The following is a 222,906-nucleotide window of genomic DNA, read 5'->3' on the forward strand; positions in this document are numbered from 1 at the left end:
TTCAAAATTGAATATAAAAAAATCTCAATTCTGTTGGAGCAGCACTATTAACTGATTCATTTTGAATTTTTTTTTTCCCATGACAGTATCCCTTTAATATATTGATAATAGGTTGAGTGCAGAGAACCTCTTGTCTATGTATGTATGAATTTTGTAGTAACAGTCTCATTGTTTAAAATTTAGGGGTGAGCAGCACTTTACATTTTTTTACTATAGCAGCTGCAGGTTCCCTTTGCATGCTGCATCAAAATATCCATCAAAATTGTGCCTAAATGATCTCAAACATCATTTTGACACAGATTTCCGTAAGTAATGTTACCTGGATTTCAATGCAATTGCATCTCATTTTGCAGCAAAGATTAAGCGCAATTAAGTGCAGTTTGATGCATCAGATGCCATTGCACCATCCTCCTGGCATTAAACGTATAGGAAAATTGCATTCTGGGTAAAACAACATGGTGATGTGTGTCCGAAATTGCTCTTTTCACTTTGGTAAGTAAGTAAGTAAGTGGTCAGGTATGTCAGATTCACTTATGATGTAGGTATAAATATTTTTTATGATAGACAACAGGGGCTTTGCAGCAAATTATGTTCTGTTGAAGCTGTCTGACCCTGGCCTCAGTATAGTAATTAAATCTTCTGTGCCATGCTAGTAGTCTAACCAATTACTTTGTATAGATCTCGGTAAACATTCATATATCATCTGTCCTTCGCAAATGGTTTTTGCACAACAGGTTAGAGAACCTTGTTTCTATATTTTGCGTTGATGCATGCAACTTGAGCCTTTTTGTGGCTTATTTTTAAGTAAGCTGGCTGATGAATTGAATAATTCTGTTTTAGTCTTTAAGCCTTTGCGGAGTATAGTTTAAATAATACACACATTTGAAGACATTTTCTAAACAAAAAGGAGACATTTGAACATTTGTAAAAGGTCTGAAAGTAATAATGTTTCAGTAACTAATACTAAACAATATTAAATAAAAATAAATATGGAATAGCAATTTTTAATAGATCTTTACTACTATAATGTCAATACACCGAGATAAAATAACAATATGGCTTTAATAACTGTTCACGATTTTATTAACAAATATATAGATAATGTTATTTTAACATTGTTTTCACACTGACAAACCCCCAAACTTTTGTGAAAGACTGAAATGTAAAAAAAAAAAGAGAGAGACAATGACATAAAGATGTTCTGACACTGTTCACCCATAGACCTTCCTGAAAAAAAGTAAGAGCATTTGCAGTTGAAGGTAAAAGACAAAAATAATATATTTTGAGATGACATTTGGACAGTCAATGAGGCATGGAAATACAGGTAAGCTTTTCCAGATGGATGAATATTCAAAGGCAATGTTATGGGAAAAGAAAATGAGACAAAGAAGAGACAGGTTTAAGGTGATAAGATTGATTGTGAAACAAATAAATGGATTCATTGCTATTTTACTGAAAAAGATAACGGAGGTAAACATAACTACAGTCCTTTTGTTAGGTGCAATTTGGAAAGGAAAAACATACAACAATCCTCCTTTCATCAATGCCTTATTAAAAGATGAAAATGAGATGAATTATTCAAACTTTCACTATAAGATGCACTATATATACTATCATGATTGTTCTGCATCAATAACATTAGCAACTTGCCTGGCATTACTCAAACTGTGCACACCAAACTAGCAGATCTGTCTACCACAAGAATAATATGTATATGTTTCAAGCTAAAGCTATGTTATTTTCATCACTTCAAAAAGTTCTCATTTTAATATCCACTAATAGTTATGTTTGCATATTAAATAAAAAAATACACCTTGCCGCTATCCAGTCATTGAAAAAAATGCTTCCAAGGACATAAGAGGCCAAATTCACTAAAGGGCGAATTTTTTGCCAATCCAAACTCTACGCCACTTCGCCAGTCACAAATTAGTTACCACTATGCTAATTCGCTAAAAATGCGAAGTTTTCGCTAGCGTAACTTCAGCAGTGCGAGCATTTCATAGTGAAATTTCTGCCTTTGTTAGTGCTCTTACGCTTAGATCAATTTGAATAGGGCGGGTAGCTAAAAGTCGTATGGGCGTCTTTATTAATAATGTTGGTGCAAATGCTTGAAGTGGCCACTTTTTAATACAAATATTTAAGTACCCAGAATAAAGACAGAAGAGATCCTATAATGCCCTACACATGAGCCCAACCTAAAACAAATGTAGCATGCCCCTCAAATGTCTATAAAAAATGTTAACACAAAATTCTATAATAGTTTGGACTTTTGAAAGCAATCCCGCTTTAAAAAAAAAAAAGTTGCCAGCGTTTTTTACAGAATTCGTAGAGGACGGAGCACCAGTGGAAGCCAAGTAAGTACGTTAAAACAGTTGAAGTTTATTTAGCATGTTAAAATCTGAGTACAGCGTGCCCAAAATACAATAGGGGCCTTGCGCTCAACGCTTTTGGTAGCTTCACGCCACTTCCTCAGGAGCTCCTGAGGAAGTGGCGTGAATCTACCAAAAGCGTTGAGCGCATGTACTCAGATTTTAACATGCTAAATAAACTTCAACTATTTTAACGTACCAACTTGGCTTCCACTGGTGCTCCATCCTCTACGAATTCTGCTTAAACTACAGGCCCTGAGGGGTCGCGTTCCGCGTGCAGCACGTTGGAATGTAGCCTGGTCGGTAAGTGCTCCCACAATAAATTTTGTTCAGCGTTTTTTACAACTTTAATGCATTTCTGGCATACAGGATATGATGTCAAGATTGAGGAAGATGTAGGTTCATTTTATCAGTTTCTGAGGTGGCGAAGTAAACGCTGGTGAAAGAGGTAACGTTCAGTAAAATTCACACTTAAGTGAATTTACGGAGTAAGGACCGTTTGCCTTGTTTTAAATGGTCTTGTTCGCTAGCAAATGATCCTTTACGCCCGTTAGTAAATTGGCGATTTACCTGTGGATGTGATTTCTGGTGAATTTTCACTAGTGTCGGCCACTTCGCCATTTAGTGAATCTGCCCCAAGGACTTGCCTATAACATTCCTAAATCATTTGGAATCTTGAAGCACGCCCTTGATGATGCTAATGTAGTTGTCATTTTTATATTCTTTGTCTTGGGTCATCATTCTGCAGCCCCCAGAACTGTGAATCATGTTTATAACACGCAGACATGACAGGCTGACAATGTGTAGAAATACAACTTTACAGGCATATGATGCAGGTTTTTCTGTTAGATAGCACAGACATCACAACATCAATAGTCAGGATGCTGCAAAAAAAAAATCCTTGTGTATACCAATTTTTTTGGAATACATTTCTGCAGACATTAAAAACACCCAAAGACAACGAAACAATTAAACATGTATTTTACAAATTTTAACAGAAGGAAATGCTACACTGGCTCTACAAGTGTGTGGCTTGTGGTTTCTGGAAAATGTTGCAGTTTGTAAATCTGATATCTATTGGATCTGATTTTTATCAGCAGGTGCGACTGCATGCAGGTTTGCCCCCCCCCCCCAGAAGGACCTGCGGAAGTCACCGCATGCCCCCCTATACTCATCAGCCATGTGCACCGAGGCCTGAAAGCAAGTGGCACATCTTCCGGTGGGAGAGGGCAGCCAGTGGGGAACCCGGGTTCAGTTCTTGCACCAGGACCTGTGGTCCCCTAGTTACACCACTGTGTTCATGCTTGCTTATCTCTTATTCTATTTTGGAGTCAATGGGTTTAATTTGCTATTTTAGGCAAAGTACGCAATGTAGATGCACCCAGCACCAATGCACAAAGGCACCTTTACTTTATAGTTACACTAATATTCACAAATGAAATGCTCCTCTAAAATTGGGGGGTGATTAGTAAATGTAAGTATATGCTACAACCATATGGTTTCCTAATAACCCTCAAATCCTGCAGTAAAATAAGTACACAACTATGTTGTGCAATTTAAATAATTATTAAAAAAAGCTATTTGCTTTGGTGCTTTTTATATTATTTTGCTGTCCGCTGCTGCTAGTTCTGCATGTGGGAATAATGGATATGTCTTTGTGATTACATTCTGAACTTAATTTTTTTTTGTTCTGTTGATACACCTCTACTAATCTTCAATATCTGTCTGCTTTCCCCACCTACACATCAACATTTACAAGTCCCAGTAATGACAAGAAAACAAAATGATTGATCGAGCTTGACATATGTCTACTGTAGACATTGGCTGAAAAAAAAAATTAATAGCTTTCTCTACCTCTGAAAGGACATTAAAGCTCAAATTAAACCCCCACTCAGGAAAAGTCTGCCAGCAACTATGATAGGAGTAAAAGTTTTCACAGAATTATTTAGCAGATCTTAATGGCCCAATTATCTAACCCAGCTATGAAAAATAAATAATAAGTTTGCTGAAATATACTGCTAGGAGGTCTGACTCGTTCTGTTCTAATTTCTACAAGTCATATTGTCCCTTAAAGAAGCTAAATCACTACATGATGACATATTAATATGAATTTGATAGTTTGATATACATATATATATAGTGGATAAAGTATCCCCTCTTGTATAATATAAGGATATTACAAGTTACAGAGGGTTCCATATAAAAGCACGAGGTCAAAGGCAACAGTGGGTACTTTATTTATTATAATACACAAGTTTCAGTGATCCATGTACAGAAATGACATCACTAAGCTCCAATTATAACCAGTGACATCACTAAGCACTGTTTATAAGGATATCATTTACAGGCTATTTGTGGTTCTTGTTGATTATATGTTGATTGTGGTTCTTATATATCAATAATGCATCTCATGAACCACAGAAGTATCCATAGAAGAATAGAGAAGCAAATGGAAATTTCATTGCACAAGTAATCCTGGGTGGAATTCTCAAATATTATTTGCAGTATGGATGATTAACCACTGAGTGAGTTGGGTAACACCATCGACTGTTATACAGTAATCCATTATCCAGAAAGCCTTCAAATAACAGCTGAGGTTAACTAAACTACAAATGATGAAGCTAAAACAATCCTATTGGGATTTTATAATGTTTAAATGTTTTTGTTTGCCTTAAGACACAGTGTTCTATGTTCTATATTACATGAGACCACTAGTAAAGGTATGGGATCTATTTTTCAGAATGCTCAGGACTTGGGGTTTTCCAGATAAGAGGTATTTCTGTCATTTGGATCTTCATATCTTAAGTCTTCTAAAAAATCATTTACACATTAAATAAACACAATAGGACTGTTTTGCCTTCAATAAGAATTAATTATATCTTATTTGGGATCAAGTACAATGTACTATTATATTATTACAGAGAAAAAGGAAATAATTAAAAATTAAAATTAAAAAATCTGAATTATTTAGAAAATATGAAGTCTATGGGAGACTGCCTTCCCATAATAATTGGGTTTCGGGATAACAGATCCCATACAGATCTGTAATCCAGAATGCTTGGGACCCGGGTTTTCCGGATAATGGATGTTTCCGTAATTTGGATCTTCATACCTTAATTCTACCAGAAAACTATTTAAAAATTACATAAACCCAATAGGCTGGTTTTGCTTACAATAAAGATTAATTATATTGTAGTTGAGCTCAAGTACAAGCTACTGTTATATTATTACAGAGAAAAAGGAAATCATTTTTAAAAATTTGGATTATTTGTATAAATTGAATCTATGGGAGACAGCCTTTCCGTTATTCAGAGCTTTCTGAATAATGGGTTTCCGGGTAATGTATCCCATACCTGTTCTTGCACAAGGCAAGTCCTGAGCATTCCAGAGAATAGATCACATAACTGTATTTAGAGTAATAGTATCTATGGCATATTAACATATACATTTTTTTAGAATAAATGCAGTGAGCAGTCCATGGGAGATACAGATGTGAATGAGTCCATGGCAATGCCAAATTATATTTATAATAATTGAGTAATAAAACTCAACTATAGCCAAGCCTGAGATTGTCAGTGCCTTCACAAACCGATTCTAGTGGTGGTTCATATACTGTTCATGCTTTATTAAATATTTCTCTATCTGTAACCAAATTTATCACAACCTTATTTTTTTTCCCAGTTGAACAGTCATTTAATATTCATAGTCAGTGACACTCACAATTTAACACTCACAAACACAATATAGAGGGGCCCAGTATATCACCAAAAAAGCAAAAAAAAAACAAAAAACATTTGCCCAGTGTAGATAAACAGACAATAAATGGGCTGAGTTTAGCATTGAAAGCAGATATAATATAAAATGTTAGTGATCATAATAAGTCTAAATGGAATAGACCCCAGTTATAATTTACAAATACAGGTCTTGCATTGGATACTACATCAAATATTCATAGTAACATATAGGCTGCTATTTATCAAAATCCAAATTTTTCAGAATTTTTAAATGAAAAAAGTCTGACCAAACTAGAATCAACAATTTGACCTTAATTATTATTAAAAATGCACAAGTTAATTGGTTCGGTGAAAGACCCGAAAAAAATGTGCGCACATCGTATTGTAAGATTCCCCGAATAGAAAGTTTTTTTTTATGGATTTTTCCTGAAAAGCCCGGATGTTTGCCAAAAAGACTGTAATAGGACTTTGGGCTAATTCAAGCGCAGACCACAGAAACTTGCAAATAAGATAGGGACCTCTCCCACAACCTCGGCAGGTCGGAGATGCCGGATTTTCAGATTCTGACTTTTTGCAGTCTAAGGGTTTAAAAAATCTGAAATTTTTTTGTTTTTTTCCTTACTAATAATTTGACATTTAGGGGCCGATTCACAAAAGGTCGAATATCGAGGGTTAATTAACCCTCGATATTCGACTGGGAATTAAAATCCTTCGACTTCGAATATCGAAGTCGAAGGATTTTAGCGCAAATGGGAGATGCCATACATCTTCTAACAAGGTAAACTGACATATAGTTTTGGACCATGGGCACATTATCTTGAAAAATGTTTCTTGGTTTTACCAAATGATGTCTTTGTTTCCTTAGGCAAGGCCAAAACTGACAGTTAGGCCTCTTTTGTGAAGTTAGGGATAAGAACAAAATAAAAATAAACCAGCACTTCTTAATTTCAAAATAAATCCAAACAATAAAAAAAAGGGAAGATGGATAAAGGAGGCATAGTAGCCCTTTAAAGTAAAACTGGTCAAACAACTTAAAGACGTACCTATTGCAAGTGATCTCTCCCGCTGCCTACATGTGAGGGAAACAAGAGCGCAAGTCTCAGGGTCTGAGGGGGATAAGATATGTCGCACTAATTTCACTCTGCATGATTTCTAAGCAGGGGGCATAGCATGAGATTGTTGAAGCTCCTACCATTCTCTGAATCACTAAGTGTTCTTCTCTGTGTGCACAATGTTATTTAAATGCTCGTACTGCCAGTTTTCAAATTAGACCACCGATGAGGGACCATTCATAGTGGTTCCTTGTGTGTAAGCATATAACCATGCACTGGAATTGTTTTGTTTGTATTTCTATTGCTCTTTCTCTATGCAAACACCTAATAATGCCTTTATACTTAAAATAAATGAAGACTGCTTTGTGTTTCTCTGGCAAGGTTGTTTTCTGTAACTGGTGGTTCAGCTTTGCCTCCTCTTTCTCATATTTGTAAGTGGATTCTGAGTTGCTAAATAACCGTCTGGAAACCGGTAGCTGCAGCGAGGCCGAGTGCTTATTGTCAAATCATGAATATGGCTAGAGATGCTGTATTTTATATATTGAATTGCTGTTTCAGCACAAGGATCCAACAGACCTAACTTAGAAATAATCCAGGCCTTACAGTTGTCCACTTCCCATTTTATTAGGCATTCTTCTAAGTGTCAGTGACACTGCACATGCTCATTATACTTATTATGTTTAGAAGGTAAGTTCAGGGGTCAACAGAACTCATCAAGCAGAAAATGAGGTTATATCTGTTATAGAAGCTGATGCTACAGGGCTTTTGTGGATTCAGAAGTGTTGTATAATTTGAACTGAAATAATCACTCATTTTCTCACTTTCTTAGGTCAGATCAACACAAAAGAAGCGTTTCATCTCAATCTGTGTTCGGCGCCTACATGCTCCTGTGTGAATACAGCCCCATTGAAAAAAATGAATGCATCTACTCCTGCGCTCCCCTGCGGCCAGGCACGTTTCAGGGGCTGCTGCTGCCTGAGGCAGCAGCCCCAATGCCACCACAATGCCGCTATTGCGCTTGCTGCACTAGAAGAGCCGAATTTCTGTTTTAAAAAACGGAAATTCGTCTCTTAAAGTTACCAAAGCCGGCTTTTTGCCGCCCTTGGTAACTGGCTGCTCTGTGCCGCCTGAGGCAAGGTTCTCACCTTGTCTCATGGCCGGAGCAGCCCTGTCTGCGGCTGAACGCATAAAAACGGAGCGCAGTTTCAAACGCTCGTCTGTAAGAGCCCTTAAGCTCACATTGGACCTTCCTACAGAACTTACTATGGCAAACTAGAAGGACATGGAAACCATCCAGGTTCAATTTGTTAAATAATCACAGTTCTATAGCGATTTAGATTTATAGGGAATGTAGGAATCCACTCAAATGGCAGAAGTGGCTACTTCTGTTTCAAAGGAAGAGCCAGAGACATCCAACTCCAAACAAGTGTGTGCCTGTGTTTTATTCACAGTAGCATTTTACACAAGACAGAGCACCAAATACACACACACAACATATTCAAACAAACAAATTAAAACTCATTCCTGTGAAACAGAACAGACTGGTTCACTAGCAGTCTGAATACCTAAGAAACCTGTCACTATTTGTTCAACTCACCCCAGTAAGTTCAAATATTTCACTTTTTTGTTTTTTCCTCTCCTCCCGAATCACTTTTTCCCCTCCTTCCTGGACAGAGTGCTCACCTCCAGCCCCAGCCCTTCGTCACAGGTGAATTTGAGCACCTGTACTGTTTTTCAGCCTCTGCTATTCTCTGTTCTGTCTCATAAAGCTTCCTGGGAATGACATATCTTCCCTCTCTAGGGTGTTGGAAAACAACAGACAGAGATTGTTCCAGTGCATGTTACTTAATGCAGGGAGGGTCTATTGTTGCTTAACAATGTGATGTCATGTTTGACCTTCTTCCTCTTCCTGTGTATACTCTCTATGAAAAGTTCCTGTTGCAGACATGTTTATGCTGAGTTCTATAAAGCAACCAAGTTACAGAAGTTGGTGTGTGTGTCCTCACTTTACAGAGAAGCTGCACATGCAGTTCACATCAGCTCTCTGCTCACATAGGGTTTTTCCAGTTATTGTGCCAAAGGAAATAACATACAGTATACAATACAAACATTTTTTTCTGCAAAAAAATATTTCCTTTCATGAGTTTGAATGATAATTTTTGCAAATCCATCGCGCCTCATTTGCTTACAGAAAAAATTCTAGATTTTATCATTTGCAACAGTGAGCAGTGTTTGATGTAAAACTCTCTACTGATGGGAGATACCCAGGGTTTCCACTTACTGCTTAGTAACCCTAGACTTTAGCAATATGTTACTTTATATGATACTATGAGATAATTCCCAGGCTAAGACTAAAGGCCCCCATACACGGGATGATAAAAGCTGCCGACAGACCAAGACAGCAGCTTATCGGCCCGTGTGTAGAGCCCTCCGACGGGCTTTCCCGATTTCCCGTTGGATCACGGCCACATCTTTTTCCGTTGATGCGGTCCCGCGGTCCGACCGCCTGTTTGGCCTCCATTCTGATCAGCTTGATATCGGCCACTTCAATGTGGGCATATTGGGGAGAGATCCGCTCGTTTGACAACATCACCAAACGAGCGGATCTCCCTGTGTATGGCGACCTTAAGGATGCTGCAATCACTATAGACAAAAACCTGACCACCAAAGAGAGAAAAAAAACGAGATATGCCTATGTGTATGCTTATACATAAAAAAATATAATATATACAGGAATGGAGCCAGATGATTATAGACAACAAATTTCTATTAATAATTGTATTTAATGCAATCCTGTAGTCCAATTTGTTTCAGGAGTGAGTCAGCGCTGCCTTCAGATCAATGCTTCATGCATGAATGAGTAAGAACTAATGGCACTGAATTTCTAAGCCGCATGAATGAAGACGACAAGGACATTGATAGATGAATAGATTCCTAATTAACCAAGTCCCTGGTACAAAGTCTACTAAACTTACCGGCTTTACCAATAATGTAACCGCATTTTTTAGATCTTAAAACTGTGCAATAACAGTGTTTCATAATTGAATGCAAACATATTTCTAATTTAATAATTAAAATCCCCATGCAGATGTGACAATCTGTTTATGGCGTTACGGTGCTGTTTGAAATCAATAAGCAGAACAATTATGTTTTCGTCCAACCTGCTGTTTCATGTAATCTGACCAAAACAAACCTGCAAGAACTAAAAGTATCAGCCCATAACAGTGGTACATATGTGTAGTAGGCATCAAGTGTACCTTTACAACCAGCCAGTAAATTGTAGTTTTCACTAGTTCTTTAATCATGACTTCCCCTTTTAATACATACCTATTACATACCTCCCAACACCTTGGAAATAGAAAAAGGGCTAAAAAGATTCGGCCGTGGAGCGTGGTGCAAATTTTTTGACCACGTCCATTTTGTGGCCACACCCCATAATCACCACGTTCATTTTATAAAATTTGGCAGGTTATGAAAGTTCGAACACATTTCTGTGTTTTTTTTCCAGTTATTACAGTTTTGCTAATGAAGGTGAATTGCCCTTTAAACTAGTCATAGTTTCCCCAAGAGACCTGCTTATCTTAAATTGTTACAATTGTTTCTTTGCTCATCTTAAATTGTTAGAAAAGTATCTATAATTGCAATTGCCACATATTCTATGCTCTCTGCCAAAAGACAATTAAGTTAGGAACATTGGGTATATTTATCAAGGAATGAAGTTCCACAGTCCGCTAGAGTGAAATTCTGCCACTCTCCATTCATTTCTATGGGATTTTGAAAGGCATATTTATCAAAGGGTGTTAAGCCAATTTCGCTAAAAAAAAGGAAAAGTAGCCAGCGTTTTTTAAACTTTAATGCATTTTTTGCCACACAGGATATGATGCAAGTGACAGAAGATTGAGGAAGATGTAGCTTCTTTGTAGCACTTCGCCTGGTCTGAGGTGGCGAAGTCAACTCTAGCGTAATAGGTAAGGTACAGTAAAATCCACACTTTAGTGAATTTGCTACATCGAAAAGTCGCCTTGCGATAGAGTGCGAATGAACGCTAGCGAATTGGCTCCTGCGTCTGTAAGTGAACTGCCGATGTCCCTGTGGGTGGCAACACACACGTTTTTTGAACTCTCAATACATATTTCATTCCTCCCATAGGTTGGAAAGAGAAAGGAATTAAGTTTAATTTTGTAGTCTATAGCCAACAAGTTCAGAATTCTGAATGGAGGTGCAGCAAATGAGTGTGTCTGGGGGTGGCAGCATTTTGGGTCAATGTTAGGTGTACAGGTGATTACATTGAAACGCCCAGCAGTTCCTTTTACAGTTTTCTAAAATAGATATAAAGAATGATTAAGCATTTCTGTTGCATCTTGGAAGAAAAAAAAGGGATTATTATTGACAATGTTTTATTGAGCATGTTTAGGGGTATTGTACAGTATATGGGGGTGAAGAAAATTTTATTCAAAATAGAAACAGTCGGAGTGTGTATAGAAATAATGTTGTTGTTAACACTGATGGTCAGTATCAAAGTGGAAGGTGGGGGTGTGTAATTCTAAAGACTCCAAGGGCTCTTACAGACGAGCGTTTGAAGCTGCGCTCCCCTGCGTTCCATTTTTATGCGTACAGCCGCAGGGGAGCGCAGGAGTAGACGCATTCAGTTTTTTCAATGGGGCTGTACTCACACAGGCGTGTGTAGGCGCCGAATGCAGGTTGAGACGTGCTGCATTTTTCCTGCGTTCAGCGCCTACATGCGCCTTTGTGAGTACAGCCCCATTGAAAAAAACTGAATGCATCTACTCCTGCGCTCCCCTGCGGCTGAACACATAACAACGGAACGCAGTGGAGCGCAGCTTCAAACGCTCGTCTGTAAGAGCCCTAAATAATCCGCTGCTGATTAATCCACCTGCCAGCAGCCAGTGAAAATATTTTAGAATCTTATTACAGGGATGGGACCTGTTATACAGACTTATCGGGACCTGGAGTTTTCAAAGTTAGGAGATCTTTCTGTGATTTGGATCTTCATAATTAATTCAACTAAAACATTTAAACATTTAAATATTACATAACCTCAACTGGATTGTTTTGGCAGCAATAAGGATCGATTATATCTTAGGTGGGATCCCATAAAAGGTACTGTTTTATTATTACAGAAAAAAGTAAGCATTTTTAAAAATTAGAATTATTTGCTTAGAATGGAGTCTATGGGAGATGACTTTCCCGTAATTCGGTGCTTTCTGGATAACAGATCCAATACCTGTATTCATTTATTACAGAACCACATATACAGTATATCTTATTCCAGGGTAAACTGCTAAGAGAAAATATACTTGAGACTCTTTTTATATATACGGTGCCTGGGCACTGAGAATGGATTGTAGAATCTCGAGTCTTGATCTTGCATAAATTGCTTATTTTAATTGAATATTGAGACCCAGGGTTAAAACCATCACCAGCCCAAATGACATCTGGCTTCCCAGTTACTACAGATTATTGGCTGCAGTGTTTATCAGTGCATTATTCATCAAAACTGATGATGCAAAGTACAACATGCTGTCTGCATCTCCGTGTCTGAGTGGGAAATAAGTTGGCAGGCTTGCCTGATATTTTGTGAGCAGCATGTAATCAATAGTGTGGGTGCTTGTTTATTTGTGTTCTTGACTGTTCCCTTTGGTGTGTGTTTTTAACATTCTCTTTCGTTCTTCATTTTGTCTTTGAGCCTCATTCCAATATACATACATCAGGAACAAAGCAAAGGATAACATTTAGGGAATGGTGTATGTTTAGCGACAAATAACTTGATTCTCCAAAACATAATCTCCAAATTTGTTTTATCTTATATATATGTATATATATATGCATATGTAACTATGGATAGTGTTTTGTATTCATTATAATCCCAGTTACATTGACGTGTTCCTGCGCTGTTCTGGAACGGTCTCATCCCGTTGACTCTATTTAATCCATCTTACTGTGATTTTTTTTTAGGCTGTTCATCAGTAATAATAAAAAAAAAAATACAGTATAAATAAAGTATAAAAAGGAACCAAGAGGGTAAGGAGGCCATGGCAAGCTCCCTATTCATTTTAGTGTGAAGAATTGTGGAATATATATTATAAATATATATAAATATTTCCTACGCCATTGAATAACATGCTGTAGAAGCTTCAAAAAAAATATCTTTGGGTACCGTCTATTACAAGGGTACCATCAGCAGTTTATAACCTTTTGGTTTGTGCCTGAAATCTCTCAGCCTGTACAATATTTATTAAAGAAGAAGAAACATCTCAGTGAAAAAGGTAACATTTTAGAAGATATTGCTAATTTCGTGGTTGCATAAGTGAACTATATTTACATGTATTCATGTGAGTCTTCTCCCTTTCTCTCAACAGGTAACTTATTTCATGTTTTATGACGCAGGATAAATGTATCAAAAGTTTATGAGAAATCAAGTATTCTGAGAACAACTAGGGGCAGATTTATCAAGGGTCGAAGTGAATTTGAGGGAATTTTCCAAGTTTAAAAATTCGAAATTCGAAGTAATTTTTTGAATACTTCGACCATCGAATAGGATACTACGACTTCGAATTTACTTCGACTTCGATTCGAAGTAAAAATCGTTCTACTTTTCGACCATTCGATAATCGAAGTACTGTCTCTTTAAAAAAACTTCGACTTCAATACTTCGCCAACTTAAACCTGCCGAAGTGCTATGTTAGCCTAAGTTTTTTGGTTTCGAAGGAAAATCGTACGATTCGAAGTACAATCATTCCGAATACGATCGTACGATGAATAGGATTCTATTCGATGGTCGAATTTCGAAGTATTTTCCACTTCAAAATTCGACCCTTGATAAATCTGCCCCCTAATGTTCTTTATAACTGTTCATCAGCACCAAGAAAAGGCAGTGATTTTACTGGAAACAAGAGACAGGTGAAACTCTTTCTTGTTCAAATTACAGTGGGTAAACAGGAGCGCTTCGCCAATGAGGAGAGTTGAGGCTTTCGCTTTAGGCGGCAGCGCCCCACTAGGTACCAGGGGCGGCAAAAATGCCGCTCCTGGTACTTTAAGAGCCTAATTTCCGTTTTTCAAACCGGAGATTCGGCTCTTCTAGCGCAGAGACTGCAGTTAGGCTCAATGTGTTAGCATACTGGCCCTCTCTGCCGCCCTCGTGGACCCCCCTGGACACCCTCAGGTGCAAAAAGGTAAGTGCATGGGGGAGGGGCGGCAGCAACTGCTGCTGCCTCAGGTGGCAGAGGGGCCAGGATCGCCCCTGTGGGTAAAAGGTAGAGGGACCATTATCATTGGGGGGGGGTCTGCTATTGTTGGTTCTAAAACTGTGGGGTTGTCTCTCCTAGATATACCCTGGTGGTCCCTGACAGTTAGGGACAGGATTGAGTGAATGTTATATAGTCAGGGATTGATTAAGGGACACTGATTTGTATTTCCTTTCCTACATACTGTACACTTGAAAGACATATTTGTCACTTAGCGAAATATTTACAGAGAAGCTCTTTTCAGGGTAAGATTTTGGAATTGGCTCGACATTGTGTTTCACAGACTTGACATGCAACTTTTACAATGGGGAAGACATTTATATGCAAACGTCAACGTTCTGCATTTACTGTCATGTGCTATGGACCATGAAAGGGTTTCTGTCACAGAAAAACACGTTTTTTTCCCCAAATAGGGCTGTTTCAGCAGAATCCTGCATGAAAATCCATTTTTTAAAAGAGCAAACAGATTTTTTTTATATTTAATTTTGAAATCTGACATGGGGCTAGACATGTTGTTAGTTTCCCAAGTGCCCTCAGTCATGTGACCTTTGCTTTGATAAACTTCAGTTACTCTTTAGTGCTGCACTGTTGGAGTGTAACCCCCTCCCTTCCCCCCCCAGCAGCCCATCAGCAGCCCATCAGCAGAACAATGGGAAGGTAACAAAAAACATCTCTGGTGCCTACACTGCTAAAAATGCCCACCTAATGGTAGATATCAGAACAGCACTCAATAGTGAAACACCCAAGCCCCACCACGATTCCTCCAGTTACACAGAGTAGGAGAAACAGTAGCTTATCTGAGAACAGTTGCAATGTGAAAGTCTGGCTCTTTCTGAAATTTTTGAATCAGGCACAATGCACTGAGACGACTGGCTACACACCAATATTACAACTATAAAAACATGTGTTGGTTCAAGAATAAAAATTTGAAATGGTAGAATGATTTATTTGTTATGTAAACAGTGTAATTTATACATTTAAATTACATCAAAACAATGCCAGAATCATTTTAAACATTAAGTTGGCAGTTATAGTGCTGTGTGCTCTAGACACATCAAACATGAAATTGTCCCTGCATTAATTATACTGCATGTTTTGATGGCATTAAACATGAAGTTGACAGTGTATTTAAACTGCTATGTGTCTGGGGAAATTATTTATTAACGGACATACAGATACCACTGCAAGTTAAATTTACAAATAGCTTGAACATCATTAAACATTGATAATTAATATAAGGACAATGAAGAAGAATTCATTTGGTGTTCATTATACAACAGGTTATATTTGTTTTAGAGTCTATTAAAAGGTTTATGAAAGTAAAACAGTTCTATTTAAATGAAATAAGTGAGGCAACTAGTGTGAGAATCAAAGTATGATGTCTGTTCAGTTTGGTCCAGCACCATGTGTTTGGGTCTGTCTGTCAAACGAAAGGGAAAAGTAACAATAAAACAAAAGGGTTTTCTGTACATTCTTACCAGGCAACAGGGAATTCACCTCTCTATTTTGCAAAAAATATAACTTGAGTAATAAGATATTCTACAACAAATTTTCTGGTATTACACAAAATGACAATTTATGTAGTATGTGATAAGGCTCATCCGGAAGAAATATTGATATCAATAAAACTCACTGGACTGCAGATCGGTGTAAAAGTGACAGCTGGATGGCAATGCCACGTGATACAGTTTGCAATGAATCTTTCTTTTGATAAAGTTTACATGTGAGAAGGAGAGAGAAATACTACTGAAGTCAAACACTAAATTATGAGATAAGTGTGGGTTGTGCCAAACTCCCCCCAGCAGTATTACATGGAGTCTTGTTATGATTTAGACATGTGAAAGTCGGCTTTATATCTGGGGACTCTGCTGTGTCAAATGCTAAGAGGAGGAGGAATATGAATATATATATAGAGAGTGAGGATTGGTTAATTGTGATGTAATTTCCTGTGATTTGGCTATTTAACATATGTTTGTACAAAGAGTTGTTATACCCACAACATGTCTTGTCAATAAATGCACATTGCAGTTATTCTGCCTTTGGCCATATCCTTTCCTATTATACAATACTGAAGTTATATATATATATATATATATATATATATATATATATATATATATATATATATATATATATATATATATATTTATATATATATATATATATATATATATATATATATATAGTGCAGTATATTTCAATAAATATTAGTAGGATGACTCATTGTTCAGGAAATATTGTATTCAGCTCCTTATAAATTAAAATTTAATCAAAATGTCAGTTATTCATATACAAGATTGACTTAGGGGTAACGGCAAACATTTATCAGATCAAATGAGAATTATCACTAATTGAGAATAAGTAAATGTCATATATTAATCCTGGGCAATCCACTTTCTCTATTTACAGTCTTTCAACCATCCAGGGGTCTCATAAACTTTGTATATCAAGGTAACATTAAATATATTTATACATTAAATAAAGATAACATATAGGCGCAGATTTTATCAAGGGTCGAATTTCGAAGTAGAAAAATCTTCGAAATTCAACCATTGGAATACTTCGACTTCGAATGTCGAAGTCAAAGTTTTTTTACATCGAATTTGGCCATTTGCGGTCGAAGTAAAATCGTTCGATCGAATGATGAAGTATTTCATCCAGCGATCGAACGATTTTTTTTCGACTTCAAAAAACGTAAAAAAATGCTCTAGAAGGTCCTCATAGGCTAACATAGCACTTCGGCAGGTTTAATTTGGCGAAGTATTGAAATCGAAGTTTTTTTAAAGAGACAGTGCTTTGATTATCGAATGGTCGAATATTCAAACTATTTTACTTCAAATCGAATTCGAAGTGTCCTATTCGATGGTCAAAGCATCCAAAAAATTACTTAGAATTTCAAATTTTTTAACTTCGAAAATTCCCTCAAATTCACTTCGACCCTTGATAAATCTGCCCCTAAATATATAAAAAACTAGATATATAAAAAACTAAAACTGCATTTGCAAAGTCAGTGGAAAAAACCAACACCAGGAGAAAAAGGTTGATATTGTAGGTGTAAACTCTTTGTAAGGAAAAATCATATCTAATAAGAAGCCCCTCCATATCCAAAGTAATGAAGGATGAATCAGGGTCCTCATTATACCTGTTAGCTAACTCTTCCCTGTGCTGGACCTGGGTACCTAGTAGGGAGCTCCCTAGTTTGCACCATCTTGCTCCCTGTGACTCTCACTACTGCTTGAGAGTTGTTTCTATGCAATAGAGCCAAAATGGGATGTAGAAACTGAATGTCAACTTTTTTGCTCATGGGCAATGCCCAGGTCAGCATCAAGTATGGCGGCACAGTGCTCTACTGTGGGACAGGTCCATTTTAACATTGTAGGGAGGGCTGTGCCACCGTCTTGCTTACACTTCCTGCAATCCTCACTGCTCATTCTGTCATGATTTTTACTGTATAGTTTGTATCACTAAATTACACTGTTTACATTGCACATAATTCATTCTACCATTTAAAATTGTATTCTTGAACCAGTAAATGTGATCCTTACATCGTCTACTTCTACACTTGTTCATTATCTATACTTATCACCAGGAAGCACTTACCTGGGGATGTTCCCCTGTAGGGAAAAAAAGTTTCCATTTTTGACTAATAAACTAAACTGTGCAAGTGCTTCCTGGTGCAGGTCCTGTTTTTGGTGTTTACATGGAGAAGGGTGATGTCCTCTCTCAGCACTATAGCATCAGTTAGCTGGTGCTGTAGGCCCAACAGGTTGATTTGAAATGCATCACCCAGTATATAAAAGCCATCAAAGCAAATGATTTGGAGCAAAATAATGGATATTATGCCAGGGGCAGGTAAAACCATCTAGTTACAGTAGCCAACTGTTGGTAAGACTCATTCCACCCCATCCATAAGACATGTCTATCTAGTAGCAAAAATATGTAAAATAGCACTGGAGAATTCTGAGTATGCACCTACTACACCCACAGCACATTGAGTATATACAGTGCAGCAGATTCACTCAAAGTGCAGAGAAACCTCCCAGAATGAGCACTAAAGAATGCATTTTGCACCACCTTAGTACTCTTGTACAGGTATGGGACCTATTATACAGAAAGCTCGGGACCTTTCCATATAAGGCATATTTCCATAATTTCAAACTTCATACCTTTAATTCTTTTAGAAAATCATATTAACCGTAAAGAAACTCAACAGGCTGGTTTTGCTTCCAATAAGGATTAATTATATCTTAGTTTGTATCAAGTACAGGGTACAGTTTTGTTATTAGAGAGAAAAAGGAAATCATTTTTTAAATATGTGGATTATTTGGATAAAATTAAGTCAACCTTTTAGTAATTCAAAGCTTTCTGGATAATGGGTTTCTGGATAATGGATCCTATACCTATACTTGTACCCAGGGTTGTTGTAGAGCGTTATGAGTAATTATGATGCATCCCTTAATAATGGCTATATTTATCCATGTAGAGACTTTGTTATGTTATATAATTCAGTAACATTTATATCTATATTGTAATATTTTGGGAAATATGTCTTAGGCATAACACCTTCCAGATATAAGGCAGAATCAAGCTTTTCCTCACAAAGAAGAAATAACCAATATTTTAATGTTGTTTTGTCACGAAAGAAACAGACATATCATAGACATGTAAATTAATATTGCAAACCTTTACTTAACCCGTATGTATTTTCATAGTCTGCTCTAATAAATAAAATATAACTAAAATATCTGTCAAAAGCAGACTTGTGTTTGACTATATTAATGCTTTGTCTGGATGAACATGGCTCCTGTGCAGCCCGAATCCTTTCCAAGCAGAATATAAGAAATATTTAAGAGGCTGGTCTATGAGGAACAGCTCTCCCAGGCATCATTTTGGTGCTGGTGCAGCAGGGAGTGTGTGCTGTGAGGAAAGTATTATTTTTCTAAATGGAAGGTGTCAGATGGTCACGGCAATGTGACTGCGTGTTCAAGATCACTGCGTCCCATCTGCAATTTGTGACGTGTGAAAGATTCTGCCCAAATGTGCTCACCAACTGGAAATCCTCAGCACTTTTTTCTTATCAGGAGAGACCAAGATAACCAATGGTTTACAGATCACGGATCCTATCAAATTAATATCATTCTAGGATAAAATCTGCTTTACATACTACTATCTACTCAAGCTAAAATGACTATGGCGTGCAAGTTCATTTATCAGTTTAGGGAGACATCCTCTCTATCAGCATTTAAGAATGCAAAAATGTGCTTTTCTGTTAGATACAGAGAGGGAAACACAGACACATAGATATACACATACAAACACACACACACACACAAAGACACACACTCACAGGTACATACAGAGATAGATATAAACACACACATAAAAAAATCACAGATATACAAACAAATACAAACACACACATAAAAAAGCACAGATATACAAACAGATACAAATACACACACAACTATACACAGACACACATACATAGATATAACTGCATACACACATAAAACTAAATTGGTTAATAGTACCATAACTCCAGATGGATATAACAGTAGCCACATAGGGTGCCCCCCCCAATGGCAGTATGATTTACTGCAACGTGGGATTGGTTTGAGGCTATACTTGGGTGTTGTCTGGGTAGATTAAGGGTGTGTCTAGATTTTTTTTTTAATATTCAAAGGTTGTGCGTATGCTTTGGCTACTAACAGTTCCCCACAGTAAAGCTTCTTGGAGATCCAGGGCTGATAGACTAGGATACTGTGTAAATGAAGTAGCACCCAGCACTTGCTACAGTATTTCCACCCTCACATGAGTGAGGCTTACCTGTTATTCACAAAGTTACCTGTACTAAGGTGCTAATGCATTGGATCAGGCTGTTTTGTTGCACAAGGTACAAATTAGAGGGAGCCGTGTAATTAACACCTGCCTTAAAGGAGAAGGAAAGGCTAAAAGTAAGTAAGCTTTATCAGAAAGGTCTATATAAATACTCCAGTAAACCCTCAGAGTAATGCTGCTCTGAGTCCTCTGTCAAAAGAAACACATTTCTTTCCTTCTATTGTGTACACATGGACTTCTGTATCAGACTTCCTATTTTCAGCATAAACCTCCAGGGCAGGGCTTGAGCATGCTCAGTTTGCTCCTCTCCCCCTCCTCTCCCCCTCCCTCCTCCCATCCCTGCTGTAATCTGAGCCCAGAGCTGTAAGTTAGCAGAGACTCAGGCAGGAAGTGATGTCACATCAAGCATATATGGCAGCTGCTATCCTAAACAAACAGAGACAGTGTCTAGAGCTGGTTACTCAGGTATGGTAAAGCATTCTGCAGAATAAATATAGCATTCTAGCTTGCACTATTGTGGCTAATATGCTGGCAATGAACTGTTTTGGAGCTTTCCTTCTCCTTTAAGGAGATGTTAGCTAGTTCCCTTACCATGTTGCACCAATGACATACACAGTTATTGATGCAGTGTATTCAGAACATAAAAGGGGTAAAAGTGGAAACTGGGTCCATGCTTGAAGCAATTCTCCTAGCAAAACTGGAACAGTTAAAACGGAGCCTATAATTAAGGGAGCTTCTCCCAAAATACGTCAGGCAATGTAGATCCTCGACCTGTTGCAATAAAGATTCTCTTATTTTATCCGGAGTGCCACCTGATCTATGTATTGAGTGGAAACATTTCACAGTTTGGACGCCAGTGGCTGGGCACCTGGGACATTTGTGGAGCTGAATGGAGGAACATATCGCGAGGGGTGAGTCTGGAGCAGTTATATTCATTGACTGTATAAGTATAAAGTTAAAAAAAAAATCAAATTTATTTATATACATTAAAACACCAAACAACACAATAAGTCCTGATATATTTTGGGAAGACCCACCCTTAAAACCCTAGTATGTGCTCCCCAAGTCTTTGCAGTTTCCTCTAGGTCAGGGGTCCACAAATCATTTTTCTGTGAACCAGTCAATTGTAAAGAGAGTTGGGGAGCAATACAAGCATGAAAAAGGGTTCTGGGGGTGCCAAATAATGGCTATGATTGGCTATTTGGTAGTCATATGAGGACTGTCAGCCTATAGGAGTCTCTGTTTGGCAGTACACCTGGTGTTATTCAGCCAAAACTTGCCTCCAAGCCAGGAATTCAAAAATAAACAACTGCTTTGAGACCGCTGATAGCAACATCCAAGGGTTTGGTGAGAAACATGTTGCTGTGAGCCACTGGTTGGGGTTCACTGATCTTGGCACTCAAGTTGGCTCCAGAATTGAACCAAATGTGTGTTGCGTCAATGTGATACATATTAGATTGTAAGCTCCCTGGGGCAGAGACTGATGTGAGTGATAAACAATCTCTGTAAAGTGCTGCATATCCAAGTGAGCGTGATATAAATACGGGGTAATAATTACATAAAGCAATAATTCTGCATGACAGACTGACTGCTGATCAGCAGCTAATGCACATTCCCCCGAGGATTAACAAAAGGTATAATATAATATACTAGTGGTATAAAAAAAAAAAAAACTTCAACAGAAATATCCGAATTGACACAATAGCCTCCTTTGTTCATGATAAGCAATTTAATATGCCCTATACGGTGCCAGTTACATTCTTCATAATGTAGAAGCACAAGTAACAGATATCAAGCTAACAACACAATACTGACTCTTTAATGCTAATCTATTCCTTGCAATCTACTAGATACATGTCGAACTATTGGTGTGTATCAGCTGCGCAAAATCAGATTCTGAAAATATGTGAAAGGATGCACTAGAGTGTACATAATAATGTATTTTAATCTGCCAGGCCTTAAAATTAATCATGAATTCCCACAGAGATTTTAATAATTTTGAGATGATGTTTTCTGTTATTCTTGGACAGACTTGCCGCATGTAAAAGAGGTGGTGGGAGGATTTCCCAATTACCAGTTTAGGTGAGATACATTTATATAAAATCACATTTAATTTGTGGCTCCCCTTTCTCGTCTAACAAAGAGGACGGTATCTATGAGATGGCTTTACCCCCTTCATAAAATCTACACACTGTACATTGAACCTTCCTATAAGAGGGAATGATGCTCCGGAAGCTAAACTATGTTGCACAGAACAATCAACCAACCAATTTCAACAAATGTTGTTATAAAGTTGTTATAAAAGCTCTTCAAACCTGGATGAGATGCTGCACACGCCATTTAAAATTCGGCATGCCCAACCTTTGTGCCGGAAACTACGGCTTCTCCTGCTTTTGTTGGAATAATACATTTGTTTCTACATAAAAAGAAATGTGTGTATCTATTACAATCAATCTATCTATCTATCTATCTATCTATCTATCTATCTATCTATCTATCTATCTATCTATCATCTATCATCTATCTATCTATCTATCTATCTATCTATCTATCTATCTATCTATCATCTATCTATCTATCTATCTATCTATCTATCTATCTATCTATCTATCTATCTATCATCTATCTATCTATCTATCTATCTATCTATCTATCATCTATCTATCTATCTATCTATCTATCTATCATCTATCTATCTATCTATCTATCTATCTATCATTCTATCTATCATCTATCTATCTATCTATCTATCTATCTATCTATCTATCTATCTATCATTCTATCTATCTATCATTCTATCTATCATCTATCTATCTATCTATCTATCTATCTATCTATCTATCTATCTATCTATCTATTAATCTATCTATCTATTAATCTATCTATCTATCTGTCTATCGAAAGCTAGGTTTTTAGCATTACCTATCTTTTCATATGAAATACTATTATGCTTTAGCTTTAAGTAAAAAGAAATTAACTAAATTCATATTTTTCAGACTGGTGATATCTATAGTCTATTCTATTGTATTGCAATATAACATTAGAAACAAATCTTGGCAAATGTATTGCTCCGGAGTTATCCATAACATTAAAAGCAATAAGCAAAGCAATTAACAGAATTGCCAATATGCTGTATCATGTTTAATATATTAGAATAATGAAGGTAAATCATATCAAGCAATGAGTTCTCTGTGTGTTGCCTTGTTTGTGTTGTGGTGTGATACCTGTCACTTTGCCTACTCTCATTTATGACATCATGGGACAGGAACAATTTGATAACAGCGGGAGAGAAATTTTCTAAAAGACTGTGATTATAATATATAATATTCCCTCGTGAATGAACCAGTGTAAGGAATGCTCGGGTTGGCAGATCATTTTGCTTCATAGGGATTTTCTCCCAGTTTAAACTTTTGCTGGATTTTTTTTATAATCAGAGGAAACAGAAAAAAAGTGCAGTTCAAATACAGCTCAGTTTAACAGATATTTAAACTAGGGTAAGGTCACACTGGGAGATTCGGGGAGATTTAGTCGCCCGGCGACTAATCACCTCTTCTTTGGGGCGACTAATCTCCCTGAACTGCTTTCCCCTGACGCTTTGTTTTCCGAAGTCGGCCGAAGTTACCTCACAAGGAAACTTCGGAAAAACGAAGCGCCGCAAGTGCCATGCCGCAGGCGATTTGTCATTCTAGCAGGTGGAAGACAGGGGGAAGCAGTTCAGGGAGATTAGTCGCCTCAATAAAGAGGCAGGCGACTAAATCTCCCTGAATCTCCCAGTGTGACCTTACCCTTAAACTGGTCTCTTGGGTGTGTAAATTTGTTTGTCTAGTGGACTAGCAAATATACCATTGAATAAATGTTTTTTTCCACTTTCATCTTCGATGGATTAGGATATTCTGTATATTTAATATTTAAGTATATGGCTCCTAATTATCTTTTGGCACTGGATGTACAGGTATGGGACATGTTATCCAGAATGCTCGGGACCTGGGGTTTTCTGGATAATGGATCATTCTGTTATTTGTTATCTTCATACCTTACGTCCACTAGTAAATCATGTAAACATAAAATAAACCCAATAGGCTGGTTTTGCTTCCAATAAGGATTAATTAGATCTTAGTTGGACCAAGTACAATGTACTGTTTTATTATTACAGGGAAAAAAGAAATTATTTTTAAAAATGTGGATTATTAGGAGAAAATAGAGGCTATGGGAGCCTTTCTGTAATTCAGAGCTTTCTGGATAATGGGTTTCTGGATAATGGATCCCATACCTGTATATGTATTTTAACATATGTTTCATTTTTCTATATGATGGTTTATTAATCTAGAGACAGTCAATATGAAGCAATTGATTCTACAAAATCTAGTTGATACGGTCCACATTTGATGGGTCTCTTTAGGCCCCTTGTGTGGTCTAATTGGCTGGATTGTGCCCAAAACATGTGTGGCCAAATCATGCTGTTAGAAGAAAGTGGGTATATTTTGGTTTTGGGGTCGCTGCCCTCTTACTTTATAGAATTGGAATTAGGGACGTGATTATAGTGGTGGTGTTATAGTCGCAGCTGGGGATGAGTGCTCCTTGTGGTTTAGCCAATAAAAGTCTGGAAATTGGGTAGGTGACAAATTATAGGGGGTGAGTATTGGGGGGGGTGAGTATTGGGGGGTTAGATGGAAGTGTAAGACCCAAAGAGCTTCCCTTATTATTTGTTTCTATCCCCAAAACTGTTCCTTTGGTTTTTGCTTTACATATTAAATGAGAGTCTGGGAGTTGGGCTAGTGTTGTATATATACATTGGTAACGTATATAGATCTTTCCCCAGCACTGTTTAGGGAATATTTAGGGAATCCTTAGTAACTTTATGTACAAAAAAGCAAAACCTCTGAGATGATTTTCAGACACAGTTGGCAAGAGACCATTTAGTAAACTTTTATTTTTGTAACTAGCACTACGCAGAAGTGTTATAGTCAGTGCTGCTACTAATCTCATCAGAATGCAAAAGCAGCGACTGTGTTATAAAACCAATGATCTGTTATATTCTGCAAGAATTTACAAAAGGCTAATGTCATTTACTGCACCAGAAGAGCTATACCATGCTAAAAAAACAGAGATTTGAAAAAAAAATGATTACTGACAAACAAAAAAGGAGGAAATCTTCAGAAAATGCATTTCTTCTCAAGACAGGGAACATACGGAGAGACAAAAAACACGCCTATGGCCACTTATCACTATTAGAAAGGAAAATAAATGCAACTTTATTCTGTCTGCTTTAGAATAGAACGTGAATGACATTGTATTGATGTTGCTGTGTTTGTCTGATTATGCCAGTTACAGTTACCTATCTATTTATGCCTAATAACTAAGCTATGATGACAGTACTACCTTCTAATAGGGTTGAAACTTGATTTTATATCCCTTGATGTCTGACTCGATACAGGTATGAATTCTGTTATCCAGAAACCGGTTATTCAAAAAGCTCTGGATTATAATTAGTCATCTCCCATAGATCCAATTTAATAAAAAAAAATCACAGTAGGCTAGAAATGTTGTACATTATGTTTTGTGCGTCTGTACCAGCCCAAGGCAACCACAGCCCTTTAGCAGTAAAGATCTGTCTCCAAAGATGCCCCAGTAGCTCCCCATCTACTTTTCTGTTGATTCCCTGCACATGATCTGTGCTGCTGTCACTTACTGAGCTTAGGGATCAACTCACAATATACAGTACACTTGGGGGCCGATTCACTAACTTCGAGTGAAGGATTCGAAGTAAAAAAACTTTGAATTTCGAAGTGTTTTTTGGGCTACTTCGACCATCGAATGGGCTACTACAACCTTCAACTACGACTACGACTTTGAATCGAACTATTCGAACTAAAAATCGTTCGACCATTCGATGGTCAAAGTCTCTTTAAGAAAAAACTTCGACCCCCTAGTTCACCATCTAAAAGCTACCAAACTCAATGTTAGCCTATGGGGAAGGTCCCCATAGGCTTGGCTAACTTTTTTTGATCGAAGGATATTCCTTCGATCGTCGGATTAAAATCCTTCAAATCGTTCGATACGAAGGATTTTATCGTTCGATCGAAGGAATAATCCTTCGATCGTTCGATCGCACTATTTGCGCTAAAATCCCAGTCGAGTATCGAGGGTTAATTAACCCTCGATATTCGACCCTTTGTGAATCGGCCCCATAGAATAGAAATGTCACAATATAAGGCTGATTAGTAATTAATATATACAATTACTAAATGGCAACTCAGTGCAACTAGCATCAGAATTTACTGCCTTGCAGCATCATCTTATATTACAGACAACCTTCATTTTCTGCTTGATAATTTGTGGCGACCCCTAAGCTTAGCTTCTCAACAGCTGCTCAGAGCCCACTGAGCATGTGAGTGTCACAGACACTTTCCAAGATGGTGACCCCCTGTGACAAGTTTGAAGTCCTGGATCATTGCTGCTTTTGATTTGCTGAAACTTTAGGCTGGTGCAATAATTTCAGTATATAAAATATGCCATTTTTAACTATATTCATTTTTAAGATTTAGTTCTCCTTTAAAAAAATTTTTTTTCTTTTTCTTTGTAGTAATAAAACAGAACAGTGTACCTGATCTAACTAAGATAATATTAATCCTTTCTGGAGACAAAACAACCCAATTTGGGTTTATTTAATGTTTACATTATGTTTTAATATCAGGAAAGGTGATGCAAATTACAGAATACACCAAGTCCTGAGCATTCTGTATAACAGGTCCCATAACTGTATATGATATTAGACATTGCCCTAAATTTGAGAACCCAAAATGCATTTGACTTTTCTCTCTTCAATTGTGTCTTTTAACCCTGGTCCTTTGATAACCATAATGATATTAAATCATAATGAGGAAATAAGGGGTCAGTTATGAATGGGCCCATGAGCAAGCACAGTCGCATCCTTCATTTTGATGCATTGGGAACTATTGAAGCAGATGAATTTCAAAGTGTGGCCTCAATTATGCTGGAGTTTGGGTAAAAAAAGACACTTTGCTCACTGCACTTGCTGCCACCCTATAAACGTCTGACCAGATAACAATAACATAAATATTCACAAATAATAAATGATGCCCCAAAATGTCACTATGCTTTAAACTATAAATATAAACTATTGATACATGTTTTTTCTCAGAGAAAGGATTGATAAAGAACTAGCAACACCAACAAATGCCTAATTGAAATTAACATTCTAGGTTCTTCATCTTTCAGTCTATTCTAGCTATGGTTTCTTTGAAGGATAAGCCCAGTTTTAGCTACATTGTGCTTGCTATCAGCTCTGTGATCATTAATGGCCTGCTCAGAGAGATCAGCAGATCTACAGACACATCATCATGACCTTGGCCAGAAATCCCTACAAAACTAAAGGAAATTGCATATAAATTAATATAAAGCACTTCCATTATCTTGGCTGTTTGATAAAGTCATGTAGGTTCTTCCCCCTAGGGGCAAATACATAGAGTAGGATAATTCTCCAGTCTTAAAGAAAATTATAATAAAATAATGTATTGCAAAAACTTACCTCTGATCTCTCTCTCAGCAATTTTTCATGCAAACAGAAGCAATCAAGAAAGAATAATTATGGCAGCTAGTATTAAATAAATAAACCAATAAATAAATACATGGAACAAATTGGGCATTTGCTTGCAAAAGTCACACCATTCATTATCAATTGAAATGCTTCTGGAGTCCCAAATATAATTAAAGATTGTTTTCAAGGAGATCATTAGGAAAATATCTTATTATTTCTTATTGCTCTTGTAATTGAATCCCTTTGTTACTCATCACAAAAAATAATTGCGCTACTAATGTTTTTTTTGGAACTGCCAAACGTCCCATATCTTTATAAACACCCGGCCTACAATATTAAATTAATGGATGTGATGGGAAACACTATTGCGTGTGCCAGTGTGACAGGGACAGACGTGTCATGTTATGGAGACAGACATTAGGCAGGCCTGAATGAGCATGAAAAGTTAAAGCGCCATTCAAGTAAATGGGAACTGAAGAGCTAAAAAGGATTGGCTTCTGAGCATTTAAATGTATTGGGCTACTGGACACTTTTCAACAGCAAATGTGATATTTTTTTAAACGCTGTTCCTTCCTGCTTAAAGGCATCTCTGGAACATGCTTCACCTCAACTGACACAGTCACCTTCGCTTTACTCTTTTATTCCTGAACCAATAAATTTTTTTTTTTTTGTATTATTAGTGTGTAGGCAGCCATCTCAGGTCATTTTGCCTGGTCATGTGCTTTCAGAAAGAGCCAACACCTCACAATGGAACTTCTTTCAGATAGGCTACTGTTTCTCCTACTCAATGTAACTGAATGTGTTGCAGTGAGACTTGGATTTATACTATTGAGTGTTGTTCTTTATCTACCAGGAAGCTGTTATCTTGTGGTCAGGGAGCTGCTATCTTGTTACATTCCCATTGTTCTGCTGATGGGCTGCTAAGGGGGGAGTAGGTCACAGTGCTACGCAATATGTTGGCGCTATATAAATACATGTTAATAATAATAATAGGTGATATCACTCAAACTTGCAGCAGTAAAGAGTGACTGAAGTTTATCAGAGCACAAGTGACTTGACTGAGGGCACCAGGGAAACTGACAACATGTCTAGCCCCATGTCAGATTTCAAAATTTAAAAAAAAAAATCAGTTTGCTGAAAAATTGATTATGCCTTAACAAACCAAAAAAAAGAGTTTTATTGGGCAACAAAAGTCCCCCATCCTGGATTACAGCTGTTGAAGGAAGATGCCTCGGTTTCCATCAAAGAGTGGGCTCTCTATGGTTTCCATGATAATAGCTCATAGCAGCTCTGCATTGATACAGACATATGGCACCAGCATTTTCAAAAAATGCTTTATATTATTGAGATGCTGAATATTCTATTCCTAGTACAATATTCCAGGAGTTGATGGCCCTCCGTTACCTTATTTGCTACTTTTGTATGTAGAACTGTCTATGGTCCAGCACCCGCTATAGGGCCATATTCAGTGAGATGATTAAATTCAGGAGTTGACTATGGTTGAATACACATTTGTCATTTTTATCAATAGTTATCGGAGCTTTTATAAGCTGAACAAAAGGAACTTTCTTCTCTTGACACTATTACACAATCGTCATGTGCACAACATGATTCTAAGGCAACAAAGAACAATCGATCTTGGAGTAGCTCTACAAGTTACTACCATACAAATACCCAGTGCTCTGCTTGGCAGCCCATTACAAAATAGGAATTTGTTTGGTTTTAAATTCATTTGAATTAGAAACTGCAAAGAAAGCTGTATAAATTGTTTTTTTTTATTCCTTTCATAAAAGAAAATGACTGCTGTATGTAAATCTTGTATCTTACTTAAATAACAATCATGTCCAGTTTAGGGACAATTAGCCGGCACACAATAGTGTAGTAACAGAGCATATTGCATTTTACACAATAGGCAATCTTTAATGCACTAATGCAAACACATTTGATTACAGGGAAGGGCGAATAAATTCGACAGGTGCAAATTCGCGGAGAATTTCCTCGCTCACCGCTGGCGAATATTCCAATTTCTAATTTTGTATTTCGAATTGTCACGTTTTTTTGGTGGAATTCGACTAGGGAATAGTTAAAATTAGATTAGAGTTTTTTTAAAAAAATTCAAATTTGATTTTAAAATTGATCATATAATGACCCTTTAAGAATTCGAATTCGACTATTCCCCACCTTAAACCTGCTGAATTGCTGTTTTAACCTACGGGGGATGTCCTGGGATCAGAGTTGTTTGCAGCCTTCCTGAAAATCACATTTTTTTCAGAAAAAAAACAGAATCGAATTCGATTAGTGTTTGTGGGTCGATCCCATTCACTCGACTTTGAAAAATTCTATTTCTAAAAAAAAAAATTAGATTAATTTTATATTTAAATTTCGAGTTTATGGGAGTTTTTACAAAATCTCATGAACGATAAATTCGACCCGTGTTAAATCTGCCGCTTACTGTAAAGACAAACTGCAAATAACATTCATTTTAAACAAAACACTTCTTCACTTGTTCTTGAATACTTAAGTGGCGTCAAGATTTTACCATACATCCCAAATAATTAATCATCTTTTCAAAATGTGTACAGGTGTCGGATCTATTATCCAGAATAATTGGCACCTGGGGTTTCCAGATGGGGTTTCCAGATGGATCTCCATACCTTGTCTGCTAGAAAATCATTTAAACATTGAATAAACCCAATAGGATTGTTTTGCCTCCAATAAGGATTAATTATATCTTAGTTTGGATCCAGTGCAAGGTACGGTTTTATTATTACAGAGAAAAGGGCAATCTTATTTAAATTTTTTAATTATTTAATTAAAATGGAGTAGGAGATGGCCTTCCTGTAATTTAGAGCTTTCTGGATAACGGGTTTCCAGATAACAGATCCCATACCTGTATCTTAAAGGTTGGGTGCTTTAATTCGATGATATGGAACCCCTACCAATAAATATGACTTCAAATAAAAAAGAAATAAATCAGTAAACCCTGAGCTTCACTGTAGGATCAGTAATTGCTCTTGTAAGTGAAATTTACCATAGGTCATAGGAACCAGCATATTGTAGAGCCTGTGTAAGATGTTTAGATGGCGCAGGCTTTAACTATACGCTTGGATCAACATGGTGCACTATTTTCAGTGAATTTTTTTTTTTAACCATTAAAACTTGCTTTATATGTATATAAATAATAAGCAATTAGCAGCAGGCACTTATAGGATTGACAGTCTATCCCCATTAAGTAGACTCACCCTAATTTATAGTTTATGGCTGCATAGATTTTAACATTACCCACTGCAATTATAAGATATACCTCCAGGCATGGAGTTACCATTGACAATCCATAGGGATACTCAGTGGCTGTAATAAATACAAAAGAACATTTTCTAGTATAGTTGCCCTTTACTCTAGTGAACTGACGGCTTGATGGGTGCCTCGGGTAGAGGAATGACTGGGAACATCACTTAAACCAGTTTGTTTAATCCTACACAGAAATAAATGGCAGCCCCACACACATAATATGCTTTCATTGAGCATTGCATTCACTTTATACGTGGGGTGACAACCACTTTCAGGCTTTTGTCCCTCTATAATCAGTCAATGTCAAGGTATCAAAAACCATTCTGCGAAAACATCTTTTGCTTTTTGTAACAAAGAACATGTTATTACACAGAGCTTCCAATTTGGGGCTTTTGGCCGGAACTTATTATGGACTTTGTGTAACCAGTACAAGAGCTCGCAGTTACAATGCTGTACAACCAATTCTCTCTATATTGTCTCATTTAATCAGTCCAGGATTTCTTTTTCGTGCTGTCTTATTTTGAAGTCACATTGTGACAAGTTCATTTTTGAACACTTTGTAGGGTTTAGAAATCAATATGCTTTGTATTGCCACTGCTGAACGGTTTGGGGCTTTGCGGCTAGCTAGCATGACAATAGATGCACCGCCTGGAACAAGTTTCCCTTAATTAGAGTCAATCAATCCAAACTTTGCTAAGTTATTCATGTGAAACACTAGTATAATGAACTAAAGTCTGCAAGATGATTGGGAAATACAAATTATCGCATCCTAATAAATTGAATGTGACTATTTGAGAGTAAACCCATCATCTTAAACGAGTACCCAGAGAGTAAAAGATTAAAAAGTGAATGAACAATACATGTTAAAAATAACAAATACAACATGTAAAAATAAAATGCTGCTCTCGTCTTTATTCATTTGTATTTTAACAATAAAACAAGTAGAAAAACCCCACACTGTATGTCAGTGATCAGATACCATTCTATTCTACCTCCCAAATTAGCTGCTTTAGGGCTCTTACACACAGCGTTTTTGTTCTGCGCTTTCTTCTGTTCAGCCGCAGAGGAGCGCAGGAATAGACGCAGTCAATTATTGTGAAGGGGGCTGTACTCAAACAGATCCATGTAAGTGCCAAACACAGGTAAAATGCAACATGCTGCATCCCACCTGCATTTGGCGCTTACATGCATCTGTGTGAGTACAGCCCGCTTCACAATAATTGACTGCGTCTATTTCTGCGCTCCTCTGCGGCCGAACAGAAGAAAGCGCAGCGCAGGGGAGCGGAGAAAAAAACGGGTATGTGTAAGAGCCCTTAGGGCAGGACTCCACGGACGATTCCGGCACGATCTGATGTGCAAAAACGCAAACGTCACGTCGAATGCGACAGAAGTAAGGTAATTCTATTGACGGATCATGTCGCAGCGTTCATACGACACAACACGACTGTCGGATGTAGACGCTGCATCTGCATCCGACAGTCGTGTCGTGTCACATCAACAATAGCATTACTTACCTTATTTCCGTTGCATCTGACGGGACTCCTGTGTTTTTGCGCAGCGTGTTGGAACACGTCGCAATCGTCCGTGGAGTCCTGATCTTAGGGGTAAACGGGAGCAACAGCTGCAGTTTCCCAGTACAAAGGAATTCTGTTCTGAGAGCAATTTGATACAATCACACATGAAATCATTGTAATCAGAAAGATCACTTCATTGCTGAAGGTCAATATTCAATGACATCTGGCACACATGAGTCGTTTCCCATTGTCATGAACATACATTTGCAGATTCCATGTTACTGCTGCTCTGTAGCTGCTAAACAACACTGGGAGGCACATTTATCAAAGGTCGAATCTCGTTTTTAAAAACTCCCATAAACTCCCATGAACTCGAAATTTAACCGACAGAAATGTATTAAAAAAAAAAAAGAATTTCCTAAACTCGGGTGAATAGGATCAACTCGAAAACTTGAATAGAATTTGAATCGAATTCGATTTGAGTTTTAAAAACTCGCTTCAATTGAATCAAATGTCAGGAGGGCTGCAAACAACTCAAAATTGATTCCATTGACGTCTTCCATGGACTGAAACAGCAATTCAGCAGGTTTTAGGTGAAAAACAGTCGAATTTGAGTTCTTAAAGGGCCAGTGTATGATAAATCTTGAAAATCGAATTCGAATTTTTAAAAAAAAACTCGAAATCCCTAATTCAAATTTTCAATTGGACCCTTGATAAATCTGCCCCTTACCTTCACTGGTCATTCTAATCAGATCCAAGTTTATATATATTCCGGCACTCTCAAAAAAATAGTTTCAATTGCCTGGGTGCAGTATCATCAATTTAAATCTCTATTCAACAAGTAAGATCCGCACTCTCAGGTCTTAAAAATCTTGAATTTTTTTTTATTGTTAAAGGGGACCCGTCACCCAAAAAAATTATTCAAAAACCTATTTTATCACATTAGTCAAGCAAAATGAACTTTAATTACACTATATAAATTATTTGAATCTTGCTTCCTTCAGTCTGGGAATTCAAAATTATAGCAAGCAGGCAGCAGCTATTTTGTGGACACTATTATTAAGACAAGCCTTGTATCATCTCAGAATCTTGTTTGTGCACCAGAATGATGTCCATCCCCATGCCCTGGCTACACAATTAAATGGTAAAGAGAACGGGGGAATGTGTGGGGAGCAGTGACATCTAGGAAGTGCTGAATGGAAAGTGAAAGTAATTGTCTGCCCCGCCTCTATGCCACTGGCATAGAGGAGTGGCAGACAATATTTGATTGACAGCTCAGATTTTTAAATGAGTTTATAACAGCTATGAATGCTTTAATAAAAAATAGAAATTGGATTTCATGTTTAATTTGAAAAGGACTTTTATTATACAGATTTTTGTGTCTGGGTGACAGGTCCACTTTAAATAAGAGACTAACGTTTCGGCCTCCTCCAAGGCCTTTCCCAGAAGTTGCACTTGATGATGGAATTTCTTCTCTGAACAGTTAGTAGTTTGCATTACCCACAGGGGTGAAACTACAGAGGAAGCAGACCCTGCGGCTGCAGGGGGGGGGGGGGGCGGGGGTATAGGAGGCCCTATGAGGCACTTATTATTGAGCAATCTAAACTTATACTGGTAAAACAGGACAAGCTCTGAATATGCTGGGGGCCCTAAATTTAATTTGCTGTGGGGCCCAGTAAGAACTAGTTACACCACTGGTTACACAGATGGTTTATACTTATAGTATCAGCAATGTGTTTCCAATAAAGCATAATATCAACTAAAGCAGGGGTCCCCAACTGCCGGGCCGCCACCCAGAACCAGGCCGTGGACAGTCCTGAACCAGGCCGCCAAACAATTACCGCAAATTGGGACGCCAGGGCTCCCAAATTGGACACTGACCCTTCCCCATACCCCATCTGACCCCCTCCCCAACCTCTCCCAACCCCCTCCCAACAACCCCCTATTGCTTGGAAAAGAATTTGGCTCTTTTTTTTGGTCCCGGGCCAAAAAAGTTTGGGGACCCCTGAACTAAAGTATTTCCACTGAATCTGTTTCACTGGGCCAATAACATATCCATGATCCCTGAAACACAAATACATATGAATGATGCAATTGACCAAATCAATTAGTTAAAGTCCACAAAAAATATTTTTGAGCCCTTTGCCTCCATCCTAATAATGATAGATACAGTAAATATAACTATACACCTTTCCTGATAAAGCACCAGGGAAGAAAATGTAGTTTTCTATAGGAACATTTATCCTGTGTTTATGACTTGCCCCATATGCTCTACTGCACAAGGCAACAGCAAGGCAAATAACGGATTTGTTTTCATTTACAAGACGCATTAGTAAGATCCCACCATTCTTCTTTTCAGACATATATTGGCAGAATCCATATAAAAATATAATTCAATGCTTATCTTTCAGAGGAAGCAAAACTTGCCCCAAAACATCAAGAAATATTCTGACAGATGGAGCAAAATGTGCCATCATCACACCTGCAGGCTTCTCGGAATCTCTTTTCTTTCTTGCTTTACGCTGTCATATGGATGCTTCTGAAGCGACTGCAGTGATTTGGTAAACAGATGTGGAGCCAAACTGCCAATGTCATATCATTCTGCATTCATAGCTAGAAATCAAGAGACCGTAATACATAGATCCTTTCAGACGTTTCTGTAGAAGGCTAGTAAATGTCAGATTTGAATAAGCACAAGCTTAAAATGTGATGTGCAAAGCCCTAATTCATGTGGTGGTACAAGAGTTGGGGTTGTCTCTTTTTTTAACTCCTCTGGCAGCAAGTTTGCTGATGAATATTAAAAAATCCACCGTGCCCTTCACAAAACAGCCTTTTTAAAGGAAAAATAATAAACCAGTCAGTTATTCTGGATTTCTGCAGAAAGGCATGAAAAAAACAGTCCGTGTAACGTTAACCGCAATATAGTAACACGTGTGATTAATCCATTTAGCGGAACGTTGTATTTGTTATAAATACGGATAGTACATCAGTAAATTAATTTCAGCTGATAAAAATAGAGAATCGTCATTAGCAGAATTATGCATTCAATTATTCACCGGTATTACTATTAGAGTTTAATATATGACAAGCATAACATGCATGTCTCAGAATAATTAGCACAGCAGGGTGCCACATTTTTAACATATTAGCACATTTATTATGTCCCCCAGCTATTTTTAATATAGGCTTTCCTGAAAAATGCCATGAGCCTGTCTGTAACTGAAAAGGCACTGATCTTAATTTGTATTATTCTTCCTTTAAAGGCAGCTTGGTCTTAATTTGTATTAATCTCTTTCTTTAAATGCAGCTTGGCGTTATATATATATATATATATATATATATATATATTATATATATATATATATATATATAGATATATATATAGATAGATAGATAGATATAATGCCTTACCCTTTAATCCTTTAAACAAAACAGGGATTGTTTTTATCCATTTGTTTGTTCAACTCTGGAAATAGTGAATCTGAAAATACACCATCTAAAACGTGTTGAGGTCATGTAGAAGTCAATGTCAGAGGTCCCTGCAACCATTTGAAGATGTTAAAAGCCTTCATAAAAGCCTTTTTCAGAGGGTTTTGCTCAAAAACTTGAACAATTCAAGGTTTTTTTTCTCCGAAAACACGATCAGTTTGAGTTTTTGGGTTGTTAACCCAGAATTCGCTGACTGAGTTTTTTCCATTTGAGATTTTCATTAAATTAGAAAATATTCAATTTGTGAGTTCATTCAAGCTGTAAAAAACTCTAAAATTTAAACTTTGATAAATAACCCCCCAAGTTTTACCTGCACCTTACTTGCTGCTTTCAAGGTTTAAACTCCTAAACTTGGCTGCCCTTTTATTGGCCACCACTGGGATCACCTGACTATAGCTGGAAAGGGTGGGAGCTACAATATGGAGCTGGTCACTGCTCCTGTATTAAAAATAAAAAAATGTTTACCTTGAAAGCAGCAAGTAGCACTTAAAACTTAGTCCCTTTGTAAAATGTATAATGAAGCAATAGAATTCTTAATGAATCAGATGAAAATTGAGCGTAGGACTGGCCAGATATGGGATGACATTGACGTAGTTGGCCAGCTTAAATATATTGCAATATATGGACAAACAATCCCTGTTTTGTTCAACGGGTAAGGCATTTTTAGTAGCTTTATAATGAGAAAACGCCAGCGCAATGGCACTCGCAGCGCTTCAATTTCCGAAGTTGCCTGAAGTTGCCTCACGCCGATTTTTCATTGTAGCAGGCGGAAGGCAGTTCGGGGAGATTGTCGCCCAGAAGAAGAGGCGATTAGTCGACAGGCGACTAAATCTCCCTGAATCTGCCCGTGTGCCCCTGCCCTAATATATTGATAAAGGGTTGAGTGCAGATGACTTCTTGTTTATGTCAGTATGGATTTTGGGGTCACAGCCTCATTGCACCTCCACTTAATGGTTTAAAAATTAGCGGTGAGCACAACTTTCCCTTGTGTGTTATATATATATATATATATATATATATATATATATATATATATATATATATATATATAAAAATGGGGAACCAAATCTGGTTATGGTGAGAAGGGCTGAAAGGAGCCAAAAAGCCCTTAGCTAGCAATTATATGCAAAGTAGGGATGTCGCGGACTGTTCGCCTGCGAACTAGTTCGCGCGAACATCGGGTGTTCGCGTCCGCCGAATGTTCGCGAACGTCGCGCGACGTTCGCCAATTTGGGTTCGCCATAACTGGCGCTTATTTTTGACCTCTCATCCCAGACCAGCAGATACATGGCAGCCAATCAGGAAGCTCTCCCTCCTGGACCACCCCCACACCCCCTGGACCACTCCCCTTCCATATATAAACTGAAGCCCTGCAGCGTTTTTTCATTCTGCCTGTGTGTGCTTGGAAGAGCTAGTGTAGGGAGAGAGCTGTTAGTGATTTGAGGGACAGTTGATAGTAACTTTGCTGGCTAGTAATCTACTTGATACTGCTCTGTATTGTAGGGACAGAACTCTGCAGGGATTTGAGGGACATTTTAGGTTAGGCAGCTTTGCTGGCTAGTAATCTACCTTCTACTGCAGTGCTCTGTGTGTAGCTGCTGTGGGCACTGCTGCTGATCTCTCATCTGCTGACTGCTGCCTGTAACCCAATAGTCCTTGTAAGGACTGCTTTTATTTTCTTTTTGTTTTTTTACTTTGCTACTATAAGAGCCCAGTGCTATTAGTCTAGCTGTGTTGGGGTGGGGAGTGGGACTGGTGTGCTGCTCCTAGTAGTTCAGCACCAACCAGAGTAATTTTTTTTTTTTAATATATATATATTTTTTTATTTTACTTATCTCACTGTTCTTTAACGTGTCCAGTGCTGTTTGCTGTTCTTCATAGTAGTGCACCAATAGTAGTGCACTTGCAGGCATTATTTGCCCAGTGTGTTCTTCAAACAACGGCCACCTAGCTGTGTGAGCTTGTTCACATTCTGTCTAAATATCAATAATAATACCGTCTCCAGAAACACCACCTGAGTGACGTTTTTCAAGCAGCAATAATATATTCCGTATCCACTGCTGTAGTGTATACGTTGACCTTGCAGGCATCGTTTCAATTTGTTTGCCCAGTGTGTTCTTCATTTTCAAACAACGGCCACATAGCTGTGTGAGCTTGTTCACATTCTGTCTAAATATCAATAATAATACCGTCTCCAGAAACACCACCTGAGTGACGTTTTTCAAGCTGCAATAATATATTCCGTATCCACTGCTGTAGTGTATACGTTGACCTTGCAGGCATTGTTTCAATTTGTTTGCCCAGTGTGTTCTTCATTTTCAAACAACGGCCAGCTAGCTGTGTGAGCTTGTTCACATTCTGTCTAAATATCAATAATAATACCGTCTCCAGAAACACCACCTGAGTGACGTTTTTCAAGCAGCAATAATATATTCCGTATCCACTGCTGTAGTGTATACGTTGACCTTGCAGGCATTGTTTGCCCAGTGTGTTCTTCATTTTCAAACAACTGCCAGCTAGCTGTGCGAGCTTGTTCACATTCTGTCTAAATATCAATAATAATACCGTCTCCAGAAACACCACCTGAGTGACGTTTTTTAAGCAGCAATAATATATTCCGTATCCACTGCTGTAGTGTATACGTTGACCTTGCAGGCATTGTTTGCCCAGTGTGTTCTTCATTTTCAAACAACTGCCACCTAGCTGTGTGAGCTTGTTCACATTCTGTCTAAATATCAATAATAATACCGTCTCCAGAAACACCACCTGAGTTGTTGTTGTTTTAAAAAAAATGCCAGGCAAAGGCAGGCCGCCATGCAGAGGCACTAGGGGCCGTGCTGCTATGCTATCCTGTGGCCCTAGGAAATTGCCCAGTTTTACAAAGGCAATTACCCTGAACTCACAAAATGCTGAAGAGGTAGTTGACTGGCTTACACAGCACACCCCATCCTCTACCGTTTCTAACTTTGCCACAACATCCTCATCCTCCTCTGCTATGGGCACCCCACGTAACACTTCCTCCACCACCGGCGCCCCTTCTTCACTGGAGTCAGAGGAGTTATTTACACATGAGTTTTTTGAACTGAGTGATGCGCAACCATTATTGGCAGAAGAAGATGAAGGAGATGAGGACGTTACACCAGATATAATTCTGGCAGACAACACAACAGAGATGGACATAATGAGTGATGAGGAGGTCCCCGCTGCTGCTTCCTTCTGTGAGCTGTTAGAAGAAATTGATGCATCTGAGGAGAATGATGATGAGGAGATTGATGTTTTGTGGGTGCCCAGTAGAAGAGAGCAAGAGGAGGATAGTTCCGATGGAGAGACGGAGAGTCAGAGAGGCAGGAGGAGAATAAGACTTAGAAGAAGCAGGGAGGACAGCTCGCAGGGAACAGTAGGGCAACAACATGTATCGCCACCTGTGGTCAGCCGGCCAACGCACCCACCATTGCCGCCAACTTCTACTGTTACCGCCAGATTGCCAGCTTCAAATAGGTCAGCAGTGTGGGATTTTTTTAATGTGTGTGCCTCTGACAAAAGCGTTGTAATTTGCAATGAGTGCAGTCAGAAACTGAGTCTTGGGAAGCCCAACACCCACATAGGTACAACTTCTATGCGAAGGCACATGAACGGCAAGCACAAAGCACTATGGGAGCAACACCTCAAAGGCAGCAGACAAACTAAAAGCCACCCTCCTTCTGGTCCAGCATCTTACTGCTCTACCTCTGCTGTCCTTGACCCGTCTGAACCACCCTCCACTCCGCCTTCCACCTTGACCACCAGTTCCCAGTCATCTGCCCCCAGCCAAGTTTCTGTGAGGGCCATGTTTGAGCGTAAGAAGCTAATGTCTGCGAGTCACCCCCTTGCCCGGCGTCTGACAGCTGGCTTGTCTGCACTCTTAGCCTGCCAGCTTTTACCATACCAGCTGGTGGACTCTGAGGCCTTCCGCAAATTTGTAGCAATTGGGACACCGCAGTGGAAGGTACCCAGCCGCAATTTTTTTCAAAGAAGGGAATACCACACCTGTACCACCATGTGCAGAGCCAAGTCACCGCATCTCTGTCACTTAGTGTTGGGGCAAAGGTCCATATGACTACTGACGCATGGTCCTCCAAGCATGGTCAGGGCAGGTATGTCACCTACACTGCCCACTGGGTGAATTTGGTTATGGCTGGGAAGCAGGGAATGCGTGGCTCAACAACAACAGTGGAGTTGGTGTCACCGCCACGGATTGCACGCGGTTCTGCCACCACCTCTACTCCTCCTTCGCTCTCTACCTCGTCTTCTTCCTCTGCTTCCTCCTCCTCTGCTGCTGGGTCCTCCTCCTCCACACCTGAGCACCCCCAGCTCCCCCTAGGCTATTCGACGTGCCAGGTACGCCGTTGTCATGCTGTCTTGGGGATGACGTGCCTGGAAAGCAGAAACCATACCGGATCTGTACTCCTGTCATCTCTGCAGTCACAGGCCGATCGGTGGCTGACCCCACACCAACTGAAGATCGGAAAAGTGGTGTGTGACAACGGAAGCAATCTGTTGGCAGCACTGAGACTGGGCAATTTAACACATGTGCCCTGCATGGCATATGTTCTGAATTTAATAGTCCAACGTTTTATCTCGAAGTACCCAGGATTCCAGGACATTCTCAGGCAGTCCAGGAAGGTGTCGGCCCATTTCAGACGTTCCTACACAGCCATGGCACGCCTTGCTGACATTCAGCAGCGGTACAACATGCCAGTCAGGCGTTTAATTTGCGACAGCCAGACTCACTGGAATTCAACGCTCCTCATGTTGGAACGTCTGCTGCAACAACAAAGAGCCGTCAATGAATACCTGTTTGAACTGGGTGGTAGGACTGGATCTGCAGAGCTGGGGATTTTTTTCCCCCGTTACTGGGTGCTTATGCGCGATGCCTGCAGGCTCATGCGCCCTTTTGAAGAGGTTACAAACATGGTCAGTCGCACCGAAGGCACCATCAGCGACCTAATACCCTTTGCTTTCTTCCTGGAGCATGCCGTGCGACGAGTGACAGATGAGGCTGTAGACCAGCATGACGAGGAGCAGGAAGCGCACGATTTCTGGTCGGAATCACCAGAACGAGCCCAGGCACCTGCTGCAACGCAGGGAGAGGTGTCAGAAGTGGAGTCAGAGGAGGAAGGTGGCTTTGTGGAGGAGGAGGACCAACAGGAGCAGGCTTCCCAGGGGGCTTGTGGTGACCGTTTGGGGACCCCTGGTCTTGTACGTGGCTGGGGGGAGGAGACCGTGGATGATGTAGTCCTTGATAACGAGGAAGCGGAGATGGATACCTCTGCATCCAACCTTGTGAGAATGGGGTCTTTCATGCTGTCATGCCTGTTGAAGGACCCCCGTATCAAGATGCTTAAGGAGAAGGACCTGTACTGGGTCGCAACGCTACTAGACCCTCGGTACAAGCATTAAGTGGCAGAAATGTTACCAACGTACCACAAGTCCGAAAGGATGCTGCATTAACAAACCAGCCTGCAAAACATGTTGTACAATGCTTTTAAGGGTGATGTCACTTCAGGAACTCATCAACATTCCAGGGGCAGAGGTGCCAGTAATCCTGCCACGAGCGCACCTGCAAGGACAATGCACTTTGGCCACTCTGTAACGTCAGACATGCAAATGTTTTTCAGTCCAAGGCAGCGCCAGAACCCTTCTGGATCCACCCTCAAAGAACGCCTCGACCGGCAGGTAGCGGACTACCTGGCATTAACTGCAGATATCGACACTCTGAGGAGCGATGAACCCCTGGACTACTGGGTGCGCAGGCTTGATCTGTGGCCAGAGCTGTCACAATTTGCCATGAACCTCTTGTCTTGCCCCGCCTCAAGTGTCCTCTCAGAAAGGACCTTCAGTGCAGCAGGAGGGATTGTAACTGACAAGAGAACTCGCCTAGGTCACAAAAGTGTGGATTACCTGACCTTTATTAAAATGAACGAGGCATGGATCTCGGAGGGTTACTGCACGCCGGAAGACTTGTTCTGACTCCCCATGCAGCTGTCCTTCTCTGCACGCCTCATGACTCCACACACAGCTGTCCTTTAGCGTCCTCCTCCCTCCGCCACCGTTACAAACTAGGGTGCAAACCCTACTGGTTTGGTTTCATTTGAATCAAAACTTTTTGGACAGGTAAATCCTGAGTTTTTCTGGCCTCTGTGCTTCAGTGGCTGCGACAAAAAAAATGACTATTTTTAGCATTTATATGGCATATTTTTTCTGGCCTCTGTGCTTCAGTGGCTGCGACAAAAAAAATGACTATTTTCAGCATTTATATGGCATATTTTTTCTGGCCTCTGTGCTTCAGTGGCTGCGACAAAAAAAAAAGACTATTTTCAGCATTTATATGGCATATTTTTTCTGGCCTCTGTGCTTCAGTGGCTGCGACAAAAAAAATGACTATTTTTAGCATTTATATGGCATATTTTTTCTGGCCTCTGTGCTTCAGTGGCTGCGACAAAAAAATGACTATTTTTAGCATTTATATGGCATATTTTTTCTGGCCTCTGTGCTTCAGTGGCTGCGACAAAAAAAATGACTATTTTTAGCATTTATATGGCATATTTTTTCTGGCCTCTGTGCTTCAGTGGCTGCGACAAAAAAAAAGGACTATTTCAGCATTTATATGGCATATTTTTTCTGGCCTCTGTGCTTCAGTGGCTGCGACAAAAAAAAATGACTATTTCAGCATTTATATGGCATATTTTTTCTGGCCTCTGTGTTTCAGTGGCTGCGACAAAAAAAAAAGACTATTTTCAGCATTTATATGGCATATTTTTTCTTGCCTCTGTGCTTCAGTGGCTGCGACAAAAAAAAGACTATTTTTAGCATTTATATGGCATATTTTTCTGGCCTCTGTGCTTCAGTGGCTGCGACAAAAAAAAAAGGACTATTTTCAGCCATTTATATGGCATATTTTTTTCCTGGCCTCTGTGCTTCAGTGGCTGCGACAAAAAAAATGACTATTTTTCATTTATATGGCATTTTTCTGCCTCTGTGCTTCAGTGGCTATGACGCCATAAGTGGCTATTGCTAGCCATTATGGCATATTTTTTCTGCCTCTGTGCTTCAGTGGCCGGAAGCCATATTTTTTCTGGCCTCGCTTCACGACTGCGAGCCTTTATATGCATTTATATGGCATTTTTTCTGGCCTCTGCTCATGGCTGCGACGGTGGCTTCGAGGCACTTTTGGGCAGCATTTATATGCATATTTTTCTTGGCCTCTGTGTTCAGTGGCTTGCGACAAAAAAAAAAAGACTATTTTCCAGCATTTATTATGGCCAGTATTTTTTCTGGGCCTCTGTGCTTCAGTGGCTGCGACAAAAAAAATGACTATTTAGCATTTATATGGCATATTTTTCCTGGTCCTCTGTGCTTTCAGTGGCTGCCGACAAAAAAAAAAAGACTATTTTCAGCATTTATATGGCATATTTTTCTGGGCACTCTGTGCTTCAGTGGCTGCGACAAAAAAAATGATATTTTAGCATTTATATGCATATTTTTTTCTGGCCTCTGCTGCTTCAGGTGGCTGCGACAAAAAAAAAAGACTATTTTCAGCTTATATGGCATAATTTTTTCTGGCTCTGTGCTTCAGTCGGCTTGCGACAAAAAAAAATGACTATTTTTTAGCATTTATATGGCATATTTTTTTCTGCCTCTGTGCTTCAGTGGCTGCGACAAAAAAAATGACCTATTTTTAGCATTAATGGCATATTTTTTCCTTGGCCGTCTATAGCTTCAGTGGCTGCGACAAATTTATTTTTATATTTTTAGCATTCATATGGCATATTTTTTCTGGCCTCTGTGCTTCAGTGGCTGCGACAAAAAAAAAATCATATTTTCAGCATTTATATGGCATATTTTTTCTGGCCTCTGTGCTTCAGTGGCTGCGACAAAAAAAAATTATATTTTTAGCATTCATATGGCATATTTTTTCTGGCCTCTGTGCTTCAGTGGCTGCAACAAAAAAAATTACTATTTTTAGCATTTATATGGCATATTTTTTCTGGCCTCTGTGCTTCAGTGGCTGCGACAAAAAAAATGACTATTTTTAGCATTTATATGGCATATTTTTTCTGGCCTCTGTGCTTCAGTGGCTGCGACAAAAAAAATGACTATTTTTAGCATTTATATGGCATATTTTTTCTGGCCTCTGTGCTTCAGTGGCTGCGACAAAAAAAAAGGACTATTTTCAGCATTTATATGGCATATTTTTTCTGGCCTCTGTGCTTCAGTGGCTGCGACAAAAAAAAAATGACTATTTTCAGCATTTATATGGCATATTTTTTCTGGCCTCTGTGTTTCAGTGGCTGCGACAAAAAAAAAAGACTATTTTCAGCATTTATATGGCATATTTTTTCTGGCCTCTGTGCTTCAGTGGCTGCGACAAAAAAAATGACTATTTTTAGCATTTATATGGCATATTTTTTCTGGCCTCTGTGCTTCAGTGGCTGCGACAAAAAAAAAGACTATTTTCAGCATTTATATGGCATATTTTTTCTGGCCTCTGTGCTTCAGTGGCTGCGACAAAAAAAATGACTATTTTTAGCATTTATATGGCATATTTTTTCTGGCCTCTGTGCTTCAGTGGCTGCGACAAAAAAAATGACTATTTTTAGCATTTATATGGCATATTTTTTCTGGCCTCTATGCTTCAGTGGCTGCGACAAATTTTTTTATATTTTTAGCATTCATATGGCATATTTTTTCTGGCCTCTGTGCTTCAGTGGCTGCGACAAAAAAAAAATCATATTTTCAGCATTTATATGGCATATTTTTTCTGGCCTCTGTGCTTCAGTGGCTGCGACAAAAAAAAATTATATTTTTAGCATTCATATGGCATATTTTTTCTGGCCTCTGTGCTTCAGTGGCTGCGACAAATTTTTTTTATATTTTTAGCATTCATATGGCATATTTTTTCTGGCCTCTGTGCTTCAGTGGCTGCGACAAAAAAAACATAATTTTTCAGGAAAGTACACATGCCTAATTTTTCAGGGTTCTGCAACAGTGGCAAAATCGCATCTTTTATGGTCACCGCAGGTGATCAATAAAGTAGACCAAAACTGGGCCCACACTGCAGAATCAGTGTTTTTTGGTTCACTTCACTGTACATTGAATTACCTCTGCCTGACCGTGCACGTGCGCACAAGCACGGTGACTGCTAAACACACCACTACAGAAATATTGCCACCAACAGGACGAACATCCTGGAGGTGACAAGCAACTAGTAATTAAAAACTATTATTTGCTCACTTGACGGTATCATTGATAAAAATTGTTACAAAGTATCTTATTTGCACCTGTTAGCTGTTCTGAGCTCTCTGCCAAAAGCTAATTAAGTTAGAAACTGTTTTTTTTCTGGCTGTTCAGTGCAGAGAAAAGAGGGACTTTCCAGTACAAAAGAGGGACAGGGGGTTGAGTGGTCAAAAGAGGGACAGTTGGGAGGTATGCAAGTGCCACCTAGCTGTGTGAGCTTTTTCTCATTCTGTCTAAATAATAACAATAATAATTCCGTGTCCGTAAACATCACCTGAGTGATGTTTTTACAGCAGCAATAATATATTCCGTATCCACTACTGTATACGTTGCCTTTGCAGGCATTTTTTGCCCAGCCTTTACCAAGTGCCACCTAGCTGTGTGAGCTTTTTCACATTCCGTGTCCAGAAACATCACCTGAGTGACGTAGTGTGATTTCTGCCCTTTACAGCACAAAACGCAGCGCTGTGTCAACAATGTATTTTTCAGAAACATTTTTGCCCTTGATCCCCCTCTGGCATGCCACTGTCCAGGTCGTTGCACCCTTTAAACAACTTTAAAATCATTTTTCTGGCCAGAAATGTCTTTTCTAGCTTTTAAAATTCGCCTTCCCATTGAAGTCTATGGGGTTCGCGACGTTCGCGAACCGTTCGCATTTTTGTCCGGAAGTTCGCGAACATGTTCGCGAACATTTTTTCCGACGTTCGCTACATCCCTAATGCAAAGTCTCAGAAGTCATGTTCCAATATCTTGCACTGATGAGATCTAAGAAGATCAAAACAGACTGTCTGCAGTAAACCTTAGACCACAGGCCAACTGTACTTTCTTGTTCTCTCACTTTCCTTATTCTCTTTATCTTTATAGCTTCTTATTACAGAACATACTACTGTCTTTTTTAATTCTCATTTAGAAAGGTGGAATGGCCATTAGTCAGGCCCAGATTTGTGGCTGCCCAGCCACATCAATATTTCCGGACAACGAGAATGCAAAGGAAGCGAATCCAGCACTGGCCATAGTATAGGCATATACTGTAGGCAAATATTAGGTGAGCAAGAATATCTAGAGCTCTACAAATGTATGATCATACATTTCGACTAGAAGAAAAGAACTTTCATTTGAAGCAACGTAGGGGGTTCTTCACAGTCAGGACAGTGAGGTTGTGGAATGCACTGCCGGGTGATGTTGTGATGGCTGATTCAGTTAATGCCTTTAAGAATGGCTTGGATGATTTTTTGGACAGACATAATATCAAAGGCTATTGTGATACTAAACTCTATAGTTAGTATAGGTATGGGTATATAGAATTTAATTAAAAGTAGGGAGGGGTGTGTGTATGGATGCTGGGTTTTCATTTGGAGGGGTTGAACTTGATGGACTTTGTCTTTTTTCAACCTGATTTAACTATGTAACTATGTAACTATAGACTGTACTGGTAGATGAAATGTAATATCAATTTCACTGAATAGTAGCTGTCATCTAAAGAAACAGATTACTTATAAATTGTATTAATATAATTGTTTATCACTTCTGTGATTCAGGGAATATTTACTCTAATTTTCATACTAGGGACATTTTGTAAAACTCAAGGCTTCGCTGCTTTTTATAAGGAAAGAAGTCCTTTATCTTGACCCATAACCAAGCTCCAAATGCTATAATTCAGTTGCTAACAATCTTAACACACAATAAAGCAATGATTCTTGTCTAATACACAAACAGTTCTATTATAATGCAAAATAACAAGGGCAGTACTCACTTCTTATGCTTACAGTTGCTTTGCTCATGTTTGGGAAGTCTCCTTTTAGCCAGCTTCTATGTACTATGTCTCTTTTGTGCATAATATTTACCTCAAGCTTGCCTCAAGCTAATGTCTTAATAATTTCCACTCCTTTCTCAGGTCCTTACCACAAAGGACTTGACTAATGATCCATGGACAAAATGAAGCATTTAAATTTATTCATTAATCATTCATCTCCAGCTCATTGAAAACTTTAAACTTCTTCAGAATTAAGATAGAACACTGAAGAGTGATTGAGGGAGACAGCTCCCATGGAACGAAAGGGAAATAAAGGGCTAGTAAACAGAACAACACACAAACAGAGGTGCATTGCAGGGAATGTCGCACAATCACATGGGTACGGGAATTTTTATAGTTTACATAAACTTTAAGTACTCAATCGCATAGCCTTTATCCGGGCCAACACAATGGGGAAATCTGGGGAAGCGTACAGTCACTGTCAACACCGCCAGTAATTATTCTCTCATCCAATTAATGGTGACATAGATTAATTATCAGATGAGGCAAAGCCAATTGCAATCAGTCACCCAGAGCTGAAATTAGATCGTTCCTGACAGCAGCATGAAAGTCACCTGTTTCATTGTTATGGATTTGCTGTAAGTAAAATGATGGCAAGGCATGCCGGGATGGCAGAGAGTTTGCCGTCCATAGAAGTGTGAAATGGCAAACAGGTGAATGTCCAATTACACTGTTATCTGAACTGTGTGACTTTACGTGTCTTTTGTTTCAGCATCTGAGACAGGCTGGTTGTTTTCTTTAGCTTCTTCACTGGGCAAGCCACCTGCCAAAGAAGTAAGGAAAGCGGCGACGTGCTGAATTGTTTGTGACATTGCCTCCTGTTTAGAAGAGACAAAGGAATAAAATCAATATATACTCATTAATTGGGAAAACAGAGTGCTATTATTGAATGGAGCATATGATAAACTTACTAACAATGCTGTTATAAAAGGGTGTTTCTAGCTATCTATACTGTAACTGTCCAATGGATTAACTGCTGCACTTTATCTTGCTTCATTTATGATCATGAGGCAGACAAAACGGGCGTAGAAGTGCGTCTATTAAAATGCCTTCCACAAATGTGTTTGCTCTTATGGACTCTTCTCTGCACTGACGCTGTGCACCAAGTATCTAGTTGTGAAGCCTGAGATGCACAAGGCACTATATGCAGAGTTTCCTTTGTGTGATGCACCACTAGATATGTACATCATTTAGGAAGGGTTAAATGTGCACTCATGTACCGCCTCTCTCTCTCTCGCAGGTGCAACTTGCTCCCATTTGACCAGCACTAATGTTTGCACCATTAAATTGGAATTTTTGGGAACTGCATTGTGGGTAAACAAAATGGCACAATGCTTACATATTATTTGCACTTTGCACTATGCTGTTGGGAGCAGTTGTACAAGGATGCAGCTAACAACATAAAAACACAAGTTAGCAACATTAAATATTTCCAAGAGCAGTTGATGGATTTTGAAGGAGAAGAATAGGTTAAAAGTAAGTAAGCTTTAACAGAAAGGTATATTTAAATACACCAGCAAACCCTAAAAGTAATGCTGCTCTGAGTCCTCAAAAGAAACACCACATTTCTTTCCTTCTATTGTGGCTTTTGTATCAAACATCCTGTTTTGAGCTTAAATCTCCAGGACACGGGCTTGAGCATGCTCAATTTGCTCCTTCCTCTTACCTTCTCCTTCCTTCCCTCTCTGCTGTATTCTGAGCCCAGAGCTATGAGTGAGCAGCAAGAGACTCAGGCAGGAAGTGATGTCACACCAAGCTAATATGGCGACTGCTAAACAAACAGAGAGCTTCTACAGCTGTTTAGCATGTAAAGCATTCTACAGAATAATATAAAATTATCGCTTGATCTATTGTGGCTAATCTATTGGCAATAAACTGCCTCTGTAGCTTTCATTCTCCTTTAAGAGAAGGAATACAGTTATGTATACAGTTATTTTATTTTGGCGCTTCCAATAAACGAATTTAATGTTGAACTTACAGTATGTTTAGAGTACTTCTACTGCCAAGTAGATTGCATTTAAAGCATGTATCTGAGCAGTTCCATGTTTTTGAGTGGATATTCTGGGGTTTGGGTTCATGGCCCTGCTGCTCATGGTATATAACAGAGGTAATGGTGAGCAGGAGTTTTTGGAATTCACTGTCTCTCATGTCCAACTGTCTTTTTCTACCACAAGCCTTGCTTATTCTGAGGGGTATTGCTAGTCTTATTTCTTGGATGTAACTTATTACGAATTACAGATGGAGGACAAAATAATGTAAACAATCTTTACTTTTATTGCAATGTTAGCTTATTATATAGTATGCAACAAAAAATCGATGGCCCTGACGTAATGTACAGTGCTGACAAGGAAAGCAGCAACATGCCAGTGACATTTCATAAGTTTATCCAAACTTGTAAACTCATTCCCTGTAATTACTTGTTTCGTATAAAAAACTGTTTAATTACTCACAGGAGGTGCTCCACGTAGGCCCTGCTGCAAACAAAAAGCCTCCTCAAATTCCAAAAAGTGTAGAACATGGGCACACTCCACATAATGCTTCTGCAGACAATCTTTTGAAGAAAACTTCTTTTATTTATGAGATCCCAGCAGTCATTTCATAAGTTTAACTATATCCCACTTGTTCATTTTGAATGCACGTTCCTTTATGAGCTTCACTAGACCAAGTGCCAATGGATAACAGCAGGTATTTATTTTAACTTCAAATAATGTATTATATGTATTTATTTTAATTGAATGGAATTTTTTTTTTCAATTTCAGAAAAACCACAACAATTGACAAGTGACATCTCCAAAGCAGGATATACCCTGTAGTCATGAAATTTGTATTTTAGAATACCGATACAAACACATTTCCAGCTTACTACAGGATGGGTAAGATATGTAGAAGAATGATGGGTAAAGGTGCTTGATATGTAATACTGTAATGTTTAATCGTTTATTTTAGGCAGATTTTTTATCAGCAGTAAAAATACACAGCTGAACTTTAGTGCTAGACTGTGCCTATAGTCAGACAGATGTGTGGTTTTTGCTACTGTAGAACAAAAGAATACATTTTGCAATGTACATTGATTAGTTTTTCTGTACTAGTTATATAATGAAACTGCATATTTTGTCACCACTTGGTTAATCATGGTGCTTTGATCTTATTGCTAAAGGAGCCAGCGGCACTCCTGTCTACTGAACAGATTAGCAGCCAACTGGATGTGAGTCTGTCACTAGAGTTCAGCTGGCTCCACTTGTTTCCTGTTGAATTCAGCTCTGCTCAGTAGACAAAAGTGCAACTGGCCCTTTTAGGTGCAGATTTACTACCCGGGAAAATTCACCAGCATCCACTTCACACCCTCTACATATTCACATACTCTAGCGTTCACTTCTGCCTAGTGAAACTTCACAACTTTGCAAGTCCATTTGCATAGGGCGGGACATTTAAAGTTGTATGGGTGTCTTTATGTTAAATGTTGGTGCATATACCTACAAATTACACTTTTTAAAACACATGTCCAGGGAACCTTAATAAAGACAATAGAGTTATTCTAATGCCCTACACATGAGCCCACTGTAAAATTAATGTTCCGTATGTTACCAAATGTATGGGGAAACCCAGTTACCCAAAAAAAGTTCAAGTTAGGTCTTTTGCAGGCAATCAGGCTGAAAAAAGGAAAAGACGCCAGCGTTTTTTGTACTTTGATGCATTTTCGGCTCACAGAATATAATGTAAGTGACAGAGGAATGAGGAAGAATTAGCTACTTTAATGCAGTTCGCCTGGTCTCAGGTAGCGAAGGCAAGTCTGGCGAAAGAGGTAACGTTCAGTAAAATCTGCACTTCAGTGAATTCACGGATTAACGTCCATTAGCCAGACGGAATTGTCGCCTGGCGATAGAGTGCGAATGACCGATAGCACCAGTCTCTTTCGTTAGTAAATTGGCGATGTCCCTGTTGGGCAATAATGCTAGCGAATTGACACTAGCGTTAGCCACTTCGCCCTTTGGTAAGTCTGCCCCTTAGAGAGAGGACCAGAGTGTCTAACAAGTGAGAATTACCTTTTTTTAGCTGCAAGATAGTGGAAAAAAAGCATTTATATTTATCAGTCTCTTACATATTATACGGTATATTCCTTTTGTGTTTTATATATAAACACATTAGACTGGTTTTTGTGGCTTCATGTTAATCAATGTTTTGGGTGATTTTTGAGAAATACTAGCTTGGATTCACAAAAAGGTTTGCTGCTGGCGCAACCACAAAAGTTGCAAAGCTTAGTGACATTGCCCATAGCAGGATGTGCTGCTGTTTTTAATGAAGATTAGGAAGTGGGTGTACAGTGCGCTACAATGTTCTTTCTACATTTACATTTCTGGCAGCTCTTTTAGATGGAATGAAATGACAGCTTCAAGGGAAAGTACAGGTATGGGATCCAATATCCAGAAACCCGTTATCAAGAAAGTGCTACATTACAGAAAGGTTATCTTACATAGACTCCATTTTTATTAAATAAAACATATTTCCTTTTTCCGTGTAGTAATAAAACAGTATCTTGTACTTGATCCAAACTAAGATATAATTAATCCTTATTGGAGGCAAAACAGCCCTATTGGATTTATTTAATATTTAAATGATTTTTTAGCAGACATGTGGGGGCCTATTTATCAAAGGTTGGATTTTAGTAGTGGTGTCAGTGGTTTTGTAAACCACGAATAAATTCACAAACACTAAAACTACGAATGTTGTGAGATTTATTAAAAAAAACAAGAATAAAAAAGTACAAATGGAAAATGACACTGAAGGATGCAATAAAAACTACAAATACTCCTAGCGGAAAAATAATAGGAAAAACCTGTAAAAGTTTGAAATGATTTGGAGGGGTCCAATAGGATCAGAGTTGCTTCCATCGACTTCTATAGGACCTCAACAGCTTTTGAGAACCAATATCATCAAACAAGTGATCGTTTATTTGGTAGCACTACATGTTTTGTATCTATCTGATCCTTCCTCAGGTGCCAGTGTTCACAGTGTACATAACCCAATAGCCCAAAATTTAAACACAAGGAAACACCAACAAGACTGTCAGTTTCTAAATTTTGGGCTATTAGGTTATGTACACTGTGAACACTGGCACCTGAGGAAGGATCAGATAGATCCAAAACATGTAGTGCTACCAAATAAACGATCACTTGTTTGATGATATTGGTTCTCCAGAGTGGTTGATTTGGATTTATGAAGACAAGGAGAAGTTGCGGCTCCTATGCTCTGTTTGAGGAACCTGACACAGTGAGGACAAAAAGAGGGTCCTTTACCTACACCCAATTGATCTACCTCGACAGCTTTTACCTGACAAAGTTTTGTATTAGAGGTTTTTACACTTAATAAATCTCAAATTTTTAGAGCTTTTTTTAAAAAGAGAAAACCATGAAATTTGATTGTTAGTAAATGACCCCCAAAGTATGGTGATCCAAATTAAGGCAGTCGGCAGCTTATCAGCCTGTGTGTAGAGCCCAACGACTTTGGGCTTTCATGATCGATATCTGGCCGAAAGTCGAGCAGGTTAGAAAATCCTGTCAGATCGCGGCCACATCTTTTCATATACGCGGTTCCGCAATCCGACCACCCGTTTGGCCTCCGTTCTGATCTGATAGTTGGGCCCTAGGGCCCACGATCGGATCAGCCGGATATCACCCATTTCAATGTGGGCGTATCGGGGAGAGCCAAACGAGCGGATCTCTACCTCTATGGCCACCATTTTGGATTCAATCTGTATAACAAGTCCTTGTACTTGGATTATGGTTTAATTCACTCTCTAAGGTTGATGTAGGAGAAGAAAACCAGCAAAGAGCAAGACAATGTCATAATAATGTGTTTCGCCACTACAAAATTCAGACGCACAGTGTGTAATATTTCGACATTGGTCTTTACACAATATTTCATTGGGTTTTCCAAACTGTAACCATTTTCAGTTCAAATTGCAGCTTGCGTTGTCTCGAATGGTCCATGTTGGCAATTGTAATGCATTTTAGTCTGCTTCTAAACTGCCGTTGTTGTAGCGTATTTCCAGCGTAAGGATTTCTTAACAATTGTGTTTCATCCTCAACTTTTCAGTGTCACATATCTCTGTTAGTGACATAATCCCTGGGAGGCTGGTATCACATTCTGTGTTGCAACGGTGAGCAAAAATGTTTAAAGCAAGTGCTGTCATCTCGCCAGCGGTTTAGGGATCTCTCGGCTATGTGGTTTTTAAAAAACCTGCATTGCTGTGCAGGAAATCTTCAGAGCAGCCTCATTTTCATTGAATACATTGTTATGTTCCTATGAATTTGCAGTTGACTAGCCACATGTGTTTGCTTCCATAACTCAGAAATAAAAGCTGTAGTACCCACTTGACTCATATTTCAAAAACAGTATTATAATAATAGGCTGGCTAGCTAAATTGGACACAGATGGCTTCACATTTTCTATCATCGGAAAGAACAAGAGCTTTTCTAACACACAAACACAAATATATATTTATATAGGTTTATCATTTCTCATTACAAAAATATATGGTAAAAAAATTCCAGAAAGGCAGAGCTTGGGTTTGCGGCACCTCTGTTGTGGGTTCTTATTATGATTGTGTCTAACTTGTATAAAAATGTTATCAAATATTGCCAGGTATTTTTACCCATGTTAAATGTGTTGTATATTTGTTTACACATTTTCTTTATTTTTAAGTTAAACTGTAAATGTTTACATATTTATTTATAGATGCAACAGAGAAGCGCTGCTAAAATATTTAGAAAATGGCATTTCTGCAAGGCCAGTGGCAAACAGGGCATTCTGGCTGCCGGGGAAATAGGTTGTCACCTCCATTCATGTTATGAACGCATGACAGTTTTGCACACAGAGGTTCTCTTGTCCATGTGCATCAGCCAGAAAGATTCCATTTCATAATATCAGGAGCAAAGGCAGGTGTACAGGGACAGTTAGACCACCACTATTTTCTGCTAGACATCAACAGCAATGCCAAGGGTGACACTGGTGTAATTCTAATGTCACCAATAAAGAAGATATTCCACCAGCAGATCAAGAGCTACATACAATCAGATTTTGATTGGTCAGTCCATCTTCATAAATTGCATGGGTTAGCAGATAATCACATCTTTAGGAGTAAATTGCCATCTACCAACTGCTGTGCATGGCCCTTCCCAGTCAAACTGATGGAATTCCAGTCAAGTGTGGCCAGTCAAGTCAAGTCAAGCTGAGCAAATTACATACAAGACAGATACAGATACAAGCATCTGGATATAATTGTGTAACACCAGGTTTATTCTATACATGCCAGTAATTTCCCACAATGCACAATGCGTCCACAGCTTCTTTGTTCTGCCCCATTACAGAGATGCAAAGGTGTGAGCCGTGACTGGTGGTAGTGAACAGCACAAGTGGAGCCGGAAAGGTCACATGTGTATGACCTGCGGGTGTAGACGTGTACGACCCTTATAAATGGGATGAAATTCACAGCAGGAGCCCTGCACTGCCTGCCTGAAAGCTGGTGTTAAAGTGGCCATAGATGTTAAGATTTTTCGACCAATTTTCGTGCGATCCAGCAAATCCATCAAACTATCATACCGTTAGTGGGGCACTGAATGATCATGCATCTAACGATTTTTCATCCGACATGAAAACGGATTGGTCAGGTTAGAAAATTTTCATCGGTCGCAAATGTATCCATCCAATTGTTTCAAGGGCCAAGCAGGCAGCTACTCACAGGTTTCTAGCTTTAACTAGACGATATCGCTTGAAATGGTCATTTTTTCTGAAGGACAAATCATAGATTTAAACGATCATTTTAGGTACTACGATAACGAAAAGATCTTTTAAAAAATCTTCATATCTATAGCCACTTTTAGGTATGTGACACCCTTGTCTCCCAGCATGCTTCAGTATCACATGAGCCTGCCACATGTACAAAAGTACAGAGAATCCCTTTACAGGAGCTGTAAAGCATAGGAAACACTTAAAACACTAGTGGAGCCATTTATTTTGATTAAAAAAATGTGCCAATGCTATTGGACTGACCTTCCTTGTGGTTTCTATGTTTCTACTATAAGACTAGCTGGAGCATGTAGCACCTCATTCCCCTAATACAACAGGGATCATTTATGCAGCTGCTAATTACCCTGCAGTAATTGCATTAAATATTTCATTCATATCTGCATACTATATACAGGTATGGGACCTGTTATCCAGAATGCTCATGACCTGGGGTTTTCAGGACAACAGATCTTAAATTGGATCTTTTTACCTTACCTCTACTCAAAAATCATTTAAACATTAAATAAACCCAATAAGTTGTTTTTCTTCCAACAAGGATTAATTATATCTTAGTTATGATCAAGTGCAAGGTACTGTTTTATTATTATAGAGATTAAGGGAATCATTTTTGAAAATTAACGGAGTCTATGGGAGATGTCCTTCTTGTAATTATGTTCGAAATCTTGAGCAGTGTGCCTATTGATTCAGAGCAACCTTGGAGCTATTTACCCCTTTAAAGGTGGAGGTAGGGTTCCTATATCGACCTGCGTCAATCACCACAGCACAATTGCATTTAAGCTCACTCCAAATGCTGCAAATTACACCAACTGAATTTAGAAAACAGCCCAATTGCATTTAATTCACCTGTGAAGTCAAGTTTACTTATAATACAAAAACAAAAATTAACAATACACACATTTTATTGATTGCCAATAAATGATATTACAGGTATGGGATCTGTTATCGGAAAACCCATTATCCAGAAAGCTCTGAATTATGGAAAGGCCATTTCCCATAGACTCCATTTTATCCAAATAATCCAAATTTTTTAAAATGATATCCTTTTTCTCTGTAATAATAAAACAGTAGCTTGTACTTGATCCAAACTAAGATAGAATTAATCCTTAGTGTAGGAAAAACTAGCCATTTAGGTTTATTTAATTTTTAAATGATTTTCTAGTAGACTTAAGGTATAAAGATCCAAATTACGGAGATCCATTATCCGGTAACCCCCAGGTCCCAAGCATTCTGGATAACAGGTCCCATACCTAATAAACACTTATCAAAACTGATCATATCAATGAGCAACATTAATATGAAACATATTATACTGGAAAGGAAATCTTAATTTATTTGGTCGTCCTGGGCTCCCCTGCAGCCACAGGGTCTGCTTCCTCTGTAGTTATGCCCCTGCATTGAAGAGTCATTTTATTTTTCAAGTTTGTAATTACAGTGAATAGGAGAACTCACAGGTAGAAAATAAGTCAGATGTCTGTATCAGCTCTGCTAGGAAACCTGGGAATCTGCTGACATGCCAGAGTGAATCTGGTGCACATTTACCAGGACTTTGACATAAGCCCTAAATACGTGTGCACCAAGCAGTTGACTTGGCTGAGCAGCAAATCTGCTGAAATCTTATCGAGTTCGGACAGTGCGCATTGGAAAATTAAATTTTTGATACATTGGCACAAGGCAACACAATGGGATTTAGGATAGTGCCAACTTAGAGAGAGATTACATGTGGCCAGAAAATTCAACCACCAGTACTCTGTAACTATTTAAAAGGAACCATGGTTACATTTCAGATTCTGCAGTATTTGGAACTTTATAGCTCATGAATATTTGTAAGGCAATAATACAGCCTGAAGAAGAATTTATGGTTATAAAACAGAAGTGTATAGACTACGAGGGAATTTGGAACCATAAGGCAAAGTAAGAACAATGACAGCTGATTTTAAATAAACCTTCAGTAGGCATGTTGTTATTGAAAAAATTGCCTTTTTATGGTATTCTAAGACTATTGTTTAAGAGGGAGAACTAATACATTTTATTAAACTCAGCTTTATTTTCTTATTTAGCACTTATTACTGTTACATTATTACTGGTGCTCAGAGTTAAAATGACTAGTGGGCAGTTGTTTAGGCACAGGTCTGATGTACCTATTGAGGAAAAGAGTACCCTGAAATTATATTTGGTGCAAATGCACTTAAGTGCAAGGAATGTGTTGAGGCTAAAGTTTCTAATTAAGTAATTGGGGCAGATTCACTAAAGGGCGAAGTGGCTAACGCTAGCGATATTTCGCCAGAAATCCCATCCACGGGGACATCGCTAATTTACTAACAGGTGTAGACGACAATTCACTAGCGAACGAGATCGTCAATATCGTTTGTTCGCGCTCACCGGGTTGACTTTTCGCTCTTCTGTCTGCAAGTTTGGATATATGGCTCTGAACTATATTAGGCTGTATCTGTGCTATAAACCAGCGTTTGGCCAAAGGAACATAAAGGAGTCATTTGCATGCCTTATGGGAGAATTAAAACTCTTATTTTGGTATCTAAGCAGTATTGTGTGTATGGCATGAGACAAGTAAATACCTTCTAATTTCAGAAGGCTTCACTTTGCATGTAAATTGCTAGTGAGGGGCTTTTTGACTCCTTTTAGCCCTTCTCACCCTAACCAGATACAGTTTCCCATTTCGCTCTAGCCAACGTAACTCTGCAAATTCTTACATCGGAGTTGACTTCGCCACCTCAGACCAGGCGAACTGCTAAAGTGAAGCTACATCTTCCTCAATCTTATGTCAGTTACATCATATCCTGTCTGCCAGAAATGCATTAAAGTTGCAAAAACACTGGTGACTTGTCCTTTTTTTAAGCGGGATTGCCTGCAAAAGTCCTAACTATTAAACTTTTTTCCTCCGACATTTGAAGGGCATGAAACATTTGTTTTAGGGTGGGCTCATGTGTAGGGCATTAGAGGATCTCTTTTGTCTTTATTCAGTCAATTATAGACAAGTTGCTACAAATATACATGCACTTTTTTTAGCATCTGGTGCAAGCTGCTTTCCCACTGCCAAAGAAACCAATAGTCACGCTGCAGCTATCCGAAATGGAGAAAATCTGAATTTATTGGTGCCAAAGACAAGGCAATGTTTTGGGCTCCTGCCCTTTCTCAAGCCTTGTCTTTATTCAGGTTCCTTGGACATTTGTAATAAAAAGTGGCCTTCAAGCATTTGCACCAACATCTCTAATAAAGACGTCCATACGCCTTAAATGTACCCATCCCTCTTCAAATTGACCTAAGCGTAAGAGGACTAACAAAGTTTCACTAGCCAGAAGTGATCGCTAGCGTCATTTCACTTTGAAACGCTTGCACTGTCGAGCTATTTTATCTCAGAAAATTGTGGCTAAACACAATTTGTATATGTACTGTTGATTGCAAGTAGCCTTAGCTACAATTGGCAAAGCATACAACCTACAAGAACACCACCATCAAATTAGTCTGGATGTAATGAAAGTTCAATTCAACTACATTATATTGAAGGCCTTATGGTGCACAGACCAACATGCTGTAGGACTGCAATCAGATGTGTGCTCTTGAATCATAGCTGCGTGTCACTACATTGTGTAATGTAGACTCAGGCTTGGGTTAAATGCCCAAATATAGGTCTTACTTGTGAGTTTCTAGGTGTGCCTTAATTGCTATTTGGTTCCTGACCCTTCTGCTTTGATTTTGACTATGTTGATTGCTGCCTGCCCTGACTTTTGCATGGATATCCACTTGAGCCTCTTAACCCTTGAGATACCACATATTGGACTACTCCTGCCTGTCTGTATTGCTGTGGCAATGAAAACAAGTTAAAACAAAGGCAAATTGACCACTAAATTATAGTAAGGAGTAACAGTATTTTTTTTTTAAATCTGCTAATAAATTTTAGTTCCAAGTTCAACATTTGGACTTTGAATAACTTATAAACTCCTGTTGCATAACTCTCCAAATTTAAAATGTTGATAGATGAAGTATCTTTTTTAGCTAATAAATGAAGTATCTCTTTCGTTATCCTTTGTCAGCAACATTCATTTTAATGGAAAGTGAGTTTACAGGGTTACATGATTGAACTACTCAGCCAAGTCAGTGTTGGCAAATGAGGGGCTAAATTATTGATGTTACACACTAATGAATTCTGATGAGAAATAAAACACAGACATTACGTTTCAAGTGGTCCATAATTATTTTTGTACTTTAAAAGCAATTCTCTTTTTTTTCCAGAATCAGTTTCGTTCAGTAAAATAAAAACATAGCTATTGATTATAACTGAGGCCATTAGAATGAAGGAAAATGCTCTTTGGCTTTGCTGTGTAGCATTTTCACTTCATTTAAAATTGGGTAGCTAAATTTATTTAACCCGCTGTCATAAGACCTTGCACACTAAGATTTGGTGCAAACACAGGCCTTGTGGGGCTTTCAAAATCTGAATTTAAATGCATTTCTGTATGACAGTAAGTGATATGATTAGCCAGTGTGTCATTCTGACTGATTCACTTGTCACTTAGGTAAGGGGAACCTTAGACCCAGGGCATATATAGATATTTGGGGTGTTTTACCCAACAGCAGCTTCCCTGTGCCCAAAAAGCAGCAGCCCATTGTTGTCTATAGGAATGCAAGAAATCACATGGTATGATTCCAGTTCTGAATGTCCTCCATAAGAAAAGCTTTTTCAACTACTTCAAAAAAACCTCAGGTCCTTAAAGTCCTATAATGATACAGTAGAAATGGGATCGCTTCTGAAGAAGTGGCGAGATGACACGAAACGCGTAAAGCATATGATCTATATGATCTATATGATCACTAATTTGTATGCTGACATGCTGAAAAAACTTTTTAATATGAACCATTAAAGTTTATACATTTTTAAACACCCCTCCTGATGCTCCATGAATTGATCTCTAATGATACAGTAGAACCCTGATTTCACCTTTCCCAGGGGACAGTGTATAAACAGCTTTAATTCAAGGAAAAATTAAAATACGGGAAGAGAGTAAGACACTGCTTGCCTTTATGGGACCGCAAAATAAAACGTTATCATATCTGGGAAAATGTAAAATCTGGGTACCTAAAATCAGGGTTCTACTGTACCTGGTTCAGTCTTGGCACTTATAGGCCAATGCCCATGCAATGCATAAAACTATCCTACTATTTGAGCCTCTATCACCCTCTCAGATGTGTGTGGGAGGTATTATATAAGATTAAAAATACATACATAATTCTCAGTGCATTAACATGTCTGCATGTGAGGGGATGGAGAGAGAATGCAATGGGTAGTATGAAATGTATGTATGGATGATCACCGATTAAGTGTTATAGAACTGTTTAATGTTTTTGGCATCTAGAGGGCAGTAAAGTTTAAGTCGTTTTGTTAATATGGTGTAATTTTTACTTTGGCCACCAGGGGGGCAAAAGAGAAGCAAGGGGAGGACTTGAAGAAGGGCGTGGTCGAAGTGACAAGAACTGCTGGAGGAGGACAACCCAGCCCTGGAAAGCAGGTGATAGATTTGCCAGAGTTAGGAGAATTAAAGTTAAAGAGTGTACTAGGTGCACAAGATAGGTAGGGTTCAGGTAAAAGGGCAGTAAAAGGCCCCCAACCAGGAGTCTAGTGGAAACAGGAAACTAGGTGGATACTGCACCAGTTAGGAGTACACTGCTAGTTAGGATCAGTAGCAAGTGTAGACTTCTAGCCAGGACTACCAGGAAGAAAAGGTCCTATATGGGATAAAAAATGGGGGTTGTGTCAGCACTCAAAGGCTAGGTTAAAATATGTTTAAGTACAATGGAAGTGCTACTGATTTGGCCAATGAATCAATGCACATTCACCGGTATATATTGTATGCAAGTGCATAATAAGTTAGGGACCACCGTATGGGGTTTACCATGAAGTGGTATGGTGGCTTATCAACTTTATGAACTTTGTAACTAAAAACCCCTGTTTTTGTAAACACATGCACTTGCATATATACTGAATTACTTATGAGACAGGGGACCAGGGAATGTGCATTGATTAATTGACCAAATCAGTTGCACTTCCATTGTACTTAAACACATTTTAACTTAGCCTTTGAGTGCTCCCACAACCCCCCTTTTTTGTATTTTAAAATGTAGCAAGAAGCTGCAGTCTAAGCTTCATGTGGTTTGTAGCACCCCATACCCACCACTTTAACAAATGGTGGACCTATGGTTTTAAAAAAAAAAAAAAAAAAAGGGCTTTGTTTTGGGTAGTCTCTCTCTCTCTCTTAAAAGCCGAAAAAGCTATAGGTGGGGAAGGCCTCAGACTAAATCCAAGGTTCAGGAGACACTTATTACAAGTAGGGATGGGGGTGAATTGTTTGCGCCTTGTTTCACTGCGAAAATGACGGCCATAGACTTGTATGCCATCACGCAGCAGAAAAAATTGATGCGTGTCAAAAAAATGTTGATGCCTTTAGACTTTAATGGGCGTCGGCGACATTTTGCTGGCGAAGCGAAACGGGTCAAATTCGCCCAAGCCTAATTACAAGTAATGCTACTATGCAGAGAGGTACAAGCCCTTTTATACTATGACCAGAGGTAAACAAGTTAGGGACCACCGTACGGGTTTTACCTTGACGTGGTATGATGGCTTCTCAATTTTGTGATCATAACTTTTTAACTAAAAACCCCTGTTTTTGTAAACACATGCACTTGCATATATACTGAATTACTTATGAGACAGGGGACCAGGGGATGTGCACTGATTAATTGGCCAAATCAGTAGCACTTCCATTGTATTTTAACTTAGCCTTGGAGTGCTCCCACAGCCCCCCTTTTTCATGTATCCTATATGGCATAACAAGGAGATGCCAACGAGGAGCATTGGGTTGTTGAGGGCAGGTGGGAATAGAGAAATTCCAAAGAGGTCTGTGGAAGAGATTCGGAAATAACTGCGTAGGTGGTATTCAGATACAAAATGCTGGAAATCACTGGATGTGTGTCTTTGGGTGAAAGCTCTAGTGTGCCATTTGGAATATAAAAGTGTTTAAGGTTTGGAAGTGAATGGCTGCCTCTTCTTGATTGATGGTAAATAACAGTCGTCCTCCTACATGCAGGCCAAAAATCTAAAAAAAATCCCCGTTTTCATAAGATTCAGCATAAATGGAGGGCAATTTAAGGTGAAGTGATGTGTCGGATCTATTGCAGCACTCCCCAGAATAGACTGGGGACTGAAAAGCAGAATTTTTATGGTGACCTGAATGGCTCCTGCATACAGCAACATGATGTGTATCCCTGAGTCCCTAACCTCTCCTGGAACACATTTGTGCTTATGTTTTCTACTTATGTCAGAAGTGTGCTGGATAGTACCAGAAAACGTTCCTATGCTAAGCTTTGGCACTATACTAAAAACCAACAGAATAACCCACAGAATGCTCAAAACAGATTTGGTGGCACCATGCTGAAGGGCACAGAATGGCAAGCATCAGAAAAATCATTAATATTGCTGTTATTATTTATCTCATAACTTGGTTTATTTTGTCTGTAATCTTGTATTAGCCTTTTGAAGCCCTGGTGTCATTTATGGAAGCTCTATCTCAAACTGTATTTCCTGTCCATAGCTTCACACATACATCCCAGAATGGGGATTAGAACAAAGTGATAAAAGAAAATCTTTTGTCCGTGGGTAGGCGTATGGAAGCACCAGGGATACATTATGGAATATATTCTAAAATAGGATACAAACGGTCCTGAAACCCATCATGGCAATTTTAATAAAATAAGGATCTCTTAAAACCTTTTTAGAAACTCAGGTAAGTATATACGATCACTTGGAGGCACCCCAAGTAAATACCGACTTTCCTTCTCCTTTTACTTTTAGTATGTTACAGAATGGCTAATTCTAAGCAACTTTTCACTCGGTCTTCATTTTTTTTCTTCTTCTAGTTTTTTAATTATTTGCCTTGTTCTTTTGACTCTTTCCAGCTTTAAAATGGGGGTCACTGACCCCATCTGAAAAACAAATGCTCTGTGAGGGTACAAATTTATTGTTATTGTTACTTTTTATTACTTTTCTTTTTAAGCCCTCTCCTAGTCATATTCCAGTCTCTTATCAATGCATGGTAGCAACCAGATAACAGAAACGGCAAACTTGAGAGCTGCTGAATAAAAAGCTTAATAACTTCCCTACTTTAAGATTCTACAATGCAACTTTCAGCTTCTCCTAACAGCCTTTGACTGCTGTTTGGGTTCTGAAAGTTGCAAATGCTATTGGGAATTCCTAATGTGTATACTGAAAATATCTGTTAACCGTGACATAATATGGATGCTCTATAATTTTTCTACCACCAAGTGCTACTGATGTTAGAGACCTGAGCAAATGCACATGTCTCTCCTACCCTAAAAACTTGTTACTGAATATTAGCTAAGTTTAGCATGAGTTTAATAGTTCTCATACTCCAGTAGGATGGAAGCAGCAATAAACTACCCAGGACTTCCATAAGCACCATCTATATATAACACAAATAGTTCTAAACCCGGCCAACAGGTCATTACAATAATACATATTTCTGTCTACACGACTCAAGTGATTTCATAAAATAGAAGGGTAAAGACTGAGTTGTTTATTTCTGTTCTCAGAATCTGACCTCAAAATTTATCTTTGTAATTACTCGATGTCTGTTTTATATTTTATGTGTGGAGTCCACCTTGATTCCTGTCCTTCATGTCAATCAGTGGGTAGATTCAGACTGGGCGCAGGTTTATTGCTCGGAGCCAGAGGTTCAGGAGTCTCAGAACAGCACAACAAATAGCTAAGAAATGGGCAGGAAGTGAATTTCTCTAATGGCATATTTATCTTCTCCGTATGGCAATGATAGATGCAGCTTTTTGTTTCAGCATAAATATCAGGCCTAATCAAGCACAGAATACTATGTGTCTCACAGGTAGATCTTTGTACAGTTAGAGGGTTATTTACTAAAATCTGAACTTATCTCATTGTTTAAACAAAAAAAACCACTACCAAACTCCCATACCTGATTTTACCTTATTTATCATTAAAAAAAACAACTTGATTTAATCGGTTTGTGTAAAAACATTAAAATCGAGCAAAAACCAAGATCGTATAATTTTTTCGGAGTGTTTTCCTAAATGCTCATTTTTTTTTGTGCTTTTCCGGAAATGCCTGAATTTTTGCCTTTGCCTGAACATTTTGCAAACCCCTTTGCCCCTCACACTATATTAGGCTAGCAATTGTGAATTGTATAGTGTGCAGTGTACAGTATATAATAGGAATGTACCAAATTTCAGGATTGGCTTTGGTATTCAGGATTCAGATTCAGCCAAATCTTTCATGATGGATTCGGAGGTTCGCGAAATGCAAAATAGTGAACTTGGTGCATCCCTAGTACAGTATATAAGAAACTTCTTACTAAAGTTATTAAGCATGCTCCAAAAGTTTACACCACCTTGAAGCAGGTCTTAAAAGTGTGCAATGTACAATTAAGATTCGCAATGCAATAAAAGTCTTAAGTCTAAGAATTTTACATTGCGACAAGCACATTGTTATTCTTATTTGTACACAAATTTTAATGCCTTTCCCCCAAAATATTTTAATAAACAATTATAATGCTAATTTCATGCACTGGCCCTAACGCTGGTCCCTAATGCATACACTCATACACATACACTCCTGCATGGATCTCCATGGAAAAATGTAATTCATGTAGACAATATTCAATATTCTGTACATACTGCAACTTTAACTTTGATTTCAAGGAAATTGCATGTGTAGTGCATATATTTGCACAAATGTCTGGGGGACATTTAACTGAATAATAATATAGAGAATATGTCAGTGGTGATGCACCCCCCAAAAATAAAGGCCACTGCAGGGGTCCCCTGGTAGATCCCCAAGGAGATACAAACTAGTATTAAGGAAGCAGGAATCTGGAAAAAGTTTGCATTTACATAAGAAAAGACCCAAAGCATTTAATACTAACTGAATAATTAGTCTTGAGCTGGTCTCCTGCCTCTGAGACAAATGTCTGTATTGCACCCTCAAATATCTCTTGCCCCCTTACTGAGGCAAGATGCCCCATGTTCCTGGCTTCAACATTTGCACATTTCTAAAGGGCTAAAGAGATCAAACAGGCCATTTCCCCTATCCCAGGGCTTCTCTTTCTGAAAGGAAATATACAAATAACCAAGGTTGGACTGGGCTGGTGGGACACTGTCTATGAATTCCGCTAATGTACTACAGATTATTATTATTATTTGTGGAGTATAAAATAACTCGTACATCCCTAAGCCGACTCCCTCACACATGCTCTTGTGCAATACAATCAGTCCTCAATTTAAGTACATTTTCGTTTTTGGTGCAACAAATCCAGGATTTGGTTTATAATTAAGACCAATTGCAGTACTTTTATATTTGGCTAAATCCTTTGTGGTGAGCCACACCATATCAGAAGTCTTGGACTCAGGTCATCAACCTTGTTTAGATTCTTATTGGAGGTTGAAATTATTACAAAGGGTAATTTATGACTTCAAGTGCAGTATGCAAAGTGAAGTTTTGGATGCAAAGGGGTATATTTATCAAAGAGTAAAGTTAATAGTGAAGTTCCGCCACTAGAGTGAAATTCTGCCACTCTCTATTCATTTCTATGGGATTTTTATAGGCGTATTTATCAAAGGGTGAACTTTCACTTTCACCCATTGATAATTACGCCTTTTAAAATCCCATAGAAATGAATTGAGAGCTGCGGAATTTCACTCTAGTGGCGGAACTTCACTCTTTGATAAATTTACCCCAAAGCTTTTTACCCACAATGCAACCTTTTCCCAATAATTTCAGCATAATCGTTACCTTCTGGGGATTTGTGTCTGATGGAATTGCATGTTTAACAAAACTGCACATGATTAGGGAAATTTTTCAGGAGTCATGGATTTGCAATAAAAATCTGCATCAGTGAAACTGCAGCAAAATTTTGTAGAGAAATGTTTTGCCACGAAAAAATGTGGCACCTAATTCATTCATTCATTCATTCATTGAACCCAATGTATTTTGCGTGGAAAGTCACTGTAAAAAAAATCCATTGTTTCAATGTATTCTGCACAGAAAATGTGACAACAAAAAATGTACATTGACTCCAATGTACTGTATATTGCGAAGTAAAAATACCCACAAGAAAAAAAATGTGTTTTGCAAATTTTCACAGTTTTATGAATTCTTCCAAAGTTATGAGAATTTTACGTTGAAGCAAAACTGGACATGTCTATATGTCATGCATTAAAACATGTGTACAAGCATACATGTGTTGGGCCTGAGTCACTTCCAGTGTTCTGCTTTAAAATGCAACTTGTGTGTAATTGTTTGAGGGCAAGTCTCATGTGCTTATTGGCACAGCCCACAGTGGAAACACGGGAATTAGCAGTATTTTGGGGGTGGTTGTAGCTCCATGGTTCCCCTGAATCAACAGGAACAATTGCATTTGACTCAGCAACAGTGACAACAATGTCACTTGTTGCAACAATATGGAAGTGCAAGGAGTGCTTTTGGATACAAGTTCCATAAAAATACCTAAAATACCTATAATGAATAGCTTCTATATGTGGGATAGTTGTGTCCAATAGTACTGTATTAAATAAACTGTAAACGTCATTCCCCATTTGTCTAACAAGTACTTGACAAAATAAGGCCACAAGGATGGGTCAATTATGTACAGGGATTGAATCTGTTATCCAGAAAGCTCCTAATTATGGAAAGGTCATCTCCCATAGACTCCATTTTTTTTTTTAAATGTGTTATTTTTCTCTGTAATAACAAAACAGTAACTTGCACTTGATCCAAGCATAGACATAATGAATCCTTATTGGAGGCAAAACAATATTATTGGGTTTATTTAATGTTTTAATAATTTTTTTAGTAGACTTAAAGTAGGGAGACCCAAATTACAGAAAGATTCCTTGTCCGGAAAACCCCAGATCCCGAGCATTCTGGATAACAGGTCTCATAGGTGTATTTGATCCAATTAAGATATTTATCCCTACCAGCAATGATGCAAATCCCCCATGAATAAATGTGCTGGACTCATTTTACTGGATCTAGAATTGTGAGAAGGCATTTGCCAAAAAAAAAAAAAAAATTCTATATATTGTTGCACTGGTTACATTTGCTGCCCTAGATAAATGACCCAGGAGTATGACGTAAATTGTAAGTATATGAAACAACATGATTTTGTTTGCCTATTTATCCAGTAACACAACCCAGATAAAAATGGCATTAAAAAGTGTCTCAGGTTAACACGCATGACCCCTGTGTTAATACAATGGATTGATCCTTCCTGCAATTTCAGTTTATTAAAGAGGGTAAAAAATGATAACACCCAGTTGGGATATGCTTTTAATGCTTCATCACACCCGCCATCGTTTGTTTTTCAGTCCACATGAGAATGATGCTTCCCACTCGCTAGCAATCACCTACCTGCACAGCTAATATCTTCAGAGCGTTCTCCTGAGAGGCTGCCTGGAAAGAGGCCAGCCCAGCTTGGTTATAGAGGCCTCGTTGTTTGAAGAACTCCACCAAAGCCCTGTGCATCCGACTCTGCAGCACTGAGATCTAAAAAAAAAACAAGAGAAGGGGGGGGGCAGAAAACCCAGAAGTCAGAGCAGGGAAGGAAATTAATGGCAGTGTTCAAGAAGAATGATGGAGGGAAATATAGAAAGCAGTCAATAGCCCATTCTGCACTGTACAGAGCTGACAGGAATTTCACAGTCTCTTGGTTTCTCGGCCCACTCATGTGCACTCATCAGAAACCAGTCACATCTGGCTGCCAGGATGGGGGGTTAATTTTCTCTAAATGCCTCAGCAGTTTTGTTCTAGCTGAAGCAAACTCTGTGACTGCAAAGCTGATGAGTAAAATATTTCTACTTCACCCAGTTTAACTCAAAACCGATAGCCTCAGGACATATTGAACCTTTTTTTTTTTTTTTGCGCTTTTCCCTTTTTGTTTTGTACACGGAATCTTTTGCTGCCTTTGGAACAGCACATCAGGTCAAGGCTGGCTTTCACATACAAGGCTAGGACTTTGATGGACACATTTTTTCCGTCTATCCTTGTAAAGCTGATCATAGCTTGGCAATGTGGGCTCTGGAGCATGACAAAACTAAAGTGAATTAACTCAGCCATCAACTGCTGAGAGAGAACAATAACAGGATAGAACATTCCAGATAGGAGTCCCTATTAATCTGCCTCTGTGTGGCCCTGTGACATAAATACATCCACCTGCAATGAGAGGCCACCACAAATGGCAAGAGTAATGCTCTGTAAGAACACAGGCAGCAAATCCCATCATGCTAAACTGGGAACGATTGGAATAATGGGATAAATGAAAACAACAGGGTACTATTGCTCTCATTATCATTTAAAAATAACATGAACATGTTGGCAGTGTTACATTTAGACTTCTTTATAAGAAAATAATAAATGTGACATTATTACTTAAACATGGCTTTACAAAGTGTTCACTCATTTGTTCGCCTTTAAATTAACTTTTAGTATGATGTAGAGAGTGATATTCTGAGACAATTCACAATTGGTTTTATCTTTTTTTTATTATTTGTGATTTTTGAGATGTTTAGCTTTTTATTCAGCAGCTCTCTCCACTTTACAATTTCAGCAATCTGGTTGCTAGGGTCCAAATTACCCTAGCAACCATGCATTGATTTGAATAAGAGACAGGAATATGAATAGGAGAGGCCTGAATAGAAAGATGAGAAATAAAAAGTAGCAATAACAATACATTTGTAGCCTTACAGAGCATTTGTTTTTAGAAAGGGTCAGTGACCCCCATTTGAAAGCTTGAAAGAGTCAGAAGAAGAAGGCAAATAATTATAAAACTATAAAAAATAAATAATGACGACCAATTTAAATATTGCTTAGAATTAGCCATTCTATAACATACTAAAAATTAACTTAAAGGTGAACCATCACTTTAACACTGGACCGCCACTCTCACACACAGGTAATCCCCATTGTAACAATGCCAGAGGGTATCCATAACGAGGACTGAGGTGGAAGGATCTTATTGGGCCCCATCTGGTCTGCTCCCTGCTAGTTATGTCACAGTGGAGATTTCATCTTACACTCTAACTTCCCCAGCGCGCGCACGCATGCACACGCACACACACACTCTTAAAGCTGGCCATAGACGCAAAGATCAGATCGTACGCATCGAGAATTCGTATGATTTTCGGACATAGACGCTTAGATCAGATGGTACGCATTGAGGATTCGTATGATTTTCGGACCTATGGCAGAACATTCAGATTACCCCCGGTATAGCCATGCCCATTAGTGGCATATCGGGGAAAGATCGGCTTGTTTGTCGATGTTGCCAAACGAGTGGATCTTTTCATCTATGGCCACCTAAACACCTTGGCAGTTTAGGGTAAGGACAAGGGGTAAGTGGGGGAGGTACAACTGCACCCATCCTGCCCCCCCCCCATAGTGCCTGCTTTGAGATTATCAATGCAACTTCAGTGGTATAAGGATTTGCCCCACTGTAAGATGGGGCAGTGCAAATTTGCACCAGGGCTCGCAGGAAGCAAGTTGTGTTACTACAATTGGTGTTTTTTTGCACTTTGCACATTATGTTGTGCTCTAGAAGAGTGGCTGCATCTGTGTATTTCTAAGCACCTTAAAGGAGAAGGAAAGGCCTATTTACTTGGGGTGCCAAGTGAATGTATATACTTACCCGAAACCCCGAGCCGGTGCTCCTATCAGCAGAAAACTGCACCGGCCCGGGGTTCTTCCAACGAGTGCCACGGAGCGATCAGCTTACTGCTTCTTCTTTCTTCAAATTTCCCAGGGCAGACGTGCGATGAAAGATGAAGAAGAAATCGATAGTCCCGTGGTGCTCACTGGTATAACCCTGGACCAGTGCAGTTTTCTGCTGATAGGGCACTGGCCCGGGGCTTCAGGTAATTAACTACAATCACTAGGGGGTGCCTAACTTTTGGCACCCCCAAGTAAATACAGCCTTTCCATCTCCTTTAAATAGAGCCCTGCCTGTGTTTGTCAGCATTTTATCCAGGAGGGGTGGGGTAGAGGCACATAGGCATCATTGCCCCCTTCCTCTCTCATATCTTGTCTAGTCATAACCAAATCACAGATGTGCCATTTCAGGGTGGCATGTACAGCATCGTAACAAGCTATAAAAAAGGCAAATTATGGAACAGAAATAAACTGTAAACTCCCTGCAAGCTGTGCATGCGTTTAAATGATCAAAACTGAGCTCCACCCCAACATGACTTGTACTATTGTTTGTTTTGTTTTTTTACGAGGGGAATACAGAAAGAGGATCAGCTAGTTCTGTCCAGTAGCATACATTATACAATAATTATTATTGTTGTTAATTATTATTATTATTATTAATAAAAATAATAATAATAACACTGGATAATTAGGGAACTGATTATAGCATCTTTTGCATTTGACTACTTGGAAATTAAACTCCTGGGCCAAATCTTGTTCCGGTATTTTACAGTTCATTCTGTTGCCTAACATTAAAGGGTCACTTGTTACAAAGGAGATGTTTATCTGCCCTTTAATGGATCACTTAAAGGTTAAATTATAATCTAGCAAACTGCAACTGGACTTGGATATATACAAATGGCAGCTCATTCATACTAAAAAGAAATGCTTACTGTATAGTGATGGGTGAATCTGTGGTGTTTCGAAAAAGTGAGTCGCTGAAAAATTTCTGAATTTAACGCAAGATTTGTGAAACGGTGAAAAATTTGTGAAATGCGTTGAAGTCAATGGGCATCAAAATCATTTTGACGAGAGCAACAATTTTTATACACGTGACTATTTGGTCCAAATGCATTAAAGTCACTTGGCGTCTTAATAAGTTTGACGTGTGAAAATTTGTATGCGCGACTAATTTGACGCAGTGCAGACCACAAAATCTGAAATGGTGGATTTTCAGATTCAGGCTTTTTGCAGCATCGGGGTATAATAAATCTCGATTTTTTTTTTCCTCTTAAAATGAAAAACTAGTAAAAACTCGACCTTTAATAAATAACCCCCTTAGTGTTTAATTCAGCGGCTCTCCAGTTTGCAATTTGCAATGTGTAGCCTTACAGAGCAACTGTTTTTAGATGGGGTCAGTGATGCCCATTTAAACGCTGGAAAGATTTAGAAGAAAAAGGCAAATAATTTTAAAAAACTACTAAAAATAAATATTGAAGACCATTTAAAATTGCTTAGAATTGGCCATGTTATAACATACTAAAAGTTAACTAAACACCTCTTTAAATCTGGATTTGCTGGCTTCTCCACCCATTCTATTTGTTCAGGTATCTCCTGTGTCTCCTAAAAGGATGGACCTGGGTTTGTGTTTGCCACCAACATATTAAGATAGATTGGCCTGTGTTTACATACATTTCTAGAAGAATGTTCCATGCAGTGCATTTTTACTGTTTCATTTGGTTTTATATTTATTTTGCTTTGAAGCTTTTTGTTCAGCTAAATATATCACAATTATGAACAATGCAGAATAATCTGTCACTAATAAATAAATGATGATATGCATGAACCCCTGACTGAGGAGTCAGCATGACTGTGAAAGGTAGCAAACACTGTATAAACACTCCCTAGTTTTTTGCCTCATTTGATCCTTTTTTGTATAAAATAAATAAGCATGCATTAGTATAAGAGTAAGTGCTACAACCACATCCCCCTGCAAACATATTCAATTATAATTATGTTTATCTGTAGGAAATATCAGTAATGCTCTAGTTACAATTACAGAGTATGCTTGTTAACAACATAGTTGGACTTATCCTGACTCTATATACGGAATACAATGTCCACTCATCCAAACTGGCATTTCATTTTTTTTTATACTGGTCAATAGAAATAGACTGTTCTTATGCTAAAATTAAATCAGAAGTTTGCTTCAGAAACACTACTATAGTTCATATAAACAAGCTACTGTGTAGCAATGGTGGAAATTGAAAAAAGGCTATATTGCACAGGTTAAATAGTGGATAAAAGATAACACCATTATGTTCTACAGAGCTTATTTGCTGTTTGCTGTTTAACCTGAGCCTTTTCTCCTTTGAATGGCTGCCCCCATTGCTATACAGCAAGAACATCAGAGAAACCTCAGAGCAGCCTCTTTCTTTCTCCTGACAACTTCCTTGACTACTTGGTGGTCAGACTGGTGGGAAACTGACCAGCAAGTGGCACTGTTGTAACAAAATTCATTCATATTAACTAAATTAGCACATGTATCCCTTAATATCTTGGAATAAAAAGAAAATAAATAATGAATGTTAATTACAAACTTGTTTAGAATAGCACTCTCATCAATTTTACTTTCAGTTATTTTAAAGGTTTACTTATCTTTTAAAGAATATTACCACATTGGAATATATATATATATATTCTGCATAGATTACTGATATGACAGGGGACCAGGGAATGTGCATTGATCAATTTTTCTTTTTTCTATGTCTGTAGTTAATTTGGCCATATCAGTAGCACTTCCATTGTATTTTAGTACATTTTTATTAAGCCATGGAGTGCTCTCACAACTTTTCCTTTTTGCATTTTGTATTGTAGCAGATCTATTCTGTTCGGAAGTTCAGAAGCTATGCTGCAGGCCAGGCTTCCATGTGGTTGTAGCACCCCCACACCTTTCTCTTTAAATGGTGGAACAATGCCTTTGGAAATGGGTGTTGGTCTGGGCAGTTTCTCTCTCTTAAAAGCCGCAAGCGGGGGAGGATTAATCTCATGGAACCAATGCTGGGGTCTAAATTATCTCTCCCCTTTGAAAGCTAATGGAGGGGGAGGACTAAGCCCTATGATGAAAACCAATGCCCAGGTCGGGAGACCTTTTATTTCAGGTAATGCTCTTATGCCGGGAGGCTTTAGCATTTGAAATTATGACCAGAGTTAAATAGTTGGGGACCGCCATGTGGGTTTTGCCTTGACGTGGTATGGTAGCTTATCGATCTTATGATCATAATTTTGTAACTGAAAACCCCTGTCTTTGTAAATACATGCATCTGCATAGATTACTGATATGACAGGGGACCAGGGAATGTGCATTGATCAATTTTTCTTTTTTCTATGTCTGTAGTTAATTTGGCCATATCAGTAGCACTTCCACTGTATTTTATTTCAAGACTTTGAGAAAGACTAGAGTGCTAGCCGAAACGTTAGTTCTTCTTTTTCTAATAAAAACCTTTATATTTTTTGCAAGACCTGTGAATGCAAGCTTTTACTTTTTTCTACATTTACAATTTTGGGCTTGTTGCACCCAGGCAACCTTTACTATTATACGAGTTGTGCCGGCTACCAGATCGTTTTATATATATATATATATACACCATGCACTAATAAAAATATTTTGATATATACCTGATGCCGTGAGTGCATTCACTGGACTGCTATATATGTAAACATTGACATTTAACATTTATTAGGATGAGCCACCATTTTGTGATGGTCTCTGTGCTGCCTCAGAGATCACCTGACCAGAAATACTGCAACTCAAACTGTAACAGGAAGAATTGTATTGTATGGCACATACAACTAAAAAAGTATATTTATATTTTTACAGATAATTTTAGGTGTGTCATATTAAAGGGTTTGTTCACCCTCAAACAACTACTTGTTTTTCGATAGATCACCAGAAATAACGACTTTTTCCATTTACTTTCTATTTTCTATGTGTCACCGTTTTTATAATATTGAAGTGTAAAGTGTCTTTTTTCACCTTCTAAAGCAGCTCTGGGGAGAGGGGTCGTGACCCTTTAAACTGTTCTAAATTGATACATTAGTTGATACATTGCTTATCTTTGTCCCTGCTGAGCAGAATCTCTGGGTTTCATTACAGGCAGCTGTTAGACTTGATACAATAGTTGCTAATACTCCAGAGATGCTGCTGAGAAATGCATCAACTAAATGTTGCAAAATTGTAACAGTTTAATAATGAATATTCAAATTTTAACTTTGATTTTGGAAAAACAGTAAAAAATAAATAATGGAAAGTGATTGAAAAAAGTCTTTATTTCTGAAAACAACTGAACTGAAAAAAAAGTGTTTGGAAGGTGAACAATCCCTTTAAAGGAAGTTGTTAGATTGATACAATAGTTGCTGATATTCCACAGATACTGCTGAGAAATGTATCAACTAATTGTATCAATTAAATGTAGCAAATTGTAACAGTTCAGATGCTCCTGGATCACTGAGCCGCCAGACTGAAAGACTGGAGACACGAACATTAAACTTTAAACTTAAATTGTGGGAAGACGATAAGAAATAAAAGATGGAAAGCAATTGGAAAACTGTCTGTTTATAGAGAACAATCTGAAAACCAATGAACTGTAAAAAGTGTTTGGAAGGTGAACAACCCCTTTAAGGGGAGTGTATACTTACACAATTGTTGTGCCTTTTCATTGTAATAAATATAAATCACATTGCAGTGATCTGTTTTTACTTTACCAATACACAACATGTTTCGAGTCAGCAAGGACCCTTTCTCAAGTCACACTTGAGAAAGGGTCTTTACTGACTCAAACAAAACATGTAGTGTATTTTGGGATAAGAGTTTTGCAGCACAGTACTGCGGATGCTTTGTGGCCTCCTTCATACAACGTGTATAGATGAATCTTTTGGTTTTTACAGTGTGACCCAATTAAGAAGGTGAGCCCACTTAATAAAAGTTAAGGAAAGCGCTGGGAAAATTGCATAGGATTAAATTCTGATCCTAGTTGCGCTGGTTTCTGTGCTGCCATGTAGTAATTATCTGTATTAATTACTAATCAGCCTTATATAGTGATATTTATATTCTATGTGTACTGTATATTGTGAGTCAGTCCCTAAGTTCAGTAAGTGACAGCAGCACAGAGCATGTGCAGTGAATCAGCAGAAAAGAATATGGGGAGCTACTGGGGCATCTTCGGAGACACCGATCTTTACTGCTAAAGGGCTATGGTTGCCTTGGGCTGGTACAGAAGCCCAAAACATTATGTACAACATTTCTAGCCAACTTCAATAGTTAAGCTTTAGTTCTCCTTTAAAATTTGATGTGCCATTTTTGTTCACAGATTTCTAATGCAATTTCTTTCACAGACCTGACCGGACAGGGCTTTTTTCTTTTTAGTTTTTTTCATGGTTTCTGTCTGGTCTGTGCCTAAGTGCCGCAGCGGCGTTACACACTTCTATAGGCCTTGCTTGTGACCTGTCCATCAGTACCGGAACAGTTCAGGCTTTTAGTGCTAAGCTTTCATTTAACACATACATTAACCATGCAGTAATTAATTGAAGCAAAATATCACACGAGGCAAATACTACCACTTTGAAAATACCCCATTAATCCCTAATTTCCTCATTAATGGGTCGTTTGCATGCATTTCAATATATTTGAATAGATTACTTTCGACAACGCGTTCACGGCATTACAAAAGCAAAATCATGCATTTTAGTGAAAAGGTCAAAAGTTTTCTTAGAACCTTGTGGGGCTTTATAGAGCAAACAGCCTAATTAAACACATTTTTCAAACAGAATGGACTGTAGCTAAGATTTAAACAAACGTTGTTGAAAGAAGTGCTGCACAAATGGAAGAAGTAGGTGACATATATCTGATTGCGGGGGTTGCTCGTTTTGCTGATGTGGTATAGTTACCTTTGCAGTTATATAATGAAATCTTCCTTTGTTGCCTTAAATAGATGCAATGATGAAAACTCTAACTCTATGCAAATCAATGACCTTGCAATGCTGTGCAGAACCCAGTAGTGTGAGTGCAATGGGCCTTATACTTGCAGCATAGTTACCAGCTATTTAATTTCCAGTCCCATTTATTTGAATGTGTACCTGAATATGTATCACAAGCAATAATTGTTCTTGGATAGCTAGTCCCCTACATTTCCTATGATAAGAATGCAATTCTACTCTAATTGTTTGTATACCTTGTATGACACATTTAGTTATATTCACTCTATATCAGTGGTTCAAAACTGTAGGGCTGCCAACTTGAGGGGCTCAGAACTAATGTTATAAGGTCAATTACTGAGAATATTGGAGAAAATGGCCATTTGCTTTCAGGGGTGCGGCGCCAATGAGGCAAGTTGAAAAACTCCCCTCAAGCTGCAGCGCCGAGCTGGTTACCAGGGGCGGCAAAAAGTCGCTCCTGGTACATTGAAGAGAATAATTTCCATTTATTAAACCAGAAATTTGGCTTTTCTGGTGTGAGAGATGCACTCTCTGCACTAGTGATGTTGTCCCCAGGACCCCTGTGTAGCAAAGGTAAACAGGCAAGGGGGGCAGCTCCTGCCTCAAAACACCCGTTTGCTTTACTACATATACTCAGCTTCAAGTTCAATTAGTTGAGATCTGAGGTGTCTATATATTAGCTGTCATAGATATTCTTGAAACAACCACTGAGGCATCAAAATTTCCTAAAACTGTACTCATAACCTAAAGATCCTGGGCAAAGCTTGGACCTTCATGGGAGGTCCTGGGCATCGGTTGTATGTTCATTGGGGGTCCTGGTTGGTCCTGGGCCAAAGGTTGCACCTTCAAGGTGGGTCATGGCTAAAGGTAGTACAATGGGGGTCCTGGCCAAAGGTAGCACTTTCAAGGTGGGTCCTGGCTAAAGGTTGTACCTTCATGGGGGAGCTGGCCAAAGGTTGCAACTTCAATGTGGTTCATGGTTAAGGGCTGTACAATGGGGGTCCTGGCCAAAGGTAGCACCTTCATGGGGGTCCTGCTCAAAGGCTTCACTTTCAAAGGGGATCCTGGCCAAAGGTTGGGCCTTTGAGGGGGGTCTTGGTCAAAGGTTACGCCTTCAAGGGGGCTTGACAGGAAAAAGTCAAAACACTGCTCTGTATGTATTGAAAGGGGACTATGTACTATTACCGTAGCTTGGGATAAATATGCTGAATATAAATATATTACATGAGGTCCTAAAAAGACCTCATAAGGCACACATGTCACATCTGCCCAGAAAAGATGTGTCACTGGAATTTGTTTCAAATGTGGGCAGTTGTGCTACTGTGCTTCCAGTGTTCCAGTAAAAATAATCCCCTGTGACAAGCTTTAACATTTGCCCTTCCTGTCACATCACCAATGTACACTATGCAGAATTCCCCTGCCTTTGACTGAAGAACTGATGGTAAAGAACAACTCTGGGCAGTCTGCAAAAATATCACTAAAGTCAATGCTGTATGATAGCATGACATGACTGGATATATCATACAAAGGATGTATGTGAAAATATAATAAAGAAAAGCACTAGTTAGCATCACATATTAAAATCTATCATGATTATGGCTGGCATCATCTGTACCACATTGCTGCTTTTTTAGGTCTCTAGTTCTGCATTAGTTAACACAAGTAGTGCATAGCTATTCCTATTGCCACAGCCGATATGCAAATGAATGCACTGGAAAAAGCAGGGTGCTGTGACAGCACAATGTCAATGGTCTGGAACTCTCCTGACCAATCACAAAATAAGGTTTATCAAGCCTGGTAGACATTTATAGCTGTATATTTGTAAAATAAGTTGAGGGAGCATAATCAGTTCACTGCACATTTGTAAACAGTGATTTTAATCAATTTCCTTAATGCTCTATAAATAAGTGTAGAATTATATGAACTGGTGCTATTAGTTTGTTGTTATTTTTAAGCTGCAAGGATGTTTTCTGCCGGATGCAGAATTTTGCACAATTGCTATACAATGGAATACCTCAATGTCGGTTGGATTCATATAAACAATATGGTATTAGTGACACGCTTGGTTCATATATTTAGATAATCAATAATATCACAAGTAGCTGTTTTAGTAACACATCTCTAATTATTTCCAATTTAAATCCTCCTGTTGTTTTAGAAAGAAACAAATGAATGCCCATGACTTTATTAGCACGCTTATTCTACCACATTTGTAATAAAAAAACTTAGGGTTTGTCTACCAAAGCAGTGCAAAGTGCAAAATTCGGATGTAGTCATGGCACACACTATTTAGTGGGTGTCCTCTATGACACAGAATTCCAATATCATTGTGGACACCCACTAAATAGTGAGTGCCAGAACTTGCCCACAATTGACCAATGTATACAGTATTTGTGTGCAAATGGTATGACTTCAATATCAGCATTAGTATGTATTTCATGGGATGCAAGTGCCACAAGTATATGTAGTTGCACATTCTACAGTCCACACACTCCTGCAATGGTGGTGCAGAGCACCTTTAGATAGTAGGCAAATATCACGCACTGTAATATACAATATTAAAGGAGCAACACACTGTTTATAGGTGGGGATCTTACCCCATTTACTATGGGGTACCGGGGAATTGAGCCCTGTTGGTAATGTATGTCCTGACGAATAAAGAAGGAACTGTTTGATGTTAACTCGCTGCAGTGTGTCATTACTGGAGGACCCCTCTACCCATCCTACAGGTTGGTAATATATAGAGGTCATATGGTGTGGCACAGAAAGGTGGTTCCCCCCATTACACACCTATTAAACATCAAATGTATCTGGTCAAGGTTTTAAAAGGGGAAAATCCGAATTTTTCAAGAAAAAAAACAAACATTTTTTAGAGATTTATTATGCCCCAAAATTGCTAAAAATCCGAAAATACTCCATCTCAAACCTGTCAAGGTCATGTAGAAGTCAATGTCACTAAAGTTGTTTCTTGACATTGTAATCTGCACTGGATAAAACGAGGGTCAGGGGTTTCGCCCGAACATCCAATAAAGTCAAGTTTTCAAAGTGACAATTCGATAAAGTCAAGTTTTTGGAGTGTCAAACGTACGACTCGAATTGATGCTTCATTTTGGTTTTTTTCGCTCCCACTTATTCTAGAACAGTTATTGATAAATGAGTTCAATTTGTGGATGGGAGTTTGGTCAAGTTGGGTTTAATAAAAAACCGAGATTAATTTGCGTTTTAGTAAATAACCCTCATAAAGTAGAGTCAGTAGTAGAAATAAGTTCTGAAATCTGCAGTTCACCCAAACTGTTGTTTCCAGGATACTATGTTCACATTGACATTAGACAGGTTATTTATCAAAGGTCGGGTTTTATAGGTTTGTTAGGTTTTTTTATACCTCTAATGAACTTACAATGTTTTAAGATTTAAGAAAAAACTTGAAATCATTAATTTTTCGTCGAAAAAAAACTAGAATCACTCAAATTAATCGAGTTTTAAAGTGAAACCCACCAAAAAAACCCTGAACACCATGAAGGCTACAAACATCTTCAAATGGTTGAAGGGACCTCTGCAACTGACTTCTACATGACCTCAACAGGTTTTAGCTGGAGTATTTTTGGATTTGCGCTATGTATAATAAACCTCGAAAAATTTGAGTTTTTTAAAAAAAATTAAAGTTTTGACTGAAAAATACATTTGAAAGCTCAAATTTTTCATGTTAAATACAATTGGACCTTTAATAAGTCTGCCCCTTTGTGAACGTGTTCTGATAATAGTTCTCGCACAAGCATTACCTGTGTCTCCGCCTCTCTATATTGGGGAGCACAATCCTTTAAGGCAGTGGTCCCCAACCTTTTTACCTGTGAGCCACATTTAAATGTAAAAAGAGTAGAGGAGCAATACGAGCATGAAAAACTCCCTTGGGGTGCCAAGTAAGGGCTGTGATTGGCTATTTGGGAGCCCCTATGTGGACTGGCAGCCTACAAGAGGCTCTACTTGGCACTATACTTAGTTTTTCTGCAATTAAAACTCGCTTTTAAGCTTGGAATTCAAAAATATGCACCTGCTTTGAGGATCATGAAAGCAACATCCAAGGGGTTGTAGAGCAACATGTTGCTCACGAGCTACTGGTTGGGGATCACTGCTTTAAGGCATTTTATTTTAAGGAAATGGGCAGCATTCTTAAACCTTTATCCTTCAGTACACTAGCCTAATTTGTTTAGGTTTTAAAAAGGTCTTTAAAAGCCTGTTGCTAAGTTTCTTCACTAGAAAAATACAGTTTTTTGATCTAGCGCTAATGTCAACATACAAGGGTTGATATACGATGACAGGTAGCAGAATCCCTGGGCACAGCATGCTCCCTATATTATTCACTGAATACAGTATCTCTTCAAGAGATTTTGAAAATTGTAAGTATTGGAAACTCCCTGTATTCAATAATGATTGTAAACACAGGATTAATTGGGAAACGTATTTGAGATTTTGTGCAAGCAAAGACATGTATGTCTGCAGAACAGCATTTTTCTAATTGGCAGCAGATATAGGCAATCATGTGAAAAGTGGGCACTTTCTTTGCATGATGCTCTTATGAAAGGTGCGTACTTTGCAGGCCATTATCATAGGATTACCCTGTCATGTATCATGGTCTGTGAGCATATAAAATTGGTACTCCTAGTGCTTAGATATTTTAAAAGAATTCTCAGATTGTCAGAAGATAACTGCCGGCAGCTTATAATAAATAGAAAAGAGCTTTATTTTACAAATGTTAGAGATGGTAAAACTGTGTTTCAAATGTACTATCCAAATGTGCTGGACTTGCAGTTGTGTTCCCATGTCTGATTTATTGTGGGATATAAAATGTGTAGAATTTGCTACCAACATTGGTTATGGCTGCACAAACAGGTAACCCGTACACACCCCAATCTGCCACAATCTACTTTGGAAAAAGCCCTCTCGTCTTGACTTTCCTAAATTTTCACAGCCCTTGCAATGCTTATTTTGCATTTACACAAAGGTGGATCAAAGTGGCTACTATATATATATATATATGGGTATTATTGGAGTTACTTAGGGGGGCATGTGACTTACACAGTGGCTGTGCCATGCTGATCATGGTACTAACCACAATATGGAATAGGGTAATGATGCTCTGTATTTAGCTTCATGTAGCTTTAGGATGGAGCCAAAGACTCCCATCAACATCCCATAAATATTTCTATAATGATTATGCTGCTTCACTTGTACATATATAAGATATTTAACAAAGAAACTCTTAAAAATCAAAATGCAAAATCTTTTATTGGTTAATGCTGCTCTTGAAAAAGCCACTGAGTGTTCAGCACCCATCTTACACATTCAGCCATTTTAAGTTTTCAGTTTAATATTAAAAAATGTCAGAATTCTTGGCAACATGGAGTGCAGGAATAGTTTATTTGAAGAATACCTGGATGTCCCCATTGGTTTAAATGAATTTCAGCAGGTTTCAGTTGCATATATTTTTGTTGGGAAATACTAGTGACAATGGAGCAAAAAGCCAGTCTGTGGGAGAATTGAGTTTTTTCTTCAAGACTGAGCATTGTAACCTTTAATAAATCTGGCCCAAATGATTTGTTGCCACACTATATAGATCTAATGGAAATATGGCCGTTAGTTCCACTGGTCAGGGTGCATAACAGATACAAGAAACCTAAACTTAACTGTCACCTTAAGAGGGTTATTTATTATGCTCCGAATATTTGAAATTCGAATAATTTGTGGTTTTTGGACTAAAAAAACCTACAAATTTTTTGGAATTTATTAAAGCCTGATGGTCTTAAAAGTCCCAATCCTAAACCCTGGCATCTAAAAGTTCTCGAGGTCCTGTATAAGTCAATGGGGAAGGTTTCAGTGTCTGCACTGATGTCCTTACCGATATCCGATGACTTCATGGTTTCTGCGCAAAAAACTCTTTGAAAAAATCTTATTTTTTGCGCAAAACTCCAAACAATTCAGAGTTTTCGGGGAAAGCTCCAAAGTCTTTCTGACCCTATTTTTTCAGGCTTTTTTTCTTAATAAATAAGGTCCATTCAGGCAGTTGGAGATGATTGGATTTTTATGTTAGAAATTCTTGGAAAAATTCGGACCTAGATTAATAACCCCCTTAGTGAAGTGAAATGTCGCATGAGCTCCAGTGTGTTGAACCATATGCAAGGTCAAACTACAAACAGACCAGAGATACTTGTTATGAAAAAAGGCCTTCATTTTATTCCACAGAGAGAGACAATCTATGGTCCCTATTTATACAGCACCGAGAAGGGAAAAGTAACGTTTACTAATCCAAAGTATTCCATTGGTGAATGCTTTTTGGTGAAATAGCTGTCAATGTAGTAATGAAATGTCACGGTTAGGTTTGGGCGAATTTGACCCGTTTCGTTTAGACAAAAATTTGCCACCGGCGAAATTAAAGTCTATGGGCGTCAAAATTATTTTTCAGAAAAATTTTTGTTGTGCATCCTACAAGTCTATGGGCGTCATTTTCGTGGCGAAACAAGGCTAAAAAATTTGCCCATCCTTAGTCACTGTCATTGAAATCACATTATTTCATTGGAATTTCAAGAACCAGATTACTTCAATAATTATTTGGCTGAAGAGGATTTTTACATTCTTTATAAAAAAGGTTAATGGAGAAGTTAATGTTTAAAGTTTGATCAAAACAACCACATATTATATAGGGCACACCCAGCCCATTGGAATCCCCTGGGGTGACTACAATCCCCCAAACTCTACAAGCAAAAAAAAAAAGGTACCAGAATTTAAGGCAATTGCAGTAGTGAACTAGTCCCTTACCCTCATGTTTAATGCAAAAAAAAAAAAAAAATCAAATAACATTATGAGGACGTGTTTCTTCCTCAGGTCAAGTTTGATTAAAGTCATATTGGAGTGAAAAACCGCTATACACCTTATTTAAAAGATATTTAAAAGAAAAACAGAGACAACAGTGATTGTGATATAACTATGAATCTATGATCGAAACATTAATTTAAACTATATTATATGGCTGGGGGAATGCTGAACAATAACTTGATCTCTATACAATATTCATAACTAGTACAAGATATTCAATCACATGCAAGGTGACATAAACCAACAGATTCTTTTTAGGGAAGACTAAACAAGTGTTTTGTGTCTGTTTAAAGAGATACTGACACCTTTTTTCACAATTATCATAACATTATATCTGCATGCTATTTATAATTTTGCCTTAAAAGTATTTGCCCAGTGCTTTTACATTACCCGTCTGATCCCCCATGTTCTTCTATGAGGACGCTGCCATATTTATGCAGCAGTAGTCCATTAGCATTAGAAACTGACAGGTTAAGAAGGGACAGTCAGGTTGGCAAAATAGTCAAGTTAAGGAACATATTTTGAAGAGCAGTTTTCTAGTGTCTGTATCACTTTAAAGTGGACCTGCCACCAAGACACAAAAATCTGTATAATAAAAGTCCTTTTCAAATTAAACATGAAATCCAATTTCTATTTTTTATTAAACCATTCATAGCTGTTGCAAGCTCATTTAAAAATCTCAGCTGTCAATCAAATGTCTGCCCCTCCTCTATGCCTTAGGCATAGGTGGGGCAGACAATTACTTTCGCTTTCCATTCAGCACTTCCTAGATGTCACTGCTCTCCACACATTCCCCCGTTCTCTTTACCATTTAATTGTGTAGCCAGTGCATGGGGATGGACATCAGGTCCCCCATTCTGGTGCACAAACAAGATTCTGAGATGATGCAAGACTTGCCTTAATAACAGTTTTCTTGCTATAATTATGAATTCCCAGACTGATGGAAACAAGATTCAAAAAATGTATATAGTGTAATTAAAGTTCATTTTGCTTGACTAGTGTGATAAAATATTATTTTGAATATTTTTTTTTGGATGAGGGGTCCCCTTTAAGCACATTTTTTATCTTATTTACTCTTTTCTGATATAAGAAGACATTTGGCCTGATATGAGTTTTAAACACTGTTCAGTGTCTGTAATTCCCTAAAAACACAGCATATAAACTCATAAAAACAAATTTGGAGAAGCAATAACTATTTAATAATGTGTATGGCAGTTACAGCCATGATTTCTTTGCAAGGAAAGAGGAGTTAGTGGTAATCATTGAAAAAGTTGTTTATTGTTCCCTGCACACTAGAGAGGGGCAAAAATCACACATTCAGGCATGGCAATTGTTCTTTACATTACATTCAAGCTTCATCCTTTTTCATGCAATAACTAAAGGAAAGTCACAGTGGCTGCAGCCATTTGCATCTGAAGAAAAGATGTTTTGCTTTGGTGATATAGTTAATGAGTCTAAAAATATTCAGTATAATAATTCTGTCAAAGCCCCCACAGTCTCCTCAATGAGCAGAAGCCTGCAGGATTCCAATGGGGAGCCAAGTAATGAGCTCTCAGCATTCGCTCCCACACCGTCCGGGCGAAATATACTTGGGCCTTTATGGTTCCACATCATTAGCAACATGAAACTAAGACACATGCTTGACTTTAATAAGTGACTAAAGTTGCAGGCTTATTAGGCTGTTACAGCACATAAGCTCTATTCCAGTATGACAAAACAGCTCCTTGAAAACAAAAGATATGGAAATCTTCCTAAAAACAATGCACAGAGCAGAGTTACTGAATGTGGGAAATGGAGGGATATTATTTGGATTGCTGCAGGATGGACCACTGCTGGACAGGCTGTCTGTGATGGACTAGATGGGCTGCAGTGATCAGCAACTTCACAGATTTAAATGAACAAATAAATGAACAAGCAGATTTTACACTGGGAAAGGTTCAGATATGATTAACTGGGGCGTGACCAAATAGGTCCATGATATTACAATAGCTTTCCAGCACAATAATTAAGTAGGAAAAATGTGTGTGATTTGTTTTGCCTTGTTCCTCATGTAGCAATAATGCATAAGCACCGATTAATTTAGTCTCTTTCACAATTTTAATTTCAGCAACGTAGCCATGTACAGTTCTATTTCATGTGGGAAACAGCATGACACAGGAATCAAGTTAAACCTTAAAAGTTTTTGATGTGGTTTCAGAATTCTTACCTCAATCCCCTTGGTTTACCAAAAATTTTCTCGAAAAAATATGGCCACAAAATTGTGCTTCAATCCGACTCATGCAACTTTCTCGAATTGACACTGTGAAAACTCGACTTTATTAAATTGTTGCCGCAAAATTTATCAGATTATCGAATGAAAAGCAATGCAAACAGCCTTAAAATAGGTAAAAAAACATGTTCCAATTGTTAAAGGGATCATCTGCCATTGACTTCTACATGACCTCGTTGGTGTATTTACGGATTTGGATTTTTAGCAACAGCAACTTTGCTGTTAATCTACTCCAGCATCCAGGTAATATATTCTTTGGAAGGGTAAAGGGAAGTATGTGCAGGCCTGAAATTACAGGCCCATGACCCCAGCTTTACATGCACACGTGCATGTGCAAATTGCCCTTATCATGTACGGAGCAGTGGGCATTAGCAGGTGGGATATTTAAAAAAAACTCCTGTGCTTCCTCAGTGCTTTGGAATCAATTCAGATGGTTTGAAAGCGCAAGGCTGTGAATTTTAAGTACAGGATGATGTTCTCTCTAAAAAGTGTTCTTTTGTGCACATAGCCAGAAAAATTAGAGGGAACATTGGTATGGGATTTTACTTATTAACAGATTAATTTTAAAAACAGCATGTTTACCCCATGACAGTATCCCTTGAATTATATATTTAAACTGAGTCATCCAACTGTATAATGCCCCTTATCCACTCTAAATTCATGTTGACTTTACTGAACTGAAACGATCCACTGTTTATTCACATTTCCGGTGCAGTTATCCACTGTATATTTGCTATAACATTACTGTAACAAATATCCAATATTGGCACAAGAATATGTATATAATACACAAAAGCCATGAATATCTTGTAAATTATATCCTTATAAACGGTGAGTAGTGATGTCATCAGTTATAAACGGTGAGTAGTGATGTCATTTCTGTCACATGACTCACTAAAATTTGTGTATTATAATTAATAAAGTACCCCCAGTTGTAAAATATGAGGATATTAGAAGTTACCTCGGAGTTCCATGACCTGTATAAAAACACTCGGCCTTCGGCCTCGTGTTTTTATATGGTCATGAAACTCCTCGGTAACTTATAATATCCTTATATTTTACAAGAGGGGGTACTTTATTCACTATATATTGTCTTTATCCTGAATGTGTAACTGATAGCTGGTACATACATACTAGTGATGTGCGGGTCGACAAAAAGTTGACTTGCATCCAACCCCATCCGTCTACATCCGACCGAACCCAACCAGACCCGGCAAGTCTCCTTATAGGCCCTCACCTGACTCATCCATTTCTGATGTCACAAAAGGGGTGGGGCATGCTCAACCCATACCAGTAACCTGGAAATCTCCTGCGGAAGTCCTGAACCCGTCTGACCCCTTTGTGGAATTAAATCAGGAGGTCAGCACCTTGCTCATTTACATATGCAACATTTGCACTTGTATCACCATTTTTTTTACCAACATTGCAGTTGGTGCCTCTCAATGTGAATGCAAGTATCAATGCATGATCAATTTTGCTTTTATTTTAGTGCTTTGAAATTGCCCTAGCATTTCTAGATGAGTACTAATGTGTTTAATCATCTTGTCGCCTTTTCTGCGTCTTCCTCTCCTCCTTTATCTAACCCTCAACCAAAAGACCTGTCTGGAAATATTCACAGTATTGACCTACTGTGTCTGCTTTAGCTAATACTCTTACAGGCAGATTATCAAAATGTGAGTTTAGAGCTTAATACATAAAAACTCGGGTTCAGGTATGGCACGTATCACCATTTTTTTTTACCGACATTGCAGCTGGTGCCTGTCTTTGTGGATGGAAGTATCAATGCTTGATCAATTTTGCTTTTATTTTTGAGCTTGCCCTAGCATTTAAAGAGGTGTTTCATTAAAGCTTTCATTAAACAGAAGTTAAAGATTATTTTACATTTTTCAGGGGACCAGAAAAAATGGTGAAAAATTCTGGAAAATGGAAAATCAGGGAAATATATTAAGTATAATATAAAAGTGGAGCCACGACAAAATAATTGAGGGAAAATTTAAAATCAGGGGATATAAAACTGAGGTTTTACTGTATGTTAGATTACCTCCTCAGCATACAAAGTGCACTATTTTTCACAGTCATCAGAGGTATTATTGTGCAAATAATGAAGCCATAATTAACAATGCAGATAAACAAACAATAACAGATATGCATGGATTGAGAATACCCAGAGCAAGAGAAAAGCTTATTTCATTCTAACAGGGTGCAAATAACTAAAACTATTACTTCCTTCAAGGATGACTGGATATTTCCAAAGCAGATGATTACACTGATAAATTGTGTAAAAATGTTTTACCTACTGTGCTACACAGAACTGTCCATTTGATCTCACATTCCAAAAAACATACATTGGCATACCCTTGTGATTCTGAATGGAGAGCCAAAAGCATAACAAAACCATATTCCTTCAATTTATATGTTTTGGAATAAAACCCTAATGCAGATGGCTATATGCTGTGAGACCAGAAAGGCTGCTATAAAGTTGGCTAACTTGGCTAGATATAAAGTTGTGGGGTTAAGCACTGGTGATAAATACATGAGAATGTTCCAGTAACCTCCTCCTTTGACCTCCAGGAGTTGGCAGAGCCCAATAAGGATCTTGTTTTCACAAAAACCAAACCCACTGCAATGATCCAATTCTACTTTAAGGTCATCTTGTATCATTTTCAGTGTCTTCCTCTCATCCTGTCTGGAAATATTTATAGTATTGACCTACTGCTTTAGCTAACAGGTCCAGCCTATATGCCCTTTGGCTCTTATTCACTTGTAAATGTCTACAATGCCGTTCTGTCTTCTATGATTTACTTCTATGTCCCCACACAACCCCTAGAGAAGGGACCACCAACCTTTTAATCACTGAGACACACTCAAATGTAAAACCTATTGAGGAGCCACACAAGAAAGTAAACAAATCATTGGGGATGCCAAATTCTGTGATAGGCTAATTGATAGCTCCATATGGCCACTACCCCGCAGGAGGCTCTGTTGGAGAAAACCTGTGTCTTTATGCCTCTAAAACTTTAATTTAAGCTAGGGATTTAAAAATGGGCACTTACTATTAGGTAACTGGGAGTAACATCAATAGGAGCGGAAAGCCACTGGTTGGGGATCACTGCGCTATAGTATTGGTGTTTATAACCCCCTCCGACTGAGTGATTTTCTACATGTACATCTACAGTAAGCATGTGGAGGAAATTCCATAAAAAGCAGCTGACTACCACCATGCATGACATAGTTTCTCAACATCCAGTATCTGACTAGTTACTTGCCCTAGTTACTTGGTTTTTAAGTTATTTGTAATTGTAATTGCTATTATAAGCAACATCTGTCTTTCCTATGCACACACTGCTGGTTCTTACCATGTAAACAATGTAGCAGAAACCAGTTTACCTATAGCCAAGGGGCCCATTTACTAACAATCAAATGTCGAAGTTTTTCAGACAATTCCTGGGGGGAAAAAACACGAAAACCTCTAAAGGTCTGAGTTGATTAAAAATGGTCCAATAGGATCAGCAAAGCTCCCACTGACTTCTATAGGACCTCAACAACTTTTGAAGATAAGGAATCAGAGCTGACCGGCACTCGAACGGATCCACAAGACCAGAGATATTCAGTTAAAAAACAAATTTATTGGTAGAAAAGTTAAAAATATAGCTTCATCTCCATCCACCCACTTTTCTACCAATAAATGTATTCTTTAACTGAATATCTCTGGTCTTGTGGATCCGTTCGAGTGCCGGTCAGCCCTGCTTCTTTATCTTCTGCTGTACCGCTCCCTAAAGCTGGGGGTCTGGGGCTGGTGCACCCGAACCACTTTCATTGTTTGGTGAGTTACTCTACAACTAATTCTGGAGCACCTTGTCCTCCCTCAACAACTTTTACCTTGCAAACTTTTGTATTAGAGGTTTTTGTGCCTTTTACACTTAACATTTTAGTGCTGCCCATTAGGGATGGGTGAATTTGACCCGTTTTGTTTCGCCAAAAATTTGCCGCCGGCGAAATGTCGCTGACGCCCATTAAAGTCTATGGGCGTCCAAAAAATTTTGTTGCGCGGTGAATTTTTTGGACGCGCGGCTTTTATTTTGACGCACAACGCCATACAATTCTATGGGCGTCATTTTTTCGGCAAAACAAGGCGAAAAAATTCGCCCATCCCTACTGCCCATTGAATGTGCTGTCCTAGCCCCTTAAGTAATAAAAAATATCAGAAAAGATAACTGGAATGAGAACTGTTAAACTGCTGACAGTAGATAATATGAAAGTGGTGAATTATAATACAAATGTCATTAGATTTATCACATTTACCTTAAAATTATTACAATGCAAATCACACTCTAGTGAAAGAGGGTGTGACTTATTTAGACATTAGGCCTGGAGAAGCAAAATATACTAAAAAAAATCTTTAGATTTTAGATTAGATAGATCAGGTTTTTATTGTTTGATAAATACACCTCCCATGGCCAAACCTCTCTTTCACATGGTACATGGCTGAACAGAACTCAAATAATCTTCTCTGCTGCCTATTCCCCCATGTTCACCTTATCCACTGAACATATCTACTCTCATCTTTCCACACAGATTTAATTTGCCAAACCATTTATTATATCGGCTACCTTGTGCTGCCACTTTATAATTTCCTCTGCAGTTTTCTTCTTCTGAGTGACATAATCCTTCCAATGAAATGCCCTGGGCCATTAAATAGTAAATCCCTCAGGGCACAAGACTTTTGTTTGAAAAACTACTTCAGACGCTGAATTTGGAACCTATAATATAGCCTGTGTGATTCATTACATATTCAGCAGTGCCCTCAAGTTGGAGAGAAAAGTAAAAACTAATGCTGGATCAGTTTAAGGGGAGAGCCAGATACAATATTAAGGAACCTTCTGGAAACCTGCCCGAGGGAAGGCTGTTTTTTGCATGGGGTGGTGTGAAACCAACTGTAAACAGACTGATACAGAAGCGCTAATGTGTCCCCCATAATAAAAAATACTTGTGGTCTCATGTCTCTAGGTGTATTACAGTTCCTGGGATCCCATGTACTGACATTTATTCTGTAGTACTGGCCCTGGCCGTTTCCTGACCGCTAAACTTTATATTGCTTGCCTATCTGTGTGCTACCTTCTCTAATCACTGATATTTTTCATCATAAGTTGCCAGTACAATTTTTCTACTCTCTATACCAGTGCCACTGGATAACAGTCGGAATATGGTCCCATATGGCCCCAATATTTTATAAATTTTTCCACAAACCACAGATTGTCCTGGAACATGGGCTCCAGTTAGACTGCCCAGCCTGTTGTTGAACTTGACTAGAAGATACAAAGTGATAATCCAAGAGTCATCATCGATAGGAACTCATGTTTTCGGTTGAAAACTCAAACTCTCGGAAAACTGGAATTTTCTGGGAAAACACAACTCCACCTTTAATAAATCTGCCCTTAATGTAATATGGGCCAAATGTTAATTTAAGGACATACTCCTAGGAGCCTTACTCCTAATTCAATTCCAGATGTTCCCATAGGCTTCAAGATTATACGTAAACAGTAAAATATGTTTTTTTCATTGAATTGAATCTTGCCCTATATGTCTAATACAGGGGAGATCAGCAATGTGTAAGAATGATTTCAGACACATCAGGAGGAACTGCAACCATGGCGATGTACAATTATACTTCTGCATTTTAGGGTCTCGTGAAACATGCACATTTTATTTATACAACATGCATCAATGTAATACTTCCTTGTACAGGTATGGGATCCGTTATCTAAAAACCCGTTCTGAAAAGTCCTGAAATACGGAAAGGCTGTCTGTTTCTCATAGGCTTCATTTTATTCAAATAATCCAATTTTTTTAAAATAATACTTATCTATTGATCTTATCTATAGATACTTATCTATTGATCCGATGAGATCTGGTAGAAGCCCACAAATACTGGTTTGATTCTGATAAGTGTCTGATAAGTACTGCCCAGTACCAAACACAGTATAATTATAATGCATAAAAATATGGTGCATTCAACAGTGCTTGCTGAGAAAGAAGGAGCATTTTGCTCAAATTAGTATGCAACATAAGGCAGCTGTATATTCAAATGGGTTTTCTAGCAATTTGGTTGTTTTCCTTATAATAACAGGAAAGAACATTTTGATTTTGAAGGTGACAGAGGCAATATTACTAGAATTAAACAATCTGAATTAGCTTTTTCATGAAATGTAATATGTTTTATGCTTTTAGATTGGATGCTCCAATGCTTTCAGATGAGCCTTTCACTGTCACAGTCAATGGCCAGGAACAGAATAAGCTCTGGAGGTAGGATTATCCTGAAATTTAATTTTTTTTTATAGAAAAAGAAGCTAATAGCAAATCTTTTCAGATAGTTTCATCTATACTAGAACTAGAGAAACAAGAAATATTATTAGACGGAATGCAAAAAATTAGTAAACAAAGGGGTAATTTGAAGATTGCTATTCAGTTTCAGCAAGGAGAACTTCTAATTGAAAAGGTGGCATATCAGGTTCTCTCTCCCTTAATATCTATATAGCTATATATACTGTATATATAAATATATATATGATTTTATATGATTTTCTGCTGACATTATTATTAAGATAATAAAAAAATAAAACAACAAATTAAACCTTCAGTGATGTAAATGATATATCACATTCAACATGTGCATAGAGTACACGGCACACCGTAGCAGAACACACCTAAGAACCTGGTGGGTAAATGGAAGGGGGTGGAGAGGGCTGTAATTTAATATGTAAATTCTAAAGGCTAAGAGAAGTTTCATAGTACCCCCTATTTCAAATATTGCAGGTATGAAATCTGTTATCTGAAATGCTTTGGACCAGTATTTTTTGGAGAATGGGCTTTCCATAATATAAAAAACTGTACCTAGAATCTTCTTAAACACCTATTTAAACCTTTAAAATTACAATATTTTGCTACCAACAGCTAAATATGCTTAGTTATAAGCCAATGTATTGTCTCTTTATTACAGGGAAAAAGTAAGTCAGTCAAACTGAAGAATATTGTCTTTAAAGGAGAAGGAAAGTCATCCTGCACTTTGGAGTGCCAAACGTTAGGTACACTTAAGTGATTGTATTTACTTACCAGTAACCTAATCTGCTCCTATCAGCAGAAAACTACACCAGCCCAGGGTTATACCAGTGAGCACCACGGAGCGATCCTCTTCCGTCTTCCTCTTTCTTCGTGTGGCTGCTCATGTGCCCCGGGAAATTTGAAGCAAGAAGAAGACGGAAGATGATCACTCCGTGGTGCTCACTTGTATAACCGGGGCTGGTGCAGTCTTCTGCTGATAGGAGCACCGGCCTGGGGTTTCAGGTAAGTCAATGCAATCACTTGGGGGTGCCTAACATTTGGCACCCCCAAGTGCAGGATGACATTCCTTCTCCTTTTAAAAGGACACAATGGGAAAGAACATTTCTGTACTCCAAGATTTCCAAGTAATAGATCCCATATGTGGAAGGAAAGAAGCATATATTTTTTGGTCATTTCAAGTTTAATTATCTAAAATAAAGAGAAATGTGATTTGGTTGCTAAGAGGTGCCACATATTTTTTCACTGGGATTCGAACGATTTTACAAAAAAATACTTTGACTACTCAAAACTTAAGCCAAACACGCAGAAACGTTATAGGAGGTCCCCCATAGGCTAAACAGCAATTCGGCAGGTTTAAGATGGCGAAGGGTCGAATTCGAAATCAAAAGTACTTCAATTTTCGAATGGTCGAATTTGTGAAGTATTTTCAATTCGAATCGAATTTAGGCCTATTCGATGGTCGAAGTACCCAAAAATTACTTCGAAATTTGAAGTTTTTGAATTCAAAAATTCACTTCGACCCTTAGTAAATGGGCCCCTTGGTTTCATGGACTGAATTCAAACACCCTTCACAAACTCTGTTTTTCTCAAGTGCCTTATTTTTTTGGGGTGCGGGGGGGGGGGTTGGGAGCATATGTTTACTTTTTCCACTAGCATGGAAATTTCAAACCAGGGGGAAATGAATTATACATTATCCTACAAGAAACAGTTCCATCTTATTTCATATGCAAGTGACCCTTTACCATATAATGATATATAAATAAGTTAATAGAAGGACCAGCACTCCATTTCTGTGAACAATCAATGTGTTTATTTATGCTTATCCGACGTTTCGGCCCTCATTAGGGCCTTTTTCAAGAAGAAGAAAAAAGAAAAAAAAAATATATATATATATATATAAAAAAAAAAAAAAAATATATATATATATATATATATATATATATATATATATATCTTTCCTTTACAGTATGTATTTTTAGTAGACAAACATTCAAAATCATGTTTCATCGATCAGATTTACACACAAGTGAAAAAAAATGGGATGTAACTCAATCTGATCTATGGGAGATGGCCATCCCATAATTTGGAGCTTTCCGAATAATGATTTTTAACAATGATTTTTTTGGCAGATAACTAGGGCTGCACTCTGGTGTTGTATGGGTCTACAGAAAGTCATAAGATAGGACAGGAGTTCTTATGGTATATGGGAAGAGCATGTGGGAAGAGCAGGTAATACAGTGTTTAGGTGTACCTTGATATTAAAGTAAGAGCGACATAGACATAGGATAACCTGATTTATAATATATAATCTGCAACCTTTTTGATACAAGTGTTTTAAGAATAAAACATGCTGTGTTAAGTTTCAGTGCATGTTGCTATTTTAACTGATTGCTGCCTTTAGGTGCAACAACTGCCTTTCCCAGACAGAGACCACCTGGGCTAATACCTTATACACACACACATACACAGAGTACCACTCATTTCTACATACAGTATATATCAATGCACACAGACAGGTGTATACAGCGATATATTCCTGAGGTATTTTCTGTCTCCTTTATCTTAATATGTGCCTGACAGTATATCATTTTAACATATGTGGGGTCAATTTGTGCTGAATAGTTATTAGAAGCCATGATAACAGAAGTCATTACACTGCAGTTCCGTTTTGACAGTAAAAATTTCTGCAACATTATCACAAATCCTCTTGCATTAGTGCAATGATCCTTACTATAGTTTCATATTAGAAATAGAAAGATTGCTGTAGCATACTTGATAAAACTGCCATTTTCTCTTTCTTCACTTTTCTTGTTTTACTTTTAAACCATTTGTTATTATGAAACAGAGATTCCAGAATATGTTCATAACGTATTTCATTCTTGTAAAATAAGTCCTTTATATATAAAGTACAAGGGGCACAGGGGAGCAAAGTGATATGTCACTCAGTTTTGCAGTCTTTCTATTGCAGTTACTGCTTCTAAAATAAGTAATTGATAAAAGGAATTATACATTTTTCATAAAATGAGATACTTTATAACAATGGATTTGCTTCCTATGTTTTGCTAAGCTTCTGTTCGTTTTGTTAATTTGGAAACAAATTTTAAAGTCTAAGAGGCCTATTTAATAGGGATGCACCGAATCCACTATTTTGGATTCGGCCGAACCCCCGAATCCTTCATGAAGGATTCGGCCGAATACCGAACCAAATCCTAATTTGCATATGCAAATTAAGGGTGGGAAGGGAAAAACATTTTTTAATTCCTTGTTTTGTGACAAAAAGTCATGTGATTTCCCTCCCGCCACTAATTTGCATATGCAAATTAGGATTTGGATTCGGTTTGGCCGGACAGAAGGATTCGGCCGAATCCGAATCCTGCTGAAAAAGGCCAAATCCTGGCCGAATCCCGAACTGAATCCTGGATTCGGTGCATCCCTACTATTTAACAAAGGTTGGATTTTAGTTGTTTTTCGAGGTTTTTGAAACCACAACTAAAAACTCACAAACTCTAAAATTACGAATGTCTTTAAAGATTGTCTTTAAAATTAAAGAATGTCTATAAAATTACGAATGTCTTAAAAAAACAAATTAAAAAAGTATGAATGGAAAATTATGCTGAATGATGCTCTTAAAAATACAAATACCTTCAAAAACTCAAAAATTCCTTTAGAAAAAAATTACAAAAACACCTAAAAGTCCTAATTGATTTAAAATGGTCCAATAGGATCAGCACAGCTCCCATTGACTTCTATAGGATCTCTACAACTTTTATTTGGAAAAGTTTTGTGTTAGTAGTTTTCGTGGTTTTTACACTTAATAAATCTAGTTTTTAGAGCTTTTTAAAAAAAAAATAGGAAAACCACAAAGTTTTAGAGATTCATGGAAATTCAATTGTTAGTAAATGGTCCCCTTAGAAATGTGCCAAAGAAGATCTCTGAATCCCCATGCCCAATAAGATTGTGATGTTCAGGAGTCAAATGAAGCTGGAAATATACTTGCCTTCTGTTCAAGGTATCCATTCCTTAAATATATTGCAAAACGTGGACAAACAATTCCCGTTTTGTTTAAAGGGGAGGGCATTTTTAGTATCGCTATGAACAAAATGTCTTAATGTCCTTAATATGTTGGTAATTGAAAAGTACAGAGGACCTCTTGTCTTTTCATGAATTTTGTGCTCAAACCCTTATTGCACCCCCATCCAATGGTATAACATTTTTAATGGTGAACACAAGTTTTCCTTTTTTTTTGCATCAAATTCATCAGCTCATAGGCCAAAGGATACTATATCATTTTTTTTCCAAAAAAAAATCAGTGTGCCTGCACCACTGGAAGATGCAAGCTGCGAGTAGGTTAAAAGTAGGTGTTAGGTATAGAGTACTTTAGCACCATGCATCATCCAGCACTCCCCTCTTGAGTTTCCTGAATAATGGGAAAGCTAGGGATCATTACTAGACCATCCGTAAGCCACCCACCTCCTGGATTCAGCTCTTCTTACAGGCTGAGGTGAAGCCCTTTGTACTTCAGGCCCAGAACACAAAGAGTTGCCCCTCAAACGCACAACCAGTACTGTTTTTTGTACGCTATACTTTGCCTCAGTTTTGAATCCCTAGATAAGTAGAAATGAGTGTGGCTGCTCCTCTCTCTATAGGTGAAGCAGCAGGTAACATATTCAGTATAGACAACACAATTTGACAGGACTGCAGGTTGGTGTGCTGAAACTGACCCCATGTGATTATACATGCCTGGACAAAATCAGCTTAAGTGTATAGGAGACTGTAAGCTACAGGGGGCAAGAACCTCCTTCCTTCTGTGTCTCTAACTTGTTACTGTATATACTTTAGTAAATGTTTATCTTTATTTTTGCATTGTTTGTCCCCGTTACTATTACTGTATTGTAAACGTGCACAGTGCTATGCACAAAGTAGTCATATATAATAATAGATCTAAATACAATAATACATACATCAGAACAAAGCAAACAATTTTATAAACTTCAAGATCTATTGACAGAATGTCTCTAGTCTTTTTAATGGTGTCATTAATTGTTATGCTTCCAAATGTAGCTTCTTTCTTTACCCTTCCAGCTGATTGTCCCCATTCTATCATAATATCTCCCTCTCTGCTCCATTCCACACAATCGAGCTCCTATACCTTACATTGCTTTCTGAAAGATCTAACACCTCCAATTTCCACTTCACATAGGCATAGGAATTGAAATCTTTCTCCCACCTGCTCTCACTCTCTCTTCTACTATTACTTGCTGCAGGCGATATCTCTCCTAATCCGGTTCCCTGCCATATACTGTACCTATCTGCCATCAGCCAAGTTATGGACCTCTCTGTTCAAACCCACTTATGCTGCTAACCATTCTAACCTTATTCAAATTCCCACTGTTCCTTCTGCTTATCTGCTCTCCTTTTGCTGTTTCACAAATTTTGGCACAGCAAAACAGGTCAGATTCACCCATCACTATAAATAAGCCCAGCTATATCTAAAACTCCCAATTCAAACTCTTGAAATGCTTGAAAATATAAATAAAGCCTACAATTACCTGTAAGTAGTCTCGCAAGGAGGCTTCCATTTTTAGTCGTTTGTCATAGGCGACCATTAGTTTATCTTTCTCATTCAATGAATGCATTTGTAGTGTCTGATATTCTTTAGCCAGTTTTACGTTCTCTTGAATTGAAGCCTCAAGCAAAGCCTAAATGCAAAGTTAGAATAAAAAATACACAAAATGAGATATAATATAATGTTTAGTTTACTTATTAAATACATTTAGTACATTCGATTACAACCTCAAATCCAAAAGACTTGGGACAATGTTTGAAATGTAAGTGAAAAAATAATTTAAATTAGATTACAGCCCAAACTCCAAAAAACCTTGGGACACTGTGTAAAATATAAATGAAAAGAGAATGTAAATTAGACTGCAACCCTAAAAACTTGGGACATTGTGTAAAATGTGAATAAAAAATGATTTGAAAATTATTTAAACCCTATATTGTATAGCAAATAGTACAAAGACAACATATCAAATATTTAGACTGCAACATGTTTTTGCTTTTTGAAAAATATATGTTTATTTATAATTTCATAATGTTTCAAAAAGTTGGGACAGGGGCAACAAAAGACTGGAAAAGTTGTTTTATGCTTAGAAGATTTCTCAGCTGGGTCTCTCAGAAGTAAAGATGGGGAAGGGATTCCACTCTCTGAAACACTGCAACAATTTTATTGTCCAATAGTGTCTCTCAACATAAAATTGCAAAGAATTTGAGGTTTTTATCATCTACAGAACATAATATCATTATAATTCAATGAAATCACTGTACTCAAAGAAAAAGGCTGTACAATTTTCTTATTAAAAGCATAAAAAAGCATAAAAAGAGTCCCATAATTTCCTTTGAGTCTTGCTGCAAAGCTTTAGAGACACGTGACCAGAAATATGTATACAAGCATGGTACAAAATGAATAGGCGCAATCATGGTTGTTTTAATATAAAAGTAAACAGTTTGTACCAGACATCCAGCAGGAGGTATTAAGCTGTGCAACTGGAGGCCCATGGACCTTATATTGTCCTCCAAGGGATTTTTTTGCTCAGACACTACGTACACTTCTTTCTATTACATCATCATTTTACTACTATTTTACTCCAACTGGAGGTCCATGGACCTTATATTGTCCTCCAAGGGATTTTTTTGCTCAGACACTACATACACTTCTTTCTATGACATCATCATTTTACTACAATCCAGCCCTGAAACACACACCACAAATAATAATCATGCCACTAAATGTCAAAAGTTAAATTTTTAGTAAAGGTCAGCAGTTTGAAACTTCAGCAGCTATCTGGTTGCTTTTTGAACCAAACAGTTTGGCTTTTCCTGTGGCTTTTTGGTTCACGAATGTCACAATCAAAAATCCAGCCTTTGATGTCACAAACTTTTGATGTCATACCCCTGCCCCCACACATCACAAACATGCCCCAAGCATGCCTTGATCCTGCTCTATACTTCACCAATCAACCAACAACCTCATTGCTTTACCCCTGATTAAATCAGACCATCCTAATATATCACAGCCCCCTCTAGCTTAGCAGAAGGCACCTGAAGGAGGATGTAGAAAATGCAAAGCTAAATTCATCTGGTACACAAGTGCTACCTTATGGTATTTGTTAGCAACTTGTTTTTGAAGAGCTGGGCAGAAGGCAATAAAGACTGCTAAAGATGACTTCAAGAGAAGAAGGGGGAAACAGCAGTGGTAAAGTATGGAGATTTATTATGTGCAAACAACAGCAAGGACAATCATTAATTTTATTAGAAACAAAGTGAGGTACAACATGCACTTCACAAACAGATCAGTCAGTTTTATCAAAAGGTAACAATGAGAACAATAACAAATGAACATAATCTTGATGAAATGGGCAGATATTACTCAAATCATAGAATGCCCAGGAAAGCAGGGAAAGCAACAGTAATATTCACACACATGTACACATAAAAAATGATGTACATAGCAGTTGAGCATACCTGTGCTTCTCAATAGGAGCATGCAATACCACAGTCAGTTTTTTTTTAAAAAAAAAAAGCTTTTTATTGTTTAAAAAAATATGGGAAAAATTGAAGAAAACTAGAAAAACGTGAGTATGATTAAAATCTCTACCAAATTTTTTTTTCTCTTTTTTTTATCACCCAAACCTGAGGCCATCCCCTTAAAGTCATGGGTTTTGTTTGTTCATACATGACGCAAAACTTTTATTCATGTCAAAACATACAAATTAGGATTTGGATTCAGTAGATATTTAGCAAAATCTAAATATATCCGTATCCTAAAATGGATTCAGTGCGTACACAAGCATATAGCGTTGTAAGATTTGGATGCATCTTGGACGACATTTACTAATATTTTATGCACATACCATTATTTTTATTCTCCATAGACTGGCCTAGGAAACTGGGATGTTATTACCAAGGCCTATTTAGAGACTTTCCACAGCAAAATCTCCGCATGTTGTAGGCCTTACACAAGAAGACAAGTGCCTGACCCAGAGATTTTATTCAAATGCCAAGGCTCACTTTTACATATTCTTAGGATTACACAATTTGCTACTGCAATATTTGATAATGTCATCAATAGATGTAATGTCAAGGGGAAATATTAAAGAGCATGGGCCTTTGGCAGTTATTACTTTATAATTCTCAGATCATCCATTCTTAAAAGTTTCTTAGGTATACAATACCAAGCTTTGCCATTTCACATAAAGCATCAATGGAAAGCAGCACAAGTTCTTTAAAATAAGTTCTTATAATATATGACAACAAAAGTTAGGATTTTTATTTTAATATGGACTTTTCTGAAGTCAAATGAGACAATGCATAGCAATAAGGTGTAAAGCTTTGACTAATAAGTAATAAAGATGTACATGGTTTACATAAGTTTAGTGTTTCTAAACATGATTATACTTGAATTCTGAATTTAAGACATTTTTCTGCTTCTTAATTTCTGATTTACATCTTGTTTCTTCATATCATTCAAGTCTAGCTCAGTCTCACCATTAAAAAGGACAGTGATCTGAAATTCCATTGTTGTGTTGTTCAACAACTCTACAGTCTTCCTTTATACAACAACAGTTGCAGACATAACTATATAATATAAAGCCAAATAATACTTTTCAGATACAGTAATTAGTTATACAGAAGTGAGTCACTTGGCTAGCAGAAAACTGCACAGTACTATTGCATGGCATTTGCAATATAAAGTAATATATATAAAACAAGGGAATATTTACTGCATATTAGTGTATTCCTTACAGGGTCACAAAGCAATATTATATAGTGATTAAATCTAATCTGACACAGACAGACAAAAGTCTGAAGGAAGTAGATAGGCATACAAAAAGAATTACATATATATATATATATATATATATATATATATATATATATACACATATATATATTATGCTGAGATAGAGAGTCTAACTTTTTTTTAAAAAAAAAAAGAATATTAAACTTTTTTCCCAATACTAATCTAATTAACTAAACATTACACATAGTTTTACCCATCATATATAAACTTGTCAGCCTGAGGCTCACCATAGTATGTTACTCAGTAGGTTAAACACCCTGTAATTCACTCCCCCAAGCAAATTACAAGGAGTTGCGCACTGAGACCTGGAGTGTGCTCTAGTCTTTGTTTTTTGTAATGATTTCACCTTGATATCTTAAACATGAGATATATTTTGAAGAGAAGGGGCATTAGCCTTTTGATAAAAGAGTAGGAGTCAAGAAAGATGGAAATGAAGCCCTAAAGAATGAAGAGGAATAAATTAAACATAAATGTTAATTTTTCCTGTCCCTTTTAATCTTACTGACGTATTCAAACTATTGGACATGTACTGTAACTGAATATCTCAACTGTACCTGAAGAAATAATGGAGCGTGTCTCAGCAGTAAAACAGAACGGCACTAAACTGATGAGTTTAACCCAGCAGAAAGAGCGGCTGTAAACATGACAAATGCCTGCTATTGATTTCAGGTTTAATTACTCTGTGCAGCACTGACAAAGCCCATCAGATGTTGTTGTGAAGTGTAAATGGAACAAACCACACTTCACTGACCATAGGAAACTGATGGTGTCTGCAGTTTGCATTGTTTACTTTATCCTTCATAAACTTCAGCCTTGATCAAATTAACAAGTGATACTTACCTCCAACAAACTACTGTGCTCCTTGGTTTTATAGCAGGAGTTTGAGATTACCACCATCCTAAACAGAACGTAATTACAGGTAATCTCATCTACGCGATCACTGGTAACTATATTCTACAAACTTTCTTTCTGTTTACCTTGAGCTAACTTATCATTTAGGGGAACTTAAGTTCATGAAACTCCTTAAACCAAATGTATTTATAACTTTATTTAAGTGCTACATGGATATGCAGTGCTGTATAAGTGCCATATAGTAACAGAAATAGTAGACATTATTGAGTTAAAGAGTGTCCAGAGAAGGGCAACTAAGATGATAAAAGGTATAGAAAATCTTAGCCATGAGGAAAGACTTGTCAAGTTGGTGTTGTTCAAGCTGGAGAAGAGGCACTTAAGGGGGATGATAACTATGTATAAATATATAAGGGGATCTCTAATGCTTTATTTACCAGTAGGCCCTTCCAGCTGACATGAGGTCCCCCATTCCGAATAGAAGAAAGGAGGTTCAGTCTAAATATTTGGGTTGGGTTTTTTACTTTGAGAGCTGTGAAGATGTGGAATTCTCTCCCTGAATCAGTCTTACAGGCTGATACATTAGATAGCTTTAAGAAGGGGTTGTATGGTGTTTAGCAAGTGAGGGAATACAGGATTATGGAAGACAGCTCAAAGTACAAGTTCATTCCCATCTGCTTCTAACTCTGAGGATAGGTCTATGGTGGGGAGTTTGCAGAACAAGAGGGAGTTTATGTAAGGGGCTATGCGCAAGTCATTCTAAGTGTCCCAAAATAAGTGCTTGTAGAAGCATGTTTGGGTTCTCTGCATCCGGGATGAATCAGGAATGCAGGTGGGACAGTTCTGCAGCTAAATAATAAAGGTACAAATCTATGTACTATTGGGAAATCCCAGCCCAAAGAAACTTGTATTTTTATCAAGCCCCTATTTTTATCTTCCACCCCCTTTCAATAAGGCATTTAAGAAATGGCAATAATCTCTCCCTACCCTTACACTGGGAGGAGGCCACAGACTCTGCATACTATTTCCTCATATCCACAAACTGATAAACTTCAAATTTTACACCAATTTTATTATACTCCAATCCTAATGGGTAAGATTTACCTCAATAGATCTTCAGCGTGTCCCCCAGTGCCAGCAATTTCAAGCTGATATCCACTATCTACTATGGTCTTACCCCAAATTGTAAAGTACTGGAAAGATATCATGAAAATTCTTAATGATAATCTTGCTATCCCCAAATTATTTTTCCTGAATTTTGTTGTATTTGGAATTATGGAGCAAATTCTACAACAAAATAAATCCCGCCTATTGTGCAGATCACTACTGTTGTACGGAAAAAAACCCACAATACTACAAGTAGTATTATGGCTTCTTCCTAATCCGCCCACAGTCTCCCAATGGATCAATTTGGTTAACATAAACCTTTCCAGTAATAAAGCATATTTATGATAAGTTTGAAAGAATATGGGGAACGTGGATTGACATTTATCCTTTAGCCTGATGTATTTTCTGTAATAGAATACTGATGGTGCAATGTGTTGCATTATAGTGCTCTCCTTTACTTTTCCCTTTATTTTCCTTCCTTTTCTTTTTGTTTTCAACTGTAAATGTTGTATATCCCTGATGATTATATGATGCACATCTTTTATACTGCTTAAAGAAACTGTCTACAACATGTTTTGATGCGACAACATCTAATTAGACTCTATGTTAAGATGTTTGTTAATTGTTCCTTTTTATTGCTACGCTTTAGTTTTTGATCCATTTCTTTCCATTTACCAATCTCTGATTCAAACTGCAACCTAGTTGCTAGGTTAGGTATGACCCTTTCAAGTTACCAAATAGTTACTGAAACTGAAATGAGCAGAAAGTCAAATCATTTTTTTCCATAAAAAGTCAAATTGTAAATTATTTTAGAATACAAACAGTTCATTTTAATGTAAACTGCCCATTATTAATAGTTGCAGCTCATTGCCTAAGACCTTCCATCATACCTTTCCCATCATAAGTTTCACTGGACCCGATGAAATGCAATGTTAAAAAACTTGTCTTGTGGTTTATCAAATGAAAATGCTAAATAAGCTAATGGGGAAATATGGAATTGAATTAAAAGATATGTTTTCTTATCATGTTGAATCTGACCCATTGCAAGCTCTTGGGTGTGCTGTAAATTCTATATATTCTTGTTTTGTTCTTGTTGTCAGTTCCTTATTCTGATGCTCAGAGTTATGGTTTCTAATGTTGCTGTTGCTGTCCTGTTCCTAGTCAGCTTGCTACGACAAGTTCTACGTTTTTCTCACTGCACTGACTTCTCATTATAGATAGAGTAAGCTGAACTCTGCCCACATCTTTACCCTATCTAAAGTGGATGGCTTCAGGCAGAGAAGTACACCAAAGCTGTTCTTTTCATTTGCAGAGGAAGCTGGTTTAAAACATTTGTCTATACATAGTACTTTCTTTTTTTTCTTCTCTTGCTATAAGACAGAATGTGAGGCTGTTTGTTGGTCTCTATATAGGATACTCAACTTTTATACTGACAAGTCACAAACTATAGCACTTGGTATATTGCTTGTTCAAGATGACATTGAAGTCCTTCTTAAATCATCATAATTTATTTATACAGCACCAGAATGCTTTACATAAATGCAATAAGGGAATCTGCAATAAAAACTTTACAGGGCAGAACATTAGACACCCTTATGGTGAAGAAACATTTACGCTGCTTTAGGTCAAAATGCCTTTCCTTCAGTCTAATAGATGTCTTTTTCATGTATTTCTGTGTAAAAAAATCCCTGCTATCTTTTTCTAATTACCTTATTTTTGTAAAAGTAAGAGTAAGAATGTGGATTCACAAGAATATCTTCCTTAAAGGAGAACTAAAGCCTAAGAAGTAGGCGAGACATGCTGTACATTATGTTTTGGGCTCCTGTACCAGCCTTTCAGGGAGCCGGGATGCTCCCACCAGGGAGGTTGTCAGGATCAAGGAGGAAGCCCACAAGGGAATCAAGGTCGCGGTGTCCAAAAGGGGTTAACCAGAAGATTTATCAGAGTCCAGGCAAGAGTTCAAGGGCAGGCAGAATAATCAGCAAAGTCCAAAGTCCAGGCAAGAGGTCAGACAACAAACAGGAACAAGATTAGTCTCAAAATAGCAGACAGGAAACCCAGGAAACACACAGTAAAGAATCCTATACTTGGGCGCCATTCTGGCGTCTTGGTAGGGTTTTTATATTTGAATTTGGCGCCATAGTGACGTCATCGGCGTCCTTGCGCCGACGTCGGAGGATCTTTTCCACCTCATAGTCTTGTTGGCCATCCACAGAGACAGTAGGAGGGGGAGGCTGGACAACAGAAAAGCGGTTGGAGGTAGCGGGTTTCACCAAGGAGACATGAAACACGTTGGGAATTCGCATCTCAGGAGGAAGCTGAAGTCTGACAGCCACGGGATTGATCACCTCAGAGATGGAGAATGGACCTACGAACTTCGGACCCAAATTAGGAGATGGCACCTTCAACCGAATGTTCCTGGAAGACAACCAGACTTTATCACCGACCTTGTAGGGAGGAGAGGGTCTACGTCTACGATCTGCAAACGTCTTATGAACCAGAGAGCTCTTCTCCAAGTTCGACTTGGTTGCAGCCCAAATAGCAGACATGTGGGCTGCATGGTCATCAGCGGCCGGAACATCAGACAACACAAAGTCCTGTGGGAAGGCTTGAGGATGTTGACCATACACCGACATAAATGGAGACCTTCCAGTGGAAGTGTGGCAGGCATTGTTATGAGCAAATTCCGCCCACGGGAGGAGATCAGACCAATCATCTTGACAAAGGGAAACATGGTTCCTCAGGAACTGTTCCAAGGCTTGGTTCACTCGTTCAGCCGCTCCATTTGTCTGGGGATGATAAGCTGAGGAGAGCTGGAGATTAATACCCAGATCTTTGCACAGGGAACGCCAGAACTTTGCCGTGAATTGGGAACCTCTGTCAGAAACGATCTCGGCCGGGAAGCCATGCAGGCGAAAAATGAACTGAATAAACAACTGTGACAACTCTACTGCAAATGGAAGCTTCCGTAGAGGGATGAAGTGGGCCATCTTGCTAAAGCGGTCAATGACAACCCAGATCACGGTGTTCCCACTGGAGGGAGGAAGTTCAACTATGAAGTCCATTGCCAAGTGCGTCCAAGGACGAGAGGGGACAGGCAACGGCTGTAGTAACCCGCTAGGGCGAGAATGGCTGGACTTGGAAGTGGCACAAATGGTACAGGCAGTAACAAAGTCTTTGACATCTTTATGGATTGTCGGCCACCAGACTAGACGCGGTAAAAGTTCAAGAGTTTTAGCAGGACCAGGATGTCCAGCTTGTTTGGAGCTATGAGTCTGTTGCAGGATAGACAGACGAAGTTCAGGAGGCACATATGCCATTCCGATGGGGGTATCAGGAGGGGCAGAAGATTGACCAGCCAGAATTTGATCAGCAAATTGAGGGTACAAAGAAGCGATGATCTTGACAGGAGGAATAATTGGCTCTTGTCTTTCAGGAGAATGATCCACCGGAGTGAAACTTCGAGACAGAGCATCGGCTTTCCGATTCTTGGAGCCAGGGCGATAAGTCAAGACAAAGTTAAATCGAGAGAAGAAGAGAGCCCACCTTGCTTGTCTGGGATTCAGTCTCTTGAGGGATTGAATGAACTCAAGATTCTTATGATCTGTGTAGATCGTGACTGGGATCAAGGAACCTTCAAGGAGGTGACGCCACTCTTCTAAGGCAAGCTTGACAGCCAGGAGTTCTCGATTTCCTACATCATAATTATGTTCGGCAGGAGAGAACTTCTTAGAGAAATATGCACATGGGTGCAACTTTCCATCAGAGGGATGTCTTTGGGATAAGATAGCTCCAGCTACAACTTCAGAAGCATCCACCTCAATGAAGAAAGGTAACTCCGGATCAGGATGGCGGAGAACCGAAGCGGAAGTGAAGGCACCCTTCAGGGATTGAAAGGCTTCAATAGCAGATGGGGGCCACAAGCTGGGTTTACCCCCTTTTCGGATGAGGGCCAGGATAGGAGCAATGCAAGAAGAGAACCCCTTCATGAATTGCCGGTAGTAATTGGCAAAACCAATGAATCTCTGGATTGCCTTAGTGCTCAGCGGTAGGGGCCACTCTTGGATTGCAGACACTTTCACAGGATCCATCTCGAAACCCTCTGGGGAGATGATATAGCCCAGAAAAGGAATCTTGGACACTTCAAACACACACTTCTCCAGTTTGGCAAAGAGAGAGTTCTTCCTCAAACGAGAGAGTACTTCCTTCACCTGGGAGCGATGGCTTGCAAGGTCCTTGGAGAAAATCAGGATGTCATCTAGGTACACGACCACAAACTTTCCCAAGAGATCCCGGAAAATGTCGTTCACGAATTCTTGAAAGACAGTGGGGGCATTGCAGAGACCAAAGGGCATTACGAGGTACTCATAGTGCCCATCACGAGTGTTGAATGCTGTCTTCCATTCGTCACCTTCCCGGATGCGGATAAGGTTGTACGCCCCACGGAGATCCAACTTAGAGAAGATTTTAGCCCCCTTCAGTTGGTCAAAAAGTTCAGCGATCAGAGGCAAGGGATACCGGTTCTTAACAGTGATTTTATTATGACCCCGGTAGTCAATACAAAGATGTAGGCCTCCATCCTTCTCCACGAAGAAGAATCCAGCCCCTGCAGGAGAAGTGGAAGGGTGAATAAACCCCTGCTGGAGATTTTCTTGGATATATACCTTCATGGCAGCGGTCTCTGCTGGGGAGAGAGGATAAGTGCGACCTCTAGGAGGCATGGTTCCAGGCAGGAGATCAACTGGACAATCGTAGAGACGATGAGGAGGGAGAAATTCTGCAGACTTTTTACAGAAGACATCAGAGAATTCCTTGTAGAAGGAGGGAAGCGTCTTCAAATCTGACGTAGAAATATTCACCCTCTGGATGGGTTCAGCAGGAAGGCAGTGCTGTTGGCAGTATGGACTCCAACGGGAAACCTGCCCCGAGGACCAATCAATGATAGGGTTATGCAGGCGTAACCAAGGAAGCCCCAAGACGACTGGAACAGAAGGACAGGAAATAATCAGGAACGATAACTTTTCTTTGTGTAAAGTCCCAACCTGCACAGGCAATTCCCCAGTCGTCATAGAGATAAACTCGGATTCAAGGGGTCGGTCATCAATGGCGGTTACTCGAAGTGGAGGAGTCAATGGAAACAGGGGAACATTCATATGCTTGGCAAAGAGAGCGTCCATGAAATTTCCGGCAGCTCCAGAGTCAATAAAAGCTGAGCCAACAATGGTCTTAGTGGACAGACGGATCTGTAAAGGCAGAAGAAACCTGTGAGAGTTCTCTTGTGACTTGGGAGTAACACCCCCTACATGAGTCTTTCCAAGGTTACCTTGAAGAGGGGAACTCTGAGGCTTCACAGGACAGGAGTTGGCAAAGTGAGATTGACCCCCACAGTAGAGACAAAGTCCAGCCGTACGTCTCCGGAGTTTCTCCTGTTCAGAGAGACGAGCTCTTCCGACTTGCATAGGTTCCTCCGGAGGAATAACAGAAGGCTGCTGGGGGGTAGGAGGTAATAGAGGTCTTTGAAAGCGAGAAGCCAACATGGGTTGAAATTTCTTGACTCGTCCCTATCAGCTTGATGTTCTCTCTGACTAGTGTCCACCTTAAAGGACCAGTAACATCAAAAAATTTTTTAAAAAAATTCGTTAGAAAACAACGAAAAAAACACCAAGACAAATTAAAATTTCAAAATTGCAAAGCCTTTATTAAGAAATAACTTACTGAAACTCTACTTCCTGTCCTCTTCTGAAACGGCGATATGGCGACCATCCATAGTGCGGTGCTGGATTTGTCCTCCCTGGCTAGCTCCCATAGGCTTCTGACAGCAGGAAGACGGTGCTGGAAAGCAGACGGCTGGATGAAGAGCTGAAGTGCCCGGTGTGCTCCCGGAACATCCTTGTGCAGAGCAGCGCGCCTCTGGGGAGATCTTGCACGGACTCCTACTAATCCAGCCCTGCAGCAGCAGGCGATTCTTAGCGAGTGCCCCAGGCGGGTGGCAGGGCACACAGACATCGCAGACATCCCCTCTGGGCGCATCTATCAGCACAGGAGCGTTACATCGCACGAGCGTTACAAGCGGTGTGCGGCTGGTGCCGGCCGGTGTCTGTGTGAGGCGCAAGAGTAAGCGCACACTGACAGCCTCTATCGCTCCGACTTGGAACCGGTACAATCCCAGCAGCATCTCTCCAGAGCGGGACTAAGGAGGCTTCCGAGCAGCGGCGCGATGCAATCCGTGCATGAGAATGGCCGAGTGCTGCTGCTGCCTGTGAAAAAAGTGTGCGGCTGTCAGTGTGCGCTCACTCTTGCGCCTCACACAGACACCGGCCGGCACCAGCCGCACACCGCTTGTAACGCTCCTGCGATGTAACGCTCCTGTGCTGATAGATGCGGCCAGAGGGGATGTCTGCGATGTCTGTGTGCCCTGCCACCCGCCTGGGGCACTCGCTAAGAATCGCCTGCTGCTGCAGGGCTGGATTAGTAGGAGTCCGTGCAAGATCTCCCCAGAGGCGCGCTGCTCTGCACAAGGATGTTCCGGGAGCACACCGGGCACTTCAGCTCTTCATCCAGCTGTCTGCTTTCCAGCACCGTCTTCCTGCTGTCAGAAGCCTATGGGAGCTAGCCAGGGAGGACAAATCCAGCACCGCACTATGGATGGTCGCCATATCGCCGTTTCAGAAGAGGACAGGAAGTGGAGTTTCAGTAAGTTATTTCTTAATAAAGGCTTTGCAATTTTGAAATTTTAATTTGTCATGGTGTTTTTTTTCGTTGTTTTCTAACGATTTTTTTAAAAATATTTTTTGATGTTACTGGTCCTTTAACAGACAAGGCAATGAGGTCTTCAAACAGTGTGGGTAATTCACGGGAGACCAGGTCATCTTTGAGGCGGATAGAGAGACCATTGTAGAAGGCAGCATGATAGGCATCGTTGTTCCAACAAGTCTCTGCAGCGAGAGTACGAAATTCAATGGCATATTCTGCTACACTGCGATTTCCTTGGCGGATCTGGAACAGACGAGAAGCAGCGGTCGCCACCCGCCCGGGAGCATCGAACACAGTATGGAATTCTTGAAGAAAGGCTTTGGAATCGTCAATTAAAGGAGACTCCTTCTCCCAGTGCGGAGATGCCCATTCGAGCGCTTTCCCTGCCAGACGAGTGATCACAAAACCAACCTTTGCTCGCTCCTTTGCAGGGTGAACCAAATCTGGCACTGATTCACAAAACCACGACAGGCTTGAGGGTCGCCACTGTAGAGAGGCGGTGCAGGAATACGTGGACCAGAAGTGGAGGACTGTGTAGCCATGTCGGCAGCAACTAGCCTGGGAGTTGTCGGCGTTGGAGTTGTCGGCGTTGGAGTAGTCGGCGTCAGCATGGATAACTTTTCCAAAATCGCCTCCATCGTGCGTCCGACATAATTTTGCCGAGCTTCGTACGCCTCCATGCGGGTATGCAGACCTCGAAAGGCCCTGCCGAAATCTGGCTGAGCTTCCTCAGTGGGATCCATGGCCCAAGTATAATGTCAGGGAGCCAGGATGCTCCCACCAGGGAGGTTGTCAGGATCAAGGAGGAAGCCCACAAGGGAATCAAGGTCGCGGTGTCCAAAAGGGGTTAACCAGAAGATTTATCAGAGTCCAGGCAAGAGTTCAAGGGCAGGCAGAATAATCAGCAAAGTCCAAAGTCCAGGCAAGAGGTCAGGCAACAAACAGGAACAAGATTAGTCTCAAAATAGCAGACAGGAAACCCAGGAAACACACAGTAACGAATCCTATACTTGGGCGCCATTCTGGCGTCTTGGCAGGGTTTTTATATTTGAATTTGGCGCCATAGTGACGTCATCGGCGTCCTTGCGCCGACGTCGGCGCGCTGACGTCATCGCGCCAGCGCCGCTACCCACGTGGCGGCCATGGGCGCCGCCATTTTGGGAGCGACGCCGGCAGGGGAGGACACGCCGCCCGGAGCTCCTGGAACTGCTCCGGGCGGCGATCGTGACACAGCCCAAGGCAACCACAGCCATTTAGCAGTAAAGATCTGTGTCTCCAAAGATGCCCCAGTAGCTCCCCATCTTCTTTTCTGCTGATTCACTGCACATGCTCAGTGCTGCTTTCACTTACTGAGCTTAGGGACTGACTCAAAATATACAGTACACATAGAATAGAAATGTCACAATATAAGGCTTATTAATAATGAATACAGATAATTACTACATGGCAGCATATTTCATCATAATGGAGTCTATGGGAGATGGCCTTCCCATAATGCTGAGCTTCCTGGATAATGGGTTTCCAGATAATGGATCCCATACCTGTAAAAGTATGGTCACATTCACTGCAACCCAAGGTTTCTGTCCATTTCAGAGAATGCCTCAAATTCTCTTCATAGGGCTGTCTGGCTTTTTGTTTTGGTTTGTTTCTGGTTAGTGTAGCTTTGCTAAAAATCTTGGTGCTTTATAATGAAACTATAATTATAGTAACACCATTTTGCAAGCAATGTTGTATTTTTCAAACAATGTTATCAGATGTCTTACACACTGTATTAAAGCACTTGGTGGTTAATGTGTTAAGCAAAGAATTTAAATTCAATGTCTAATTCTGTTTTAAGCATAAGGAACAATAGTACTTCCATAACAAGATGTCTGGAAAGCTGTGCTGTACTGGCAATTGTCTTTCCATGAAGATGCAAACAGGTTCAGGATATACAATTTTCAGAAACTGACAGATTTAAAAATACATACTTATAAGACAATTACAGTCCACAAGTGGCCATGGCAAACATTATTTTTGCTGGGCAATAACACAATTGGAATAAAGAATTAAAAACACATGAAACTTTTGAGTTAATGAACAGGGTCCTTAAGTGCTCATTTAATTCAAACAGCTGTTAGTTAATGCCGTAAGCAGTGTCATAAACTGTGGAAATACTGTTAAGTGCAAGACACTAGTTAATGCTATAAAGTAACACATGCTCTAATATTAAGAGGGTTTAATGGGATTAATACAGAATAAAACATTAACTCTCTGTTATAATGGTTTAGAGCTTGAGGGTATTTTCTGCCTTACAAAAAAAAGACTTTGTAGACAAATCTACACAAAGTAAAGTCACACTGTACAGCAAATCACTGCATTTTTTATTTCTCAGAAAGAAGTGGAACCCTGATACGATCACATCTGTTCCAATCACACGTAGGATAAAATCACAGTTTAGTAAAGTCCTAAATAACAAAAATTGTGGAACCCCCTACAAGATGCCATCTGCTAATACTACATCTAAAATAAGATCCCCCAAAACTAAACAAAACAAACCTAAAAAGAAACTTTCTTGCACCATCTTTTACAATAATATTCTTTGTTGTTTCTGAAGCAAAGACGGGACTGTATCAGAACAATGCTCGTGATTTGCTTTGCATCTAAAACAAGTTAGATAATCAGTTAAAAATGAAGTTTTATACAAATTATTGATCATGATGTTTGTAATAAGAAATCATAGCACCATGTATGAGGGCTGAACTACACGGTGCACTGTTATCTGATGCCACACATGCAACTTGCCGGATGTGCAGAAGATAATGGCACAGAACGGGAAATCGCACGCACAAACTACATGTATCCAACTGTCGGATGAAGACGGATTTTGTGGCTTCTATATGTAGTTTGTGAGTGTGATTTCCTGTTCAGTATCATTATCTTCTGCACATCCGACACGTTGCATGCGTGGCATCGCATAGCGACATGTTAGACAACTGCGCACCGTGTAGTTCAACCCTCGGACTTGATTAATTAAATCTTATTTGTTACCACATGAGCACATATTGCTTTCTTTTTAAAGCATCAGGTGCAATTGTGATGGGTACAAATCCCCACATGGTCACAATTACGCTGAAATGATGGGGACGAACATTGCATTGTGGGTAAAAAATGGCAATTTGCATCTAAACTTGCACTCTGCACACTTCTCTTCCCCCCATTTACCTTTACTGATGAAGTTTTACATTGTGTTAAACCATTTTCGTGGTGAAATAAACTATTAAGACTGTTTTTGCGCACATACTAACATACTAGGGGTCATTATTATTATCACCATGTTTTTTACCCACAATGTAGCATTTTTCTCTGAATTCCAATGTATTAGCAAAGGGAGAGTTGCATCTGATGCAATTGCATTAAAAATGTTCAAACTCTTTGACGTGGATCAGACACAATTGAGCTGAATATTTTTGTAGACATCATTTCTGGCATTTGCTGTTAAAGTGATGTGTACTGCGCATCTGTGCTGCGTCTTATTTATGCAGTCTTCTGTGGGAACCCTAAAGCTACCAGCTGGTTTGAAGGTGGCGGTAGCTCCAGGATCCCCTGCGTCTACAGGGGCAGCAATGCTCTATTCAGAACAGGAGGCAGGAGAAAGACAGATGTGCCAATGCATTAATTAATAAGATTTTTTTGGGCAACTGACTGTGGAAAATATGTGCAGGCCCATTTGGTGCTGTAAGTAAATGACCCTTACTATCTTGACATATGTGACATTATGGGGCAGATTTATCAAGGGACGAAGTGAAAATACAAATTTCGAATTTCAAATCCAAGTTTCGAGTTTTTTATGGCCAAAACTGTTAAATTCAACTAGGGAATTGTTAAAATTCAATTCTAATTTGATTTTCGAGATTTATCATACACTGGCGCTTTTTGCTGTTTTAGTCAATGGAAGCTATCCTGGGATCAATTTGGAGTTGTTTGCAGCCTTCCTGACATTCAAGTTTTTTTCGGAGAAATCGATTAGAATTCGATTTGAGATTTTGGGTAATCTTATTCACCTGAGTTTTAAAAATTAGTTTTAATAAATTTCAATTGATCGAATTTCGAGTTCATGGGAGTTTATGGGAGTAATTAAGAATTCACATGAACTCGAAATTCGATCTTTGATAAATGTGCCTCCAAGTATATGCATTTTGGAGGTTAAACAATGTTTATACACTAAAAGGGGAGCTGTAGAGAGGAGTAGTAAATACATTATGTGGGAAATAATCAGTGTATTGATTAAAGGGGAGCACTAGTGGAGAGATACGATTCTGATCAATTACAGGAGGTGTACAAATACTACGCGGATTTATTTGGAAAAAGAAGCTTCTAGTGCTACATGTGTAGAAGTATAAATGTATTGTTGCTTTATTATAGATGCCTGCAGAGGGATAGATTCAAGCAGTTTCATTATGAGGGTGCAGAGAATCCAAGCAATGTTGATCAATTACAGCTGGTCCTGGCAGAATAAAGCAGCAATAACACATAGCAACGTATGCTGAAGAAGCTGTTCTGATCCATTACATAATATGCTAGTGGAGAAGCTATCCTGATTGTGTGCATTGCACTCGGCACCATGTGCTGGTTACACCTTCATTGGCACACCCTGGAAAGTGGAAAGGCACAGTGTGCAGTACAAAGGAGCACAATATTTAATGCTTTGAGAAAATATTAAGTCCAGGTCTTCGAATTCACCTTGGCTTCACGGGTGCTTCAAAGTAGCGGCAGTGGTAGGCACAAATAATTTCTATTTGAGCAATTGTTGCACAGTGCATCGCCATAAGGTTTAGTCATTACATATCTCATTTCCATGAGCATAGCTGGATATAAAATTAAGCCAGTACAAAGGCATTTTGGTGGCTACAGTAAATGACGTATCTCGATTTATACTGGCAGATATGAAGGAGGAACATCATCGCCCTCACAATTCACTCAGCATAGGCCATGTTGTACACTAAGAGGTTTATTTTAAACATCTGCATAGAGGCTACAAAACTGTGAGATAATCTGAAAGAAGTAGTGAGGAATATATTAGAACTATATCTAATAGTACATGGCAGCTAATTGAGGAGAATTGATACATCTCTAGAAAAGCCTTGAAAGCATACATGTCAGGAGGTAATACAAGTTATATAATAATGATTTGAGGTATGGTTACTATGAATATGGTGGCCTACAATTTTACTACATGTTACTAGGAAGCCAACACATTCTGTAATGTTAATAATGTTAAAATATGACTTTACCCACAATAAAAAATAAAAGGTCACCTGTTTCTGAAGATGTAGGTTCTACTGAGGATAACTGAATAAAAAGCAAAAATAACACAGAATACAAGAATTTTGCAGTTGATATAGAAGTATCTTGTATGTTTCTGGTGGTGTTTTAATTTTATAAATTTAAGTTTATTAATGTTTATAGCAGGCACTGAAGTTTGCACACACACACACACAACATCGACTAATGGCATTTAGTGGACTGAATCCTTTGCATATAGCTTAAATATCAGGGTCATTAAATTAAAACAGTAGGAATCATATTCTACATCAACAGCCTCAGTAGTAATGAGGTTTCAGATAGGGCTTCTTAAAATGTTTTCTTTGAAAAAAGCATGAAACCTTTGGCAATACCAGTTTGGAAACATGTGTTTAATATGAAATTCTTGTCATTAATGACTGGTTATGTCTCCCAGGATGCGGAAAGCAGTAATTCATATTTTTTTTGCATTGCAGCCATACAAGTCCAGCAGTCTAGGCTAACCGTCCTGCCAAGAGGCATGTGCCATGGCACACAGGGTAATTCAGAGCATTTTGTCCCCAAGGTGATATGCAGTTCTGTGAGCTGGGGACAAAATGTTGCCTCCAAGACCAGGTTTCTTCACTTGTCACACAACAGTTGATTAATTAATGCTGACTGATGTGTAAAGTAATAGTCACTTGGCATACACGCTTTACAAGCACTTGTTATTCTATACTATGTCCTGGAGCAATACAGATTATTGTGCCACCCCCAAGTAGTTACATGTATGTAAAAAATAGATACCCCCATATGTAAATAAAAGGCAGAAAGCTTGCCCAGGAGCGGTATCCAATAGCAACCAATAAGCTGCTTCCTTTTAAACAGGTAACCAGTAGTGATGAGTGAATTTTTTCCACCAGCGATGGAGTTGCAACAAAATTCTGCATTTCACCGTCTGCAAATTTTTTCCCGAAACTGCGCAAAAAGTCGCTGCGACAATTAAAGTCGCAGAGAGAGAAAACGGTCACAGAGAAAAAACTCCCATTCCCTTTAATGGATTTGGAGTGAGAAAAATTGTTGTGCACGTAAAAAAAAAATTTTTGTTTGGTTGTTTGGTGAATTTTTCACTTTTTCACAAACTTTTTTGCAGTTTTCAAAATTTTTTGAGAACCGAAATGGGACAGGCTCATCACTGGCTCATCACTAGTGACCAGTAAATGGTACCTGCTGATTGGTTGCTTTGAGTGATAAGATGTGCCGCAAACTTTGCTTCTGATACTACATTACATTTAAAAGTTTTAATTTAGCTAGGAGTCTGATTACCTGTAGCAACCAATCAGCAGATAGCAGTTACTGGTCACCTGTTTAAAAGCAAACATCTTATTGGTTGCTATGGTTTTCTAAAACTAAGCAAACATTTTTTTAATAACACATGAGGATAATAATTTCCCTGTGTGTCAATGCCCAAAGACTCTTACTACTATAAGGCTATGGCAAAGGGGATAAATTGAATCTGCAATTGGTTGATCTGTATGTATTTAGGATGAAATTGCAGTGCCCAAAAAGTGCCCACTCAAATCAGATTTGTATAGATGTCAGGGCCCCATTGCTGGAAGGCAGTAGTACTAACCACTGAACCAACATACAATATAAACACGGTTGTCCCGAGGTCATACTTAGGGGAAATACTTAAAAACATAAAAGTGTCTATAGAATGAAAAATATACAGATTATAAATTGATTACAAACTTAATTGAATTTAATTTTCATTAGTATTTTTTCACATAGCTTCTATGAATGTTACTAGAGCAGTTACACAGTGGAGCAATGGAGGTTGGTCCTTTAACCTGTCCTGGAGCAACACTCTTTATAATGTTATACTGTGATAGAAAAAAGAACATGTCAGAATTATTAAAAAAAAAAATATATGGGTTATTATGTGTAAACACCAAGGTGGAAAACTAATGAACCCTTTATTTCCTACAAATTAAAAGGATGTTCATACAGATCTCAGAAGAATATTAGGTGCCGTATTCTGTTTAACCTCCTGTGAATTAGTATTGTTATCTCACAATATCATTCAATTGTAATAATAAGGCCACACTAAAAATTTATTTTCACATATTCTAAAATTATTTACAGTTATATCTACAATGTCATATCTGACGCTCAGGAAAAAAAAAATCCCATCTCTAATTGCCTACTAGCTATTTAGGAAACATACAAGCTTGGATTTTTTCAAATTATCTTTTCTTTAAAACAAGCACATCTGAATTTCTAATTCTGGGTTCTCCCCATGCGATAAATAGATTCCTAAGACTGTGACTGCAATTAGGCTTAGTTAAGATCTCCCCAAAACGTGTTTTTTCAGATATTCAGATCTTGTAACAGCTATTACGTTGAACTTATCCTTCAAGCAACAGATTTCTAATGCTGTCAGATCTACATTTTCCTTCTTAAAACCATTGGACTCTGTTTGACCTTGGTTTGATGACACAATGCAATCTTAATTCTCACATTTGTATTTCCTAAGCTGAGCTAATGAATTGTTTTTCTTACAGGCTGCTTGGAAGTCCAAATTAAGCATGTGAATGCATGCAGTGTGCAGCTGGTTGCTCTGCAACTTTGTTAAAACATTACATGTAGCCATGCAAAATATGAGGCAAAATATGCTGTTTCTGTGCCTTCAGGGATATGATACAAATATTCTATATTTTTTTCATCTTTCATATTTTTATAAAAATTATTGGTGTTTTATCAGTGCTCAAGCAGCTTTGGAGATGGGTTCTGTGATGATTCAATAAAACTCCTGTATATTAGATAAGAATTTGCACTATACAGGTAAATTAAATGTTATTGGGGAAATCTGTTATCCAGAACACTCAGAATAAAAGAAAGGCTGTCTCCCATAGACTCCATTTTCTCCAGATAATTTAATTTTTGAAAAATTATTTTATTTTTTTCTGTAATAGTAAAACAGTACTTTGTACTTGATCCAAACTAAGATATAAAGGGATAGTGCCACATCTCAGGTTTTAGTATAATGGAATCAAAATACCATATATCAAAATATGATGCATCAAATATCATACATCAAAATATGCATATATGTCCTTTAGACCATTTCCCTCAATGCGACCTCTTACTATGTAAATTAGACATAGGTCATTTCTCCTTTAAGAGAGTGCCGGACTCAATCAGATCTTGCAAGGCCAGAAGTTAAATGCTTGACTGACAGGATGAATCCAGCACAGTTAAATGGTGTTGTTGGCTTATACTTCGTGGCCACACATGGAGTTTACAGCCTCCTTATAACAGTGCTGCTGCTTCCTTTCATGTTCAGGTATGTGACTAAGGATTAGAAGTCAGCACTCACTCATAGGGTATAATGGATGGTGTGCAAGTCTTTGGTGGCCACTTCCACCTGTTCTGTAGATACAACCAGCAAGCAGACAGCACCACACGTAAGTAATATCTTAAAAGGCCTTTATTGCAAAATGGCTTTTTTCCATGCGTAAGTAATATCTTAAAAGGCCTTTATTGCAAAAGGGCTTTTTCCAAAGAAGGCCTTTTAAGATATTACATACGTGTGGTGCTGTCTGCTTGCTGATTGTATCTACAGGTATGTGACTATACAATAACAATCCTCTGCTCCTCCACCGCACTGCAAAAGTGCTCTTCTGCACCGCTCTCTGTGCTGCTCATTTTTTTGATGGTGCTTTTAACCTATTCTGCTTTACTTGATTATGTGTGGCCCTTGCTTGCCTGCCTTCCCTACACAAGCAGAATGATCTGTGCCAGGACTGCTTGCAAGATTAACCTTTTAACCCCCAGAGCTGGAGTCTTTATTTCTAGTGAACTCTCTTAAAACAAATGACATTTAAAAGTGTTGGAAAGTGAACATCCCCTTTATAGGGATTCTGTCAAGATTTTGATGGTTTTTTTTTTTTATTTCTAAATTACAGTGTTTACATTGCAAATAATTCACTCTACCATTTAAAATATTATTCTTGAACCAACAAATGCATTTTTAGCTGTAATACTGAGGTTTGAGAAGGAGCCAGCACTTCAGGTTGGAACTGCTTTGAGACAACTTTTGTTTTGCCCCTTCTTATTGTACTTCAATACGACCCAAGTCGTGCTCTCTAGTCTCACCTAGTGGTAGACATGAGAATATCACCCAAGCAGGAAAAAGCGGGGTTTTAGCAATGCAAACAAATCCTTCAGCAGAGGTGTCAGGTAGCTGCTATCTGGTTACCTTCCCATTGTTCTGTTGATAGGCTGCTGACGGGCTGTTGGGGGGGAGGGAGGGGGGTGATATCACTCCAACTTGCAGTGTAGCAGTAAAGAGTTAATGAAGTTTATCAGAGCACAAGTCACATGACTGTGGACACCTAGGAAATGGACATCATGTCTAGCCCCATGCCAAATTTCAAAATTAAATATATAAAAATCTGTTTGCACTTTTAAAAAAAGGATTTCAGTGCAGAATTCTGCTGGGACAGCACTATTAACTGATGCATTTTGGGGGGAAAAACATTTTTTCCCGCAACAGTATCCCTTTAACCCTTTAAGTACTGCTCTCTTCACACTGAACAGGATGTCTAGAGGGGCTTGTGATGAATCACTGTGGACAATTCTTAAATGTCGAAAAAAACAGGCATTTTGCTTAACTACAGAAGCTGTTTACAGCTGTCTGCATAAGGATTCATTGTGCAAAATGCCTTATTATTTTCATAGCTTAACTTAATCATATATTCTGTGTGTGTATGGTGAGGGCTGTCAGCTTATCCTCCTCAAATTTTGGGAGGGTGAGAATTACTTTGGATTGGTAGGGTGATTTTATTTTGTTTGTTTTCTGTGATTGATTTTTTAACATTTAAATGCCCTGCATCTATATGGACTTTAAAGCTCAATTTGTCTTCTTTCATACATCAGCTCAACCTGGAGGTTTAAATGGATTTGCCGGCCTGAGATGGTATATCTGGGGAGTAAGTAATTCAGTCATAAATTGGAGAGCCTCCTTGTCTTTATTCCCTGAAAAATAGCATGAGTGGCAAATAATTCTTAGGACTGAATAGGAGAAAAAGTTAATTGTGTTCAGTCACACCAAATTAGCAAGCACATAGAAAATGCCAGCGTGTGATAAAATTATGTAAATAATGCGATGCATAGCAATATTATGTCTAAATTGGATTTAAAACTTTTAAATTCATCCAGGAAGTTATATAGAATGGCAAGTGCAAATAGTATGGGCCAAATTGTTGTTTTAATGAACCTGAATATCAAAGCATGTGTAGAATTTCAGTCCTTTATAAAGGTGAATGCTTTGCTTTTAATTCCTAACATGTTTTATGGAAAATATGTCACAGCAAAAATATTGCTTAAAACTGTCAAAACTAAAGGCAACCATTTTTTCTGATTGTTGAAGTGTGAATATGTTATACAAAAAAGGAAGGATAATAAATGCAGCTATAGAATTTCACAGAGGTAACAAATTTTACAAGGACCATAAAATTGACTACTGGCTGTGAAGGGCAAATAGATCACGGCAAATCAAGAATATTTGTTTCTTGAGGAAAAGTATAACTCAGTGACTTGATGTAGAAAAATCACCAGAATGTGCAGACTTAAGATTTAGTGGCAGTATTAATTTCCTCTGTTAAGGGAAACTATTTTAGAGGGAAGCAGGGAATTACTACCTAAATCGCTAATGATTTCTACTATCATATTGCCTCCAAGCACCCCTAGTCAGTGATCATATCATTAGGTAATCTCACTGGGGAATGCTCCATGTCTGGCAGGTCCTGGGATTGGAAAGGAGATCTGGGAGACACAGAAACCTACTAGAAGCATGTACAAATCAAACACAAGTTCAGAGAAGGAGGTGACCCTATTATTTACCTTTTAGAAGGATATTAAAACTGTGATTGTTCAGAAAGGCAAAAATTTAAGGAGTTCTTGGCCATGAGGTGAGGCCTGAAGCTCACAGCCAGTAGGATTGATTTTTCACATGCCAAGATACCTACAAATCCAGAAGAGCTCCCTGTGATCTCCATTCTGTGCCTCTGTGAGATTCACAGTGTGTAAACCTCCATAGTACCCACAGTGTAAAATACTTTTATTGTACCTTGGAGTGGCAATGCACTTTGGGATAGGCAGTATGACTTCTCCCTGTATGCTAACCACTGTGTATCCACATAAAAAATTGAGAAGTCTATAAATCTGCAGATGATACCACAGTAGCTCATCCAAGATGAAGATGAGACAACATAGTGACAGCTAGTTGCAGATATCACCCTATACAGGAACGATCTAGTTCTAATTGCAAACAAAACTACAAAATTGATTGTAAGACGCGCCGGGAGAGCCACCAGTGCTCTTACCTCCCGGTGTGTCTCTTCTGAGTTGCACAGGAGCTTCTGGCGCTGATGCCACGGACCATCAAACCGGCGTCAGTGCGTCTGCGTCGTGACGCTAGCAAAGTTATGCTGATCGTCGTGGCATCATCATTTGAATTTTGGTGCCAAGATTCCTTTAAAAATTTCCAATGCGCCATTTTGACAGTGCCCAAGTTGGTTCTAGTTTTTTTGCTGTTCCTGCCAAAGCGTTTCTTTGTGACTTGAATTCCTGGTTTCTGATCTCAGCCTGACCCTTGACTACGCCATCTGCCACCTGCCTTGAACTTTTCACCTGACTCTAACTATGTCCTCTCTAAATTCATGCCGTTACCTCGCTTACGACTTTTACGCACTTCCTTGTTGGCTTCCGGGGCCCCAAAAGGGCGTTGGTGAACACCGGAACCCACAGGGCGTCCGCAGATACTTTTACTTAACAAGGTTCCAGATAACGTGGTCTTTACACTGATAGTAGGCTTCAGATGCTGCCACAAAAAGGTCAACAGATCTAGAGCCACTTCAAGTCGTGTAGGCAGCAAGCAAAACATATAGCCAAACACATATACACACATATGGCACACCCAGGGATCATAGGGCAAGCAGAGTATGACACACACAAGGAGTATGACACACACAAGGAGAATAGGAAAAACAGAGTATGGCACACACAGGGAGCATAAGGCAGGAAGAGTATGGTACACCCAGGGAGGATAGGGAGGGCAGAGTATGACACACACACACGGAGCATAGGCAAGCAGAGTATGGCACACACAGGGAGCATAGGGCAGGCAGACTATGGCACACACAGGGAGCATAGGGCTGGCAGAGTATGGCACACAAAATGAACATAGGGCAGGCAGAGTATGGCACACACAGGGGGCATAGGGCAGGCAGAGTATGGCACAAACAGGTGGATCATAGGGCAGGCAGAGTATGAAACACACAGGAAGCATAGGGCAGGCAGGGTATGGCACACACTGGGAGCACAGTGCAGGCAAAGTATGGCACACACATGGGGCATAGGGCAGGAAGAGTATGGCACACACAGGGGGATCATATGGCAGGAAGAGCATGACACACACAGGGAGCATAGGACAGGCAGAGTATGGCACACACAGGGAGCATAGGGCAGGTGGAGTATGGTACACACTGGGAGCATAGGGCAGGCAGAGTATGGCACACACAGGAAGCATAGGGCAGGCAGAGTATGGCACACATAGGGAGCATAGGGCAGGCAGAGTATGGCACACACCGGGAGCATAGGGCAGTTAGATTATGGCACACACATGGAGCATAAGGCAGGCAGGGTATGGCACACACAGGAAGCATGAGGCAGGCAGAGTATGGCACACATAGAGAGAATAGGGCAGGCAGAGTATGGCACACACAGGAAGCATGGGGCAGGCAGAGTATGGCACACACAGGGAACATAGGGCAGGCTGAACAGAGCAGGAGAAAGGGTAACCTATCAGGACCACCCTTAAATGTACTACATACAGTGACACAGTACTGGTGCCCCTCCAGCAGTTTGGATGAGGTGTAAGAAGGTGAACTATGTGGCCACTTTCAGTCTGGGTCTCTGGTGTGAACAGTACAGGGCTTTAGGGGTATGAACAATAGAAGTGTTACAAGTGTGAACAATGCAGGGGATCACAGTCTGAATTTGAGGATTAACCAATGCAGGGGCCAGTTAATCTCTGTAGTGATACCTTTTAAAGTTTACACATGGTAAGAGTGGTGGCAGACGAGGCTACTGGGGGAGATTGTAAATGGAAGGCAAGATCCCAAGGTTCTGCAGTTCACTCCCTTTGCCGGTATATGACCTGTTCTCCCTCAGATCGACCAAAATGCAAACAACCTTTTCTTCAATTGAAGATATACCAGCGCTAAAAGCTCAGGGTAGACACAAGAAGGAAATGCAAACACAATATAGTGTAGTAGTTTTTAGATCGAATGAAATATATATAACCCCTTGTGCGGTAGTTAAACGATGTGGTTTTGGGGTCTTCCACCAAGGGGTTAAAAGGCCATTTTCCGTGCTTTTGATAAATAATGTGGCCACCTCCTGTGTGGGGCAGTGGGTACTTACAGACGTTTATAAATATCACCAGCATATAATAAAATCCCTTGTCCTATTCTTGGTGAGTATATGGGGCAGTGGGTACTTACAGACGTTTAAAATTAACATCAGCATGTAATAAAATCCTTTATCCCAGTCTTGGTAAGCTCCAGGTTTCTAAAAAGCATATGCTAAAATCGTGTAAAAACTTCTTTAATAGATTAAAAAGATAAAAACATAGATTGCACTCACATGTGTGTGCTTAATATAAGCATAAAAAGCAGTTTGCATTAGGGTTTCTCAAGTCCTGCGGTCCATTAAGGTGTTACGATTTGCCTGGCGTTTGTTGGTAAGACACGCTGATCCTGGTCCCCCTCTGATGACGTCACTGCTCAGCCGACGCGTTTCGTCTATTGCGACTTTCTCAAGGCTTGTGATTTCTTAGTGCGCATATGCGCCTTTTTAAGACGGAGCTTAACCATGGACGCGCATGCGCACCTCTTCTTCATTTGGAACGCACGCGTCTCCATGGCAACCCGCCAATCTACATTACACGATAATGGCATAAGCTATTGGGAAAAATTAAGATGGAGTTTCTTAGCGATCTGAAAGAGTAAATGCACCTGTCCTTTGGCATATCATTAGTTTGGCTTATATGTGGTGTAACAGTCTATGGTTGCCATGGAGATGGTGTCACACAGCGCCTTCAGTTGAGATTAACATGAGCAACCATGATTAAACTGAAATTCTTATGTATACATATTTCAAACAATATATTCATTATGTAAAACAGTATATTCATTATTACAACATTCCACATCTTGCCTAATTTCAATAATTACAATAATTACATCCCTGATTATATGTAAGAGGGCTATTGTTATTATATATATTTATTGTTTTTTATAGGAATGCTCTTAGGTTTATGTCAATATTTAGGCCTTTAGGTACGAACGTTTCCAACATGTGTATCCATTTGCTTTCGCATTGTAGGGTTTTTTTCTCTAGGTTCCCCCCTCTCCATTTATTTTTTACTTTTTCTAAGCCCCAAAATGTTAGGCCTGTCGGGCTCATTTTATGATGGACAAAGGACAGGTGCATTTACTCTTTCAGATCGCTAAGAAACTCCATCTTAATTTTTCCTAATAGCTTATGCCATTATCGTGTAATGTAGATTGGCGGGTTGCCATGGAGACGCGTGCGTTCCAAATGAAGAAGAGGTGCGCATGCGCGTCCATGGTTAAGCTCCGTCTTAAAAAGGCGCATATGCGCACTAAGAAATCACAAGCCTTGAGAAAGTCGCAATAGACGAAACGCGTCGGCTGAGCAGTGACGTCATCAGAGGGGGACCAGGATCAGCGTGTCTTACCAACAAACGCCAGGCAAATCGTAACACCTTAATGGACCGCAGGACTTGAGAAACCCTAATGCAAACTGCTTTTTATGCTTATATTAAGCACACACATGTGAGTGCAATCTATGTTTTTATCTTTTTAATCTATTAAAGAAGTTTTTACACGATTTTAGCATATGCTTTTTAGAAACCTGGAGCTTACCAAGACTGGGATAAAGGATTTTATTACATGCTGATGTTAATTTTAAACGTCTGTAAGTACCCACTGCCCCATATACTCACCAAGAATAGGACAAGGGATTTTATTATATGCTGGTGATATTTATAAACGTCTGTAAGTACCCACTGCCCCACACAGGAGGTGGCCACATTATTTATCAAAAGCACGGAAAATGGCCTTTTAACCCCTTGGTGGAAGACCCCAAAACCACATCGTTTAACTACCGCACAAGGGGTTATATATATTTCATTCGATCTAAAAACTACTACACTATATTGTGTTTGCATTTCCTTCTTGTGTCTACCCTGAGCTTTTAGCGCTGGTATATCTTCAATTGAAGAAAAGGTTACTGGGGGAGATTAGTCGCCCATCAACAAATCTGGGCTACTAATCTCCTCCAAATGCCTTCCCGCCAGCTAGAATGTAAATGGAATTGGAACCATTCGTTCTCCGACATCGCCCAAAGTTGCTTTAAAATGAAACATCGGGCAATTTCGGGAAGCCAAAGTGATTCAAGTGCCATCCAGCTGACAATTTGCACTCTAGCCGGCGGGATTAGTCATCCGAAGAAGAGGTGATTTGTCGCTGGGCGACTAATTTCCTCCAGTAGCCTTGTTTGCCAACACCCTAAGCAGACACAGCATGCAGACTTTTACGTGGGGGGCGTCAGTTGGACAGCCCTGACTTAGCTGATACCCCAGGCCAGTTCTCCTGTTAGCTGAAAACTGCCCAGGGCCCAACTAAAAGAATACAGAAGTAGCCAAAAAAGATAACAACAAGGTGCTTCTACAGAAATACCTCTGTCTGATGCAGTTTTTAAACAGGAGCACCAGCCCATGTTGATTATATAATCATTTGGGGTGATTAAAAAACCCCAGTGATTATACCTTTTGGTCTCCTTGAAAAATGAAATGTAGAATGTCAAGCACTTAATATTCACGATTAATAAATGTACTTTATAAGCATGTTGTTTTCAATCTACCTTGGGTCTTACAAATATATGCTTGTTGTACTGTTGATTTATGATTTTCTATTTTGCATTGAAAGAAGCCTTGATTAATAAAATGATGCAGCTTATTGACTACTAAAATACAAATTAAAACCAGTGGCTCTAAACAAAATAAAACATGTACTCAAATAGTAGTAGAAGCAGTTAATTTTATTTATATGCTATTATATTCTTTAGAAGACTTATTTTATACCCCAAGGTCTCCATAGCCCCACGATGGTGAAATTATAAAGCAGCTTCCACTGAAATGAAAGACTTAACTACAAAAAGAAGCCCAAACAGATCTCCAACTGTGAACTAATTAAAGACAATTTCCTTGCGTTGTTCTAAACAACATTTGCGATTTTATTTTTTTTTCTCCCCAGCATTTCATTTTACTGTCAGTGCAGTCAAGCATTAGCTCCAGTATTTACATCTCCTTATATTTCATACATGTCTGATAATGCTGTACACATATCTTAGTGTGACGTCCATATTTTAGATACTCAGTAAAACATTTATACAGGACATATACGAGCCTAAAATCTTGCAGAAGAAAATAACCAATTATCCCTTTGTTTCTGCTTGTTTAAGTATATATTTGTACTTTTTGTTTGTTTTTTTAAGGTTTCAAACTCCCTTATTATTATTAATCTTTAATGATATAACAATCCATTTTGCATTTTGCCCATGTTATATATCTCATATAGTTACATGGTAAACAGTTACATAGTTAAATCGGGTTGAAAAAAGAACATAGTACATCAAGTTTAACCCCTCCACATGAAACTCAGCATCCATACACTCACACACTAACCCCTCCATACCCTCACATAAATTATATATACTCATATCAATGCTTACAATAGATTTAGTATCGCAATAGCCTTGGATATTATGCTTGTCCAAGAAATCATCTTGAAAGCATTAAAAGAATCAGCCATCACAACATGATACAGCAGGGAATTCCACAACCTCACTGTCCTCATTGTGAAGAACCACCTAAATTGCGTCAAATGAGAGTTCTTTTCCTCTAGTCTGAAGGGATGACCTCTGGTGCGGTGATCCTCTTTATGGGTAAAAAGGTCCCCCACTATTTGTCTATCCTATAATTATGGGCAGCACTGTGAAGTGATGGTTAGCACTTTCTGCATGGAATTTGTATATTCTCCCCAAGTCTGTGTGTGTTTTCTTCCATGCTGAAGGCAGATTAATTGGGTCCAGATAAAACTGAACATAGTGAATGTGTATGTGATCTTAAGATTATGAACGTCACAACTGATGTGAAGGCAGGGGCTGAAGAGTTACTAAGAGTGACAAAAAGCTGCTCCTGGTAACCAAAATACTGAGATTTAAATCATAATTTTGCCTCTTCTGGTGCAATTGCATTTCCTGCACTAATGATGGGGCCCTCCTCACCCCATGCCGATGCTGAAAAGTTAAGCTATTAATATTAAAGGGATGCTAGTAAGTGTAACACAAGTGTTCTTTCTATATTCACGGTACCCACTGATCTAGGGGGTTGTAGCCAGATACTCATTATCACAAAAGAAAATATCACATGGAAAAACTTAAGCGCATAGAGTATATGTAATGGGCAGAATGATACATAATGTTCCAGAAATATTATTTAGACTAAGTGCTAGTTTAGTACTGTCTTGTAATAATCTCTATTAATTCTTATATGTAGATAAAGAATAAAGGCCAACCCCAAACAGGTGTGGTCTGCAGCTATATTAGTACAGCCACTAGTAGGTAGCCATTCCATGTTTCCATTAGGGTTGCCACCTGCCTGTCCTGTTTTCTAAATTAGGAAAACTGGGCAGGATTGCCTATGATTGACGCAGCAACAGGCAAATCGGCAGTTGCCACATCATTGCCCCGCCCCATTGTGTCATTGCCACGTCCCCTGCCTGGGTTGCACCGGACGAAAAGGTGGCAACCCTAGTTTCCATACATAGTAAACTACCACTCATTATCTTTCTCAAAAGAGAAATGTTGTAGATCCTCTGTTCTATAGACATTAATGGCAACTGGCACTTTGCAAAATGTTTGGCAGTCCGTGTGTCTTAACAACAATCACCCCATAACTTGATTGAGCAACTGCCAACGCCCTAATCAGGCATTTGCCATTGAAGACAATGGGGACAATATTGCCCTACCCCCAGCTAATAAAAAATACTAATTTCAAAGAAATCACCATGACTTTATGCAGTATATGTATATCTGAGATTGAAGGAACTGTGTTGCAGTTGGTAACCGAAGTCCTTTTATTTAAGTAATGCTTAAGTAATAGCTAAGACTTTGATATAAACTGGAGCACTGCAGTTATTGCTGGTGTTCAAATGGTGGCAAAATGCAGATTTACAGTTTGCTGTTACTTGTGTTAAGAAATCACTTTGCACCAGACCAGGACAATTTTACTTTGTATGGTGTATCATCAAAGTCAGCCAGGTTAGTACAAATAGTATTTCTTAATACAAAGACAGATCTGGACCTTTTCCAATATAACACAAATATTAATATGCTTTATCTATAATTCATCTCAATCTATAGAAAAGCAATGACCTGTATTATATAATCAGAACTGATCAATCACACTTTTGACCTAACATGCAATACCTACACCCAATGATACATTATTCCTCAAAGGCTTTTGAAAAGGGCAATTGGTTCTTTTCTTTTCCTGAGGTAAATGCATGCGTGTCCATTACTAAAGCACACTCTGCATAATAAAGCAGCATTAAATAGGAAGGGGGGGTGGATTAAGATTTAATCACAAAAAATGATTTTAGTGACTATAATTTTAACTTAATTTCAAAATGCTTTATGCAATGAAAAAATAAAATATGTCAGCAGACAGTTTATGATAATAATTATTGAAAAGAGTGCTGTGTGAGCCAAAGAAATTAAAGCATTCAATCAGTCAAGGGGGCAATAACAGAGGGAAAGAGAAATTAAGAACCATAGGCAAGCGAGAAAAGATGTGTTTTAGGATGAGATGTGAAAAGAGATGAAGACTCAATGAGGCAGAGAGATACAGGAAGTCTGTTCCAAATGGCAGGATCTGCAGAGGATAAAACTCTTGCACCAAATGTTGATATAGAGGGGGGAAACAAAAGGATGAGGGCTGGGTACAAATATTCTGCAAAGTCACACTGTGTCGAGTTCTGAAGAGTGATTTTAAAATGTGTTTAAAAAGGCAAAGGCAAAAAACTAAAATGGTTAATAACATGTTCAAGCAGAGCGTTAAGAATTTTCGCTTCATTGGAAAACTGCTAGAAACTTTTAAATGCATGAGCGATTGTGAGATTTCAAAAGATTGTATTGTAAAGCTAAAGAGATGCTTGGGGATGGGCAAGAATCAAGAAGCACTTTCTCTAAAAAATTGTGGTAGACAGATGGACAGTTGTGTGGATATTATGCAGGAAGATCAAATGTATGTAATTAGTCCTCAACAAACTTAACGGGTTTCTGTCATGATTTTTAGTTATTACTAAATTACACTGTGTACATTGCATGTAATTAATTCTACTATTTAACATTTTATTCTTGAACCAATAAATTTACTTTTTTAGTTGTAATATTGGTGTGTAGGCAGGTCATTGTGCCTGATCCTGTGCTTTCAGAAAGAGCCAGCACTTTACAGTAAAACTGCAGTCAGATAAGTCTCTCCTACTTCATGTAACTGAAGTCGTAACTTGAGCTAGCATATGATTAAGTGTCCTTGGGGGAAACAAAACTTTTTATCTTTTATACATAATGTAAAATAAAGATTTTTTGTACTATTCGAAATTTGGGCTCCTGGATTCTACTGATTGAATGACTTTGGTGTTTCGGAGTGGTGCCTGCCCGCTATTCCAAATCTTGTGATTTGAGTTAGCCAGACCTGAATTATTACTATTGAGTGCTGTTCTCATATCTACCACTAGGTGGGAGAATTTTTAGCAATGCAGGTGTCAGGGAGCTGTCACCTGGTTACCTCCATATTGTTCTGTTGATGGGCTGCTGGGGTGTGCAGTGCAATAGTAAGAGTGACTAGCCCCATGTCAGATTTCACAATTAAATATAAAAAAATCTGTTTTCTCTTTGAAAAACTGATTTGAATGCAGGATTCTGCTTGAGGAGCATTAATTGATGCATTTTGTAAAAAACTATTTACCATGACAGATCCCCTTTAAAAAGCCTATTAAAACATGTCTTTAGAACATAGTATTTAAAAATAATGAAGAATTTGGAATGCGTAAAGGAACTAATTATATAAAAGCAGATTCAATGTTGATAAATATAAAGTCATGCACCTGGGATGTAAAAATATCCAAGCCACTTGTACCCTTAATGGGACTGCACTAGGCAAATCCATAATGGAAAAGGACCTTGGAGTCCTTGTAGATGATAAACTTGGCTGTAGCAAGCAATGCCAGTCGGCAGCATCAAGGGCAAATAAGGCCTTGAGCTGTATTAAAAGGGGCATAGATTCACGGGAGGAGGGGTCATTCTTCCACTGTATAGAGCACTGGTAAGGTCCCATCTAGAATATGCCATAGAGTTTTGGTCTCCATCACTCAAACAGGACATTATTGTATTAGAGAGGGTACAGAGAAGGGCAACTAAGCTGGTAAAAGGTATGGAAAATCTTAGCTATGAAGAAAGACTGGCCAAATTGGGGTTGTTCATTCTGGAGAAGAGGCACTTAAGGGGTGATATAAATGTATAAATATATAAGTGGAAGAAAAAATCCTATTGAGTTTAATTAATGTTTACATGATTTTCAAGTAGACCAGTAGACTGGCGAAATCTGTTATCCAGAAAACCCTCAGGTCCCAAGCATTCTGGATAACAGGTCCCATACCTCCATTTTATCCAAATAATCAGTGTCGGACTGGGACACCAGGGGCCCACCAATTATTCTTAGACCAGGGGCCCACTCTCAGTACTATTATTCTTCCTCTCCTCACTCAACCTCTATTCTCCTAGTCTCTTTTCTTTACATACTATACTCTATTAGCCCATCTATTTAGCCTCTTTGTTCTCATAGAAATAGGTAATGGCAATGAAATAGGCCAAATGTTTAGCAGCATGAGGGCCCACTGACACCTGGGCCCACCGGGACTTTTCCTGGTATCCCAGTGGGCCAGTCCGACACTGCAAATAATCCAGAAGAGGCGCTTAAGAGGTGATATGATAACTATGTATAAATATACAATAGTGGAAGAAAAAAATCCTATTGAGTTGAATTTATGTTTATGTGATTTTCAAGTAGACTTAGGGTATGCATGGAGAAATCTGTTATCCAGAAAACCCTCAGGTCCCAAGCATTCTAGATAACAAGTCCAATATCTCCATTTTATCCAAATAATCCAGATTTTTAAAAATTATTTTCCTTTTTTCTGTAAAAATAAAACAGTACCTTGTACTTGATCCAAACTAAGATATAATTAATACCTAGTGGAAGAAAAAAATCCTATTGAGTTTAATTAATGTTTACATGATTTTCAAGTAGACTTAGGGCATGCATCTAGAAATCTGTTATCCAGAAAACCCTCAGGTCCCAAGCATTCTGGATTACAGGTCCCATACCTCCATTTTATAAAAATAATCCAGAAGAGGCGCTTAAGGGGTGAGATGATAACTATGTATAAATATACAATAGTGGAAGAAAAAAATCCTATTGAGTTGAATTTATGTTTACGCGATTTTCAAGTAGACTTAGGGTATGCATGGAGAAATCCAGAAAACCCTCCGGTCCCAAGCATTCTGGATAACAGGTCCCATACCTGTTCTTTCCAGTTTTCAGGTGTATATGGGAAATGGGTTTTGTTTATTTAAATATAGTAATATGAGTTGCACTAGACCTTAAATCTTTATGATTCCTTGCAACAGTTTGGAGAAGGCTAAATGCACAAAGAGAGAGGTCCATAGACAAGGTGCTTGCTGAGATGCAAGTGTATGAACTTGACTGGCCTGCACAGAGCCCATACCTCAACCCAGCTGAGCCCCTGTGGGATTAACTGAAATGCCAGCTGCGAGCCAGGCCTGACCCACAACAACAAGTGCCCAATCTCACTAATGCTCTTGTGACTGCAGAGGTCTTTTTAGCAGCAAAGGGAGGACAACATTCCTATTAATACCCTTGGTTTTGGAATAAGTTGAATGGACAGGTGCCCAAATACTTCCAGTAATACAGTGTACAGACTCATGGAAAATAACATCCTAGTGAATGTCCTTGAAAAATTGGAGGAAGCAAAATACAAGTGATTGCATGACCAGATTTCTTTTCATGCCTGCTTACAGACTTTTGTTCATTTCACAAATAAACAAGGCATGAATACATCAATCTACAAACCATAAACAATAAAGAACTTCATCCTGTAAGTTTGCTACGGCCAGCAGTTTGTGGCTGCATCTCCTATTTGTCATAAGATAAATGAAAAAGTGATTGCCATTTGTCACTGAATACACAAGAGAAGCTGTGAACCATTCAATGCAGACAACAGTAAATAGTGCTGTCCCTATTACATTGTTTTTTAACATAAGTATTGTCAAAGATAAAAATGTAATGACATTTTTCATTACAATCTGTGCTAATTTCTGTACTTGTGTGCATTAAACAGATAAAACTATAAATTTCAAATCACTGCTGGAAATCTTAAATTTAATAGACTATATTATACGTACAGCAAAGGCCATCCTTTACAAAGAAAGGTGGTTGCAAAGTTGGGTGTAGAATTTAATTTATGTGTATTGTTCACATTTTTGTGCTGTTCAGTGATTTTTAATACAAACTTTTTTATGTTTCTGGTAGCTACTGGTGCTTGACGGCTTTCAACTATATTAATAGAGTTTATAACTGCTCCCATACATTAATATATTCTGTGTTTTATCTAAACTCTGATTGAATTTAAGCTTTGCCTTTGTTTTCTGTTGCTATACTTTTACATATTCAGTAAATGCGTGAACTTGAATTTGTATTAAAGGTAATAAAACAACAAAATGTAAAATGCAAATAACTTCTGCACAATAATAGTTGCAGATCGTGCTGCCTGAAAATGTATTTGAGGTCAGACATGTAAAAGACTTTGCAAATGTAACAAAATGAAGTCATTTTTAATATTATAATCAGACAAGCTGCAATTACTTTCAATAATGATACATAACATTATATTTATTGGTTGTGCTCTTCAATTTCATTTATCAAAACAAAGGCTTAGCTAGTGAATTAAAATACATGACTAAAATGAATCTATTTATATTGCCCTGTGAAATTGTGATGTCACAATTAGACAATTGTAAAAAAAAAACTTTAGAACAATGGAATCACTTGTATGCTTAGCAATAATAAAAAGGATAAAATAATAAAGAAATAATAAAGAAATTTAGAGATCACCGATGTGAGGCTTTCCTGTTGCTGCCAAACTACAGTTCCCCAGGATTCCGACAGTTTTTGCAAATATTACAGATGTGTCCAAGCAAGCATTAAAAAAATCAGACCTTCCTTACAAAAATCTTTTCATAACCCTCTAAAGCCAGAGCCAATGTAATAAGCCAGTTAATTGTTTACCAAGAATTTCCAGTCTTTGGCCATTACCATCAGGGAAATAGCCCAACATTTGTCACACACTGAAGATGTCATTTATGAAGGCCAGTAGAAAAAAAGTAAGAGTATGCCTGAATGCCTGGCCCTTAGTGTCAGGCGTTCAGGCATAACTATGTCTTGCTGTGGTCTGCACCTCACACTGTTTAATAAATCTGGTGCAGGAAGCAGACCAGAGGGTAGACAGTAAAGACAGGGTCCCTTTACAGCCCTCTGCTGCTCCCTAACTTGTGTGTCTGGATGACAGGCAACTTAAAGGAATTGTTCAGTATTAAAATAAAAACTAGTTAAATAGATGTGGAAATAGGCTGTGCAAAATAAAAATGTTTCCAATATAGTTAGTTAGGTAAAAATGTAATGTATAAAGTCTGGAGTGACTGGATGTGTAACATAATAGCCAGATCACTACTTCCTGTTTTGCAGCTCTCTTGGTTTCCACTGATTGGTTACCAGGCAGTAACCAATCAGAGGCATGGGAGGCACATGGGACATTAAGCTGGCCATAGACGCAAAGATCTGATAGTACGAATCGAGGATTCGTACGATTTTCGGAGCGTGTGTGGAGAGTCCCAACATTTTTTGTCTGCTGGAGATCGGTCGTTTGGTCGATCAGACAGGATAAAAGATTTCTGTTGGCTGCCGATAATATCTCTGCATGTATTGCCGATCGTACGATTTTCAGAGGGAGACTGTCACTAGCTTTTGTTGGACATAACTTTCATTCGATTGCTGTAAGGGGCAGAACATCGGCTCATCTGTTCTTTTGTACTTTATTTGATCAGAATGGTTAGTGGCAGGTCGGGAGATGGGGAAGTCCGATCGTACGATGAATCGTACGATCGGATCTTTGCGTCTATGGCCAGCTTAACTGTTGCTTTTGAATCTGATGCATGCTGAGGATCAATTACAAACTCACTGAACAGGAACAGTTACAGTATGTGCAATGTGGCCCCCCCTTCAAGTCGCAGACTAACTCAGAGTTAGAGAGCTCAAAAGCAGGAAGTAGTGTTCTGGCTATTATGTTAGACATCCAGTCACTCCAGCCTTTATTCATTAAATTTTTGGCTAACAAACTATATTAGAAACATTTTCTATTTTGCACAGCCTATATACAGTATTTATCCAGTTTTTATTTTTACACTGAACTGTTCTTTTAAGGGGATGGGATGCCTACATGCCTTCTGCTGCCCTCATGAATACAGCAATGTCAAAAGCAAACAGCATTTTATTTAAAGTGCAGAGACCTATGGTTATTCTTTATTCAAGGGAGGCAGTATGCAAAGTGCATAAAAGGCACATTGTGCCCATTTTTCTGCACTTAGTACAGCGTTGGACTGGTGGACCCTGCTGCCTCAAGGCTACCTCCCTGGACACCCCCTGCCACAGCCACAAAGCTTCCTCTCATCTACCTTCCCCAACCACAAACCCCTCTGTGACCCCTTGTGACTTCTTACCCTTTCCAAAACAAGTAATAACTGTATGTTGAACATCCTCTTGGTGCCATGACATCATTATGCATATAAATATTGCAGTGAGGAGATAGGGCACAGTGATTCAAAACAGAGACTATTAAGAGATGGGCCTAAATTATACTATTTTGGGACAGGCCAAATGTAAGTAAATAAGCTCCAGTTTTTTTTAAAAGCAATGTGCTAGAACTACCCAGCTGAAAGTAAAACTTTTAACCACATTATACATTTCTGGACAAACTAAAAGTGACATTGTTGTGATGTTTATCACAAATCATCCTTTAGAGACTCGCTAATAAACAGATCTCACAGCCTTCAGAAAGGCACAATCTCACTAGTCTTACCACAGTAATTAAAACTCAAAGTAATAGGATTTTGTTAATGAAACAAAGGAGGCTCCATGATACAATAATCATGTTGTTTAATTTAGTTTGCAAATAATGCCTTTGAGAAGCTTCTGAACATTTTGTTACAATACTATAAAGGAATTTAAAAATGTTAGTTCTAAGTAAAAGCACTAAACTTTTTGATCCCAACTACTACTGTATAGACAGTATTTGTCGCATATGAAAGGGAAATATTGTTTCACTAGATTAGAAGGTGGCACACTATATTGTCCTTCAGCCTTTTATATATACAGAAGTCTATATCCAGAAATGTGCACAGAAAAACAGTAGTCTTAATATTCATTTATACTAGTTATTAGAGTAATGTGTGGCATGATGTATCCCCTATTGTGGATGGAAAGGCTGTTACAAGTCACCAAGGAGTATTATAGCCATGCTTGAGTTCCTTTTCAAAGGTTACAGAACTCTTTGGCTTAAGTAGTATCCTTTGCCTTCTTTTTAACTAACTAAAGCCAGACCTCATGTTTTAAACAGTGTTAACTCCAAATTAATTTAGCATACTTTTTTTTACATAAGGACTGCAAACAACATAGATAAGTGACTCTGGAACATTTACCAGTAAACATCTTAAGGCTGCCTTGTAAAATGTGACAAAGTAGAGCAAGGAATGTTATCAGAGGTTAGTCTCTGTACTAACTAATGAGACAAGCTGGCTTTAACTTCTCAGTCATCAAGTAAGGAAAGTCAGTCATTAGTTCCATCTCTTCTGATTAAACCTCCCATCTTGCTTTGTACAGGTGCACCCAATTTCGACAGTTATTTCTGTATACAGCGAGATAGAATTAATGCTTAGGAAAAAGTAAAAGTAGAAAATTACTTTATTATTTTACTTTATTACTTTATTATTTATTACTTTTTCATTGATGCAGCATTATGCGTCCAATATGAAACTCGTACAGTTGTGTCAGTGGTGTTTTTTAAAGTAATAAAGTCTCTTTTTACCTTTACTTTTTTCTTAACCATGGATTCCATTATATCTCTTTTATGATTCCAAAATTTGAATCCCTCCCCAAAGGACTGGGGCTTCTGCACCTGGACCCCAGATGTCATACAATCAGCTACATATCATACTGTTACTCTAGCACTTTAGTTTAGCTTGACTGATTTTTATATGAACCCAATACAGTATAGTTTATTATATTTTTCTCAAACAATGAACCAAAAGACAAGTTCTGGTTTAATGGAGTATTAATCTGCAGCTTGTTTTGACTAGTGAAAGCTGCTCACAATATTAATGTGATTGTGACCTTTCTTGTGTTTATTATTGTGTATGTTGCTGTGATTTAGTGATGTGTACTCGCAATCGACCCTACACGGCAAAACCTTAACCCGCAAAATGTTGCCATTGTAGGACCTGCGCCCAACCCATACCTGCATCTTTTCACTCTATACACCACTTCTGTGCCTACCTATAGTTCTAAGACAAGGAATCTTTAGTAATAGAGAAGTAGTGTACTAATGCAGTCTTGCCAATGGTTGGCCAAATTCTAATCTGAACCCACCCAACCAACAGTAAACCTGCAGGTTTCAGGTCAACCTGCACATCACTACTGTGATTGCTTTTATTCACAGCAGTCTATTATGCAGTATGGATGTAACTGTACATATAGTAACATAATAATAATTCAACATAACTTCCTGGAAACATGAACAATCTTTTAGAGCAGGGTTGTGCAACTAAGCTCTCTAAGGGTTTGGAGGGCTTGAGCCTCTCTGAAGGTATTAGCCATGTAAACCTATGGTCATGAAAATACATTTTCCTACACTTGTTTTACAAAGGAAATTGTAAAAAATGTCCTCCTGCCTCCAGCTTCCACTTACATGATGGATTACTACAAGACACAATTTCCTAATGAGTGCTGGGGGCAAGGTTGCCTCAGTGACACTCTTATGCAACCATGGAAACAAATACATTGGCCCAAAGGCCAGCTCTGGGGATTGTCCTAAACAATTGCAAGAAGCCGGCACTCCAATATTTGGGTAATATTTGGGTGCAGCCAACTACAAGCCAGAATGTCACCTGTTTATAGGCTTTGATAACATTTTTATATAAGTTCATTGTGAGTCTAAATAGTGCAGTGCTAAATAACTTTATTTTGCTGAGTTAGTTATGCCATATTATCCAATTGGGTATAATAAATCACAGTGGAGCCATTTTACTCAGTGGAGTTATATTCAGTATTATGCATAGTTCTTAATTTCCAAATGCCCCCTTTTGTAGGAATATGTGTAAGACGCTAACGTGGCAATGTAATATGTTTCACCTTGGCAAAGGTGCTTGTGAACGTTGAGTCCTTTTTGACTGATTGCAGTCCTCCATGACTTTTTCGCAAAGTTTGTGAACAAATGGCTTTTGAGAAAAGTCACCTCAGAATTCCATGACCTGTCATGGAACTCCTTGGTAACTTATAATATCCTTATATTTTACAAGAGGAGGTACAGTAGGCTGGCTGTATATGATGGTAGGTATATAGCACCCAGCCTGAGATATTGGCTCCTTTAACAGGGGAAGACAGGCTGGGACCCTGGAGCAGGGCTAAACCAGTACGCTGCCCAATTAGTCCGCAGGTGGGGCTGTTTAAGGGAGCCTGGCTGTGCAGTGTGGGGGTGAACTGGGAGTCAGAGTGAAGCTCAACCGCTGTGATTTTCTTTAAACAAACTGTGTATGCTACTGCAACTCCAAAGGCTGCCTTGTGACAGCAGTAAGGAGTTTTTCTGTATTGTGTAAAACTGCAACTCGGTGAGGTTTTCACTTGTTATTGACTGTTATAGCATGGAACTTGTGCCTGATTAAGTTTGTCCAGTTTGAACAATAAATCCCAGGCAGGAGCCTGTTCATTTTTGTTGCAAACCTGAGCCTCCTGTTTCATCTGTAAGAACTGTTTACCTGAGCCCTACCTGCTGTTATGAGCAATTCTGTTATATATATAATACACAAGAGCCATAGATATGCTATAAATTATATACGTATAAACAAGGCACAGTGATGTCATCAATATTGGAACTTGTGTATCATAATTAATATTGTACCACCTGTAAAATATAGTATATTAGAAGTCATTTTGAAATTCCATGACTCAGCTTCCATTCTTCTGCTTTATATGGTGATAAAACTCCTCTCTGGCTTAATCAATATAATATATAATATCCTTATATTTTACAATAGAGGGAATATTATTTACTATATAGCACTGGCATGTTGCACAGTGCTTTAACGACACTATTCATCATGCACATAATTTCCTGCCCCAGCGAAGCTTAAAATCTAATAGGGATGCACCGAATTCGGTTCGGGATTCGACCAGGATTCGGCCTTTTTCAGCAGGATTCGGCCGAATCCTTCTGCCCAGCCGAACCAAATCCAAATCATAATTTGCATATGCAAATTAGGGGCGGGGAGGGAAATCGCATAACTTTTTGTCAGAAAACAAGGAAGTAAAAAATGCTTTCCCCTTCCCACCCCTAATTTGCATATGGATTCAGTTCGGATTCGGTTCAGTATTCGGCTAAATCTTTCACGAAGGATTCGGGGGTTTGGCCGAATCCAAAATAGTGGATTCGGTGCATCCCAACAATCTAATGTTGCCATTAAATTCACAAACTAGCATTGAAAATATCCAGAGACAGTTAACTTATATGTATCTGAGTGTGGGTGGATGCCAGATTCTTTAGACAAAAAGTAATAACTAGTATTTAACTGTCTTTAGAGAAATACATGCAAATTTTTTAACCAGTGCCCTCATCCTGATGGTCTCATACCTGACCAGGCCCGGATTTGTGGAAAGGCCGTCTTGGCCCAGGCCTAGGGTGGCAGGATTTTAGGGGGGCAGCATGCTGCCCAACCACACCCACATTTGTTCAAAAATACTGGGTGCAATCATTTTTTTTAAATATCCTGTGGGAAAATCCCCATTGCTCCAGTCCAGATAATCAAAATTTGCACGAATAAAGAAGAGGGGACAGGGGTGACGAACGGTAGTGGGCCTAGGGGCGCCCACTATGTAAATCCGGCCATGTACCTGACATACATACATATCCCTCCACAAACTGATGCACACACACAGACTGATGTAGGATAAAAAAAAAGAGTTACTTAATCAGCACCATCAACTAATGCTCAACAATGCTCTGGCCAGGAAGTGCTGCGGGAGAAGGGTTCAATTAAGGAATATACAGCTGTGATTGGCTGGCTCTAATCCAGTACGCCGTCTGGTATGTAGCAAATAGGGAAGGCAGGTAAAATGATTAAACCTTAGCAGTAGCCATGTTCAAATCCAGAAAGAGCCTTACACTCTGTAAATCTAAAGGCACTAGGAAGCAAAATAGCAACGGTAGGATGATTACCATCAAGCACTTGGGAAACTAACAGTTATTCTTAGCTTTACGAATGCAAAGGTATATTTGTATTACAATAATTACTGATAATGCTTTCATATCTGTGGCTTTAAAAAAAGAGGGGCAGAAGAGAAATTCTTTTGGGACTAGTAGCTTAGTGGATGATTTTAATTGCCTAAAAAGTTATTGCACAATTGTCACCCCATTTTAAATTAGGATGGCACTTTTTTCAGCCATGTTCAGGAAGATTACCTTGAGAAAAAACAAGCAGTGGGCTGGCAGACAAGCATCGGCTCATCACTATGGAAGTCCTGTCAGGCATACCGAGATACGTTGCTCATCAGACAGCCAATTCCCTCACCTGACAGTGGGGCTTGTCATGCCATGGATATAAGCCACAAAGAGATAGTTGTATGTGTCAAGCTAAATACTAGTATCTTGAGTGCACTTGCGTGCCTTGTTCCCATGGGGTCAATTTATAACACCCTCATTAATTCCCCTGAATGCTGTAATGGCACAGACAAGGTTCCCAATGTAGAATTCAAATTCACATAAAAGAAGAACTACTCATACCTTTCAACAACCAACAAAATAAACAACAAAACTTGACATTCCCTACATGTGAAAGAATGTCATGTACTGCACACTGTTATAGAATTTTGAATAGACATATCTGCACTGTATCTTATTTTTATCAAACTAAAATGTTATTTTTAGGCGAAAGCATTTACTTTTGACCAATGCAAAATACGGTAGCTTACCCTCTGGAGAACTCCTATAGGCTAACCATAGTGATCTTTAGTAATGAGTGAATCTGTCCCGTTTTGCTTAAAAAATAGCGAAACTCTGAAAGAAATTTGCAAAAAGCATAGAAGTCAATGGGCGTCAAAATAATTTTGACGCGAGCGTCAATTTTTATGTGCGCGACAATTTGTACATGCACTGCTCTTTTGTGCATTAAAGTCAATGGGCATCTGAATTATTTTGACGTGTTACAATTTTGATGTGCAACAATTTGGAGAATTTTCACGAAAACATTCGCAGTCGTTTAAGTGCGGAAATTCACCGGGAACCCATGCCTGGTGAATAAATTTGCCTATCACCAGTGATCTTACTTATTGATCAAATGGTACTTACTAATTAATTACAAAGTCAGGTTCCAGAGCAACAATTTAGTTTTTTTGGGGGGAGGGGTAGGGATGGTGGTGACTGATGCCAGTCTTAAATTTATTTAAAAATCTGAAATACAAAGCCCGTAGTACAAACATTACTGCAACCCATATATATGTCCACTAGTTATTCACCTTGCTTGTTTTCCTCCTAATGTAAATTAAACAGGGTCATTTCTCATTCACTACGATTGTAAGACTTGTTTGCATGAGATTTGATGTGCATTATTTTATAGTGGAAAGGAGCATCCTCCTGAGCACTTAATAGCTTTCAGATGCCTGAGGGTGAAGTTCAGATACAGAGGGTTAGGGAGCATGTAATGCTCTTCTGTAAAGGCAACATGAATGTGTCACATTCTCAGAAGGGTTCTAGCTTCCATTTCATTTTGTATGCCAGTGTCCAATACATTATGCAGTTATAGCCATAAGTAGGTGAACTTTTGTTCCTTACACTGTGTAATAGTCATCATGTACGATATCATTTTAAATGCATGTGTTTTAAACAGTACTTGTTGATAAACATACAAATAACTTGTTTTGTTATTACAGTCCTATGCAATTTTTTTGTTCATTCATGAACAGGATAGATCCCTAAAAGCCAATGACCTAATGATCCTGAGTGAATGGCAGGGTTTTTTTCAGGCTTAACATGTATTGCCTGGCATGGGATTTCCTAGGGAAACAACAGGATTTCAGGTCAGAAAAATTTTTCGCAAATGGTTGTATTGCCCATGTTTTTTCCCGAACGCTAATATATTGCACTGCTCTGGCCGTCTTTCCGTTTTTTGTGAATTTGCATTGGGAATACATTTTCAAATGAGTTTGCGCGAGCGCACCCAATGTGCAAGGTTGTTGTTGCACGAAAATAGTGTTGACAGTAACTTAATTTCGCACTTTGCAAAACTGTTTTGCGAAAATTTTCTCCACCCCCAAAGTTGTGGCGTAATTCAGTCGCAGAGTGTGCGCGTAAATATTCGCAATTTGCAATTTTTTACATATTTAAAAAGCTCTTATAGACATTCGCATTGTGAAAAAAAATTCGCAATTCTGTTTGCACCACACTTTATCAGCTTTATAGATATTACCAGACGCAGGGCAAATATATTCACTTTGCGAACCAATCTGCCTTGTGCAAAGTTTATAAATAACCCCCAGTATCTCTTTAAGGTGCCTAACTAGTAAGTGGGGGTGGCCTGGAGGGTGGGACCCACCAGGCCTGGTTGTTTGTTCTAATATACAAACTGATTACATGGATATGCTATTACTTTGTGATTCTGTTTCAGTATTATTAATATAGTATAAAGTTTGAAACAAAGTGATGGATATCAAGTATATCATATGTGTATTTGGTTAATAAATACTCAGAGCCTGTTACATCTGGGAGTGGTAACTGAATCTTGACACTGCCCTGGTCACTGAGCAAAATAGAAGAAAGCTTGTCTTATAACAATAAACAAAGCCCTTAGATGACATGGACATAGATTCTTCCGGTTTGGCAACCCAAAACAACCAATCATCAATTAGGTTTTACTAGTGTAATCCAGTTAGATTAAAGTAAGTAAACACATATAGGTAATAGGCGAATCTGACCCATTTCGCTTCACCAAACATTTGCGAAACAGTGATAATTCAGCAAAATGCATTGAAGTCTGTGGGCGACAAAATGTTTTTTTGACGCGTAACAATTTTTTTCACCCGAGTAGGGGCAAAACATGGCAAAAATTTCACTCATCACTAGTAATATGAAATCTGTTTGTCCCTAAAATGGGGCATTCAACGCCACCTGGGAGTGAAGTTTGCCAGTATATGTAAAATTTCTCATTTCCAACATATGCAAAATAATAATATGTCAAGTATAAAGGTGTTTTATTGACATTGTCCTTGTCTGACCTTCTGTCTGGACTATTCTTTAAAAAGTTCATCATAGAAAGAAAGGAAATTCTGTGTATGCAGATTCCCCTGTAAGCCCCCCTCCTGACTTGGATGGATTTTGTTCTCAAGCTTGTCTTGGTTATTACTACCCTGACCTTGAGCAGAACCACCTGATTATATGAGCAGTTCTTTGTTATTCTGTGCAGAGATATCTCTATGCTCTCCCAATGGTAACTCCATGTTTGCCCGTAAGTTCTTGCATACGTTCCCAAGTTTATAAAAACTCCTTTGTTCGGGGTTCTGATGCTTTGTGTGTTTTGAATGAACGAAGCTTATGTCTGATAAACTTTTTTTTTTTTTTACTTCAAGTGATCTCTGGTATTTGATATTCCATAACAATAGTCAAGTTATCCAACAGGAACACCAATAGAAATAACCGCCCAGAGACACATAGCAGGCGAAACATAGTCATCCCATATGCAGCTGGAGTATCAGAGAAACTCGGGAGGATTTTCACAAACACCACGTCCCTGTATTTTTCAAACCTAGCAACACACTGAGACAAAACCTGGTACACTCAAAGCATCCAACACCAAAAATAACAAAGTAATGTGGTATATGCAGTCCAGTGTAGCGAGGAGTGCACAATCTATACATTGGGGAGCAAAACAACTGCTCACCAAGTGAATGGCTCGGCATAGGAGGGCGAACTCTACAGGGCAAGACTCGGCTGTCTTTCTACACTCCTTTGAAGATAGCAAGGTCCAAATCTTGGATAAAGAAGACCGCTGGTTTGAATGAGGCGTGAAATAGAAGATTCATGTCAAGGTGGAGAAACCATCCCTGAACAGAGGCGGCTGCCTTCGACACCACCTGTCTGCTACATACAATGCTGTTCTAAAATCTGTACCCTGGCGGTTCCAGAACACTTCACACATCCATTCATGCAACTCTCAAAAGTAACACCTGTTTCTAGGAGTTGCATGATACATTGGTAATCCTATCACAGTAACTACACAGAATCAACACCTCTGTAAATTTCAGATGTCACCGCTCTGAAGAGTTACAATGTGCCATTGTGATTGGATTAGTGGAAGAGTTTAAATGACAAGAACTTCCCACATCAGTTGGACTCCAGTCAGTTGAACTGAAGAAACTGCTCGGATGAGTAGTGAAATGTCTTCAATAATTACTCAGCAAGTCCAGTTGTTTTATAATTACTTATATAAGATATACCTTGACCTGGATGAATGAAAATCTTCATAGTCATATTTTCCCTGATGATGAAATGAATAGGTAATAGTAAAGCAAGGCAATGCAGCTATCCCACCACAGAGGGGTTGAAGTAAAACAGACCACCAGATATAATATATACACACATTATTTAACCTATATGACTGAGGTTGGTACTATAAATAATATCAAATGCAAACAAATGAAGATGTTCCGAGACAGAGGGGTTGAAGTAAAACAGATTGCCAAATTAATGGTGATTTATTGGTTCACCGTTATCCCCTGTGACCTAATACAATTCTTCAGCTTGCTCCTGCTAAAGCTTTGCAACTCAAACAGCAGTGAGCTAATCATATTTCAAGCAACAGAAGGATTATATATTTGCATACAACTATAAGGGATTCAGCCTATATTATCTTGCACCTTTGCCCAATTAAAATATAGAGTGAAGCATATAAAAATATGCATAAAGACTGACCAAAATGTTTTACCTTACGGCCCCTAAGATATATATATAGTTCACACTTTGATAAATTTGCGGATAAACGATCGTTTGCCTAAACGAATATTCGCCTGGCGAAGCGGCACAAAACCTCTCTTCACCTTATCGTATATTGGCGAGGTCCCTTAGAATTGTCATGTTGATGAATTCTTGCTAAAAAACCGCGCTTCGCTGTTTAGTAAATTTGCCCCATTGAATTTGATATATATATATATATAGTTTTGAATGAATAGCAGATACATACATTACTTAACCAATAAGACTGAGGTTGGGATTGTATTACAAGTATATAAAATAATCATGTAAAACAGCAATCCAAATATAGACATTTAAATATACCTCTGAACTGAACTTACTGCTTCTATTAATTGCAGTAGCTTCTAAGAAAAGCTATTTTTCCCATCAACAGAAATTCTGACTTTTAAGCTTTTGACAGGAGTCTTGTATAAGTGGAAGACTTTTAATTCTCAAATTGTTTCACTTCAATAACTCTTTTAAAGTTGTTGCGCCAAGATGCCTGGCGGATTAAGCTCCATTGCCTTTTCTTGTTTTGAACTAATGTATTCTTGATCACCGTTTAATGAAACTATATACCACATGGAGATTTCACATTAGATAAGCCATGTGAAACCCTCATCAGACAAGTAGCTCTGGCTGGTGGTAATCCTTCAGATGAAAATTTCAGACTAGCAGGTTTTCCAATTTAAATGAGCCCCTTTAACTATAAAAAATTGGCATGCTTTGATTGCTAAAAATTATTTTTACATTTTTATGTTGCTATAGTGCCCTTACAACGGTGGAAAACAGAAACAGTGCCGTAAATACAGAGAACATTAACTGGTCACTGAGGGGATCCAATTTACAACCCATAGAGACAACTCACATGGCTCACTGACACTAGCATTATTGGGTTTGCAGTAGGACATTCAGCTCTCTCTACTTCGCTCTACAGATTTTTTCCTAAAATAAAGAGAGATTTTACTATCTTACTAGATATTAATCACTTTAACGTGTTATTTTCCATTATTCTGGTGTGTGATTATTCTAACTTAATATTTGGACAGGGGAATATTTGATACAGCATTTTGCAGTATATCTAACATTTCTATAATTAACAATACACTTCTGTACAGACAAAGCAGCATGTTCTAAATAAATGTATTAATGGCAGAGGTCACTTTAGTCTGATGGTGCTTAATGTCATCATTGTTGGATCTGGCTACTCCATATGTCAGAAAAAAACTATCGCTCACAGCATGATGTACAACACTGGCCTGCACAATGGAAGCAAGATGTAAGTTATACTGGGACTCTATGAGAAGTTCATACACACGGCTTGTTGCTCCGTGCAGAGTATTTCAGTATTAAATGCTTTACATAATATATTAGGTGTGTTCCTGACACCTGAGGTTAAAAAAACCATAATTCATTTAGGACCAATGGGGCTAATAAACCATTTGTATCAACTATTAGCCCAGAACACTAAGCAGTGGAGTTTAGTAGCAGAGTAAAAGAAAATGAAAATTGTAGATTTATCTTCGAATTACAGTAGTGTTTACTGATATCCACTTTTAATCTGTTCCTTTCTTGTATTTGTATGAATCCAGTTAACTGTTGAGATGGATGAGGTATATTTATTTACTGGTTTGGGTTATTATTCAGATGTTCAATCTAGTCACCTGTTCATTTGAACATTGCTAAACAAATGCGGCATTTTCTTATTTATGAATGGAAAGACGCATTTGGGTAGCAATGCACTGTAAGTTATTTAACACATACACCTTTGTAAGAGTTGGTATTCATATTAAAGATATGGGACCTGTTTTCAAGAATTTTAGGGACCTGTCTGTTGCCGGATAAACCATTTGAAAGACTATGCCTTAAAGGGGACCTGTCACCTGAAAAAATCATTCCAAATCCTTGCTTAAAATGTTAGTAAATCAAAATAAACTTTAATTACATTATTTATAGTATTTGAATCTTATTTCCTTTTGTCTGGAAATTTATAATTCATTCTGAGCTTTCTGGATAACGGGTTTCCAGATAACATATCCTATACTTGTAATACACTGGTTATTTGTTAATTTAATAGTATATAGTATTATTTTCCTTTCTTTTACTGTAGTGGCACATATTTTCTTTTAGTGCCAAAGCTTGTAACTGAATAGCTGCCTTGCTAAAGGACTTCTGCTAAAATATGACCTGTTTGGCTTCAAGTAATAGGGTAAAAACATTATGTATTGTGGTATCAACAAAGAGGCCAAGTTCTACTGTAAACAGCGGGCTTTGTTCAATGTATTATTTCAGCATACCAACTGGACTTTGCCTTCTAATGTATCTGATCCCACAATATCTGGTACGCTATTATGCATTGGATTAGAGTAAGAGGCCAAAAGTAGATTTGGATTTTAAAGATCTGCAGAATAGGCTGTGATAAGGGTATACCTGTAAATGTGATGGTGTATGCATATATGTGTGATACAGAGAGAACAATATACAGTGTAAGCAGCATTATATAGACCTAAAGAAACACAGCTAATGTATTTCAAGCTAAATGTCCTTTGACTAGCTTGCTGTAGTGTATGGAAATCCTTTTAGCTTTTTTTTCCCCTCTGGTATACTTTCTTTACTAAGAAAAGACCCCCGAATAAACAATTAGAATACCGAATACTTAATAGTTTGCAAGTGTGATCTAGCAAGAAATAATCCAAATAAATCACGCACTGTATTTAAAAAGCAAATCTTTTTGATGAATGTCTCAGTTTAGTGGGAGGAGACCACCCTCACCCGCAGGACAGAATTAATATTAGAGTACAGCTGAGAGTGTAAGTGCTTTTTGTCAGAAGGTGGTGCAGTCATTAGTGTTTTCCAGGCTACTGAACTGCTTCTTGGAAATGGAGTGTTTTCAATTGAAACCTGAAGGCAGGGACAGAAGGAATGGGCCAGTGAGGATGGGAGGAGATTATCAAAAGGTTCACTTAGTGAATTATTATCTTTATGTGGTTGAAATACATCTTAGAATAGTCTCTAACAAAGATCAATGTTTAATATCCGAGCTACATGGTACTCTTTGTTTTTCATCATTAAAGCCGAATCACAACCTTCACACAGGCCGGTAAAAACAACAACAAAAAGAAACAAACTGTTCAAGAAAATGCAACTAATAGTTTTAAACTGTCCCGCTCTATATAGAAAAAGTGTTAACAAAATCAGTCCTTTAAAAACTTCTATTACAGGAATTTTAGCACCTATAAAAGCTTAGAAGTATTTAACAATAATTACAGCAGACATTGTCATAAGAATGCTATAACTGCAATTTACTCGAGATCTATAACTTTGAAATTTGCAGCGACAGATCGGTGAAGTCACAGGTGGAACAAGCAATGCTCTCAAGTGTCACCCATTTAGCATAACAGTCACGCGTTTAGACCTGGCCTTTTGCTGTCACGCTGGTCAAGAAGGAAGTCTCACACTGTCCAGGTCAATGCTAAGCAGCAGCCTAATTGTAGTATAAGGGATTTGACAAACTCACTGAGGCTCATTTATTAACGCAGCGCAGCGCTAAAAAGAGCGCAGAGGTCTGATATTTGCCCAGAGCATGCGAGTATTTATTAATGTTACGCACAACCCTGCAAGATACCTTAAAAAGTGTGATTGTGCGCTGTTGTAGACGCAGGCAGTTGAGACGGCGCGGAACTGCGTCTCAGTTGTCGCAATGCTTATAATAAATTGTGCGCTCTGGAAGTCCGCAAAGGTAAGGCTTAGTTGTGCGCATGTATAAACGCACATATTATTTTAGTTGCGCTACCTATCGCGCATATTGCGTTCAATGTGCCCCACCTGCGTTTATTTTTACGCAAATATTTCTTTGCTTCCAAAGGTTTTTCGCCATCCTGCAACTCTTAAAGGAACCTTGGTCTCTTTTAAAATGTTGCGGGCGAGACCTGGTTGCTTGTTCTCCTTTGAGTTATCTTTTAGTTTAACATTTGGTTAGTGGTTATCATTTTCCATTAGTTGTAGAGTTTGTTTTAATTAGCTTTTTATTTAGCAGTTCTCTTGTTTGCAGTTTTAGCAATGTGTTTGCTAGGGTCCAAATTAAACCTAGCAAACATGCATTGATTTCAGTAATAGATTCAGATATGAAAAGGTTAGGCTTTCAATAGAAACTGGAGTAATAGACACAGCATTTGTCATCTGAAAAACAAACATCCCCACCAACAGGCAGCAGACACTAATTGCCAGAACCCAATTTAGCAGTATTGCCCTGCACACATAAGTAAAATTGACATTCAATCAACATGAATCGCAAAAATGCGAACAAACTAGCGCAGCTATTTTGAAGAGCGTTACTATTACGCCACCAAGAGGCTGTCGTAAAAATTGTGGTGCTGTTGTGTGGGCGCAAATGTGCGAATATATAGACACAACTCTGTGACGGCCGCAGTACAAGCGCATTGTAGACACGCCCCCAGACACGCCCCTCTCAAACACGGCATAGTTTGCGACATAAATGCCCAATCTTTTGCGCAAAGCGCATAAAAAAAGCCATCGCAAAAGCTAAGTGATAAGCGCAATAACAAGCAAATATATTTGCGGTGTCGCTTGTGATGGCGCAGTCAAATTTTGCGTCCAATTATGCGCTGCGTTAATAAATGAGCCCCACTGTTTCCACTTCCTGCTCATCCCTTTACCTTGCAGAACAGCAGAAAAATACAAGTTTCAAGATGCGACTCATGAATAGTGAGTCTTAGATAAGAGGGGTTAGAATGTTTGATGCAAGTGTCCCAAAAGTGTTGTCAGTTATGATCAGTGAAGAATACATATTGATGTTTTAGTGGCACCTTCTAACATTATAATTACATAGTGTAACAATATAAGGAGATTATGAGATTTTTTCATTAGTGATGAGCGAATTTATTTGCTAGCCATGGATTTGCAGCGAAATTCCGAATTTCACCCTGTGCAAAATTTTTCACAAAACTGCAGCAAAAAGTTGCATCGGCAAATTCATCGTGAAAAAAACGCCCATTGACTTTAATGCATTTAAATAAAAAAAGTCGCCATAAGAAAAAAATGCCCATTGACTTTAAAGGAATTGTTCAGTGTAAAAATAAAAACTGGGTAAATACATATTGTGTGCAAAATAATAAATGTTTAAAATAGTTGTCAAAAATATAATGTAGAAAGGATGGAGTGACTGGGTGTGTAACATAATAGCCAGAACACTACTTCCTGCTTTGCAGCTCTCTTGGTTTCCACTGATTGGTTACCAGGCAATAACCAATGAGTAACATGAGGGGGGGCACATGGGGCATAACTGATGCTTTTGAATCTGAGCTGAATGCTGAGGATCAATTACAAACTCACTGAACAGTTATGTCCCATGTTAGTTACATAGTTAAATTGGGTTGAAAAAGACAAAGTCCATCAAGTTCAACACCTCCAAATGAAAACCCAGCATCCATACATACACCCATCCCTACTTTTAATTAAATTCTATATACACATACCTATACTAACTATAGAGCTATAGAGCATGTGGCCCCCCTTCAAGTCGCTGACTAACTCAGAGTTAGAGAGCTGAAAAGCAGGAAGTAGTGTTCTGTTCTGTTAGACCTCCAGTCCAGTAGACTTAAGGTATGAAGATCCAAATTACAAAAAGATCCATTATCTGGAAAACCCAAGGTCAAAGTATTCTGGATAAGAGGTTCTATAACTTTACTGCTGTGCATACAAAATAAAGCAGCATCTAGCCATGCCTGTATTTCTTATTAGGTTGTTTGTGTATTTCTTTTGATATGTAGTTCAAAGTTATAAATATGTATATATAGGACTAAGTTACCCTTGTAACCCTTGACTCAAGTCATTTTAAGTGAAACTACATTAAGTAAAAACAGTGTTATAACAGAAGACATGTCTTATGCTTCACACTGCATTCTCTAACCATAAAAGAGAGGAATCATGCAAATGACTAGTTTATGTCCATGAGGTCAACTCAAAACTGCTGATTTACCAGGACGGATGCTTCACTTTACCTCTCTGCTATTTCCTTTCTTTCCTTTGTGTATGGAACTTGTTTCTGTGCCTCCAACATAGCTAAATGTGCTTGCCATTCACTTCACACAGTAGTTCATAGAAATAACAATAATTGTGCTTTTATTGATCCACTACATGTTTTGAGCAGAGAGTGTTAAGACTAGACTGTGCACAGCAAGTTAACCAAGATTGCATTTGACCTTGTTGCTCTGTGTAAAGAGGTTAAATGTGTATTATCTCTTATAAAAATTTAATTTGTTTCTTAAAATGGATATGTAAAACTCTTAAAGAGATACTGACACCAGAAAACGAACCTTTTTTTTACATCTACCATAAAATTTACTTTGCATGCGTCTTGTAATTTTGCCATAAAGTATTTGCCCAAAGTTTTTACATTACCTATCTGACTCCCTGTGATCATCTATGAGGGGGCTGCCATATTTGTGCATCAGGAGTCCGTTAGCATTAGAAACTTTAACTGACAGGCTGAGATGGGACAGTCAGGTTGGCAAAACAGTCAGATTTGTGAACAATAACTTACAAAAACAAACCTCTCAGCAAAAAACAATCAGCATGACCTATAGTATAGGTAACTTTTAATGAACATTCATATTTTTAAAGGTACTTTTTTAGTGTCAGTATCACATTAAGGTTGGTTATCCCTTTATTCTGGGACTTGCTTCTCTCATACTGCAAATAAATGTAATTCATAAATAGGTTAAAATAATTGTGCCAAGCATGGAGTAAGCATAAAGTAGGATAAGTCTATTTCAAGCACCCCTTCTCAATAACAACATTTATGGAGTGAGAGGAGATACTAAAATCTGATTAAAGGCCATAAGATAATTGGAATATTCCTGTGGTATAAAAACACAGGGACTTATCCAGGGACACAGGGTATATCAGGCACTGTCCCTGGAAATTAGGGACAGTTTGCAATAAACTGTATGAGTTACAAAAAAGTCCAAACACGATATTCCCAAAAACCTTTCTGCAAATTGAGATGAGGAGATTATCGATGTTCCTTTCCAACTGGAAAATGGATTTCTAAAATGGATGGATAACTAGATACAAAAATTTGACTGATCTAGGCAACAATTAAAAGCAAGCCCCCATCCCTTCCACCCATTGCCCCCCCCCCTGTTTCTTCCCCGCATAATCCATTACTTGAAAAAGTGTCATTGGTATTAATGTTAACATATCCATGCAGAGTAGCATAGTGGAGCTCATGGGCGCCATCTTTGGATTTTTCCCATAAGGGACCACGGACACTGAGCTTTTTCACGCATGTGCAGTTGGGGGCCAATCTGGTATTAGCTCCTACTGTGCATGCATTAGAAAGCTCTGTAAATTGCTGAAGGAAAAGAAGATGGCACCCATAAGCTCTGCTACACTACTCTGCATGGATATGTCAGTGTTACATCCAGGGACACTTTTTCTTAAGTAATAAACTATGCGGGGAGGAAGCAGGGAGGGGTGCCAATGGTGGGAAGGGGATGGGGGGGTTTAGCTCCTCTTTAACTGCAAAGAAAATTAAAAGATTAGACTGGAGTTCAGCTTTAATGCTTGAATAATGTGTAGGTGACAGTTCTGGTAACTCTATGTTGGAGCAGACAATTCCCCACCGGTTAGAACATGGCTTTGAATCAAAAAGTAATTTAAAAAAAGTTGGCGGAGTGGGTTCAGCTATAGAAATGCTTGTTAATTTTCTGGTTGCAATGAATTCATTTTATTATATGTATCTATAGATAATTTACATAACCTCTCACAGTCATGGGACAGTCAGATGGTCACGCATATATTTATTTGACATTCTGTCATTACCATATTGATTTACATTACATTAACATTACACACGAAAGCTTGCAAACAAATATTGCTACTTCCCAATAGTTGCCTTCCTCCTGCTACAAATGGAGCACCGTTGCACCTGTTAATGCAGGGGAACATCAGAGCTACTACCACCTCCAAATTAGGAGGTGGCTCCTGGGTTTCCACAGAGCATTGTATCAATAGCACAGATGCACCAAAGGAATCAGGCACACACTTTACACCAACTAGTCTTAGAAAACTTTCATATGGCCTTAGAAAACTTCTCAGTTGTGCATTAACACAATTGTGTTAATTTTGATGCTTCAGCAGCAATTCCATTAGTTACAACTCCCCCTAGTGACCATGACAACGCTGGAATTCTACAAAAAAACTACTACATTGCAAGTAAAAATATGACCACTGCATTTAAAAAAATAATGCACACTGCATCTGTGGTAAGAAGATGATCCCAAATATATGACGCTACTTTTGAGGTCATCTCTTTTTGTACCTAGAACTTGGACAGAACTTCAAAAACCTCATCATCTAATGGATCACAGAGGTTTGAACTTACCATCCAACTGCAGGCCAAGTGCATGAGCGAAAAAAGGGACACAAGTTGTGAGACTATTGATGCCTGTAAGCAAAGGTAATTGTTCCCAAAGGTTCCCCTTAGCTAATGGACTTGCCTGCTTTGATGAATAGAATTCAAATGCGACTACTGACCATAGAGAAACCTGGGGGCAAATTAATTAAAGGGCGAATTTTCGCCAGCGACCAATTCACCACCCTTCGCGCCACTTTGCCAGGTGTAAATTCGTTACCACTAAGCTAATTCACTAAAATGCGAAGCTACTTCTCAGCAGCTGAAGGATGGTGAAGTTTTTGCTAGCATTAATTCGTCAGCGCAAGCATTTCTTAGCGATCTATCGCTAGCCCTCAATTCTGGCTAGCGAAACTTCATTAGTACTGTTACGCTTAGGTCAATTTGAATAAGGTGAGTACATATAGGTCGTATAGACCTTGGTTAAAATGCTTGAAGTGGCCACTTATGATTACATACGTCCAAGGAAGCAAAATAGGGATTAAAGAGATCCTCTAATGTCGTAGACATGCGCCCGCCCTAAAACAAATGTGGCTTGTCCCTCAAATTGGTTAAAAAAATGTTAATACAAAAATCTTTAATAGTTAGGACTTTTGAAGGCAATCCCGCTTTAAAAAATTAAAAGAGGCCAGCGTTTTTTTACAACTTTTATGAGTTTCCGGCATACAAGATGTGATGTCACTGACAGGATGTAGCTTAGTTTTATCAGTTCCCTGGTCTAAGGTGGCAAAGGAAACTCTGGTGAAAAAAGGTAACGTTCTGTAATGTTTTGGCGTAACGTTCAATCGCCTGAGCGAAATTGCGCCTGGCAATAGGGAGCTAAACTGCACTAGTGATGGTCTCTTTTTCTAGCAAATTATCATCTACGCTTGGCGATGTCCCTGCGGATGAGATTTCCGGCAAATTGATGCTAGCAACAGCCACTTCGCCCTTTAGTAAATCTGCCCCCTGGAATTAGTGATACCCATGGTAATTGCAGGGTTTCCACAGTATCAATAGAAACTGAGAATTTGCGGCTAGCAATTTGAATACTAATACCATATTTGATGCCACATGCATTGGTGTCATGGAAGTGACGCAATCCCCACTCTGTATCTATAACTTTATTTATAAAGTTCTACAAGGATACAAAGCTCTGTACAAAAGTGCACTCTGGGAGGATACACTTTATAACAAATATACAGAGATTCAGTTCCATGTGGTAAGAGATGTTGTAGGAAGGAGGGTCCTGTCCTGTAGAGCTTACAATCTAAGTGGGTGGATAACATACAGGCTCAAATTGAAAGGCAACTGTGAACAAGGTTTGGGCTGAAGATGCTATCCTGACATGATTCACAAACGATAGTGAGGGTATCAGCCCTACAGTTTGGGAATCACTGCTAATGCACGTGTCCCAACATAAAAAATCAAGCATATTAAATATTGTAATACTGTATAATTAAGCTACAAAACTGCAGCCACAAGTATATGCAAGATAGTACTGCTCGCCAGAGTTTAAAGAAAAAATTTCTAAGTAACAAATACTTTCCCACTGCACAGAACTCAAGCAATTTGCAATACTTATGCACTGCACACATCTGATTACAGCCATAAGAAAACTTACTGTGATAGATACCAATTAGGCGACACAAATTCTACAGATTATGTCAAAATATGATTGGGTTCAGATATAAGATAATTTTATGGGCAAGAACCAAATTTGTGCTAGTTCTTATATTACACAAAATGGAGAGGAATGGGTGATTTCCTTTCAAGAATTTTTGTGTAATTGTAGGTACTAAAAACAATTCCACAGATAATCCTATAGACAGCATAAAATGAATATGCATATAATAATAAGTGAATATGAATTTAGTAAAACACACACAGTCAGCAAAAAATGGAATGGGCTATTCAGTGAGAAGATATTCATGTTAAAGAAAGTCCCAAAAAGTGGGATGGAAACAAGCACGCGTAAGATTAAAATACTATTAAAGGGTATTGCAATGAGATCACATAAAGAGCTAAAAACTACAGTGATTTGATGGCCAGTTTAATATAGAAAAGTGTAAAACCCAGTCAACCTTTATTAATTGCTTCCAGAAAATAAATATAGCTAACACTTATTTTCTCTTGTATATCTAAGATATTGGCCTTCATTTAATAACAGAGGAGATGTGCAAACATCATTCTTTTCAAAATACAGAAGTCATTCTTGTTGTATTCCAAAATTCAGGTTACTTTTAATACACTAGAAAATGTTGCAGCTGCCACTAGACACAAGCTTTGTATTAAAAACTAGTTTTTGTAGCAGCAGCAAAAAGGACCCCTTTTTTATGGCCGCAATAGCATGCAGAATTGTACATCTTGACATGGAAACTTGATAAATGAAGTCCTTTAACTTACACTTGTTTAAAAAGGTGCAGCTGGCATTCTTCAGCTTTATGAGGCAGGGAATCCTGACATTCTTCATGAGTCCCTGTCCCATAAAGCTTAAAACAGAGGTTTGAAGACTTTTTTGTTCAGCCCTCCAACCAATCCCTCCCCCACACTTTGTGGGCCATAAGTGATTAGACTCAATTCATTAGCTGGTTGGACTGATGGCTGTAAGTATCCCAATTCTATAGTTCCATGGCAACAGAAAACAGTATAGAGGTATGAGACTGGTTATCTGGAAACCCGTTATCCAGAAAGCTCCAAATTATAGGAAGGTAATTTCCTATAGATGTAGAGTTGTTTTCAGATTGTTCTCCAGAAATAAAGACTTTTTTCAATCACTAACCATTTTTTACCATTATAAAATTTAAAGTGGACCTGTCACCCAGACACAAAAACTGCATAATAAAAGTCCTTTTCAAATTAAACATGAAATCCAATGTCTATTTTTTATTAAAGCATTCATAGCTGTTGTAAGCTCATCTCAGCTGTCAATCAACTATTGTCTGCCCCTCCTCTATGCCTTAGAGGCTGGGCAGACAATTACTTTCACTTTCCATTCAGCACTTCCAAGATGTCACTGCTCTCCTCACATTCCCCAGTTCTCTTCACTGTTTAATTATGTAACCAGTGCATGGGGATGGACATCAGGTCCCCCATTCTGATGCACAAACAAAATTCTGGGATGATGCAAGACTTGTCTTAATAACAGTGTCCACAAAATGGCTCCTGCCTGCTTGCTATAATTATGAATTGCCAGACTAAAGGAAACAAGGTTTTAATCATTTATGTAGTATAATTAAAGTTATTTTTACTTGACTAATGTGATAAAATAGGATTTTGAATAATTTTTTTGGGCGGAAGGTCCCCTTTCAAGCTTAATGTCTTAATGGTGTTTGAGTCTGGCAGCTCAGTAATTCAGGTGCAGACCCTAAACTGTTACAATTTTGCAACATTTTGTTGATACATTTCTCAGCAGAATCTCTGGAGTATTAGCAACTATTGTATCAAGTCTAACAGCTGCCTGTAATGAAACCCAGAGATTCTGCTCAGCAGGGACAAAGTTAAGAAATGTATCAACTAAATGTATCAATTTAGAACAGTTTACAGGGTCGGCCCCCCCTCCCAGAGCTGCTTTAGATGGTGAAAAATTAAACTTTAAATTTTAATACTAGAAAAACAGTCACACATAGAAAATAGAAAGTTACTGGAAAAAGTCGTTATTTCTGGTAAAATATCTGAAACCAACAAAATTGGAAAAAGTGTTGGAAGGTGAACAACAATTATTTAAAATTTTTAAAAATATTTTCTTTTTCTCTGTAATAACAAAACATAACCTTGTGCTTGATCCTAACTAAGGTAAAATTAATCTATATTAGAGGCAAAACAAAGGTCATGAGCATTCTGGATAACAGGTCCCCATAAACCTTTAGCTCTAAATCTCACGCTTACTGCCATTAGAATGCACTAATGGGGAAAATTTTTACAGTTTTGGGAACACTAGTTTAGATTTCAAGCATGCAAATATATGTATATAATAAAATATGTGCCATGTTTAAAACAAATAACATGAAATAATTCCTTAATGTAAATTAATTTACACATAAATAAATGATAATGCTGATGATATTTAAAATTCCAAGCTTTTTACAGCTGCTTACTGACATTCATATATGTTATTTGGGCAACAGCACAGGTGCAGGCCCAGAAAATAAATAAACGTAGCATTTGTGTAGCTCCACACATAACAAATTAGTCCAATACGTTTGGTATTTCCTCAACCTAATAGAAATACACATAGGAAATATTATTGTTGTCATGTTATGAGTATACTAAGCAAACTAAAAAGGAAAGGGATGTTTTATTATGTCCAGGAGACAGCCTGACCCAATTAGGTCATGTCTAAGTTTTACTTTATTAGATCCCTGTACACTTTACAGCCATGCCAATAATAATCACCAGTGGTTCCAACGGGGTTATCATAACGTAGCGTACATGCCTACAGGAAATCCTAGGCAGTGCTGACAGAGCACAGCATGATGGCTCAATGAACCAAAATGGTAGTAATTGCTTTCTTCGTCTTTACTCTTTCTCAAGCATACCAGGAAAAGCTTCATTGTCCGCAGCAATAAAGTCAAATACGTCTTACGCAAAATACATTTCCAAAACCGTTTTATGCACGTGTAGACATTTTGGATAACTATAGAAAATAAATAACTTGATTGAAATCAAAAGTAGTCTATGGGCTAAAGAAATATTTCAGAATAATTAACTCATTGGACATGGACATGCCACAGAGCTGCACTGATGGCTATATAGCTTAATGCAAACCTACATTCTAAAATACTGTACAGTTAAAGACATTCGTTTAGAATTTTTTGAGATTTATTACACCTCGAAGCTGCAAAAAGTCAGAATCCGAAAATCCGCCATCTCAAAGGGAGATGCCCTTTAACAATTTGAGGATATTGTTATCTGTGCTGGGTTTTGTCTGATAATCCGAAACAATTTGGGGTTTTCGGGCAATAACCCGAAAAAAAATCGAACTATTTGGGCGTCAAATAGGAGAAATTTGTAAGATTTGGGCTATCGCTCGAGTTTATAGAGTTTTTTTCCCCAACAGACTTTTTCAATTCTTTTATTGATAAATAAGATAGAAAAATATAAACAAGATAAAATCGTGGATGGGAGTTTGCTTTAATAAAAATATGCGAGTTTAAGTAAATAACCCCTTAATTCTGTAAAAATGGAAATATATACACACACACACTTATGTTGTTATTTATATTTAATTTCCAATAATTTTTCTTAACAAGTTAATGTGGCACCATTGTGTATGTGCCAACATTAAGTGCTATAAAAGCTAAGAGCTCACTAGGTGATAATGGCACTTTAATGATTACAAATTGGCCACCTCATTTTGAGATCCACTTTTGCAGGGATTAACGTGAACTATAGGATGAAAGCATAGAGCCGCCAGGGGTAAAATTGCTTTTTTCCCCTCAGAAACAAATGTCAGCCAAAGTACAATGTATAGCTATGTCAGTGTAGAGCATTAGACAAGTAAATACAAGAAAAAAATGCTCAATAAATGCAGTTCTTTATCATTTAAATAGCACAAAAGCCAGTAAAAAATAGCCAGCCTGAGAACAATACTATCTATTTATATCACATTTAAATCTATGCGCATATTAGGGTTGTCACCTTTTTTTTTTGCGAAAACGGGCAGGGGGCGGGCCGGTGATGTAGGGGGGGCAGGCCAGTGATGTCATGGGTGGACCGGTGATGACGGGGGCAGGGCAGGTGATGTATGGAGGTAGGGCGGGTGACTGCAATATGGCTATAACTACAAACTGTAGCAACCTACTGATCCAGAATGCTCAGGGCCTGGGGTTTTCCGGATAATGGATCTTACTTTTGATCTTCATACCTTGTCTACTGGAAAATCATGTAAACATTAAATAAATTCAATAGGCTGGTTTTGCTTCCAATAAGGATTAACTATATCTTAGTTGGGATCAAGTACAAGGCACTGTTTTATTATTACAGTGAAAAAGGAAATCATTTTTAAAAATTTGGATTATTTGGATAAAATGGAGTCTATGGGTGGTGGCCTTTCCGTAATTCGGAGCATTCTGAATAACCGGTTTCCAAATAATGGATGCCATACCTGCACTGAAATCCATTTCTCAAAAGAGCAGACAGATTTTTTTATATTTAATTTTTGAAATCTGACATGGGGCTAAACATATTGTCAGTTTCCCAGCTGCCCCCAGTTATGTGACTTGCACTCTGATAAACTTCAATCACTCTTTACTGCTGTACTGCAAGTTGGACTGATATCACCCCCCCCCCAAGCCTTAAAACAAAACAATGGGAAGGTAACCAGATAGCAGCTCCCCAACACAAGATAATAGCTGTCTGGTAGATCTAAGAACAGCACTCAATAGTAAAATCCAGGTCCTACTGCAACACATTCAGTTACATTGAATAGGAGAAACAACAGCCTGCCAGAAAGAAGTTCCATCCTAAAGTGCTGGCTCTTTCTGAAAGCACAGGACCAGGCAAAATGACCTGAGATGGCTGCCTACACAAAAATATTACAGCTAAAAATATATAAAACATATACTTGCTGGTTTAGGAATGAAATTTTATATTGTAGAGTGAATTATTTGCAGTGTAATTTAGAAATAAAAACTACATCATAAAAATCATGGTGGTAACACATTTTTCTTCTACTTAGCACATCATTTTTTTAAGGAAACTGTTATGTTTTAAATTGGCATTATAAGTACATGTAAGCCAATGAAAGTTACACAATAAGATGGTGTTTTGCTTAAAAAACAGATTAATACATTGATTTGTATTTCATATAACACAAAGAAAGAACAAAAGCATGTTTTTAAAGAGGAAAAATAATTGCATTAAAAGAGCAGTTCCACCTCATTTAAATGCATGGGCAGATAAAAAACAGAAGACATACAGTAATTATCACGCAAGTGTAACATGTTAAAGATAACAAGATTTCGAACTGGAAAATGAACACTCTTTCTCCTTGAAAGAATAAATTGCAAAGTGTGGTCAACAACGCTAAATACAAATGTTTCAAAATGATATCTATGCTGTGGAGCTGAAGCCTTGTTTTGGAGTATCAAAAAAGGATATTACCACTAAAATTCACACTAATTATATGTATTCATTTTGAGATTCACAGCTAGCCATACATGTTTAGATTTGGTTGGGCAGTTATTGTAAGTCAACTCTAGGATTAATTTCACTTCAGTCTTGATTTGTCCAAACTGAAAATGTAATTTACACCACGCTGGTAAGTCCACTAGCAAATGATGTAGTGAAAAGAGCTGCAGCTCCTATTCACCTCCAGTAGTTTAATAATACAACTGACATTTGCCAATGACAATTAGGGGCAGATTTACATAGGGTCGAATATCGAGGGTTAATTAACCCTCGATATTCGACTGCCGAATGTAAATCCTTTGACTTCGAATATCGAAGTCGAAGGATTTAGCGCTATTCCGACGATCAAAGGAATAATCATCAATCGAATAATCATCAATCGAGCGATTAAATCCTTTGAATCGAACGATTAAATCCTTCGAATCGAACGATTAAATCCTTCGAATCGTACGATTAAATCCTTCGAATCGAACGATTCGAAGGATTTTAATCCATCGATCGAAGGATTTTCCTTTGTTCAGAATATTGTTAGGAAGCCTATGGGGACCTTCCCCATAGGCTAACATTGGCCTTGGTAGGTTTTAGGTGGCTAAGTAGGGGGTCGGAGTATTTTTTAAAGAGACAGTACTTCTACTATCGAATGGTTGAATAGTCTAACGATTTTTAGTTCGAATCGTTCGATTCGAAGTCGTAGTCGAAGTAGCCTATTCGATGGTCGAAGTAGCCATATTCGACCATTCGAAATTCGAAGTATTTTTTCTTCTATTCCTTCACTCGAGCTAAGTAAATGGGCCCCCAAGTCATCTAATACTTGAAGGCTTTTCAGCTGGCCTGTGAATGTTAACCTACTATAGCGACACTCTAAGAATGGGCCAATTTGTTTTGAGATTAGACTGAGATTTCACCATTCAGAACATCAGCAGACTAAAGGTAGGCATGGGATCCATTATCCGGAAACCCGTTATGCATTACGGGAAGGCCATCTCAAAGACTCCTTTTTACTTAATTTCAAATTTTAAAAAATATTTCCTTGTACTTGACCCAAAACAAAAATATAATGAATCCTTATTGGATGTAAAGCAATGGGGTTAATTCATGTATAAATGAGCTTTTAGTAGACTTTCCAAATTATGGAAAGACCACTTATGCAAAACCCTTGACATCCCTCTTAGAATGGGACAATTTGTTTTGTGAGCAGATTGAAATTTCACCTTTCAGAAAATCTCAAGACTAAAGACAGGTATGGGATCCGTTATTCGCAAACCTGTTATCCAGATAGCTCTGAATTACGGAAATCTGTCACATTCGGCATCCCAAAACCCAGAATAAATGGCAAGTTCCTGGTCATGGCTCACGCTGATGCATGTAACAGCTGCCTTTCATGTTGGGAGGAGCCCTTCTATATTCGATTGCAGCCAGGTCTTAAAGTGAGAGGACCAAAGCAAGGGTTCTGGGCATGTCCCCGCTGCCCCACCAGGCATCATTACAAAGGCTATCTCCCATAGACACATTTTTAAACAAATAATTCAAATTTTTAAAAATTATTTCCTTTTTCGCTGTAATAACGAAGATATAATTAATCCTTATTGGAGGTAAAACAATCCTATTGGGTTTAATTCATGCTTAATTGATTTTTTAGTAGGCTTGAGGTATGGAGATCCAAATTATGTAAAGACCCCTTACCTGTATTTTCATTGGGGAGCTATGCAAAATAGAAACATAAACATAAGTAACTAAAAATAAAAAACGGACCAATTGCAAAGTTGTGAAGACTGCATTTTTCCCCCTTTGAATTCTGACTTACTTTAATTTGTTTTTCGTTCTCCTGTCTGGTGTGTATTTGTGTCTCATTATCTTTCTTTTCCATTTGTAAACGTTTTGTACACCTCTCAACTTCATCAGTAATATGTTCTGATAAATCATTAGCATTCTTTAATTTGAATTCCAGTATATTGTAATTTTCTCTATAAAAAAACAACATAAAAACAATCCTTTAAAATATAAACTACTGCTAAAAATTGTATGTTGAATAATGTACACCCTATTGTAGAATATAAGGATCCTACAAGTCACTGAGGAGTTTTCGTGAGGTTGAAGGCCTTGCTTTCATGCAGGTCATGAGACTCTGAGGTGACTTCTAATATCCGCATATTTTATAACAGGGGGTAGATTATTCTTTATAATACACAAGTGAGTCATGTGACAAAAAACACCACAAGGAATGCACCAAATCCAATATCTTGAAATTCGTTCGAATTCCAAATCTGTCATAAAGGATATGTATGAATCCCGTACCAAATCCAAACCTTTATTTGCATTTTCAAATTAGGGGCAGATCTATCAAGGGCTGAATTTCGAATTTGAAAAACTTTGAAATAAGAATTCAAAAAGACCAACCGTTTTTTTTTGGCATTGAAAGTACTGTTTCTATTTTTGCAGATGATACTAAATTGTGCAGAACTATAGGTTCCATGCAGGATGCTGCCACTTTGCAGAGTGATTTGTCTAAACTGGAAAACTGGGCAGCAAACTGGAAAATGAGGTTCAATGTTGATAAATGCAGGTTATGCACTTTGGCAAAAATAATATAAATGCAAGTTATACACTAAATGGCAGTGTGTTGGGAGTTTCTTTAAATGAGAAGGATCTTGGGGTCTTTGTAGATAACATGTTGTCTAATTCTGGGCAAAGTCATTCTGTGGCTAATAAAGCAAATAAAGTTCTGTCTTGCATAAAAAAGGGCATTAACTCAAGGGACGAAAACATAATTATGCCTCTTTATAGGTCCCTGGTAAGGCCTCATCTGGAGTATGCAGTGCAGTTTTGGACTCCAGTCCTTAAGAGGGATATAAATGAGCTGGAGAGAGTGCAGAGATGTGCAACTAAATTGGTTTGAGGGATGGAAGACTTAAATTATGAGGGTAGACTGTCAAGGTTGGGGTTGTTTTCTCTGGAAAAAAGGCGCTTGCGAGGGGACATGATTACACTTTACAAGTACATTAGAGGACATTATAGACAAATAGCAGGGGACCTTTTTACCCATAAAGTGGATCACCGTACCAGAGGCCACCCCTTTAGACTAGAAGAAAAGAACTTTCATTTGAAGCAACGTAGGGGGTTCTTCACAGTCAGGACAGTGAGATTGTGGAATGCACTGCCGGGTGATGATGTGATGGCTGATTCAGTTAATGCCTTTAAGAATGGCTTGGATGATTTTAGGCTATTGTGATACTAAGCTCTATAGTTAGTATAGGTATGGGTATATAGAATTTAATTAAAAGTAGGGAGGGGTGTGTGTATGTTTGCTGGGTTTTCATTTGGAGGGGTTGAACTTGATGGACTTTGTCTTTTTTCAACCCAATTTAACTATGTAACTATGTAACTATGAATAGGTCAGTTTACGATCGAATAGTTCAGTTTTTGATCGAATTCAAATCGTACGAATCAAAGCAAATTCACGAAGATCCAAAGTTGCTCACAAGTTACCGATCGTTTGAGAAGTTAAAGTACAATGGCCATATATGCAGCAGAAACACATTACACTACACAAGGCCAGGGAACCTTAATAAATGTGTTCTAATGCCCTACACATGTGCCTACAATATAGTTTAGGTGCCATATGTTATCAAATTTAGGGGGGGGAAGGAGGGTACCCTAAAAAAAATGTTGATCTTTTTCAGCCTATCACCCTATAAAAAGTAACTTTTTTTTGGACCATCCCTATCTACTGTATTGCACTTCGCCTGGTCTGAGGTGGCGAAGTAAAGCCTGGCGCAAGAGATAACGTTCACGAAAATCCGCAGCTTAGTGAAATAGCGTAGTTACATCCCTTCGCCAGAGCACAACTTCGCCTGGCGTAAGGGTGCAAAGTAGCGCTAGAGTAGGTCCACTTCGCTAGCAAATTTACGCCAGCAACCGTTAGTAAAACAGCGAAGTGGCAAAATGACGTCACGCTGGCGAATTTTCACTAGTGTTAGCCACTACGCCCTTTAGAAATTTGCCACCAAATAGGTTCTAGGAGGTCCTCCATATGCTAAAACTGCAATTCGGCACGTTTTAGATGGCAAATTGTCGAAGTCGAATTTATAAAGAGACAGTACATGATAAATTTCGAAATTCGAATTTGGACTATTCCCTAGTCGAAGTACACAACAATTAGCTCGAAATTCGAATCTTTTTAATTCGAATTTTCACTTCGACCTTTGATAAATCTGCCTCTTAAAGTTAGGAAGAGTTAAAATTTTTCAAAAATCTCATTTCTTTTGTTCATGTGCCAAAAAGTCATGTGATTTTAAGGATTTAGCTTGACTAGACACTTGGTTTTGGCCAAATCCAAGTCCTGCTGAAAAATGTCCAAATCCTGTATTCGATGCATTTAAATGTATTAACAGCCACAAAGAAGTAAAGCATTGCTTATGCAATGGGCAATCTCTGGGCACAAAAATATGCATTTTCTAAAATTTTTCAAGGAATGAGACACCAAATTTCTTACCGTAACTTTGTGACTGACTCTGTAGTCAACCTCTTTGCATTTTCAATTATAATTCCATACTTTATTAAATCTTCTGCTAGTAAAAGCAATTTATCTGTGTTTTCCATGGTATTTTTTATTTGCTCAGAAACCTGGGAAAGCTGGTCCTGGAAGAAAAGAATAGGTAATAAAAAATCAATTCCAATTCTTTCTTTTTGTTCATCGGTCATTCTCATTTATTCTCCTAAGCTTTCAAATTCTCTTGTAAACAGATTAATCCTATTTAAATGGACACTATAATGTTTTTTGTTACTGTTGTTAGTGTCAGACTGAGCCTCATAGGGCCCCGCACAGACTTTGACCTCCAGGGCAACATATCCCTTTTTTAAAATACTTAAATGAACAAAGCTTGAGCTAAATATATAATAGATGAATATGTTTTTTGTTTTTCTTGCTCAATTTACTTCCTGTTCAGCAAAGCACAGTCAAATCAATGTCCTAGGTAACTGAGAAGCCCTCTGTAAATATTCCTTATCTCACAGTCTGACTGGCTGCAGCTGGAGGAAGAAGGGGGTTGTTATACTAAGGGCTACTCAGTGGATTGGTGATTTGTTTTTACTATGCTCATAAGAAAGTGACTTTCATTGAAATAATGTTGAAAGCATATGCTGCCCGTTTAAGAATCATTAGCTATTAAATTGAAGAAAAAGGCATTGACAGGACATGGCTTTAATGCAGAAATAAGAGAGCTGATGGGAATTGCCCTACAGTGGGGCCCACTGGGACATTTCCTGGTCCATTCCTGGTCTTGTTTGTTTTAATCAAAAGTCTCCTGTTTTGGTTAAAAAATGTATTTTAATTGGGGGTTACATGAATCAAAGCTGTTGGATTTAGACTTTAAGTGCTCTATGGGGGTAAGTTGTTCCAAAGTTATAAGAGTCTTCTTGGTGTTTCTCTGCTCAACCTAGTGGCAGAATTCAAAAGCTATGTAACTATTCAGGCCCACCATCAAAAATCATAGTGCTCAATAGTTATCAGTTATTACGGCCCTCCCCTAATCTGAGACCCTTTAGTGCCCTTTAGTATCAGGGCCCCTGTTACAATGGTGTCCCAAACCCAGAGCAAACCCCAAGGTTCTGGCCTGGGCTTACCCTTCTGCCTATAACTGCCGCCTTTCACTTCGGGAGGGGCCCTCCGCTACTTGGATGCCACCAGGTCTTATAAAGAGAGGACCAAGGAAGAAGTCCTGCAGCCAGAACAGGAACACCAGGTCCCTGGTTCAACTCCAGGCAGGATGTTAAAAATGACTAATCAAACTCCATACCTGGACACATCATTAATTTACCACAGGCATGCATCATTATATCTAGGACACACCCATGATCCACCAAAAACCTTTCCACATTGATGTCCCGCAAATCATCCATATGTATAACCAAATCACAGAATAATCTGCTCAGTCAAATCAGCAGATGAGAAGTTAATCCAATGTTAATATCTACATTTAACTTAAACGGAACAACCTGAGAGAATCGGGAATCAATAGCAGATCAGAAAGAGTCATATTTACCAAATGTGAACTCTTAACTCTCACCCATTGATGAATATACCTCTACAAAATCCCATAAGAATGAATAGAGAGTGGGGGAATGTTACTGTAGTGAGCTTTCATTTCACACTGATAAATCTGCCCCTAAATATGGCTCTAGTGCGTATAATAATTAAACCCAAGACATGAAAAAGGAATCAGAAATGAGTACATGCAGCACCTGGCAGGCTCAGACTGGCAAATGTCAGAGGGGCTGCTGTAAGATATCACTATTTAGTGAGCTGCTGGAGGGGCTGTTTAGGCCTCTGTATACTTGAAATTCCAGGCCTGGCACCTAGGCATCTTTCTATTGTGTGACATACAACTTCTAGCCTTAGGAAGCAGCATCACATCCCTACCTTCTAATGAAGTATCTTCAATTTAAAAAATTTTAATTAATAGATTTAGTCTTGCATTTGTCTATAGGTCAACACAAAGTAAAACTCATGGTCATATTATTTAGTGCATGATATATATATATATATATATATATATATATATATATATATATATATATATATGTGTGTGTGTGTGTGTGTGTGTGTTTGTTCACAATGCTTCAGTTTAGAAGCTGATACAATCTGATGAAGAAAAAAGTGGTTACCATCATTTACAAACAGGTGCCATCTGCTGAGCAAAAGTGTAATAAGCAGGCAATTTCCATTCTATGTGAAATCTTTTCTTTTCTGTATTGATTTTTCTATCATTTCCTAAAGCCCTCAAGCAACCTGCTCTAGTTTAGCAAGTGAACAGAAAAGCAGTCTCTCTAGTGGCCCCAGTGTCAATTTTTCTTTTATTTTACCCACTTGAAATCTAGACCGAACAAATGACATGAAAACGACAATATACATCTAGGGCAGCTGTATAGAAATGGACTGTTCCCATGAGACTGAAATGTAATATTATGCCAGATTTTTCACCTGTGTATCGCTTAATTGTTGTTTCAAGGTGTCCCTTTTGTGTCCTAGTTGCTGACTTGTTACATTGTATTTCTCTTTGGAATCCTGCTTTTTCTGTAGTAAATGTTTCTTCTTCTGGAGAAGAAAGAGAAAAAAAGAGTTTAAATTATAACAACTGCCTAAGGATGCTATATAGCTTTGTAACACAAAATTATATGTAGGATAATATCCATAAAGTATAAATTAATACATACAGTACACACAGCATCTAAGTACAAGCTAAGAACACTTAATATTTACTATAGACATTAACTAGAAGTTCAAATAAGATGCAGAAGGAAAGAAGAAAAACTGAGAACTAGGGATGCACAATATCCTGTGGATCCTTTGGACTGTTCCTAATTTACAAATAATATTTAGCACAATCAATAAAACTATATCATCTATATACAAAAAAACTCAAGCCACATTGCCGAACAGTTTAACAGAAGGGTGTTTTAAAAGGCACAAGGGCTCATTCACAATGACAAGTGCAGTGTGCAATTTCAGATGCAAATTGGCATGTTTTTTAATGCATGATTTCCCGAAATCCAGCCTAATTGTGGCAAACCTGTATGACTTGCCAGGAGATCAAGGTCGATCTCTTACCTCCCAGCGCGTCTTTCCTTCCAGGTCCATGCGCAGGCGCGCACTTCCGGGTTCTGCATCTTGACGCTTGCGTCGTGACGCCAAGCATCATGACATCATTGGCTGGCGCCGAAATTCAAACTTTGGCGCCCAAATACTCCTTAAAAGGCCAGTCTCCATTTTGGAAATTGCCCAAGGTGGTTCCAGTTTATCTGTCCCTGCCGATTCTGATTTCAAATTCCTGGTTTTCACTTATGCCTGACCTGTGACTACAATTCCTGCCGCCTGCCTTGAACTTTTTGCCTGACTCTGACTACGTCTTCTCTAAATCCTTGCCGGTACTTACTTTACGGACTTCTTACACAGCAGAAAGCCTGGGGCCCCAAAAGGGCATCAGTGAACACCGGAACCCACAGGGCGTCCGAAGGTACCACCGCTGAACAAGGTTCCTGATAACGTGGTTGTTACAAAACCTTTGTGCACTTTTGCCCCTTACTTAGGGAATACTTCCTATTGTGTTTCTTACCACAAAAAACTCTCTTTACCTTGATTAAAATGTTTGTCCTCCCTGTGTGTACTTTTCTTTATAAGTAAAATTGTACAACTCTGTGTATCCTAGTAGCATTTAAAAAGTTATACATACAAAGCAGTGAGGCATGCCTAGCACAATTGCGCATTATCATGGTAGCAAAAGTTGTGGCTCACATCTTCAGAGTCAGGATACTTGGCACTAAAATAACCTTTGTGTGTGATTCATTTGTTGGAATCCTGAAATTACCACTACATTCGGCAGAAGGGTCAGTGCAAAGAGCTTGTTTGGAGTTGGACACAAGTACTGTAATTACTGTTACTATTCTTCTGACTGATCTGTGGGTGGATCAAACATGCTGAAACTACAACAATAAAGGCCTTTTTTTGCATATTAACATAAGTTTTTCTGATTCAGGTTAAGAAAAAAAAATGATTGTGAAATAAAAACTTTTTTCCTTGTTCAAGAAAAACTCTGCCTTTCAATATAGCTGACCGATTGATGCTGTTTCCTTAAAGGAGAATTCAACCCCGTTGGCGCTAAAATCCCTCCACCTCCCCTGTGTTTCCCCCCTCCCTACCTCCCACCCGAGCAAATGTCCCTAACTTGTTACTGACCCCTCCATGCAGTCCCTCTCCTGTTGAGTTCACGGCAGCCATGTTTGCCCATGTGCTCTTCTTCCTGTATTCGCCAGCATTTGGTGGTGCATGCGCAGTAGAGGGATTTACGGTAAGGATCTACTGCACATGTGCCCGAAAGTCACGAAGTTTCCGAAAAAAGAAATCGTAAACTTTGTGACTTTCGGCGCATGCACAGTAGATCCTTACCGAAAAATCCCTCTACTGCGCATGCGCCACCAAATGCCAGCGAATACAGGAAGAAGAGCGCACGGCGAACATGGGGGGGGAAACATAGGGGAGGGATTTTAGTGCCGAAGGGGTTGAATTCTCCTTTAATATCTCAGAGTCTCCTAGTAGCATTTAAAAAGTTATACATACAAAGCAGTGAGGCATGCCTAGCACAATTGCGCATTATCATGGTAGCAAAAGTTGTGGCTCACATCTTCAGAGTCAGGATACTTGGCACTAAAATAACCTTTGTGTGTGATTCATTTGTTGGAATCCTGAAATTACCACTACATTCGGCAGAAGGGTCAGTGCAAAGAGCTTGTTTGGAGTTGGACACAAGTACTGTAATTACTGTTACTATTCTTCTGACTGATCTGTGGGTGGATCAAACATGCTGAAACTACAACAATAAAGGCCTTTTTTTGCATATTAACATAAGTTTTTCTGATTCAGGTTAAGAAAAAAAAATGATTGTGAAATAAAAACTTTTTTCCTTGTTCAAGAAAAACTCTGCCTTTCAATATAGCTGACCGATTGATGCTGTTTCCTTAAAGGAGAATTCAACCCCGTTGGCGCTAAAATCCCTCCACCTCCCCTGTGTTTCCCCCCTCCCTACCTCCCACCCGAGCAAATGTCCCTAACTTGTTACTGACCCCTCCATGCAGTCCCTCTCCTGTTGAGTTCACGGCAGCCATGTTTGCCCATGTGCTCTTCTTCCTGTATTCGCCAGCATTTGGTGGTGCATGCGCAGTAGAGGGATTTACGGTAAGGATCTACTGCACATGTGCCCGAAAGTCACGAAGTTTCCGAAAAAAGAAATCGTAAACTTTGTGACTTTCGGCGCATGCACAGTAGATCCTTACCGAAAAATCCCTCTACTGCGCATGCGCCACCAAATGCCAGCGAATACAGGAAGAAGAGCGCACGGCGAACATGGGGGGGGAAACATAGGGGAGGGATTTTAGTGCCGAAGGGGTTGAATTCTCCTTTAATATCTCAGAGTCTTAAAGGAGAAGGAAAGCCCCAGGGCGCAAAACCCCTCCCCCCCTCCCCTGTGATGCCCCCCCTCCCTCCTCCCCCCTGGCCTACCTGTCCCCCTGGGCAAATGCCCCTAACTTGTTACTCACCCCTCTGCGCAGGTCCTGTCCACGGAGTTCACAGTCGCCATCTTCTCCCACGCGCGTTTTCTTCCTGCTCTGACCGGCGTCTTCTGGCGCATGCGCAGTAGGAACAGGTACCGGTACAGCTCTATTGCGCATGCGCCGAATGTCACGAAGTTTTCCGATTTCACTTCGTGACATTCGGCGCATGCGCAATAGAGCTGTACCGGTACCCGTTCCTACTGCGCATGCGCCAGAAGACGCCGGTCAGAGCAAGAAGAAGACGCGCGTGGGAGAAGATGGCGACTGCGAACTCCGTGGACAGGACCTGCGCAGAGGGGTGAGTAACAAGTTAGGGGCATTTGCCCAGGGGGACAGGTAGGCCAGGGGGAAGAGGGAGGGGGGCAACACAGGGGAGGGGGGAGGGGTTTTGCGCCCTGGGGCTTTCCTTCTCCTTTAATGCAGAGCATTACAGTTTTATTATTTACAGAATCTATTCTGGGATTCATACAGATGATAATTTTAAAAAATGTGTAGACTTTTATAATTAGCCATATTAAAAAATCTCCAGTTCAAGTCCATGTGGGCAGCACTCCGCTCTTTATGTGGGCAGCACTCCGGGACGTTTCGGTCCACTCAGGGACCTTTCTCAAGGCCTTGAGAAAGGTCCCTGAGTGGACCGAAACGTCACGTCGGCTCTACATGTGATTTTCTAATACACTTGAATTATTCACGAAACATCTTGGTGTTGCTGGTCATTTGTCTTCATATATACGTATATATATATATATATATATATATATATATATATATATATATATATATATATATATATATATATATATATATATATATAGTTTTCTCACTTATGCCTGTCAGTAAAAGTGAGAGCTTTCAGTTTTCAAGGGCTTGGGGGGATATATTGTCCATAACTTCAAATGGAAAACCTGTGTGACTACCTAATAACACAACAATTCTACATTATAAAATATTATAGTAGTTATTTAATTGTTGTGAGTTAGGTCTCCATCAACAAAGCAACTGATTTTAAAAATAAAAAAAAAATCATCATCTGAATAACCATTTAAACATGTGAGGAATAAACAGACTGTACAGCTTACGACAGAGACATATACCTTATTCCCCACCCCTTTGCTCTCCGAGACTAATAATGTGATCTTTGTCACTTTTTACTTCTATATTTCACTAAGGGAAGGGTTTACAACATTACTCAATGACACTGCTAGCATTAGCTTACACTAAAAATAAATGTTGTTTATTAAACTTTTATATTTGAGTTGGTTACATAGTTCATAACATACATCATCTTTTACTATTTGAAAGTGCTGAGTATATTTTACTTCTTAGTTCTGCAGGGTATGTACTGTCCATCTCTATCTTAAGTGCTTTGTTGTATAGTGCTAGCAGCTAAAAGACCATGTTAGTCTACAGTGGATGGCATTGGTTCCAGGAAAGATGGGTTCAGTCTTGCAACCTTTAGGGGCACATTTACTATTGGTCGAATATCGAGGGTTAATTAACCCTCGATATTCGACCGTCAAAGTAAAATCCTTCGACCTCGAATATCGAAGTCGAAGGATTTACCGCAATTCGTTCGATTAAACGATTAAATCCTACGAATCGAACAATTCGAAGGTTTTTAATTCATCGATATAACAATTTTCCTTCAATCAAAAAAAGCTAGGAAAGCCTACGGGGACTTTCCCCATAGGCTAACATTGGTGCTCGGTAGGTTTTAGGTGGCGAAGTAGGTGGTCGAAGTTTTTTTTAAAGAGACAGTACTTCAACTATCGAATGGTCGAATAGTCGAACAATTTTTAGTTCGAATCATTCGATTCAAAGTCGAAGGTCGAAATAGCCAATTCTAATCCTTTACTCGAGCTACTGTAAGTAAATGTGCCCCTTAATGTAGGGTAATGTAGTATGAAAAAAGCATTGATGATCCTGCTGAAGAACACCACACAAAAAAGGGCATATGTATAAAAGGTCCGACTGTTCTAACTGGTAAAACGTTCTTCTGCCACATTTATGACTTTTACTATAATTCTAAAAATTGTCCACTACTTTTCTCCAGAACTGAAATAACATTTACATTCAGGGTCATTTATCAAAGCTTTTCCACAGTTCCCTCACTGGATTTTGTTCCCATAAAGAGTTCCCCAGTTGCCACTTATTTTATTTTATGGGTTACAAATATTCCAAAATCAGTTGACAAGATTTTTTTATTGATTAGAATGCATAAATATTCAAGTTATCCAATATTGCTCATTGATTTACCTTCCTATTAATTATAAACAGGCTGTGTGAAATACAGTTATGGGATCCATTTTATCCAAATAGTCCACATTTTTAAAAATGACTTCCCTTTCTCTGTAATAATTAAATTGTACTTTGTACTTGATCCAAACTAAAATATAATTAATCCTTAAAGGAGATATATAGAATAAACAAAAAAAGCTTTAATTTTGTAGGCAATAATGAATACTATATGTTGTTTGTTTTACTTTGGGCTAAAAACGATCAAAAGTGCCCCTTTATTAAAGCTCCCCATAGATGTTCTCTGGTCCCTCTCCGTGTTTTTAAATGATGGGTGGCCGTGTCCTAATGGTCCCTGCCAGAAGCACAGTAAGAGAGGGACAGCCATTCACAGTCACACAAGCAAAGCCAGGCTTCAGTTCCCTATCAGGTCAGCCTAGCTACTGATCATTAAATCATTAAATATTTCATATTTAAATGATTTTCTAGTAGACTTAAGGTATGAACAGCCAATTACAGAATGATCCCTTGTGCAGAAATTCCCAGGTCAAAATATTCAAAATAACAGGTCCCGTGTGTTAACTCCTGTTTACTTAATCTACATCTGCTTAATGTTTTTGATCTTTGAATATTAAAACCTCAACAGAATAAAACTGTGAAAAAAACTCTATTGCATTGTACTCATCATTTTCAAAGGTCGGGATTTTAAAGGGGAAAACTCTAATTTTTTGAGGGAAAAAAAATCAAATTTTTCGATATTTATTATACGATGCTGCTTAAAGCCTGAATCTGAAAATACTACATCTTAAACCTATCAAGATCCTATAGAAGTCCCTTTTCCAATTTGAAGATATCCTGGTCTGCATTGGGTTACATACAATAATCAGAAAAATTCTGGGGTTTTCAGGCAATAACTTGAAAAAATCAACCGATTTGGGAGCCATATCACAATATCAGATACTTCTTTCAATTGCAATTACGTTTAAAAAATATCTTTAAAAGCAGGGACATTTTTTTAAAATTAATATTTGAAACTTGTTTAGAATAGTATTTTCTCTAATTATGCAAAAAACTGATTTGAAATGGACTCCTTTTGATTGTGCCAGTTAGGGATTAGCAAATATTATACTGCATTTTGGCATGAAAAATGCATAGTAAAAAAAGAAGTTGTGTGGTTTTCTGCCGTTTCTCAAATTTTTGGTGAAACGAAACAGGTCAGATTCGCCCATCACTTTGCAAATCATGAGTGGTGATTTAACTATTCTAAGCAGTCAGATCCAGTTGATTTATATGGAGTGTTACTTTCCTACCGATTTTTTATTTTTTTTAAAAAGCACCACTCATGCAAATCATGAGTGGTGATTCATAGGGGCAAATTCACTAAGCGCCGAAGCGCCGAACGCTAGCGTTACTTCGCTAGCGTTTGGCATTTTCGTTACTGCGCAAATACACTAACGAACGCTGGCGTAGATTCGCCAGTGTAACTTCGCACCCTTACGCCTGGCGAAGTTTCGCTACGGACGTAACTACGCAAATTCACTAACGCGGGCAGTGTACTGAATGCTACCTTTTACACTAGACTTCCTTCGCCACCTCAGACCAGGCGAAGCGCAATAGAGTAGATAGGGATTGCTTCAAAAAAAGTCAACATTTTTTCTAAGTCCCAAAAAACGCTGGCGTGTTTTCTACATTATGGGTGATAGGCTGAAAAAGATCGAAAAATTTTTTGGGCTCCCCTCCTTCCCCCCTACATTTCCTGACTCACCCTATACAGTGGGCACATGTGTAGGGCAAAATAAAATTTTTATTTGATGTTTTGAAGGTTTTATAGGCATTTGTAGTGCTGATACGTATTCCTCCATTGAAATTGAATTTGGCGCCATATGCAAATTGGCCTTCGCTAGCGTAACTTCGCTTCACTTAGCGAATCAACGCTAGCGCAACTTCGCAACCTTACACTACCCCTGAGCGCAACTTCGGATTTTAGTGAATTTGCGAAGCGCTGGCGAAACTACGCCTGGCTTAGTGTGGCGAAGTGCGGCAAAGTTACGCCTGGCGCAACTACGAATCTTAGTGAATTTGCCCCATAGAGTCCCTTTTAATCAAATAATTCTAATTTTTAAAAAGGATTTCTTTCCTTATGTAATAATAAAACAGTACCTTGTACTAGATGGTAACTACACTGCATAAATCTATTTAGTGGCAAAACAAGCCTATTGGGTTTATTTAATCTTTAAAGGAACAGTTCAGTGTAAAAATAAAAACTGGATAAATAAAAAAATATTCTAATATAGTTAGCCAAAAATGTAATCTCTAAAGGATGAATGGATGTCTAATATAAAAGCCAGAACCCAACTTCCTGCTTTACATCTCTCTAACTCTTCGTTAGTTCAGTTAGTTTGCTTCACATGCAGGTCAGATTCAAAAGCAAACTCTTATGATCCATATGCAGGGGTGATCCTGGCCCCTCCGCTGTTGCCCCCCGTTGCTCTTAAAGTACCAGGAGCAGCATTTTTGCTGCCTCTTGCACCTAGTGGGGCGCTGCTGCCTGAGGCAACAGCCTCAACTTGCCTCATTGGCGAAGCACCCCCCTCAAATCACTGATTGGTTACTGAATGATAACCAATTAGACAGCTGCAAAGCAGCAAGTAGTGGTCTGGCTATTATGTTAAAACCTCAGGTCACTCCAGCCTTATATACATTACATTTTTGCCTAACTAACTATATTGAAAAAAAAATATTTTGCACAGCCATTTACATCTATTTACCCAGTTTTTATTTTTACTCTGAACAATTCCTTTAATGCTTGTTAGCAGACTTAAGATATGGTGATCCATAGTACGTAAAGACCCCTTAACTGGGAAACGTCAGGTCCCAAGTATCCCGGATAATAGATCCAACGAATGTACTCTATATATTAATACCTGCTTTATTACCCTTTAAGACTTTATTCTGGAGCAAAAAAAAAAAAACAGTACCTCAGACTTTATATTGTGCAGATTTCTTAATTTATGGATTTTGGACTCCAAGTCAGTAGTAAGTTCTTCAACCTCTTTGGCAGTTTTTCCTAGTTCTTTTCTAATCGTCTCACTTTCTTTTTTTCTTTGTTGCATTTCTGCCATAATTGCTGTAATCTGTGCCTGATTATAAAAAGTTCAAAATGTTAATGCGTGCACGAATGCAAATAAATGAAACAAGCATTGTTTAAAGCAAATCGTTGTATAAAGTGGCTTCTGGTCCTGCTGCTGCCGAGGTGGCAGATCCAATTTAGCACCCACCTCTGCCCCCCATATACCATGGATGCTGGTTACAAATGTCAGTTACTGTATATGATTATCGGAGGAACATTTATCAAGGGTCGAAATATCAATTCATGTGAGTTTTTTAAAACTCCCATAAACTCCCATGAACTCAAAATTCGACCAATCGAAATTTATTAAAAAACAAACAAATTCAATTCGAATTTCAAGAACTCAAATGTCAGGAAGACTACAAACAACTCCATTGATCCCTGGACCTCTCCCATTGACTTAAACAGTAATTCGGCAGGTTTTAGGTGGCGAAAAGTCGAATTTGAATTCTTAAGGGGCCAGAGTATGATACATCTAATTCGAATTTTTCAAAAAACACAAATCGAATTTGAATAACTACCTAGTTGAATTTGACCGTTTTGACCATAAAAAAACTCAAAAATTCCTTGATAAATCTGCCCCTGGTATAATGTCTATTAAGTCTCCCTAGACATGTATGTCATATATTTTTCATGTTAATAGGAAAACAAATAACTAAAAAAAACCTTTTCTATCAGTATATTCATCCCAACCTTTTATAGACATTTTATAATAGCTCATTTATCTTTCAGTGTTAAAGGAGAAAGGTCACCATAAATACTATTTATGTACAATGCCGACGATTAAGAGAATTTGCAACCAGATACAAATACAAGTGACAAAGTTACTTACATCCATCTGCAATGAATCAAAAGTTAAAGGGGCAGTACATCTAAGCTAAAAAACTTGGACTTGTTTTGGAAATTTATTTTATGTAGTAATAAAATATAGTTTTCTAATTTTTTGCCATTATAAAGCACTGATGGGAATTTTTTTTATACAAAACTCAATCTTTCTTCTCTCCCTATAAACAAAGAGAGATAATAAGCTATAGTATATACAAACCCTGACCTGCAGCCTACGTACCAATATTACAACTTAAAAAAACATTTTTGTAGAGTGAATTATTTGCAGTGTAAACAATGTAATTTAGAAATAAAAAATACTTCATAAAAATCATGACAGAATCTCTTTAAGGTTTGACATAAGGAACACATCATTATGTAGAGGACTTATCTGAGCGCTGGTAATTTGTTTAACCAGGTTCTCCTCTGCTCAGCAAAACCAAAAAATGACAGGTTAGGAAAGGTTACAGGTGACAGGTTAGAAAACCCATAGATACAGTATGTTTTAACTAAAAGAATAGGTTAGCACAAGTTTTTGAGGCCCAGCCTATAAGAATCGGTGAGATCCTTGAGCATAGATAGTTTTAATGTATTTACCTATTGTGATTATATCTCTAATAATTTACCAATCGTGGAACTATTTTAGGTCAGTTAGGCATGAAAATGCACATTAATATTTCTGCTAAAAATGTATAAATATAACAAAAATACCTGAAGCAATAAAAAAAATCCCATGTTTCTGTAACGTTTATCTGGGCTATACAGACCACAGATAGTTAATGTCCAGCTAAATGGTAATGAGCATGGGTTACATTGGAATCACATATCAGTATCAGGGCCTTCGCTAAGTGGAAGCTATCTCTTTACGGTGTAGCGTAACTACAACACACAGGCTACTGTACATAAAAATAGATTGATTGGACGCCAGGAGGTTCTTTTGATGAAATAACAGATGGATTTATTGTACAAGAGCAACAAGTATTGACCTCAGGCTTACTAACGTATGAGGATGGTGTAACAAGTCACAGAGGAGGGTAGATAGAGGAGGATGATACAGCAATTACAGATGTCACTCCCATAAGTCAAATAGTCAATTGTACATCAATTCCCTCAGGCAATGGTCCGGATCCCATCCAGTGGAGTGGTTAGGGAGAAGAAGTCTAGCCTAACACCCAATACGCTGTGGTCCCTGCACTAAAAGCATACAAGGAAGCCTTGTGGGAAGCTACTCCCCGCTATTATCTTTGATGGAGCACACAACTGCTCTTTCTATATGAGCTGTCTATCTTACTCTCCTAGAGAGTCTATTAAAGAATATACCCTGTGCTTGTTAACCTCGTTCACGGGGTTTCCTGGTCTTCGACTTAATCTCTAAAGGTACTGGTCCCTTTAGGGCGGTGGCTTTACTGGGCCTTGGTGTACCCAGGCTCAATGAGCACAACCAGTAGGTAAGGACACCAGCAGCCAAAGAGGAAGAGGTCACTCCTTTCAAACACTATATAGAAGTGGTCATTACACCCTTTGGCCAATAACTGATAGTGAAATACTTAAACTAGATACATGGACTTTTGCCTAGTAACTAGGGAATACGGAAGGGTAGGGATTTAAAGCCAAAGGAACATAGTAAAACCTATGGGTCCCTACATTTCTTATTACTGTGCATTAACCATATTTTACCTGGATCTGTTGGCTTGTTCTGGTTTGATCCATAATTTGTTTTCTAAGGACATCAAGCAGGTTCTAGAAAATAAGAATAAGAATCGTCTTCAGAATAAAGAAAATTTGCTGAAACTTTTGAAATCACATAAACAGGAATGAGTATATTAAAAAAAATTATTATTATTATTTATTTGAAAGACCTCCAACTTCTAGGCAGTCAGCGGATCCTAGATCTTTTACCATTATCACAGACTGCTGAATTTGTCTAGCATTGTAATAATGTTATACAGGTATGGAATCTATTATACAGAAACTTGTTATGCATAAAGCTCTAAATACTGTCAATGCCATTTCCCAAAGTTTATATCAACCATTAATTGTGCCCACTTTGCTTTATGTCTGCAATAATAAAACTAGCTTTGATGGGAACTAATAAAACATAAAGTTTAAGTTGAACCTTTCTTTTAACATTTAGGGGGTTATTCATCAAAGGTCGAGTTGTGCTTTCTCAAAAATTAGAGTTTTCACGAAATAAAACTCGCATTTTTCAAGATTTATTATGCCCCGAAGCTTCTAAAATCAGAATATACTCCAGCTAAAACCTGTGGACGTCAATGGCAGAAGACCCTTTAACCATTTGAAGATTTTTTTGCCTTTGTGATTTTCAGGTGTTTTGCGGTGGTTTGTGCTTGAAAACGCGATAAAATTGAGGTATTCAAGTTTGTTTTCACTGATTGTATTAAAGCGAGTTTTTTTACATTCAGGTTTTTTCATAAATAAGCACACATTCGAGTTGTGAATTTATTTGAGGTATAAAAAAACCTCACAATCTCAAACTATGATAAAAAACACTATTAAGTATGTGTCAGTAGATTATAGGTATTGCAGAACTACAGTCAGAGCCCCTTAACCACAGGATCCAATGATAACTACAGAATAAGCATACCAACCAACATTTTGGAAACAGAAAGAGGGACAAAAACATTTGCGGCTGATTGGAGCGTGGCGTAACTACCAGGGGAGCAGGGGGTGCAATTGGGCCAGGGCCCACACCCCCTCAGGGCCCCCTCGGCAGCTTGCGCTCCACGAATTCCTGGCATACGGAGGGGGGCAGGGGGACCTGGCTGCATGCCCCATGATAGGGCCCGCCCCTAGTTACGTTGCTGCCAAACCCATTTGTGTGGCCCCCTAATTACCATGTTCATTTTACAAAATGTTGCAGGTTATGAAAGTTTGAACACATTTCTGTGGTTTTTATGTGTTATTACAGTTTTGCAAATGAAGGTGAATTGCCCTTTAAGCCTGTGAGGCTACGTTTTCCCAAGAGACTTCCTTATCTTAAACTGAGTAAAACTATTCTGGGTTCTCTGCCAAAAGCCAATTAGAAACTTTGAAATCTTTTTCTAGCTGTTCAGTGCATGAGATCAAAGAGAAAGTAACAACATTTCAATAACAAACCCCGGACTGCGGGCTGAGCTGTCAAAATCAGGATTATTCTGTGAAAAACTGGACAGTTGGGAGGTTTGGTATAAGTGTTAAAATTATATTTAGATTTTTCACATCAAAACATTTCAGATTTTTCTGTAATTACAAGTAGAAGTAATTAATCCCCAACACTTCATAACCCCTACTATTTTTGTTTCTTTTCTCAGAAGCTGTTCTTGACATTGGATAAAAACCAAAAACACACCCTGTAGTCCAACATACCATGGGCTTACTTCAGAAAACTAACATGTAAGAAAATAAACATATTTATATTTTGCTTAAAGACCAGAATAATTTCTGAAATGTCCAATCACTCAGCTATAGGTATCTGATTTTAGGCTGGGGAACAATAGCCTGGTTTTTTATGGGGTAGTCCTGCATGTCCAATGTCACTGGGCCCTTCATTTTGTGGCCATGACCCTCCAAACTAAATATCCTTAATAAAGAACTCCCACAGTACTTCATGTTCACAGGACTGACATTGAAAATATCTCAGAAAAAACTATAATGTAGGAGACAGAGCACAGAGAAACTTCCGCATGACCAATCTTTATAATATAATGCATTAAAGGCCTTTTCATTGCACAATCCCTTTACTACATGCTATACAAGTAAAAATTTGATTTGTTTTTAAAGATTTAGGTGACAAAAACAGGAGAGCACAGTGGAAGACATTTATGTGTTAAAGGAGAACTAAACCCTAAAAATGAATATGGCTAAAAATGCCATGTTTTTGTGTACAGCCTAAAGTTTCAGCTTCTCAATAGCAGCAATGATCCAGGACTTCAAACTTGTCACCATCTTGGAAAGTGTCTGTGACACTCACATGCTCAGTGGGCTCTGAGCAGCTGTTCAGAAGAAAAGCTTAGGGGTCGTCACAAATAATCAACCAGTCTGTAATATAAGCTGATGCTGCAGGGCTGATTATTAAATTCTGATGCTAATTGCACTGGTTAATGTGCGGCAATGTAGTAATTATCTGTATTAATTACTAATCAGCCTTATATTGGGACATTTCTTTTCTATGTGTACTGTATATTGCTAGTGAGTCCCTAAGCTCAGTAAGTGACAGCAGCATGGAGCATGTGCAGTGAATCAGCAGAAAAGAAGATGGGGAGCTTCTGGGGCATCTTTGGAGGCACAGATCTTTACTGCTAAATGGCTTTGGTTGTCTGGGACTGTAACAGAAGCCCAAAACATAATGTACAACATTTCTAGCCTACTTTAGTTTAACTTTCTTTGTCCTTTAAAAAAATGTCAGATATTGGAGTTTTTTTCTGCACCCTGTAAAGTCATCCCTTTACTCCTAATCTCAAGCAATAATTAGAAAGAAATTAAAATCTATTAAATGACTAAACAATTGAAATTAGCAGGATTATAACAATTTAAACCAATTTTAATATCATAACTGACTGCACTACAAAGTTATTTGCATATATAAATAGCAATAACAAAATCAAAAGCCTTATTGTAAATATAGCAAATAACCACTTCCAGGGGCCTGGAGCCTGCTCTACTACGTACAGAGGAACATTTAAAAAAACACACAGGACACAGGTTTTCTCTTAATTCCATCCATGTTATTACTGAAGAAGGTATTTTAACAAAACAAACATTTATAGGTTATCATTTTGGAATACAGGTATGGGACTTGCTATCCAAAATGTTTGGGACCTGGAGCTTTCTGGATAAGAGATATTTCTGTAATTTGGATCACCATACTTTAAGTCCACTAAAAATCATTCAAATATTAATTAAACTGAATAGGATTGTTTTGCCTCTAGTAAGGTTTCATTGGGAGGCACATTTATCAAGGTTCGAATTTTGAATTCATGTGAGTTTTTTTTAACTCACGTGAATTTGATTTTACTCGAAATTTGATTGGGGGGTTATTTATTAAAAAAATCGAATATCCAAAACTCGACCCAAAAACACTAAGGGGCACATTTACAAAGCTCGAGTGAAGGATTCGAATTAAAAAAACTTCGAATTTCGAAGTGTTTTTTGGGCTACTTCGACCATCGAATGGGCTACTTCGACCTTCGACTACTACTTCGACTTCGAATCGAACGATTCGAACTAAAAATCGTTCGACTATTCGACCATTCAATAATCGAAGTACTGTCTCTTTAAGAAAAACTTCGACCCCCTACTTCGGCAGCTAAAAGCTACCGAAGTCAATGTTAGCCTATGGGGAAGGTCCCCATAGTCTTGCCTGAGATTTTTTGATCGAAGGATATTCCTTCGATCGTTGTATTAAAATCCTTCGAATCGTTCGATTCGAAGGATTTAATCGTTCGATCGAACGAATAATCCTTCGATCGTTCGATCGCAGGATTTGCGCTAAATCGTTCGACTTCGATATTCGAAGTCGAACGATTTTAGTTCCTAGTCGAATATCGACGGTTAATTAACCCTCGATATTCGACCCTTCATACATCTGCCCCTAACTGTATTAAAATTCGACCGAGCTCAATTCAAGTTTTTTCTCCGTAAAAAACTCAAATGTCAGGAAGACAACAAACATCTTCAAATGGTCACTGAACCTCTCCCATTGACTTATACATCAATTCGGCAGGTTTTAGGTGCGAATAGCAAAATTCTAATTCTTAAAGGGCCAGAGTATGATAAATCTTGACAATTTAATTTGAATTTTTTGGAGTTTGGATAATTCCCTAGACGAATTTGACAGTTTTGACCATAAAAAAATTCTCAATTTGACCCTTAAAGGGCACGTAAAGGCAAAAAAATAAAATCCCATTTTTACTTTCTTTAATGAAAAATAAACTCTCCAATCTCCAATATACTTTAATTAGAAAAGTGTGTACCATTTTTATAAGAAACCTGACTGTATGCAGTAAAATTCTCAATTCATTTACTGCTGTGGATAGGAATTGACAGATGGTCCTTAACTGCTGAGCAGGGAAACAATCAAACTTATGAACAGCAGGGGGAGCCCCCGCCTTACTTCCCAGCCATGCAGAACTCAAGCAGCTTTGTTTATGACGATCTCTATGCAGCCCAGACAACACTGAGCATGTGCACAGTCTTAGTCTTGCAAAGACTACAAAGTTACAAGATGGTGACCCCCTGTAGCCGACTTTGAAACCATAAATTATTTGTTTAATTACGCTTGTAGTACAGTAAGTACGTGTTTATATTTTGTATACATTAATACAGCATTTCTAGTCTTATTCTATTTTTCTATTCTGACGCTAAATGTTAGTTGGGATCATGTACAAGGTACTGTTTTATTATTACCGAGAAAAAGGGAATCATTTTTTAAAAAAATGTGAATTATTTGATTAAAATGGAGTCTATGGGAGATGGCCTTCCTGTAATTTGGTTGTTTTTAATACGATTATCACAATTTTTCAGTGCATATCAAACAGGGGCTAATTACTGGCTGTGCCACACAGCAAAATGTTCCACAGTGCTTTTTCAGAGATTGTATATCATCATATATTGTACTAATTTTGTGTCAATCTCCATGAGATTACATATGTCCTTCAGGAGTAAACTGTACCAGTAAATTCGATGACACGATTTGTGCAATGTATTGTAAACTGTTTTTTAACTTGAATATTTTCCGTGCCTTATTTTATTGATAATGCTTTTCATTTCTACATTTCCCATTAAAAAATGGCATGTTGTAAGTGAGAAACCTAATCTGATTTAACATTCAAAATTGAGCTGGTGTGATAAATGCATGAAAGAGAGAAATTAATTGTGCTCAAGCAGCACTGCCACCTAATGGCTATTTATGGAAAGTGATGTTATGAAACGCTAAATTGAAGGGAAAACTAAATGCAATTCATACATTTTCAGAACTTCCCAAAACACACATCAGTTACTTTCATTTTATGCCTGCAGTATGAGAAGCGAGAAGTTTTTTGCCACAAATTTTTTTTAGCCTGATAGGCTATTATTATAGGCATTATTATATGAAATATAGAGAAAATGGCTAGGCAGTGGCCCAAAACACCACAGTGAGGTTAAAGCATAACATACGCACATTGTACATTTCAAGTTATGCATGAGTCCATTTTAACCCCTTCCTACCTTCTGGGTCAACTGCCATGACCCTGCTCCTCTGCCTAGCTCTATTCAGCACGCAGCCTAGGGATAAAAGTTACCAGTGCAAAAGTACATTATAATCACTTGAGATAAGAAAGCTGCCCTGCGTGAACTAAGAAGGTAAGTAGGTTTTGAACTGGGGGTTGTAACTTTAGATGCAAAGCGTTATGGCAGAACACCAGTGTCATATTACATGCAAATCAAGTGCAAAAACCAGTTCAGGCTATTTACATTTATTAATAATAATGTAAACATAGAAGTGTAAAATATGCAGTTTTATCTCTAATATTTCCAATGTAGTTAAACGATCAAATCCATTGTGTAAACATCAAATTTTGATTATGATAGTCCAGAGCGACTGTATAGAAAGCTCCACACAAACTACAAGTCAGTGGTCTAACCAGGAATAATTGTTTAAACTACCCCCCCCCCGAACAATGTTGGTCTCTATAAAAATATATTGCATAAAACAACTCATATGTAAAATCCTGCTTCATGTAAATAAACCATTTTCACACCTATATATAATCCTCAAAAGATATTTCCCATTTTAAAAAACTAAGGGCCACAACGGTGCACAAAAACGAACCAAACAAACCATACAAGTTACATGAGCCAATTAATGGACATAATTCTGTCCTTCGCTACCACATTTTTTCCTGTTAGTTAGAAATCCAGTATTTCTTTTTTTTTTTAACAATTTTTTTTTATTGGGAAACAGAGTACAAGCATAACTACTGTCACAAGAGCAATCTTTGAAGACCAGTATTTGCAAGTTAAATCACATACAACGGCTCTTAATGATTCTTAGTTTTGTATAACATATCCTGTAAATCTGTACTTCTAGTTTTCTTATTTTAATACTGTTAACATTGGACCTGCAGCATTTCTGATCAGGTGATCTCAGGCAGCACACAAACCGTCATGAAACGAGAGCTCAAAGTAAGAGATGTAAAAGGGCAATGCTTACTTAAATATATATATTCAACTTTGCTAAAATTGGTAAGATACCACTTAATATGACATAAACTGTTGCTTACAAAAGTAAAATGAGTGTTTAAAGGGGCAGTATATCCTTCATTCAATATGACTGCAGTAAATAAGGCTGAACATACATACTTTTTGCCTGTGTAGTTTAAACACAAAATAAGATGTTTTTTCTTGAGTTAAACTGGGCAAACAGTGACACTGAAGCTGTTCCATGTGTGGTCCTTGCAAAAGCAAAATACCAGTATACAACCCATCTCCATTCCCCCTTTGTTGTCACTGTTTTGGTTGCAGAAGTCCATAATGCAGGGGATTATCTGTGAACTATTAATCTAATTATCTGCATGGCAAGGATCAAACATGGAGTCGGTGTTTTGGCAACTGATTTGATTGATTTATTTGTGATTAAAAGTAAGTTTTTTTTAGCTAAAAAACTTAAAAATCAGCAATCAGCCAGAAGCATCCCAGCAATCAGAAACAAACAAGGACCTACAGAATACACAACAAACAAAATCCTGACCACCTTTCACCAATACTATCAATCGCTGTACAATCTAAACAACACAAACAAAGTTTCACAGGGGAACAGAACCCTTATTGACGCCCTGAAGCAGAAATTGATCACTTGGTTACCACCAGACACCCTCCCGACCCTAACAACCCTTTAACTTTATGTATGCCCTTAACAAGGAAATAACTGATCTGGCCATACAATGGACACTGAAAAAAGCCCCAGGCCCTGATGGCTTTACATACTGCTATTATAAAATCTTCAACAACCTATTAACTCCACACTTGGTAAAAATATTCAATTACTTTTTGAAGGGAGAACCGGTGCCTAGATGCATGAACACCTCCCATATAACAGTCATCCCAAAACCAGGAAGGATCCTCTCGAGTGTGCCAATTATAGGCCAATATCATTGATTAACTCCGATCTAAAAATCTTCAGCAAGATTCTGGCTTACAGGTTATCAGCTATTATTTCATTCCTTATAGACGATGACCAAGTTGGTCTCGTAAAGCTAGACAGGCGGGTGACAACACGAGGAGAGCAGTGGACCTGATAGACCTTATCAATGCTAAGAAGACACCTGCACTGATTTTGAGTCTGGACACAGAAAAGGCCTTTGACCGCCTGGACTGGAGCTACATCTTGGCATTTTTAGAGCTAATGGGATTCCGAGGCCAGTTTCTACAGGCGGTCAGGGTCCTATATACCTCTCCTACAGCTGCAGTTCATCTCAATGGTGCTCTGTCAGTTGTAGGTAAAACTGTCATACAGGCACCGTCAAGGATGCCCACTTTCCCCTCTACTCTGCATATTGTGCATTGAATCACTGGCCATTGCCATCCACAAAATGTAGATATAACCAGAGTCAAATATAGCCAAACTGAATTTAAAATCTCACTTTTTTCAGACAACGTGTTAAAAAAGAATACGATCTCCTCTATGAACATAACTACCCGAACATAATAATAAAATAAAAAAACGGAGATGGAAAAATGGAACCAAGGCATCCTGGCATGGTTTGGCAGAATAAATGCAGTAAAATGAACATCCTCCTACGACTACTGTATCTATTCGAAATACTTCCCACTCATCCAAACTCATCCAGTTCATCTGGGCAAACAGCAAACCACGCATAGCAACAGGAATACTGATGAGAAATATTATTTAGCAGCCCACCTATGGCACATCACACATTGGACTACATGTAATCCATATAGCAAATGGGCACTGCTCGAAGCTCGAACACACTTGAAAAATGTGATATGGGGACAGAATTGCTATCCTTCTGTCTCAGAAGGATGCCTCCTCCATTCGCTTAAGTTCACTATGTCACTCTGGAAAAGAGCCACCAAACAATAATCCCTTCTATCCAGACCAAGCCTACTACAATCCATCACTGGCAACCAATGATTCCCACCAGGAAAATCCATGTCCCTCCAACGCACATGGCAAGAAAAGATAGAAACTAAAACAATACCATATTACCAATAAGTTCAAATCTCAAACTACATCAGAAGGACAACTAATGGATGGACTTAACTGATACTCAAACCATTTGAAAAAATTGCCAAAGTGGGCCCCACACAAAGAAAACTGATAACCAACATTTACATATACTGTTTTCTCTACCCACAGACACCTTCCCGAAGCATCCATATATGCAATACTGGGAAGAGAATTTCTCAGCTACTGTATCCTATGAAGAATGGAAAGAAGTCTGGGAGAATGTCAAATAGTCGTCCACATGCGTGAGCTATAAGAAAAATGTGTAAAGATCCTACTAAACTGGTACAACACCCCAGATAAACTCCATGCAATATTTCCAAGCACGACAAACAGATGTTGGAGATGATGTAGACAGAGGCACACTGGCACATTTCATGTGGTACTGCCCAATAATCACCCCATACTGGGAGAGCATATAAACACTTCTGAGTAAAGTACTCTTCTGCGACATACTGTCGGACCACCCTAGTAACACTAAAGCAGACCAAAGATTAATGAATCATATATTTGTAGTAGCAAGGAGACTCATATGTTCAAAATGGAAGCAGAGAGGGATCCCTACAATGAATGAAGTGCAAGACAAAGTAGAAGAGGTGTGGTGAATGGAATACATGTCAGCAATACACAACAATAAAATGCCCAAATATGATAAAATATAGATGAATTGGGTGTACCATTTCCCTAACACCCCAACATCAGCTGGATGAAATGAAGATTCAACACTCTTGAACTATCCTCAATTTTTATCTCCAGAGAGGGAAAAAAAAGAGGACTAAACACTATATTTTCTGATTAAGATCCACACTTACCCAGGCCCAAAATATGTTTAACTGATAAAACATAACCGGTAATGCCACCTTGTAACCCCATTCCACAATGCAAAGTTTTGTACCACTGCACCTTGTGAAATTCTATTTTACTGTACTTGGATAACCTGTTCCACGCGTATGAATGTATATGTGATTGAAAGGTTCATTTATGTTGAGCAAAACTACAGCACTAAATGGTGCTAATTTGCACATGTTATGGCTCACAGACTTACTGCCTGCCCCAATGATTATTCTTAATTCTGGTGCACTCTGACAAGACTTATATGCAAAGCTACCTAGCATCTTGTGTCCCCTGGCACTCCTTTCTTATTTATTATGATTGAAGCCCAAGCTAGGGTCATGCCGGTGGATGTCATTGTGCCAGCCACTTTTACTTATCAGACTCCAAAATGGCAGACTGCATAATTTATCTTTCACCTTCAGACGCGTCTCTTCCTTGTATGCCCGATCTTCTGCATCTGCTAGTTTGGTCTGCATTGCTGCGTGGCTCAGAGACAACTGAGAGAGATCTCGAGTCACTTGTAATGTTTGTTCTTCATCTGCAAGGAGATTTTTTTGCATACGTAGAATATCTGCTTCGTGGTTGGCTCTTGCTTTGGAGCTGTTTAATACAAGTCAAACAGAAAATTACATTTTTGCTTTTTTGTGAAACTATGCTCCACTAGTCTTCTGTTGCAGGAATGATTTCATTCAATAAATGCAAATGTAATTTAGTTCATAGTGCTTCTAAAGAAATAATAAACACAAAACATTGGCTTAACTAGTCTCATGCACAAATATCAAACATATGAAAACAGTGATTCACTTATCAATGTGTATGAGAAATTTGTTTATGAAGGCTACCAATAGGTTGTCCAACAGTTCAGAAACACCATATTTGTTATGTTGCATATTATGTTTAACATATTACACATATTACACATATTACATGTAATGTTGCACACACGTTAATAAGCAAGCAGGATCCTTTAAGATGCATTTGGACTGTACCCATGCAATTTAAATTCACTTAGGGGCAGATTTATCAAATGTGATTTATGTGAGATTAGAGCTCACCACAGAAAAATTCACCCACTTTCTATTCATTCCTATGGAAATTCTAACTTTCACTCATTGATAAGTACGATTCTAAAGATCCCATAGGAATGAATAGAAAGTGGTTGATATTTTTTGATTGTAAATTGTAAAGAACATCTGCATATACAGTAGTGATATATACAGTAAACGCCTATACATAAAGACAATGTCCATGTTTGTGTAAGCACTACTTAATATAGAGGATTCTTCTTTATACAAGGTCACTTAAAGGGCATTGTCATACAGAACTGTTTCAGGGCCCTGAGAGATGGGGAGCTTTAATGCCCACTGGAAACATCCACTCCTTTATGTGGCAATCCCAGGTAATGGCATGAAAATGCTTTCGTCAGCACTCATCACAGTGCAGTATCCCACTGCCCTATAGGAACAAGTTATATGCCTCCAAAGCATATAACTTGAGCTTTACCTTCCACATCCCATCTTTGCAGTATGATTGCTTGACTTCCATGCCAACAACAACAAGAGCCTATGTAGAAATTAGCTGTTAACTTGGTCACTTTACTAACATTGGAGATAAATATCTCCGGAGATCTCTGGAGATGTTGCCCATAGCAACCAATCAGATCTTTGCATTTGTTTTCTAACTTGTAGGTGACTGTTTAAATCTAATTGCAGCAGCTTACCATGGCTTAGTGTGTTTGAAATTCCATCAGGTAAGGACAACTTTGGGCTGTTAATGCTTTAACATATGCTACCAGCATATAATGCATCTACTGTATGCATCTGTTTGTGATTATAGGTATAAAAACATTAAATGGGCAGAAAGAAAGCTTTTTGTGTTTTCGAAGTGATATCATTCAGAAAAAAAGATACAAATGAGAGTCCATGAAGCATATACAAAAAAAAGTATCCACCACATCTCCGATGCAAAGCACAGCTTCTAGTTGAGCGTACAAGTATAAATAACCCCTCTATGTGCATATTTGCCAGGGTGAGAAAATACAGTTGTTGATGCTGCATGTACTCAGTATGAAGGTACTGCATTTTATATATACCTGTTATGATTTCTTAGCTATTTCCTTATAGCCTAGCTCCCTTATTCAAAAAGGATCATAAACAAAGTATCTAAAACCATATCACAGATTGCTTTTTGGCTTTAACATAATAAACAACAATACAAAGAAAAACAAAGTCAACTTCTTTTAAATAACCTGTTTTTTATTTTCGCTGATAGGTCTTCATTTTCCAGCATAAGGGTCCTATTTTGATACTGTAGATCTCTCAGAGCATGCAGCTTGCTATGAAGGTGATTTTCCAGATGTGATAGTTGATAATTAATATCAGATTTCTAAAATTAAATGCATAATACAGTTATAGGTGAGCTTATCATTATATGACATGAACATCAGTCTTCAACCCAAGCATCTCTCTAAACTCAGTACTAAAATTACTACCTTTGGGAGAATTAAAAAAAATCAAGATATGAAAAGGACAGAGATCCAATGTCCTGTGCTATACAGCACTAGTGGTTATTGGGGATCCAGTGTCCTTGAGTGTACTAGTGGCTAATAGGGATCCAGTGCTCTTGAGTGTACTAGTGGCTAATAGGGATCCAGTGCCCTTGAGTGTACTAGTGGCTAATAGGGATCCAGTGCCCTTCAGTGTGCTAGTTGCTAATAGGGATCCAGTGCCCTTGAGTGTACTAGTGGCTAATAGGGATCCAGTGCCCTTCAGTGTACTAGTGGCTAATAAGGATCCAGTGCCCTTGAGTGTACTAGTGGCTAATAGGGATCCAGTGCCCTTCAGTGTGCTAGTGGCTAATAGGGATCCAGTGCACTTGAGTGTACTAGGGGCTAATAGGGATCCAGTGCCCTTCAGTGTGCTAGTGGCTAATAGGGATCCAGTGCCCTTGAGTGTGCTAGTGGCTAATAGGGATCCAGTGCCCTTCAGTGTACTAGTGGCTAATAAGGATCCAGTGCCCTTCAGTGTACTAGTGGCTAATAAGGATCCAGTGCCCTTCAGTGTACTAGTGGCTAATAAGGATCCAGTGCCCTTGAGTGTACTAGTGGCTAATAGGGATCCAGTGCCCTTCAGTGTACTAGTGGCTAATAGGGACCAAGTGCCATGTGTTATACAGCACTAGTGGCTAATGTCAAGTTATACAGTACAGTACAGTTATAGGTGAGCTTATCATTATATGACTTGAATATCAGTCTTCTACCCAAGCAGCTCCCTAAACTCAGTACAGGCATGAGATCCATTATCCGGAAAGCTCCATTATACACAAAGCTCCAAATTACGGAAAGGCCATCTCCCATAAACTCCATTTCATCCAAATAATCCAAATTTTTAAGAATGAATACCTTTTTCTTTATAATAATAAAATAGTACCTTGTACTTGATCCAAATTAAGATATAATGAATCCTTATTGGAAGGAAACCAACCTTTTGGGTTAATTTAATGTTTATATGATTTTTTTTTTAGACTTAAGGTATGAAAATCCAAATTACGGAAAGATCTGTTTTCTGGAAAATCCCAGGTCCCGAGCATTGTGGATAACAGGTCCCATACCTTTACTATAATTCCCTACCTTTGAAAGAACATGGAAATATGAAAAGAATAGAATGCCCTGTTGTATACATCACTAGTGGTTAATGCCATGGAAACTAATGCCCTTGAGTATACCAGTGGCTAATGGGGGTCCAATGCCCTGTGTTATACCACTCCAGTGGCTATTGCCTTGTGGTATACAGCACTAGTGGTAAATGGGGGTCCAATGCTCTTGAGCATACAAGTGACTAATGAGGATCCAGTAGTGTTATACAGCACTAGTGGCTATTTTCAATATGATGGCCTGTGTTACAGAATATAAGAATATATAGAACATTGTTGCCAGTAATGCTGTTTCCATCAGGATAAATACTTCCCTGCCCAAAAAAACTTACTGTGAGCTCAGCTTCTTGTGACAGCTTTGAACACTCCGTTCCAAGATCCTTGTTTTTCATTTCTTGTTCTTCTAACTCATATTTCAGATCCCTTACCTAAACAAAAGAGGGGAAAATATGATAGGTGTTACACATATGCTTTACGAATGCATACTCCAAGAGTGTACATCACATTTCCACTGTTGTCTTTGTTTTTTTCTTTTCATCTGGTATTTCAATTTTGGAAACAAGCTAAGTTTTTTTTAAAAAGTTAGAAGCAAGTATTTATCAAGATGTATAAAATATATTACACCTTTCCCCCCCACAAAAAAGATGTAAAAAGCAGTATAAAAAAGTATTTATAAAGCTGTATTATTCCATCAAGAATTTAAAGGGGTGGTTCACATTTAAGATACCGTTTAATATGCTATAGCATGGCCAATTCTAAGCAACTTTTCAATAAATCTTCAATATTTATTTTTTATGGTTTTCTTAATTATTTGCCGTTTTCGTCGTCTCCTTTCAGCTTTCAAATGGGGGTCAATTATCCTATCTAAAAACAAATGCTCTGTAAAACTACATATTAGTTATTGCTATTTTTTTATTACTCATCTTTCTATTTGGGTCCTGTCCTATTCATATCACAGTCTCTTTTTCAAATCAATGCATAGTTGCTAGGGTCATTTCGACCCTTGCAACATGGTTGCTGAAATTGCAAATAGGAGAGCTGCTGAATAAAAAGCTAAAAAAAACTCAAAAACCACAAATGCATGGCTGCAACAAATAAACCACTTCAAAAACAGGATTAATTAGTAATCAGCCTATTAATCCAAATCTCATTCATTTTACTGCTTTGAATGCATATTCTAAAAGATAGATCAGTATTTTCATCTTTACATGTATAAAATAAATATTCTGTAAGGTATTCTTGCACCAGTTATATACTCCGTATTATGTATATTTGTAGCAGAAGCAAGCAGAGATGCTAGAGTAACTACTAATGAAATGGATTATCTTTAAATCTGTCACTGCTAACCGTTTTTAGAAAGATAATTTTTTGGATGGGTGCTTAGCAGGACAAAACAGCTGGCAGGTAAATGTATAAAGGGTTACTGTAATGATAATAACACTGAGGCCACTGAATGCATGTGGAAATAAAAAGAATGACAACAACAATCTATCAACTGAGCAAACTTTTCCTAGATGAGTATGTACACATGGACTGTTTAATTCTGTATGAAGGGCAGATTAAAACGGTGACTGCGGTTGTACTCCAGTGGAGCCGTAATATCAGCACAGATACAAAGACAGAAATATCCACTCTAATAGAAAAGTAACAAAAACTGATAATACTTTGGTTTTAGAATATTTTAAATGAAAAGTCGAAGGTTAGCAAAACCAATTTGTAAAAAACCGAGTACCCCCCACCCCAGGTAGACCTCCCTCCTCCCTTCAGGCTAACTGCCCTCCCCCCCCCGAGGAAATGCCCAATACTTTATACTTTATACAGCGGACTTCCACGCATCCATCTTTCGTGTCCTCGGTAAGCTGACTGGGAGATCGGTATTTTGGCGCATGTGCTGTTGAAGCAGTTTGCCAGTTTGTGACAATTGCTGATCTCCCAGTCATCTTACCGAAGAACCGGAAGATGGATGCGTAGAACTCCGATTGCAGAATCTGTGCAGAGAGGTAAGTATATGGGGCACTTCCCGGGGGGGGGGGGTGGCGGTAGTTAGCCTGGGGCTAACAGGATTTCAACATTTCAGTCCCAGCTAAAGGATATCTTGAGAAAGGTCCTCTTGCTAGGACTGAAACATTGATAATGACCAACTTATTGCTCCAATTGCTCCAATTTTTTTTTATTTTTACATACAGGTATGAGACCTGTTATCCATAATCATCGGGACCTGTGGTTTACCGGGTCGTGTAAACATTAAATAAAACCAATAGGCTGGTTTTGATTCCGATAAGGATTAATTATATCTTAATTTGGCTCAAGTACAAGGTATTGTTTTATTATTATAGAGAAAAAAGGAATCATTTAAAAAAAAAATTGGATTACTTGGATAAAATGGAGTCTATGGGAGACAGCCTTTCTGTAATTCGGAGCTTTCTGGATAACAGTTTCTGGATAACTGATCACACATATATATATATATATATATATATATATATATATATCACGAGAGAGAGAGAGAGAGAGAGAGAGAGAGAGAGAGAGAGAGAGAGAGAGAGAGAGAGAGAGAGATTTGCAATTGGTTATTTAGTTTATTTGTCTCATAGTTTTTCTATTCCTACATACACTTAAAGGAGAAGGAAAGGCATTGTACACTTGAGGGTGCCAAATTTTAGGCACCCCCAAGTAATTGTACATACTTACCTGAAACCCTGGGCTGGTGCTTCTATTAGCAGAAAACTGCACCGGCCAGGGGTTATAACAGTGAGCACCATGGAGCAATCCTCTTCCATCCTCCTCTTTCCTTCAACTAAAAAGTTGGCTATTTCGTTCAACTGCGAATGCGTTTGCCCTGGGAAATTTGAAGAAAGAAGATGCCAGAAGAGGATCGCTCCATGGTGTTTACTGGAATAACCCCAGGCCGATGCAGTTTTTTGCTGATAGGAGCACCAGCCTGGGGTTTCAGGTAAGTAAATACAATCACTTGGTGGTGCCTAACATTTGTCACCCCCAAGTGTACAAAGCCTTTCCTTCTCCTTTAACACAAAGGTACTGTAAAACCTAAGAAGGAAATTACATTTCTTACACTGCTGTTTATTTGAAAAAAAAACAGTTTTGTGTATCAGAAGAAAAAAAAACAAATTTTCCAAGTATTCAAAAGGTCCACCGTGAAGTGGAAATGATTGCTTACTGGACTTAATGCCTGTTGTTCTGTACCTAATTTAAATTGGTTCTCAGTCACGGAAGATGCTGTTAGCTGCTTTTTATCCTTCACAGCCAAATTATATAAAGTGTAACTCAATCAGTTGTAACTTCAATCTCCCCTTATTAAGGCATTATACACGTCTTGGGCTGCTGAAGTTGCTTTCAACCTTAAGCCCCAGATGTATTGCAAGGTAGACATTAAACAGGAATTTCAGTTTGTTATATGCTAGTGTAAGCAGACTTGGACTTAGTAAAACAAATTAAAAAATACAAAAGAAAAAGTGCACCGTTACAGTATATCGACCATCTGTTAACCAGAATGTACTTTATCCACTAATGATTTTAGTGAGTTCATAAACATCACTTAGGGGCCGATTCACTAACTTCGAGTGAAGGATTCGAAGTAAAAAAAACTTCGAATTTTTGTGCTCCTCGACTATCGAATTGGCGTAAATTCGCCTGAGTAGAATGATTCGAATAGATCGAGCGCAAAAACGCTGCGACTATTCGCCATTCGATAGTCGAAGTACTGGATCGAGCACAAAAACGCTGCGACTATTCGCCCATTCGATAGTCGAAGTACTGTCTCTTTTAAAAATACTTCGACTGCCTACTTCGCCACCTAAAACCTACCGAATTGCTTTAAAAGCCTATGGGAAAGTCCCATAGGCTTGTTTTCCAAGTTTTTGATCGAATAAAAAGGCATTCGATCGAATGAAAATCCTTCGAGCGAATATTCGATCGATCGTCTATTCGCCTGGCGAATAGTCGCCAATTCGACTGTTCGCCAGGGCATAAATTCGCCCGAATTGCCTTTTCGATTCTATTCCCCAGTCGAATTTCGAGGGATTTAACCCCTCGAAATTCGACCCTTGATGAATTTGCCCCTTAGTATATGCATAGCAATAAAATATACATATATACCTGCTGCCTAAAACTAATTTCCCCTCCCAGCTTCTATTAGAACTGTGTTCCTGACTGCAATGTTACTGTAATTATGACAAATCGCTAAGGGGTTAAATTTTCAATGCAGCAGCTTTCTTTCAGGCAGAGACCAGCCTATTGTATGTAGAATGTATGGAGAATTCACATCCCTGTAGGCTCTCGTACCACTGCATTGTTCCTTAATTAGGCCAGGTTCCACTTCTCTCAAGGACAAATGAATCCTTCCAACTCTGCTTCAGGTAACCTCTCACCCATGAATCTTAACTGCTAGTTATGCATCCCATAGCCTTTCCTGTTCTCTCACTTGCCTCTTTAAATCCATCCCAAAAGCAAAATAAAATTAACAGAAACTCTTTACAAAACAGGTTTTATTCTACCACAAATATGATATGCAATTAATTAATTGCAATGAAAAAGCAAAGTAAAAGTAAAAATTGAACTTTGAAAGGAAATCAGGATTTTCGCTCATTGGCATGAACACATTGCATTAAGAAATTTAAACATAACTCAAATTGTTATTAGAAAATATAACCTCTCTTTTTTGTCTCAGCAAAAAAAATGCATTCCCCAGAATCCAATGCAAATGTCACTAGACCTCAGAGAGTAGCATTTAACTTATAGTTTTATTAGTTTATGACTCCATGAACTAAAGGATGTAGTCAGGCCCAACCTCTCATATCCAGTCAGGCCTCCATGCAAATCTATGCTGCATCTGTATTATTAGATATGGGCAGCTAATCGCCTCAAAATGTACCTACATATTTATATACCAAGGGTATCTAAGACACTACCTATAAGCTCTTATAAAAAAAACTGCAGAATAATTATTATATGGGAAAAAGACCATAGCCACATAGGGTGATTCTTAGTGCTTCTACATTTACTCCATTTACAGGGAATAAATTGAGAACAATAACGATTAAATATCATTTTAAATGGCAACCATTTCTGTTCTGTGTTTTTAGCTGAACACATAATGCCCCAATCAATGTTCTGAAGGGCAGCCCTCAAGGCACTAGAATTAGCTTTTCTGAAATTCATGTTTTTTGTTGCCCCAGTGTATATATGTTTTTTGCACCAGACATTAAATTATATAACATTATGGTCACTATTACCCAGGGGTTCAATGACTTGCACATTTGCTATAAGTTCTGGGTCATTTGAGTTCACTAGATCCAGAAAAGCATTTTTTCTGGTTGGCCAAATTGGGGATGTTCACGCTGGAGAAGAGGTGCTTTAGGGGTGATATGATGACTATGTATAAATATATAAGGGGATCATATAATAATCTCTCTAATGCTGTACCAGTAGGTCTTTCCTTCTGACACGAGGTCACCCATTCCGATTAGAAGAAAAGAGGTTCCGCCTAAATATTCGGAAGGGGTTTTTTACAGCTGTGAAGATGTGGAATTCTCTCCCTGAATCAGTTGTACAGGCTGATACATTAGATAGCTTTAAGAAGGGGTTGGATAGCTTTTTAGCAAGTAAGGGAATACAGAGTTATGGGAAATAGCTCATGGTCCAAGTTGATCCAGGGACTAGTCCGATTGCCATTTTGGAGTCAGGAAGGAATTTTTCCCCCTCTAAGGCAAATTGGAGAGGCTTCAGATGGGTTTTTTGCCTTCCTCTGGATCAACTGGCAGTTAGGAAGTTAATAAAAAAAAAAAAGGTTGAACTCGATGGACATGTGTCTTTTTTCAACCTTACTTACTATGTTACTATGTTACTATGTAACCTGTGCCATAAAATTGTCATGCAACAAGTTTATAAACTTGTTCCCATTAACTGATCTGGCAGTACTGTTGCTCCAGTCAATATCTGGGTAATTAAAATCTCTCATTATCATTAATTTACCCAAACTAGCAGCCTTTTCTATTTGCATCAGGAGATTAGCCTACTCCTAATTTACATTAGGGGGTCTATAGCATACCCCTACAATTAATTTGCTGAACTCTTTACAATTGGTGAACTCCACCCATAAGACTTCTGCCCCCTCATTTTCTAACATTACCTCTTCCTTTATATACTTTTTTAAATTCTGCCTAACAAACAGACATACCCCTCCTCCTTTTCAATTGCCTCTGTCCCTCCGAAACATAGAATTTTTATAGCAGATTAGGGTGACTGTAGATAATTGACTCCTGAAAGAGCTGGGTGGTGACAGGGGCATAGCTGTACAAAGATGAAATAAAACATATTTCAGTAAACTGGTTATTCTCATCAAGTATCTTGAAACATGTCTTTGTGGCCATAGTTAAGACACCCACAACTGCAGTGTGCCACTTGTTCTTTTATCTGGAATGAGGTACACTTACACCCACTTGTACTTGTGTCAAAATGCGCTCTTTGCACTTCTGTATAGTTGTGGTTGGTGCCACACAGTGCTTACTGCCTTCTGTTCCAATTCGGGTGCTGCGGCGCCTATTGACAAAGGAGAACCCTGGAGCTACTGTCACCTCCTGACTGTAGGCTGTAGCTCCAGGGTTCCCTTTACGCCCTGCGTCAATAGCCACAGAACATGTGTGCCTAATGTGTGCAGGCATCACTCACACAGAGAACACTGGAATTGATACCAGGTAGAAAATTGCTCCGAATTTGCAACAAAGCTCACATGCAGAAAGTCGTGGCTCAGTTGTGTCAAGCAAATTGGGCAGTTGCTCCAGCAATGACGCTAGAGTTCTGCGAAAAAAAAATATTGGGACCCCAAGGGGTCTTGGGCTAAGCGCTGCAGGTCCACATTTTAAGACCAAGCAAATACCCTTATTCAAACTATTCATGATGGAGTATTGGTTCATCATTAATGGACTGCCAATTAAGGTAACGTTATTAAAATAAAATAACACTTGGGAAAATGAGTCTATAGCTAGCACATTGTTACAGAATAGGATTCTACTCTCTCCTCTTTATTACTCGCTCAAAAGTAATAGGATATACAACATAATTTATACTGGAAGCACAAGAAAAATCCCAGCGGAAGCATATATGTAATATACCGTTTCATTAACATGATTTAATTTATCCAGGCTTTGTTAATAATTTTTTAATTCTAAAAGCATTGAATACTGTTTTAAAAAGCCTATAAAAAAACATGACTTTTGAATTATACACTGAACTGGCTTCTGATCATAGGTTCGGTATCCCTATAACAGCACCAATTCATAACTTTTAATTTTGGCCACAGCAATTCCCCATATTTTGAACTTTTTTAAGCCATCTTTTGTGTATTCAGTGTGCTGTGGGGTGTGCTAAGCTTAGGGCTTGTTAGAAATCAAATCTGAAAGACTAGCAAAAGTAAGGCTATATCTATCATAGAACAGAATACAGGGCTGATTATTCCTTAGTCTATGATTAAGTAGGCATGTAGGCATAAAATGCATGTGGACATGCTACTTGAATAAAGTGTTTTACTTTATTAGTTACAGTATCCCAGATCACATGCTTTAAATCAGAAGAAAATGCAGAGCTACTGGGGTAATTTGAATGCATAGATATTCACAGGTAAAGGGTTGTGGCAGCCTTGGGCTACACAACAAATATAAGTTGTGAAATTTCTAGCCAAATTTTTTTTACTTTCGTTCCATTAAAATAAAGTTCTGCCATGATTTCTGCAGTTCTCACCTAAAGCAAGGATTTAGCCATGGCTCATCAATTATTGTGCCTTACAAATTTTATATTTTGCAATAGAATATAGAGCTAAGAATTGCCTTGCTAGAAAATTGTACAAAAACAAGACACATTATTTAAAATGGTTTGGTTTACAATCATACGAATTTTCTTCTTCTGGAAAACTGGCATTCGATGGAAGGACAGACTAAATTAACCATGCGTCATTCGCATTTTAAAGTTAATATGTTATTTCAATAAGTCTGTAGAAATGCCGAATATGATTTATATTTATTTCTGGCTAATATGAAATTATCAATCCAAAACTCAAATTTAATGCTTGAAAGGAAGTTAATTCCGTTGAGCTATGCACTTAAATCAGTGCTCTGCAGTCATTTTGTTTTCCTCTTTTTCACACCAGTTGGCATTCAGCATTTAATTTTTCGACAGTACCACTGAGAATTTCATGTTAGTAAATCAGACAGATATTAAACCAATGTATCAATAACAAGCTGTGAATATGCTGAACTTTGTTTTGGGTCAGATCCTTTGTTTTTTCTCCCATTGATTAATAGATCTTATGGGACTGTTCTGTATAATTAAATTTTTACATACAAGAACTCCGCAGGTTAGACAGATGTCAAAACTGTTGACTCCTCCCATGTTTCATTTTTATCTTTATGCTTGTGAAATGCTTGACTACACACACAAAGCTAGACTCCACTGATGCAGTCAAAATATTCAAATTAATTACAGTCTAATGTAATTGAAGACATTTCTTTAAAGTTATACATATTCTCATATACTTTTATAGAGAAGTAACATATCTAAGACATAATAATTGACAGGGGCCATGGCTGATGGGAAGATTTGGCGACAAATGTCCTGAAATTGCGTCTCCATTATAAATAACTGAAATCGCTGGCAGTTTAACCAAGATATCACAAAGTCGCCAGAAGTTTCCTCCAAAGGCAACTACTGAAAGGAAGAATGGCCAGAATCCAGCACCTCCCACTATAACTTGAACCTCAATAAAAATCTATGTTTACATAGGAGTAACTGATACATAACAGCACAATAGTTGTAATGACATCACTGTGTTGTAATGACATCACTGTGAATTCACCAAGAGACTTCAGTACCTAGAGACATTTGTTGATCTAATCCCCTCCATATTACTTACTTGCTGGTTCGATGATGTTTCGGCTCCTTTTAAAATCTGCTTTTCATTCATCAGATCAGTTAGAAGATTTTTACTTTTAGCAATCTTTTCCTCAGTAAATGAAATCTTCAAATTATATTCATCCCATGTGTTCTTGAAACACATTAAGGTATCCCTGTTTGAAGAAGGTTGTTGATTAAAAAATATAAAAAGACAAATGTGTTAGGCATCTGTTTACAGGTACGGGATCTGTTATCCGGAAACCCTTTACCCAGAAGGCATCAAATTACAGGAAGTTTTTTTAATTGATTTCCTTTTTCTCTGTAATAATAAAACAGTACCTTGTACATGATCCCAACTAAGATATAAGTAACCCTTGTTGGAGGCAAAAGAATCCTATTGGTTTTATTTAGGGGCAGATTTATCAAAATGTGAGTTTAGAGCTTTATAAATAAAAACTCACCATGTTCTATTCATTCCTATGGGATTTTAGAATTGTATTTATCAATGGATGAAAATTAGAACTCACTATTTGATTAATATGGTTCTAAAAATCCCATAGGAATGAATAGAATGTGGGTTTTTATTTATTAAACTCACATTTTGATAAATTTGCCCCTTAATGTTCAAATGATTTTTTAGTAGACTTAGGGGGTTATTTATTAAGGTTTGAGTTGGTTTTTCCACAAAAAAGTTTTCAAGGTGTTTTTTTGGTCAAAACTCAAATTTTTGAGTTAAAAAAAAAATTAAAATGTTTCAAGATTTATTATACCCTGACCCTGGAAATAGCTTGAATCTGAAAATACACCATGTAAAACCTGTCGAGGTCATGTAGGAGTCAATGGCAGAGGTCCCTTGAACCATTTGAAGATGTTAATAGCCTGCATGATGTTCAAGTTTTTTTGGAGTGTGAAAACTCAATGAATTTGGCCAATTGTTTTTTTTTTGCTTCGAAGAAAACTCGATTAATTAGAGTTTTCGGGTTTCGCAACCCGAACTTGCTGAATCAAGGTTTTTTCATTCGAGATTTTTTTTAAATAAGAAACCATGCGAATTGTGCGTTCATTCAAGTTCATTCGAGGTATAAAAACTCTAACATTCGACCTTTGATAAATAACCCCCTCACAGATCCCCTAGACAGAAAGATCCCTTATCCGGGAAAGCTGAGATACCGAACATTCTGGATAACAGGTCCCATCCCTGCACCATACACCTTTTTAAACATGAGCATAATTAATAGAACTAATGTTGAAACTTCAATCTTCAAATTATTGTACTTGGATCATTCCTTTTGCCTTCCCATTTACTAGTTTAAGCTTAATTGGCTGAGTTAGTTTAACTAGCAATACTGAGTTCTGGATAAACCCACTCCCTTTATACCTGACGGTTTTGGTTTACAGATAAGAAGTCCATTATGTTTTACCTTTCACTGGTCAAGACCCCAACTTGGAGTACCTTCAATTTCCCCACTTGCTCTGTTTAGCTCAAGAAATAACAAAACCATAGAAATTTCCTGACTTAAACAACAGGCATAACGTACACAAGCATTTTGCCTATTGTTAAAGCCAGCCTTATTTATTCTTGTTGAAGAATAGTGTATAATGCCCCTTTAAATACAGTATATGCAATATAGAAACTCATAATAGGTCAAATCAAAAATGCTGAAGAGTAAATTCTCTGCACTTGTGCCAATATTTATTATTACATCCCTACTTGCATGACTGCAGATCTCTCTCCAGTATTTCAAGTTCAGCTCTCATTTTTGTTCGCTCTTTGTTGGCTTCTGAAGTAGCTTGGTCAAAGCTCATCAGAGCACATGTATGTTTGCCTTCTGCTTCAGATAGCAGCACTGTTGCCTAAAAGAAATTAGAGATAAAATATTTTTATTACAGTACAAATAGATAATCTGAGTTTTCTTTTGCATGAAAATCATTAGAGACAATACAAAATGTTGTCCTTTATAACAGTGCTGACAATGTGCTTCCAAGTAGAGCTGATCATCTGATATCACCAAATAGTTGGTGACAATGATGTTAAATTAAAAGAAAACAAAAAGCATAAAAAACTCTTGGGAAAACTGAAGCTTATAAACAGTACTTGAAGGGCCACATCCAGCCCAGGGCTCCAACTCAATAGCATGCATTGCATTATAAGATTATGCATTATAAGACTTGAATTTTTTTTTAACTGAACTCTTACAGCACAGTGGTTATCTGACAAAGTAGAATTCAGTGATAATTGGGATGTAAAAAAAAGTGTGACAAGCTAATTAGCCAACTCTTTGAAATGGAGAATAACTACATGCATGTTACAGTGTATGGTTTTAGAAACAGAAATATAAGCATTAAAAGATCAACAGTCCCATGCAGTTTGCCTAATTACATCTCTGGGTAAAAAAACTAAACTTGCAGTATTACTTATTACCAGCCCATACCCTATGTTTATCTAAAAGGGGCTGTTCACCTTTGAGTTGAGGGAGTGATATTACAATTGGTTTTTATTTTTTGTAATTAGTGGGTTTTTTCACACAACTCTTCAGTTTGCAATTTCAGCAACCTGGTTGCTAGGGACCTAATTAATCTAACAATGATGGACTGATTTGAATAAGAGACTGGAATATGAATAAGAGAGGCCTGAATAGAAAGATGAGTCATAAGAAGTAGCAATAACAATACATTTATAACCTTATGTAACATTTGTTTTTAGATTGGGTCAGTGATCCCCATTGAAAAGCTGGAAATATTCAGGAGAAGAAGGTAAATAATTCAAAACTATAAAAATTGAGTAATGAAAACCAATTTAAAAGTTTAGAATTAGTTTAGAATTAGGGCTGAACTCCATGGCGTGCCAAGGAGTGATCCGTCACCATGCAATGACACGCATGCGACGTGTTGAATGTCCAGAAGATAAAGGAAGTAAATGAGAAATCACAGGTAAAAACCAACATATATCCGACTGTCGGATGAAAACGCTGCGTCTTCATCTGACCAGGGCCCGGGCCACACAGGCCGGATGCCTCAGGCAACCCGGCCGGCCGCGTCGCCCCCTCCACAGTAGATAAACGTATATGACAGTGTGCGTGCATTTGCATCACTGTTCATGCCCCCCTCCACTGACTTATGCATGCGCGCAGGACACTTTAGACCAGACTGAAGTAGCTTATCCCTACGTGCTTATCCCTAGTTCCGTCCCTGAATCCGACATTCTGATATATGTAGTTTTTACCTTCGATTTCTCATTCACTTCCTTTATCTTCTATACATCCGCCACGCATGGCGACTGATCGCTCCTTGGCACGCCGTGGAGTTCAGAGCTTAGCCATTTTACAACATACTAAAAGTTAACCTTAATGTGAACCACCCCTTTAATGTCTCTTATATTGTTTTACTCTCTACCTCTGCCATAAGTAAACTCTAATCATTGATTAAACTTTTCATAAAGAAGTTTCAGTCATAAAGTAGTTTATTCAAGAATCAGAATAGCAAATGTCTTCAACACACATGGCAGCCTTGAGAGCAATAAAGTACAGGTATGGGAAATTTGTCTTTCTGTTATGTCAAGCACTATTCCTTATGGCTACCTATTAAAAACACAATAGGAATATTTTGCAATCAGCAATGCTATGCTCCTTACAGTCATGTTTAATTTCTTTACAGGAAAAAATAATTAATCAGTCAAAAATGTAGCCGCTATCGGAGATGGCAATGTTTAGCTGAAGTTTTTGCATAATGGATTTCATGATAAAAATGTTCCCTACTTATATCGTGCAGATACATACTTTAAAAAAAATGACATGCATAGCCTACATCAGGGAAACCCAACCTTATGAACCCGAGTGCAACATTCAGAAGAAAAAGGAGTTGGGGAGCAACACAAGCATAAAAAATGTTCTTGGGGTGCCAAATAAGTGCTGTGATGGGCCATTTGGTAGCCCCTATGTGGATTGTCAACCTACATTGTGACTCTGTTTGGCAGTACACCTGGTTTTTATACAACCAAAATTTGTCTCTTAGACAGGGATTCAAAAATAAGCACCTGCTTTAAGGCCACTGGGAGCAGCAGCCAAGGGGTTGGAGATCAACATGTTGCTCACGAGCTACTGGTTGGGGATCACTGGCCTAAATAAAGTTATGCATTAGTGTGATGAGGACACATAGGGGGTATTAACTAAAACTCGACTTTATCTCATTTTTTATTAAAACGAATTTAACTCATTTATCAAATAATCAGCTAGAAAAAAGTTGGTGCGGGAAAAGTCTTGACAATCGTGCGAAAATTCGAATTTTATGACTTTTTCAAATTTGCATTGAATTACTCAGGGAATTACACACGCACAAGTTCCTCAATACCAAGCACCAAAAGCACAACAAATTATACAAACAAAACTACAAAAAATGTATACAACATACTAGTTGAGAATTCTGTGAGACAGTTGTATTGATGTTGTGATTTCTTATTCCATCTATTCCATCTAGCATCAAAAGACTTAAGGTACATACAGTCAGGGCCGCCATCAGGGGGTCACAGGGGGTACAAGTGTACCGGGCCCGGGCCTGAAGGGGGGCCCGGCAGTGCTGCACTTTTCAAAAGAGCCGGGCCCCCCTTTAAGGAGAGTGATAATCTCGGGCCCCAGAGCGTTCCTGTCTGGCTGTCCCCAATGGCGCGCACTACCTCCCTCTGTGATATACCCCACTCCTTCCCGCTCTACATCCATCTACATCTATTACCTATACCTCCGCGCCGCCTACCACCCATTGGCTTCACCACCCGCCGTCCCCTTTACCAAAGCCGGCAGTCTAGCCCCTTCCGTCCTGAGATATTTAAAAAAAAAAACTATCTGGCGCGCTTCGCTGTCTGCGCATGCGCGCTGGCACAGGCACCGTCTGCGCATGCGCGCCGGCGCAGCAGCAAGGGAGCGGGCCCACATCCATGCACGCTGACAAGGGCCAGCAGCAAGGGAGCGCGTGGGGCAGGCACTGCAGCAAGGGGGGACCTGGACAGCATTCCCAGTGGGCCCCAAGCCCCCCAGTCCTACCCGGGTGGGAACAGTCCACACTACATTCTGAGAAACGAGGGAAGGAAGAGCTTGGGTGCAGTGGGTGGGGCCTGGAAATGGTGGCAAATGGAAAAGAAAAAGGGAATCAATCCTGGGTTGGGAATTTATATTTGTTTGTTTCCCACACAGTCCCAGTATGTGCAGCTGGTACCCGCTGATACAGACAGGCAGAGAGGGAACTGCAGACAAGAGACTGTGGCAGAGCGAGATGGAAACACACTATTTGTGGGTTCCAGGTGGGGCTTGCCAGAGAGTAGGTGGGGTTTTGACAAATTTCGCTGGGGCTTATCAGGGGTGTGGCCAGGGGAGTGGGCGGGATCTGGGGTGGGGCTTGGGGCAAGGGTGGGGCTTGGGGGCCCCGAAAAATTTTTTGTACGGGGCCCAGTGATTTCTAATGGCGGCCCTGCATACAGTATATGCCTTAAAAAAAATCACTCACATTCTATTCATTCCAATTTGATTTTTAGAATTGCATTTATCAAATTGTGAACTCTAACTTTCCCCCATTGATAAACATGATTCTAAAACGCCCATAGGAATGAATAGAAAGTGGGTGAGTTTTTTTTTGTGGTGAGCTCTAATCTCACATTTTGATAAATCTGTGAAGGCAACAATATAATGCAATGATAGAGTATTGAAAAATCATATATAGTATCTTGTATTACAGGCCTTCCTTACAATGGTCTGGAACAATTTGCTTTTTGGATGAAAATGTATATAAATGTAAAAGAAAGTTACTATATACTAAACCTACCTCTTCTTGTGATTGCCTTATTTTATTCATAGTTTCAGTCTCGAGCTTTAGCTTGTCTTCCAGCAGAGGGCTGTGTTTCTTAATAAAGTCGATTTCCTCTTGCAGTCTTGCATTGACTGCCTCTGTCTTGGCGGCTTTGCTCTGTGAATTTTCTAGATCTTGCTGTTTACATGAGATGTGCCACTGTAGTTCAGAGATATCCTGAGCACAGGCTTCATACTCTGAAAAGAAATACATTTGGGTCAATAGGGCAGAATAGTGAGATTTGTATGGGAAATAAAGACATAGGAAAGATGATATACTATCCAGTACATCATGCATATGAACAGAGCAGAAATAGCAGGCAGAATTGGATACTTTCTAAATCAAAAGCACCATTCCTCACATCTCTAACTGATGCTTTATACTTCTCATGAATGATATGACTTGTAAATAGAGTTCTGACAACTAGCAAATTTACAGTATAATTTGTTAATACAGGTACATGATCTGTTATTCAGAAACCCATTATCCAGAAACCTCCGAATTACAGGAAGGATGTATCCCATAGGCTCCATTTTATCCAAGTAACTCACATTTTTATGATTTTTTTTCCTTTGTCTCTGTAATACTAAAAATAACACAGTACCTTGTACATGATCCCAGCTAAGATATAATTAATCCTCATTGGAGGCAAAACAAGCCTATTGGGTTTATTTAACATTTAAATGATTTTTTAGTATACTTAAGGTAGGGAGATCCAAATAATGGAAAGATCTGTTATCTGGAAAACCTCAGGTCCTGAGCATTCTGCATAATATGTCCCATACCTGTATTATTATTATTGTTATTAATAATAAAAACAACAATAATAATAATAATAACGTATTTATAAAGTGCCAATATATTCAGCAGGGCTGTACACAAACAACTAATTTATCAAGGTCTAGGCACAAGTGCAGAAGCACTAAGGGTAACAAATTGCAGCCCCTACATTCTCATACATTGTGCAATATGTGATTCAGCCCCTGCGCAGGACTGTAAGGTATTGACAAGACAAAGCACAGCCCTGTACATAATGCCTATGTTCCAAAATAAAATGTTAAACTTGATGAGCATGTATCTCTTTTCAACACTTTCTATGAACTATATTATATCTCAGCATCAGGGTTATCAAAAAGATGAGCAATTATGTAATTGTAAAAACAAGAACTGAGCACTCTAAATTTACATGCCTTGCCACACATTTCTTTACACACAAGAGATTGACAGCAACCTCCATTTTTCTGTCCACTTAGTTGGCTTTTACTCAAAGATCGTAACTAACTATTTTCTATAGAAGCACGGAATACAACATTTCCATACATATACATTCTTACTCTGGTCTAGATCATGTGCAGGTTGTTTAGCAATGTCCAGCTACCCCAACATGTGTGTGAGCCTTGAACAGTACTTTGATGCGATCAAATCACAAAAAATACATTTATCAAAAATATTTAAAATATCTCCACATAAAAAATACATGGTGTCCTGTATGGTTTTATAAGAGATTGGTGGATATAATCTGAGCTTTGAGTTGACATTGCTTTATGTTGTTTGATTATTTAGAATTTGTTTTTATAGTTAATATTTTAATATTAAGTAAGTGCAGGAAAATGGTAAGACAGAGCAGATGTCATCCTATATAATAAAGTTGAAGTGTCTCTGCGTCCAGTCCCTGTGTCCGTGGGATTGCGCTACTGCGCATGTGCCCCACGGACCGTCTCTGGCGAATTTTTTTTAGACTAGAACAATTCTGTTTTTATAAATGTTTGACTACATATGTTCTAGCACCCGTTAATTTAATGGGCTTAATGTCTAGTATCTGCAATAAAGACTTTTGATTTTATAAACCTGACTTCTGGGGGATTCATTTATTATAGTGTTGCCTTTACTACACATTTTTCGATTTGGTGATCCAAATTCAGTGGATTTCACTCTAAAACTCGATTAATTCGAACTATTCGAGATTTTTCCCATGGAAAACTTGGGTTATTAATCCCGAATTCACTGATTCATGTTTTATCCATTCAAGTTTTTTATTAAATAAGAAACCATTCGAGTTGTGCTTTCATTAGAGTTCATTCAAGTTATAAAAACTCTAACATTCGATCCCCTAGATGGAAAGATCCTTTATACTGGAAAGCCAGAGATCCCGAACATTCTGGTCCCATACCTGTACCAATATAAACCTTTTTAAACATGAGCATCATTTAAACCTCACAAAGCTCTTAAATGCAACCTTAGATAAATAACCCCTAAGTGTACAAATGTCAGACTTATTCTTGCTTTATATGTGGTTAATATGATATTAGCCTTGATGTGTCCATTCCAACAAAAAAACAGATTTTTACCCCTCTGAACAGCTTCAGGAAGATGACTGGATTTCCACAAAGATAGCCCATCGATTTTTTCAGTAAGAGCTGCCTGTCTCTTATTTTCAAGCTTCAACAATGCTTCTGCTTCTTGACGGTCTGCTTCTAAGCGCCAAATCAGTTCTGCAACTTCTGAAATTACACTTTCAGTGTCTCTCCTAAGAACTACATTTCCGTCTTGTTGGCAATCTGAAATGGGAGATTTGAAAGAATGTTTAAATGTTTTCCCCTTTTAAACTATTTCAAATACTTTTTGGACTCAACATGCAGGACAAGTGGTAATCTGCACAATACAATGTATTACAGGTATGGGATCTGTTATCCAGAATGCTAGGGACCTGGGGCTTTCCAGATAACAGATCTTTCTGTAAATTGGATCTTTATAGAGAGAGAGAGAGAGAGAGAGAGAGAGAGAGTGCACACCATAGACAGATGTTTAACCTGGGTGCCTGAGCTAAGAAACAACACAAGCAATGCAGAAGAACTGCACTGACAGGACTTGCTGAATCAATCTTCCAAAGGTTTATTTTGCTCAACGTTTCAGTCTCTCCCTGGTCCTCTCATACTAATACCTGGTGGCACCCGAGTAGCGGAGGGCTCCTCCTGAAGCCAGGTGGTTGATAAAGGCAGAAGAGTGAGCCGGGACCTTGGGGTTTTCTCTGGGTTTGGGACTCCGTTCATAATAGTATGTTGAGCTTGAACATGGACGCTGCTGGAGCAGCTACTTCCTCCGCTACCACTGAAGCAATTCTGGTGAGTCTCCTACAGTGCCTCAGAGAACAGGAGGCCAAACAGGACCAGATTGTCCAATGCCTTCATGGACACTCTGCCAGGCTGGATATTGTCCAGGAGCAACCTGCTGCTGCTTCTGTCAGAGCTAGTGATGGGCGAATTTGCGCCGTTTCGCTTTGCCGCGAAATGGCGAAAAATTCGCGAAACGGCGCCGGAATTTTCGCGGGCGTTTCCCGAATTTATTCGCTGGCGGCGAATCGCGCAAATTCGCCACGAATTCGCGCCCATCACTAGTCACAGCTTCTGCACAGGCAAGCAGATCATTACCCTCCCCTACAAGTAGTTCCTTAGTGGAGCCCAGGATCCCTTTTCCGGAGAAATTCTCAGGGGTTCGCAGCAGATTTTTTGCATTCCAGGAGGCTCGTATACTTCATTTTGGCTTCCTACCCTACAAAGGAGTCTAGGGTAAATTTTGTGATAACTCACAAAATTGCTGCAAGGGGGATCCACAGCTATTGTCTCATAGTGATCCAGCCGTCTCCTTAGAAGCTTTCTTTAAAGTCATGGCGGTAATCTACAATCATCCTAACTGCGCCGCCACTGCCGATACAGCCATATGTAATCTCAGAATCTTGTTCAGAACTCCGCCACTGGGCAGTTGAGACAGGCTGGAATGATGCTGTTCTGAGAAGCCAATTAAGGGTGGGTTTGTCCATGGCTATTAAAGATAGCTTTGTAAATTTCCCTATGCAGCCTTCCCTTGATGCTCTCATGCATCTGTCTATACAGGTTGATAGAAAGCATAGGGAGGGATGCCAAGAGGTTATGTCCTCTGCTTCTGTTCCATCCATAGTATTGGTCCCTAACGCTCCACTCGTTGTCCCAAGATCCACTGAGAAACCCATGCAAATAGGTTCTACTTGTTTGTCTCCTGAGAAAAAGTGTCGTAGGTGGGCAAATGGGTTATGTTTATATTGTTGGGACAAAGGGCATTTTCGCAATTGCTATCCCAAGAGGCCAGGAAATGGCAGAGCCTAAACAGGTCTGGGGAGTCCTGTTTGGGTTATGCCATTTCCACTCAGCAATCATCATTTTCCTTACAAATAATGATAATTGGGATAGGGGTCACATACAGGGATCTGCTATCTTGGATTCTGGGGCTGCAGGGAATTTTTTGGATTTTGGGTTTGTAAGTAAACACTTCATACCCTTTGAACCCCAGAACTCTCTCATCGATAGATGGCAGTTCTGTTCGGGGGTTGTGCCTTCTAAATCCATAGTTCTCCATATGTCTGTGGGTAATCATGCTGAACTGCTTTTCTTTTACATGAGATTGTCCACAAACCCCGGGTAGATTGGCCCTCTGGTGAAATATTACAGTGGAGCCCAGGTTGTCAATCTTCTTGTTTTAAAATGGCCCAGACCCTAGCCGCAACTACTCTGGAAGGCTTACCCCCTTGTTACACTCCTTTTTCTGATGTCTTCTGTAAAAAGGCAGCTAAAACCCTACCCCCTCACAGGACCTATGACTGCGCTATTAAATTACTTCCAGGCTCCTCTCCTCCTAAGGGTAGAATTTATCTGCTTTCTCTTCCAGAATCACTAGCCATGGAAGAGTATATCAAGGAGAACATAGATAGGGGGTTTATTAGGCAATTTTCTTCTCCTGCAGGTGCTGGTTTCTTTTTCGTTGAAAAGAAAGATGGAAGTCCTAAAGGGATGGGCATTATGAGTACTCAGTAATGCTCTTCAGTTTAAGTAATGCCCCAGCCTTCTTCCAAGAGTTTGTTAACAATATCTTTCATGATATCTTTCATGATCTTTTGGGTCCTTATGTTGTGGTTTATTTAGACAACATGGAAGGGAAGTGTTATCCAGATTGAGGCAAAACCACCTGTATGCCAAACTAAAAAAATCTCTGTTTGAGGTTTCCACAGCACCGTTCCTAGGATATATTATTTCCCATGAAGGCCTAGAAATGGAACCAACAAAGGTTCAGGCTATTCAAGATTGGGCACAACCCCTTTCAATATGGGCTATTCAAAGGTTTTTGGGGTTTGCCAATTATTATTGACAGTTTATTCAACATTTTTCTACTCTGATGGCCCCAATTACTACCCTGACTAAAAAAGGGGTAGATCCTAGTGTTTGGTCTGCTGAGGGTGTAGAGCCTTTTTGTTCTTGCAAGAAAGAATTTATTTCAGCTCCTGTGCTCCAGCATCCTGATTCCTCTCTGCCCTTTATAATCGAACTGGATGCCTCTGAGATTGGTGCTGGAGCAGTGTTGTCTCAGCAACACCCGGTTACCAGTAAGATTCATCCGTGTTCTTTTTTTTCCCAAGAAATTTTCCTCTGCGGAAATCAATTATATTGGTAATAGGGATTTGTTAGCCATCAAATGGGCATTCGAGGAGTGGAGACTTCTTCTAGAGTGTGCTAAGCATGTGGTTACTGTCTTCACAGTTCATAAGAACCTGTTGTATATTGAATCTGCCAAGCATCTAAATCCCAGGCAGGCCAGATGAGCTTTGTTTTTTACCCTCTTTAACTTTATCATTACTTACAGACCAGGGGAAAAGAATGCAAAGGCAGACACTTTCTCTAGAAGTTTTGTCTCCAGCCTTAGGGAGTATTCTGAACCTGCTCCTATTGTTCCCAGGAAGGTGATTGTAGCAGAAACATTTTAATATGACTGTGTTTCATTGATTCTCAAGGTTTGCAAAGGAAAGGTATTTTGAACATTTTGTAACCCGAGCGGGAATGCAATTTTGTGCAAGCGACAAAACATCCTGTGTGACATCACCCTAAAGCAATTAAGTAAAATATGTGTTTCAAAAACAGACTACTTTACATAACATTTCACATTGTTTTTAGGCAGACATATACATTTGGCAGTGTGATGATAGTGTCCCTTTATCAACTTGGGTTTTATGGGCAAATAGTTGCACACAAGCCAAACATTACCGTGTCAAATTCCAGTGTACTCAGGAGCAATGAAGAACATTTTATGGAATGGTAACGAGGCAGGCTTACCTTTATCAGTAAGTCCAAATCCTCTAACTTGTAAGTTTGGAGCCTCTGGTGAAGCACTTCTGATATTATCTCCACTAGGCACATATGAAACACTGTGAAAATGACATAATTTAATAAAACCACTGGTCTAACTAGAGGCAGTGAATGTTAGGGCTGAAACTAGGGGTATGCAAAAGAAGCACACGCCTAAGGTGCAATGGTGGGTGTAATAAACACGTTCCTCTTCTGTCAACCTATCCCTAAGTCCAGGACTTTGTCCTACCACCACATGCTCGTGACTTAACCTTGACCCCCTCATGCCATCGGCAAACCTGTGTGTGCTTCCCCTATAGTGTCACCTTCATGCACCCATTTATGATTGGGGGCCGAGTTGTCTGGCCGGCTTGGCACGGCACTGATGAATGTACAAATATGCATTTTAAGTGATACAACAATTTTTTTATTGATCTCAATGTTAAGGGACCAGTAAGTCATTAGTGTGCATTTTGATATAATATACTGTTACACAGCACTGGAAAAATATTGTCTGTTTGATAAAGAAAAATAACTACAGTTTATATCAGTAAGCTTTTTTTTTAAGTATTACTATAAAACACAGAGCAAAATGCTATTTTTATATTATTCCCCTAAAAATGTAAGTCTTGGTAAACAAATCCCCCTGTTATGCACTGACTAAAGATATAAAAAAAAATCCTGCCATTCATATTCATGTCCTATAAGCAGTTGCACACTTTCCTTTGTGTGTTATCTGTGAACATGGGACCTCACCTTTATTAGTGAGACTTATTGAAAGAGCATAATGCAGACACTGCAGGGCAGCAATTATTAGCCAAATGAGTCCATATTTGACTGCCATATGTTTTTAGATACACATAGCACCAGTTGTTTTTATTTGATAATATATTAACAGTTATCTTAGATTTCCCACATGCAATCACGAACGTGTTTTAGCTGCCTTTTAATGGCAAAGAGAGGAATTGCGCTCTCTGCATTAGTTTTCTGGCCCTCTCAACCCAATCCAAGTACTCGAGGTAAGCACGTGAGTGCACAAGGGGAGTAACATCAAAGATACCTGTATGGTATCCATGTTCCTGAAGCTCAATAAAAAATATTACAAATTCTTACCATTTACTGTCGCTTCTCTGTCCTCTGTATTCCTGCTGAAAGCAAATAATAAAATAATTAAAGATTATCATAGTATTCAATAAATTTAAAGATGTAAGCAGTAAAAATGAATGTATTTTATTGTAAAAAAAATTATTAAAACATTTTGGCAGCAATGTACACTAATATGCAGTCATGATAGTATATTTTGGCCTCTTACACTTTATTTTTATAATATTCCATCTCATATATTCCAAAGACAATACAAGCTCCTTGAACTTTGATTTGAGCTGAATGAAAAGCATAGGGAAATATATAATTACACACACTCATCATATTATTATACATGGTATTTCAGAAAGGTACACATTCTGTGCAAGATGTTATCAGTTTTTTATTACAATATAGTAACACTTTTTTTCCATCATGCTCTAAGAAATGATTCAGGAAACAACTTATATAATTATAGATAATACAATAAAAGTTTAATTCATAAAAAATGTTTCATAAATTCTATTTAGATTTAGTTAAAAACAAATAAAAAAAGAACTTCCTCCAAAACTCCTTCCTTAACTCCAGCATGGCAATGAATCTTACAGGTGTGATAATGAACAGGAACACACTCAATACACCAAAAGCCTTTATGAAATTATTATTTTGTACGAATGTACCAAAATTAGTTGTATTCTAATAAAACATTTTCATATTCACATTTGAGGACAATCAGAAAACTTTTATCATTAGTAAATAAAACATTTTGCATTTTTTCATTTAAATCACATAAATGGTATGGCTTTATAATCTCACAATGTATGCTAGCTTGCAACTTTCCAAATGAATGAACATCATACAGAAATAATTTAACAGTATATACATTGTACCTGCAGGAAACACTCTTTCATTTTTTGTTCCAGCTGTTCAATGTGGGAAAGAGCCTTGGTCACACAGGGCAGTGGAGTGTTTACGAGCTCACAGCTATGCCTTTTCATAGGGCGTATTAAAACTTCATTTTCCCTTCTACTTGTGATCAAAGCTAGAAATGAAACATGTAACGTTCAAAAGCCTTTGAATGCAGCAAAAGAGCATTTAAGATACAATCGAAGACAACTTTGAAATTAAATCAGATGAACGGTTAATTTACAAGAATACAGTACAAAGAAACAAATGTAAATAAGCAACATACACTTTTAATATCATGGAGACGGGGTATTTATCCCATTTTTTATAACCACATTATTAGATGTGGGACCTAATGACTAATTCACTTTTCACATTTATCTTGTATCCTGACAATGGGAGGTTTAGTCCTCAAAAACTGAAGCACTGGTGGTGACAAAAAATTCTATATGCTCCCCGCCAGGCAGTGCCTAACATATTAGCCCCCAGATTTATTCCAGGCTGCTATACTCAAATTTCCTAAGTGCATCTAGCAGTCTGTTGGAATACCATTTTTTTTCATCATGAGTGCTATCTTGGTTATGTAGCACCTAGAATTTTTCTTTTCCTGGTAATAGCTAAATTGTTGTCTTTGTTGAATGCACCAACTTAGTAAAATGTATTCCAAAATCCATAACTACACACTTGCCACCTCCTTCAACAAGGTTCTGCTCTGTCATAAGATAGAGTGATGGAGAAGTGCCTGCAGAGCAATGGAGAAAATACACAACAGTGTAGATAACATTTGAAATGCTTTTTCCTTTTAACTTTTACCTGAAAGTGACTGGTCAGTAGAAAGCTTTAAATCTGACATTGCAGCACAAGGAACAGTCTTGTTTACCATCATCTTTTCCTCTGCTTTTGCCTCAAAGCTGAAACAAAATGAAAGCAATTAAAATCAGCAAGCACTACCTTACAATCCATCTTTGCCATGTGTCCTTTCAAGCACATATCACGTAATGGTTACTGAAGACCAGACTACCCGAATAAACATGGTTCAGCTTAACCATTATGAACTAAAACCCCCAATATGGGAAATATTATAATATCTTATCAACATGGACACACTTTCAAACGTTTTACACAATTACAGTTGAGGAAAGAGAGGCCACCTGAGAAAAGGAGGAGGAGGTTATAAATAAAGCTGGTCATACACTTTGAGATCTGCTCATTTGGTGGAGTACCTATCATGGATATCTGCCCAATTTTGTCCACCAGTGGACTGGGCCAAAGAGGGCTAACCAATCATGGGCCCCAGAAGCCAACATCTGGAACATTCTACAGGTCTGTGGAGAACCAGCGTGCAAAGATAGCATCAACGTGTGTAATTAGCATTTTCATTCATAAACCACAAGCAAATTCCTTTGTCATATTTTTAATTTGTCAATGTTTGTGATTTGCGATGATGGCATCACTTTTGGTGTGCCAATGTGAGTGGAACCAAAGACAGTGTTTCCATGTCATTCAAATCAGTTGAATGTGTAAAGACACCCTGTAGGTAACACTTCAGTAACACTTTAAGGGCCTCTTGGTGTCTGTGCTGGTGTACATGTGAAAGATCTGTTGCAGTGGTTCCCCACCAGAGGCTCACAAGCAATATGTTGCACCCCAACCCCTTGGATGTTGCTTGCAATAGCCTAAAAAAGGGCTTACTTTTGAGTTCTAGTCTTCGAGGCAAATCTTAATTACATAAAAAACAGACAGTGACATAACAAGATATTACTGGTCCCACGGCAAATCAAAATTCAAGCCCCCAAAATGTCTAGAGGTTGACCTGCCTTACCAATATTTATTGAAATTGTATATGAACTAGGACCTCATGGGGCCCCTATACCCCCCCTCCTGCAGCCACAGGGTCTGCTTCCACTGTAGTTACACCCCTGAAACCACGTATACTGCCAAGTAGAGCTTCTGTAGGCTGTCAGTCCAAATAGGGGCTACAAATCAGCATCGGACTGGGGGGCCCAGGGCCCACAGCCTCAGGGGTCCCCTATACCATCCCCCAGCCGCAACGTTTTCTCTGCACTTCCCTTTCCCGGAGCGCACACACGTGTACCTTTTCTGTGCGTCAGCGTGACCGGGTGCAGAGAGGAGTTCAGGGAGCGGATCTGGGCCAGCACAGCGAGGCCCCATTCCATCCCCGGCCCCCATACCTTCCCCCAGGCCCCCGGCTGCAAAGTTCTCTCTGCAATCCCCCCTCCCTGCCCCAGAGTGCACGCATATGTGTACCTTTTCTGTGCGTCAGCGCAACCGGGTTCAGGGAGAAAGTGCAGAGAGAGGCATTCAGGGAGTGGATCTGGGCCAGCACAGCGGGGGCCCATATCATCCCCCGGGCCCCCGGCTGCAAAGTTCTCTCTACATTCCCCTTCACCGGAGCACGTGCTCGCACACATGAGTGTGCCTCTTCTGTGAGTCAGCGTGACCAGTTTCATGGAAGGAATGCAGAGAGTGGAAGTTCAGGGAGCGGATCTGGGCAGGGCCCACCAGATTTTTTCCCAGTGTCCCATCGGCCCAGTTCGACCCTGCTACAAATAGTCAACCACAGCCTTTATTTGTCCCCCCCAACTTTTTTTACATTTAAATGTGGCTCATGGGTGAAAAAGAGTTGGGGACCCCCCCCTTAATGGGAGAGCTACTACCTTTATGACTTTGAGATCCCTGATCTCTTGTCACGTTCTATTATATGAACTGTAACCAGGGCCAGTTAATAAGGGTGATTACAGCAGCCTCTGCGCTAACCATATCAAAAACACAAGGATAATTATAATATCACTTCTGATATTAAATGGTGTTCTGTAACCCAACTAAAACTGTATCGCTCAGAATATATACACATTTTCCATTTATAACATAGTAATAACATTTATTCTAGTTGTGCAGTTCCAATTATAGAATAGTGGTTCATAAAAATGTTAGCTCAAAACAATAACATTTCTCACAATCAGCTTCTTTTAAATTAGTTGGTTACCAAACCCTCGGAGGAGCTTTGTAAATGGCAGGCCAATAATCTATTGGTTTGATGGCTCCTGGGGGGTCTGTATTCTGGTTGTTCTTGGTTTTGCTGCATGGTTCTGAGATATTGGGATGACTGAATCCATGATAAGAGGATGTTTTTTTACATCTCTGTTTCATACCATGTTGGACACCTACGACCATGAGGTGTCTGATTTGTTATATATATATATATATATATATATAACAAGGGCGCCCAGAGGCCAGCATCCTCCGTCGCCCCCTCTCACTCTCTAGATAACGCGCATGCGCATCCACTAAGAGGTTGGCGTCCTCCGTCACCCCTTCCTTCTCTCAAGATAGCGCGCATGCGCATCCTCTTAGCTTGGTTTCGGAGCACTAGCCGATCAGCGCTCCGACAAAAAAACGATTGTGCGGCTGGGCAGCATGCCGCCCCTTAATTGATTCCGCCCTAGTCCCGAGCCTATGCGGCTTTGCCGCAAATCCGGGCCTGGGTTGGAGATCAACGGCAGTAAGGCAAAGCCCCTTTATTCTAAAGCCAGGGGAAGGGGCATTTTACAGGTGTCTACTGCTTTTCATGCTTAAATCCAGGCCCAGACTTGCAATCTGTGGTTTCTGGCAAAAGCCAGAGGGGCTGCTATAAGGTCCCATAGAAAGTCAGTATTTAGTGGGCTGGTGGGGGCTGTTTGGGCCTCTATGTGGGCTGATTGGGCCTCTGTGTCCCTGAAATGCCAGGGCCTATTTTAATTCTCAGTCCAGACCTGCTTAAATCTGACACAGAGAGCGATGCAATGGTCTAAAATCAGCTTGATTCATGACTGGGGTTCAGACAGCAATCTGTGATGTATCTGATTCGCATAGTTTTTCCTCAGTTTGATAAATAGCCCGTAGTGTTGTGTACTGAAGCCTGCCTTTGAAAAGCTCAAGGCAATAGCACATCAAACTGTATGTTGGGTAACTAAGCACATGAAAACATTCCCAGACAGATATTCCTTACTTCAAGAAAGTGAACGCAAAAAAAATCCTTCCAAAAACATTTTTTACAGTTAATTATAAAACTAATTTTTATGGCTCACTTAAAATCCCTAAACCTAAGGAGGCTAGCAGAAAGATAGGTACGAATAAAACGATATGCTGCTTCCTAAACCTAAGTCTCCTGCAATATACAGGTCTATTCACTATTCCGTAACTTTACCTTGCCTGCATCTGAGCATATAAATGTACCGGACCCGAAAGCACTGCCCAGCGATTCGAGCGTACGTGTAACCATGACAACAGACTCTCAGTTCTTTCCTTGCGTACAAACTCCCGATTGGGTAACGCAGACACAGATGAAACGTAACTAATGTATCAGCCAATCCAGGATGTCCTTTCCAGATATCCGCCTCACGTGATCATCTTTTAACTTCATACTGGGGAGGCACAGGGAAATCAAGGGATTTCTAATCTGTAGAAAGCCGACAAGATCTACTGATTGCGGTTAAATCAAAGAGGATGTCCGCTTTGCGTGAAGCACATTTCCAGTATATGTTCAGTGGTTTTAAAATTATTTGTATGTGGAATTGCTATTGAAAGCCGTGTCTGTTCATTTTAGCACTGCTGGGTCTGTTTATGAAAACAATGTAGGGTCAGCAGGCCCGGATTTGCGGAGAGGCCACCAAGGCCCTTGTCTAGGGCGGCAGGATTTGAGGGGGCGGCATGCTGCTCAACCACAACCACATTGGTTCAGAAACACAGGTGATGCGCAGGAGATACAGTTTTTTAAATTTCCCCGTATGCCAATCCTCATTGTTCTGGTCCCGATGATGAAAATTTGAGCAAATAAAAGGGAGGGGACGGGCGACCAACGACATCTGGCCTAGGGGTGCCAGCTATGTAAATTTGGCCTTGAGGGGGAAGCAGTGGCGTACCACAGGTAGGGTTGCCACCTAGCCGATAAAACACCTGCCAAGGCCGGGGCCGCTATTGCAAATTTACCGGCAATGTAGCTGCCGGTAAATTTGTAATACCCTTCAAAAAGACCCCTCGTCTGCCCCCAATCCCCTGTAACTTAGCTTTTGTCCTCCATCTTCGGTTTTCATTCGGCCCCTTTTTGCTTCAGAGCCCATCCCTTTTGGTGTTGTGAACCCGCCCCCCCACCAGCCAGTAACAAATAGAGGAAAAGGTGGCAACCCTAACCACAGGCCAGGTGCAAGAGCTGCACTTGAGCCCCCCCCCTAGTCTGCCCTACCTGCTGGTACATGCGCCCTGCACACAGTCACACTCTTTACTATGGGACAATTCTTGCTTGATGCCTGGGGGAACCTGGATGCAGTCACAACTGGTGTCATTGTCGGCCTGGGGGGCCCAGGGCTCACCGGGCTACTGTCGCAGGGCCCCCCTCTGGGTCCCCTGCCGAGCCGCCCCCCCCCTTGGTTGCAGGAGGTCGCGCCAGGGAGATTCCACAGGGAGCGGATCTGGGTCGCTCCGAGTTTTTTACCGGTGCCCTGCCGGCCCAGTTCAAAGCCCCCCAGTCAGGGTCGGCCTGGGAGGCCCAAGGCTCATCGGGCTGCTGTCGCAGGGCCCCATCTGGGTCCCCTGCCGAGCCACCCCCCCTCTGGGTCACAGCAGGGAGATGCGACAGGGAGATTCCACAGGGAGCGGACCTGGGCCGGGTTTTTTCCCGGTGCCCCGCCGGCCCAGTCCAACCCTGTCCCCAGAAGCAGGCCTGGACAGGGATTCACCAAGGCACTAACAGCCCCCAACTAGCCCACTAACTAGTCACTAGAGTGTCTGTGGAATTTTACAGCAATCCTCTGGCATCTCCCAGAATCCACTGATTGCCAGTCTGGTCCTACCTGTTAGTAACACCACTGAGCTGAAGTCAGGTCTCCTCCAGGTCTGTTAATCAGCTGGTTTCTGCTACATTGTTTCAAAACTCAGACAAACCAGTGTGGGTACTGCTTTCAAGAGTCTTGGCTGGATGATTGATAGTTGATTACAGATATAAAGTTGCACTGGTATATGTAAAGGAAAGAAATACAAAAGGGAATATGAAAGTGTTTTCAGCTGCAATTACAATTATACTTAATTGTTTTTATCAAATGTATACACAAAAGGTACTTTGAATTAAAATTTCTTCAAATATGCAAAAAAGCAGCCCCATTAAATGCAATCAGTTCAGCCCTCTTGGATGGACATTACAGAAGGATATGGTGACCCTAGCTTATTACATGACCTGGTAACCTTATGGCCGAACAGAGAAAAGCTGCCTGGGGAACAAGATTGCTAGGAATGATGGCAGAGCTGTTGACATGTACAGATTTGGTAGAGGTATGCACAGCACTTCTACCAAGCAGAGCTGGAGCTTTGCATAATTCATGTACTCATTCTAATTTCTACCCGGAAAGAAATGGCACATGGGCTAATTCCTCAAGCTCCTAAGTTTTTAAGTGGTAATCGTCTGAACCCCAAATGCACTTACATTGTCCAGGAAATTACAATTTAGGACAATGAAGAGGCAACTGCAAGCATTTTGGAACAGTAGAAAATACTAAAGATTGCCTTATGCGTCATTGCCCTTAAAGAAGATATGAAGATATAATCACTGGGGTTGCAAAAATACTAAATCCATTTTGGTATGCAACTCCTGTGACTAAGACAGCTGAACTGTTTTGCTTTTAAAGGAGACATAGAGGATACATGACAACACCCTAATTTTGTGGACAATTATGAGTAATATACGGTGTTGCTTTTACATGGTGCTAGAAATTAATATTATCTTTAAAATATCCCCTTTATTAGAACTCTCATAGATGTTGACTGGTCCCTGTCCATGTTTCAAATGAGGGGTGGGCATGTCCTAATGGTCCCTGCCAGAAGCACAGTAGGATGGGGACAGCCAATCACAGCCCTGCAGTCACATAAGCAAAGACAGGCTTCAGTTCCCTATCAGGTCCTGCTAGCTGCTGATTGGTTCCTGTCCTATAGTGCAGTGAGCAGAGAGCCGCCGGCTCCCCTGCACAGCCTTGGAATTCAGGGAGCAGGAAGTGGAAGAGAAGGGAGGGATTATTAGGGTTTTTATAGAAATATTCAATAAATCAGCCTGAAACACTACTTTTTTAAAGCACAATTCTTCTATATCTAAAAGAGTATAATGCACTGGTACGTTCTTATTTTTTACACAAAATGTCTCCATAAATATTCCCTAAAAATATTCTCTCATTCTCCCACTATTCTCTCATTTTCTTTGTGTCTTCTGCCACAGATATCTTTGTGTAAAGAAGACAATAATATAACCATGTTTTTTTCTGACACGGAAATTTTATGTGAAGAAAGTCACAATCTTGCCACTGTAAACATTGTTAAACTTCAGAGAACTTTTGATTTTGAAGTAAAACATCAAAGTTGTACTTGCCTATTTATGCAGCCAGGGGTCACTCCATAACAAGAATTTGAGATGTGGCATGCCTTTACCTTCAAAGATAATAGGGCTAATTTACTAACAAATGTGCAATACGAAAAGTGAAAAATGGAAAACAAATCACCATGTTATTTACCCATAATGCAGTGTATCTATATTTCAAGTGTAATTTGGACAAGTAGCCTATCACACTGCATAATTTACCAACATTAATTTACTCCCACATTAGTAAATTGCACACTTATTGCATTCCTGTTTGTGTATGTCATTTGAGCACACCAATATATGTTTTGTTGAAAATTGCATTTGTGTGAAGCACAAATCTGTTGCATGTGTAGCAAATGGGTCCTTGGAAGCAACAGAAGATGCTAATTGCAGGGCTTCCTTGCCAACAATACCAGTGTTTTGGTGTAAGGCATGGAAGTATAGCATAGCATGTATTGCCTTATATACCTCTGTGAAAAGCCTTTGGGTGGATGCAATTAAGCTTCCCTTTTTAAACTTGAATTGGAATTGGTAACCTGAGCCGTAGTATTTATTATAAACAGCTTGGATTTCCTTTAGCTGCAATAGTGTTTATGTTATCATAAAAACACACAATTATAACTCTGCAGTCTGCACTTATGTCTGGTTTGTATGTAATGTATATTAGATCTTACCTTTGTGTAATAAAGTAGGGAACTGGTTCTCTTTTAACCACTGCAGGATCATTATATATTTTAATATATTTGTAATTTTGTGAGCTTAAAGGGACTTGACCATATGCTTAAAGTGAATATATTAAAAGCTTCCTTCATTTCTGAATTATCTTTCCGCAATATTGAAGCAATGCAGTTGATAACTCCAGTTTGATAAGCCAGATTGCCCATATACTGACCCAAGAACATAAAATTTGGTCATCGGTGACAAAAACATCAGCATTTGTGTGGCTGGCATAAGTAAGCCTACAGTCCATGGTGGATATGGTTTATATATCCAAAGCTAAGGGGCCTATTTATTAGGGATGCACCAAATCCACTATTTTGGATTCAGCCGACAGGTCCGGGCCATGCCAACAGGGCACCCTAGGCACCCGATTGGCTATCCCACGACCCTCCCCCGTGTGCGCATGCACGATTGCGCACATACCATATGATTAAAGAAAGAGTATCAAGGGCAGAGGAGGAAGGTAGGGGGGAGTGACGGAGGGAGAGAAGAGGAGAGAGCAGCAAGCAGGGGAGACACCTGGACTAGGGGTAGGCAGAAAACTTTTGAATAGGTACCTGCCCAGCGCCCCCACATCTTTGCGCCCTAGACAGGTGCCTCTTCTGCCTCTTTCTGATGAAGTGACCTTGTAGTCACGAAACGCGTTGAGCCATGCACTCCCCTGCCCTGCTCATCCGGACTCTTGTGATTTTAACCAAGTTTGATCAATAAAGGAAGATTTTATACAGTTCTTTCATATAGTGTCTCCATCCAAAGAAGAATCCGACTTATGCGCCTTCAGTACAGTGCTTGTCTTATCCACGTGACCAGAGTGGAACGTTTGGATTTTGGATAGAGCTCTCACCCAGCCCTATATGCTGACTTTGTTCGTGTGCAATTTCAAGTTATTTGCCTCTTCTGCCTACCCCTAGTTCCGGCCCTGTCGGCCAAACTCCTGAATCCTTCGCAAAAGATTTGGCCGAATACCAAACCGAATCCGAATTTTTTACTGCCTTGTTTTATGACAAAAAGTTGCATGATTTCCCTTTCCCTTAATTTGCATATGCAAATTAGGATTCGGATTCGGTTCAGCCGGGCAGAAGGATTCAGCCGAATTCCAAATCCTGCTGAAAAGGCCAAATCCCAAACAGAATCCTGGATTCAGTGCATCCCTACTATTTATCAAAGGTCGGTTTTTAGTGGGTTTTAGAGGTTTTTGAAACCACAACTAAACTCACAAACTCTAAAACTACAAATGTCATGAGATTTATAAAAGAATCCAAATAAAAATAGCACAAATGGAAAATTAAACTGAATGATGCGCTAAAAAATACGAATACCACAAAAATTAAAACTCTAAAAATACAATTCCTAGGGAAAAAAATCGAAAACCTCTAAAAGTCTGAATTGATTTAGTGCGGTCCAATAGGATTAGTGCAGCTCCCATTGACTTCTATAGGACCTTGACAACTTTTACCTAGCAAAGTTTTGTATTAGAGTTTTTCGTGGTTTTTACACTTTTTAAATCTAGAATTTTTAGAGCTTTTTTTAAAAAAAGTAGATAACCACAAATTTTTTGAGATGTGTGAAAATTTTTTAAATTCAATTGTTAGTAAATGGGCCCCTAAGTCTTCAAAGCATTCTTGACAAAACTGTGAAAATATGTACATTTAGTACATTAAGTTTTGACCAGCATCTTTCCTAAATGTCAAATGCACGAGTACAC

The 222,906-nt window shown here is 38.7% G+C and overlaps 1 protein-coding gene across 2 annotated transcripts; it reads right to left on the minus strand.

The window, feature by feature from the left end:
* Nucleotides 1-47,309: 47,309 nt before the first annotated feature.
* LOC108719236 (coiled-coil domain-containing protein 178) lies at nt 47,310-217,380 on the minus strand. 2 transcript variants are annotated; one of them, XM_041566415.1, is made up of 20 exons: nt 217,290-217,380; nt 213,896-213,993; nt 213,067-213,218; nt 212,207-212,238; nt 211,082-211,173; nt 207,296-207,505; nt 204,924-205,144; nt 200,827-200,969; nt 199,135-199,288; nt 190,544-190,639; nt 188,809-188,945; nt 186,977-187,160; nt 177,179-177,241; nt 174,525-174,686; nt 166,187-166,300; nt 163,700-163,845; nt 161,012-161,171; nt 96,758-96,907; nt 67,469-67,603; nt 47,310-48,017 (listed from the first exon to the last, which is right to left on the minus strand). In XM_041566415.1, the coding sequence occupies exons 1-20, from the start codon at nt 217,298-217,300 to the stop codon at nt 47,892-47,894; spliced, it is 2,586 nt and encodes an 861-aa protein (XP_041422349.1). In that variant the 5' UTR covers nt 217,301-217,380; the 3' UTR covers nt 47,310-47,891. The 2 variants fall into 2 exon arrangements, with proteins under 2 accessions (XP_041422349.1, XP_018123458.1); XM_018267969.2 differs by having other exon boundaries at nt 212,207-212,241.
* Nucleotides 217,381-222,906: the final 5,526 nt, after the last annotated feature.

Source organism: Xenopus laevis, chromosome 6L, assembly GCF_017654675.1.
Source record: "Xenopus laevis strain J_2021 chromosome 6L, Xenopus_laevis_v10.1, whole genome shotgun sequence".
Classification (NCBI taxonomy): domain Eukaryota; kingdom Metazoa; phylum Chordata; class Amphibia; order Anura; family Pipidae; genus Xenopus; species Xenopus laevis.

Coding starts and splice junctions, on each gene's coding strand:
- LOC108719236 (XM_018267969.2), bottom strand. Junction 213,219..213,895: donor TACTGACCAGTCACTTTCAG/GTAAAAGTTAAA, acceptor TTTCATTTCTAG/CTTTGATCACAAGTAGAAGG. Junction 205,145..207,295: donor TCCTGAAGCTGTTCAGAGGG/GTAAAAATCTGT, acceptor ATTTCTTTTCAG/AGTATGAAGCCTGTGCTCAG.